Genomic DNA, 288,358 nt, shown 5'->3' on the forward strand with positions numbered 1-288,358 from the left:
TTAACAAAGCTCGACTCAAGGCGTCACCGCTATGCATTTGGTGCAACGAAATCGAAACAATTGAACATTTCTTTTTATTCTGCCATCGTTATTCTTATCAGAGAAAAAGATTTTTAGTAGCTCCATTACAAAAGCTAGGATTACAAGTAAATCTACCAGTAATTTTATCACTTGGCGGAACTTCATTTGGTTACTGCCACAGGGATGTATGCTCCACTGTGTTTGATTACATCAATGCAACTAAAATATTACCGTGCTAGTGAACCCCAACCTTTTCAGATTTTTAGTTTATTATTCGTAGTTATGTCTATCAAAAACAAGAGATGGTTTGATCGCTTGCTCAGCAAATATTTCTGATTTTTTTGTAGTATTATTTTTGAACTACTTTTTCAGATTGGCTTCATTTTCATTTTAGTTTCATTTAAGTATCCTGCCGCCCGGTTCTTGGCCCATCCCCCTCTGTGGGTGAGCGCCATCCATAAGAGGTCATCATCATCATCATCAATGGTGATTCGGCAGTGACGGTAGAGCGCTGACATTTTTTTTTTTCAGTGTAAATAAACCCATCACATCCGTAACAGCTTTGGTGGAGCGGTGCTGGGTGACTTGCCGTCCTGGACCCCACAGCAGAAGTTCTTCGAAGAAGCAGACGCTTAGCTGGCCTACCCCCGCACAACATCAGCATGAACGACGACACAGCAATCCCATTGACGCACTACGCTGCTGCAACCACCAGTGCCACCGACACGGCACAAGGTGGCCGTCGACCTCGACAACCAGACTACTGGGCACCCGAGCCACGAATTTTCTCAGGTAAAACTGACAAAGACATGAACGCTTGGCTAAAACACTTCGACAGAGTGAGCCGCTACTACGAATGGGGCGCACCGGCGAAGCTAGTGAACGTAGTATTCTTCCTTGCCGGGACAGCCTTGCTTTGGTTCGAGAACCATGAACATCCTCCCCAGTTGGGATATATTTATTAAGGAACTGAAGGCCTGCTTTGGGCACACGAGTTCCATGAAAAAGAAAGCTGAGCAAACGCTGTCACGTAGGGCTCAGTTGCCCGGCGAGACGTGCACAACCTACATTGAAGAAGTATTGAAGCTTTGCGGGATTGTGAACGCAAATATGTCTGACAAAGACAAAGTTGGTCATTTGTTAAAAGGCATCGCCGAGGACGTGTACAATTTTTCGATAACAAAAGAAAACTTGAACACTCCTTCGATTTTCAGGCAGCAGTGTCGCGCATTCGAGGCGTTGAAGACCCGGAGAATTCTACCCAAGTTCGGGCGCTTAGACTATGTTCCCACTGTCGCAAATATGGACGTCGCCACCTGCGAAGACATTCCCTTCCTCGTACGTCGGGTAGTTCGAGAAGTGCTCGTACGACTTCAAGCAGGTGACGTTCACCACCAATGCTCGTTCGCCGCGTGGCCCGAACCACCTCCCTACTGGATTCGAGAGCGCCACGTCGAAAACCAACCACGCACAGAAACTGCAGATTTTACCCCGCGGCTTCCGTTTTCCCCGACGGGTCGTGGCCACCACCGGATGTCATCATCTCGACGTGCCGCTGCGGACCTCCGACCGTCGTCAACCAGGCCTCTACCAGAAGATTACTATGCGTCATCACAAAATGTTCCTGCGGAGCACGACCCGTCTCCGCGTACTTCTGCCACCTCTGCTCCTGCTAATGTAAGCCGACAAGTCCCCGTTTGCTACATGTGGTCTCCCAAGGCATATTTCGCGCTTCTGTCCCAGACGGCCGCCTGCACCGCCACGTTTTTCGACGTATCTGGCTCGTATGTAGGAAACTCCTGTGCCGCCACGTTTTTCGACGCACCCGCCTCGTATGCACGAAACCTGGACCTCTCAACCGGCCGACCACCGTCCCCGACAGCAATGGCCTAACGAATTTCGCAGCGAGTCTCCCGCCTCCGAGCGAAGCCTGACGCCGCCTCCGACACGGTCCCGCCGGTCGCCGTTTCCGCGTCGTCGGTCACCTTCGCCGCATCGGCTGGGAAACTAACTGGTGCGACCGATGGAGGTGCGGTCGCGGGACGGTCAGTTTCGCCAATTCCTCCTTTTGCTGTGATGTTGATGAACAAAGTGCCTTTTGCTGTGATGTTGATGAACAAAGTGCGTGTGTGTATAGACGGTGTAGATACTCTTGCTCTTGTAGACACTGGTGCTGCCTTCGTTTCAAACATCGTTTCTTGGGTCACAAATTTATGTTCACGTGGAATCGTAAAGAAACTTTTCGTGGAGTTGGAGCTGAAGCGTTATGCCCTGTTGGTATTTGTTCAGTTGTACTCACGATTGGTGGACAAAATTTCCGAGTTGAATTCACTGTACTGGCTCGCGCAACTCATGACGTCATTTTAGGGATAGACCTCCTTCATGAATGCGGCGCTACGCTTGACTGTGGAACTGGAGAGATTCTTCTACAAAGTACGTTGCCCGCTGCAATAGTTGACGATTTTCCGATTCTGCCCATCGATGCTCTTTTGTTGTCTGAAGATGTGACGATCCCTGGTCCGACAGCAGTGTTTGTACCCGTATGCTCTTCTCATGTACGCTCAGGACCCTGCACTGGACCTGTGGAGCCTGATCATGCAAACGCCATCAAGAAGAATGTGCTGGTCTCATGGTCTGTCCTTACAGCCATCGACAGACATGCTTGCTTGTGGGCGCTCAACGCAACCTCAGAGCCTGTTGTTCTACCAGCCGGATTCAAACTGGGAACTTTCGAAGAGCAGGCCACAATTGACGTCAGAATGGTCTCAGAGTCTCCAGCCATCAGTCAGACTGCGCCCAACTACTCAGCCGAGATTAAACGTGTGATCAATAAGTCGTTGCCTTCTTCCGAGCAGAGGGTCCTTGAGCAGGTACTTACACGCTACGCGGGAGTCTTTGATTTCGCTCAAAACAAGCGTTGTTCCATGTTGCCCGAATCCCGTATGCACCACCGCATCAACACGGGAGATGCTACACCGATACGCCAGAAACCCTATCGCGTATCCCCGTCAGAGAGGCAAGTGATCGCCGATCAGGTCAACAACATGATGCAGAAAGGCGTTATTCAAGAGTCAAGCAGTCCCTGGGCAGCTCCTGTTATATTGGTAAAAAATAAAGACAACTCTTGGTGATTTTGTGTAGACTACCGCCCTCTCAACGCTGTCACAAAGAAAGACGTGTATCCGCTACCACGCATCGACGATGCTGCTGATTGTCTGCACTCGGCCGCATACTTTTCGTCCGTCGACCTAAAGTCTGGATACTGGCAAATACCAATGCATCCGTCTGACAAAGAGAAGACTGCTTTTGTCACGCCTGATGGGTTATTTGAATTCAACGTTACGCCGTTCGGCTTATGCAATGCCCCAGCCACCTTCGAGCGATTCATGGACTCCATCCATCGCGGCCTCAAATGGGAGATATGTATGTGTTATCTCGATGATGTAATTATTTTTAGCGGGCAGTGTTGTCCGCGGAATCCGCCGGTTGACCGCTGTTTTCAGTGGTATCTGAAAGCCGCGCTCTCCTCCAAGTGTCCTTCCTTTGGCGCCCCGTGCTACGAGGTTCATCATCAATAGCCGCTCGACTTTTACGCGTCTGTACACTGATTGAACTATTTGTAACACGAATCTTAAACGAAACGAATAAGCAACGTTTGCAGTTGCTTTTTGTTTTGTCCTGTCTTTTTCAGGTATGATTCGTGTTGCGCGCTCACATACCCGACCATGGAGAAGCAAAAAAAAAAAAAAGAGTTTGCTTATATGGGTTTATTATACAGCTGTTCCGGGTAGGCGAATGCTTAGGAACTGCGAGCGTGTTTTGCGCAGCACTTCCCATGTTTCTCCGATTCATTGCTTTTGCTTTCAGCGATTTAACATTCAATTGGTAGCCTTCGGCCGTGTAACTTAAATGCATGCTCCTAGGCATGTGTTGCTGTACTGGTGCCTGAAATCAACGGCTGTTCTTCGTAATCTGTGCATTGTACATTGTGCTCGCTACCCAACGTATGTTTGCTGGCCAGCCACGCATTCCGGCACTAGAAACTGGCCAGTGCCGCAGGACTTGTCGACAGCCTGCCAGCTTGAGCGCTGTGCAGCGCAGTAGGGGACGTGGGGACGCGAGTTTGAACACCAATGTGCTTGAATTGGCCATTCAATAAATACAGATACTGACGCATGAAGTTCACTGCCTATTTCTATTTTATTTTCAATCTGCACTCACCAATCGTATGAACGCAGTGAAAGAAGACGGCGCCCTCGCTATAGGTGGAGCAAATATGGAGTAGATCCATCTTCAAATCTGTGAGCATTTCTTGTGGCGTGCTTTGCAGGTATGGTTTCAAAGACAAAAGAAATACCCCGCTAGCGTCCATCGCCTTGTGAGCCGCAATGACGTTGCGCACTGTGTTCAGTTCGTCGTCGACAGTTTCCAATTCTCTTTTTCGCTGCTGCTTTGACCTTTGTTGTGGCGTCGATGAAACTTCCTCACTTTCTCTTGGGCAGCTGGCACCCTGTAATGGATTGGAAAGTGGTGTGTTGGAAGGCGGTGGATTGCCGGGAGGCGGATGGTGGGGTGGCGGATTAGGTGGTGTTGTAACCCGTTCTGGTACGCTAGGTTCTTGGAATATAATTTCAAACGGATTTCTTGTGGCGGGGCAGTTATCAACATCTGAACTATTCCGGAAAGCTTGCGATGGGAGGTTGAGTGGCTCCACAGGCAAGGATGTTGGAACCGCTGTTTCCTCGCTGGCATCCATGTTACTGATGCTCCTGAAAGCAATGTATAATTCAGTAAATAAATGACTATACATTACAAAGACGACAGCAAGCATACGAGTACTATGTTACATTGGCTATTTAAAACTCGTGCTTAATATTGCCACCTGATATTTACGATTACGTCACGTACCGCCTAGGTTCCAATACGTCTCTGAGGAAAGTCATCTGTTCAGTGTGCGGCCAATATGCCGTCTTCGATGGAGCTGCAGCACCGCTCTTTTTGATTTTTTTTCTCTTCTTTTTTTTCCTGAATGTGTCCTTGAGGTTCTTCCAACGTGCTTGAAGTTCGTCTGCTGTCACTGAATAAAAAAAATTTCACATTAGAGCAAATCTTTTAGAATAATATATGCCTGCCACATCTATTTTGAAACTATAAGTTAAAAAAAATAAGTCTTTACATGAACAACGTGTACGAAAAGAAAATGTTCACGAACGGTAGAGAAATAATCCCATGTGACACGTGACGCATCTCGTTCCTAAATTTTATAAAAGCAAATGGGAACGTGTGTGAGCATTCAAAATGATGAATTGATGGACTTTAGTGCCACCCCATAGCTCCATGCTTGGTTCTTCAGTTATGCACACACGCACACATGGTCGTATACACGCAAAAAAGACATTGTTTACTTACCAGATTCATCGACTTCTTTAAGAATCTCGGCAACTTTTTCCCAGAGGATCATCTTCTTCTGCTTATTCCGGAAATGTTTACTCTTTACGTCCCAAAGAATAGGTCGTTTAGCAACTTCAGCAATCAACAACTCATTGAAAGTAGCGCGAGACATTTGTGGGCTGGGGAGAGGACGGATGTCGTCTGCTACTCAGTCGGAGCGAGTTGTTCTGTGGAACCAGTTCCTCGCAGCGCGCGCGTCAACTTCTCGACTCCACCCCCGTCATCACGTGTCAAACGACGTCACTGGTCGATCTGCCGCTTGTGCCGCTAGCGAATTTTTCCAACTCGGGCGAATTTCACAAGGGCGTCTAGTCACCGCGGTGCCTTGCGCGGCAGCTGTCGCTCCGCTCTTGGACCAAAATCGCTCGCATGTGAAACAGGCTTTAGGCTGCTGACCCGCAGGTCGCGCGATCGAATCACGCCTGTGGCGGCTGCATTTTTGATAGAGTCGAAAATGCCGTAGGCCCATGTGTTCAGATTTGGGTGCATGTTAAAGAACCCCAGGTTGTCATAATTTCTGGAGTCCTCCACTACGCAATCTCTCATAATCATGTGGTGGTGTTGAAACGTTAAACACCTCATATTAATCAATTGCCTTGCGCAAAGCATGCTTGGCAGTCTGCGAAAATTCTAGATTATTTTAGAATCTTCTGATAAGCTTGAGACACCTATAATATGGATGATGTTCGATGCCATGGGTGTATATGGCGACGTACCTTCGCGCAAACCATGCATATTGCCACGTTCCATTTCCCAAGTTTTTGTTATCGTCCCAAACACCACACGATTCTCAGCGCAAACCGCGCCTGCAGTTTTCGAGAAGGTCCCTGACTGCAGTAGATCATTTCGATAAGATCACGCCCACTGTGCGAACGGTACAGATTGTTCTGGAACCTACGCCACCGCCATCGATAACGCTAGAACATTCGACGGCAAGGGTATAAATGCCGACGCGCTTCGCCGCTTGTCAGTTGTTGATCGAAGGCCGACGCTCCGTTCGCCGCTATCAGTCCGAGACTGCTATCTGTGCGAGACTGCTGCTGTAATTGGACTTTCCGTTTACCGGGCACAGGTTCGCCCAAATAAACAGTTAAATCCCAACAAGAAGTCTCCTGTCTTCGGCCACGTCACGGCCCCGTGACAATATTACCGTCAACCAATTTTCTGATCACCGCTATCTGCGTAAGGCGTGAATTTCTAGCACTTTGTACTTTTCTAGGCACATGTTCACGAAATAAAAAGTGCCGTCTTGGGCAACCCAAGTACCATATTCTTTGCCGCCGCAACCACGTTGCAATAAGGTAAGTAAGATGAGAACGGTGAAATGATTGATACAAAACAGTGAGATGGGGCGTAAGTGCACGGCCAAGTTTTATTTAAGATGTGTATACCACAAGCTATCTTCTTGTATATAACCAATATAATGTGGATTTGTTAAATTACTGTGAAATTGAATGTCAAGAAAGAAAGAACGCGAACTCAGAAAGAGACAGTGGAGACGAAATGTGATAGGCATCGACGTAAAGTTTGATCGGTCATTCCACGCCAAACGTCCAAGGTGTTTTGGCGGCTACCTCAGGTGTATTCAAAAAAATGTCGGGATGATTTACTTCATTGAAAGCAGTCTATTGCGAAAATATTTTGCAGAGAAAAATATTTTTGGTCACCTATATGTGACCAAAATACCGGCTATAGTCTGGGCCCTATATCGAGCCCTAAGATAAAAGCACATTTACTGAGCGAGTCCATGTAGGCTCCATTTATTTTACCGACCCATGGTTCCGAATATTTAAAACCTCCTACTATGGCGTCCCTTGTTGTCGTATTGACGCACCGGTTTGTAAAGCCGAAAACTTTATTTTTCAAATGATAAAACTGTTCATATCTCTCCCTCCCCGGAACTCATTCTAGGTCCTTTGATAAACACCAGTCATATATATTAATAAAATACTTGGATATCAACTATTCATAACTCTAATTTAAGGATGTGAAATGAAATGACCGTCACTAAAGGACCGATCAGGTAAAATATTAACATTAAAAAGCATAGTAAACGTGACTAAACAGCTAATTCTACGCTAAAACAATGTAACCTGAAATAATGATGTCCCCACATATCTAAAAACCCATGCAAGGTCTATTGCATACCTGGAAGGTGCAGTTATTCAAGCGCTTTTTGCAGTGAAATTCGGCCATGGAGTCAATCCCGTTCATGGTGGTGATATATTTAAATTTGACGTTTGAATATATAACGAAGCATTAGGAAATTCTTTCCGTGAAACGCCTATTTTTCGGCGATGTAATTGAAGATTATGTGCATTGTGCTGGCACGAAGTTTAATGTAGGAGATGTGTTTGTAGAGTACACCGTTCGCTGACTGTGGTGAAATAGAAACAGCACTTTATGTTAATTCATCACGTGATCTGCTCCCAAAGAACAGAATACATAACGAAGTGCGTTACTAACGAATGGAGGAATTAAGTATTTCTCGGTCTTTTAATGTTGTTTCTGTAATCCAATCTACAAACATACGTATTAAACGAGCATGACGGTACGAAGGGATGGAATTGGGTTCTGCAGCTTGTTGTGACACATGTGCCACTCCAGGTCACCTTTATTACGTGACATCGGAATCTACACTGAGCTTGATCTATGCTTATGTACCTAATCAATGGAGATTGAGTGCTAAGCTCCAGATTCATTATTAATGTGGTTTCAAAGACGAGAAAGCAGCACGATTCGTGAGCAATCGAGCACCCGTTCTCTCTCTCTATTGCATTGAACTGCTTGTGCCCTCAGATGCCACTTCGGTTTTTTCTTGAATAAATGTGGCAATTGGGAAAGTTGTGAGCGCTAAACAAGACGTTAAGAAGAACGATAGAGACAGGATGGGTGCTTGTGAACGTCGTGAGGAAGCATTAGTTTGCGCTCAAAATTTCCCGATAGCAATGCGCCATCTGGCTGGATTTCAAGTTTTGTTAAAATGTACGATGACACAGACCATGGGCTTTTGTCATGTCATTTGCTACCAATTAAACAGCGGCTGCGTAATTCAGGGTACCATGAAAATTCTCGCGGCCATATTTCAAGAAGGAAGGAGGCAGAAACGCACCGTTCGTGCCGTACGTTATCCTTCATCACTCGCGGAAATAAATTTATTCAAGCTGAAACATGGTCGAATAATTCTTTTACCTCTCGGCAATCAGAGAGGCTTTTAATTCTCGGGTCTCTTTATAAGATATTCCTGCCATCTTTTTTTAACAGGCCTGCACTTCTGTTGTACCGACACAACATAGCAACACCCGTGTTTTTTGGAAGATTTTTTTTTCATTCCCATTTAAACACTTTTCCATTCATAGTCATCTTTGAAGCGTGTAAGAACTTCCTGTCATTCGTCACCTGTCGTTGCGTTCGTCCAGTACACACTGCAAAAGGCTTGATGGCAAAGTCGTTTTCCATGTTCAAGTTCCTCGTACCCTTCTTTTCGCACTCTTTGTGCACTTCAAGGAATGCAGAAAGACTACAAAACAACGCAACGAGCTCTACACCGTGCCGTCGGGACTGGTATACATGGCGCAAACATGTTGCGAGTGGTCTCGCAGTGTTCTGCCATTGCACTCCATTCGCTGTTCCCAGAGCTCAAGTTGGGTCGACACGCGGCGTCATTCCGGCGCCATTGGTGTCGTGTTTCCGTGTCTTTTCTTATACACAGTGTTCTGCGAATAAATGCCTCTGTTTAGCCGCTGGTGCCAAGGTCACAGATTACGTTTTTTCTTCTTTCCTTCCGCAACTGTGGTGACAATTGGTGGTTAGATTATCGGTTATTTCTTTATTTATTTTAGTTTTCTTGTTTAGCTAGTTTTCTGTATTCTTGCCCAAGAAAGGTGATTCAGAACATGTTTTTTCTCGTGGGGATGACCATATGTGCCTATGTGGTTGCAGCTCCACATTTCAAAGTCGTACGACTCGCACTGCCCTGCCGACGGCCCCTATTTTCTTTCTGCTCTAGCAGCCATGGCCGTCACGTTCTTCCAAACATTCTCCTCCTACCTACTTCTAAACTCTTTTCTCCACTCCCCCCCCCCCTCTCTCTTCAAGCGACTGAGCCGTGGTCTCGCAAGGAAAGATAGTGTCTTTTTTTCCTTTTCTTCAACCACAGATTCATCCATTCAGGGGAAGCTTGCATGCAGTAACTGGTTTGGAAGGCAGGTAAGGTTCGCGGAAACTCACCTCACCCTGAGCTACCGAGCACAAAAGAAAGCTACACAGCAAGATGGAAAGAGAAGATATTTTGCCTATTGAAGTATTGCGAAAGCCACTGGGGCAGCCCTTTCCTTTACCACCATCCCCACTTCTATTCGTACATTGAAGTAATGAGAAAAGTCCAACCAAAACATATTAAAAAAAACGACGTTTTGAAGCCACTCTCTCACCCCTGAGGAAGTAGCCGGACCAGCTCTGAAACATCTGGTTTTTTTTTCCTTAAATATATTTTGGTTGGAGTTCTCATTCCTTCAGTTTCCATCCAAAACAGACAGGCTTATGTCGAATGTTCACCTTTGATTCCTGTCGTACATTATATCCTCGCTGCTCCGACAACTTCCCTCACACCGAAACATTTAGAGAAGCAATGACAGGTGCGCAACCGTAAACAGCCCCTCTTGTTTCTTGGACGCTTATAGCTCTGGTGTGCGTGTGTGTGCGGGGGGTGGGGGGCAGAAAGAGAAGTACTAAAAGAAAAAAATGTTGCATCTTGTTGTTTTTTTAATTTGTTGCAGCAGGTAGCTAACGACCTAGTTATTATTTTTCTTTTGAGGAAGCAGCATACTATACAACACAATCATGCCCACCTAAAAAGACGCAAACACAGGCGCTGTATTGCAACGGATGAGTTATTGTCGAAAGACTCAGCTTATGTAGGATAACACGTACATGTGCACTAACCACAGATCCTTCCAATAAAGACAAGTTTTTTTGCAGTGTTTAGCAGGAAGACTTGATGAAAAATAAACCATATATATATATATATATATATATATATATATATATATATATATATATATATATATATATATATATATATATATATATATATATATATATATATATATATATATATATATATATATATATATATATATATATATATATATATATATATATATATATATATATATATATATATATATATATACTTCTAAATTCATAGATAAACCCAAAAAAGTGGATGGAGGGAGGGCCGCTGTGATAGCTCAGTGGTTAGAGCATCGAACGCGTAATTCGAAGGTCGTAGGTTCGATTCCTGCTCACAGTTGGTAATTTTTTCATCCACTTTTCTTTCTTGTTATTTACATTGCATTGGTTTTAATAACTTCCCCTGTACATTCTTTGGCATTACTGTCTGTTATATCTCATATATATATATATATATATATATATATACATATATATATATATATATATATATATATATATATATATATATATATATATATATATATATTATGTGTGTTGCTTGGCAATTGCAATTCTTTCACATGTGTTTTTCAATGGTGCTCCTTCGACGTTTATTGTATGAGCCGGACCAAGTCGAATCTCGCTCATTTTCAGTCCAAGTGCGTCTGTTTTAGAAACATTTGGTGAGTCTATTAGTCCGAGTGAGTCCGCTGGAGGAACGTTTTGATCAGTCTGAGTATGAGTGGGTATATTTGAGGAAAGTATTAGTGGATCCGGCTGACAAAAACATCGGTGAGTCTGAGTCTGAGTGAGTTTAAATAGAGAGAAATTTCGTTAGTCTCAGTCCGAGTGAGTCCAAAGCAAAATATTTTCATATATGGTTTCGTTACACCGACCGTACAGACAACAGCATAGAGGCTTTCACTTGCCGTCTTCGCGCTCGCGATGATCAAGAGTTGCAATTTGGAACATCTGTGCACCGGGCCCCAGTGCATAAACCGGATTTTCTGCAGAGCACCAAAGTCTAGATGGTGATGGTCTACAAGTCCTTCAATTAGCAGAAGTGGTCTCTTACAATGTGCTTTACTTTTCCAAGTGTGTCAGGCGTATAGTCTTCTATGCAGCCCCCTAGCATAGGTTTAATTGAAGGACTCATTGAAGAAGCGATCCAAACTAGTTTTCTTTTTGTACCAGCACCAAATAGCACATCGGCACTACTGCCGCGTGCTCCACATAGCAACACTCAGTTAATATACAAATGCCATGATGAAAAATAGCAATGGGCAAAGTGCATGGTTTAACCCAACACCCTCAAGACTGGAGGGTTCCGTCACACCAGCCGTACAGACAACAGCATAGTGGCTTTCACTTGCTGTCTTCGCGTTCGCGATGATCAAGAGCTGCAATTTGGAACATCTGTGCACCGAGCCACAGTGCATAAACCGGGTTTTCTGCAAAAATATGTCGCTTCTTTCAATCAAAATATGCCGGAGGGAAAATTCCTGGTGATCGAATGCTTGGTAGTCCGTAGGAAATCCTGTCACTGCGTTGATATGGCTTATCGTACACCATTCTATAGAAGCAGCAGCGGGGCTTAACACTCATGAACCACGGAAAAGCGCAGACAGAGAAAAAGTACTCCCACGGGCGAACTTAGTTTAAAAAATATTGGAGCAATTTCCTTTTTTTTTGGAGTATAATTTCCAGAAGTCATCCGCGGCGAATAAATATTTGTAGTAGTTTAACCCAAATAAATGCGAGTAACAACCGCCTCATACCTCGGCTATATAATGAAAATATACTAGAATTACAAGATTTTCAAAAAAAAAAAAAAAAAGCTATCGCATCCACTGCACGCATTTTTATAGAAGATGCACGTTACGCACGTCATTGCGACCGATTCCCTCTCGGAGTGAAACTGTGCGTGCTTATTTGTGCATCTGTAGAAGATGTTAAGATCGGCCTCCCTGGCTGGGCGCCGCTTGGACGCGGGGGACGATTGCAGCTAAGCCTACCCCGATTTGTTCCGGATCAACGCTCTCGAGGTGCGCCAAAAGCAGCGACAACACGAAAGTCATACTTCGAATTCTTTAGGGCTGTTGGCTCCCCTCGTCAAAAACTCTTTGGACACGTCTGAACTGACTGATGGCCAAGGAAGAGCTGTTTGAAGTCGAGGCTGCTTGTTTTGTTCGACGTGCCAAGAGACGCGCTGAACAATTAGCCGAGAGCTTGGGATTCCTCGTCAGGCATGTTTCCCACACTCTGTGGTGCTTGCAAGTCTTCCATTCTCATAAGCCCTAGCCTGCCTAGCGCTGCAGACCCTATTCTGCACGAGCGATGCAATGTCATTGCGCTGTGCTGTGTTGTGCATATTATTGCACTCTGACCTACGTTGTGTTTCTCTCTCGCCGTGTGACGAACTGAACGTGCATCCTCTCTCTTTCCTGGGTTGAAAAGAAGGTAGTGTTTGACTTTCTCTCTCTTTCTCCCTCTCTCTCGTCTTTTTTATTCTTATTCGCTGCACCCTGCGCTCTCTGCTGGGCTTCAGAAATTAGGCGCCTTCTTCTACCCCCCCCCCCCCCTATTTGGTGGACGGAGATGAAGACGACAATTTCTTTGGACTGCCCTGAACTGAACGGGCATGCAGTCTGTCGGTTTACAGGGATCTGCAAGGCGGCTTTTCTGTAAGGTTTGTTTTCCAACCAAAACTCTCGTTCTAAGACTGCTTTTCTTTCTCATTTTGAGCATGCGAGTACAACGAAATGTCTCCTCTACGAATTCCAGCTAAGGTACGCGAGCACAACAAGATCTCAAAAAGGGGAATGGCAAAAACAAAATGAGCGACAAAAGCAGTCTGTGAACGAGAGTTCTTGTTTGAAAGACTAACCTTACAGAAAAGCTCCCTTGCAGATTACTGCAAACTGTTCAATGTTTTTTCCTGCAGAGAATTTTAGGAAGACCAAGGCTGAGCTCCGAGGCGCTCTGAACCAGCTCTCAGAAGCTCCCATCAAGCTTCCATGATGCTACCATCAACATATAGTATTACGCTACCTTTAGTGTGTAAATAATGTATATAAACGTTCCTGTTATCAGCCCCGGCTACTCTGCTCGAATTCTGTCCGAGAGTTGGCTAGCTGCTTCGAATACATCATGAGCAAGCAAAAGGGCACGGAGCTGTACAGGCGAAAATGTGCGACATCACATCGCTTTTATTACGTGACATATTCGTTCTCCGCTGCATTCGCCCGCTCAAGTCCGCAGATAACGTTCCAGTTTTTATAGCGACGACACACCGTTGATTGCGATCACGTCATCAAATATCAATTAAACAGCAGTTTCATTATTTATTTGCAAATTACTTCACCATAATGTATGGCGAAGTAACTTATTACTTGGCAACCTGAGGAGCTTTCTAACTTGACTAACTTTTTTATGAAGACCTGAATATAAAGTTAAGATTTATTTGGTTAATTCTGAGCATTACCTTCGCAACAGAAGTACATTACCACTGTCCACAACAATTATTATTCATCTTTCACAGTGCCAGTAGGTCCGTTCAAGTTACGTGATGAAAACATGTTTGCTGGACTCCGTCATATATGACATGTCGCTCAAGTGTCTGTCTCCGAATTATTGACGAATCCAGCCGTCTTTTGTAAACTTTTTGCTGGCAAGTTTTTTTAAATTTTATTTTGTTTCTGTTTAAAACTGGTTGCCTCAGACAAGCTTATTACGCCTTTGCTCACCATCTATATAGCGTTGTTACACGCGGCGCCTGGGCCGACGGGTGAGAGCGGCGTTCTTTTTTCGTCAAACAAGTCACCGAAGGGTTGCCAGCCTGCGGTCCACCGTGTTTTGTCCATCTTAGCCGGGAAGTGAGGTGGCATTCCGACACCATAAGACGTTCGACGTGACAACCACAGAGGTTTCTTGGTGTCACAGGTGCAGTGTGGTGGCCACGCCCCAATCAAAGATCTTGACTTGAGCGAGTGTGAGCGGCACCGTCAGAAATGGTGTGTGTCTCGTGATTCAACAGCGCATTCTGGACCCATTCCCTGATTAAGTCAAAACGCACACTTTATAGTGAGCCACCGAGCTCATTCGCAAGAGATCTCTCGCCCTGTCTGTACAGAATGTAATAAATCCTGTGTTAAGTTTGCCATCCTACTCCTGAGTGCACATGCGTTTTCTTTTCTGTCTCTCTACACCCCCTTTCTTGCCCCTATTTCTCCATCCCAATGCTGGGCAGCAAACCGGATGCCAAGATCTGGTTAGTCCCTCAGCCTTCCTTTCTCTCTCTTGCCATCTTACTGCCTTGGCATCTTCATCCCAGATGTCTGACGCCTGAGTTAAAAGGCATCAGATATTTTCTGCAGCATGTTGAGACGCTGCATATGAGTGGTCATCCTCGAAAATTATCAACTTTAACACCACGGACAGGTGATGATATACCCTGAGTAGGTTCGAGCATGTATTATGCCTCGACGCTTCTAATGTTCATTAAACTTCCCCCTTTCGATTTCATCCTTCGGGGCTTTGTGTAGTTCTTCACCTAACGCGCTGCATTCGTACTGCACTGCTACCATTTCATTTCTTCTGTGTATACGCCCTGTTTCGGGCACGATGATAGGCTGCCATCTTGGACTGATTATGATGCCGTTTTGCATCCATATGAATATTCGAATAGTGCTACGGTGAACTCGCACGCATCAACACGCTGGGCCAGTACATTCAACGTTGTATGACCAAAACCATTGCTAATTACGACATAGAAAACCAGAAAAAATTGGTTGTAAGCCTAAGATGGCAGCGTCTATGCATTACTGTAACTGTTACACTTATTTTTTGTCAATTTGTCCAATATGTCATTTCATGCAGCGGCCGCCGAACTTGTGCCGCTGTTCATAGCGGTACTCTCCACGGAGGAAGTACTCTCGGTCTCTAAAGCTTGATGAAGATAACTAAGAAGCCTGTTTTTTTACTGGCTACGAAGCTATAAATCAAGATGAAAAAGAAGAAGACAAATATGTGAAAATTCAGTACTGGTGCATAAATGGCGCGCCAATTGCGCCGATGAAAAACGTCGGCGGCGGCAGCGCGCCGATCAGTTCGCGTCGGCGACGCGCCGACCAGTCGGCGCACACCTTTAGGCGTTGGCTAGGGTTATCGGGTCACTCGTCTTGATTGATATGTGGGGTTTAACGTCCCAAAACCACTATATAATTATGAGAGATGCCGTAGTGGAGGGCTCCGAAAACTTAGACCACCTTGAGTTCTTTAACGTGCACCCAAATCTGAGCACACGGGCCTACAACATTTCCGCCTCCATCGGAAATGCAGGGTCACTTGTCTTGTCTTGTCGGCTAGGATATCTTGGCTTATACCCACATGGGAGATTGGCCACACTGTACCTCATAATAGATAATTGTTTACAACGCTTGCTAAAAAAAAGAGTAATTAGAGAGGAACAATAAAAATGTTCCCTTAAAAGAAAACGTGCAAAAGAATGCGATAAACCAGAATATTGAAACAAATTAACAAGAATGAGGAAGTGGGACAAAGAATTGGATATATCTGGCAGTACCACTAGTAGCGTATCCTTACGGTTGCCTGAATGAATTTATGTAGCGCTGGCAGAATAGCACTGCGGCCCACACCCAACTGACTGCTCCAAACGATAATAGGGTGGATGTATTGACTGGCAATCCGGGCATACCAATCGGTCTTTCAAGAATTATTCGTCGCATTGAGGCGAAGCGGCGGCATGTGAGAAGAAAGTGATCTATTGTTTCCGGTTCATTGCAAACTGCACAAAGGGTAGGTAATGAAAATCTTGATTTGTTGAGATAAAAATTTAACCGAGGAACTCTACAGCGAAAGCTTGTGAGGGTCACCTCGCATTGACGGGAAAGGTATATTGCGGTGTTCCATGTAAATTGCAAGTACCGAAATTCTTCAGATAGTAGGAGAGACGTTTCGTTGATTTTTAAGATTAACAGGCGTTTGAATCATTCGGCAGTAATAAAATGAAACTCTGGGGCTACTAGCACCACCGGGAAATTTAAAGATGCCGAAGCGAGCGAATCAGCAATTTCATTTAGCGTGCCCGGGGACCTTCTTTGCTGGTACGTAGTTCGATGAAGCAGCATTTCGTCTTTTTCGTTCTTTAGGCAAATTTTTCGATTATATTTGGGCAGGCTTGGGAATAAGGTGGGACAGCATCATCTGTTAAACTAGTCTTTTCACACTGCATTCTTCCTGTCTTTCCACAATATGCACGAATTCTCGCGTGTTGAATCTAAAAACAAAGTGAGAAGACATAATTTTCAGGTAAATAAATCTATTTATTGGAAAGCAATGGCCGAGGTGTTAAGAGCGCCACAAAGTGTTCAATATCTTCACTTGCCGATGCCTTCCACACATGCACACAAGTCTTTTCTGCCCCAAATAAATTCAAAACATTTACCATGCGTCGAAATGTTTTTTTTTTTTTTTTGCTGATGGCGGTATTTTCCTAGAGCACTGTGTGCGCCCTTGCGATGGTCCGCTCCCTTTTTGCTAACCTGTCTTTTCATGCCAGAGCACACAAAACAGGGAAAAATTTCCAGCGCACGATCTGTCCGCGTTGCACGTAGGCAAAAAAAAAAAAAAAAGATTCCGCAGCGTTTTTTTTTTCTTCTTTGTAGAAGCCCTTTAGTATTTTAAGTATTTTAGTATTTTAAGGGCGTTTGTGTTCCACGTGGAGCGACAACAAAGTCGTCGCTCCACGTGGAACACAAACGATGCTGAGAAGCACTTGCCGTGAGTAACCAGCAGCCTTCCCCGGCATACAATGCACCTGCCGCCGTCTCCACCGCACTAGTAGCCACGCTAGCAGCAGCGCCTCCGATCGCCACGCTAATAAATCACGTCCTAGCAGAGATCTCGCGCACCACAGCGCCGCTCGGCAAGGGAAACACGTTTCGCTTTTCACACCTTTACCAGTGGCCACCCTACCGGGGCGCTGATGTGCGTTTCCTCGTGTGCCTTCCATCTGCCGCGCCTCCACAGTTCCGTATAGATGTTTTGGTTTTCCGCTAGCCAGAAAGAAGAAGAAGCGGAATCGCCCCTCTGGTGGACCAGCAGCCTGTTGACGGGCCCGTTGGTCGAAGCCTACGAGCAGCTTGATACGTGGTGCCTCGGCTGCGACCACTTCGAGAGGAGCGTCGCCCAGGCGCTGCTCGTCGTGTTCGCTATCAACGTCGTGCTCATCCTGTGTGTGTGGCGCCGGTGCGGCGACCAGATCGCCGACCAGTTTCTGAACCTCGGTGAGTTAACCGATTGCGGTGACAGCAGCCATGGGTCGAAGGCATCCCTCCTCAATGGAATTCGTGAGCGCAGTGCGGCTTGTCGGTGGGCGGGGTCTGTACGCAGCGCTTCGCAAGTCAAGTGTCAAGTATTTTCTTTGTGAATCAGAGCTGCTTCTTCTCCCCTTCTTATGGCTCTTACCTAATGCAAAGAAATACGAAAAGATTTCTCACTCGGGAATTAGCCGAGTGTTAGGTTAATTTTTTTTTGTGTGTTTCTTCGCATTACTTCACGTATCTTAGAAGTGTGGCAGTTTGGGCTAGTTGGTATGACATGATGATAGTTATAGCGCGACAACAGAACGACGACAAAGGGACAAGGAGACGAGCGCTCGTCTCCTTATTTAAATGTTTAAAACAATGAAGAGTATAGCTCAATATTCTTTTAGTCTGACTGATAAAGTCCTCTATGGCGTAGTAAACATCCCACTGACTGTAGCCCAGAGTCTATCCAATGAAAAGAAACGTCTCTAAAAATCAGCGAAACGTTGTCCTCGTGCTAAACATTGGAACACGCATAAACTAGTTTCAGATGAATATATTGCTGTACTTCGCAGCGCAAAAGAAAACTTTTTAAAAAACAGCCTCCCTTCCTATGCCTCTAACGGACACAAAAAAATTCTGGCGCGTCATAAATCCAAGAGACGATAACACTATAAGCCTAATTGATTAGGCAGGAAAGGTTATAGCTCCTGAAAAGTGTGCATCTGTACTTAACGATGTTTTTGCTTCCAATTTTTCATCATTGACCATTGATTTTACCATTGATCACGCAGTGTCGTAATACGTTCCCAATGCATCTGATAATTGGTCCGCATGGCAGGGAATGCCTCATCCATAAATTAAAACGTTCTTCTCCCCCTCGTTGTAACATAATTAGCCCAAAGTTTCTGAAGAGCATGAGTGTTTACAGTTCCATCATACTAACCAAAATCTTTCAAGAATCACTTGACACGGGTTCCATCCCTGCTGAATGGAAGGTGGGGAAGGTGATTCCACTTCATAAATAGGGTAACAAGCATTCTCCATTTAATTACTGACCCATTTCACTCACCAGCATTCCATGTAAACTTCTCGAGCATGTATTGTTTTCTAATCTTGCAAACTATCTCGAGTTGAACTTCTTTTTAACGCACTCTCAGCACGGATTTCTCAAATCGTATCCATGCGAAACGCAATTAACATCATTTACACACCAACTGCATGCCATTCTTGATTGCTCATCTTTTGCAGACTGCATATTTTTAGATTTTTCAAAAGCATTTGATAAAGTCCCTCATAATCTACTCATGCACGAACTACGCCATCTTAACTTAGATCCCCAACTTCTCATTTGGCTTGAATCCTTCCTGTCCTGTCGTTCTCAGTACGTTTCAGCTATCAACTCTGATTTACCCTCAAGACCCATTTACTCGGGCGTTCTACAAGGCTCTGTTCTAGGGCCTCTGTTATTCCTAATTCATAATAATGACTTACCTTCCTGTGTTTCATCTAATATTCATCTTTTCGTTGACGACTGCATAATGTTTGGAGAAATAACTTCTAACAATGATGCAACCATTCTTCAATCTGACTTTAACGCTATCAGTGCATGGTGTAACACTTGGCAGATGGAACTAAACATAACCAAATGAAAGGCAATGCGTGTTACCAGGCGTACTAACTCTTCACCTGCCTATCACATCGCTAACACCCCTCTAGGTTGTGTTTCATTCTACAAATATCTTGGGTGTCCACATTTCATCTGACCTTACCTGAAACACGCACATTGCATACCTAACAAGCAAAGCTAACAAATCACTCTGCTATCTTTGACGAAATTTTTCACGTGCACCACAATCCCTCAAAGTAACTCTTATCCGGCCTAAACTAGAATATGCAGCCTCTGTATGGGACCCCGGTCAGCATAAATAATTTCACTTAGTAGAAAAAGTTCAGAACGATTCCACACGATTCATTCCATCTAACTATAACAGGACGGCTAGCATCAGTCTAATGAAAAATAATCTAGAAGTACCGCCCCTAGCTTTACGACGTAAAATCGCGCGCCTCTCTCTCTTTCATAGGATATATCACCACCCTTTTTTACGACGCCAACTCCTTTCAGCACCGCATTACATATAAACTCGCATTGATCACCAACACAAAGTAGGCATTCCATCTTGTAGGTCTTCCTCTTTCCTTCACTCATTTGTGCCACACACAAGTGATGAGTGGAATCACCTTCCTCTAGATGTTGTCACCATCAAGGATACTAACCAATTTAAAGTAGCTGTACGTGATATATTTATCCTAGTTTTCTTTTGGACTAGGCACCGCCCTTTATAGTTATATCATGCATCTATCTTCATTGATACACCAAGCTTTGACTCTCGTTTATACTTACCATATTCTTGTATATTGATTTTTTTTTTTGTGCCGCTATAATTTGTGTAACTATAGGCTTGTAATCTTTTAAAAATGTACTTGGGAATTGTTGAGTTTTCTGCATTTTTTTTCTTTTGTCTTGTGACTTTTTTTTTTTTTGAGCTTTACCTCCGATTTTCTGTATTTTCGCCCCACCCCCTCTGTAATGCCATTGGCCCTGAGGGTATTCTAAATAAATAAATGAATGATAGAACAACTGATTCGGATATTTCCAGACCCAAGTTTCAAAAATGTGGTGCTATCAATTTTCTTCTCAATTACGTGTACCGGCGACAGGATAAAAAGTAATGACTGATTGTCTCCTCCACCTTACAGAAGAGAGACGTAGGAGACGGCGCTTGACTTGCTCTATGCAAGTAAAAGTTGAGGGAGGTAACCCAGCAGCGAGATAGTTATAGCGCGAGAATAGAACGATGACAAAGAGACAAGAAGGACATGAGCGGGTCCTTCTTGTCTCATTGTCGTCGTTCTGTTCTCGCGCTATAACTATCGTCATGTCATACCAACTAGCCCAAGCTGCCACACCGGCATTGAAGTTTGGTTATGGCCACTTCCATTATTCTCGACCATGATAACTCACTGTTCCAGGGAAAGAGGAGGTGCTTATATTCTAGACACGCTGTCAAGACAGGGTCTGATAAACATGTTTTGAATGTTAGGGTGCGGAATCGTGCAATTGTAATTGGCCTGTTGATGTACTACTAGGAACCCTTTTCTCATCCCTTTCCCACTCTCGTGAAAATACAGCTAATGCGCCATTTGATCCATTCTTGTCTATTGTGGTGCATAAGCCACTTCTTTGTTGAAATTTTTCTGTCATTCTTGCTCTTATATATTCAATAGCATCGTCCCCTTCTTGCCTAACATCTTGAGGTGTAGTTTTAAGCCTCTGCTCTAGGCTTGTCTCATTTCTTAGGGAGTTTAGATGGTTCCGAAATTTGGCAGCTGCCTTTCTATCCTTTTTATGTACTTCTGCCAGCCATTGAGCTCCCTTTCTTCTAATCTTTTGATTGATCAGAAGGGATGCTTCTCTTCTACAACTTAGAAAGATATCCCATTTTCTTTCAACATCATCTGTCGGTTCACCCTGCTGCTTAGCATGTCTGTGTTCCCTAGAGGCTTCCTGGTGTTTGCTATGGCTCTGTTAACTTCCTCATCCCACCAGCTTTAGGGTTTGTGTCTTTTTGAATGATTGGCACTTACAGTGCCGCATTTTGTTTAAAAACAAACCTTGTGTCCTGGTACCCAAATTAAGTGCGGACATTGTAGGTGCTTGGGAACTAGTATTCTGAAAATATTTGGAAGCGGGGTGTCACCAGATGCAGAGAGAGAACACACAGAAAATGAGTCGGTGATAATTGCTACTACTTTATTTAAACGGGGTAACATTTGGAGAGCTAATATTATGGCCATTTATTCAGCTATAAAAGCTGGGATGAAAACCGGCAGTCGTAAAGGAAAAGACCAGTCAAGTTAATGGCAGAGTATTCCAATGCCAGCTTTTTCCCCAGTTTGCTATGCATGTGTTGCAATAACCACATTCGTTGGCACACTATTTAGATGCTCTTGGAACAGTTCATTTAAAATTCCGTGAGGTAATAATTTCGTGTGGTTCTGAAAAACATTGTGGTAGACAATGTCTGGGAATTTAGGTTGCATAGTCAAAGGTCGCACATCACTAATTTGTACATTTAGGAAATCGAGTAATGTTGGTACAAATATGATTTGTGGGGAATCTAGGCCAGTGCTCGGAGAAAAATAAATCTGAATTAAAGATGAAAATTGTATAACTATGATTAGACATTGTTTCGTAGAACCGTAAGAAAGTCTGCACCGTAAGTAGGTTGAATCAGCTTAACAGGGGTGGGGTTCTCGCTTACAGGTATAATACTGCATTTGCCATATATTTTGGAAAGCCTAGGCACAGCCGTAAAGCCTCTTGCTCTAATTGGACTAGTGGCCAAAGATAGTATGCTGGCGCACCCGAGCAGAAAGAACATAGCCAAATTCTGCAAACCAGTCGTATGTACATTTTGTAGACGATCGAAAGTGCTTTTCTTCCCATACCCGATCTGCGGCTGCTCAGCCTGCACAATACACCCGTTGCCCATGCTCCTTTTGTTGGGAATATGAGGTTGCCAGTTTAGTTGTTCATTATATATGACTCTTAGGTATATTAATGAATCAACTTGTGGAGATATCCTGCAGCTTGTAAATTGGAGAGATTTTCACCGGATCATTACCGGGAAAAACCAGCGTAGCACACTTATTGGTGTTAAGACTTAACTGCAGTCCATCCAGCCACTTCTCCATTTCACTCAAGTACGGCTGTAAAGTTTCGTAAAGGCGATGTATGTCAGCAGCCATAGCAAAAAATGCAATGTCGTCCACAAAACACAAGTCCGAACCTCTGATTGAATAGGAATAGTACACATCACGATCTTAAATAATGCTGGTGAAAGTACTGATCCCTGGGGCACGTCTCGTGTCTGCTTGTGTTTGCAGGAAGAAAATCTATCTTTAACCAAGTAAAGCTCCCTTTCTTTTAAAAATTCTGTCATCCATGCTACGATGTAAGAAGGGAGTCCAATGCACCGTAAACGACTTATCAACACAGAATATTTGACGCCTTTGTATGCTTTACAGATCTGTAAGGTAACTAAAGCAGCATACTGTTTTTTATGCCAGGCAATGTGAACCCAACTTTGGAGGTCTACTTTGTGGGGTCTCAAATTGGGGAGCGAGCACCACCCCACGCTCTTGGAGTGAACGGACACAGTATACACGATCTGTGCAAAGAAAACAACAACATACAGTTATTTAACTACTTTTGAGCTACGATATCGTCTGCCGAATCGATACATAAATCGCGATCAACCCACTAAGACATCCTTACACACAATTTCTATACACTCCAAAACATGAAAACACAATAACATACCCAAGGCAGCGTCGCCAACGCTTGGCTTACCATGAGGGCCCCCGGCGCGCAGGCCCGCGGTGCCATGCGCCGAGGACCCATGCGAGAGACAACAGTTCGTGGCAGCCGCCACGCGCAGAAGAAACTCGCTCAACTCTCACCCGCCACCAAGGCTTGCTTCCGCCAGGGATCACCGTCGCTATACTATGATGATGATGACGATAGTGGTGGCCAACTCTTGCGAACACAACGCCACCTACCGCCCGGTGGTTTTAACTCGAAATGTAGCATTTGGGCGAGACGCACACCACGCAGCACAAATAACTTTACAGGGATGTCAGCAACCACACAATTCGCACATTCCAGACTGATTGTCCAGATCTAAAGACAATTTGGTTGGGGCTCAGTAGCTGTTGTTCATTAACAAATGTTATTATAAGACTATGAAGGACCCTTTCAACAAGTTTCACTACATTTGATATTAATGCTATTCGTCCTATACTGCCGATATTATATCCAGCCCCCTGTTTTTCAAGAAGTCGTATCATTTTAGCTATCCTCCACTCATAAGCTATCTGTGCCTTCTTAAGAGAGTATCTTGTTAGACTTTACACATGCTTGAGCAATTCCTGATATATTAGTTTTAGCATTGGAGGAGGGGGGGGGGGGGGGGAGTTTGTAATTTCATAAGGCCCTGTTGCTGAGTTGGGCAACTTTAAAATACCTTGGTCTGATTCTGATACTGCTGTGTACTAAAAAATGGCTGGTGTATAGATGGGAGCATGCCTAACTCGCACAAAGGCGCCTTCGGCGGTATACCCTCGCTCCCAGCTACGCCATAATTTGTTTTTAACTGCCAAGGTGCACTTCGGTAGCATGGCATGCAGTGGCCCTGGTAGTTTAAAATGCGAAAAAGCACCTGTCACACTTTGCCCACTTATAAAACGTCATCTGGTTACCACTGCGCTATCATCTGATATACAACAACCAGTGCAGGAGGAAGAGATTGCTGAGCACTGCCTGAGAAGTTCACAGCACATCACGGGAACCGTGCCGGTGCGGTGTTTTGCGATTGCACAAATTTCCATCCACAGCGAAAAACGCAGAGCTCTGCCACCTTAGCATATAATCACAATCAGCAGGAAAAACTACGAGCCCAGTGAAGTGTACAAGTAGGTATACTTATTGCATTTATTCAAGCACGACTCCAGCAGAATTAGTGTACAGTATGCCTGTAGTATGAGGCACAAAACTATTGCCATTCTGTTTCGCAGGCCGCATGTCAATCATAGGATAAACGTATTGCGACTCGCGCGTGGATGCACGCACCGCGCATGTTTAGTACAACTGCAACGACCTACTATCGCGATGCATGAACGGCGCGGAAAGCATGACTTTCGACTCGGTCGAACTGCGACATGCCTTGACTGTCACTAGGAGAATCTACACGTGCTTTCGGCCGGCGTCATCGTAACATTTTAAAATCTTGTTCTGGCTGGCACTTTTGCAGCGCGTGTGTGTTCCGAGTGCCCGGCAGGAGTGGTAATTGATACACATGCGGTGCGTGAGCGTAAGTTGAAACCAGATTTTAGCGCTACGTTGACACCGGCTTACAGCCCAAATTCTGCCTTGTCACAGCCAAGGCGCGCCGCGGTTCGACTGAGTTGAAAGCAACACTTTCCACTGTTAGCATTTCTTTCCATTGGCAATGGTATGCTCCTGATGAAGCTGCTTCTCTAGTCTACAATGCACGTGCTGCAGACATTCCGGATCGTCGAGGAAAGTCTCCTCGACGTTTCACATGAAATCAGCATAAAATTTCAGCACAGGAACTGCGGGAAACATGCTTACAGCCGGACTCGAGTTGTGAAGTTTCGTGTTCGATTTGCAGAGCGTCTGCTCGCCTGGAAGTTGAGAGTGTTGCTTCGCCACGCTTGCAACAGGCAGCGCCACGCGCTTTTCAATATGGCAGCAAGCACTGAGCTCGCTGTGTTCTGGTGCATAAACCGATGTTGGTAGGCGCGTTGTGAATCTATTTTTAAACCCTTGAGCTAATTGGTTTAGTGTTTCCTGTAATTCTTGCGAGGTGTAAACCACAGAGTTCACATTTCCTGGCATTGGAATTTTCTTTGTACAACGTAGGAAGTTGAATAATGCTCAAATATTTTTTTATTTAGATAGATAGTCAAAGTGATTCTTATCATATTCCTCTTTCGGGTGTTTAAATGTTTAATGTTGCCGCAATACTATATATACTATATACGTTTAATACTATATTATAATACTATATAATAATTCATACTCTATACGTTCAATACTATATACGTCAATACTATATATTTTAAATGTTGCCGCAATTAATTGATAATCCTTCCAATTTTGTGCGCTCTGATTTCCTGTAAGACTTTTCTACGTAGCTTTTCTCCTTCTGTAGTCCCGCGTACACTCAGTGTTCCACCATCAACTGGGTAGAGCACTCTTGGTTGACGCCAACATAATCACAAATTCTAAAGTGTTTTTTGATTATTCTAAAATAGCAAAAAAAATTCTTACCGAGATAGTTCTTACCAAAACAGAAAGGACATTCTTCATTTCTATCACCGGATGCTATGTTAATGTTAGAGTGTAAGCAGTCTTTGAACTTTTTATATTTAACCAGTGTTTTAGCTTTTTTTTTTGAATTATTTAATAGAACACCCTATTTCATAGTATTGACGCAAGGCAAACGCAGTATTCAAACTACGCGCGCTAGTTCGTACGCCCCCCAAGAGATCAGCGGCTTGATGATGGAACAAGAAAAGGCCTTGACGGCGCGCGCTTCCTCAGCACGGGATTTTGATGAAAAAGAAGTGGTCCACCGCTCGAGGGTTTTTCTCGGAGATTGACCCCCTTTTTTGCTGATCCCCTGTTAGAGACGCCGCTACATTTTTATTTACTTTTCGGGCACAAGTTCGCCCCAATAAACAGTTATTCGTACACCATTTGGATTGTACGTAACAATTCTGGTGGAGGAGCTGGGTAATGATCTCAAACCCAGTTGGACTTCGAGGAAGCAGCCCGGAACCACGAGCAGTCGAACCAACTGAGCTCACGCCAGTTCATCAGCGCTCCAGCCGTCGTCTACGTGGTGAGCCGCCGGAATTTCCCCTGCCACCAGAGTCCAGAGTGTCTCCAGCTGTCTCCGGTGAGAGTACCGAAATGTCGTCTCCAACCGCTGCCGCACACGCCGTTTCGTCCCCAGTCGCTGCCACGCACGTCGTTGATGAGCCACGGACGCCGGACCCTTTTCATGGCGATCCTCATGAAGACGCCGAGGATTGGCTGGAGGGTTTTGAGCGCGTCGCCAACTGCAATGGATGGACCGAAGAACGGAAGCTCCGCCGAGTTTATTTCGCATTGCAGGACAGCGCAGAAACGTGGTTTGAAAATCATGAAGGTATCATTCGATTGTGGGATGATTTCCGACGGGAGCTACTGGCCACATACCCGAGTACAGACCGCAAGGAAAGAGCTGAAGCTGCCTTGCAAGCAAGAAACCAGTGCAACAATGAAAGCGTCGCAATGTATGTGGAAGACATGTGCCGGTTATTCCGCCGGTCTGATCAAAATATGAGCGAGGACAAGAAACTTCGGCACCTGATGCGTGGGGTGAAGCAGGAGATTTTTGCTGGTTTGCTCCGATGTCCCCCGCGGAACGTCACTGAATTTCGCACCGAGGCAACAGCGGCTGAAAAGACTCCGCAACAGCGAGCGAGGCACTATAATAGGGATGTTAACGTCACATCCGTAGACGCGGTGTCAGCAGTCTTCGGGAATGGCATCGACGTATTACGAGAGCTCATTCGATCAATGGTTCGGGAAGAGCTCCAGAAGCTAAACGGCAACCCCTCAACGGTCTCGTCATTAGCGGAAGTTGTTCGGGAGGAGGTGAGACAGGCAGTCCGTGAGCAGCAGCCACAAGCCCAGCCTGTTCAAGCGTCGGTTCCGATGCAGCCCGCAGTCTCGTATGCCAAGGTACTGAGAAACACCCCTGTACCTCATTTCTTCACCCCTGGACCTTCTTTCGCCGCCCCTGGACCTTATTTCGCCGCAGCAAGCACGCATCTGCCGAAACCTCGATTTACGCCGTCCCCAGCCGAGACTAGGATCCGAAAAGCTGATAAATGGCGCACTCCTGATCGAATTCCGCTTTGTTATCACTGCGGCGAAGCTGGCCATCTTTACCGGACGTGTGCATATCGCCGAGCTGGACTTCGGGGTTTTCCCGTAAACGCTGCCTGTCCACGGAATGGGGAGCGACCTTATGAAATCGAAGAGTACTTGTCAACGCGTCAAGGTGCTCACTCCTCGCAGCAGCATCAGTCTCGGTCGACAGCGCCACTGAGGTATCAGTCACCAAGTCCGCACTTGTCTTCAAACTCTCTGAGGCGACTTCCCCAAAGCCCGCTTCGGGAAAACTAGAATCGGTGACCTGGGGAGGTAAGGCCGCCGCCGACGCAAGAAAACAACCTACAGTGCCGATTTCAAAAATGTGATGATGGACACGAGACTACGTGCGGAAATGGTAACGCCGCTTCTGATTTGTCGGTAATTATAGACGGCTACGAAACGAATGCTTTAGTAGAGACGGGCGCAGACTATTCCGTCATGAGCAGGGGACTTGCAAGAACGCTGAAAAAAGTGCTGACCCCTTGGATAGGACCACAAGTGCGAACCGCCGGGGCACACCTTATCGATCCGGCAGGCATGTGTACCTCTAGAGTCGGGATACGCGGCTTCACCTACGTCGCCAGCTTCATTGTCCTGTCGGAGTGTTCAAGAGATGTAATTATCGGAATGGACTTTTTGCAGGCCAATGATGCAGTGATAAACTTGCAGGAAACGTGCGTCTCGTTCTCGACGAAACACGCCATCGCGACATTCGAGAGTGAAAAACGATTCGATGCGCTCCAGATTGCAGGTGATGATGTAACAGTACCTGCAAGATCCGTCATCGTTGTCACCGTAAAAAGCAATGTGTACAACGACTATGAAGGAATGGCAGAAAGTAATACTTGGCTATTACTCGAGAAAGGGATCTGTGCAGCAAGAGGTATTGTACGACTGCGTGATGGGTGTACGAGCGTCTTCCTGACAAATTTCCGAAATGAGGTGCAGCACCTTGCGATGGGAACTGTTGTTGGTCACTTGCACAATTACTTTGCTATTTTGGATTTGAATTCTTCCGAGACTGCACCACTACACCTTGACAGTATAGATTCCACACTCGCATCTATCCACATCGAAGCAGCCCTATCACCGAACCAGAAACAAAAAATCGAGAGCCTTATACGGGAGTACGCCTCGTGTTTTTCCACGTCATCGAAAGTGCAAAGAACATCTATCATCAAACGCCGCATCATAATCGATCAATCTGTTAGACCTATTTGCCAGCACCCGTACCGAGTGTCACCAAAAGAGAGAGAAGTCATCAGAGGCCAAGTTGAAAAAATGCTCAGAGACGATGTAATTCAACCGTCGGCCAGCCCATTGGCCTCACATGTAGTACTGGTAAAGAAAAAGGACCAGACCTTGCGTTTCTGTGTTGACTACCGAAAATTGAACGTCGTCGCAAAGCGGGATGTCTATCCCCTTCCAAGGATCGATGACACTCTTGACAGACTACGAGACGCGAAATTCTTCACCTCTCTAGACCTCAAGAGCGGATACTGGCAGATAGAGGTGGACGAACGAAATCGCGAGAAAACTGCTTTCGTGACCCCAGATGGGTTATACGAGTTCAAGGTACTCCCATTTGGCCTGTGTTCCGCACCCGCCACATTTCAGCGGATGATGGATACTGTGCTGTCCGGGTTAAAATGGCAGTCCCGCCTTGTTTATCTCGATGACGTCGTGATCTTTTCGGCCACCTTCCCTTCGATCAGCATGTGGAACGACTACGGACTGTGCTCGAAGCGATTAGTTCCGCAGGGCTGACGATAAAACCCCAAAAGTGCCATTTTGGTTTTCATGAACTGCTTTTCCTCGGTCATGTGGTTAGCTCTGAAGGCATTCGACGTGACCCCGAAAAGACAGCAGCTGTAGAAAAGTTTCCTAGACCGACAGATAAAAGGGCTGTAAGACGATTCTTAGGACTTTGTGCTTATTACAGAAGATTCGTTAAAGATTTTTCGAAGATTGCGGAGCCACTAACCCGACTGACGAAAGAAGACATGCCTTTCACCTGGACAAGCGAGCAAGAAGAGGCGTTCAATGAGCTACGACAGCGACTCCTACACCACCCCGTCCTGGCACATTTCCACGAAGAAGCCGAAATAGAGATTCACATGGACGCAAGCAATTTGGGACTAGGCGCCGTCCTTGTGCAGCTGCAAAACGGAGAGGAAAGAGTGGTCGCATATGCTAGTCGCACTCTTTCGAGAGATGAAATAAATTATTCGGCGACGGAAAAAGAATGTCTGGCGGTAATATGGGCCATACAGAAATTCCGACCGTACTTATATGGTAGACCATTTCGAGCAGTGAGCGACCATCACTCGTTGTGCTGGCTCGCAGGCCTAAAGGACCCTTCTGGGCGACTTGCTAGATGGAGCCTCAGGTTGCAAGAATACGACATAACAGTCGTATACAAGTCGGGTCGCAAGCACAGCGATGCTGATTGCCTGTTACGCGCACCAATGTAATCTGCACCTGGGGAAGATGGAGACGACTTTCCGTTTCTTGGGGCCGTCAGCATCGCAGACATGACTGAATATCAGCGATCTGACGCGGAGTTGCTTAAACTGATCAAGCATCTGGAAGGACAACCCGTGCGTGTTCCTCGAGTTTTCGTCCGGGGATTGTCCTCATACCTCATGAGAAACAACGTTTTATACAAGAGAAACTTCGAGCACAGCAAGGAGAAATTCCTACTCGTCGTTTTTTCGGCCTTGCGACCCGAAATCCTGGAAGCCTGCCACGATGACCCAGCAGCAGGACACCTCGGAGTGAGTAGAACATTGGCTCGCATCCGCACAAAATACTACTGGCCAAAGTTACTGGATGCTGTACAGCATTATGTAAGGACATGTAGAGATTGCCAGAGACGCAAAACGCCTCCATTGAAACCTGCAGGATTTCTCCAACCAATCGAACCACCTGAGTCTCCGTTCGAACAAGTAGGAATGGATCTACTTGGTCCATTTCCTACGTCATCAATGGGCAACCGATGGATAGTAGTGGCGACAGACTACTTAACCCGGTATGCCGAGACAGCCTCTCTCACCAGAGGCACGGCTATAGAAGTAGCTTAATTCTTCGTCACTAACATTGTACTACGGCATGGTGCCCCAAAGGTGGTTATCACGGATCGAGGAACTGCATTCACAGCCAATCTGACGCAGTCCATTATGAAACTTACCCACACAAATCATAGGAAAACAACGGCTTACCACCCCCAAACGAATGGGCTAACCGAGCGACTCAACAGAACTCTAACCGATATGTTGTCCATTTACGTTGACTTGGAGCACCGTGCGTGGGACAAGATACTGCCGTACGCCACTTTCGCTTACAATACTGCTGTGCAGGAGACTACTAAAGTGACGCCATTCCAGCTAGTCTATGGTCGAGTAGTTACCACACCATTAGATGCAATGCTGCCTGTAGGCGACAATACAGAGCACAAGCCTGACATCAGCGAATTCATTCAGCGAGCTGAAGAAGCACGGCAGTTGGCGCGACATCACATAAAACAATGACAACGCGTGGATGCAAACCGTTACAACCTTCGTCGGAGAGGAGTCGACTACGCACCAGGCGACCTAGTTTGGATTTGGACTCCTGTGCGGACACCTGGCCTTTCCGAAAAGCTCATGCGCCGCTATTTCGGCCCTTACCGAGTCCTTCGTCCCGTCAGCTCCTTGAACTACGAGGTGTCACCGGAAGGACAAGTGAGCTCATCAAGATGCCGAAGGAGCACGGAAGTCGTGCATGTAGTCAGAATGAAGCCATACTATGACAGGCAATGAACATCGAACTATACACACCCGATTATGAGGAATACCTATTTCTCCAATGAAATCACGCATTCAGACCATCTCAGCAACACTGCTTTTACGCATCGGGACGATGCGTTTTCGGAGGAGGGATAATGACGCAAGGCAAACGCAGTATTCAAACTACGCGCCCTAGTTCGTACGCCCCCCAAGAGATCAGCGGCTTGATGATGGAACAAGAAAAGGCCATGACGGCGCGCGCTTCCTCAACACGGGATTTTGATGAAAAAGAAGTGGTCCACCGCTCGAGGGTTTTTCTCGGAGATTGACTCCTTTTTTTGCTGATCGCCTGTTAGAGACGCCGCTACATTTTTCTTGACTTTTCGGGCACAAGTTTGCCCCAATAAACAGTTATTCGTACACCATTTGGATTGTACGTAACAGTATACTGGAAAGTGACCACTGTGTGAAGCGAAATCAACTACTTCAGCAGTACACTTGCGCTACAGAACGTCAGATCTAGCACTGATTGTGTTTGACCGGGAACAAACGTAGGCTGCTTCATATTTAGGCAAGTAAAATTTATATGCGTAATGTAGTCCCACAGAAGAATACCAGCACAGTCTGTTCTAAAACCCCATGATACGTAATGACAATTGAAATCGTCAGTGAGAATTATTTCATTCTTGCAGCTACTTAGGACACTGTCCAACTGTTGTGTATTTTGTACTACTGAGGGAAAATATGCATTTATAATATAGAAAGGGCGGCATCCTGGCATGTTGATGTCAATTACCAGAATTTCGCAGTCCGAGGACATAAACTGAAAAGCCAAATGCGCCGTGTGGCAAAATTTGTTTGATATTAATATCATTACACCGCCCCTTAGTGGGCACTAACCGAAATATGCGAAAATTTTTAAATGGTAATCTTTATTAGATGTAAGCCAGGTTTCTTGCAATGTTATTATGTTGGGATTTAACTGATTAATTAAGCAAAATAAATCTGTTGAAATGGAAAACAAAGAATGACCATTCCACTGCAGAACTTTCAAAGTATCTATGGTGATGCGCGAAAGACTTCGGAAACGACTGTTTCCCAAATACTTTCTTTAAGAATTCAAGCGGGATTAGAATCTCCTTTTTTGGTTTTAGAACTGGGGCACGTAGATTTTACTGGGGACCCAGTTCGCTTCGGGCGCCTTCTATCACGACTAATTTTCATCTGATCCGGAAATTCTACTTGATTCGAGATGGAAGGTTCTGATACAGTAGGTGTTGAATTTGCCTGATGTTCCTGCTGAGAGACCCACTCAGTTACAGTAGCTATTATCTGATCGACAACACCTTCGACATTGCTTTTTCAACTGCTGACTCAACAAGTTGCAAAAGTTTGACCTCATTTAATGACTCTTGCCTCGCAGCAGTACCAGCATATCCGAAGGTTCGATCTTTGACAACAGCAATAGCTTCTCGTCGTGAACATTTTTGCCTATCCATTATATCTAGCAGCTAGGTTTCATTTGACCTTGCCTGACAATTTATGTAATCAGCCATATGGTCTCCTCCACATAAACAGCACTTTTCTATCTCAGCACTGCATTTATTAGAGGGACGGCCAGCACCACAGGCTCGGAGTCAGGAACTTGATTTGCAACTCCCTAAGTTGGGGCCAAAACGCCAGCAGTTACGGCACTGAAGAAGACGAGAATCGAGGCGTTCTACTCGAAAAATGAGTGGCCATATTTTCAATTCAGATGGGCAAGAAGTGTCGGCAAAGGTGGCAATAACCGATTCTGTGGGAACTTTCTCACCATTCACTACGCGGTTACACTGGTATACGGCCATGATGCCAGCATCCGACAGCTTCTCCGGAGTGTCGGTTGGTGACAATCAAAAGTCAACTCCTTGAACGATTCCCTTTCTACATGCCAAATGAGACAGAATGAACGCACTCACCGGAACTGATGCAGATGCCTTGCACTTTAGGAGGTCCACAACAGATGAGGGATTTGACGATCTACATATCACACCACCTCTTCCAAACTTCTGAACTTCGCTTATCAATTGAAAGTGCGATGTCATTGCCTTGAGCTCTGCTTGGACAGCTTTTGGGTTGCTCAGCATGATAAATCCTCCACTCGAAGAAGGCACCAGTGCAACAGGAATGCTGTTAAGACTGCTGTGATAAAAAGCTTCGAATGGCAGTTCATTATTAGGCAAAGAGGCAGACCAAGGGCTGTGCTCTTGGCCAGGAATTAGTCATTGACACGGTTTTTTTTTTACTTCATAAGTCTGCCCCTAGGCATAATAATTTTTTAAAAATACACATACAGGTTGAAATCGCTTAAACGATAGTAATAAATATTGCTCAGAAAGCCAGGAATTAGTCATTGGCACGGTTTTTTTTTTTACTTCATAAGTCTGCCCCTAGGCATAATAATTTTTTAAAAATACACATACAGGTTGCAATCGCTTAAACGATAGTAATAAATATTGCTCAGAAATTAACTCTAGTCAAATTCACCCAAGGCTCGGACAAACAACCGGTCAAAGTCCCAGCTCAGCAGTCGCCTGCATATTGTGATAGCCTCCTCATTTTTGTCTTCTCCAAAATTACCTAGGGGAATGTATAAGTAGACGACGAGCACGATTAACAGGTCAAGACAATTGGTCACGTACTACGTCTCGAAACCCCCTCCCTCAGTCATACCTGCGTACCACGGAATGTTCATATGCGCCACTTGGATTCACCGTCAACCCATGTAAGTACGGTGTTGCAGAAAGTCTGGCGGAGTATTTGGTGAGCGAAAATTCCTGCTGGATGCTAAAAGGAAATATCGCGGTTCAAGCTGGAATCAAGACCAGGCATTCTGCGTGTTACCCATACCATCGAGCTACGCCAGTGAATGTAACTAATGCGTAAACATGTTGGGGTTACAGTGCTGGCTATCCTTATCGATAAGAATGTATTTCGAGGTGGCATTTCGCCGGGGGAACACTACCAACTTGAATTGGGAAACAGTTTGGTGAAAAAAAAATTTTTGTTAGGAAATGCACAGCATGTGATAATTACAATAAAAGGGGCATGAAATACAAGAAAGTACACGACACAAGAGCCGTCTAACTGAAAGTTTAATGGAAAAAGTGTGGCACATATTAACAAAAAAGGCACTAATAAAGCAGCCTCTAATCACGTATGCCTTAGATATAAAACCCCAGCTTGAGGGAGAGCAATTAAAGGCTGGCTCACGCAGCTGTCTTGCGCTTGGGTTATTTCGAACAATTTCACGCATGCGCTCTTTTTGTGTCCTTCTTACAGTGACCATCATGAGTATGTTCTGACTTGCCCAATCTGCTACATCCCTAAAAGGGAACATGCATGTGCTTTGTGTTTCATAATGCGTCACCAATAAGCCCAAGTTGCACTCTGCTTTGTGCTAATTTTTTTTCTCACACTGTTTCCAGTTCAAGATGTTCCACCAATTATCCAACAAGTTCATCTTATCGTGCTACCGTACTAACTAGCCCAAATTGCCACCCTCATCATCTTATTAAAATACACCGACGACTGCTACTTCTGATAGGCTTCATGATCAGACTGCAGTGGGTTTCGATAAAATAGATCTTTTTGCCCCACAATAAGTGCGGAGTGACCCTTGACACATCAGTGTAGTCAAAGTGCCTATGATATGCACGTGGCTGCGGAATTTACTCTTGATGTATCGTCGGCTACAACACCAAGAGCAGCCAGCTAAGCAAGCATGACACCTGCAGTCGAACAAAGGCCCCTTCATCGCAAAAATATATACACAACTAGGGGCCACTTGTGGTGCCCTCCAGGACAGGTAGCATAGATAGAACATCTTCCCTGTAGAAAAAAAAAAAAGAAAATCACAGCTTTACCGCAAAGGCAAAGCAATGGACATAACAACAAATTGGAATGTAAGTCGCAGAATGGCCAGCAGATTGAAAGGTGCCCCGCGTTTTTCATGCACAAATAACACACGAAACGTACTCTCAGGTACAGATAAATGCGAATAAGCGTCTCTGTTGTTACTTTGCTGTGTCTGAAAAGTGCGCTCTTTTCGCAAACGTAGACTGTGCAACGATTGCTGTTACCTTTGTGCGCCCAGTAACTAAAACAGAATCATTCCGGTAAAAGCCGAACGTCAGCCAAGATGTACAATCCTCTCTACCGCGAGATAACGTTGCGCGGAGAACGTCGATTCCCTGCTCTTTGCAGGGCAAAGTGCCGTAAGAGATAAGAGCGCAGCCGCCACGTTGTGACGATGTTGCTACACACTCTCATTGTGTCATCTTGCTTGTAATGCTCAAAAACACCTCGCACTTACGATTCAGAGGACCCAAGTTTGATTCCACGCACTGGAGTCTTTTTCTGGATGTTTTTCTTTCTCTCATTTTCATATATATATATATATATATATATATATATATAAATACGTATACATATGCGGTGAGTGACAGCGATGCCGTACATCTGTGGCAAAGTCCAGCTGAGGGTGTCCATATAATTGCTCTCGCAATAAAATAAGTCGGAGTAAGGGCTCAATTAACAAACTTGACAAAAAAAAACATTTTATAGTCTGCATCATGTTGATCGTTTCTGCATTGCTGGTGGTGATGCTTGGCGTGCACTGCCTTGTGTTGGAATTGTCTGAATGACTCATGATGTGGTTCTATGCATCACTGAATTTGAAACCTTGCGATGGCAGCGGCCCTGAACATTCTCAGTGCCATGTGCAGCCATCTTCCTGCTAACTGTCAAGGATTGTGAACACCTAACAACAGGTTTGGTAAAGCGCCGTGGCTTGGATCAAGTGCTGTGTGCTTGGCTATTTGTTGCCTATTTATGTACTGCAGATATTTGGCCACTGTTTGGCACAATGCTTGCAATTCTGTGTCTGGTGTGTGGAAGAACTGAGCACCTGGAGCTCTGGCTCAATCCAGCTTATTCCCACGGTGGCGATCATGCAGAAGCAGGTTTCTCGTCTAATGTTGCATGCAGAATGCACCGGTACACTCAAAGAAACTCGGTGATGGTATCTTTTTAGTGCCATCTTTCGTGCAAACACACATCGACGTAATCCTTAAGCACACTGTTGAAGTGTTTGGTCTCTCCATTCGCTTGGGGATGGTAGACAGTGGAAGAAGGATGCTTTATACCACCATCTTGCAAGAATTGTTTGAACTCTTTTGATCTGAGCTCACAAGTTCTTCAGAGTAGCCTTTGCTGCCACATTTTCAAACATCGATCCATGTTCGAATACGTGATGTTAGCAGTGAAAAAAACTTCTGGCTACGGAAAGTGCAGCTAACCCACTTACAGAGACATCGAGCAACCCTGTGCGCATGTCTATAAACAAAGTGTTTTGTGTTACTGGGCACAACTGTGGGTCCAGTCTCGACATGCTGTCAGAAGTGCCCGAATAGATTCCTTTGCTTCTCACCACCCAAGAAGTTGAAAAAATCATGGTCAGTGAACAGCGAGTTTCGAACTACAAGTGGCTTGGTATTTCTTCTCAGTAACCCAATGCCTTTGACTTCCCCAGTGCTGCATCATGGCCAACACAGAAAGCTTGTTACAAGGACTACGCAGTCGTCTCTGGAGCCTTTGCCAAATTCCAAGCACGCTCATTGTCATACTGTATGGACCCCAGAAGTTGTCCTCTGCTCGACACTTTGTTGATTTCTGTGGATGATCAGCTCTGCTAGAAGACTTTCGTCAAGCATTTCACTTAACGTTCACTCGGCTAACAAGCTCTACGATTACCGCTTACGCAAGCAGACTCTGAAATCGTGCAAAAGTGTCAATGCTTTCAATACAGGAATTATAAACTTGTGAAGTGCTTGAACTACACATCTGTCTCGTATGGGACAGGTTCGGTGTTGGATTCAGGGACTATCACCTTTCAGACCAATTGTGCCATAACTCCAAGTTGTCAATAAAGGAGGCTTGGGCTCAGGTGATTGATGGAAAGGATGCCTAGAAAGGAAAACGGGAGAAAAGACTGCTGAAGGATATCATCATCAGCCCACCGCAGGACAAAGGCCTCTCCCATGTTCCGCCAGGCAACTCAGTCCTGTGCTTGCCGCTGCCACTTTATACCCGCAAACTTCCCAATCTCCTCTGCTTGCCTAACTTTGTCTTTTCTGACCCTCTTGCCCTCTATGCGAATCCAGTCTGTGATCCTTAACGGCCAGCGGTTATCTTGCCTACTTGCTACATCCCCGGCCCATGTGAATTTCTCTCTTCTTCTTGGTTTCTAATATGATATCCTTAAAGAGGGTTTGTTCCCTGACCCACTCTGCTTTCTTCTTGTCTCCTAATGTTACACCTATCATTTTTCTTTCAATCGCTCACTGCATTGTCCTCAGCTTTTTTTGTCAGCTTGCTCTTCATCGTATACAAGCTATTTACAAAAGTAATTACTAACAGAATAAACACAGTATTCGAATTAATCAATCAACGGAACAAGCAGGATTTTGGACAGGCTGCTCAACAATTGACCACATTCATACTATCAATCATGTGATAAGAAATGCTCAGAATACACCCAACCACTATATATAGCCTTCATTGATTAAGATAAGGCAGTTGATTCACGATCAGGAGTCATGCAGACACTGTGGAATCAGGGTGTCGACGAAACATAAACATCCTGGAAGAAATATACAGAGGATCAAGTGCCACCGTAGTTCTCCATAAAGAAAGCGGCATAATATTCAGAAAGGTGTAAGACAAGGAAATACAATCTCCCCAATGCTATTTACTGCGTGCTTAGAGGGGGTTTTCAGAGGCCTAGAATGGGAAGAGTTAGGGATACGATTCAAAGGAGAGTATCTTAGTAAAGTGCACTTCACCGATGACATTGCATTGCTGATTAACTTGGGGGACAAACTGCAATTTATCATTACTGAATTGGACCAGGAGAGCAGAAAGTTAGGTCTTAAAATTAATCTGCAGAAGCCGCAAGTAATGTACAACCGCCTCGAAGGGGAACAGCACTGTGAGATTGGTAGCACTGCTTTTGAAGTTGTCAAAGAGTACGCTTACTTAGGGCAGGTAATAACCACGGAGCTGAACCACGAGATTGAAGTAACTAGAAAAATAAAAATGGGGTGAAGCACATTCGGCAATCATTCTGAAATCGTGTGTCGTAGATTGCCACTATCCCTCAAGAGGAAGGTATAAAACAGTAGTATCTTGCTGGTACTTACCTATGGAGCAGAAAGCTAGAGACTTACAAAAAGGGTTTAGCTTAAACTGAAGGATATGTGACGCTTCAATCAGAGGCAGCAAGATCACGCAGTGCATTGTGACGTATGGGTGTGTCACTAAAAAAAGAACACTCCAGCAATGCTGCTTGTTCTTTCTGCATATGTTTGCTGCATCCACACTCGGAGAGCCCAGTGTAGAAGTCTAAGTGCAATGACTGCAAGAAGGGCCATTTCATGGTTGTTTGTCAAGCTCTGAAAGCCAGACAGGCCAAGGTCTCTGCAATTCGGCTGGATACAGTTCACCACTCAAACAATGCTACGTATGTGGAAGTAACTGTTGAAAAATTACACACATGTTTTGAGAGTCATCTTTAGTGCAGAGGCTTCTGCCACACTTTCCCGCACCTTTTTTATACAGAGTTGACATTATCTTTTCTGGGGAACAGCGGCTCAACATTCTGGTATCCTCTATGACCACATTGCTGTAAAAAGGCAACCCCAGCACCCAAGGACTTTTTCGTCAAGGCGCTATCTATGCCATTATTGGGTTTACCCACACTGGAACCTGTAGGAGTTGTCAAGTTTATAGGCCTGGTCTCTGTCAAGCCTTCAAGCACTCTATTAGCAGGACATTGCACTCTTCTTCAGGAGTACAAAAAAAAAGTTTTCAAGCAGGTGTATTTCCGTATTCTCTTAGTGTGCAATGAGGCATACCTGTTTCCCTTTGAGAAATGGTGAAGGTAGAGCTACAGAAGCTGGAATGCGAGGGAGTAATAAGCAATGGTGGTCAGGCTCTGTGGTCGTCCCAACTGCTTTTAGGTGTCCACCTAACAAAGCTGAACCAAGTCACCTTACATGAGTGTTATGATCTGCCAACCAAGTCCTCGGCTTTTGGAAGATGCGTAGATTTTTACCAAACTGAATACAATATCTGGATTTTCTCAAGTCAAGCTTAGGGAAGAATTGTGCAAGAGCTCACAACATTTGACTTTGTTTAGGTGCTACTGATTTTGTCGGACACTCTTCAGCCTCACTCTTTCAGAAGCAAATGTCAAGAATTTGTGGCGACGCGAAGCGGTGCTTCTGTGTGCGGTGCAGAGAGCGCATGCGCACGCACGAGAAAGTTATCTTCGAGAGGAAGGGTGATAATAAAAGTCTGTTGTTGTTTGGGACGCGAAGTGTTACTTGCGCAGCTCTGCCAAGCGACGCGTCTCAACATTGGTGACCCGGACTCTGAATACAGACACAGCGACCGGAGTGTCGAACCAGCCGCAATATGGATTCAACGTCCACGACCGACGCCCCTCCGACAGTCTCCTCAGTCGACGTTAAGCTGCCCCCTTTTTGGACTGCGGACCCCGCACTTTGGTTCATACAAGTGGAATCTCAGTTCGCAGCCAGACGAATCGTCGCAGACCTTACGAAATACCACTACGTAGTCAGCAGTCTGCCACCCGCCATAGCCAGTGAAATCAGGGATCTGTTGCTCGCACCACCTGTCGAAAACGCATATGCAACGCTAAAAGAAACCCTTATTCGCCGAGTTATGCCCTCCGAACCACAACGACTGCAGCAATTGCTTCGCGGCACGGAACTCGGCAACCGTACTCCTAGTCAGCTTTTGCGGCACATGCAATGCTTGGCGGAACATCAAACACGATAGATGGGGTATTGCTCCGAGAACATTTTTGCAAAAGTTGCCTTCAGGTGTCCGCATGGTCATCGCGGCCTCAGAGCACAAGGATTTAACCGCAGCCGCCGAACTTGCTGACAAACTGGTAGCAATGACAGCGCCCACACCCATGGCTGCCGTGCAAGCGCAACAGCCTCTAAACGAACTTCAAGAGATGTGTGAGGAGATTGCTCGACTTGCCGAAGCCTTCAGGTGTCCGCATGGTCATCGCGGCCTCAGAGCACAAGGATTTAACCGCAGCCGCCGAACTTGCTGACAAACTGGTAGCAATGACACCGCCCACACCCATGGCTGCCGTGCAAGCGCAACAGCCTCTAAACGAACTTCAAGAGATGTGTGAGGAGATTGCTCGACTTGCCGAAACAGTATCAGCTTTGCACGCTAGCAGGAGGGCGCGACCGATAACCGAGCCTAACACGCCGCTATCAAAAGAGCAGCACGAGCATATCTGGTGGTATCATCGGAGGTTCGGAAGTAGTGCGCGTAAATGTGTCCCACCGTGCGCGCACTCGGAAACAGCCGCGGCAGGCACTGAGGGCGACCAGTGCTACTACGTTGCCTCCAAGTCGTCCCTCAGTATTTTTTATTACCGACCGCAACAACGGAGTATGTTTCTTAGTGGACACAGGCGCCGAGGTGAGCGTTATACCGGCGTCACAAGCTGAAAGAAAGAAACCTAGTACATCGCCCTTGCAAGCTGTCAACAACACGGTGATAACAACATATGGCCATCGTTCACTGTCGCTGAACTTCAGTTTCGGCAGAACATTTAGCTGGGTGTTCATAGCTGCTGATGTCAAATTCGCCATACTAGGTGCAGACTTTCTCCAGTTCTTCGGCCTGTTGGTCGATGTCCGCAACAAACGGCTTCAAGATCCCGTTTCTCGGGGAGCGGTACAAGGCACGCCGTGTTGGCACCCCCCTATCAGCCCGGCCTTGCTTAGTACGGCTGGAGAAGCGTACTTCACCGCAATACTACAAGAGTTCCCAGAGCTGACACGACAGCCACAGGCATTTCCAGAAGTAAAGCACGGCGTCCTGCATCACATCGAAACCACAGGCCCACCGGTCTATGCGCGACCACGGCGCCTGTCACCCGAGAAGCTGCGGTTGGCTCGACAGGCGTTTGCCCACATGATGGAACTCAGGATAGTACGTCCTTCATCCAGCCCATATGCGTCACCTCTTCACATGATCCCGAAATCAACAGACGGTGATTGGCGCTCTTGCGGGGACTATCGAGCGCTGAACCGGGTAACCGTGCCAGACCGTTACCTAGTCCCGCACATTCATGACATGACCTCCTTCCTGCATGGTGCTACCATTTTCTCTAAAATAGATCTAGTGCGAGCATATCATCAGATACCCGTAGCGCCGGAGGATATCCCCAAGACCGCAATAAAAACGTCATTCGGAATGTTCGAGTTCCTACGCATGCCTTTCGGCTTACGCAATGCCGGCCAAACTTTTCAACGGTATATGGATGGCGTTGTCCGTGGCCTCGACTTTTGCAAGGTATACCTCGGTGATCTTCTGATTGCTAGCAGCACGCCTGAAGAGCACGAGTGGCATCTGCGCTACGTACTTCAGCGACTGACAGAGAACGGCATCGTTATCAATACGGCAAAGTGCGTGTTTGGGGTACCGACACTATCATTTTTGGGCCACAGCATTTCAAGTGCCGGAGTACAGCCCCAGAAGGACAAGGTGGAAGCAGTACGGCAGTTTCCACAGCCGAAAAACCTCCGCCAGGTTCGAGAGTTCCTGGGACTCATGAATTTCTACCGTAGGTTTATCCCGAAATGCGCCAACATCCTTCACCCTCTCCACAGCCTACTTGCGGCATCTGGATCTAAGGCAACTGCCATTCAGTGGAACGACCAATCCACACAAGCATTCCGGATGATAAAGGAAGCTCTCGCAAATGCTACCATGCTCACGTACCCACAGCTGGGTGTTCCTCAGTGCGTCATGGTGGACGCCTCCGATGCAGCGATTGGAGCCGTGTTGCAGCACAGGGTGAGCGGAGTGTGGCGACCAATTTCGTTTTTCTCCAGAAAACTGAGCCCGTCCAAATGAAGGTACAGCACCTTCGGTAGGGAACTCCTGGCCATATACGCGGCTATCCGGCATTTCCGACATTATGTGGAAGGACAAGAATTTTTTGTGCTCACGGATCACAAGCCACTCACCTACGCATTGCGCGCGAACTCCGATTCTGGTGCGCACGTGGCACGGGAGCTCCGCCAAATGCTGTACATCGCAGAATTCACGACAGATATACGCCATGTTAGTGGCACGGATAATGCTGCTGCCGACGCTCTTTCGCGCAGTCCAGTGAATGCCATCAGCCTGCCGAGCGGCGTGGACTTCACCACACTTACGACGGCTCAACGCAGTGATGGAGAATTGAAGCGTCTACTGACGTCTTCAATCAGCGCCTTGAAGCTGCAATGGTTGGAAGAACCCACAGGATCCGTATGCTGCGACATGTCTACAGGCAAGGCCCGACCGTTCGTCCCCTCGAACCTCCATCGCAGCATTTTTGACTTGCTGCACAGCCTGGCGCATCCCGGGATTCGAACCACGCAACGGCTATGCACAGCGAGGTTCGTGTGGCCAGGAATAAACCGGGATGTCCGATACTGGACACGAGAGTGCATCGCATGCCAGCGCTCCAAAGTTCAGCGACATACTGTGACCCCCTTGGGATCCTTCCCTCTGCCGGACTGTCGATTTGCCCATGTGCACGTTGACATTGTGGGACCACTGCCGTTGTGCCAGGGGCAAAGCTACTTGCTAACCTGCATTGATCGCTTCACGCGATGGCCGGAGGCCGTGCCCATTCCAGACATGACTGCTGATACCGTGGCCCGCGCATTTATCTTCCACTGGGTGGCCCGCTTCGGAGTGCCGGCAACCGTGACTACGGATCGCGGAACACAGTTTTAGTCCGCCCTGTTCGCAAGCGTCACCCGGCTCTTGGGTACTCACCGCATCAGAACAACTGCCTACCATCCGATAAGCAACGGTATAGTGGAAAGGTTCCATCGCCAGCTAAAGACAAGCCTGACGGCTACTGCGAGTCACAGTTGGGTAGAGGCACTGCCGTTTGTTCTGTTGGGTGTTAGGACGGCTCTGAAAGCAGATATTGGATGCTGCTCCGCTGAACTGGTGTACGGAACAACGCTTCGCCTCCCAGGGGAGTTTTTTACTACCAGTAAGGACCAAAACGTGTACGCGAATGCGGACTACGTCGTGCGACTGCGAGACATCATGAGCAAGCTACGCGCTGTTCCTCCGCGTCCGCCCGCAGCCCGGCCAGTCTACGTGGACCGGGAACTCTCCTCCTGCTCTCACGTGTTTGTGAGGCACGACGCCGTACAGCCTCCACTCCGGCCCCCGTACGACGGGCCTTTCAAGGTGCTGCGACGGGCAGACAAGCACATTACAATCGACAGAGGTGGTCGTCACGACGTGGTTTCTCTAGACCGCGTAAAATCAGCACACGTGGACTCCGACAGCGAGGCACCTGCACCACCTCGAGCTCCATCTTCGCAGTCACCCCCGGCAGACCACATAGCGCAGCCCCAACAAGTCCTCAAACGGTTTACGCGGAGTGGACGGTGTACGAGACCCCCGGTGCGCATTAACCTATGAACCGCTGTGGGTCGTCCGAATGCGGCCGTTGTGCGCGCACTCACTAGGGGGGGAGTACTGTGGCGACGCAAAGCGGTGCTTCTGTGTGCGGTGCAGAGAGCGCATGCGCCCGCGCGAAAAAGTTATCTTCGAGAGGAGGGTGATAATAAAAGTCAGTTGTTGTTTGGGACGCGAAGTGTTCACTTGCGCAGCTCTGCCGAGCGACGCGTCTCAACAAATTCGGTGCAGTCTGTGTGATTGATGATGTCCTGGCTTGCGGCCGCTCCCTTGAAGGGCATGACGTGTGTCTTCATGAAGTCATCACAAGACTCCCTCAAGCTGAAATTATTTTGAATAAGAACAAATGCAGCTTTCACCAGGCCTAAGTTTTTTTTTCTCGGAGTTAATAGAATCGTGAAGCACCCCACTGGCTTCTTGAAAAGAAAAACGCGTCCTATTTAAAGGAGACATGGCTGTGAACTGCACGGTAAATTATTTCAGCCATGCATGCCGTGTAAAAGCTACAAGTGGATCGCAAAGTTGTTGTCTTCTGAGGTGCCCTCTTTTCAAACGGAGGTCGGTTCTCATTTTCATTGGTGTGAGAGCGTCTGTAATCGGATGTCACGTTTCTGTCATCCGACGTTGCAAAAAGTGATTGGCCAATAGGTGACCTAAATCAAGGATCAGGTGCACTTGTTCCCGTTGACACTGTGCATAATGTTGTGATTAAAAAATAAACTGAAATATGAAAAAGCTTCGTTGCTAGTTTCCGAAAAGATCATCCACTTTTGGCCAACTGTCATCTGCTGAACTCAACACACTAGCATACGTTCGAGTATGCACATGTAAAGGTTTGCTTGGAATTCGAATGCAGCTCACGCCTATGGTTACGCCAAGATATTTTTCAACATAATGTGCCTGATGGACGTTCTGATCCTGGGCAACTCATAACAAATGAATTAACGAGCTTCTGTTAGAATGTTGCAAGCACTGAGACGGAGATCTGCATTTCTAAACAAGGTGATGAAAAGACAGGCCACTGGAATCAGGTTTAAAGTAAAAACACCATGCTCTGTCTTTGAATGTGTGATGTACTGTTAGCATGTCAGCTTCACATTGCAATCTGCATTGGCAGGGTGGATACGAGCCTGTGTTTTAGTCAGAATTACAATTTGACACTTACCGGCATTTTAAAAGCAAGTTAAAACCCTGGCTTTAGGTTAAAATGGGTGTGCCATGCGACAGTCTCGAGCGTACAGTGTGCAGAGTGCCAGCCACACTTGTCCAATAATTATGTATGGCGGTGCAACCGTGACTCTGGGTTTTTCAATACGGAAGCCCAAAAAGAGCACATGCATCATGGCACCTGTGCTTGTACCGACATATGGACGTATGAGCAGATTTATGTGACGCCAATGCTATTGATGCTACACCAGTGGCACCTAGAAAGGTGGATCCACCGCTGCAGAATCAGACACAGAAAGTTTGCAATGTAGCCACCCATACTGCCAACGTATGGCGACAGTGGAGGATTATGCTTAGGGTGCCCTTAGAGTTCAGTTTGTAGGTAAGCTAACAAAAATGCAGGCGATTCAGAATCATATCTCACGGCTTATGAACTAACAAATAATAATGTCAGGGAAAGTATAGGGGATGCTATTAGAAGTAATGTAAGCGTGAGGAAAGAAAAGTTATAATTTGCCACCAGCAGGATACGAATCGGCAACCTTCAAATAACGCATCCGATGCTCTACTACTGAGCTACGATGATGGACATCCCCATGTCTGGTCCCATTCGAACCTGGAGACACAATGTCATCAAGAACTCGTTCAAAGGGGAGGCGAGAAGACGACACCCGGCAGTGGCTAACCCCAGAAAATCCTCAAAAAGAAGTGGGACTACAACCAGAACACCACGCAGGCCCAGTATATACGACCTGGCATTGGCGTCGAGTTGCACCTCTTTGCAGACAAGAGAGAGAGAGAAAAGGCAGGAAAGTTAACTGAGCTTGGCTTGGTTGGCTACATCTTTCGTAAATGCCATTCCCAACCTCATGTGACCCAGCAAAGTTTCAGCGCGTCGTGAGAGCCTGAATGGCAAACGAAGTTGCAAGTTTGGGTCGATCGAATACAAGTGCGCGTTCAAGAAACCCTGCGTATTCTACTGTAGGAGAGTTATGCGGTGAACACAGGAGATGTAGGGAGCGCTGCCTCTCTACCTATAGGGACATTGAGCAACCCTGTGCATGTGTGAGACATTTGTGCTTGTTTGATTGGCTCCAGCACTATCGGTTGGATAGCATACAATGCTAAAGCAGAAAGTGTTGAATCAAAGTTGCCCTCGCCTCTATATAGTGATATGAATGGACAGGATGGCGAAAACAGAGAGTTAATTTGTGGGAATAGCAATAATAAAGCCGGAGAAAGTGACATAGAGAATAACGGATTGCAAATGCACAACTATCTAACTGGTTTGGACACGGATCCATTTGCGGTGATGTCTCGAGTTGCAGCGCACGCTTCCTCAAAGGTCATTAGTTTCTTAGATTTTATGCCAAAGGAAAGTGTGTGGGTGCAGGTCAGGGTCGTTTCGACACTCCCATCTGCTTGTGACCGGAGGGGTATGCTTCACTTTGGATCGCCTGGTTTCTGCCTCATGGATACAGCTTTCGTGAAGCTTCCCGGAGTTTTTTTTGCAGATTCCCAGACACGAGTCTAAAATAACGCGCTTAAAAGGGGCATTTTGTATTGGTTGTGTTTAGTACATGGAGAGATTCTGTCACATGGTTTGGGACGCGATCACCCGAGCCTCAAGTTAATTAATTGGTCACCACCACAGTGTAGGCTTCCATTGTGCAAAATGTTAAGAAGCCCTGAAGAATGTTGATACCTGGTGGATCTCAAGAAAGCTGAGTGTTATCAGTGTTGGTATTGGGTAGAGCGCGTCCCTTTCCACCAGGCAGAAGAGAAATCCAGCAATGCCTGCCGGTTTAACAGCATGGCAAGGTGGAACTAGCCTCTGTGAACTGCTGACTTTTCAGCGATGCGTTCGACCTATGACCAGAGCAACAAGGCAGTGGTGACCAGGCCACGGCAGCTGTGGAGCTGCATGTTGGAACCCAGCAGCCTTTGGTGTGCTGTGGATTCTGGCAACGCCAAAATGCCCTTGTTGTGTGACCTGCTTTGTGCTGTGTGTGTGTGTGTTGTGGTCGACAACCGGTGCGACGGGTACGGACAATCGCTACAGACCGCGTACAAGGGTCACTTCAGGGAGCAGCGGTACTGCAGCCCTTACGTGACCTCTTCGGGCGGCGGCGAACTGTTATGACTGGCAGAGCAAGGACATAGCCCTGCAAAAGACAGTCATTAGTGAGCCCTGCTAACGTGGTCTACGTTCTGCAGCACCACGAGAGTCGTTCTTGTGCACCACATCTAATGCGTATAGGCGTCGAATGAGAAGCGCGTGCACTGACGAGGGTATAAAAAGCACGTCACATGTTCGCTCAGTGCTCTCTCTCTGGCCTTCGCTTGTGCCTGTTGTGTCTCGTGTAAAGGCACATCTCGATGCCTAGTCTATTGAACTGTTGCAAATATGTAAATAAACCCTGTGCTTTGTCATCAAGAAGCCTCGCAAGGGTTCTCCTTCCCCAGCGCCTGGGTGACTGCCTGTAGCCCTCAGTCACATCCTCCTCAGTCACATCAATAGATTGGATCACTTCAGGTATGACATTGTGGCCCTAAAGAGTCGGCGCTGTTGTCTAAAACCATAGTTTGCTGTGTTAATATTCAATCCATATTCCCGTAGCCCCGAGAAAAGTAATATCAAGTGATTGGAAGGCTGTTCAGGAGAAGAACTGGCCACAGTTGTGTAATCAGGCAAGCGGAGACAAAGCGTACGGCATGGGTGACCTCACTGATGAATCTTTGGAAGGTTTGGGTGACATTCCTTGACCAAAAAAAATCCCACAGACATGCTCCTAAAGCCAACGAGCTGGCGGTTTTAAGCGTGACCGATGGCTCATCAGGAATGTATGTGTAGGCTTTGACCAAATCATTTTTTGGTGAAGGCAGGTTTCTAACAAATAAAGTGGTGAAATCATGAATATAAAGAAGTGTACAGTTAGTGATTGGGGTCGATGCACCCATACAATTCGCGATAATTATTACAAGGGCACCAATAGCCTCTGTCACACTTGGTAATATGTGGGAGCTGGCACAACTATCTGCTTGAGAGTGAATGAATAATTCTTGGTTGTAGCATATGATTAAACTCTCTGCACGTCATGGCAAGATAGTCATCAGCAGGATGTCATGGCTTACTGAACACTGGAGGTTCTGTTGGGACCTTGTGGCCCACTGGTGCTCTCAAATTGTTGGGCTCGTCAGTTCCAAGTAATCGGATAAAAATTTAGACAAGTGAGCATGCTTCTGAGCCGTTCAAATTGGGGCCAACACAGGTAAGAGGATGCCTCGCACAGACAAGCTGATAGGGCACAAGCAACACGAGCAGGTGACCTTGTTCAGGCCAAGGTTCCTAAGAACGGCTGCTTCAAGTATGCCAAAGCACTCATCAGCAAAGATCGATATCTATCGAAATGTGAGGTGTAGTCTGAATTTGATGGTGGGGGAGCGTTGTCCATATGTGGCAATTGCAGACCTGTTCACTAGTTGTAATGATGCAGTTGTCTCAGCATGTTGCCAATCTAGACATGAGCCGCGAACAACACTCGCCTCAGCACCACTGTCAAAGATGAAACCACAACCTCTGATTGTCTGATATGTAGGAAAGATGGCAGTATGTTGCTGTGACATCACGTAAAGCACTCACTATTATTAGTGACTCGTGTTTGTGTTTTCTTGACATTAACCGAGTTCACCGAATTTCTTGGAAATGGCGCTAAAACAGGCGTGGTACACACAGTAGCCGTCACAGCTGTTGCATGAACAATAGTGGGAGCACGAACTTGTGCTCCCAAGGGGAATAACAAGCTGCTGAAGTCCGCATCACAACGATGGAGGCAGTTCATTTTCTCTGCTGCCCTTTGTAGTCTAGGGGGTTGTCGTTTGTGTTCCGTCCGTCATGTGCTTTTGCACTGTAGTGTGCCCAAGTAATGTACAAAAACAAAACAAAAGAAGGCTGATTCCCCTGTCATAGGAATCAGTAAAACACAAAAGTGACACATGTCATCACAGAAGAGCTTGATTGCTTATAGTGCATTGATATATGAGAGCGTGTAGAATCTCTATTGTTTCACAGATATAGTGACACTTGATGTGGACGCACCCACATTGCTACCTATTGGCTCATCTCCACACCGGCAACTAATGCCTACAATCATTATTTTACCCTTGCGGCAGTTGAATTATCGTACATCTGGACAATGTATATAGTGAAGCCGGTGCAGAAATGGTATCAACAAGCACATGATGAACACTGATACTCTCTATGCACTCTTCTTAGCATCCGGGGAAAAAAAGAAGAGAAACACCACGAGGGTCTTCTCTTCCCTCTAGCAGCACGTCCTTTCTCCTGGCCGTTTCTCATGGGGCGAGAGGCGGGGGACGTGGTGCGGGAGCCAGGCTAACGTCTAACATCTATTTTTAATATGGATAGATGCTATGAGGGAGGTCTGAGTGAAACCCTTCACCTCGTGGTGTCTTAAAGCGTTGAAGAACTTGCACTCTTAGAGGAGATGCACCAAAGGTCATGGAAATTACAAAAGTGCTGTGCCCTGAGCTCATTGAGAGGACTTCACTTCACTTTATTTTTCTTAAAGACCTTGCAGGGAGGTATTACATAAGGAATTGGGTTAACATAATAGTGGCTACATACAAAACAGTGGTTACATACATTTACAAGATAGTGACTACAATGCACGTACTGTATAGTGGCTACAATACACTTATTGAGACATAACAAGTTTTATTTTTTCGGAAAATGAGGATAAGCAGATAGTTTCGACGATATCGCGGGGCAGGCCGTTCCAGTCAGCTGATGATCGATAAAAGAAAGATTCAGAAAAAGTCGTAGTGTGCTGTGGGGACGAGTAACTTGTAAATGGTGCCCTGTGCGCAGAGATGTGCGCGGTGGCGGGGCCAGAATATATGGGGCATGATGAAGTGAGCTGTAAAAGAACTTGTGAAAAAGGATTATTGAAACGATGCGGCGCCGGGACGATAGCGTGTTCAAGCCAGACTGAATTTTTTGTTGTGATACGCTGGTATAATAAGAATAAGATGATTGAAAGAACCTTACTGCGCGGTTCTGAATGGTTTCTAGGACATTGATAAGGTATGTTTGATGAGGTGGCCAAATGGGGGAAGCGTATTCTAGCTTCAGGAGTACGAGTGACTTATATGCTAGAAGTTTTACATGACGTGGTGCATGGCGGAGATGGCGTTTTAGGAATCCAAGGGTTTGGTTGGCCGAGGCCGTAACGCTTGCTATATGAGTTGACCAATTTAAGTTATGTGAAAGGGTGATACGAAGGTACTTAAATGTACCTACTCTTTCTAATGAAGTGTTAGCAATAGTGTAGGGTGTGCGTAATGGCTGTAGGCGGCGAGTAAAACTTGTTACCCTGCATTTGTTGGGGTTCAGGGTCATCAACCATTCGTTGCACCAATCTTTAACATTGTTAAGATCGTCTTGTAAAAGAGAGTGATCGGCATTGTTAGTGATTGGACGGTAGATTACACAATCGTCAGCGAACATTCGGATTTGAGAGGCAACATGCAGAAAGAGGTCATTAATATAAATAAGAAATAGCAGTGGACCTAAGACGCTACCTTGCAGGACGCCAGATGTTACAGGGAGGGGGCCGGAAATGGAATTATTGACATGTACTGACTGCGATCGGCTAGTAAGGAATTCATTAATCCAATGAAAAATGTTGGGATGCAAGCTCAACTGTGAGAGTTCAAGTAATAGCCGTTGGTGGGGTAACTTATCAAATGCTTTTGCATAATCAAGAAAAATGGCATCGACCTGTTTGTTAGTATCGAGGTTGGTATGTAAGTCATGGATGAACATGGCAAGTTGTGTTTCACATGAGAGGCCCTTGCGGAGTCCATGTTGAGTTGTGTGAAAAAAGTTGTTGGTGTCAAGAAACTGCATGATATGTGTGTAGATGACGTGCTCCATTATTTTGCAGGGTACACTGGTCAGGGAAATCGGTCGGTAGTTAAGAGGAGATGTTTTGATGCCCGATTTATAAATTGGAACGATCTGCGCTTCTTTACAGGCGAGAGGGATGCTACCGGAAGAAAGAGACTGCGTGAAGATTAATCTGAGATAGGCTGTGCAGATGTTCTTGGTGTTTTTTAACACTTTCGAATTGATATCATCTGCCCCAGATGCCGATGAAAGTATAAGCTTTTCAATTATGGCTATTATTCCTTCCTCGCTGAAATCGATGGCTGACATAACATCCTGGACGGGGGGGGGGGGGGGGGGGGGGAGTACAGGTAGAGGAGCATCAGGTTCAGTGGTGAATACAGATGAAAAAGCAAGATTAAATACCTCAGCATGTTTTTGTTCAGGAATCGTAATGTCATTATGGTCGGTAATGATAACAGCAGAAGGTGGCTTGGGATTCAGAATTTGCCATTTGCCAGAATTTTTTAGGATTGCTTTCCAGTACACAAGGTAAGGTATCATAAAAGAAGGAGTGCTTGTCACGACGCATAGCCGATAATTAAACTTTCTCAGCTACGTAATATTTTTCCCAGGCCACAGCACAATTTTTTTCCTTGCCAAGCGGAAAAGGCGTTTTTTCTTATTTTCTAGAGATTTCAATTTCCTGGTAAACTAACGCTTGTTGTGGTTGGCTTGTACCGATATAACTGGGATATGGTTTTTACTGAGTTCAGTAAACTTTTGTTGGAAGATCAACCAGTTTTCTTGTACTGTGTGGCAATGAAAATCGGTGCAAAAAGTCGGGTAATAAGCGATAAGCTCGTTGTTTATGGCATCGCAGTTACCTTTACTATATAAGCGTATTGTTTTATTCCACAATTCTTGTCTTGGCAAGGTAAAGCTGAAGACTACGTGGATTATTTTATGGTCACTAATTTCACGGAAATAAGACATCGAAGAGAGGCTATTTGGGCTATTGGTTAGTATCATATCTAAAACGCTGGCCGAATCCTGCGTGACGCATGTTGGTTGCAACACAACCTGACTTAAATTGAAGTTAAAGCAAAGATCGAGGAACTCGTTTTCATTTTTGCTCGGTGACGAAGGCGGATTTCCAGCCCAGTTTATGAGAGGGAAGTTAAAATCCCCGAATGACAATACCTGAGCGTTAGTATATTTTGTCGTGAGTCTGTCCAGGACGCAGCTAAGCTTCTCAATAAAGCCTTTATCTGTTCGCGGTGGGCTGTAGCATACACCAAGTAAAATGGTATGAGGAGGGGAGCGAAAGAGTAGCCATAATATTTCAAGGTCACTGGGCGTATGAACAATGGTGCAAGGCAAGGTAATACTGACGGCATTGAGCACACCACCACCTCTAGAGTTTTGGCGATCTTTGCAAAAAATCTGAAAACCAGGTAGGTCATCCATGACCTCAGTGTCAGATACATCAGCAGTAAGCCATGTTTCAGTAAGTATTAACAAATTACATCCAGATGAGAGAACAATATTAGATACGATGTCGCGCTTAGGAAGAAAACTCCGTATATTAGTAAAAATTGCTGAAATAGTAGTGCTTGAGCGCATTGCTTTCGGGCGCTGAGTTGGCTGGCGGTGATGTAGCAATGGCTATCTAATTTCTTTAACACGTTTCTCAGCGTCGTCGTACACGTACTTCGTGGATCTTATAAACAAGGTTTTATAACGTAGAGAAAAGGCGACAGCTTTTTTCTTTGCAAATGCAAGAAGGTGTTTCCTGGCATTTTGTACGGCGCGGGAGTAGTCCTGACCAATTCTGTAGTTACTGCCTTTTAGCTTGCGTCTATTAGACAGGATTTTTTCTTTGGTTTTGTAGCGAGCAAAATTCGCAATTATGGGGCGGTTATGGTTAGTAGAGTGGCGGCCAAGTCGATGCGCACGCTCAATATCTTCGGGAACTACGGGTAAACCGAGGTGATCTGAGCAAAAGCGAATAAGCTTTTCTTCTATCTGTGGGGCAGATTCTGAGGCACCTGGGTCGGGAATACCGAAGAAGATTAGGTTGTTGTGGCGGGCTCGATTTTCTGCGTCATCGATCCGCGATTCTATGTCTGAGATTACACGGGTTGTCTCGGTGGCAGCAGATGTGATGGTTGCGACCTGTTGTTGCAGTGGTTCAATGTGTTGACAGTGGCTCTCAATGGTATTCATTCTTCTGCTAAGTTCTGCTATAGTACTGTTAGTTTCGGCAAGTTTCCTTTTTAGACCCTTCAGTTCGGCTATTAGCTGCGATTGCCCTGCTGAGAGTTTTTTCAATTCAGCTAATATAGAGTTGGATTCCGGGCCGGGGTTAGTTTCAATGTCGCCCGACAGTAAGAGAACGGTACGCGAGACATCGATACACTGCTCAATAATCGATAATAGACACTGGGGGCTCGGCAGCAGCACCAAAAACAAGTTGCTCGATTTCTTGGAGTAAAGACTCAAAGGCTGACTAACCTGCATGTTGAAAAGTAGCAGTTTAGGCGACTGTCTCGTGGCACAGCCGCCGAGCCCACAGGTGGGCGCGCCAGGGTGTTGTTCTTTTATAGTCGATGTGGCCATTGATGTTGCCGACGTAGGCTTCTCCCAGGTGGCAACGGTTGCAAAATTCGTGTCAGTTGGCGTTGGCAGAAGTGCAGGGGTAATTAGCTTATCAGCTGGAAGAGTGCTCGAGATGCGGCCAAAGAATGGTTGCGCACAAGCAGGAGGTGGGTGCGAGATGGCTGTGGTAGCGGGCAGAGCTGCGCAGATCACTGCGACGGCAAAGACCTGCATGTTGAAAAGTAGCAGTTTAGGCGACTGTCTCGTGGCACAGCCGCCGAGCCCACCGGCGGCTGTGCCATGGACACACATTGCTTCACTCTTCTGCATCCAGAAGGTGATGCTACCCCACGAAAATAGAGCACAGTGAAAGTGTGATATAAAAGGTGTGTTCGTGTAGCCTCCTTCAAATGTTTGGCACTGGCACTGTGGATTAAATACCCGCCAGCCATCGTCACGGACCAAGTGGTCATGGGTTCGACTTGTGTTAGCACACCCCTTTCTTCCTGCTTTTAATTTCTTTGCAATATGATGGTTTTCATTTTTCAGACGTATTTTTGTGAGAGAAATATACCATGATAGTATTTTTGGACCCCCGGCATAAAATACTTCAGTGTTAAAAGCCCGAGTCACCACTGTGATCATGGTGGTCACTGGTGGAATAGTGGGGCCGGTGCTAGAGTAATCGCCAATATGATCAGTGAGCTTCGCTATCTTCTCTGATGGCATCTCACCTGTAGCAGCCAACAAAGACAGGAACAAGGTTCTCGAGCAGTTCTTGCAAAACAAGTGAAAGCAGCGTATGGCATGCTGAGTATGGCACGCTGTCCTCGAGTGGCTGGCACATGAGGTGCAGCATTTGCAACGGTTGTCTGTCCCCGAGCCCTTTTAGTACTGAAGATTTTCTTCTGGTGCTTTATAACTGTGTTTTGCATTGGCATAATCGCTTTATTCGTATGCATGTGGAACACTCAAAGCGTCGTCAATATAGTCCACAACTTTTTGGGCAGCATATTTTGTCCATAATAATTTGCCAAAATGGTGGCAGCTATATGTTGGAAACCGTTTCCATGATTATAAAAAGGGCTTGATTCTTGTTTCCGGCTATTGAATCCAGTACTGTCCTTTATTTGCGCACAGCAGTTTACCTTGAAATGTGAACTCACCCAGCTGCATGTTTTACTGAATTCAATTGCTGTGGTTGCTGTCATGCTCATGTTAGCAGCCATCACATCCGGGTCACCAAGCTGTAGGCATGCAAGATACGTCATTTTTTTTAATGCGTCAATTTTTTGGGCTTGTTATATCTATTTTTTGACAGTGTCCATCATAGCTGACTTGCTCGCCTATGCGTGTTAACACATATCGCATCTCTACAGCACATAACTGTTGCTTCTACAAATTGGTTAGCATTTTTTGATTACCGCGCATGGTGTGACTTATGCCAATACATGTTTGTCTTAACCACAATCTCAACTTGGCATAAAGGCCACTGTGGTCTAGTGGTTATGGTGCACAAGTTGTGGCATTGAGTTTCGGCTGTGGAGAATACTTGACACCCTTTGGTTTAGCTGCATCTTAAAAAACGCCAGGACTCTCCATTGCTGCATCTCGCATAATCATATCCTGGGGATATTCAACTCCATCAGTTATTGTTATTATTTTTGGCACAACAGCGTCATTATTGGCTTGACGTGCTGGGGCAAGCTCATGCAATGCGACTGCATGGGTAGCGCAGCACCTAAATGTATGTAATTTATGTTTTTAGGTATTGCAGTGTCATATTTGTCGGAACTTTTGTGCGTCATTCCATAGGAGAGAATTAAAACAGTGTAAACATGCAAGCCTTCATGATTCCTGGAAGAAATCTCGGGGGTTGCTGACAAAGCTACGTGGTGTGCTGCACATGGTCTTCACTCTTAGTGTGGGTTTCCAAGCAGAGAAGACATACACACCCCAATATAACGAAATATAGGTTATGACCAAGTAAATGAAAAATACTATTGGAATAGATTTATTGTACGATTATATTAAATTTTTGGATATAATCAACTTATTTTTCTCTAAGATGCAACTTTGTTATAATGAGGTTTGAGTGTGTTGTTCTTATGTGCAAGTATGCTTGAGCAACACCAGACACTTGCGATTCTCAAACTTCGATTACTCAGTGTATTGCAGTGAAACTGTGGGTTGAGCTCTATGCAAAAAGTCATACACAACGACTGCTATTTCTTAGAATTGTACTTTGTCTTTCACGTGTTGTAAGTTTATCTCTGAAGCAGGGAGATTTCGTGAACTAGGAATGTGAGGTGTGTCAGTGTGTTTGAGTGGTTGGTGCATGCCAGAAGAACAGTGCTGAGTTTATGATGAAAGTGTCATTAACAGCTGCTCGTGGTGGGTAAGTTGATCTTGTAAACTTGTATGGTTTAATGTGCTACTTAGAATCGGAGGAAGGAGCAGAAATATTGGAACTTGTTGGACGCTGAGAAGAGAGCTACTGATCTTGTAAAAAGCTTGAATCAAAGAGGCAAGAGCACTTGAAAGATCGATAAGACTCTCTGTACTGTGGCGAGGAATGGAGTCTCTGAAAGAGCAGAATGGCAAGTGAAATGGCTGTTCTTTTTGTGGATGAACGGGAGTTACTGTTTTTTCCAACAGTATTTTACATTATAAGAATCCTGACGTAGTATGCCAGTATGGCTTTCAGTTTATGTAGGTGCACTGCTTTTTTACCACTCAAGGGCTCACTTAGAGTTTTCTTGGCAGGCTTGCTGTTCAGTGAATAAGGTTAGAATTATAGGAAAAACGTGTAATTTACAAAAATTAAATTGGTAGACATACTGCTTGTAGAGAAAAGAAGCAAAAGTATGAAAACTTGAAATGCAGCACTGGAAATAAAAATCCCTATTATAAACAGTACCGAGCTGCTGCAGCTGTCTGCTAATAACTGTGCTTTTTTTTTTTTTGTCGATACCACACTGCATAACATTAGCAGTGAGGCTGTTTGGGCTAGTTAGTTTTATGCGTCAAGACAAGTGCTTGTCCTGTTGTCTCTTAGCGCTGTGCCACAGATTGAAACATGCATGATGCAGTCGTCACAGCTCCTCAGTGTGTCTTATGTGTGCAGCCACCTCAAGCAGCCAGCTTGAGGAGTTCCAGAAGGAGGCTAGCTCGCTGGAGCTGCCGGAAGAGCACTCTCCTCGCATCTGAGTGCCTCCACATGGCAGCTATTCGGGACTTCTTCAAGAAGCGAAAGGCCGAAATCAAGTTCAAGCAGGCTGGCCCCGGCAGGCGACTGAATGCTGACGATACACCGCGAATGCATGGCCCCGCACCAGGACAGAGCCAGCCACGAAGACCTCCGTCAGAAGGCGCACAGCGAGCGGCCGCAGCCGCCCTCGCACGCCTGGAGCAGAAACAGGTCAAGACTCATCCTAACTGGTCAGTACCTTCTCATAGAGTCTACGAGGATGACAATGCAGCTAATTACAAAAACAAAGTGTGTGCCTGCCAGTCAAAGGTCACTCACAAATAAAGTTCAAGGACTCGAAGTAGAGGTTGAATAATTTATAACTGCTTAGAAAGTGAAAGGTGTTTCAAAAAGCATATTTTTTTTTTAAGCGTCACTGTGATAGTGGCGTTTGCAGAGCAGTCAATGTCATCCTCATCTGCGTCTGCTGCTTCTCCCCAGCTCTGTCCAGATAGATGCTTCCCCTACAAGGTTTGTCTCGTTTCCGAAGAACCATAACAGAATGGAACGAATTGCTGCTACTAACACGAGAAAGCACCACTGCAGATGAATTTCAGAATAACCTTGCATGAAATTAAGGAAATGTACGCATGTTTTCATGCTTTATTTGTGGATGTCTGAAATTATTTTTAAGCATTCTGTCTTTACTTTTGTATTGTTTCGTTCATGTATGTACCGAGTATTCTCCTTATGTCTGGCTGTGTATCCTTGTACGTAGTGCTCAGTAATGGTTTGCACTACTGCTTGCGGACATCGCATATATGGTGTAGTTAAATTTTATCAACCTACAAACAGACTATTTCTTTGTGTACGCCTACATTTGTTTTTTCTTTATTGTTATAAGTGCCTTTTGTTATTTATTATGTAATGTATGTTTTGTAAATAGCTACTTTTGAACCACCCTGTAACGGCCGACAGGCCAACAGTATGGGTAAATAAATAAAAAAGTAATACATTCCCAGCTTGGAAACCTATGGCTTGGGAACCAGCTGACTCTAGTGATCCTTCATGTGTAAGTGCTCTGTGGCACACCTTGTGAACTTGGTGGGAATCATTGCAGAAAACCTGCAGGAGAAGCAGAAAATCAGAATGTGAAACAGCGAGTGTTTTTTGCTGCAGTGCACAGAGATTTGCATTTTCAAACCAAATTTGGCTTAATACAGCTGTGAAAATGATGTCACTGAAAATAGTGATATGTAGTAATTTGTTTTTCAGTAGGCATAATATGGAGCTCACTACAGGTTCAAGGGCCAAAGGCAACAGCCTGACAAAAGCCCCCATTCGTCAGCAGTTCCTGACAGCACAGAAACTTCAACATGAGCACGCTGCAAAAAATGGCAATGTATTGCTTTCTGAGTAATGGGCAACAAGCAACTTTAGTGGTGGAAGTACTGTTCCAATTGCTCCCAACTGCTCTTAAAGAGAAACGCTGCTCCATGCTGGTTCAAAGTGCACTATTTGCTAGTAAGTGCTCCAAACCTGCTCCAAAATGGTGTTGGCAAACTAAAAAGAATGAAGTTGAACCATGGGACCATTCAGCGAGTCTAAATAAAAATAAAACAAGCTGTATACTGTCATATCTAGTATACAGCTCGTATAGTAGCTGTATACTAGAATATTCAGAATGCTACATGTACTAGCATTTTCTATATATACCTGTATAATATCTGTATACTAGAATATTCATAATGCTACATGTACTAGCATTTTGTATATATATCTGATATACAGTTGAACCCCACTACAATGAACACCGCTTCAAGGAAATTTCCGCTACAACGAAAAATTCAGTTTCTCATCAGCAGACCATGAGAGTCAATAGATAAATATTGTTGCCACAATGAACACTTTTTCTTCTGCCGTCCCGCTTCAACGAAATTTCACGATGCGATTGCAGGCTCAGATATTTATTGCTTTACAGTAAACACAACCTTTAACATTTTGATGCATTTTCAGAATCTGAAAATAGTTGACGAAGTTTAAAACACAAAGTCTAAACATGCACCCCCAGAAACCGCCGCTATTCAGCAAGCATGGGCACCGCCATTGCTCGATTGCGGTGGCAAGGAGACTGTCTTGCTTTTGCCTGTGGATTGCTTAAGATCCGCAGGTGATCCGAAGCTGAAGCTCAGGCGCTCAGTTTATGGTTTCCTTCACGCAGCTGGTTGGTGCAAGCGCAGAACGATGCCTTTTCTGACGCCAGTGCTTATCATTTTGTTCGCGCCTGGCCACTGGGGTAACTAATCAGAGCGGCTGTTCCTTTGTATTATCACTAAAATCGGGTATCCACAAGTGCCCCGTCGCAGTGGTCTAGCTGCTAAGGTCGCGGGTTTCTATCCCACAACCCGCAGGTCGCGGGATCAAATCCTGGCTGCGGCTGCTACATTTTCGATGGAGGCGAAATTTTCGGAGCCCTCCACTACGACATCTCTCATAATCATATGGTGGTTTCGGGACATTAAACGCCATATATCAATCAATCAATCAAAGCTATCCGCAAGTGGTGTATAATAAGAATGGCATAGAATAAGGCAAAAGTCACAGCTCACGATAGATACCCTGCCTCCGTCTCGGCGTTGTCGGATACACTTTGACGCCGGACATCTGCTGGTGGTAAATGTGTTAACGCAACTGTTTGGTTCATTAACTAAAAGCGTTTGTAGGGGTTGTTTCAGCATGCTTTTCACCAATCCCACGAGGCTGCCCCCAGACCTCTGGGACTGTGCATATGGTCACATGCACACTCCCAGAGGCTTCTCGGAGCTTACGCATCCCATCCTCTAACTTTCTCTGAAGGTTCTGATCCTTGCCCTTCAACACATCCTTGAGCCCAGCATGAATAATGACGAGATTATCGCCCTCCATGCTGTTTTTTACAACATCCTGAGCTTTGGTCAGTGCATCCACCATGCTCTTCCCTGACTGTGCCTCCACCCTGACTCTCCCATCTTCCTTCACTGTCTTGAAGACGCCATCCCTAACCCTGGCCACGTTAGAGTCCCCCACCACTAGGACCCTTCTACGCTCCAATTGCTGGCTTCCTGTTTGTGATGGCGCCCTGTTTGCTTCACCTGTTTCTATCTCTGCCGTCTGTCCTATGTTTCTGCCCTGCTTGAAGACTGCTGTGCCACCGAGCTGTATGTTCTCGGAGCCTCCGTGCTGTGGCCAGACACTGCGGCCCTCTGACCTCCCTTCTCGCCTGTTCCTTCCCGCCTTTCGTCTCACACCGCTCGGGGCCGGAGCAAAGCGCCATTAGTTCCTTTACCGGCTGCTCTAGCTCGGTCCGCCCTTCCCGTTCTTTTCGAAGGTCGCCCTTCATTTGCTCTAATAGGCTGGTGGTAGCCTCCTCCCGCTCACGCGACGCTCCTAGCTGTTTTTGGAGTTCTATCCTCTGCTCCCGTTCTGCCCTAAGCTCCCCCTGAAGCGCCTTGATGCTAGCCTCCATGTGCTGCACGGCCGCCTTCAGCGCCTCGCACAGCCTGCACATGAAGCTCGCCTTCTGTGCGTTGGCTTAACTGGTGAATGCTGTTTCATCTAAGTAGCACCAGCGCTTGCATTCTTCGCACTGCACCAGCTCACTCTTGCTCGTGGTTTTCCTAGCCTCCTTAGCCATCGCCCGCCCGCCGTTTGTGCAAAGCGCTATCGCGTGGACAACACCAGAAGCCTAACCGGCCGAGTGCTTCTTATTGCAGAAAAATCCAAGAGATGGCGCTCACCAACGCAGCCGCAAACTTAGCAGGATGAGCATGATCTATAAAGGAAAGGGGGACAAAGATGACATAAACAACTATCGTCCTATAACAGTGACATCAGTATTCTACAGGCTGGCGATGCAGAATATAAACGAAAGCCTTCAGGCATGGATAGAGGATGAGGGAGTGCTGGGGGAACTGCAGAATGGGTTTCAGAAACAATCTGTTCTCACTGACGCAGTGCATCGAAATAGCAGAAAAGGAACTCGGGCCTCTGTGGCTAGCATTTTTGGATATCAAGGGAGCGTACGATAAGGTGGTTCAAGGGGACTTGTGGGGAATACTAGACACACTGGGTGTGGAAGATGGAGTCACTAATCTTTTAAAGGAAATCTATAAAAGTAACAAGGTAGTTATAAAGTGGGAAAAACAGGTAACCAAGACCACAGAGGTGAAACGGGGACTTTGGCAGGGGTGTCCTCTGTCACCCTTGTTATTCACGATGTAACTACAAGGATTAGAGGCCAAATTAGAGGGATGTGGACTTGGCTTCAACCTCTCTTTAGTCAAACAAGAAAAACTCATTGATCAGGCACTACCAGCATTAATGTACGCAGATGATATAGTGCTAATGGCCGACAACAAAGAAGATTTGCAGAGATTGATGGACATTTGCGGTAATGAGGGAGATAGGTTAGGTTTTAGATTCAGTAAGGAAAAATCAGCAGTCATGATTTTTAATGATAACGAAGGTAGTGAGCTTAGAATACAGGAAGTCATGCTAGAGATAACAGATAAATACAAATATCTGGGCGTATGGATAAGCAATGGGACCGAGTACCTAAGGGAACACGAAATATACATGACGACTGAAGGTAACAGGAATGCAGTAGTGATGAAAAATAGGGCACTGTGGAATTACAATAGGTATGATGTTGTGAGAGGAATATGGAAAGGGGCCATGGTTCCTGAACTGACGTTCGGCAATGCGGTCTAGTGCATTAGATCAGAAGTTCAAGCAAGATTAGAAATTAAGCAGCATGGAATAGGTAGGCTTGCTTTTAGGAGCTCACGGGAATACACCAAATCGGGGAGTACAAGGTGATATGGGATGGACATCATTTGAGGGCAGGGAAGCTAGTAGCAAGATAAAATTTGAGAAGCGATTGAGAGAAATGGGGGAGGAGCGTTGGGCTAGGAAGGTTTTCAGCTACTTGTACATGAAGAATGTCGATACAAAATGGAGGAAGCGAACCAGAAAATTGACTGGTAAATACTTAGAAAACAGCCAGTGGCCAAACCAAAAAGAACTATCGGTTAAGAAGAAAGTGAAGGAAACGGAGACATGTGGAGAATTGACATGATTAAGAAGTCCGCACTAGAGATCTATCGAGTTTTTAAGCAGGAAATTGCCAAGGAAAGGATCTATGATAGTACTCGGGGTAGTTCTTTACTGTTTGAGTCCAGCACGGGGGTATTGCGAACCAAGACATATCGGGCTAAATACACAGTATGCAGTGCGTGTGGAGAGGAAGAAGAAACTGCCAAACACTTGATAATGTTCTGTAAAGGGCTTCACCCTATAGTTCAGGCTGATGGCACAGAGTTTTTCAAAGCAATGGGGTTTAGGGACAGGGAGAGCAAAATAGACTTTAAGCGGGTAGACTTAACTAGAAGGAAGTTATCTGATTGATGGCTAAAGTCAAGGCACGAGTGAAAATTAAACCCTTCACTGCAAAGTGTGAATCCTCAACCTCTCTATTTAAAGGAAAAAAAAAAGATAAATCTAATGGTTAGTTCACTAAGCATTACAGCTAGGTGGCGTTAGCCGCCGCCCAATCTAAAGGGTACAGCCACATCCATCCACCCATCCATCCAGCCATCATCATCAACACAAACAAGCGAGGCGTGTTTCGATCTCTGGGGCTTGCTGTTCTGTCGGGACGCCCAGTGGGGGATGACATGCCGCGGCGAGTGCGCAACGAAAATTGGAAAAACTACTTATTAACCGATACATACGCGATGAGCTGGTACGGCTTATGCAGTTACAAAATGCATTATGTTCATGGGCCGCCGAGTCGGGGATTTGACTTCACTACTTTTAAAAGGAAATTACTGTTTACACGGGTACGGTTTAACGAGGTTTCACTATACATGTGCAACTCTCGCAAAAAAAACTGTCTTCCACTTTCAATATTTTATTGGCAACCACATTCTAATGAACGTCAAAGAGCTTAAATATCTTGGTTCAACAAGTACACACGACCCCCGCTGTGATACCCACATCGACAATGTATCTTTTAAAGCCAATAAGGCTCTCTGCACGCTTAGGCTTAACCTAAGATATGCCTCTACAGATATTAAAAGCCTAGCATACAAAATGTTGATGTGCCCTATTCATGAGTATGCTAAAACTGTATGGGATCCTTATATACAATCAAACAAAATTAAGCTGGACAGAGTACAAAGGCGTGCTTCGAGGTTTATTTTTAACAAGTAGATGCGATGCCATTCACCTTCTGAGTTGTGCAAATGGGCTGACCTTTCCCCGCTCGAGGTCCGAAGCTCTTTCGGGCGACTGAAGTATCCCTATGAAATTATACACCACAAGATAAAAATAAATCAGCATGAATACTTTGAAATTAAACACAATGAAACTTCTAGATATCTTCATAGCATGTACATTCCCCCGCCGTTTGCCCGAAATAATTGCTTTAAATTTAACTTTTTCCCTGAAATCATTGCTCAATGGAACTTGTTACCAGATGACATTGCAACCTCGTCTACCTTAGTCATTTTATTGAATAGAAAATAATGACTGCCTGAAAGCATGACCCCATTTATCGAACCCGATTTCTTTTGTGTGTGCTTTTTGCATCTATAAGATTTTTTTTTACTGAACAACTGTTTCCATCTTTTTGTAACTATAACTGTTTCCAAGTGTCTCATATATTTGTTGTATAGTACTGCTAGTGCTGTGATGTTATAAAGGTATGTTTTATATTGTCAAAAGTGTGATATACCCGATTATACCATATTTTTTTTTCTGTATGTATATAGCCAGTATGTTTATGTTGTATCCTCCACTCAAGTAATAGCCCTAAACATAGCTGACAGTATAAATAAATGAAGTGAATGAAAAAGAAATGGGTGTGACACTTCTTGGTCATACTGGTTGCTGCTGTGATGACCTTGATATGTGACTGATTACATTTACCACGTTCATCAGCTTTGACCTCGTTATGTTAAAAGAAAAAGCATTTTAAATAGGCTTGTGCAAATAGTAAATTTTAGGTTCGAAGCGAATAGAGATTTTGGTTTATCGAATCGAATACGAATAGTATATATGGCATATAAAGAAAAATGAAAAATTGGCATATTTATCATGACCTAACTAACCTGCACAATATTTTTCGAAAATATAAATAGGGCCTCTATGCGAGTGACATCTTTTTTTTTTTCTTTTAAAGAAAGTAAAAAACCTTGAGTAGTAGCTGGATTTGACTTTTGATAGAATGCAAGTCACAACTTTTAATATACATAACTTTTCAAAATTGATTATATTTAGAGCATATGAGCCGTCCTAGCAAGCTTTTAAGCCTAATAATATGATGAATTGATTTGAGCGTAATATGTTAATTTAAAAAGGCCCTGCAACACTTCTTCAAGCAGCTATAGAATGGATTCACTAAAGAAGCTTATTGCCTCATGAATCAACCACTGCAATAATTTTTAGAATCTATCCAATGTGGGCGGAGTTGCAAAGATTTGTTGAATGCTGCGAGTGCATTCTCTCTTCTTGTCCCGATGAAAGCGCTGGAAGCTAAGGAGGAGGGATGGGGGGGGGGGGAAGTCTCGTGACCTTGAGCACTTTTTCTTTCTTTAATTTTTTTTCTAATACGCGGAATGTCAGTGCGATCATGCGCGTATGCATAGACAAGTCGCGACCTCCCGTGACAGCGCTAGTAACGACCGAGCGCGCCATGCTTAAATCAGCCAATGGCTGATTCAATAGCTGTGACGAGTGATTTTTGAGCTTGTGGCATCGTTTGCCAAGAGAAGAGAGCAAATTTTAGCTGACATTGAGAATTTTTCGTGAATAGGAGGCCGTGCGCTGCACTATAATATTCAGCTCGTGTGTTCTTGGTAACCTCGACTGCCAATCAGCAGGGTTTTCTGACCATGCTCAAAAAGTGTTGCAAGGTCCCTTCAAATTTCAAAGGGGGAGGGGGGGATAGATTTTTCTAGAATAGATGCTTTCACGGCTTAGCCCTCCTAAAGTGGTTGCTTGGGCGTTTTGGTATGGCATAGCGAAAAAGAAACTGCGTGGAAAACGAGAGACCAGACAAATAAGTACACATACAAAGTTCTGGCTTACAACAAAAACTTTATTCTTTGTTGCCCTCTGAGAAAAATGAAGTTCTTTTTATCTGGTTGGTTGCACGAGCTATAAGAATGATTTTATGGTCTTTTTTTTTTCTTCGACCAGCACTTTTGTCTTTTCTTTTTTCGTCCCACTGCATAGGTATATATGCGTGGTTTGGAGAATAAAGTTTTTGTTGTAAGTTAGCGCTCTGAATGTTTACTTTGTCTGGTCTCTCGTCTTTTGTGCTGTTTCTTTTTCATTAGCACTCCTACACTGCAGTAAAACCACTTTTACAGGCAGTTACATGCAGACTAATGTACATCTATTCGTTCATTCTGAATGCTTCGAAATTTAGATAACTTAAGTTCAAATCGAAGTAAATTCGAATAATCTACTTTTCGTTCGAATACTTGAACCATTCGAATATTCCCACAAGCATAATTCTAATTGTTAATTCATTTAGCTTATTTAATTTTCGAAAATTTCGGTGCTGGCTACTTTTAAAATATGAAAATGGCACTCACTTGGTGTTCAATGACTATTCATCTGCCTAATTATGTTTCTTGTAATTCTCAGTGATTATTGTATGTGTAGTAAGTTTAATATTATTAATGTTTATAAGAGGCTTCTAGCCACTAAAAAGGAATTTCAGCCACTAAAGCCATTTCCTTTGTACAGGAGGGCTTCTACCCTCTAGTTGTAACACATGAGTTGTTGGTTGATGGCAGTATTCGCTTTATAGACGTCACGCATTTATTCCATGACGAAGGCATCCATTGGAAGTACGACCCTTGTGCCAACAAGCCACTGCTTTTTTTATATCAGTCGGCACCATAGGTGTATCAGCGAGGAGGGGGGGGGGGGAAGCAAAAGAGCGCAAGCCCCCCCCCCCACCCACTGTGAAACGTTAGGGGGGCTAAGCCCCCTCAATTTCGACAGTTCTCATTGGCGGCTGCACTCTGTGAAAAACAACTAAGGCAAAATTTTCCTTCACCACTGTAATCACTCAATTATAATGTTACGAGGAAATGAAAGTATTACGAGAGAATGTTAAGTTATAGTGATAATTAGAGGCCGTATTTTTAGGCACTAAAAAGTGTGTTTTAGGCACCAAAGACAGGCAGGTTAAACATAATTTTAGGCACTAAAAATCATAGTTATAGGCGCAATAAATTGCAACAATAATTGAAATATCCCAAAAGAACGTCGTCGGGGAATTGTATCTATGGCAAGAAGCAAAAAAAAAATCAAGTGTAATATAGCAAAAAGGTACCAACGATTGAACATAGGCATGCATTTTCCGCACGATTCGCAGTATGTAGTCTTTCCTTTGATTGTCTAGCATTGTGCGTCAACTGTCCACCATTCAATTAACAATATCCTCAGTCTCTTTCGTTTCGTTATGGCTGGGAAGGGCAGTACAGGAGCAAATAACCAGCCCTCTGATACCCCAGTAGAGAGGCATGCTAGGTCTAATCATGTAGGACCAATTTCTCCCCTATCGGTGAACACCTTAAAGAGCCCCTCATCAGGTTTGAGCATTTCGAGCTGACAAGTGCACTCATTCCTATCAAGATTTGCAAAATTACATGTACTGGAAAAATGCTCAATTTCTAATGAATACCACTTGCCCTTCTCACGGGCGTACGCCACAAGATCCAGGGAGTGAAGTACAGCAAGGAAAGGTCCTGTTTTTACGTCGCTCCTTTACGTTGACATTGGTGGGCTGACTTTACATAATGTACGGTCTTCATCAGAACTTCGTTAAATGCTAGCTATATTTAGAAAAACAAATGAAAAATGTCTAGTCTCCTGATTTATATCCTGCATTTTAACGGTACCTCATTAAGGACATTGCACTCGACATTACTCTACTTGGCATGTGCAACTTATGTGTTCTGTTGTGTAGCATCAATGAGGAGTACTTTGGTTTGGGCTTGCTGCTTCATATCATTTTGAAAGGGAAGAGAAAGACAGTGCTCTGTGTCTTTCTTTTCCCAGTGTCCTTGCGATGCCCTTTCAAAATCAGTATAATCAATGAAAGCTGAGAAAAATAATAAAAACATGAAAACAGAATCATTTCATTTATTTATACTGTTAGCCCAGAAGTGGGCCGTTACAGGGTGGAAGTACAAACAATTATTTGCAAAAAAGAAGTACCGTACAGGTCTCGAGATAATTTCTCGGTATTATTGTGACCAGCAACTCGAAGTTATACATAACATACATAAATGGAACACACATGCGATGCAATACATACGCGCAGAACAGCACATGACGCATTTGAGGCGGCACTTTTGCACCGCGCTGAAGATTTGAAAGACAACTACTGCAGAATCATGCAACCAACAAAAAGTACACACACACGCCAAAAAAAAAAAACATATGTCACTGTTATTCGGAAAATAAACGTTTTAGATTCTGTTCAAATGATGTAAGCGAGGAACAACCAATTATAGACTCTGGCAGCATATTCCAATCTTCAATAGCACGTGGAAAGTAACTGAACTTAAAGCAATCGTTACGTGGGACTAGGGGTGGTATATACATATTATGGCGATGTCTGGAGTGTTCTTGTGTGTTAACCTGGAAGTAATCTGAATAGTTTAGTTTAAAATGATTATGAATTAACTGGAAGAGGAATTTCAGACGCTCAATCCTCGTCCTAAGTTCAGGACTATCCAGTCCAGCTTTTTTACAGAGTTCAGTAGGAGAATGATGTCGGCGATATTTATTAAAAATAAATCTCGCACCAAGTCGCTGTATTTTTGTTATTTTATTGCAGTTTGTCTTTGTGTAAGGGTCCCAGACAATTTTAGAATATTCGATAATAGGTCTGACAAGAGTTTTGTAAGCAAGACACTTTATATCAGATGGGGCGGTATAAAGGTTACGTCTAAGGCTATACAATGCCTTGGTAGCCCTGGAGCATACATTATCAATATGAGTGTTCCACCGGAGGTCGGGCGTGAACCATAACCCAAGATATTTATAGTTTTGTACACGCTTGAGGAAAGCATTGCCAATCTGGTAGTTGTAATCTTAGCCTGTTATAATTTTTTTGTTTTAAATAGCCTTGAGATGATATTCACTAATCAACCCTCGTTTAGCATCCGCCTAGGTGGACCAGTCGCTATAGGGTGCTCCGCTGCTGACCAGAATACCACGGGTTTGATTGTAGCCGAGGCGGTGACATCTAGATGGAAGCGAAAAAGTAGATGCCCATGCACTGTGCAACGTCAGTGCACGTTAAAGAACACCAGTTGGTTCAATTTTGCAGAGACCTCCACTGCGGCGTCCTTCATATTCATATCGTGTTCTTTTTTTACGTAAAACCACACATACTACTACTACTACTACTACTACTACTACTACTACTACTACTACTACTACTACTACTACCACCACCACTACCACCGCCGCCGCCAGCAGCAGCAGCAGCGCAGTGACATGGTGTATCATGTTTCAGTGCAGTGACATGGTGTATCACGGTCACAATACACGATCCTTGCCAGCCTCTCCTAAAGTACATGCGCTGACGGATCCATCCCACAGAAACTGGTGATACAAAACAGAGAGCGTCGAATCGACACAACACCAATGGCATACGCTGAGTAGACGGGGGCATGTCATGTGCGCGGGACCTTGCTTACGCATGTTGTTTTTGGTGCGTATGCGTCATGTGATTCTCCAGCCTCGATACCGAAGAAAACAGGGAAGGAATAAGGCTCACGATGGCCTAAAAGTAAAAGACGCTTAAAAAGTATATTACAAATAAAACGAAAGCCGCGTGCACACCACATTTTTTACCTGAAGGCACTGCAGCAGATGGGTTACAATGTCAAAGAAAACACACCTTCATTGACACAACACACTTTGTTCTCTTTATAAGCCATTTCATTCTGTCATGAAACTAACAAAAACAAGTAATTAGAAAAATTATATCTGACGACATTCTAAAATCTTAATTACAATTGGGTGAATAGGACTGTTTAGGTATATTCATTTTCTAATGTGAGTTTAGCGTGAAACGCTTGACACAGGAGCTTTAACCGCAGTTTCATTCGACGCGATGATAGCAATTCTCATCCTAGTTAGTTTTTAATATTGTTACACTGTAATTTTTTAGCAATGGCTTAGGACAAACCTTGAAGTGCTGTTGTGTATTTTTTAATGTTTGTCACTTAAAGACATATGACAAGGGATCTCATACCGAACAAGCATATTCAAGCCTACGGTGAATGTATGCTAAGTACACCGTTGATTGTAAACATGCCAGTGCCTGTCTCAGGCTTTGCTGTATTACAATAACTATTTGGCGACCTTCGTCACCACTGAATCAACAAGAGCATTCCATGAGTGGTCCTCCGTGGTTTTTCATTCGTTCTCCAGCTACCGGCGGCTGCCCGGAAAAACCTGCTCTTCCTCCCCCCCCCCCTTTCAACACCCAGATTCTCAGGGGGGTTCTTCAGTTCCCTCAAAGCACTCGACAGCTATTTGTAGAAGGTGGTTGCCACGTCCTTGGCCAGAGACGTCACTTTTATTTTCTTACCCCATCTTTATTTCTCTCTCCTCCTTCCCCTGCAGACACTGAGACATGCTTCCACTGAGGGGTGCAGAAATAGCGTCTTTTGCACTTCTCATGCTCGTCCTCCAATTGCTCGCAGCATGTCAGCTTTGTTTTCGTTGAACCTTATAGTGTTTGGAAATATCAATGCCGTCTTTTTTACATGAATAATGGTTTCAAACCACGCTTTAAAACAAAATTTGGGCTTGAATAACGCTCTATATGCGCTCATTTGAGAAATAAGCATTTATAGGCACCTATAGTCATTTAGGCACGAACACCCAAAATAGGCATTTATAGGCACTATAAAAACACCATAAAAGCCCTTCTTAACCTCCAATTCATGCTCATACATCAAAATGACCCAATAGGAACGCAAGGAACAAAATATACATTTGCCTGTAATTTGTCTTTAGGGATAATTGTCCAACATTTCAGCAGTGACGATTTTTCTTGAAGGCTCTTTGTGACGCTTCCCGCCCTTTTCTGTAGCACTGCAGAGCAAGCTAGCACTGAAGAGGGGCCTATAATATTACATCACTGGTTCATGTTCTTGTTCTGCTGTGACTGGCGGATGCAGTTACGGATCAGAACAAACGTTTTGTGGACCGGTTAAAGCATTTGCTGTTTCAGGAAATTCAGCTCGCCACTGCTCTGTCGAAGCTCCTGTGAGCAGGGGGTTGCGACGAATCTTTGTCTGTATCGGTAGATGATGACCACGGAAGCATATTCAAAGAAAGAGGCGTATATCGCAAGATGAGTCTCATGTAGTGGTTATTGCGCTCAACTGTCAACTCGAAGGTCGCGTGTTTGAATCTAGGCTGCGGTGACTGCATTTTCGATGGAGGCAAAAATGCTGTAGGCCGCTGTGCTCAGATTTTGGTGCACGCTAAAGAACCCCAGGTAGTCAAAATTTCCGGAGCCCTCCACTACGGCGTCTTTCATAATCATATGGTAGTTTTCGGACGTTAAACCCGACATATTATTAGTATTACTTTATTGCACACAAAAATTGGGTTAATGGAATGGCGCCATCTTTCGACCTGTTAAAGTGGGATTGAACTTTGTGGTATCTAAGGAAATGATAAGCACGTCGTTGCGCCTCTGTATCCCAGTTGCGATGTTTCTCGGGGCACTCACAAGTGAGGAACGCGTTATTACATTCACGTGGGGTGGTCGCGTGTCGCAGGGCTATTTTTGGTTTCGATAAACGCTATGAGCGAGACAGATGCTTGGGCTAAGGCCGCCACCTCACAATATGTTAAGGCAGTGACAAAATCGCACTTGTATTGAAAATGTGCCGACGGGGGCAGACGCTCAGCAGTATAGGCGTTGCAGGTGCTAATTGCGGAGGCCATGTATGATGAATTACTTTACTGCTTCAAGAGTGCAACAATACCCCGCTGACTAAGAGCACTCTTATTAAAGAAAAATGTGACATACATAAGGCGTGTTTGTACAGCAGTTAGAATTTGGGGCCGTTTCGCAGTGGATAGCGTGCTTGGCACTTGTGGCAGCAAATTTCGAGGTCATTGTTTGGATGCCCCTTGTCGGAATTTTTTTGTTTAGCATGTGATTGCGTACATTTTTTTAACGTCATTTCCATGACGACGTCGCTAAAGTCTCAGTGGACCCCGGCATAAAACAGTTTCGCGTTAAAATTTGGCAGATATCTCGCCAACTGTGGGAATTGCTTCCATGCGAAGCTTCCATTGTGGGAATTGCTTCCATGCCTTATTTTCTTTCGGACATGCTTTACAGGGTACATCGAGATGTTTTTTTAAATAGTGTAGTAGTGGTCGGCTACACTAGTGTTTAAAAGAAAATGTATGACCTGATGATGCGTCAGCACTCACGTTAGGGCTTGGATGTAAATTTTATTGAAACGAAGTGCGCGCTATGTTGCGGTCATGTGAATATCATTCGTTAGCGCATTCCTTCGATGCCAAGCAATGCTTGATTGAAGCTTGCCGAGTCATCTGAGTACGTATATAGTATTCACGAGACTTATTAAAGTGGAGCTGACACAGAAGCCAAATTATCACAGAATGTCGCAGTACCAACTGGCCCTTCAACACACATCTGCCACAACTGATTTTAACCGGACATGACGTGCCTCTGTATAGTAGGAGTACATATGCAATGCTTATCTCCTTGTTATAACTTTGGATAGCTATTATTATAATCATAATCACTTTGCACCGACTTAAGGTCTGCACAGTACCTTTTCCAAAGCAAATTCAAGACCTTGACTGATTCTGTGGTAGAATACATTACTGTCACACGGTTTCTTGGTTTCTTGGGCTTGGTTTCTGCTGCGATACGGATGTTTATTTTTTGCAGTCGTCTGATCAACACTACCGATCGGATCAACGCATTTAAAAAATGCATCCTTTGTGAGCTGTCTTTAGTCATTAGAAAGTTTCATTGAATGATATAAATAGGTACTGTTGAGAAGGCCACCATCAGCATAATTGTATTCATGCAGAAAGTTATGAGGTGATGCATAAAAAGTATCGCATGTGCTATTATTACATGCATGCCAAAGATATGTGTGTTGTTCCAGTGCATGCTGCTTAAAACTGACTGTCCTTTTTTTACGCTATTGAACAAGTGTTTTGTGTATGAAAAAAAAGTGCGAGCATGTCAAAGAAGTTGTCTCTCTTGTAATGTATATATATATATATATATATATATATATATATATGAGGGTAAGAAGTGTATACTTATGGGCTCGTTTTTCTGTGTTTTGACACAATATTAATGAGATATAACAGACAATACTGCCAAGGAAAGTATAGGGGAAGTTATTAGACCGAATTGTAATGTAAATGTGAAGAAAGAAAAGCGGGTGAAAAGATAACTTGTGGGCAAGAACTGAGCCTGCGACCTTTGAATAACACGTTCTATGCTCTATCACTGAGCTACTACCGCGGCTATCCTGCCAGCCACTTTATTGGGCATATGTGTGAATTTAAACGTAGGAGTGTCAGTCAGTGCCACCAGTAGCCATGGCGGCGAGTGTGGCACACTCTTTATGAGCCTGTTTGGCGTCACGCAGCACATGAACTTATTACAAGCTGGCAGCTGACCAATAGTCTCTCGTATACCACTTATATGCATTAAGTCCGCCAGTACAAGACCCTCATTAATAAATAGGGGAAAGAAGTGTATACTTAAGGTCTCGTTTTTCCATGTTTTGACACAATATTAATGATATCTAACAGACAATACTGTCAAGGAAAGTATAGGGGAAGTTATTAGACCAAATTGCTCTGTAAATGTGAAGAAAGAAAAGTGGGTGAAAAGATAACTTGCCATGGGCAGGAACCGAACCTGTGACCTTCTGGCTCACGAGTGCAATAGGTATGCCCCTCCCCCCCCCCCCCCCCCCACTTGCAAAAGGGTTATTGGTACGCCCCTGGTCGGCACTAAGTTGGTGAAGATGGGAGTAGCGATGACTTGCTTGCTCAGTGCCCTTTGCAAGTCATGTCCTGAACGCGTGAGCGAAAGTTTCAACGAACGAATTTGCCGTCTTTGGTCGGCAAATTACCATATGCATGTGCTTGCCAATGTAGAGAAGGGTCTTCTCAAGTTCAACTTGTCAAAAAAGACTCCCGGAAGCAAGCGTCCTGCAGATATGAAAAAAGTTGCAGTCATACCGTATATCCATGGGTTATCACTCCAACTAAAATGGATAGGACAGTGTGCAAATGTAAAAGTAGTGTTTACTGCTCCCACAAAATTGCAGTCTGTGTAGACTAACTATACCAGCTTCATCAAACAAGCAGGAATACAAAACGAAGCATAACAATAGGTTTATAGTGTGCAATAACGCAGTTGTGTATAAGCTTCCATTAACATGGTGGTAAGAATTCTGTGGGTCAAAGTGGGGGGCTCATAAATTATTGTTTAAAAGAACACTGCTACAACGTAAAAAAAAAAAAAAGGCGCATTTCTCTATACTCACAGCAGGTATTACAGTAATTCAAGTAACAGTGCAAGTGACAATGTCTGTATCATGTGCATGCCATTTTTTATGACTGTTCAGTTGTCAGTACCAGCAGAGGTCAGCTGACTCGTGAAATAATCGAGGCTGAAATGATTGATGCTGACTCGTGAAATAATCGAGGCTGAAATGATTGATAGACTGGGAGATAATGGTAGTTCTAAACCGTTGGTTACCCTTTCATGTAAAAAGTTAGCCTATCTACGTGAAGACATGGGAATTCGCAAAGTGCGTGCGATCATGTTGATTGAAAAGTGATGTTGTCCATATATATGATTACCTTTGTCTGGAATTAACATTATTGCAAGATAGCACCTGTCCTGTTTTTATCTGTCCATGTTTTTTTTTGTGCTTTAATAAACTACAGTATGACGTACCAACACGCCCAGAACGCTACATTACTAATCCTAACAAGATCCTCAAAATAGTTATTCATGTCCTTGAATGTCTATGCAACTATGTCATCCATGATGGGAAGTTAACTGCCTTAGAGTTCTCCCAGATTCAAAATTACGTGCTACAAAGTGCTCCGAGATGCAAACTTTGTTTCTCCAAAAATTTCTCCAAATCAGAAGACCTTGGTAGCATCACTGTAAATAATATAGTTATCAGCAAAAAGATTTATTGAAGAAGAAATGTCAGTCTGTAAGTCACATAACAATATAGATGAGCGACAGAAGGTGCCGAAGAATGTGAGTCAATGTTATTGGCTTTTACAAATTCAGAACGGTTTGAAAGATAGCAGATCAACAATACAAGCACATTAGGGTCAATGTTAAGATTATATAATTTAAGAAATAGCTGTGCATGCGAGACTTTGTCGATGCACTTGAAAAACCTAAATATATGTAGTCAGCCTGAAGTCTGTGATTGAGAAAACATAAAAGTTAAGTTTTGTATGAAAATGACTTGCGAAATCATTCTACGCTGGGCTGTTCTGAAAAAGCAATAGAATTCTAAAAAGGGATGAGATTATAGCATATGGTATGCTCGGTTATTTTACATGGTACCGCTGTTGAGGTTAATGGGACAAAAGTTATCAGGGCAATGTTTATTTCCAGACCCGTTCACAGGAATCACCCCACTTTCCAATCACTGGCAATACACTGGGAATAATCCCTTTTTCAAGGGATTATTCGAATAATTATGGAACAGTATGGCTTGGTATTAATCAACAACTTAGAGTCAAGTTTTTTTTTAGAATGCTCTGTATACCTGGTGCATCAAAAACAACTGAGTCCTTGATAGAAGTATCAAAAACAGGGTAGTTGCAGTGGAAACAAGAAACATCGTTAGAGAAAGCCACGGTAAAGACATTGTTTAGAACAGAAGCACATTCGTTCAATGAGAATAAAACCCTGTCAGGTAATACAAGTAGCAATGTGGTGGTGTCCTTCTTATTTATTACGCTCAAAAATTGTTTAGGATTAGCATAGCAGGCAAAGTGTGGTTGAAGAATGTACCGTATTTTCTCGCATATAACCCACACCCCTAACTGTTTTGGGAAGTCGCAACGGCACAACATATCATAATTTCGTTTATGAAAGAACTTCATTTTGAATCGATCGCCGCAATCTTGACGGCGCCGATTCCTGTTCCTTCAATCATCGCCCGACTCACCGCTGTCGCTGTTGCCATCCGAGGCCTCATCGCCGCTCTCGAAGACACAATTGTCTTCGGTGCCATCCAAGAAAATTGCTGGTGGCGCACTTTTTGAAGCTCTTGCGCACCATGTCGGCCAGAATCAACCTCCACGCATCTACAATCCACTGGCACAGCAGCGTAATCTCTGGCCTCCACACGCGCCCAGTCGGTGTAAGGGCGTAACGGCTGTCGGCCATCCGCTCAGCATACAGCCGCTTCACGTGCGCCTTGAACGGCTTATTGAGGCACACATCCAGTGGTTGTAGCATGGAAGTCGTGCCACCAGGTATGATCACGAGGTCGGTGCGGTGGTCAGCGAGGCACGCTTTCACTGCATTAGTGAAGTGGCCTTGAAACGAGTCCAATGCCAGCATTGATTGCCGTGCCAACATGGCACCCGACCTCTTCTCCTAGATTGTGCGAAGCCAGTCACAGACGAGGTCACCATTTATCCACGCATTATCTTCGGTTCGCACAACGAATCCTAGTGGCAGTGGAGTGGTGGGTAGCACTTTGCGCTTGAAGATTATGTACGGGCGCAGTTTGGTGCCGTCTGGCAAAGCGCACATTACTGCGCAGCGTATTTTGGTGTTTCCGCCCATCAGTACGCTTACAGATTCAGAGTTGTTTTTCTGCAGAGTAGTGTCCGTGGGCATCTTGAAGTACACGATCGTTTGATCAAGATTTCCCAACTGGGAAAGCAAGTAGTTGTGCTCCTTCCGCAGCTGATGTAATAGCTCAACAGCTTATCCTAGTAGGTGTTGGGAAGCCGCTGGCACATAGTCGTTCGCTGCTGCATCGAAAATCCGTGCCTCGCCATGAATTGCTGGAGCCGTCCATGGCTCGCACGAAACTCGCGTGAGATGTTCATTTCGCGGGCCAATCTCAGCGCTTCCATTTGTGCCATCTTTGTTGACACAGCGTGGCCGCGACTCCTCCACTCCTCAATAAATTTGACAAGCTGCATCTCAAGAAGGTGGTACGCACCAGTCTTCGGGCCGCGAAATGCTTGCTTTTCTTTGCTTGCAGTTTCCAGAGAGGCCTTTTTTTTCCCTGCCAGTCGCAAATGCAGGACTCGTCGACGTCGTGCTTCCTTGCAGCAGCTCCTATTTCTTTTGCAGCTGCTATAATCTTGAGTTTTTCTTTCGTGGTGAAAATTGCCGCCAAGACCCACTCATGGTGCCTTACCAGACAAGGCTGAACAACTGTGCAAACTGGCCACACCTGACCCGGAGAAAGACGCTGTCAAATTGTTGTTGTGACGCTGTTGACCAAATCCAACAAAGCACGCAAAAAGTGAATAAACGCGCAACACAGGGGATCTGTGTATTGCCTGTGTTGGCTTTTATTGCCTTTGCACCAGTCGGTGCCGATAAGGATGCGGACTGCACGGGAGGCCACGCATTGCCGTGAAGCCGACCTCTGCTTCCGGATTATTCGCACATAGCCTGCACCCCCACTTTTCAGGCAATTTTTTTTTTTCATTTTTGGTGCGGGTTATATGTGAGGAAATACGGTATACCTGGCATTTCTTAGTGTAGCTTTTTACTCAGCAGTTGCGAGAAAGTAGGATATTCAGTGCAGCTTAGAATTGAAAACCTTTGTCAAGTGAAATGTAGATATCTTCTTATTTGACAGTTTTTTCTAAATTTATTAAACCAAGGTGATTTCTTTTTGCAGTTCATTAACTTGACTTTTTCGTTGCCACGCTTATTCAAATCGATCACCGTTGATTGATGCTTTTGATGATTTGATGATCGATGCGTTGATCGACGATTTTGGCATGTGGAATTCATTTCTCATGCACCCAGCACTTTCTAGTAGTCATTCAAGCCTGATTCAAGGTTGACCTTCAGAATCAATTTGAATTTGCCTGTTTTGGCAACATAGTTATTTTTGACCAACATTTGCACGAGCCAATGTGCGCGTGTTGTTGGGGAAATGCACTAGGCTGGCAAACTTGAGAGAAGTGCATGCCTCTTGTGGTACCATCAAAATTCTGTAATCAAAAATGCTTTGCAAATCAAATGTCAAATTAAGATGTAAACTTCTCAATCTGACAGTGTTTGGCAATAATAATTGCCAGGAACTTATGCCAGTCATTCAATAGGAAGCTGTTGCTGGGAGTCCGGGAACATTTTTTCTACAAAGGTATACTTCTGAATGTCCGCCACATGCATAAAGTGTGGAGGTGGCCTTCTCAGCCAAGTCCCAACAGCTTTAGTTTCACTTGTATCGTTATATCAAACACAGAGCCACACCTAGTGTTGCTAGCCGCTCTTACGACGGTGAAGTCACGCACGCATGGGTGCACACCTGTGCTGCAAAAACACGAGCCACTTGAAACTGTCTTGCGACCGCACCTGAATTGAGTGAGAACGAACTTAAAGTCCGAGGATGACGGGGCCTCAGCTTCAAGTTTTATGGCAACAATGTTTTGTGTCAGCGCGAGCCATATAAAGCCGTTAATTTGTTTGTTTTCTTTATGGCCTCAAGTTGTCTCCTCCTCTACAAGTGCATAGTTGCGGACCTTTGTGCAAAATCTTGGAGCTACTCTGGTTACATGCAAGGTCCGCACATCTCTGAGGCCTGGTGTGCTGGTGCCAGCTGTAGAGCTTTTCCTGACGACAAGAAGGCCACTGGAGCACGTCTTAGCCCTGGCTATCAGCGTGAAATGTTTTAGAACTGCGAGTGATATTGCTCTTCCTTTTGTATGATGCAAAAAATTGCAAAGAAATATGTTTTGATGCATATATTGAAACTCCAATCTATGCAGAGTGAGGAGGCTCATGGAAAGAAATTATGCTAGATGAAATAGCGAAACTCATTGAACATCTGATTTATGAAGGGATTATTCAAATCAGGAGCATTCATCTATATTAGAACAGCTGCAGGCTCTTATTCCACAAAAAACAAAATTTTACTGAGAAAAGTGTACAAATGCACTAGTATTTCACGAAAAACCAAGCTATGCTTCACCGCATAGCATGCGCAATGAAGCTGCACCTCAGTTCTGATTTTCTTTGTCTGTGTGAAGAGTGAGATTTTCTACTATATTTCACACTTTTCCTGGGTCATTTATCTTCAAAATGTGTTTTCAGAGTTTTTTCTTTTAAATATTTTTGCATATACAGTGTTTTTTACTGTACTGTTTACCAGCTGGCAACTAAAAATTACTTTTCACATCTTTATCCATTTCCATATATACCACAGAGGAGTGGCTACTTAGGCTGGTTGGTATTGCATTTTAAAATAAACACACTTTCTTAGTGTGCCGGAACGTTTCAGAAAGAAGTCAGATACGACAGAGCGCTCTCATATAACCACATCATGGCACAGATGGCAGGAATATATATACAGTCAAGAGGGCAAGAAGATGACGCACAGAAAAATAAAAGCATGATTGTGCATGGGCCAGGACATTATTTAATTTGTTATTTATTTTATTTACGAATACTGCAATCCCTACTAGGGATTTTTGCAGATCTTATTTAAATTTCGTAAAAAACGTTTTAACTGAAAAGGTACTTATACTCATCGTGCAATAGGTTAACAAATGGGACACTTCGTCATGTCTTGCAAATCAAAAACGCTTCATATATTTCACATGCCCTCTTGTCCCTATATCTTGGCATTCATCAAACATTGGGGTGTACGCACATTTGGCACTGTGACTTGCCAGGTGGGTGCCCACTGATCCGGTATGAGATTTGCGCGGATCAGTGGGCACTGGATGCATTACTCCTGAGTACTGCGTCCACCCGAGGCTTGACATGACTGAATTGGTCAGTCTCATTAGGCAAACTTCCAGAAGAACTAAAGCTGATGATGTTGAGGGCTGCGTCCAACATTGTCTGGCCAAGGAACCCACGAAAGAAGGAACTCTTAAGAAAGCAGACATCAAGTTGCTCCAGTCTGTCGAGCAAGGAGGATTTGTCATGGTTCCCAAACCACTGTATGGTTGTCTCAGTCTTGTCCAGGAACTTCAGAAAACTGCAGAAAGTACCTCCGACAAAATTAAAGTGAGAAGCCGAGAGGCTGTGCGAAAAAGCAGGACTCACTAGGTCGGTGACAATGCGCAAAGGTACCAGCCTCTCTGTCTTCTGCACCGCCACGACCCACAGGGAATTGCGTTCTTTTCTGCTCATCGTATCGAAGCATGACTTCTGGCAGTAACTTCTTGGAAGGTATCTGTTAATGCATGTTGAAGATCTGTTCATCGTAACAAAACCCCAGGGTACTTAGGGCTTTCTAGATGATGGGTGTCCCCAAAGTGCTTGTGCATTTTCCATGAAGGCTAAATACTTATTTTATTCCTTATCATAGGACATTTTGTGCGAGGAGAAAGACTGCATTCAGCAGTCTATGGTGAGAATGATTTTTGTAAACTATGTGGAACTGACGCAAATAGCTTTCTTTAGTTTCTGAACTTTTATTTGCTGTTCACATTTATCATGAGAAACGACAAATGGTACATTCAAAGAGCGTGTGCATTGGGTCATGTTTAGCTCCGGTTCTCAGTGATATTTTATTAGCTCGTTATTACAAACCATTGAGACTCGTATCATTATGTTATTCTGCTATGCTGATGATTAGCTACCATAAAATTTCAAACAACCCCCCGCTCCTCACAACGAAGTCAAAGTTGCCAGCAAAGTGGGAGAAGAGGCACGCTATTTCGGAATGGCACCGAAATTCAAGATGGCTGCAAAATTTTCATATCAGAATATAATCCGCTTGCTGATGGCCCGTCTTGCACTACTTTCGCGCCGAAGGTGCTCGAAGAGCGCGTTGTCCACGCGTTCGCTGAACACTGGTGCGCCGTTACTGAGCTTTGGTCGAAGTTTTGCCTTCCCGTAGTTTAGCTGCAGCAGATTATCGAAATTCTTCTCGCATTCCTGTATTCGCTTCCGGTCGAGCTTGAAATGTTGAGACGTATGGTGCACATTCTTTCCTGTTTTCTCGATGCCATCGAATAAGCTTGATTTTCTTTGCCACTGTGCAGGACTGCATACGCATAGCTGACCTCTCACCACAAACACCCAGCAACAAATGGCATGGAGCATGCACGGAGTAATCTGGCTGCAGTACAAAGCAAGATTGGATTTGATTGAATTGTCGCAGAGTGATGGAAAGGGGGGGGGGGGGGGGGCACTTTTTCTGAACAGTGAAAGCGTGCCTCAATGTTTTCCTGAACAGCACTTTTATTTCGTTAGTAATATACTTCTTGAAGGGTGATTCACTAGGTGATATGAGAAATCTTAGACACTGAAAGTTTTTGTGTGCACAGTGGAGAAGCTTTGTATCAGAAGAATTTTTAATTGGCCCCGCAGGGGCACCTGCGCAAGTAGGCGTTTGGTGTGTAGCGACACCACGGACCCGAGCTAACGGGGGAGTTTTGACTCCCTCCCACGCCTAGCCGTGTGTGGCCTTGCCGTGTCCGGGGAAAAGGGGATCCTGGGGGTTGAGCCGACGCTGGGTGATTGGACCTTTAAGGCCCCCCGGCAGAGGCAACACACCCCTTTGGCCCCGGCTTCACGTAGACGGCACCCCTGGGCTGACCCACCCAGGGGAAATCGGCAGTCGCCTTTTCCTATCTCTCTCTCCCTACATCTTCGTCTTTCTTACTTTTTTAGCTTTCCTGTCTACTTCTCTCTTCTGCTTACTTCCAATTTTCTCGGCGGCAAGGGTTAACCTTGTGCAAATAGCCTACCTTGGCCTAGGCGCATTGGGTTTTAGCAGGGTTGTACGGCTGACGTCTGCAAGCTTTCAGCATCCGCAAACTTGCAGCGTCCCCTCGTTGGGCTCCGTGGTGGGTGGCCACCAACGCTGCTGAACAACATACAATTAGCATGCAGAAAGCATTCCCTTTACTCAGTGATCGTGCCTCCTCAAAGCGGGTATGCACCGAAGATATCAATTTTTTCATCCGGCCAAGACAAATGTTTCCTCATTCCACGTTATACACTGCGAAAAAACTAACAAGCAAACCAGAACTGTATCCCCCTTCGTAGTGGCTAGATGCTTAACCGAAACTCTCTGTGCCGGGTACAAGGCTACCAAAATGGCCTGCGGAGATCTACTCCTTGAGATACGTGACAAAGACCAATTCGATAAACTGAACACCCTCACAACGTTTGGAGACACACCCATCAGTATTACGCCACACAGGTCCATGAACTCATCTCGAGGGGTCGTATCGGACGCAGATTTGCTTGACCTGACCGAAGCTGAACTTCTGGAAGGATGGAAGAGCCAGAACGTCACAAACGTACAGCGTATTAAGATAAGAAGAGATCAAAAAGAAATACCAACCAAACACTTAGTACTGACCTTTGCTTCGAGCGATTTGCCGGAAACCATTCAGACTGGGTATAAAAAGACATCCGTAAGGCCATATATTCCCAACCTCCGCCGTTGCTTCCAATGTCAGAGATATGGCCACGGCTCGCAAAGCTGTCATGGCCAGAAAACTTGTGCTCTGTGTGGAGTCGTGGGCCATGCGTCCGACAACTGCGAAGCACCTGCACACTGTGTGAACTGTGGCGGTAATCATGCCGCGTACTCACGTTCCTGTTCTTTCTGGAAAAAAGAAAAAGAGATCATCCCTTTAAAGATAAAAGAAAACATTACATTTAAAGAAGCAAGAAAAAGAGTCTCGCCATTTTATGGCCCCACATATGCTGATGCGGCGCGCCAGGGGGCAGTGTCGCACCAGCCCTCGCCGCTCCTTCGGCCTGCGCAGAGCGAGCCATTGGCTTTGGCGCCTGCCCCCAAGGCGGCAGTAGTTGAGTCTACTCCGCCTACTACTGAACAGAGACCAGAGACTCCAGGGTCCTCGGGTCTCAAGGCCTCACCTCACCAGGCGGGGCCCAAGCTTCGAAAAACCAGCTCGCATGAGCGGGCATCCAGTGCCTCCGAGGAGGCAATGGATACAGCGGCACCCCTGGTGCCAAAAGAACGGCGCGGCTCTCTGGAGCGCGCCAAGAGAACTAAAAAGCTCATAACAGGGCCTGATAATGGCCCTGTTACGTGAGCTCGACCTTTCAGCTTAAACAAGTCACTCCCTTAAGGTACACACAGCACTACTTTACTTCCAATATGGAAACACAAATTATACATTTGAACGTCAGAGGACTGCTTAAGAACTTCGACGACGTACAAGAGCTTTTATACAAACACTCACCTCAAGTGCTGTGTGTACAGGAAACACACCTAAAATCCTCCAATACAAATTTTTTACGTGCTTACGTCATACACCGAAAGGACCGAGATGATGCTGTGGCGTCATCCGGTGGCGCAGCCATTATTATTAACCAAGGAGTAGCGTGTACACATTTACCACTCCAGACATCTCTTGAGGCGGTGGCTGTTCGAGCGGTACTTTTAAACAAACTCGTCACCATCTTCTCTTTGTATGTACCTCCCCATCACCGTCTTGAAAGACGTGAATTTCAGTCTTTAATAGACGAACTGCCTGAACCTTATTTGCTTCTTGGGGACCTAAATGCACATAGTGGACTGTGGGGCGATTCTCGATGTGATGCACGAGGTCGTCTCATTGAACAATTTCTCTTCTCTTCCGGTGCCTGTTTGTTGAATAGGAAAGAGCCAACATACTATAACGTTGCCAACAAAACTTACTCGTCTATCGACCTCAGCATCGTATCACCTTCACTCCTAGCCCTACTCAAATGGAAAATCATAAATAATCCATATCGGAGTGACCATTTTCCTGTAGTGTTGAGTTCACAAACAACATATGAATGTTCTCTGCACGTTTCCAAATGGCTGATAAACAAAGCAGACTGGGAACAGTTCCATAACACTACATGTTTGCGTTGGACAGACATATGTAGGTTAAACATAGATGAAGCTGTGCAGTACTTCACAGCTTTTCTAACTGACGCAGCAGCCAAGTGCATACCGCAAACATCTGGAATGCCCGGCAAACGACATGTCCCATGGTGGAACACAGTGTCGTAATGCGCGAAAGGAACAGAACAGGGCATGGAGGTTGCTTCGGAACTCACCAACAGCCGAAAATTTTGATACCTTCAAGAAAATAAAGTCTCGAGGCAGGAGAACCCGTCGGCAGGCCAGAAGAGAAAGCTGGCAGAAGTTTTTGTCAGGGATCAATTCATAGGCTAAAGTCTGGAACATGGTCGGTTGGATAGCAGGAAAACAAGTACACACACTTCCACTCGTAAACACTCAGGGTGATACCTTGGAAGACAAGGCAAACTTCCTCGGTGCACACTTTGAACGGGTATCCAGCTCGTCCCACTATACTGACACTTTCCAAAAATACAGAAGAAGAATAGAAAAGCAGAAACTAGAACACAAATCCACTAGATACGAGGCATATAACCAAGCTTTTAGTCTAGCTGAGCTCCGAACATCTCTAAACTCCTGCAGTACTTCTGTCCCAGGTTCTGACCGTGTGGTGTATGAAATGTTAAAAAACCTACAAGCCGAAACACGAAAAACCTTACTTTGTAAAATGCTATCTGGTTTTCTGGCACTATCCCTACCTCCTGGAAAGAGGCTATTATTATTCCCATTTTGAAAGAGGGCAAGGACCCTTCTTTAGCTTCAAGTTATAGGCCTATTGCACTTACAAGCTGCTTGTGCAAAGTCTTCGAAAAAATGATAAACTGCCGACTTGTACATATCCTTGAAACAAACAATTTGCTCGACCCGTTTCAGTGCGGGTTTTGAGAAAGTAGATCCACCACAGACCACCTTGTTCGTATCGAGGCACAGATCAGAGACTCCTTCGTCCGTAAACAATATTTTCTCTCTGTGTTCCTCGATATCGAAAAGGCTTATGATACAACATGGCGTTTTGGAATTCTAAGAGACCTGTCCCACCTTGGTGTGCGCGAAAGAATGTTTGATATAATCGAAAGTTACCTGTCAAACCCGACATTCCGTGTCCGTGTGGGCAGTGTTCTCTCCCAAACATTTGTCCAGGAAACAGGCGTGCCACAAGGTGGTGTGCTTAGTTGCACACTTTTTATTATCAAAATGAATTCTTTGTACTTGTCCATCCCCCACAATATGTTCTAATGTACATATGTTGACGACGTTCAGCTTGGCTTCAAGTCATGCAACTTGGCAATGTGTGAGCGGCAGGTTCAGCTGGGTTTAAACAAGGTCTCCAAATGGGCAGATGAAAACGGATTTCGACTTAACCCACAAAAAAGCACGTGTGTCTTGTTCTCTCGAAAGAGAGGCATGCACTCGAAACCTGACATTCGACTGAACGGGCAACGTCTGTCCGTCAAAGCAGAGCATAAATTCTTAGGCTTAATCTTGGACAACAAGTTGACCTTCGTACCACACATCAAGTATTTAAAAACAAAATGTTTAAAAGCCATGAATGTTATAAAAGTGTTGTCACGTACTACTTGGGGTAGTGACAGGTAATGCCTCATGAATCTGTATCGAAGCCTCATTCGCACCCGCTTAGATTATGGGGCCGTTGTTTATCAGTCTGCAACTCAAAGTGCTTTGAAGATGCTGGACCCCGTGCACCATTTGGGCATCCGCCTTTCTACGGGTGCTTTTCACACCAGCCCCATAGAAAGCCTTTATGTTGAGTCAAATGAGTGGTCGCTTCATCTGTAGAGAACTTACATGTCCTTTGTTTATTTCCTTAAGGTGAAAGTGGATAAGAAGCACCCCTCATACTCTACTCTTAATGATTTGTCGAGCTCAAGTCTGTTCCAAAACAGGCCTTCGATGAGGCAGCCCTTCTCAGTTCGCCTGAAAAGTCTAGCTGAGGAAACTGGAGTCTCACTTGAACACAGTTTAATGGCTCCTGTAGCATATCCGCCACCGTGGCAATGGCAGACTATAGACTGCGATGTGTCCTTTCTAGAAGTTACAAAACATGCGCCTATTGCCCATATCCGAACATACTTCCTGGAACTTCAACACAAATACACACGTCCTGAGTTCTTTACAGATGGCCTCCAAGTCCAACTCCTCTGTGTCCTACGCTGCTGTCGGCCCATCCTTTTCGGATGCTGGCCCTCTACATCCCGGCACAAGTATCTTCACAGCAGAAGCTTACGCGATACTTGTGGCAGCTAAACACATCAAACAATTACAAATACAAAAAGCAGTACCTAATTTATACAGACTCTCTCAGTGTGGTAACGGCTCTGCACAGTCTTAAAAAACAAAAAACCCGGTCCTTGTCTCACTTTACTCCATTTTGTGCACACTCTACACACTCAAAAAGCATGTTGTAGTGTGCTGGGTGCCAGGGCACCGTGAGATCGAAGGCAACGTGAGGGCGGATCAGCTCGCTGCATTCGTCCACAAAAGCACTGCCCCTACACCCATATTAATCCCGGCCCTTGATCTTAAGCCGTCTCTCAAACGAAACCTCAGGGACTACTGGCAGAGCAAGTGGGATACACACACACAAAACAAACTACACATTATTAAGCCACACCTTGGTCATTGGCTGCCAGTATCAAAATCACGTCATACAGAGGTAATACTAACGAGACTCGGGATAGGACACACATACACGACACACTCATATCTTTTGTCCGGTGGCGACCCACCATTGTGTGACAGATGTGGTGAAGCACTAACAGTTCTTCACATTTTAATTCAGTGCAAACAATTGGACACTATAAGAGAGAGAGAGAGAGATTGACTTTATTTAAACATATCCTGAGGAGGCTGAGAAAGGGCCATTTTGACCCTTAATTCAGCCTTGGAGGCTCCGCCCAGGATGGCGCTGGCAGCCGAAGGCTTGTAGTGATGTCCCGGGCCCTCTGGACCGCCTGTAGTTGCAGCTTGTATTGATTGCTCTTGAGAGCTTCCTGCCAAGCCTCTTGGGTATTCAGTTGTGCTGCGCTATGGGTAGGGCACAGCCAGAGCATGTGTTCAAAATTGCAATAGGGATGGTTGCAAAGGGAGCATGTGGGCGGTGTGTCGGGGTCGACTCTGTGTAAGGTGGATGGTGTTATGTACGTACGTGTTTGCAATCTTCTGAGAGTTAGAGCTTGTGCTTTGTTAAGTTTTGGGTGCGGTGCTGGGAAGGCACGTCTTTGTCCCCGGTAATGTGAAGTGATCTCGTGGTATATGACTGCTTTGTCCTGGCTGCAGAAATTCTCGTACCGCTCACTCATCGAGGGGTCGTTGTCTGCGGCGCGGCGTGTGAGCTCACGCGCCAGGCGGTTGACCTCTTCGTTGGGATTGCAGTGGTCGAGTCCCGTTAACTGTCCCATGTGGGCTGGGAACCAGGATACGTAGATTTGAGCTTTCTCTTCCTTAACAAGGGTTTCTTTGCTCTCGTACTCTCTTATTGCGTTGACGGTGAGTTTTCCTGTGCTTCTAGCTACTAGGCCAGCCGCGAACGTTCGTGCCGTCGTCTTAGAGTCTGTGTATATTGTGGAGTAGGCTTGGCAGCTTTGCAAGGCTAGCGCGATTGCCATTTCCTCTGCTTCGTGGACATGGCTTGTTTGGACGGTGCCGCGTTTATGAGGTTTCCGTCTATGTCAACGACCGCTATGGCAAACGCCTCCCTGCCATAGTAGCGGGCGGCAGCTACGAATAGCGCGTGCGTGTTGTGTTTTTTTGCCTTGTTTATGAGCGCCCTCGCTCTGTCCTTTCTTCGCCCTTTGTTGAACGTAGGGTGAACGTTGCGGGGGATTGGCTCAACCCTAATGTGTTTCCTCACGTCATTACCAAGTTGTGTTCTTTTCTCTGGTTGAAAAATTGGGCAAATGCCTGCGTCTCGTAGGATGAGATGGCCTGCCTGCGTCAACGACAGGCGTGTGATCTGTGCCACCCTCTGAGCCTCGAAAATTTCTTCGGCTATGTTGTGCAGACCAAGTTGCTCGAGTTTCTCGTGGCTCATGCTATTGGGCAAGCCGAGTGCCGTTTTCAGTCCCTTGCGGAGCATGGACTCGACCTTTTTGATTTCAGCCTTCGTAAGTTTCAGAAACGGGAACGCGTATGCTACGTGACTTACAAGAAAGGCGTGATACGCCTTCATGATGTTGTCTTCTAGGAGGCCTGCTCTCTTGTTGGCGATTCTAGCAATGCCTCTTGAAAAATTGTTGGTGTTTTTTCAAGGCGCTTGAGTGCTTCTTTGTTGTGGCCCTCCTTGGCGCTTAACGTTAGCCCTAGTACTTTGACCGTATATACTTGCGGTATCGTTTGGTTATTCTCAGCTTTGAGCACTACTTGCGGCTCCTCTTCGCCCGAATTCCATCGAGGGTGAAAGAGCGTTATAGTAGATTTAGTGGGGGACAGTGCGAGTCCAGTTGGCTTAAGAAATTCTTCAGTTGTAGTCAGTGCTTGTTGAAGGATTCCTTCCAAGGCACAATATGAGTGGGCACATGGGACCCAAATGGTAATATCATCCGCGTATATGGCATGGTGCACGGATGGGATTTGAGCGAGCTTCTCCGACAACTTGTGCATCGCCACATTAAAGATCAATGGCGAGAGCACTGACCCTTGTGGGGTGCCGATATTTCCGAGTCGTTCGGGTTCGCCGCATTGCTCTCCTATGCGTATGGTGGCGGTTCGGTTCGCCAGAAAGCCTTTAATGTAGTTGTAGAATTTCTCGCCTAGGTTCATGTGTGATATTTCACCCAGTATGTGTTCATGTTTCACGGTGTCAAAAGCCTTGGCGAGGTCCAGGGCTAATATAGCTTTGGGCGTGTGGAGGAGGCCGTAACATATGTGTTCTCTTAACATCAACATGGCGTCCTGTGTGGACAGTGCCCTGCGGAAGCCAATAATGTTGTGTCGAAAGAGCCCATTGCTCTCAATGTGGTCTGTGATACGGTTGAGTATTGCATGCTCAGCTACTTTTCCAACGCAAGATGTGAGTGATATGGGCCTTAAGTTATCGATGCTTAGTGGTTTTCCAGGTTTTGGGATGAGCGAAACCTTGGCACTACGCCATTCTTTAGGCACGGTATCCGTTTCCCATGCCTCATTTATCTTCTTGGTAATGATTACGATTGCTTTATTATCTAGATTCCGTAGCAGTTTATTGTCGATTCCATCTGGCCCTGGCGCCGATCTGCCATTGAGTTGTTGTAGAGCATACCGTATTTCAGCTTCGCTGAATGGTTCGTCTAGCTTTTCTTGCGGTCGACCTCCATATGAGGGATTTTTGTTTTCCCAGGCTACTGATTTTCTTTCCAGTGGGAGATATTTTTGGCCTAGCGTTTTGAGGAGAGCTTGGGATCCACCACTATCCTGGGCGTGCTTGTGCACCAATCGTTCAATTTGCAGTTGGGTGCCACCTCTGGTGGGTTTGTCGCTGTCCGCCATAAGGTGTTTGAGCAGCCCCCATTTGCTTCCCTTCCTCATTTTGCCATCTGCTTCGTCACATGTGTTGTTCCACTGCTGGGCGCAGATTGTCTTGGCGTGAGATTCGATTTTGCGGCCAAGGTCCGCGATTTTTGTGCGTAAGTGTCTGTTGAGCTTGTTTTTACGCCACGCTTCTTTTAGGTCATGCCTTTTCTGCAGCAAACTGGCCAGGTGACAGTCCATTGCCTGGATGGATTCATCAGTCTCGACTTCTTTGGTGGCCTCATTCGCTGCCATTTTTAATTCATTTAAGAGAGCTTCATATGATGGTTCTGTATATCCCTTCTGCTCCCGTATTTTACGGAACTGGTCCCAGCCTGTGATTTTGAATTTTCTTGGCGCTTTCGCCTCGTTCTCAACGGTAATTTCTAGGATGCAGTGGTCGCTACCTAGGTCTTCGGTGAGGTTATCCCAGGTAGCTCTGACGTTCTTGGAGAAGGTCAAGTCTGGCATTGTGTCCCGCTGTACCGTATTACCCCTTCTTGAAGGGAGGGCAAGGTTGTTTATCAGCTGCAGGTCCAGCGCATTCGCACTTTCTGCTAGCTTGGTGCCTTTGCCTTCGCTTTTTAAGTATCCCCATTCGGTACTCCTGGCGTTAAAATCGCCCGCTACTATGAGCGGATTGTCACCCGCCATTTTTACTGCCGAGGTAAGCAGTCTGTTGAAATATCTTTTCTTACCTGATGGAGAACTGTAAACATTGAGCACGAAGATGCTTCTTTTAACAGCCCTGTGTGGTAAGATTTCCACCAGGACCGTTTCCAGGCCTTTTTTGTATATGGGGGCGTCCCTTTCGGCGAACATTATGTCCTTCCGGATGAAGGTAGCCACTCCTCGCGTCTCGTTCTGCTTGGGGTGCAGGGTCGGCCTGGCTACCCTGTACCCCTGTATGCCAATGCTTTTAGCAGTTTTGCTTTCTCCACATTCCTGTAGCAATATTATATGCGGCTTTTTTTTACAGGCTAACAATAGTTGTGTTAGTGCTGCTTTGCGTTTCTGAAGTGAGTTACAGTTCCACTGCCAGATCTTAATCTCGTTACGGTCAGCAGCCATTTTGGCTTGGTAGCTTGTGTGCGTCGCGGCTCGTTATTTCCGCAAGATTGCGTGCATTGACTGGTCGGACTTTAGCTCTAGAAGGTATGCTCGGCACGCTTGCCGTAACCGCTGGTTTGTCCGCGCTTAGGCTCTGAGGAGCACCTGCCCCAGCTGGGTTGGCTGCGATCTTCTCCAGGCTCACGAGCCTCTGGTCAGCTTTGTCAGTGTAAGTCTTAAAGGTTTCCATAAACTTGGCAAGCGTGTTCGCCAACGTATCAATTTTGTCGTTGAGCTTAGTTGTCACGGACTCGACATTTTTCAGTAGGGCTTCTTTTTCTATTGAGACCATCTCGATCTCCTCCGTCGTGTCGCTGTCGCTGTCTACGGCTTTGCGTTTGTGTGTGTTGTGGATCGTTTGTTGTGAGTGTGTTGTCGGTGGTGCCGGTGAGCTCGACAGATTAATTCTGTGGCAGCTCTCTATTCTAGCTATTGAGGCCCGGAGCTGTTCAAGCTCCTTCAAGCGCTACAATACGAGAATCGGGAGCATGCTCTGGCTGTGCCTTACCTTTGGGCTGGCTACTTGTGCTTCGTGCTTCACCTGCAACCCTGCTGGCCCAGGAGCCATTGTTCGGCTGCTGCTGCTGCTGCGTGGCTGTTGGCCTCGTTCTCGATCGGGATCTGGAGCACTTCCGAGATGACAGGCGGTTGTCGGATCCCGACAGGGTCGAGGGGCGCTCTCCGGAACGAGAACGGCCTCTGGATCGAAAACCCCTTTTGGATCGGGAACGCCCTCTGGATCGGGATCTCCCCCTGGATCGAGAACGGTCATGGACGCTCGAGGCGTTCTCCCGTCCCGGCACCTGGTTGTGGCAGGGTTCCTTAAACGTGACAGATGTTGGTGCGTCTTGACGTTGTTGTGCTTGCCACTCTTGCTTTCTGCGTCTTCTTCTCCTTCTCACTATGTATGGAATGTGGAAGCGTCTTTTGCATTCGCGATCTCCGGTGGGGTGATTGGCATCGCAAAGCTTGCATTTTGGCTCGCAGTGATGCACGCCGTCTTCTTGTAGAGTTTCACCGCAGTTGTGACATTTCTTGCTCGTTGTGTTTGTGTGCTGGCAAACATCGGCGCGATGGCCGACTCCTCCGCACGTTCTGCAAACATCGACTTGTCGCTTGTAGAGCGAGCAGGGAACCATGGCGGTTCCGCATATTGGTCTTTTTAATGCGTCTTGCCTCGATGGCAGTGGGATTTCGGTCGTGCACAATCAGCCGTTTAAGCGTTGCGTCGTCAAGGGAGAGGTCAACGTTCTTGATGACGCCCTTGCATGTATTATCGGGTGCGGCCACGTATGCGGCAACTTCGAACGAGCCTTGGTTTGTGTGCAGTTTCTGCACGTTCACGTATGATGTGGCATTATTTTGGTACGGCGTAGAAATAACAATGATGTTTTGCATATTGTTGGGGCAGATCGTGTCCTCCCGTGCTTGTTCGTCGGTGATTTGGGCGGCCATGATGACGGCTCTCGCCAGCAGAACGAGGTCGACTCGGGCTACGTCCAATCCACCTCTGGGTCTCATAATTACCTTGATCTGGTCTTTGGGTAGGCGGGGTAGCCTGGAAGCGGATACCACACGGTGTAGTGCTGATTGACTTTTTTTAAAGCCCCTGGGGTGCTTCGGCTGGTTGCTGTGCTCGACCGTCCCAGCGGCCAGCTCCTCGTTCGGCGTAGTCGTCTGTCTTCGGCGTCCCATGGCGGTGGCCCATCCTGGTCCGTCGAAGATCTCCGCGCTTACTTCCATTCCCTCCACGGTTACGGTGGAAGGCATTTTCAGTGCCTGGTTGTCGGCTGCGACGTACGGAGGTTGATCCAGTAGCTGCCGCGTCTGGCCGAGCCCTTGGCTACGTGTAACGGCCGTACTCCTCGCTAACCCTAGGTGTGGTTAGGCTTAGCGGGGACGCTCGCCGCGTCGCAACTTTAAAGTCCAAAAATATGTCTAAGAGTTCACTCACCGCCAAAAATGGCGTCTCCACTGAAACCGCAGAGCTTGCTTGTTCGAATAAGCACAAAGCCAAGTGATCTTGAAGCATAGAAACGACCGAAAACATTTAGAAAAGCGGGAGCCGACGTTTTCAAGTCCGCACTCCTCGACGCCACTTAGCGATCCCGGACACTATAAGAAAACGACACTTTCCATTACCCTACCGACAACATATACCTTTACACCCTGCAATGTTCGTCGGTAGGGAACCGCTTTTTAGTTATAAATCATTGTTAGCGTTTTTAAAAGAAATTCATAGTTTTCATATCATATACCCGGGCATTCCGTAGCACGACCTCTCCTGAGAGGTTTCGCTGCGGTGGCTACACAAGAAAGCACTTGCCTCACGGCCCTTGGACGCAAGGGTATGAACGAGTGAGGCACTTGTGCTAATGCCATACATATCCACCATCGTCTTTTATTATCACCAACTTTTGTCATCTATTCGCACCACACACAATTTTCACGGCATGTTCATGATTTTATTACTTGTATGTTTTTACCCGCCTTACCGCGAGGAATATTATGGCCCTTATACAGCCGTTAATCACAATCATCGTCCACATTCCTTGTCCCATGAACTGGCGCTCTTTGGCCATCAAATGGCTCTTGCGCCAAAAAACACCATATATCACCATCAATTTTTAATTGGTTCATTACGAGCCCCAAAATTTTTGCCACTCGTCCCATGGAGACATCGCTAGAGAAATTCCTTCCCTACCCTCTTTAGTATCGAGCAACTGTGAGCCAGAAGATTGCACGATGCAGACGCATCAACACGTCACGCACACGCAAGGTTGCATTGGCTTGACTTGCTCAAGCTAGGTTGTAGTGTTGTGTCATTTTGGTGTTTTCTACCGTGTATACTGCCTGTTTCTGTCGAATGCATTCCTCTATGCGCGCCCGTTTGGAGAGGCTGGCATGGATCCTTACCGGGATACACAGCATTGCACTGCTAAAACTGCCCTAGGGGACGATGCACCGAAAACAGTCCAAGCATTGTTAGGGCTGGCGTCGGCATGATGCGATAACAGCCAAAGCACGAAGCTTACTCTCGCTTGATTGGAAGTTAAAAAAAATGTGCACAGGTTTCGTTGTTACCTTTCTATCAACTTTTAGTGGTCTGGTTCCTGTGCTCTCTTCCCAGCCATGCTCAAAAGAAAGAGGCCTGGGCAAAACATGTGAAGCTCACTCGGACTCACAAAAATTTTCTTCAGCCAGACTCACTCGGCCTCAACTCACCAAAACGCGGATTCACTCAGGCTCGCATTCATGGTTCGATCAGAGTCAACTCATGAGTTCCACTGCCTAGAATCAACTTTTTTACCAATATCTCACCTAATCGGTGAAATCTAACACAGTATATTTGAAAATTAGTTTTGAGTGCTTTCGAACCAGTAAGGTCATTTCTCTTGTAAGAGATGGCAGCATAAAATATAATCATCAAGAAATTCCCGAGAAGAGTTAGTGGGGAAGGTCAAGCCACCCTAATTGGGCTATAAAACGGTGTATGAAAGACACTGCTTTGGAATACCTCTGACTAGGCGCGAGTATAAACGTGAATTCAGGTAAGGCTGATATGTAATAATGCTCAAGATTACTAGATAGGGCCTCAGGTCAACAAAAAAAAGTGGAACTCACCGAAACTCACTCAAGAAATATACTTTGAGCTTCGGACTCACTCGGACTTATACTGACAGAAATTTTCTTCAACCAGACTCGCTCAAATTCAAACTCGCGAAAATATTACTCGCCCGGACTTGCTCAGATTCACAGCTCGATCTTAGTCCGAGTGAGTTGACCCATGCCTAGGAGTGTGTTCATTCGATGGTAGACAGTTAGCTCACTACACTGGACAATAAAAGGAGAGACTGTATCCTGCAAGCTGAGCGGGGGAAAAGGACAATTGCGTGGCATTGGCACCTTTTGTGCAATCATAAACCATAACCTTTTTTTTTTTTTTTTGCTGAACATGGTATTTGTGTCGCAATGCTTGGAACATGATGGGAAAGGAAGAAAGACAGATGAGCGCCACTTACTACCAGCTGTTTATTGACAGCAAAGACTACAAGCCAAGCATACTTCTGAGCATCCGCAGATGCATGAAAAAGTGACAACATATATGCTGTCCAGAAAGCTGTCTATTGGAAAAGGAAACTCGAATACATATAGCACAATTAATGTGTCACTGACCCGTCCTCGTAATGTTAAACGCCTATAATCATTTGATCCCTTTTCTTGCCTATTATCTTAGCTTGCACGAAACGTGGCACACATGAACACGACATAAAGTGCGCAGTTTGTTTTTGTTGTGCTCGCTCAGGCGGTTATTAATACACTGTCCAGTGTGTCCAATATAGAATTCGCCACAGCTCACGGGAATCTCGTAGATTATGTATGCATATCCCTTTAATAAGTATTTACAAGAGTGCTAGTTTGTACATTTTTGTTTACGTTACTTGTACTTGTTATAACAGTTATTACTTTGGGACTCCCTGTATCATACACATTTTTTTTTATTGTATTACTGAATATATTGAATATTGAAACCTACAGCACAACACCAGTTGCTTCTTTGGGCATCCTTGTGGCTTAGCCCGAGAGATTCATTGGCACAGCTGCACCAATTTAATTGGAGTGGAAAACACAACAGGAATATGTGAGGCGTAAACCTGCAAAGTATCATGGGAGGTGTTGTCTGCACCGGCTTCCGGTTTAAAATATCCATGGCGCTCTGTTTCGCTGGCTGCACTTTTAGATCTGTAGACACGTCTCTTCTTTCTATTGTGTTGCAATCTATAAACTTGTGCAATCATGGTTGGTTGTGCAACAGTCGGTTGCTCGAGTTCCAGCTCCAAAAGGAAAAAGACGTTCAGATTTTCTTGGAAGGAAGGCAGAAATTTGAAGTGGGTTTTGTGGCAGTAAAGAAAGCCACAGTGCGGCGCAGCTTTTAGATGCCTAGTGTCAGATGGGTGATATTTGTCCCAAATCCTGCATAAATGGTTTCGTTTGTATGACACACTAGGTATTTACGTTCAGGCACTCCCAGCAAATATTCACGGCAGCTTAACTACGTACTGTCGACATTTTGGCACGACAAAAAATGAAGTGTAGCGTCAAGAGGGAAACACGAAAGGCATTTGGATGTGTAGTTATTTCATCAGTGTGCAATCACAATCGCCATCTACGCAGCTATGACAACCATACGGCATTTACGCTGAAACCCACGGCCACCGTGCAACGTGCAGCCAGCTCTGACCCTGATGCCGAGAATAGCATGACACAGCAGCCAACAGCCGCACCACATCAGGCCAGGGGTGACACCACGAAATCCATGGACATAGCACTTCTCAGTGGCATCAACTGCAGTGATGTCTACACAATCAGCCTGTGGTTCTGAAGGCGACGACCTTGCGCCAGTTGGTGAAAATGATGCGTCAGTAATGCTATGTAGACAAGAAAAAACGCCCCACTATTCTACTTATAGAACAGGTATACAATGTGTTGCTGATAATTTCAAGTATTGCTCAAAGCATTTCTTTCGTAGTAGCCAATTTATTCATACTTGATCTGGTGCACATGAGAGTGGAACTACGCATAACAAACACAGTGCCTGTGTCAGCCAAAATCAGTGTTGTCTCAGCCAGACTGTTCACCAACGCGATGTAATATGTAAACACCAAATGAGCTTGACTTCACTAAAGAAAAAGTTACCGCCGACATATTTCACTTTCAAAGATTTGTCAGTGCTGCATTCTAGTTGAAGTCATTCGAAAATGAATGACAACATTTTGCCAGACTGTCGCAGCTGAGATATAGTAACACATATAAGATACCCCTTGCACACGGTGAACATTGATACGAGCTGTAGTGCAAACAAATGCAAAAGCAGCTGAGCACCCGCACAAAAGAAAACATGTAAAAATAAGAATGTTAGCGGACAACCTTCAATAATATCAAAAGATTAATATGAATATAAATGGAAAAATAAAATATGCAAGTGCAATATTAGTGGTAAGACGTGACAACCAAGGCCACACCACCTATTCAGAAGAAACTCAGAATCGTGAAGGCATGTACAGTCGGTTGTTTGCCACTTGACATGAAAATATTATTTCGAAATGACAGCACATGCTTCCTTTTCGAAGTCAATCATAGGTGCGGCCATGCTTATGTGTGTTAGAAATTCGCAGCATATGTGCTGGGTGCATCTCATGAGCGTGCATTTTATGAGCATTTGCGAGTTTACGCCTCACCTATTTCATATCTTGCTGCCACCTTTTTCAGTGCACCTCTTTTTGTGCACATATGGCATCACCTATGGTTTCACACGCTCCCGTTTTCTCAAGTGCTCTTCCCGAGAACTGATTTTCGTAGCAAGGATTTGCTTACGGAACACCGGAACACCGTAGAGGCTACCCTGCATCATGTACTCACACAACTTGCTCAGAGCAAAGTAATTCAAAGCGATTCCACGCTTAACAGTTCTGTAATGCACAGAATTGTATGACCCCTATGAGGCTGATGAAAACAGTCTATTGTGCTCAGTTTTACTCGAAATTGTGCTACAGAAATTCAGTACGGGGGATGACAACACAATGCAACTATAAAACATTATTAGCAGGACTAAAACGTTTACTATGCTGCTTTGAGCAATACAGGGGCAACCCAGAGGATTTAAGAAAACAACCATTACTTATAAAGCATGATATGTTAAGGGCTGATGAAATATTCTATTTCAAGTTGCTTCAACTAGTACATCATGAAAAATCATATATCACTAACAACGAAAATGAATCAACGTGCTGCTTTAGAGTAAAAAATCACACATGCCAATAACACAAACACGTTATTGTAAGTAAACTATGAAATATCAAACCATGTCTCTTTTTGATCGATTGGAAGGAGATTTGGACTTCAATGTTAGTCCGAACCTTTTTTAAAAAAAACTAAAAAGGGTAATGAATAACATGCTCACTTACAGGTTGTGAAATTAAAATACATGCTACTTACTATATTGTGTATAAATATGTATTTTTTGTTTATGTGTAATGACATGTCATACGATGTTTAGATGAACTTGTCTCAAACGTTTTAGTTCATTATTTTTATTTGGATACAAATATTGTACTTAATGAAAATACTAGCAGGTATGCTATCGTTATATCTTTATATTTTTTTGTTTGGGCATTATGTGCCGTGAACTGTTTTTTTGTTTGTCTGTTTAAACCTGCACTCAAAGAAAAAGAAAATGTTTGCTATGAACAATTTCCCGTGTATTTGCTTCAGCTGTTTTTTTAATAATGGTAAAGAGGCCTTTCGTCAGGTATTGCTATACTTTTAGCTTCTGTACCTTTCTTGTAATTCAAGAAAAATAAAGAATGTGAATAAGAGTGACTTCTTACTGAGAGGGAAGTAACAGCTACAAACATGATCATTTTTCACAGTCACATTAATATTATAATAAGAAATGTCATTGGGAAGCTCATGGGTGAAAGTTAGTCCTTTTGCATTTGTCGTGAAGTCATCTAAAATAGAGTCTACCAGGTCATGGTAATGCACAGGGCACATCTTTTCTAAAACAATAAAGCTTACCTAAAAATGTTCTATGAATGAAATCACGCAATGTGTAGTCAGTGCCTTTCTTTTGCCGATAAATTTCATCTTCGTAAGAAATGAAGGTGCTGTTTAGATAAGCTTGGATAAAATCAGAGACTGGCAATGTTCTGCTGGCTACAAAATTGGCCTCGTCGCTTTCATCATTGCATCTTTTTATAGTGGACATGAGCCCCTGATGTGGTACAGAATAAAAAAGATCATTTACATCCATAGCAAAGGGATACCCCGTGTTGCCTTCACAGCGGGAAAGTTTGACAACTTCATCTGAATTTCTTATTAGGTAAGAGTCATTTACAACAAGGCATTCGAGGGATTTCTGTAGAAAACCGCTGACATGTTGTTGCCACGTGAGAACTTAGTGACCCAATTTGAATTGGTGAGGCGTAACTGCTAAATTTTCGCTGAACTTCGTCTTGTGGCAAAGTGAATTCAGGTCACCCGGAGCCAAGCGGAGCCGAAAAATTAGAAAAGTCTGGGCGCTACCTATCATTCCCATGCTGGAATAAATGCCATCTGTTGCAGCTTCCAAAGTGCCAGAGTTACACTGAAGTGTTTTTATTGGAGACCCTATGTTCCTGGGGTTTGGCAGCATGCATGGATAGAGAGCTCTCAGTGGGGTACTCGGGTACAATTCAGCGAGTTGGGCCCATAGACCCTCATGGTGAGTCAGACGTCGCTGACTCTGCATGTGCACATTGTATGCGTTATGTTTTCGGTGTATTGTATTGGCATTATGTAAGGGTGTCACTATAGTCGCGTATTGGCTGGCGAGCTCGCCGAGATGTAAAAGCAGATGTATAAATGTACACGCGTTGGCTGCACAACCTCATGACTGTCTTTGTGTGTTCCGCGAGTTTTTTCAGACCCTATAACCATAACTGGTCTTCTTTGAAAGGTGCTGTAAAAGGCAACACCAGGTGCATTGTTGCAGGTGGTGCCACCTTCTCAGCCGCACCTCAACATAAGTGAGCATATTTTCAGTCGTCTTGGTAACAAAGTCATCATGATGACTCACATTAAGCACACGTAGCATTTGTGAGCAGACAAGTAAGAACACCACACACATGACTCCGACTTCTGTTGTGTCGGGCAACCCCTGGTGTCACGTATACACATCAGTGTGGTAAAGTTCTTGTACATATTACTAGATAAAGCTAGGCCTCCACCATGCCTGTTTTCTGCTGCCTGTGGCTCGTGTCTCGCTGGCCAGTCAACCTTTTCCTCCTCCCTAAAACCTCCCACAACAAGCACAGGAAGTTGGTCTCTCATCAGTCTCGTTGACGTTCGTCTGCATGTTGCTCTCTGCATGCCTCCCATGCAGAGAGGCCTGGTTACGCTCCTGCCCTACACTGCCACAAAGGCTTGCTGCCTGCACTGCTGCTGCAGCATTTCACAGCGCACGTTTTCATTGTGTGTTAACGTGGGTGTCTGTCGAGTGAGCTAATCGTGGTACACTGTCCTGTGACGGCAGAGAAAATAGTTGTGCGTGGCTCACTAGCCGTTGTTGTCTTGCTCTAGGTCTGTAGCTGCCATAAAATCACAGGCCAAGAAGGAGCTCGAACAGCAGCTGGCTTCGGAAGAGGTGGCAAGCATGCAAAAGCACACTCCGGTAAGTATTCTTTCGTTTGAGTGTGTCCAACACAAACAGTTCAGTAGATAGAGGTATGGTTTGGACATGCCTTATTTTCCTCACAGATGTACATGTTATATGGTTGACTAGAGTTCCAAATCAGTGGCCGTAAAATGGAAGAAATGTTATTATACATGACACTGAAGCATTGGCAGCATCTAACCGAAATTAAGGGGTGGTTTATGATGACAATCATAATAGAATGCTTCAACTAAAAGCAGTTTCTGTGAATCAGTTCATAATATTTTTGAGGAGAGATGCTACTCCAAAAACGGAAAGTTTTTTTCAAAATGTGTGCAGATATTTCTCGACTCACAGAGACGTTATCAGATTTGTGTACAAGCAGGACAGCTCAAAAAACAAGCGAGCCAAACACGTCGCTATCACAACCACAGCGGCAAAATATATGCTGGTATTATCGGTAGTTCAGAAACGCTGCACGTAATGGTGTTCCTCTCTGTGCACACTTGAGAAGCGATGTGGCAAGCACGGAGGGTGACCAGTGCTTCTACATTGCCTTTAAGTCGTCTCTCGTTATGTTTTGTTGCCGACCACAACAACAGGGCTCGTTTTTTAGTTGAAGCAGGTGCTGAGGTGAGTGTGATACCGCGTCTTAAACTGAAAGGAAGAACCCTACTACATCACCACCCCAAGCCGTCAATATACATGATGATACGAACATACAGACACCGTTCATTCACACTGAACTTCAGTTTCAACAGATCGTTCAAATGGGTTTTCGTAGCCGCTGATGTTAAGTTCACCATATTCGGTGCTGACTTTCTGCAATGCTTCGGTCAGATGGTTGATATTCAAAACAAACGGCTTCAGGATCCTGTATGTTGTGTGGCAATTCAAGGCAAATCGTGATTGCATCCTCCACTCAGCCCGAATCACTCCATTCATTAGGAGAATTACGCTTCATCGCCTTAGTACAAGAGTTCCCAGAGCTTACGCAACGGCAACAGGCATTCACCGAAGTAAAACAGAGTATAGGGTGCCTCGATGTGCGCTGCCCCGCGAGCGGAAGAGCGGGCATCGAGGCACTCTAGTGCGCGTGTGTAGCCAGCGCCTCGTCTGGACGATCCTCCTCGTCACATTATGAGCTGTCAGCCTGGACATTGCAGTCTGCTTCCACGCAGTCATCCGCAGACACTTCGCGTGGAACTGCTGCCGGAAAGCGGGATGACAACTCGCGAAACGTGTCGTCTGTGTACTCGTTGTCGTTGTCTTCACCGGTTTCTGCAAGTTCCGCCGTCGCAAAGCCTGCCTTGCGGAAGCAGTTGACCGCCGTGTCCCTACTCACGTCTCGCCATGCACTGAAGATCTATACGGGAGAAAACTTAGTGAAGATTTCTGGCCACTCCTTCGTCATCCACCGCTGGAAGTCCTGGCTGCTGACAGCTTCGCTTTTACCAGAATTGGTTTGGCCAACGATGTTGTCATCATCATCATCATCAGCCTGACTACGTCCACTGCAGGACAAAGGCCTCTCCCATGTTCCGCCAGTTAACCCGGTCCTGTGCTTGCTGCTGCCAATTTATACCCTTATTGACCAGCGGTTATCCTGTCTACGCGCTACATGTACAGTAATGTACACCAACCTCGGAAAAGAGCAGCGTTTCGAAATAGGTAATAGTGCACTTCAAGTTGTAAAAGACTACAACGATGTTGTAGCGCTGCTTAAATCGGTGAAGCCATCTGCTGTTGTCGGCGACGTTGTTTCACAGAGTGCAGTGGCAAATCATTTGGCCTCGGCGAGCATCATCGGGTCATTCACTGGAATGTTCTTCAGGTGCACTTCTAAAAATCAGGCATAGATGCCTTTTCAACATTCCAGTGGGCAGAAGTGTGCACATGACAGGCTCCCGACGTTTGCTGCTTCGCCGCCTTTGCATTTATATTTGCCTTGTTTTTCAACAAAGTACTCGCAGTGCTCCTTGGTATCCCGAAGTCGTCCGCCTTAAACTTCGTCGCAATGTCAAGAGTCTTGCGCTTCTTGACGCTGGCCGTAGCTACACAAGAAGTTGGCAATTCAAGGAGTCTGCAGCGGCTTTGCACACTACGCATACGAAAGAAGAATTCTGCACTTGCGGTGAACCGGTAGTACATAGGCAACGCGATAGGTGGTGGTGGTTGCGATTTGAAGAAGGAAAAGACGCCTAATTTCTGCAGCCTGTTCGGGAGCACGGCGCAGCGTCTAACGCGATAGCAGAAGCAACAAAGCGCTCGCGAGGCGATGGCCACCTGTGAGAGAAACAGCAAAAAGTGTGAGCTATGGTTGGCTGATGAAAACTCACAAAACAACAACAAAAAATAAAAATAAAGGCGAAAGAAGGAGGACGTCATCTCCTTCGTTCCTGCTCGCCGGGTACACGGAGAAAGCACGCGAAAGAGAAAAAGAAAGAAAAAAAAACCTTTTCCGCAAGCGCAAGTTAGAGATTGTACAGTCTGAGCCCTCTCGCCATTATCTTTTTTCGAGCGTTTTGGTGGAGGCGTGGTGCTGCGCGGAAATCGCTGGGCGCTGCGAGTGCCGAAGCGCGCCTTCCAACTTGCGCTCGAAAGTCAGGGAGGGGGGGGGGAAGGGAAGGAGTGCTGAAGCGCACTTTGGCGTTCGATATATTTGAAGGCGGGTAAAAATACCGTTCGATATAAACCTGCGAATTTCTATACTTTTACGAAGGAATTTCAAGGGGATAACTTGTGAGTTCGATATACCCGAAAATTCTATAGATGTGGGTTCAATATAACCATGTTCGACAGTATTTCATAAGTATGTCTACAGTAACAAAACATCATCATTACAACTTGGAACACCACGCAGTTTACCGAACACCACGCAGTTTACATAATCATGTCAGGTTTACCCGCATCTTTGGTAACACACATTTAACTCGACAGCACTACCGTAAGCCATCTGCATGCAAAACGATCTTCTCGACGATATGCCTTCTGATGGTAACCCGAACACGTTTCAACACAAACTTGAGATGCATTTTTTCGATATAGCATTGTGAGTCTTTTCTTTCTCCTTTATTTAAGCTTTTTTATTGTAAAGTGTCTCATTTCTTTTGATTAGTGTGGTGTAGTCAGCTCTTTGTCAACTGTTGCATTACGATGTCTGAATATCTTGTTAATTTTTTTACAGAGTATTTCTATTAATAATAACATGCACTATAGCATTGTTCTTAGGTAATAAGTTTACTTCCGGTTTTCACTGTAGCTTCTCTTACTCAATGCCTTTGGGCCTGTAAAGTATTTTTTAATAAATAAACAAACAGCTAGAAGACGGAGGGAAAAAAAAGGCAGTGCATAACTGTTGCTTAGTGTAAACACAAAAGTGTACACTTACCAAAACAACACCAAATTTACTGACGTCTTGGCACACAGTATGGGAGTCTTGTTCACAAATAAAGTCACAAGAAAGCCACAGCGTAAAGTGTTTTTTTTTTTTTCAAAATCACTTATTGTTAGTTTTTATTTACTTCCACAAGTTCAGTTTCCCTCCTTTCATGACACAAAGACTGAAGGTTGTAATGAAACTCGAAGTAGTAGGTTAAAATTGTTGTTAAGGAGCACAAGGAGACTACTGAAAAACTAAAAAGTGCTTATTGTCTAGAGTCCCCTGGAAATTGTCAGCTGGCTGTTTACGATTGCAGTTCACATAAGAGGCTTGTGAAAATGACATGCTCAAAATAACCATAATTGCCAAGCTCTCATGATGGATGAAGTCATCTTAAAAAACACATCTTTTCCATATAGATGAGCTTTCACTTACACCTTTAAAATGTGTTTTTCTCAAGATCCATTTCTGGGCAACTTCTCGAGTTTGGACATCATGTTTTTAGTGCTTATGATAGCCCAATGGGCATGAAATTTTGCACAGATATTTTTAACCTGCGAAGGGTGCAGGTATCTCCGTTAAAACTTGGTATCACCTGTATCATTATTACGAACCTAAAGTGAGCAAATAGTATGGGTTGAGGATTCTGAGAATTTTCACATTGCAATTTTCTTGACCACCAAAATGTTTTATATGCACTTTCTTGATAATTATTTGCATTCTACAGATGATGTGGAACAATATGAGCTATTAATGGCTCAGAGATATGAAGATTTAGGGGCATGAAAAGTTAGTCTGAAACGAACATCACTTTACACATTATCATGGCATAAAACGATAACTGTTCAACTTATTATAAAACTAATTGTTTGAAGTCGGCATAAAAGCCTATGTATACAGCAAGGCAACTCCCCTATTTTCTCAGTGCCTGGGCAAGCGCTCTCCTCGGGCTGTCGAGCGCATGCTACGCCTCCACTCGCTGCTTACGTGTGGCAGTGCTGCGCGAGTACATTACAAGAAGCTGGCGCTAAACAGCACCGCGTATTAGAAAGCTTGAAAATTTGTGTTTTGGTGCAAGTTTAATTGCATTCCTGCTTATTGTAGTTTTTTATGATTAGACAGGGGATGAAGGGTAATGCGAACATAGCAGCGCGCTGTTTTCACCGGGCTCTGACCGTGATGGCAAAAAAAGCATGCCTTTGATTGTATCATGCATGACTATGTTTCTTTATCAATCATCCAGGTTACATTCATTTCAAAATAAATCCAAAACAGCAAGAAAGATTTTGGCGAAGCACGCATGGTGATGCTTCCTACGGCAGCGGGGCCAGGCTAGCTGCAAAGTCACATCGGTCCCTCTTAGATAGAGAGACAATCAAGCCTCTTTCGGAGGGCTGTTCACCCCACGGCTAGCACACACTATCTTCGCTTCCCGTCTCGGGGAACAGGTCACTGTTTGTCGGCGAGGGAAACAACCTTTCTTGGGGAGAGGAAAACTAGGAGGTTAAACTATATAAGTGAGTGTGTGACCACAAGTTGGTCTCTCTTGCACCAGCCACCGGACTGGGACGACTGACCTCCAGAAATTCTGCGAGCTAAGGCTATCAATGACCAGTAGTGTAAGCCTACCCTTTGTTATCTCTATGAAGCGTACAGTCCCTCTACAATACTTTTGCGCGTTCTTGCTAACGTAGCAATAAAGTTTGTTTTGTTGACCTAGCCTATTGCCTTACTCACCCTAACCTATCGTGGCTACAATGACTCGAGCTATGGGATGTTAATCGTGCACGGTACGACTGTGTGCAGCTCGAACATTAGCAACGCTTCTGCACCAGCCACACATAGGGGAGACACCCTATGTCCGCGTTTCTTGCCATGCCTACTATACGTACTCTGCAGGCAGTCTGTCAGGCCATGCTGCTGGTTCATTACTTCTATTCGATTTTTATTCATTCATTTCATTTTCATTTTTATTTCCTTAAGGACCCCGCTGAGGGGTATTACATAAGGGGTGGATACACAGGAAAAGAGAACATTTGAATACGTTAATTTTCGCAGCACAGGTGATTTGTAACATTTGTCGCGAAGGATGATGGGCAGGTGGTTGAAGCAATGGAGCAGGGAAGGTCGTTCCAATCCTTGACGGCGCGGGGAGAAAAAGAAGCGGAAAAAGTGGCAGTTCTGTTGCGATAACGGGACACTTGAAGTGGATGGCTTGTGCAGTGTGAAATGTATGTTAGGGGGAGGATCTAAGAAGCTGCATTGAGAAAAGAATGAAAAAAATTTATGAAAGAGAGAAAGGGTGGCGATACGGCGGCGAACAGAGAGGGTTGATAAACCGGATTGTGCTTTCAAGGATGAAATGCTGATGTCCTATGAGTACTGGGAGTGAATTATTCGAACGGCGCAATTTTGGACAGATTCGAGGTCGTTAATGAGGTATGTTTGGGGCGGGTTCCATATGTGGGAGGCACATTCAAGTTTCGATCTGATGAGGGACTGATATGCCAGCAACTTCACATGTTTTTGTGCATGACGTAATGATTGATTTGTGGAGTTTAACGTCGCAAAATGGTGCATGACGTAGGTGACGCTTCAAGAAGCCCAGAGTTTTATTTGCCGATGAACTGACGTTAGTAATATGCGCATTCCAAGTGAGATCGTGATACAATGTGACACCTAGATACTTGTAGGATGGTTGTAATTGTGCAGGGACATTGGCGATATAATATGAAAAAATTAAAGGATTCTTACGGCGGGTAAAACTTATATGTGTCTGTCCTAGCATAGATAGGTGTTAATGCTAGGGATTCTTTTTATGCGTTATGCGAAGAGAGACTGTTTTGTCGGTATTTGCAGCCATGCCCCATTTTTCGCACCACAAGGATATGTTATTCAAGCTGAAATCTAGTTTTTTCTGATGGGACGCTTGTTAAAGAAATGGGGCGGTAGTTCAATGGACAGTTCTTATCACCTGATTTGTAGATGGGAACGACCTTGCCCATGTTCCAGTCATCTGGAAGAATGCCTGTGGAGAGCGACTGCGCATACATCAAGCACAGAAATGGGGCGATGGTGTCATAAATATTTTTTAATACTTTTGAGTTGATATCGTCGACGCCACCCGATGAGGACAGTTTCATGTTTTGAATAATACTTGAAATACCACCTGCGCAAAAAACAGAGTACATATAGGATGTCAACAGCACTGGGGCGGAAGAGGAAGGTACGCTGGATTCGTTAGTAAATACAGATGAAAATGCGCCGTTAAAAGCATCAGCACACTGATCATCTGAGAGAATGTGACCAGAATCATTAGTAAGGTGGATGGTGCTGGTAGTCCGAGGGTTCGCGATCTGCCAGAATTTACGTGTGTTATCGGTTAGCATGCCTGGTAAATCCTGGTTCAAAAACGTGTATTTTGCGTTACTAATAGTGGCAGTATATTCTTTTTCAGCTGCGTTGTATTTTGCCCAAGCTTCAGGCGTCTCTTTTGCTTTTGCTGCGCGAAAAAGGCGCTTTTTTTTATTCGCTAGTCTTTTTAGTTTGTTTGTAAACCAGGGTTTCTGCGGCGTGCTACGGAATGATGTTGTGGGGATAAATTTGCTAATTAATTCATTCATCTTATTTTTAAAAATCTCCCAATTATCGCTCACAGATCGGGAGTGAAAGCTATGTTCGAAGTCTGGAAAGAAGTTTTCGAGTTCTTTGTTAATGGCCTCATAATTACCTTTATCGTATAAGGTGATTGTTTTCTTGAGTTTGTCGCGCCCCTCAAGAGGGAAGGAAAAATCTGCATGTATTACTTTGTAGTCACTAATTTCGGGTAGGTATGAAATGGACGATAAAGAATCTCGCCGGTCGGATAGTATTAAATCTAGGATGTTAGCACAGCCGCCTGATATACGCGTGGGCTCTGACACAATTTGAGATAAGTTAAAAGTCAAACAAACGTCTATAAAATCTTTCGTTTCGGCATCGTATGCCGATGAGGGTGCAGGGTTATGCCAATCAATTTTCGGGAAATTAATGTCCCCAAAAAGTGAAATGTGAGCGTTAGGGTAGGTGGTCGTGAGTGTGCTCATTATATTGTTTAAATCACGTGAAAAACCTGTATTGGTGCTCGGTGGCCTGTAGCACACCCCAAGTAGGAATGTTTGAGGGGAAGCGTGGCAAACTAGCCACAGAATTTCAAAGGCAGATTTTATGTTGGCAGCAGAACAGGGTATTTCTGGGCCAACAGCGATTAGCAACCCCCCCGCCCCGGCCGCGTTTGCGGTCGGTGCGGAATAACTGATAATCGGGTAAGTCCGAGAGCACTTCGGCGTCTGTAACTTCATCGGTTAGCCAAGTTTCTGGTAGTACAAAAATATTACTGTTGGAAGACGCCCCAACGTTCGACACGAGTTGGCACTTCAGCATGAGACTACGAACATTAGTAAAGATAACAGAAAAAAAACTAAAGTTCATTACATGTTTGGATTTGACGGTGGTGCGGTTTAGTCTGCAGGTGTGGTGATCGCTATGCGACCTCTATAACCGATTGTAAATCGTGGTCAAATGTACCGTTCGGAACGCATATACAAAGTTTTGAAACAGATCTGAAATTTACTTCATTTATGCTTAGCGAACGCAACGAGATCACAGTGGGAAGTACGAACTCAGAGGGAATAATCTTCGCCAATGCTGAAATTTGTTTCTTTCAACTTTTTAACATTTGAGAGGGTGTTTTCTTTGGTTTTGTAGAATGTGAACCTGACAATTATCGGGCGGCGACGATCATTGGTGTGGCGGCCGAGGCGATGCACTCGGTCAATTTTTATTTTCAAGTGTTCAAGACAGTGGTTAATGAGAAGTTCTTCTGTTTCAATATTTGTTTCTTTGGCGTTAGTATCTGGAAGGTTATAGAAGATTAAGTTGTTGCGGCGTGATCAGTTTTCTGCGTCATCTAGCTGTTTTTCAAAATCGAAACTAAGTGCGTGGTTGCGGTAGTGTCGGCTTGAATTGCGGCAGTGTCAGCTCGTATGGGCAAAATATTGTCACGGGGTCGTGACGTGGCCGAAGACAGGAGACTTCGTGTTAGGATTTAACTGTTTATTTGGGCGAACCTGTGCCGGTAAACTGAAAGTCCAATTACAGCAGCAGTCTCGCACAGATAGCAGTCTCGGACTGATAGCGGCGAACGGAGCGTCGGCCTTCGATCAACAACTGACAAGCGGCGAAGCGCGTCGGCATTTATACTCTTGCCGTCGAATGTTCTAGCGTTATCGCTGGCGGTGGCGTAGCTTCCAGAACAATCTGTACCGTTCGCACAGTGGGCGTGATCTTATCGAAATGATCTACTACAGTCCGGAACCTTCTAGAAAACTGCAGGCGCGGTTTGCGCTGAGAATCGTGCGGTGTTTTCGGACGATAACAAAAACTTGGGAAATGGAACGTGGCATTGCCCCCCCTCTGAAAAAAGGCATCGTCCCGATGCTTTAACTAAAGATGAAAGTACAATAATAATGCAAGAAAGTACAATGAATAAATACGATACAACAATAATACAAAAAAAAACACTTGTTCAGTTTGTTAGCGCGCATGAAACGGCTTGAGGCGCGCGACATGGACGACTTCAGGTCGCGATCGGCGTCGTTGAGAGTTCGTGATGCCGTCGGGGACAACCTCGTAATCAAGTGGGCCGAGCCGTCGAACCACCCTGTACGGTCCGAAGTACCGTCGCAGAAGCTTTTCACTTAGTCCACGTCGGCGTATCGGCGTCCACACCCAAACACGTTCACCGGGCTGGTATTCCACGAAGCGTCGTCGTAGGTTGTAACGGTGGCTGTCGGTCGTCTGTTGATTCTTGATACGGAGACGCGCAAGTTGTCGGGCTTCTTCGGCGCGTTGAAGGTACTCGCTCACATCGAGGTTTTCTTCGTCGGTGACGTTGGGTAACATGGCATCGAGCGTCGTTGCCGGGCTCCTTCCGTAGACCAATTTGTATGGGGATATCTGCGTCGTCTCCTGCACCGCCGTGTTGTATGCGAAGGTCACATACGGAAGAATGGCGTCCCACGTCTTGTGTTCGACATCGACGTACATTGACAGCATGTCGGCGATCGTCTTGTTAAGCCGCTCGGTGAGGCCGTTGGTCTGTGGGTGGTACGCTGTCGTCCGGCGGTGGTTTGTTTGGCTGTATGCCAAGATTGCTTGAGTTAAGTCGGCAGTGAATGCCGTTCCTCTGTCGGTGATAAGGACCTCTGGGGCGCCATGACGTAGGACGATATTTTCGACGAAGAATTTAGCTACTTCGGATGCACTGCCTTTTGGCAGGGCTTTTGTCTCGGCGTAGCGGGTGAGGTAGTCGGTAGCTACCACGATCCACTTGTTTCCGAAAGCCGACGTCGGGAACGGCCCCAGTAGGTCCATACCAATCTGCTGGAAAGGTCGGCAAGGTGGATTAATTGGCTGCAGAAGTCCCGCTGGCCTTGTCGGCGGTGTCTTGCGTCGCTGACAGTCCCGGCATGTTCTCACATAACGAGTGACGTCGGTGGTAAGACGTGGCCAGTAGTACCTTTCTTGTATCCTCGCGAGCGTGCGAGAAACACCGAGGTGCCCTGCCGTCGGATCGTCGTGAAGGGCCTGCAGGAGTTCTGGTCGCAGAGCTGAAGGCACCACAAGAAGGTACTTAGCTCGAAGCGGTGAAAAGTTTTTCTTTTGTAGAAGACCGTTTCGTAGAAAGAACGACGCAAGTGCGCGCTTGAATATCTTCGGGACTTCGGCGGTCCTGCCTTCGAGGTATTCTATTAGGGCCTTAAGTTCCGGGTCGGCCCTCTGTCGTTCAGCGAAGTCGTCGGTAGTTATCGTTCCTAAGAAGTAGTCGTCATCCGGGTCGTCGGGTAGCGGTTGGTCGACAGGCGCACGAGAGAGACAGTCGGCGTCGGAGTGTTTTTTGCCGGACTTGTAAATGACAGTAATGTCATATTCTTGAAGTCTCAGGCTCCATCGTGCGAGGCGACCTGAGGGGTCCTTCAAGGTGGCTAGCCAACACAATGCATGGTGGTCGCTCACAACTTTGAAGGGCCTGCCGTAGATGTAGGGGCGAAATTTCGACGTAGCCCAGATGATGGTGAGGCACTCCTTTTCTGTTGTGGAATAATTTGCTTCTGCTTTGGATAGCGATCGGCTGGCGTAACTAATAACCCTTTCAAGTCCGTCAGCCCTCTGCACAAGAACGGCGCCAAGACCTACGCTGCTTGCGTCAGTATGTATTTCTGTCTCGGCGAATTCGTCGAAATGGGCAAGTAACGGAGGCGTCTGGAGGCGATGTTTAAGCTCCTGGAAAGCGTGTTCCTGCGGCGTTTCCCACTTAAACTCCACGTCGGCCTTGGTAAGGTTAGTGAGAGGATCGGCGATGCGGGCGAAGTTTCTCACGAACCGCCTATAATAGGCACACAGGCCCAGAAATCGGCGCACGGCTTTCTTGTCAGTGGGGGGCGGGAAGTCGGCGATGGCGGCTGTTTTCCGTGGATCGGGACGAACTCCAGACTTGCTGATAACGTGCCCCAGAAACAAGAGCTCCTCATACGCAAATCTGCACTTTTCTGGCTTCAGTGTGAGTCCGGAAGTCTTGATGGCTTGAAGTACAGCTTCAAGGCGCCGAAGATGCTCGTCGAAACTCGAGGAAAACACGACGACGTCGTCCAAGTACACAAGGCAAGTCTGCCATTTCAATCCTGCCAGTACTGTATCCATAACGCGTTGAAACGTTGCAGGCGCTGAGCAAAGGCCGAAGGGCATCACCTTAAACTCGAAGAGGCCGTCCGGTGTTATGAACGCCGTCTTCTCTCGGTCTCTTTCGTCGACTTCGATTTGCCAATAGCCAGTCTTAAGGTCCATTGACGAAAAGTACTTGGCGTTATGGAGCCGATCAAGTGCGTCGTCTATTCGTGGGAGGGGATACACGTCCTTTCTTGTGATTTTGTTCAGGCGGCGATAATCGACGCAGAAACGTAGGGTCCCATCCTTTTTCTTCACTAACACCACGGGGGATGCCCATGGACTCTTGGACGGCTTCGTTCATGTACCGGACGCCCCCGTCAAGCCGTGTACCCAGCACCTCCACCAGATGTCACGGGGTCGTGACGTGGCCGAAGACAGGAGACTTCGTGTTAGGATTTAACTGTTTATTTGGGCGAACCTGTGCCAGTAAACTGAAAGTCCAATTACAGCAGCAGTCTCGCACAGATAGCAGTCTCGGACTGATAGCGGCGAACGGAGCGTCGGCCTTCGATCAACAACTGACAAGCGGCGAAGCGCGTCGGCATTTATACTCTTGCCGTCGAATGTTCTAGCGTTATCGCTGGCGGTGGCGTAGCTTCCAGAACAATCTGTACCGTTCGCACAGTGGGCGTGATCTTATCGAAATGATCTACTACAGTCCGCAACCTTCTAGAAAACTGCAGGCGCGGTTTGCGCTGAGAATCGTGCGGTGTTTTCGGACGATAACAAAAACTTGGGAAATGGAACGTGGTAATATTTTGGCAATCGCGTTCTAGTTCGGTCATACGCTTTCCTAGATCCGACAGTGTTTTGTCGGTTTTGAGGAGTTGCTGCTTTACTTCTTCGAAATCGGATATTAGTTTGATTTGTCCAGCGCTAATCTTTCCGAGTTCTGCAAGAATTTCGTTCATTTCCGGACCAGGGTTAGTTTCAACGTCACCAGATAACAACAAGAGTACGTAGTAAATGCATATAAACGCTCGGCAATGATAGTGACAAGATACTGTGGGCCCGGCAGCTGTACTAGAAAGTATTCACTTTATTTTTTTGCATAAAGACTGCTGTCAGGCCCGTAACTACGGGGGGGGGGGGGGGGGGTTGAGGGGGTTTTGACCTCCTTCGAAATTTTTTTGATGCTTTAACTTTTCGGGTGATACTAAAATATTTACACGCCTCCACAGCGACCACCAGCTGCCAAAGTTACACTGCAACTTTCCTGGCATTGCTTCCCTCTTCTTCCTTTCTTCAAACCTACCCTTTTACCAGAACACCTCAGCGCTCCCTCCCCCGCACGCGCACCTGCCCTATTTGTACATCTTTGCTCTCCGCCCTCGCGTTCCTTCGAGTCTTTTTTTTTTTTGTCTTTCACACCGTAGCAGCTCCTTTATTGATTCCAGATGCTTTCCTTGTGCATTGCCACTGGAGAAGTTATCCGTCTGTGCGGACCGCACGTGTCGGCTTTGGGTTCTTACGAAAAGCACAACTACTTCCGTGAAGGTAAACAGTTCGACAGCAACAGCAACACCAACACGACGTGCACAAATTTGTCAGGGAGCGGAACCCCTAAGCGGAAAAACTCAGCGGCCCATTCCGAGGACGCAGGCTGCAGGGCAAACTTTTCTCAAACTGTAGTTCTCGCCACCGAAACGAATCATCGAAGATGACATCTACTGAAAGACTGGCATATCCAAGCAACTTCGAACAACCTTAACCACACGCAAGGAAATCTAACTCTTCTGTACACAGAAGGTGTATGCGCCTCCCTACAAAGCGCACAAAGCGAGGATAAAGCAAACACACAATGCGGCACCAGCGGTCAACTTTCACAGGAGGAAAAAAACGCCGCCAAGCTGGGCTGCGCGCGGGAGTACAGAGGCTGATGTCACAGCCTACAAAGTGCATTTTTGGGGGGCCACGGCTATTTAATTAGCGCAGCCCAGAAAGAATTATGCAGGTGCCCAGGGAGCCGTCTGTGAAAAGGTGACTTTTTCACAGGAACGGAGCAACACCTCCTTTCTGGACGGTACCACGGGAGTGCAAATGTCTGGGCAGTGCATTCTTGGTGTTCACGTATATTAAGGGGAGTATGCAGTGCCCATGGAGTCTTCTATGAAAAGGTCTTTAAGTAGCGTTTATCCAGTTTGCTGCAGCTGGAGTACAATAATGGGCCTGCATGCACACCAGCTGTAGCGGCGTTCAGAAAACACATGCGCCACGCGGGAGCCAGCGCGTTCATGACACTTCTACATTCTAGCCACTGTAAAGTGGATAAGAGAGGAAGAAAACATTGCCCGCCATTCACGCCAGGCAGTCGAAGCAGTCGCAAACGTCTTTTGGAGCCACTGGCCACTTCTGTGTGCGTGCACAGGATTGCGGCAGCAAAATGAAAAGACACTCTGCAACAACGAAGCAAAGGAGTCTTGCGTCTTACTTCAAGAAAGTTTGAACCGATTAAGCGGACGGAGAAGAACCGCCTCCTTCGAAGGATAAAACTTCGCCCTCCTCAGCACTGGTTGAAAACAAAGCGCGTCCGAACTTCTGAAGCGACTCAGGAGAATGCACCGCTTTATATGAATCACCTGAAAACGAACACAAGCAGGACACCCATACGCCGCCAGGAAATGATGGTGGCCGCAGTGCAACTCCAAGTGATCTTTGTTCTACAGTCAACGCTGGGCAAAGTGATACCTTTACCACTGGGAAATGCCCAAGGAAGGTGAGTGGCATGGCACCTACACATTCTGGTTTGCCTCCCCTCTGTGTGACGAGTGCGAATATTTTCGACTTGGGACTGTTTGTCTCGAAAAGCAATAATGTAAATGATCCAGAGACGATGCAGAAGCTGCTGCTCAATCCGTGGACCCCTCCGGCTAACTATGATTATCCAGCCACAGGGAAAAGGAATCTGAAGTTCTAACCCCACTGGGTAGATCGTTACCCATGGCTTGTTTATTCAGAGAAGTTTCAAGGAGCATTATGCAAATATTGCGTAGTCTTTGCAAGCGAGTGTGCAGGAAAAGGGCAGCACCAGCGCTTGGGCTGTTTTGTAACTACGGAGTTCACCAATTACAAGAAAGCCATGGACACCTTTAAGAGCCACGCATCCAGCAGTTATCACGCCATGTCAACAACGCTATCGGAGAACTTTTTAGCAGTGCGGTCCCGCTCACAGCATGACATCTTAACACAACTTGACCACGGCCTTAAAAAGCAAGCGGAAGAAAACCGCAAGAACTTGCTGCCAATAATAGAAACAATCCTTTTCTGTGGCAGGCAAGAAGTACCACTTCGCGGCACAGACGACTCTGGTCCGATAAATATGTCTGAAGTGAGTGCTGCCATTCAAAAATGATGGAAATTTCTGCGCACTGCTTAGGATGAGAGCAAAATGTGGAGATGCCGCCTTGAGAGCTAAATGGAAACATCTCCGGCGAATGCGCTGTACACGAGCCCAAAAATTCAAAATGAGTTGATCACCCCCTGTGGTAAAATCATACAAAGAAAGATAGTGGAAAACGTCAACTCAGGTTCGTGTTTTTCAGTTCTAGCTGACGAGGCCACTGATATATCTCGCACCGCCCACATTTCCCAATGTGTAAGGTACGTTGGACACGACACGTCGGGAGTGCCCATTCTTAAAGAAGATTTTGTAGATTTCGTTCCCGTGTACGATCTCACTGGCAAGGCGCTGGCGAGCACAATCCTGAAAAGCCTTAGAGCTCATGGCTTTGACCTGAACCTTCTTTGCGGGCAAGGATACGACGGCGCGACATCAATGAGCGGCTATCTTAACGGTGTTCAAGCCTTCATTCGTCAAACAGCGCCCAAAGCGTTGTACGTGCATTGTAGCGCCCACTCGTTGAACCTTGCTCTGCTTCACGCATGCAAACTCCCCAGCATCCGCAACTGTTTGGGAACTGTATCCTCAACCTGTACGTTTGTGAGAGCTTCGCCACAGAGGACGAACCAACTGCGAGACTAAGTAGAAGATTTAACACAAGAAAAAAGAAAATCAGTTCTCTCCTTTTGCCAAACAAGGTGGGTAGAGAGTCACGATGCACTTCAGCGTTTCCTTGAACTGTACGTGCCTATTGTACACTTCCTCGAATATTTGGAAGAAGAGGCCGCGTCATCTAATACTTCATTAAAAGCTTCTCAACTGCTCAATGCCATTACGAAGCCCGAGTTTGTCGTTTCGCTTCAGATCTGTAGCGACCTCTTCTCTTTGACACTGCCACTTTGCAAGTTTCTTCAAAAAATTGACTGTGACTTGGCTTAAGCGTGCGATCACGTAAAGAATGTTATAGACGTTCTTTCCACAAAAAGGGCTAGTGCGGAAACGGAATTTAATAAGATTTTTCTGAAGTCGCTCTCTTTGCTGAAGATCACAAATGTTGAGATGGCCCTACCACGCATCACTGGAAGGCAGATGCAAAAAAGCAACGTACCTTCTGCTACTCCCGAAGAGTACTACCGGAGGAATGTGTACTTGCCTTTGCTGGCTGACTTCGAAAATCAATTAAAAGACCGGTTCGATGCCCATAAGAAGGTCGTGGTTGGCCTGAACATGCTGCTGCCGAAATTCTGCGCATCGGCTAGCCTTTCTGATATTGATGATGCAGTGCAGTTTTACCTTGGCGACATTCCTTCGGCTAATGTCATCGAAGCAGAGTTCACACTGTGGGTGAACAAATGCTGCCAGATCGAAGAAAAGAATCACCCAGCTTGTGCTTTACAGGCCTTAGGGATGTGCAACCGCGACTTTTTTCTGAACATCCACAGCCTACTTTCTATCCTGGCGACTTGACCCGTGTCGACGTCGACCCCGGAACGGACTTTTTCCACACTGAGAAGGCTGAAGAGCTACCTTCGAAATCATATGAACGACAGAGTGACCGGACTAGCACTGCTCAGCATCCATCGAGAACTTCAAGTGACCCCAGAACAAGTCCTCACAGAATTTCGCAAGTTGTCGAGAAGGAAAAACTTTCTTGTTTAAACTTCCCTCTATGTTTCAAGAGTCGTTTAAAAGCTAAACCCAGCTAGCCCAAGCTTCAACCCTTCTATCCTTTCGCAATTACGAGGAAACTATCCAGCAAGCAGAATGTGCGAACGGTAACAAGAAGATCGGAATGTCGGGCGACTTGTTTGTTTGCTTGCATACATGCTGTCAAGGACTGCCATTTTTGCGACCCGGCGTAACGGCAAATTAACGGGCGCCGCACTCCCCCGCTGACCGGTGGAACCGTTCGCTCATGAAAAGACTGGCCTTTAGTGCAGGGAAGTACTGAATGGGGTGTTCTTCTTCAAATGTTAGTCGCCGATGTTTGATCCTTTGTACCTACGGCGGCGCGAGCAGGGTCGTCAAAGGCCGCGATGCACCCCAAACTAGCTGTAGACTGCAAGACGCACGGGCTGAAACCAAGGAAACTGACCATTCCCACGGGCAAAACTGCTTGTGGACAAGCCGTATGAGAGAACCCCAACAGGTTGTCACTCTCGCTCAGTTGAGGACCCTCTCCTAATTAAAAAGGGACGTGGTCAATATATTTTTAGGGTGGAGTTCCTGACAATGAAACGTGCATGATTGGACCCATGTAGAGGTCTCTTTTCCCCCAGGACGAGAATCAGGGGACACGGAGGTTGATTTAAGAGCAGGATTTCTCCTTGCTAAGCAGTCTAGTTGCTGACCAACATGGTGTAGAAGGAGATCAAGAAGTATCCCTTAAGTGGTTGTGGCTCCATGTCGGCTGGCCACCTTAACTTAGCCATTCGTCTAGTTGTGACGCGAAATTAACGTCTGTAACGTAGGCATCGGTACTTGAATCTCGAGTAAGCTCAACCTGCCCGAGATCGGCTTCAAGCATTAGCCTCCCGGAAACACCAGCGCTGCAACACCGCCGACATCGCAGTTGTGCCAGAACTCTCTCTGACTTCTCGCATCCGATCGTCGTGGACTCAACGCTGCCGGTCATCACAGGTATCCCTTCACCTGTTTATACCTTCGGACTTTCTCATCTGTAGTTTTATTGTTGGTTAGTTTTGTGTAGTTTGTAATACTTCTCTCTTGTAAGCTGATTTGATTTTATGTGTATTTTGTTAGTTGTTATTGAGTGTTGTACTATATTCCTCTGCAATATTCCTAGATTCCTCTGCAGTGCTGCAATATCACTAGAGTTTTGTTTTTCCCCACATACGTCTCTGATCTCTTCACTGTCTCTGCTTACGTACGAAACGACCTAACCTGCTGCCATTCCCGTCGCCGACTTCGCGCTGGCGACGCTAGAGTGGCAGCTTGTAACACATACATACCGTTTTTGTATCGCAGTTACATTGTGTTACTTCATCAGGAGCCGTTGGTCGCGGTGTCCCCGTCTTTGGTGGCGCTATTGTGCAAACTTATTTCTTGCTTTAACCCTTTTAGACGCTATCTATGGAGAACTGTTTGTAGATGTGTCAAATCGCTTCTACGTTAATTCAAAACATTCAGTATTCTATTGTAAGAAAAATAATAGGATAATTCTTGAATTTATGAGTTTTATAGCAACTCACCGCAATTAAATTGAAATTAAGTACCCCTTTACCCTGAAGTCATAGATGCCCACTTTTTGCATCGATAGAATAGTATCTCAGGCTAGGAATACAGCGCAAACTCATTTTCGGTGATGTTCATGTTGAGAAAAGAAAAATTCTTCTTTTCACATTGCTCGTAGGAAGCGGCACGTCACACCACTCATCGAACGGGGTAGTGTCTTCAGAAAAGTGACCATATGTACCAGTAAACTGCAAAATGAGATTGAATTAAAACAAATTTATTATGAATTCAATTTTTCCGTAGTAGGATATACTTTGCTCTTTCATTGCCTATACTTGATGAAAATTGCAAAAACGAGTGTTGTACACAATTGTGCACTTTACGTCTCAAAGGGTTAACCAGAATTTGAGGTTGACATACCAATTTCTTTATTTGGGTACAAATAATTGAAAAGTACCATTGAATTATTACAAGTAAGCGATGTACTTGTTTTATTCACGAAAATAAGCCAGTATAAATATTAAAAAATGACAGCCGTTCTACACGCAACCCCCCCCCCCCCCCGAAAAAAATTCCTGGGTACGGCCCTGACTGCTGTGCTTACTAACCTGCATTGTTGGGAGGAACGGGTAAGCGAACTGCATTGTGTCACAGCTGCCAAGCCCACAAGCTGACGCCGGTGACCGTTCGCGATATATAGGTGCTCGGAGTGGTGATGGTGACTTCGATAGGGCTGTCCAAGGTGAAGTGGGGGAGGAGTAGTCTAGCCACGGCCCTGGCAACAGCGTCGGAGTGGTAGTGGAGGGGGGCGGGACAGTGCCTGCTTCGCCATTGCCAGGCAGGAAGGTGCAGTTTATGATGGATCCAACGAAGTGATTGCCAGGCCGGGCATCAGCAGGCGAGCGACAGTTACAAGGAACACCTGCATTCTTGGGAGGAATGGGTAAGCGAACTGCATTGTGTCACAGCTGCCAAGCCCACAAGCTGACGCCGGTAACCGTTCGCAATATATAGGTGCTCGGAGTGGTGATGTTGACTTTGATGGGGCTGTCCAAGGTGAAGTGGGGGAGGAGTAGTCTAGCCACAACGCTGGCAACAGCGTCAGAGCGGTAGCGTAGGGGGGCGGGACAGTGCCTGCTTCGCCATTGCCAGGCAGGAAGGTGCAGTTTGATGATAGGTCCAACGAAGTGATTGCCAGGCCGGGCATCAGCAGGCGAGCGACAGTTACAAGGAACACCTGCATTGTTGGGAGGAACGGGTAAGCGAACTGCATTGTGTCACAGCTGTCAAGCCCACCAAAATTTTCTGTTTCAGGCAATTGCAACCTTCTAATTTCATACTAATTACATAAACTTTTCAGCCAAGTTATAGCCCAAAGATAAAACTTAAAAACTGTAAATTGACCAGACATTTCTGGATTGATTCCGTCCATTCTTCAGGATTAACTCCTCAGCCGGCTCCAAAGCTAGAGATTTTTCTTGACATTGTCACCCTCTCCATTGTCCTTCTTTCCACCGTTGTCGTTGCTCCGATGTTTTTTCAACTGGTTCTGTAGACCATGCACGTATACACTGGGTAAGGTTCCAGTTGAGCAGTTAATATTTCCAGGCCTTGTTTGGATGTGTCAGGACCCTAAGAACTCTTTTTGTGTGGTTACCTTCGATGTCATCCGGGCGTCGTCGAAATTGATGCGGAGGTCTATTTTTTCGCTGTGTTTAACGAGATTGTTTCCTGCAGCGTTGTAGCGAAGCACATCGTTTCGATATTGTCGTATCTTTTCGGAAAAGCTTTTTGTCTCAGCGATGTAGGTGGCGGGCAGCCACCCAAAAGACGGACTGCCGAAAGAAAGGTTCTCCGGGCTGGTCTACAAAACTTTATGTAGAGACTGTCCCAGTGTGTGCACGGCAGTAAAAACACTATCCTTACACTGCTGCACATGCTACAACCATTTTGGTTCTTGTGTGAAACATCGTGCAGATACAGTATGACTGCCGCTCTTGCACTGTCATCCGCAGCACGGGGCTTTTTCGTCTTGTGGTGCTCATTCAAAAAGACTTCGGCCAACTCGTGCAGGAACTGATCAGAAACGCCTTTCTTCGAGAGTGGTGGTCATACCCTATCTGCACAGTGTTCCTTAACTTTCAATGCAGGAATCTGAGGAACTTCATCGCGCTTCAAGTGTCAGAGGTCAGAGAAATAAAACACCAACATGCATGTTCTCGTGGTGAAAGGGCAAAGAAATAAAAAAAATTGCAGTATGGCTCTGTCCTGGTGACATTGTTGTTAGTTGTAGTCGAGGCAAGGTGGACAGAATATGCGAGTAGTAGTTTATTTTGGATAGTAACCATGGCAATTCAGATCAAATCAGATCCAATCCACATCTCAACACTTTCGTGACCGCGCCTATCGCCACTGATAGTATGTTTTTGATGTTTACAATTTCAATATTTGCCCTGTTTCAAACGCTTTTGGACCCCTTGCGCTATCTAAAGTGCAAAAAAGAAGTATTTTATCAGTTTCGCTTTTGTGTTTCTCTTTTTTCACCGTGTGGTGATTTTAAAGAGCCTTTCTGTGCGTGGGAGTCAGCATGCATAGTTTCAATCATGGCATCGATGTCGCGTAGGACCGTTTCACGAAAATGGCGAATTTCAGGGAATTCTTGTGCATTTGGGCTGAAATATTCAAATGATAACAGCACAGACTCCGAACACGACATAGACACTTTCGATTTCAGGGGACGACGAGAGTTTGTCAAACCGCCCCGGAATATCAGCGGTCATCCATCAGTGAATTTAGCTTTATGCTCGGGCCCCGTTATTGCCGGCGTGCATCGGTGTAAGTTCATCTGATGTTTTCTGAAGGTTATAGAGCTCTTTTCGCATCGTATCCACGTCCTTCGGATGGGACTGCTTGCCGGTGGCAGCGCAGAGAGTGCAGTTACGTGTGTGGAGGCAGCCGGTAGTGAACCTTGGAACCGCGTTACGTAGTGCCGCGCGGCGCTTCATGAGCCCTGTCGACTTTTTGTTTTTTACTGTTCAAGTTACTGGAGAGCTATGCAAAAGCTCAAATAAGTATGCTTTGATGCATATTTTTCAGAAGCCGACGTACAGTGGGAGAGACGGTTCTCGCAGATTTATCTATTTATTTTTCGCTTGTTTGCATTCTCTTCTCTTATTTCACCAGAATGCTGGAAATGCATCAAACTACACAGAAATACACAGGGCAGGTTGTCTTTCTGTTAATCTTTGTGCTCATTCACTAGTATTGTCGGAGAAGTCAAACAGTGCAAACTGAGCCTGGTAAATGCATCAGCAAGTTATCTGTAAATGACTCATCATGACACAAGGTAAGCATGCAAGCACCATCAGAAGAGAAAACGCATTTGTGTCGTCTTTCTTTCATCGTGACTAGATAGTCTTAAAGGGGCCCTGCAGCACTTTTTGAGCATGGTCAGAAAATGCTGCCGATCGGTAGTAGAGGCTCCCGACAATACGCGAGCCAAATATTATAGCGCAGCATGCAGCCTGGAATTCACAATAAAGTATCAAAGTCAGCGAAAAATTTATTTCTCTTCTCTCAACAAATGACAGAATACGCAAAAAAATCACTCGCAAAAAGCCCATCTATCTGCCATTGGCTGATTTGAACATGGCGCGCTCGTTTGTTACAGAAATCGCCGCGGGAGGCCGCCACTTGTCCACATATGTGCGCGCAATCAATCTGAAAAGGCCGCGCATTCGAAGAAAAAAAAACGTGCTCAAGGTCACAAGACGCGCATTACGTTTTTTGTATGTCCCTCCCATCTCTCCCTGCTTAGCCTCCAGTGCTTTTGTCGGGACGAAAACGAAAAAAAGAATGCGATTGCAGCGTGTGAAAAATCTTTGTAACTCCACTCGCACTGGACGGATTCTTAAAATTTTTGTGGTGTTGAATTCGTGAGGCAATAAGCTCTTCCAGTGAATTCATTCCATGCTTACTTGAAGAAGTGTTTCAGGGTTGCTTTATGTTACAACTGCTTCAGACATCGCACTGACAAAACGTGCTTGGTGCCTTTACTGAAAGCAAAGAGAGAGTCCAGATAGCATGCATATTGTGATCTGGTGAGGTGTGGATGGTGGGAGGGCCTGTGTGGGTCATCTTGTTGGCCTGTGTGTCTAGTGGCTAAGGTACTCGGCTGCTGACCCGCAGGTCGCGGGATCGAATCCCAGCTGTGGCGACTGCATTTTCGATGGAGGCGAAAATGCTGAGGCCCGTGTGCTCATATTTGGGAGCACGTTAAAGAACCCCAGGTGGTCGAAATTTCTGGAGCCCTCCACTACGGCGTCTCTCATAATGAAATGGTGGTTTTGGGACGTTAAACCCCACAGATAAATTAATTAATCATTGTTGGCCTGTGAAAAAACAAGGCAAGGTTTTCTGTATGTTGGAGCTTGTTTAGCCATTTACTTGAATTCAGAAGTATGACGACCCATGTTTAAGTATTGACCGGGGTTTCGAACTATGCTCTAAGTGGCTCGGCTCTTGAAATCCTGTTGATAAAACCTTCAGGACGTGTGCTTTTCTTTCCGGAGGAAAATGGGTGTTTTTTGTAACTTGGCACTAGGTGTTTTGTACGTGTATGTGCAAGCAACTACTGCATCTAACATTTTATGTAGGGCACATGATAAAAGCAGAATCATTGGACTTCTTGTGCATGCAAGTTTAATTTACGAATTGCATGTTATGGGAGCATTTTAAATGTATTATTCCAAGATTGCAGGAGGAAACTGAGCACAGTTTGTAGAGACATGTTTTGATCTACTAGAAAAAAATTATGTAACAAAAATTATGGGTATACACAAAATGTGCAGCCATCTAATAGGCACCATCACTGAAAAATTGAGTTTTTATTGAGCATGACTTCACCGACAAAAGATTTACTGTAAGCATTAGATGTTTGTGGCAGAGCAGTTTCTAAATGTAAAGCATAGCATAAAGTATCATGTCTCATTGTAAGCGCTTGGTTTTTTAGTTGCACTTGCATTTCTCCAAGTTTTCTTCCTGGCCAGCTAGTGCTAAAACACAAACTGAGACTGCCTGTGGCAGAAAGCAAAGCTCACCCAAGCAGGCCTTTGTCTTCGTTGCTCTTGGAATCAAAGTCCCACCAAGAAGCAGCATCCTCCAATTCACTACAGATAGTTGAATTTGTAAAATCGGTTACAAACAACCCGTAATGTTGGTATCTACGATCTTTTGAAGTATGTGCAACTGTGCCACATCGGGTGGTGGTCAGGTTCCCCTTATGCCCTTGTCACACGAGCACACTAACTAAAGTTATGACAAACCTCAATTAGCATTTATATTTTTAATTGCAAGACAGAGTGTCACGTAACTTACTTGGTGCGATAAGTTATCCTTAGTTTGTGTCGTGAGGCAAGTCACGTGACTCTCAGTTTCACGATCGAAAATATCAACGCTAACTGAGGTTAGCGTACCCGTGTGACAACGGTATAAGGAGAACATGCAACTTCATAGCACGCTAAAAAATTACGACCATGTTGAAAAAACTAGCTACTGAACAGTAAAACTATAGCAGTTCTTTTGTGTGACAGATGTATGGCACAATATGTGTGTGGACGGCACAGAATGTCTTGAAAGCAACAGTTCAAACCATCAATAGCTGGCTAATAGTGCCCTATGGGTGCGGTACAGAAAGAGTTAACAAAGGACTGCCTTTTGCTCACAGGCTGAGCTCGAGCATGGACCGCAGGCCGGCAAAAATGCCGTGGTGTTCGGCCATCCGTTGCTGGGACCGGAACTGAGGCTGCCATACGAGGAGCTACAATCACGCATCCGCCAGTTCCTCTACGAGCAGATGGCCGAAGAGCCAGGCCTCACCTCCTGTCTCCTCATCCACACCTGCAACTCGCCACAGGCAAAGGTGGGCGCTTCCTTCGCGACTGATGGAGCCCTAGTGCAGTGCAATGCTTCTGACTAGATTTTTCTTGTATGCATTGTTTACAAGCTTGTGCACAGTCATTAAAACACTTGGCACGTAAAATAATTATCCGCACCGCTGCTGGTTATTTTATCACTGACTGTGAATCCACTGTCATTCACTCCCAAAACAAACATTGTTGCTTGGCTACTGTGGGCTAAGCTACTGAGGTGTCGGGTCACTGCCCGAGAAGATTCAGCCTTACTGCAATTTGTTTTTTAATGCATAAAGCCAATAAATATCCATTCAGAGAGTACCATGTTTACTCTATTGTAGCACGAGGGGCACCAGCTTATAGAGAAAAAGAAAAAGTGCTAATGCAATGTGAGACCAATGAAGGCCCGAAAAAGATGTAATGAAAACCCAGTGCAAAAACAGCAGAAAAGAAAGGAGGAGACAGGACAGCGCTCTGTCCTGTTTCCTCCTCTCTTTTTTGCTGTTTTTGCGCTGGGTTTTTATTATGCATGTGAACCAACTTGCCCAAGCTTTTACCTTAGCTCGAAAAAGCACATTTATTTTCCAAACACAGTGCCAGGTATTTAGCACCAACCTACATGATGATGTGACGCGTGGAGCTTAGTTCATGAGATGTCCATCTGCCGAGCGACCGAGCTCTTTCTCTCGTTCCACTGTATCGGCCCAACACTGACCGCCACAAGGCAACTGCATTATTCTGTGGTGATATAAGCAACACACTGCCCCTATTCAAAGTGCTGGCTGTCACGAGGCATACGTCAGGCTGTGCTGACGCCTGGAAAGGAGCCCCTGCTAAAGCCGCCACTCGCAGATAGTTGCCCCACTCACGTCGAGGCCTTGGGCATCAACCAACTTCAGTCAAAGTGGCACACCTCTCGAAATGGCCACTGTACTGAACACGACAAGTTGCAAGAAGGGGAGCCAAAGGAGAGCTTAAACACCCCAGGGCAACCACGGCCACGCAAGGCGATGCAAGAAAACAAACGCAATGGGTCTCAGAAAGGAAACAAAGAGTGAATCAGGATGGCACCAACAGGAATCGCGAAATGGCTGAAACGCTAGTTGGCCGCAATTGAGTGTATCGGTGCACTTGAGGCCACTTGAATTTTAGTATTTGATGTTAACACGAGGGTCGATTTCAACGTAGCAAGAAAACAAAAAGGAAACAAAGTCAAGTTACATACAAATAAATTTGATGATTAGCAAAAGCATTTCTTGATTTGGATGTTTTTGGATGTGGGTGGAAGCTGAAGTAAGGAGCGGTTGTTCAGTGGGAAGTGGCTACTACTGTACAATATATGCCCATTGTTGAGACAGTGTGGTAAAGAATCTATTAATTTATTAAACAGCATGATTGAAGAATGTGTAGATTCCTCTTTGATTGGATGTCTTAAAACTAGTTTGAATATAACAGTGCACAACGAAACGAGCCAACTAATGAAAGAAGCGACGTTACTTTCAGTCTGCTCGTTTTTTGTTATGCGCTGTTACACTGAAATATAAACAAATATTAATTCACCCAATATGCCATCTCATACCAGTGTCACTGGGTGCGAAACAAGTCTTTTACTTAACGGTCTTTGACGAAGTTGAAAGACTTTTAACGAAGAGGCATTGTGGCGCAGACACACGGCACCAAGTATCTCATTTTAGTGTTTTCTTGCAAAGACTCTACCAAAAGCACGACGCTAGTAGTTAAAAGAGAAGCAATGAAAATAAAACTATGTATCTAAATGTACAAAATTAAAAAAACTTTTCGCATTGCTCATTTCTTCAAATACATTTAAGAATAAAGAAACCCCAGTGTGAAGGTTTGTTGCATTAGTTAAGGAAGCATTTACATAACTAAAGACTTGTACAAGTCTGTCTCGTACCACCGGGCTTTTATTTACCATATTTGTTTTTTGGTGCTCTTGGACACGTTATGGGCGACCATACCGAAGAAAAGGCAAGAATAGCAAGTCTGCATTCTCGCCGTGGAAATCAAGGCAGATGCTGCTGGTGTCCACTTGGTCATCGTGCTTCTGCACACGCAACGAGTGCAGGTTATCTTCCTACAGCCTGATTAAACACCTGGTGTCTGCCTCCGGCCATTGCAGACAATGCTTTTTGCGTGCACTGCCGGCTGCATGGTCGCAGGGATTGGTCATAGACGCCCAAACTACTGGAATGCCGAGCACGTTTTCCTGCTAGTGCACAATGGCACTGTGAGTCCGAGCGTCACCACGTGATACGGTATAACCTCGTTACAGTGGATCCACTTTCAACAGAGCATCGGTTACTACATACTAATTTGCGGCGTTATGCCGACTTCCCTATTTGTTCCATTCATTGAGCTTCATTTACTACGGATTCTGGTACAACAGACATTCGAATATAATTGACTAAAATGTAAGCCCAGCAAGATGATCAGGACTTTATAGCGGACTTTTTTTACTGCGGACTTCCCAAATTTCATAACTTGGGACTTCAAACATCGCTTCGCATACTTTCGAGATGGGGAGAGAGCTGCGGATATCGACGTACCGATTTAAGAACGAAGGCCGCATATCTTCAGTCTGCTAATGATAAGTTACGCCTAGCTATGGTGATGAAAAATCGGCATGCAGCATGCTTAATTTCGCGTGTTGGGGCACTGACACGAGAAATTGCTGGCCGCTGCCACCGCTGTTACGAGCGGTCGGTGCAGGGCGAGCGTGGCTGTGGTTCTCTACTGATGTGCAACATTCAGGGTTCTAAATAGCCCCAGCGGTTGATGTGATTTGTTGATTGCAATGAAACACATTACGGCTTCTTCGCTTTTGCATATTCATTAGCGCAAAGGTCTTGCTCGCCAAGTTCGGGGCTGAGTTAGGCATAGCCACGACTTTGAGCAGAAAGCGTGGCTGCAATGTGCATGGCCAAATGTTTCAAAGTACGAGTCGACACTATGACAATTGGTTTGGCACGTGATAGTAATCTGAAGACTGAACTTCACGGGTCGTTAAGTAGCTGGAATCAGAAGTTCAGTCTTCAGACCACTTCTGAAAAGGAGTTCGCTCTCTGCCATGTGTCTGCTCTAGGATGTTCTTTTCGAAAGAAGTCTGTGTGCTTAAAAGGCTTTTAAAGGCTCACTTACCACCGCGTGTTTAAAGATGAGAGGGTGATTTTCTTCTCCTTCATACACACAATGCATCCTCCTCGCCCCTTATTTTTTGAATGCACATGAACAACATCAGCACCAATTGCTAAAGCCTATCAAGGTTTTGCGCTTCCCGGCTGCGCGCTGTTATCATCATTTGCGCAGTTGTGAACACAAAAAAATTAAGTTTTATCGGTTGATTGTGCACGATGTACAAGACAAAGAAGAACGAATGGGTGGCTGCATGGCAAAGCAGTGGAGGAGACAAAGCACATGTGATATTTCGCATATATCAACGAATCGAGAGCATGTACGCAGTAGCTGTCACAGGAACTACTGTCTACGTCACAATACAATGCAGAGAAGGACGAGAAATATGAGAAGAGAATATTGCGCTCTTTTTTTGTATTTTGGGAGCCTGGTGAGTGGCCCTTTATATGCGCGTGACAGGAGTATAATTGTCTTGAAACTAGCATTGTTGTACTACTGCCGAGCAAACATTTTTTTTAAACACACTAAAATTTGGGCGAGTTTGTACTTGAACATAGTAGTATTTAGAGCGCGTAAACAGACAAGAAACGGAAGACAGAGGAATACAGACGAGCGCTCACTTCAAACATAAGTTTATCCACAGAAAAGGCCAGGTTTTATCCTACACCGGAGACGGAAGTGCATGTGTGAAACTACAATATAAAAAAAAAACGCCGAGGACAGCTATCACCTCGAAGTTCAAGAAACGCAAAAAAAAGAAAACGAAAACAAAAAAACCATGTGTCTACTACGAATGAAAACATCGTGCAGAAAATCAAACAACTAAGGTGAAAGACCACACATGTCAGCCAGCCATCTATTGACCTACTAACCTGTGAAGTGGCTTACCTAGATAAGTGTTACACTCACTTGATTGGCTGTAATGACACAGGTCCCAATCGTGGTCACTGTCGGTTGCCAGAAACGCTCGAACATATATTTTGCGACTTTCCAGCATATGCAAGCGAACGTCAGCAACTGATATCTTCGATTGGCCGATATATTAGTCGACCATTAACTGATGAGGTTGTGTTAGGTCCTTGGCCCGACGCCAGCTGCACACATGTGTTTATACGAGTTGTTATCACTTTCTTAGAAGCCACTGTACTGGATGCACGTCTGTGGAGTTACCCAGCCTAATAAGAACGTATCATCTCTCTACCTTATTATCGTCATTCATCACTCTTTCACTTCCCAGTCACCCTTCTCCAGTGTAGAGTAGCAGGCCAGAGCAAACTATAGCTCAGGCCGACCTCTCAACCTTTCTTTAAATAAATTCTCTCTCTCTCTACCTAGATAAGTTTTCGACGCCGAGAGCAGGCCAGCAATAGCCGATAGCTTGCCATGACGTGTGGTCTTTCACCTCACTTGTTTGATTTTTTTTGCATAATGCCTTCATGTATAGGAGACACATCATTTTTTTCTTTCTTGTTTTTCTTTGTTTTTTTTTTTTGCATTTCTTGAACTCTGAGGTGATAGCTGTCCTCCGGGTTTTTTAGATTGTAGTTGCTCGCATGCGTTTCCGGGTTTGGTGTAGGATAAAACCTGGCCTTTTTTTTTTCTGAGTAAACTTTAGTTTGAAGTGAGCGCTCGTCTTTATTCCTCTGTCTTCCGTTTCTTGTCTGTTTACACGCTCTAAATACCCCTATGTTCAGGGGTATTTACCCGCCTGTTTGCTGATGACTGCGTTTTATATGACACTGTTACTGACACTTCAAAACAGTCATCCTTACAAGCCAACCTAAACTGCCTCCAGGAATGGTATGAGCGCTGGCTCATGGAACTTAACCCGAGTAAATGTAAAGTCGTTTCATTCCATCGCCGCCACATGCCGCTTGTGTATCCGTACACAGTTAATGCCATCCCACTAGAAAATGTTCCGTCATTCAAGTATTTGGGCATCACTGTTATTAGCGATCTTTCATGGAACATACACATCACTAATATCATTTCATCTGCAAATAAAACACTGGGTTTCCTTAAACGCCATTTACGCCTAGCTCCACAACATGTAAAATTACAAGCATACAAATCCATCGTTTGACCTAAACTAGAATACGCATCGCCAATTTGGGACCCTCGACAATCTTATCTTACACATGCCATCGAATCGCTTCAAAACCGGGCCGCTTGATTTATTCACTGTTCATACTCTTCAACTGTCAGCGTATCTGGATTGAAAGCAGAATCTGGTTTACCAGATCTAGAACTTCGCCGTCGTATAGCCAGCCTGTCATTGTTCCACAAACTTTTTCATAGTCCCTTGCATGCTCCACCTTATATCGTTCCTGCAACACGCATATCTTACCGCACGAGCCATTTGCTTCAAGTTGCTCGGCCACGCTCCCGGACTTCTACTTTTTCCGCCTCGTTTTTCCCACGTACCGCACCAGACTGGAACGGCCTTCCCAGTGAAATTGCAACCATTCTCTGCCCATCATCGTTCATAGAAAATATCAATAATCACCTTTTATGTTAAATCTTTGGCTTCTATGTTTTGTGTTTATAATTACCTACCCCTTATGTAATGTCCCCTCGTGGGTCTTTAAGGAAATAAAATGAAATGAAATGAAATGTACTCCAACAATACAGCTGCCATATTGTGTTAGGATCAATGGTGATTATAGCAGCCTAATAAACATAGGATTTTGGAGCCCTGCCGTGGTGGTCTAGTGGCTAAGGTACTCGGCTGCTGACCCGCAGGTGGCGGGATTGAATCCCGGCTGCGGCGGCTGCATTTTTGATGAAGGCAAAAATGCTACGGCGTCTCTCATAATCATATGGTGGTTTTGTGACATTATACCCCACATATCAATAAATCAATAGCATTCTGGAGGAATATGCTAAAAAAGTTATGCATGATACCGTATATACTCGTGTAAGGGCCGCCCTCGTGTAAGGGCCGCACCCCAACTTTGAAAGCGGATATTTCGAAAAAAAAAAAACAAAAGTTCAAAATGTCCCGCCAGAAAAGTGTAGTTAGTTCATTTACAGCCAGATGGCGCTGCACGCTTTTCCGCTTTTATTCTACTTCCGCCGACGCGCCGACCACGCTGTTGACAGCGCGCCGCCATATTTGCCTTGTGCGGCCTCTTTGTTGGCATCGTTCCTAGCATCGTGTCGATACGTTGGCAGCGCGACTTCAGATCGGTGTCGTCGGTGTCACTTTGTTGGTTGTAGTGAACCCTGCAGAAGCCAGCGCACGTGACGGACGATGGGCCGGCATCTGAGATCATTCACTGCAGCATTTAAGCTGCAAGTGATTGACTATGCCGAGGAGCACGGGAAGCGGGAAGCTGGACGAAAGTACGACGTCGATGAGAAGCGCGTGCGTTACTGGATGAATCAGAAAGATGCCCTCGCCGCTACTAACAGGAGCCGAAAGGCGTTTCGCGGGAAAAAGTGCAAGTACCCGCAACTCGAAAGCGAGCTCGTCAACTACGTCGTCGACACACGAAGGGACGGCTACGCCGTATCGACTGACATGATACGCGTCAAAGCCCTCAGCATCGCTCGCCACATGGAAATACCCCCGGCACAATTCAAGGCAAGTCGGGGCTGGGCTACGCGGTTTATGAACCGTAACCAGCTTTCTATTCGGCGCCGAACGACGATTTGCCAAAAACTGCCGCGCGAGTACGAAGACCACGTCATTAAGTTTCATCGCTTCGTGAATGCTCTCAGGAGGGAGCATGAATACGACCTGTCCCAAATTGGGAATGCGGACCAGACACCTGTGTGGTTCGATGCACCGGAAAGCACCACAGTGGATTTAAAAGGTGCGAAAAGTGTGTCTGTGCGCACGACTGGTGCAGAACGCCAAAGGTGCACTGTGATGTTGTGCATCACGGCAGACGGCAGGAGGCTTCCGCCGTACGTCGTATTTAAAAGGAAGACTCTCCCAAAAGAGAAGTTCCCTCAGGGAATCGTCGTACGTGCGCAAGAGAAGGGCTGGATGTCCGAGGAACTGGTCGTTGACTGGATTAAGACCGTCTGGGCAAACAGACCTGGAGGGCTGTTACAACGGAAAGCCCTCCTTGTTTTGGACAGCTTTAGGGGCCACTTGACCGACCGCGTCAAGAACCGAGTTGCCGCAACTCGTACGGACTTGGCCGTCATTCCCGGTGGCCTGACGAGTGTGCTGCAGCCGCTCGACGTATGCGTCAACAGACCATTCAAAGTGGAATTTCGCCGATGTTACTCTGAATGGATGGCTGGAGGCGTCCACGAGAAGACCCCTACAGGACGGCTGAAGCGGGCGTCGCTCCAACAGGTGTGTGAATGGATTTTGAATGCGTGGCGTGCCATGTCAGTAGAAGTAGTTGCTAAAAGCTTCAAGGTAACGGGAATTTCGAACTCCATGAACGGCACCGAAGATGACCGTCTCTGGGAAGACGCGGACGCCGAGGCGAGCTCCTCCGAGAACGAGGACAGCGAAATGGAATCCGAATAAAAACATTTCTGGCATGTCATTTGTGACTCTTGCACTCTGCTACTGTTGCATAAACAGTACAGACCTTTGGCCTGTACTGCCTGTACTAAATCGGCCTGATTCGTGTAAGGGCCGCACCTAGCAAAATTTTCGAAAAAAAAGTGCGGCCCTTACACGAGTATATACGGTACTCACATAATCGCACTGTCAAGTGCAGATGTTGCAGCAGACCACATGTAAGACATAATGAGGATCCACGTCGTAATGCTTGGCTCAAAGCAAAGAATAGACAATCACTTGCTCACTGCTTCACATGAAAATGATTCCAGGTTATTATGGTATGCTGACTCGCTTTATAACAGTTTAAAAATAAATAGTGCTGAAAGCCTACTAGAAAAATAATTGCATAGATATTTAAAGTTAGGAAACACATATTCATAAGCTGCAAAAGCTTCATAAAAACTTGCTCAGAAATAAAAAATATGTTTCTAAAGCAGGGGCTCCTCTTAAGAATAAGCATGGTTTAAAGAAAAATTATTAGTAATTTGATACAGGTTGTAACTCTTGCAGCACAGTAGTGCTTGCATGCAGTGTGGTTGTTAATTCCAATCAGGTTGATGCGGGTGTGGAGACTCTGTGCAAGTATCTCAACAACATAGCCAATCATCCGTTGGAGGAGAAGTATCGTCGCCTCCGCCTCAACAATCGGATCTTCCAGGAGCGGGTACTGCCTCTTGAGGGGGCTCTGGAGTTCCTTCAGGTGGGTGGTGCTCTCTTTGTGTGCTTACCAATGGAATAAATCACCACACCATTCATTATGATGTACACAGGGGTGTGACAGCTGTCACAATTTTGTACTTTTGCATCAAAACTAAGAAATTTGTTGAAATTTTGCCACGCTGTGCTAAAACTGCTGAGCAATCTCAAAATTTTTTTAATACTGCTAATTTTAGCAAGAAAAGAAGTAAGATATCTCATGATAGTTGATTAATCATACTGAGTAATTAAGTGCTATATGCAGTACAATTATGGCCACTGAATAAAAAACAAGGTGCGGCCTGTTGCGTGCTGCTGAAGCGACGGGACAGGCCTAATTTACCTCGCACCCACTCTGGCACCACCACTCCTTCCAGGAGAAATGCTTTCACACGGATTTCTACACGGCACAGTAGCTCGTAAATAACGTGTTTCGTAGCTGCACATCACAGGTCCGATTCTGATTCCTTATTAGGAGTACCTATTACATAGTATAGGCCTCAATACTCTCCATGAGTGCTGCCCGTTTGACTCACCTGAAACGAAAAGGGTCACTGACTCTGTTCATGGGGAGGCACTCGCCGAGCAGATTCCAAGGGCTGACGTATAAGCCCACCGAAACGCACCGCAAAAGCACGTGCAATTTAAATGTTGGTTCTTTTATCAACAACGCTGATTGTGGTTAAAAGACCGAGATAAAAATCAAGAGTTTACGACACAAACAAAATATGTATTCGCAGTAAAGGCATCACACAAACTTGCACACTCGGCAGGTACCAATTACACCTCACAAAATCACTTAGAAGGTATTTAAAACAACGGGAACAAACTTACTGCACTATAAATGCAATCTCACACATTTTAAACTGCGCAAGAACACTTCGCAGCCCCAAATATTTAGCATGCATGTATACTCCACAACTCTTCAAATGTGTCTCGAATACTTTTCAAAGAAACACTGAAACGAACTCCAGCACTGGTCGTCCTTCCAGCGACACTCTTAAACTGAGTACTCCAGAGGCATTATAACTCGATTCTTGAACATCTGCTGACTGCACTACACGACTCTCTCACACCGCTCAAACATCATAACTTCTTGGCCGATGTTCACCACTCGTTCTACCCTCCGACACATCTAGTTTGGATCCTTTCCAGTTTCACGAAAATTCCAACTAATTCTACTGCGTGTAGCAGATACTGCGACGGCAGCCAGGGAAAGGGTTTTGTCTTGCCGGTTTGTCTGCGAAAATGGTCGCCCCCAAAAAAGGCTCTGCATTAGTGTCTCAATTTCTTCTCGCGTGTTCTGGTTGGCTGTCGCGTGTGTAGAGGGTAAGGGGCATGCCCTGGGTGCTTTTTGATGCTTGTTTTCTTGTATCGTTGCACGTGCCCATGAAGGAAATGTTTGGCAGGGAGATGTGATGCTGCCATTTGGAGGCGACGGTGTGTGTCTGCTTCGGCACTCGTTTGTGCCAAAATAAGTGATCTGTTACGAATAATATGCATCCCAATGTGCTTCTTGAAACTGTAGATCCCAGAGGTATACGTTGTGCTTCAATGTAGTGTCTTTTTTCATGTTGGAGCTGCTCAGCGGCTCACAGCAGCTTCGTGGCGTCACACCACCTAAAAAACCATCTGCCACACACGCGTGCACCAAGGAATCCTACTCAATTACAGGAAACGTGCGGCAAACTGCCCCCCGTACACGATCGCGCACAAAAAAAAGACGAGAAAACACATGAAAAAGCACACGAACATGCACAAATCCTCACGCAACCAAATTGGAACACGAAGTGCCATCAGCTTTGATAGGTGGAGCGTCAGTGCCCTCCCCAAAAAAGTGACCGAAACTGTCAACTCTGCCAACGCGATGCAATCGTCAACGCGTCGTAACAACCGTCATGCTGACAGTTGACGTTCAACGCAACGTAGCAGGCCACACATTGTTTTTTCTCCAGCGGCCGTGGCACTGTTCTTGCCTTGGTAAGATAAGGAACATGCACTAATAACCTGCAGTTTACACATTAGCATTTAATCTGTAACACGATTATTTCGAGGAGTGCTTGTTAAGGATTGCATTGAGAGAGACAAGAGACTATGGTGGCAAGACAAACACACTTTATACACTAGATGGACAGAGGAAAAAAATACACGAAATTCGCGTTAAATCAGCATGCACACCAAGCTTGGCTATACAACAAAACCAGAACTAACAATAAGCCAGTCAATAGCCACTACAACTTTTATGCAATTCCTCAGGGACATAGGGTTTCCTAAAATTAACTAGAAGAGACTGTGCTATTGGTTCAGCGACCATGGGAATTATGGGTAGTACACAGATTGGTATAGTCTTTGTACTTGCGGGCCTTCAATGCACTTGCGCCTTTGTTTCTTGCTGTGTTATGGTTTTACTTGGAATGCAAGAATGGAAGGTTGTGAACTTCATGAGCAGATTTGAAATCGCCAGCCTAAAGTGTAAAAGTAGTGCAGTGTAACCGCTGAACATTTGCTGAATTTGGTTTCGGGACAAAGTAGCTCCAAGCCACACGAAGCCAAACGGAGCCGAAGATACAAAGATTAGATGCAATCCACGTACCACCCACCATTCATTCGCATGCTCGCTGAAGCACCATGCGTTGCCACTCCTATAGACACTAGTACCAGAGTTCTCTCTAGTGGATATATGGGAAACTCTATGCCCAAAGACACTCACTTTCATACGAAGCGTTCTTACTGTTCATGGTGGGGGTTCGCAACTACGATGAAGACATCTCGCAATTGTCGCTGTCAGCCTGCGTCTGCTTGATTATCAACTTGTCTTCACTTGTGACCCAGTCGTCGTGAGTCTCGCCAGGTTAGGCCTACCCGTCAACATGACTCCGGAAACCGTCAAGTGAACCACTGTCATCCTATGAAGAAGGCAAACAGCGGCAGCTGTTCTGGGAACTGCTGTTGTAGGTTGCTTCAGGTCTGGAGAGCGTCTCTACCTTTCTACCTTGATTGACGGCTGCTTTCTGGCACCCTCGCGCCGCCACCTTCATATCCAGGTTAGACAAGCCTTCACCGTGAGAGCAACACTGTTTTCTTCCACCTTCCTCATTTGGCGCTCCACAGGACAATAATGCCACTTTATCCTCTAGAGATTTTCCACCACACCTCAGATTGGGTACCACAGGCTTTCCTCCAGCCAATCCCGTGCGTGAATGTTGCGCATATGTGCACTGTCGGTTGGGGGCCTCACGCACAATTGCCGCATTCCATCATTTGGTACGCGCCTCGCGCTGTTTTACCCATGACATTGGCCCCCTTTTTAAAAGCTTTTTCTCAAAAATCTGCTCTTTTCTTCAGGGATGCAGCCTTTTGTTCTTTTGCTGGTGAGATCACTTGCCATCACTCTTGCATAAGCTGGTGTATCACCTTCCATTGCCGCACACACACCACACTATCACACCATTCACTGCACCAACATTTCAAGGACACACTCTCACATTTCACATATTTCATTGTCCAGCATGTATTAGTCCATTATCTTTACACTGTTTTGCAATATTATAACTGCATGTGCGCGCATGTAACTCAAGGACCAAATGATGCCGAACAGTAGTCGCCCCGTGGCAATTTTATTATGCTTTCTCACGTGACATCCAAGTAGTGCGGTGAAAGCGACTTGAACACATTGCGATACATGTATTGTAGTACGAAAATGTTAAAACCAGTGTTCTTTGTCAGAAAGGACAAAGAGGTAAACAACAACTAGTAACAGAAGAGTCTTTTGCTTTTTTTGCCTGTGTTTTTTTTTTCACTGTAAATTGTTAAATTTGATGTACAGGGCCAAATTGCCCCAATTTTGACCTTTGTTATTATCTTCTTCTTGCGGTGGTGTTTTAGTGGCATTTTTGCAGATTTCTGGCTCTGCCTGCACAAATGGACTGTTTGTTCAAAATGTGGGAGTTTCTTGTGCCATTGGGACAGGCACATTCCCAACAGTCAGGCATGCTGACATTGCAGGATAAAGAGGAAGCCCATCCGCTTCCTCTTTGGGTTTTCTCCAGCTTCCAGAAGATGTGTGATTGCAAGGATGTGGCTTGCATCAGTGACTCTTCCTTGAGCACAGCAGAATGTGTGAAAATGCTGGGAAAAGGAAAAGGAAGTCAAATGCCATCTGTAATCTACACACCAAGGTTCATTAGGGCTTCCGAGGTTCGCGTGCACTATCTCTAGAAGTACAGTCGAACTACGCTACTACGAAATTTGTGCTATAATGAAAAATTTACAATTCCTCGCCAGCAGTCTATAGGAGTCAATGCATAAATATTGTCACCACAACGAACACTTTTTCTTCTCGCTCGATCGTCTCGCTTAAACGAAATTTTACGATACAATTCCAGGCTCAGATACTAATTGCCATGCAGTAAACCCAATCTTTAACATTTCGATGCATTTTCAGAGCCTGAAAATGTGTCAACGAAGTTTCAAAAACGTGCTGGCACTACCAGAAACCGCCGCTGTTCAGCAAGCATCCGCGCATTTCTCGATAGCGATGGCAATGAGACTGCCCTGGCTCTGCTTTTGCCACTGGCTTGCTTTTGAGCCGCAGACGATCCGAAGCTAAAGCTCAGTCGCTCAGTTAATGGCATGGAGGAAGGAAAGAGCTCGCCTTCCTTTGTAGTTAATGGTTTTCATTCACGAATCACGCAGCTGCTGGGTGCAACTGCAGAACGATGCCTTTTCCGATTCCGGTGCTTATCATTATGTCCGCACTTGGCCAGTGTAGGAAATAATCAGAGCGGCTGTTCGTCCGCGTTATTAACAAAATCAGCTTGCCGCGAGTGACGGATGATAAAAATAGCACAAAATAATGCTTAAGTCACCGCTCTACGATACCCTGCCTTCATCTTGGCGTTGTCGGATACTTTTGACGGCGGACAGCTGCTGCTCTTAATGTGTTATTGCAACTGTTTGGTTCGTTCACGAAGGCGGTTTTAGGCATTGTTTCAGCGTGCTTTCCACCATGGCCTCGCTATGCATGGGTGAGAATGACGTCGTGACGCTGCTGGGAAAGAATAGGAAGCAGTGGAGATTTTTTGAATTTTGAGGATGAACACTCTTGTGTTTTTCTAGGTCAGATCAGCTATATTTTTTCGATTTTACTACAACAAAATTTTTGCTTCAATGAAGTTTTTTCCGCGCCCCATCAGTTTCGTTGTAGCGGGGTTCGATTGTACTCTTTACTGAGTAAGTTTTTGTTTCTGTAGAAGCCACAAATATGTGGCTGCTTTGCTCGACGAAATAACGAGGGAAGGGGAGCGCAAACTTTGTACTGTTTATTCACCATATCCTGCATCAAAATTTATGCGCACAGACATGCAGAGCAAGACACATTGATTGCAAACCACCCTAACATCACGCGATCTTGGCCATGCAAGGTAATTTGGGTCACATGAAGTAATGCCTGCAAGAAGCAGCCACTGTAGTCTATTTATTTATTTATTTATTTATTTATTTTAATACCCTCAGGGCCCGAGGGCATTACAGAGGGGAGTGGATTACACAACATAATGAAAAAGCGGAAAGTTGGGGGTTACATGGATCAGTGAAGGAAACCAACAAGAAATAATGCACATTATAAGAACAAAAACAGGTATTAAAGAACTACAAAGCTTAACAGGTCTACTGAAAAATGGAAATACTATATTCCTAAAAATTATGGCGACAGGTTAGTTATAGCAGCCTTAAACATAGAGGTATTAGACATCTCGACTACAGATCGGGGAAGGTGATTCCAACTTGGTGACGTACGGGGGATGAATGAATTGTAAAAATGGTTGGTGTGGCATGTGGGAATGCCAAACTTATGACGATGGTCGATGCGAGCGGATACGTAAGAAGAAGGGATTATCAATTTATTCTTAAGGACTGAATTGTGGTAATATATATTTTGAAACAGGCAGAGGCGAGACATTTCGCTACGTCGTGAGAACAGAGGTAATGATAAAGTTATTTTCATGGAAGTGACGCTGGAGGTGCGATGATAGTTGGAAAGAATGAAACGAACAGCCCAATTCTGGATGGATTCAAGCTGGTGAATGAGTGTTTCTTGGCTGGGCTCCCACACAGATGCAGCATATTCCATTTTGGAACATACTAATGATTTATACAGAAGTATTTTTACTGGAAAGGAAGAAGGATGAAAATTAAGGCGTATAAACGCCAGCGTGCAGTTAGCATTATTGGTTACATGTGTTACATGCATCTTTCAGAAAAGATCAGAAGTGATGAGTACGCCTAGATATTTGTAACATGACACAGGTTCTAGGTTAGTATTATTAAGATTATAAGAGGGCAATGTTGTATCACGACATGAAATGCGCATGTGCTTGCATTTGTTAGTGTTTAACTCCATGTTCCACGTGTTAGTCCAGTCACGAACACGGTTTATATCTGATTGAAGAAGATAGACGTCAGAGTCGCAGTTAATAACACGGCATATAACACAGTCCTTTATGTAGATGAGGAAAAGCAAAGGTCCCAGCACAGAGCCTTGAGGCACGCCCGATTCAACTGCAGAAGTGATGGATGAGGTGTTATTCACAGTGACAAATTGAGAACGATCAGTGAGAAAAGAGTGAAGCCATTGAAGAACGTTCGGATCAATGTTAAGTTTGCTGAGTTTTAAAAGAAGCAGTTGATGAGAAACCTTGTTGAACGCTTTGGGAAGTCTAGGAATATGCAGTCGACAATGGAACCCCTGTCAAGAATGGAATTTAGGCCATGTGTGAATGTCAAAAGTTGTGTCTCACATGAAAATGACTTGCGAAATCCATGCTGGTGATCTGTAAAAAAGGAGTTTGACTGTAGGAAAGATGCGAGATGAGAGCAAATAACATGTTCCGTAACATTACATGAAATATATGTGAGTGAGATTGGTCGATAGTTACATAGAGAATGCTTATCCCCATACTTGTGCAAAGGAATCATCTTCCCCACCTTCCAGTCTTCCGGAATGCAACTGGTATGAAGCGATTGCTGAAATATATTAGTGAGAATGATGCCACTGTACACTTTAGTACTAATTAAAAACTTTGAATTGATGCCATCAACACCACATGATGATGACATTTTTCGATTTTTATGATTTTTTCTATACCGGCAGCATCGAAGACAATGGGGTCTATTGTTAAGAAATTCGAACTAGCATATGTGGGAGTTACGGAACACACATTTTGTAAAAAAGCAGAAACAAATACAGAGTTTAGAACATTTGCGGATTCATGAAGTTTGATTATGCTATTGTTTGTATCTTTAAGGGTGATTGAGGAATTGTCTCTTTTGTTCACTACATTCCAAAATTGCTTAGGGTTGGTAATTAAAAGAGATGGTAATGTAATATCGAAAAATGAATCCTTAGCATCTTTTAGGGCTTGTTTGTATTCTGTAGCTACGGCCTGATAATCACTCCAACGTTCATGAGTGCCAGTTACCTTTGCAGAGCTGAAAATGCGTTTTTTGTTATTGCATAGTCGTTTAAGCGATTGACTGAACCATGGTGATTGCAGGTTAGATGTGATGACTATGCGTGGCACATATTTTTCTATGAGTCATAGAACCTTTTCTTTGAATAAAGTCCAGTTAGTATTAACGGAGCGATCATAAAAGTTGTGCATGTAATCACTTAAAAAAGCTGAGAGATCATGATTAATAGCATCAAAATCTGCACGCTTATAGTCCCGGATATATTTTTTGTGGTTCCTACTGTGAGGTACTGTGCAGGTGAAAGAAAAATGAAGCAGCAAGTGGTTGCTTAGCCCCTGCAAGTAGGATATGGAATGGAAAAGATCAGGCGCAGTGGTGAGCACTAAATCTAAGATGTTAGATGTCGTAGACGTAATTCTTGTTGCCTGTGTTATTAGCTAGGACAAGTTAAAATCATTGCACAAATTCAAAAATGCGTCTCCCGCTCCGGAGAAAGGATGACAAGTGGAATGCTTGTTTGACCAAACTATATTCGGGAAATTGACGTCGCCTAGTAAAATGAGCGGACTATTCGGATACCGTACTGTTAGCGTGGAAATGACATCATGAAGCTCATCAACAAAAGTGGATCAACAGGATGATGGCCGATAACAAGCGCCCAATATCAACTTCTTGGAACACGTTTGTATTTCAACCAAAACAAGTTCCAAAGCACTACTAAAATGAATTGGAAAAGACGAAATCGTATCTGAAACCGCGATAAGCACACCGCCTCCACACTGAACACCTCTGTCACAACGGTAAATGTTGTAGTTTTTTTTGCAATCAAATAATTCACTGTTATCAACCTGCGCAGACAACCAGGTTTCAGTAAGGCAGATTATGTCGGCGTTAGAAGCATCGATAGCAGAGCAGAGATCATCACGTTTTGGAATTAGGCTTCGAATACTTGTGAAAAGAAACGAAAGTTGATTTGCGACTGGTAGCTTTGATTCACTTCCCCTCGCGTAGCGCTATTCGGTGTTGTGCACAGATGCATGCGGCGACTCATGCGAGAGATGTGAAGTTTTGACTGATGACTTAAAGGATTCGGAGATTTCACGCATGCAATCATCAGAGGGGTTGTACATGTAGCACTTTCTATTTACGTACAGTTTGTTAAAGCGAAACTTAAATCTTGAGGATTGAGTTTTGCCAAATTCAGCCAGTTTCTTGCTGGCAAGGCGAGTAGCTGGCGAATAGTCTTCACTGACGGCAACATTTACTTCCTTCAGCTTCTATTCTACTCAGAAGTATTTGCTGCTTGAGCTTGAAGGAAGAAAATTTGGCAATGATTGGCCGGCACTTATTGGGATGATAACCGCCAAGTCTGTGTGCTCGTTCGATTAGTATTTCAGAGGGTGCTATTTCTAATCTGGATGAAAACACATTCATCAGCTTTTCTGCTGTCTGGGCCCAAGACTCTGACTGGGCATCAGGCAGCCCATAGAATAAGAGGTTGTCTCGCCGCTGCATATCCTCGAGCTCACCTTGCCGAGCACGGAGTTGATCGTTTTCGCTGCTAATATGGCTAAACGATCGGCGAAAACGCTGTATCTTTTCCTGGACTTCCTCAATCGCGACCGTTTTGCGCTCTACTTCAGTTAATCGTTTGTCTAAAACAGTAAGGTTTTCTTAAAAACTCGCCTGTGTTTTTTTAAGCTCATCAACAGATTTGATTAGATCTGTCTGGTCCCTCTCCATTTTTTGGTACGCATGTTTACAGCTTGTAACATCTTGAACATATCATTAAACTTCTTAGTCTGTGAATCAGTAAGAAGACTTTGCACTTGGGCTCTAGTGTTAGGTCCGGGATTGAGCTCGACATCACCGGAAAACATAAGCAATTGAGTTACATCATCAAAGCACTCATGAAAAACAGAAAACAAAACTCCCGGGCGTGGGAACAGCAACAAACAAACGTTATTCGACTTTTTAGCATACAGAGATGTAACCGAACTAACCTGGACGACAAAGCATAATGTATTAGTGAACTGCATCGTAGTGCTGTTCACACGCCCACTAAAGGCGCTGGTATTCCACCAGCTCTTCATATAGGCAGCTGTCAATGATGTTGTCGTCGATCCGATTCCTTCGTTTGGTAGAGGGATGACCGTAGACATGTCGCTGTCGCACGGGCAGGCTGATAATTTCATATCGTTGAGATGGCAAGACAGCCTGCTGGTGTCGCTTATCGCTGGAGATATCGGTATGGCGGTGAAATGAATTCATGCCGTAACCTGGACGACAAAGCAGAATGGATTAGTGAACTGCATCGTAGTGTTGTTCACACGCCCACTAAAGACGCCGGGATTCCGCCAGCTCTTCATATAAGCAGCTGTCGATGATGTTTTCGTTAACCCGATTCCTTCGTTTGGTAGAGGGATGACCGTAGACACGTCGCTGTCGCACGGGCAGGCTGATACTTTCATATCGTTGAGATGGCAGGACAGCCTGCTGGTGTCGCTTATTGCTGGAGATATCGGTACGGCGGTGAAATGAATCCATGCCGTAACCTGGACGACAAAGCAGAATGGATTAGTGAACTGCATCGTAGTGCTGTTCACACGCCCACTCAGAGTCGACGATTATGCAACCTGCCGCGGACTCCAGGGAGCGCTGGCTTCATCAGAATTTGTGCACATACATCCCTCCCTTCAGAACCAATCTGTAAGGCTAAGGAGATCCGCGTCCTTGGCCTCTTCATGCACCACCAACACAGGGCAGACATCCCAATAGCGAAACTTTGTACAGTCGGAGACCAGGTGGTATGGTCCGCCAGATCTCCAACAAGCGAGGCAGATTGTGAAGCAGGCATGCAATGCGCCTTGCCCATACTTTCGTAGTTAGTAGGATAGTCTATTCGACCTTCTACTTGCACTTATGCAAACACGATGATCCACCAAAAAGTCAAGTGGGTTCTCGACCTCCCTATCATCACATCCAATCAGTGACTTCTAGTCCTAGGAGTGGTGAATACCTATTGACAAGCCAACCTTGTCAACCAATACACACCTTGCATAGATTCATTCTGGTCGCCTCCTCTTGGACCGGCCACACATCACACCAGATTGAGGAAAGGGTGCCAGAGCCTTGACGATGCGCCCTCCGGATTCAACCCAGAACATATTCAGAGAAGATCACAGCAGTCACCGCCAGGCATGCCCAGAGGCGTTGCAGTGACACTTTGGTCAACAGCAACAGGAGGGGGTGCTATACGGCTGCAGTTGTACACTACACCTTAAACGGGCTCACTTTAAAAGCCTACATTGCAACATACGTGGAGGAGATCGCCATCGCTCTCACCTATCCCTCTTCGAAACTATCTTCACCGACTCGTGAGCGGCCTGTCAGAACTATGAGATAGGGTAGACTCACCTGCTTGCTCAGCACTTACTGGAACCTAGCTGCTGATACGTTGATCCTACTCTCTCACGTACTCTCTTCCCGATCTCACCCACGTACTCTCTTCCCGATCTCCCTGTGTTTGGAAGCCTACCCCCAATCAGACAGTTCAGCCCTTTCATTCAAAGACATTAAGAGCTATCCGATTCTAGGGCTATCCGGACCCTTGTAAAGGACTGAATTGCGCTGACGAGCGCCTCTTTTTAGAACTGTTTACCAACTCTGTACTGTGCCCAGCGGTAATAAACGTTTCAATTCATTCTTTGGTGGCACATGCCATTTCTGTGGAAAGGTGTCTGACACCTCCCTATCCCTCCCAAACCCCATGCCCGTGAAAGAGGACTCTGATGTTAATTGTTATTTCACTTTAGTGTCCCTTTAAAGGTGGTGCTTTTTGAAAAGTCTTAAGTAGACACATTACACAGAAATGTTGATCTGAAGTAATAATATATATATAGATATATATATTATAAAGGAGATTTATTGAGCAGAAAGGTTGATGCTTGGAAGGCTTGGAAGGCGATGCACCAGCCGCAGTTTCCGAGCTCGAGCCGCTGCTGCACTCTCGATGCTGCTGCCTCTGCGCCAGAGTACTTCCCCTTCTTTACAATGGCCCCACGAAGAAAAAAAGGAGCCATCCTGGCGACTTAGTCTTGTGCAGGCAGCGTTGAACCATGGTACTGCTTGAGCCTCTGGACGTGTACAACCTCGTGGTTGCAACGTCGCAAGTCTGATGGCGGCGTAAGAGGCTCACTGAGGTAGTTTACTGGCGAAGTTTTTTCGAGATTACGATATGGCCCATCGTACTTTGGCAGAAGTTTGGAAGAGAGCCCAGGTGTGCGATGCGGCACTGACAGCCACACAAGAGCACCCGGAAGAAAAACGGGAGTTGAGGTCTGGGCATGATTAATTGCTGTTTGCCTGTTTTGGTCATCGCAGGTAAAGCGACGAGCTAACTGGCGACATTCTTCTGCGTGTCTAGTGACGTCCAAGATCGGTAGGCTAGGCATTCGGACGCATCCGGTCGATAAGGCAGAATGGTGTCAATGGTGTGGGAGGGGTGACGGCCGTAGAGGAGGTAAAAAGGGGAGGAGCCTGTTGTCGCTTGCGTTGCCGTATTATAGGCGTATGTAATGAATGGGCGGACTAAGTCCCAGTTAGAGTGATCAGGCATTACATACATAGATAGCATGTCACCGAGAGTATGTCACCAATGGGGCTCAATAGCCTCATTGGTTTGAGGGTGGCAAGCGGTACATGTGCGATGTACAATAGCTCACTCAGCGAGCGATTTTTCAATGACGTTGGACAAGAAGGTGCGGCTGCGGTCACTGAGGAGTTCTTGAGGGCCTCGATGACGCAACACAAAATGACGCGGTAGGAAAGTGGCAACCTCCTGTGCTGTAGTCGTTTGAAGAGCAGAGGTCTCAGCATAGTGCGTTAGGTGGTCGATAGCAACTATTATCCACCTGTTGCCAGTCGGAGTAAATGGAAGTGGCCCATAAATATCTATTCCAACCCGTTCGAAGGGTCGGAAAGGGCACGGTAAAGGCTGCAGCTCACCGGTGGAGGTGTGTGGTGGAGATTTTCGGCGCTGACATTCGGCACAAGAGCGGACGAAGTTGCAAACGAACGTATACGTACCACGCCAGTAGTAGTGATGTCGAAGCCTTTCGTAGGTCTTGAAGACTCCTGCGTGGCCAAATTGTGGGTCAGCGTGGAAAGAGGAACAAATCTGCGACCTCAGGGTTCGTGGAACGACGAGCAGCCACTTACGTCCCTCTGGTGCGTAGTTGCGTCGATAGAGAAGCGCGTCACGGATCGAGAAGTGTAGAACTTGGCGCTCGAGCGTTCGCGTCTTTGGGAGTTCAGAAGTGTCGGAAAGATGATTGAGAAGAGACGCAGTCCACGGGTCATTGCATTGTTCCATAGCAATGGTGTCGAAGTCAAGCGATGACAATGTGGAATCACAAGCGGAGTCGGCTGTGGCATTCTGGGACAGGGAGGAAGGGGAAAGGGCATCGGCGTCAGCAGCTTCCGCCCTGACCGATAAACCACACGTATGTCATAATCTTGGATTTTCAACGCCCAGCGAGCGAGGGGGCCAGATGGGTCTTTTAACGTCGAAAGCCAGCACCGCGCGTGGTGGTCGGTCACGACGTCAAAAGAACGACCATATAGATATGGGCAAAACTTTCCAAGGGCCCACACAATGGCCAAGCACTCCTTTTCTGTGACGCTGTAGTTGCTCTCAGCCTTGGTAAGTGTGCGACTGGCGTATGCCATCGTGTATTCCTGATGCTCCGGTTTACGCTGTGCGAGAACAGCACCCAGGCCTACACCACTGGTGCGGTGTAGATTTCAGTTGGAGCTTCCGGATCGAAATGGCGTAGAATGGGTGGCGTCATGAGAAGCCGTCGCAAGGTGGTGAAAGCCTCGTCGCAGGCAGGGGACCATGATAAGAGGTCGTTACAGTTGCTGAGAAGTTGCGTGAGAGGTGATATAATAGACGCGAAGTTTCGGACGAATTGCCGGAAATACGAACCCAAGCCGATGAAACTTCGAAGTTCTTTGATGGTGGCAGGTTTAGGAAACACCGTAACAGCTCGCAATTTCTCGGGATCCGGAAGGATGCCTTCCTTGGAAACAACGTGGCCTAAAATTAAAATGTTCAGTTGACGCATGGCAAATTGACATTTTTTGAGGTTTAATTGCAAACCGGCGTTAGTCAAGCAAGTAAGGACGTGCTGAAGGCGGTGTGTCTGTCAAAGTTAGGGGCAAAGACCACGATATCATCGAGGTAACACAAGCATATCTTCCATTTTAGTCTGTGCAGGATGTTGTCCAGCATTCGTTCGAACGTTGCAAGTGCATTGCAAAGTCCGAAGGGGATGACGGTGAATTCATATAAGCCGTCTGGCGTGACAAAAGCGGTTTTGGGGTGATCGGCCTCCGCCATAGGCACCTGCCAGTAGCCTGACCGCAAGTCTAACGAGGAAAAGAACTCGGCACCCTGTAAACTGTCAAAAGCATTGTCAATGCGCGGTAGTGGATAGACATCCTTCAGCGTGATCGTGTTCAATCGCCGGGAATCGACACAGAAACGAATAGAACCGTCTTTCTTTTTGACGAGGACTACCGGAGATGCCCATGGGCTCTGTGAAGGTCGAATGACGCCTCTGCGAAGCATGTCGTCTACTTGGTCAGCAATGACACGGTGTTCAGCGGACATGCGATATGGTCGTCGCAACGGTGAGTGGGACCCAGTGTCGATGTGGTGTTCTACTGCTAAGGTACGGCCAAGATGTGGTGTTCTACTGCTAAGACACGGCCAAGAGATGTTTGTTCAACGTCGAAAGAATGGCGGTAGCACTCAAGAATGGTGAGGAGTTGTGAACGCTGTGAAGATGTCAAATCTGCAGCGATGAATGGTTGAAATATGTTCACCGACGTTGAGTCAGCCGCTGAGACGACAGCCAGTTCACAGACGCAGGTAGAAGGCACCTCATCGGGGACGGATATAATTCTGGAAGAACTGATTGTCTCGACGTGGCCAAGGCACTCGTGACAAAGTAGGGATAAAGACGACGACTCATGATTATAAATTCGCATTGGGGTTGAGCCTTCTACAAGGTCGAGAGCAGCAAAAGGCAGGGGGAGGGCTCTTCGGGCGACGAATATTGGAGATGGTGTGAAGAAGACCGTGCCGTCGGATATGGCGCTGCATGAAACTGGCACGAACGCAAAAGAGCATGGCGGGATGTAGGTGTCATCGCTAACGACAAGTTTAGTGGCAGACTGGGTGTCGATGGACGCTTTGTCATCCAGTGAGCAAAATTCAACCTCAGCCCTAGCACAGTCGATTACGGCGTTATGAGGCGACAAAAAGTCCAATCCCAAGGTAATAGTATGAGAGCACGATGAAAGAACCATGAACTCTATCGTATACAGAACGTCCTGAATTATCACGCGGGCTGTACATACTGCGGTCGGTTGAACAGGTTGAGCACTGGCTGTGCGAAGCGATAATCCGGAGAAAGGCGTCGTAACCTTACGAATTGAGCGGCAAAATCCAGCATCTATAACAGAAACGGCTGCACCGGTATCTACAAGAGCGACAGTAGGGATATTTTAGACGAACACATCAATAACATTGGTAGGTGACAAATGAGGACTTGGGCAAACCGAAACTTGCGCTGTTCTTGCCTCAGGAACTGCGTCGTCTAGTTTTCCTCCTTGTTAGGCGCGGGCCGTGGACGCATAGGAGAAGGCGAGCGGCGGCGTGGAGAGGGCGAGCGAAGACGTCCCGATTGAGGGCGGTGGTCGTCCTGGTAACGGGCTGGCATTGGAGTGGAGGAACCGTATTGCGCGTTGGAGTTAAGCGGGAAGAAAGGCTCACGGCGGTTTTCATTGGTAATATGCGTCCGGCGGCGGCAATACCTTGCGACGTGTCCGGGGTATCGACAAGCGTAACATATCGGGCGATTGTCGAGGGTGCGCCACGGGTTGGCAGTGTTAGTGCTGGTCCAGCGAACTGGAGCTGGGGGATAGCTCACGCGAGGCTGGAAAAGAGGTGCAGGCGCCTTGCGAGTTGGCATGGCTGCAGCCGCGGCGTAGGTGAGAGGAGCAGCCACAAGATTACGCTCGCGAGCAGCTGGTAAGGCCTCGGCGACCTCTCCTTGAATGACGCCACGTAGAGATGATGGTAAAGTTGTGCTAAGTTCTGGTGTGAAAGGCACCAAGGAAAGCTGTTATGCGACTTCTTCGCGGACAAATGCTTTTATTTCGGCTATTGGTGACGCTTGGTCATGACCACTGATCACACTAGACAGGGATGCCAAATCGTGCGCTGGAGGAGGTCTTGTCAGAGCTCACTGCTTCCGAAATTCATCGTAGCTTTGGCAGAGGCTAGTTACGTCGTTAACAGTGGTCGGGCTTTTCGCCAAGAGCATTTGAAAAGCATAGTCGTCAATCCCTTTGAGGATGTGCTTACATTTTTCAGCTTCCGTCATTGCGGCGTTCACGCGTCTGCACAAATCGATGACGTCTTCTATGTAACTAGTGAAGGTTTCACCCGTTTCTTGTGTCCGTGTGCGTAAATGTTGCTCGGCACAAAGTTTTCGGATGGCAGGTCAATCGAAGACTGCTACAATCGACGTTTTAAATTGCGGCCACGTTCGGACGTCTGCCTCGTGGTTTCTAAGCCAAAGGCTGGCTACACCAGCGAGGTAGAACGACACGCGTGTCAAGTTGTCCGCGTCCGTCCATCTGTTTAAAGCGCTCACCCGTACAAAAGTCGAGAGCCAATCTTCAACGTCGTTGTCATCTGTTACACTGAAGATTGGAGGCTCCCGCTGAGGAACACTGCCTGGACAGGTGGCCCGAAGAGATAAAAGCGCCTGCTGATCGGTGTCCGGCATAGCAGAAGGTAGCCGTCTAGAACAGAGTTCCAGGATGGTAGCGGAAAGGTGTAAGGGACGGTACCCGGCACGGCTCCACCAATTATGAAGGAGATTTATTGAGCAGAAAGGCTGATGCTTGGAAGGCTTGGAAGGTGATGCACCAGCCGCAATTTCCGAGCTCGAGCCGCTGCTGCATGCTCGATGCTGCTGTCTCTGTGCCAGAGTACTTCCCCTTCTTTACAATATATATATATATATATATATATATCGTTTAAATTTGTTGAACACTTGAAATAGGTAATCTGCTAGTCTCCCGTGTGCTCACATTTGGGTGCACGTTTAAGAACCCCAGGCGGTCTAAATTTCAGGAGCCCTTCACTACGGCGTCTCTCATAATCATATGGTGGTTTTGGGATGTTAAACCTCACATATCGATCGTTCTGCGAGTCTCACCTTGCCCTAGACGTATTGAATCATTCCGGATGGAAATCCACAGTGAACCTTGTTTTACACCGCAGGTTTTTGTGATGCAAGCAATCTATAAAAAAAATGATTTGGTTGCCCATACTGATCGCGACTGCAGATACGAATCTAAAAAAAAGCACTACTTTACGCTCATTCGCAGAAAGCAGTGTACGAAAGGACATACTACATATCAAGTGAATGAACTTGTGCATCTCTGCAGTGCCATTAGTTCACTGAGCAAACTAGAATTAAGCACTGTTATTATACTTCATTACACTGAAGCTAAGGAGCATGGCTTATACCGATGTACAACAACAGTGTGCTTAATAAAGCATAGTTCACTTATATTTTAAATAAATAATGTAACGTATCTGCAAATGGAAGATTGAGGGCTGAGAAAAGCGGCATGCCTCGATCTGCACTCACGAAATTAGGACATCACGTAATACAGCACCAAAACAGCTCAAATAGGCTGATATTCACTTGCTACGCTTTCCATAGATAAAACTGGCCAAAAATAAACCATGCATGTTACGCAGATCCTAGAGGAAACTTGCTACTAACACTCCAAACACATAGATGCAAAGAACGACAAGTGCTGACAAGGGCCGCAACATGTGTGGTAATAAACTACTACGGCATTAGGATGTCAGCATAATTTATATATTATTTTATACCACTATTTCTTATGCTGTTACCTGTATATATACAATACAACTTTTTTTATCTTGCAGTATTTGCATCTACGTAGCATTAGTTTTAATGGCGGCAAATTCAGTGCTTGGCAATGCTGGGCGCCTTACGAGAAGTAGCAGTGCGGTGTTTTTTATGGTAGCGTTAGCCTCTCTAGCAGCGTCATAGCAGACGAGTGCAAGGTATTTTAAAAGGACTTGTTTTTGGGCTAGTTGGTGCATATTTGGTGCAGAAGACTGAGGCACAAAAAACATATCATGAAGCAGGAAGAGCAGAAGAGAAGAAAGAACAGCGCCATTCTTTCTTCTCTTCTGCTCTTCCTGCTTCACGATATGTTTTTGCGCCTCAGTCTTCTGCACCAAGACGACAGCAAGGTGACAAAGTTCACAACAATGCAATCGTGGCAGTGAACGGTGAATGTTCAAAACAAATGTTTCCTGCAACGAGTCACCCGCAATAACGTTGAGCTACTTGTTTGCTCAGTATGATGAAACCTAACTTGGACATTCACATTAGCGAAATTTGTGTGCCAACGGTGTACTGGATCCAGTACCCCGCTTATTCGAGCTTTTGAAAGCTAGAATAAAGGTGTCTTTTTTTACAGCGGTGTATATATTTTGGAACTTAGCCATACAGAGCCCTTGAGATCACAATAAAATGTGCATCATGGACGTGTGGCAACTATTCTAATCGTTCATAAAGACTGGCTTTAATTTATATAACGCAAAAAAATTTGAAAAACAGGGATACATGATCGAGAGAGACAGGGCTGTCCTGCTTGCATTTTTCGTTCTACAGAAATGAATCACAGCCAACTTGCACGCTCTATCACCCTGATGGATTTAATTACGAATGCAGTCGATACAGTATTGTCACTGGTGGATTAAATGCTGGAACTCTGTCAGTCAGTTTGCATTTAGAGTAAAAAGTAGAAGGGTATGCCAGCTGTCTTTAATGCATGCCAAAATAGTGAGCGCGCCAACGATCACACCCTAAAGTCAAAGTTCATATAGCAATACCCTCTCCCACCCCTTTCTTGCAGTGCTAGTTTTTTTCTGCTTCTTTAAAACGGACGGCGCATTCCTCTCTGCTTGCATAAGAGTCGATGGCAGGCCTGACATGTGGGATACGTGATGTTATCACATCTGTCCTTTGTGCAAAAGAGATAGGTAGGCTCTTTTTATCTCTGCTTTAGCCACATTCGTCGCCTCCGTTCGAGCGCGTTTACCCCCGTCTAAAACACGATGCACGATGCGCGGGAGGAAATTATCAGTGGGGACAGCACACAAAATGTGATAGTGAGGGCCAGTGGCGCAGCCAGGGGGGCAGGGGGCACATCGGGAATGTCCTCCCCCCCCCCCCCACTCCGCAAAACTTTTTTCGCTATGGCATATATAGCACAAAATGACCCTCCCCTGCTCCGTGCAAATCAAGGTGGCCCCCTCCAAGAAAAAAAAGTAAAATATTTTGCCTACACTCGTGGTGACGGCAAAAACTAGTGGAGGACGCACATATAGTTGCTATCGCAATAAAAACAATGTCTCTTGCCATCGAGTTATCTTAGGCAAATGCATATGGTACCCCTTGAGGTTTTTGTTTTGTTTTTTTACACTGCTTTCAAGTGGACATATACAGGGTTTTTGGTGTATAGACAGAACGCTCTAACCACATATAAAACACCGCTGCAAAAGGAAAACAAAGTTTGTTAAATCGTGCAGTTTCAGCACAGAGAGATAAGTGTTGGAGAAGGTTGGCTTTATGAGACTAGCTAAATGTCATCCTGTTACACCTAGCAAGACCATATTTTCTCGCATATTGTCACAAAGACACAGGTACGCAGGTACAAAACAGGGTGTTTACTTTCATAACCCAAGGGCCAGAAACGCGAACAGCAGAGCGCGCGCACAGAACTACTTCGTTGTCCTCCTCAGAGGCTGGCTACTATAGTTGCCAGTCTACCTTGCGTCGATTCCCCCTTTTCTAGAGCGACCGTCTCGGTCGATAGTCATGACTCATATGCTAGAGGTGGTCATGAAAAAAAAAATTATCACGTCAACGAAAAAAAAAAAAAAATAAGCGCACGCTGTTGTGGAAAAAGGAAAAAGTTCGAAGTGTTCATAACTCGCGGACGTGGTATGGTTTCATCCGTACTACATGGACTACTTCTGGACGTGGATGTCTTTGGTTTAAACTGGTGTCGGAGCTTTGGGGAACTACCTCGTAATTCACGCCAGTGAGGCAGCGCACAACTTCGTAAGGGCCAAAGTAGCATCTCAATAGCTTCTCCAAAAGCCCACGATGTCGAACTGGTGTACACATCCATACATAGTCACCTGGTTGATAGTGGACGTTTTTTTCGGCCTTGGTTGTAACAACGAGCGTCGATATCTTGCTGCGCCCGAATGCGGTTTCGTGCAAGCTGGCGGGCTCCCTCGGCTTTCTCGACGAAGTTGTCAACGCTGTCATTTCCGCTGGTGTCCTGGTCTACGGGGAGCATGGCGTCTAACGGTGTTGTGACGCGACGGCCATAAACAAGCTCAAATGGTGTTAGGTCTGTGGTCTCTTGCACAGCGGTGTTATAAGCAAGCATGACGTACGGCAAAATTTCATCCCACGTTTTGTGCTCTACATCAACATACATAGATAGCATGTCGGCCAGTGTTTTGCTTAAGCTCTCCGTCAAGCCGTTCGTTTGGGGATGATAAGCTGTTGTTTTCCGGTGGTTGGTGTGCGTTAGCTTGGTGACTTGTTGCAGCAACTCTGCCGTAAATGCTGCTCCGCGATCGGTTATGAGAACAGCAGGTGCACCATGGCGCAAAACAATGTCGTGGACACAGAATCTGGCGACTTCAACTGCAGTTCCCTTAGGCATAGCTTTGGTTTCTGCATAGCGAGTCAGATAGTCGGTTGGACGATTTTCCACTTATTTTCTGAGGATGAAGTAGGGAAAGGACTTGCTGAAATGGTGCTTGAGGTGGATCTAAAGGTTGGAGGAAACCGGCGGGCTTTATGGGTGGAACTTTATGCCCCTGCAGTCACGGCAGGTGCGGACATAGCGCTGAACGAACGAATACAGCTGTGGCCAGTAGTACTTCTGTCGGATGCGCGCTAATGTCCTAGCAAAGCCCAAGTGACCGGCCGAAGGATCGTAGTGGCATGCCTGCAAAACTTCCTCACGTAGTGCCATTGGAACGGCGAGGAGGAAAGTTTTCTTGCTGCTCTCAAGATTTCTTTTGCAGAGAACATTGTTCTGCAGGCAATACATTGTTAAACCACGCGAGAGCCGGCGTGGGACGATAACGTCTTCTTGAAGATTGTGGATGACAGGAAGTAGCTCAGTGTCCTCACGTTGAAGCTCAACCATCCGCACCACATCGGCGATGCCAAGAAACAGTAAGTCTTGTTCAGTCAGATGACGTCGGGGAAATAGGCGCATGAGACAGGCAGTCAGCATCTGTATGCTTATGTCCTGATCGGTAGACCACCGTTGTGTCGTACTCTTGAAGGCAGAGGCTCCAGCGGGTGAGGCGGCCTGATGGATCACGTAGAATGGCAAGCCAACAGTGTGAATGGTGGTCACTGACCGCTCGAAATGGCCGGCTGTATAGGTAGGGTCGAAACTTGCCAATGGCCCAAACGACTTCTAGGCACTCTTTTTCGGTGGTAGAGTAATTAGCCTCTGCTTTTGTGAGACTGCGGCTCGTGTAAGCGATCACACGCTCTGCGCCGTTCTGCCATTGAACTAGAATGGCTCCGATTCTTGCGTTGCTGGCGTCTGTGTGGATCTCGGTGTCGGCAGTGTCGTCGAAATGTGCCAGCACTGGAGCTGTCTGTAGTCGATTGCGTAGCTCTATGAAGGCTTGTTGTTCTTCCATCCATACGAAAGGCACATCTGGCTGTGTCAGTCTTGTAAGAGGTTCCGTAATTTTCGAAAATCCTTCGACAAAACGGTGATAGTACACACAGAGTTCGAGGAATCGCGTAACAGTCTTCTTGTCTCCAGGACGAGGAAAATCGGCAACGGCAGCCAACTTCTCCGAATCTGGTAGAATACCCCCCGGGCTCAGCACGTGGCCGAGAAACTTGAGTTCCTGATAGGTGAAGTAGCACTTTTTGTGCTTGATAGTAAGGTTCGCTCTCCTTATTGCAGTGAGGACACTTTTTAGCCTTGAAAGGTGCTCGTCAAACGTGCTTGAAAACACATCATCCAAGTATACAAGACACGTCTGCCACTTTAGTCCAGCTAGTACAGTGTCCATCATGCGTTGAAATGTGGCGGGAGTGGAACAGAGACCGAAAGGCAGCACTTTAAATTTTTAGAGCCCGTCAGGAGTCTCGAAAGCGGTTTTCTCATGGTCGCCCTCGTCAACTTCAATTTGCCAGTACTCTGACTTAAGATCTAATGATGTAAAGAACTGGGCGTGGCGTAGACGGTCTAAGGCGTCATTAATCTGTGGCAGGGGGTAAACGTCGCGTTTTGTGGCTTTGTTAAGCCGTCGATAGTCGGCGCAGAAGCCTAGTGTGTTGTCTTTTTTCTTTACTAAGACAACAGGTGACACCCACGGACTTGTCGAGAGTTGAATGACGTCATCATTCAGCATTTCTTGAGCTTGACGCTTAATCATCTCTCTTTTTTTTGAGGAGCCACGGTATGGATGTTGGCGAAGAGGCCGCGCCGACTCCTCAGTAACAATGCGGTGTTTTGCAACGGTGGTATGCTGAACTTTCGATGCTGTGGAGAAGCAGTCCGAGAATTACCTCACAAGGTTTAGCAGCCGCTCTTTTCGTGAATCTGGCAAGTCTGGATTAACGTGAATGCGGCTTCCCAGGTGAGCACAAGCTTTTCCAAGCAGTGAAGTCGTATCCAATGTGCTGATATCGGAAAAGTCGGCGATTTCACTGAGGAAAGCGACAGTAGTGCCACTAGAGACGTGTTGGAACTCATTGCAAAGTTGGTCAGCAGAACTCGAGAGCATTTATTCTCTAACCGAGCAAGGCATCGGGCTATGCAGATGTTTCGTTTGAGCAGCAGCGGGGTATTTGCCTCTGCAATAGTTTCATAGTCGTTGAATTCATCAAAAACGTCGCAGGTTACCAAGGTCAACACGCTACTCTTCGGCGGTAACGTGACGTCATCGTCAACAATTCTCAAAGCATTGACGTAACTGCTTTGAGGGTTGCACGCTAAAGCGTGTGCCGTAGAAAACGTCACCTGCGATTCTTGCAAAAAAATTACGGCTCTATTATCACGCAGAAAGTCCAGTCCGAGAATTAGGTCCCTCGAGCAACTCGGCAGTATTACAAAATCTCCGAGATACGTAAATCCGTGAATACTGACTCGCGCTGTGCACCGACCCCCAGGAGTGACAAGATGGCCTCCTGCCGTACGTATTTGCGACCCAGCCCACTGGTTAGAAACCTTCTTCAGCCTGCAGGCAAGACCCATGCTCATAACGGAAGATTCTGCTCCAGTGTCAATTAGCGCCATTACTTCTTCGTCGTCCACAGTTACCGCAATGTTTGATGTCACCACTCTTTGTACCACGTTTGACTGCGTCTGTACATCTTTTTGCTGTCATCGCGTTTGTCGTAGTGGAGGATCTTCCGTAGAGTCAACGTCAGCGACCTCACCTCCGGAGGTCGCTGAACTCAGTTTTTCCGACTTGCAGGACTGGGTGAACGGCGCCACGGAGCGCCGCGTGAATAGGCTGGGCTCGGTGACCTGTAGCGAGCAGGCGACGACGAGCGAGGCTCTTGCGACCAATGTTCGATACTGCGACGATTCGAGATGAAACTCTCTATTTCCAGTGGTCGCTCGCCAGGTCGTGGACGAGGGGCATTAGGCGAAAATTCACGGAGACCCACATGATGGTATAGAATGTTTGGTAGACGTCTCCGGCTTCTCCGCAGTGGAAACAAAGGGGCCTGTGGTCGGGTGTACGCCAGATGTCACTTTTTCTCGGTCTTGCTTCGGCGATCAACGGCGAGCTGCGAGGACGAAAGCCTACCTCCATTTGCTGAGCGTGTCGCTCATTGGGGTAAAATACGCTGGTTGAACTGCACGATGGAGGACGTCGCACTGCTTCCACGTAGCTCATCTCGATGCAGTGCCTCTGTTGTGGTGCCTCGGACGGTTGGGGAGCATGAACGGCTTGCCGTAGCTTGGCGCGTACTATCTCTGCAATGGAGAGCTGCTCTACAGGTGAAGCTGTCACCTGCATATTTTGTAGCTCCTCCTTAATAAGAGCTCTGATAAGCTCTCGCAACGCGCTGATGTCATTGCCGAGAGTGGCAGAAGTGACCTCACTTGGATGTACACCACGGTTATACTGCCTGGCACGCTGTTGAAGGGCCCTCTCCATGGCAGTGGCTTCCTCGTAGAACTCCGCAAGTGTCGCAGGCCGGTTTCGAATCAGGCCGGCAAAAATCTCTTCTTTAACGCCACGCATTAGGTGGCGAACTTTCTTGGATTCGGACATAAAGGGCTCCGCACGCCTGAAAAGCCGATCCATGTCCTCTATGTAAGCCGTCACCCTTTCGTTAGGACCTTGAACCCTTGCCTCTATAGCACGCTCCGCTGTCTCTTTCCTGTCCTCTCGGGCAAAGGCCTTGAGGAACTGCCGGTGAAACTCATCCCATGACGTAAGTGCTGCTTCATGGTTCTCAAACCACGTTTTCGCGGAGTCCTCCAGGAAGCAGTACACATAGCGTAGCTTACGCTCTGGGGTCCAATCGTTGATAACGGTGACCCGGTCGAAATGCTCGAGCCAGTCGTCGGCATCTTCAAAAGCAGCTCCGTGAAATGTCTTCGGCGTCTTGGGCTGGTTGATGACCAGGTGCGCTGGTGCTGGTGTGTGACGCTAGGCGGTGTTTGATTCATGGTCCTCTGACGTTCAGGCAGCAAACCGTTCTGGGGCTCGAGTCCCTGGAGACGACGGCTGGAACGTACGTGCACAGGGGTAAGCTCGGCTGAGCTACTTGATGGACATGCGTCAGCAATGCTCTCAGGGGACCGTATCATCTACCATACCACCACCTCCACCAGAAAATGTCACAAAGATACAGGTACGCAGGTACAAAACAGGGCGTTTACTTTCGTAACCCAAGGGCCAAAAACGCGAACACCAGAGCGCGCGCACACAGAACTACTTCGTTGTCCTCCTCAGAGGCTGGCTACTGTAGTTGCCAGCCTACCTTGCGTCAATATAACCCACACCAAAACTTGAAAAAAATCGCCTGAAAAGTGGGGGTGCGGCTTATCTGCAGATGATGCGGAAGCAGAGGTTGGCTTCATGGCAATGCATGGCCTCCCATGCAGTCCGCATCTCTATCGGCATTGTCTGGTGCAATGCCAATAAAAGCCAACACAGGCCATAAACAGATCCCCTTCGTAGCATGTAATAAGGAATGAGAGAAGAGGGCATGCCCAGCCAACGTGCTGCGTGAAGAGTGTGGTGTAAATGGTGTTTATTCACTTTTTGCGTGCTTTGTTTGATTTGGTCAACAACGTCACAACAGCCATTTGGCAGCGTCTTTCTCCAAGTCAGGTGTGGCCAGTTTGCAGCGTTGGTCAGTCTTGTGTGGTGAGGCACCATGAGTGGGTCTCGGCGGCAATCTTTTACCGCGAAAGGAAAACTCAAGATTATAGCTGCTGCGGAAGAAATCAACAGAGCTGCTGCGAGGAGGCCCAAGATTATAGCTGCTGCAGAAGAAATCAGCAACAGAGCTGCTGCGAGGAGGCACGACGTCGATGAGTCCTGCATTCACGACTGGGGAAAAAAAAAAGGCCTCTCTCGAAACTGCATGCAAAGAGAAGTGAGCATTTCGCAGCCCCAAGACTGGTGCGTACCCCCTCCTTGAGACGCAGCCTGTCAAATTTATTGAGGAGCAGAGGAGTCGCGGCCACGTTGTGTGAATGAAGATGGTGCAAATAGAAGGGCTGAGGTTGGCCCACAAGAGAGAGAGAAAAAAGCAAACTTCATTCTATTTATATACAGGAAGTATGTAGGAGGTGGCCCGGTGCGAGCCATCCCTTACAAACACTAGGTGGGCTCCTCATTGCAGAAGCCCATTGGCGTCTAATGCGACTCGGGCTCAGTTGACCAGGGCCTTCTGGCTCGCCAGGTCGAAGCAGCTGAGCAGGGCCACCTCCCAGTTCTCCCGGGTGGGGTTCGGTTTTGGGGTGAGGCGAGGGGTTGACTGGCATGCCCACACCATGTGAAAGACTCACAGGATCGAGATAATGAAAAACTGCTAGACACAGCAGCGTTTTGTTGTAAAGACGGAGGAGTAAATGTTCCTCCGTCTTTGTAACGTCCTTACAGGCTTCAGGATAAATTGAATGGCCGAATTGGTTGAATTCAATAATTACTCGAAAAGTTGAGGCCGGATTTGGTTCGAGATACATTTTGGAAGTGTTTGAAGGCATTACCCTGAGAGTGAGCGCGCAGGCGTCAGCCGTTTAATTGCATTCGAAGCCCAGATGACGCTACGGGACGCGGGGTCCCCGACGTAATTGCTGTTTTGTAAAATGTGGTACGTCACGTGTGGAACATACCTGTTTTGAATATTTCTGCAGGCCCCTCTCGAGTCTGTAATAATGACAGGCGAGTCCTGGCCTGCAGCAGCTAACGCGATGGTGGCTTCCTCCGCATATGTTATGCCCTGTGCACTAAATATGAGGCAATTCACCGCGACATTTTGGTGGACGACTGCAGCCTTGGGTCATTCTCTATGGTGAGGGCCGGAGGCGTCCACGTAAAAGACGCTGTGCTTGTTCTCATAGTGGCGGGCCAGTGCCTCTGCCCACACAAGGCACCTTCCACCGTGGTCGTCACGTGTCATGTTGGCAAGAAGACAGCGCAAGTGCAGGGCGTATCGCGAGACTTCTGAAATGCGTACGCACTCTTCCGTCTCTATTGCATGGTAGATGTGTAGTCGGGCTAATAGGTGGCGACCCGACAAAGTGTTTGAAAGTTTCCTGTATTGATTGCTTAAGTGTGTCTCCCGGTGCTCTGCAAAAATGTTTACCATCCTCAGGCCCATGAGGCACTGGTTCGACGTGGTTATTGGGAGATCGAGGGCACGCTTGTACATCTTGCTGAAAATCACCTCAAGGGCGTTGTCGAACTTACGCAGGTGGAGATAACTAGCCGAGTAGAGGACTCGACTGGTTATGAATGCATGCACCAGCCGCAAAGCGTCTCTGCAACGTAATCCCCCGTGGTTGTTGGAAGCCTGGCAGACCATACGGCTCACTTGGTCCCCCACCTTACACAGTTTTGTCAATCTTGTATTGACTTGGCGATATTTGTGAATAAACAGACCCAGTGCTATGATCTCATCCTGTTTTGGGATGGGTCCAATTTGCAAGGACAGTTCAATTTGGGTAGTGCACTTTTGCGAGAAGTGAATGTGCACAAATTCGGATTCAGTTGCGGAGCATTAAAGGCCGCAGAGACTGGCGTAGGCGTCCATGATCTCCGCCACTTGCTGCAGGTTGGCTTCTATGTCTCCTACCGATCCGTGTTTAGCCCATATGGTAATGTTGTGAGCATAAAGTGCGTTTTGTATGCTTTCAACCTTCTCCAGCTGAGCCGGTGGGTTCATCATAGCCAGATTAAACAGTAGGGGTGAGAGGACCGCGCCCTGTGGGGTACCTCTCGTTCCTGTGGGGTGGCTCTCGTTCGCGAAAGAGACGCCAAGTGTTCCGGCTGCACATTTGTCTATCAGCCGTGTAGCATGATCCACCCAATTCGAGTTGGAGAGCTGGGCCGTGTACTCAGCCGCTCGTTGGATGAGCTCGGAAATGCGAATTTTGAGCTTCCCATTGTGTTTTTGGTGGTGCCTTCTGCGAACGAGGCTATGCCGTGCCTCCCAAATGTGAAGGAGGTGGTTGTCCACTCCTGGCGTAGCTTCTGAGAGTTGAACTTGAGTTTTCATCGAACGAAGGTGGGTAGCCAGTTCTTGTGACATGTGGTAACCTGTTCCGTGAGTAGGGTTCAGATTGGTGTAGTTCTTCCGGAACTTTGTCCAGTTGGGTAGGCGAACTTGGGTGTGGGATCTTTCCAATGATGTGGTTGTGACGGTTGTGTTGAGTATGTAGTGGTCGCTGCTGAGGGTTTCCTCGGCGTTAGTCCAGTCTGCTTGTCTAATGTTTTTGGTGAAGGTAAGGTCCGGACACGTGTCCCAAGTCACGGAGTTACCCAATCGCGTTGGATGTGCAGGGTCAGTGTGAAAAGTGAGTCCCAGCGTGGACGCAAGGTCCGCTAGCTTGTGCCCACGCTTCTCATCACGCGCGTGCCCCTAGAGTGAGCTGTGAGCGTTGAAATTGACCATGATTACAAGGGGGATCCCTGCCCACAATCTTCAGGGCATCACTGAAGACTGCTGCTAAAGAAACATTTTCAAGTTTTGGAGAACAGTATATGTTGAGTATGTGTAATGGGTGCGTCACGTTTCTTAAGAAGAAGGAGGGTGACCATCACATAGGAATATTCACATCACATCACATAGGAATCATCACATAGGAATATTAAGTTCCAAATCCACTTGGTTGGCTGTATGATTTTTTTGCACGAATATACAAGAAGAGGGGTCCTGCTGGAACGTGGAATAATTTGAAAGGCTAGTGCCGCTCCCTGGCTCCTGGAGGGCAACCACTGCGGGATGTAAAGCGAGATTTCATAGGAAAAGCCGGAGCTGAGCTCGCTTGGCGGGGGAACAGAATGCCCGGCAGTTCCATTGAGTAATTTGAAGAGGGGTGGGCAAATAGTAACATGTAAAGCGTCTAATTTGAGGGTTGTCCGCCATGATTGTTGAAGTTAAAAAGTGGTCGTAGGGACGCAGCTGCGAAACCAGCACTCTCGATGAGGGTGGCATCCTCAATGCCTGTAAGTGTGCAGCTGTTATCGTCATCTACATCATTATCTATGGTGCAACGTGAAGTTTTGGGATAGCGGCCAGACACGTCTTTAATCAGACCGCCGGATCGTCAGACGCTACACGACGACTGTGCAAAGTGCTGGGCGATGATTGTAGGGATAGTTTCGCAATAGGAGAGATCATTGCCAGGGAAATTTGATTTTCTAAGGCGTTAAGGCGGGCATCTATTTGGGCCTCTAAACGAGCCTCAAGTGCAGCTTCCTGCTCGGTGCTGCCTATAAGCCAGCGGCTTCCCAATGCTTATGAGGATAAGCTGTGGAGCTATCAACGTACGTCATCGGGCTGCGGAATGAGCACAACTACTTGCTCTCCCAGGCGGGAAACGCTGATCATATGCTTGTGTGCTTAGAGAAGCCCATGGACATCACTCTGCAGAAAAAGGTCTCGAAATCTGTAAGCCTATTGACGGGCACAAAAACGCCATACTATGCTGCACAGCAGTGTTGTGTGCTCTGGTGGATGGTACGAAACTGCGCCCATACGTAATCTCCAAGCGTAAACTGCTACCCACCACTCCACTGCATCCAGGGATTTTTGTGCGAACCGACGATAATGCGTGGATGAATGGTAACCTCGTCTGTGACTGGCTTCATACGATCTGGGATAAGAGACCGGGCGCCATGTTAGCATGGCGATCGATGCTGGTGTTGGACTCGTTTCGAGGCCACTGCACTAACGCAGTGAAAGCGCGCCTTGCTGACCACCGCACCGACCTCGTGATCATACCCGGTGGTGTGATTTCTAGGCTACAGCCACTGGACGTGTGCCTCAATAAGCCATTCAAGGCACACATGAAGTGGCTGTATGCCGAGTATATGGCCGACGGCCGTTACGCCCTGAGAGCCAAGCCCCATAATCGCGAAAATGCTCGCGACAATGACAAGCGACGCGACGTAGATTTCCTTCGCACTAACAGTCGCTTGCGCAGGCAAACCTCACTCACCCGACGGATTCGGCAAGCGAGCTTCACTGTTGCTGGCATGAGGCTGTCTACTTGTACAAAAAAATTTCATGTAGTAGACAATACGCAATGTAAAAATATAATGTGGTGTATAATGAAACGGAAGGGGTTTATTATTGCCTTGCAGCACTTCTTTTATATTGTTACGAGTGACTGTGTTTATTTACAGATGAGGTGAAATGGCGTTGTGAAATAGCAGCGTACTTCTGAGACAGGCCTAGAACGCTTCCACCTAACCACACAGTCCAGGTGCCGCTCCACTACTCTTCTTCTTCTTCCGCGCCCCGTAGGCTTGCGCATCTTCGTTTCATTTCCCCCGGCGGCAGACGAAGCTCGCCGAGCGAGTTAAACAGGTCTATGATGGTACTGCTTGAGGCGGGCTACGTGAACAATTTGCGTAGTGCGCGAACGCCGGTTATTGGCTGTGACTCGGCGACAACGTAATTCACGTCACTGAGACGAGGGACTATCACGAATGGGCCGGAATAGCTTGCTAGAAACTTCCGGTACAATCCTTTTTTACGGACAGGAGTCCACAGCCACACGTAGTCACCAGGAGAAAACTCTACGGGGATATGCTTGGCATCGTAGCGACTCTTGCTGTGTTCTTGCGAAGACAATGTTCGAAGGCGCGCTAGTTGACGTGCTTCTTCAGCGCGACACAACGTCTGAGCGATGGACAGATCTTCCTGATGCGAGAAAAGTAATAGAGTGTCCAGAAAACTCTGTGGATTTCGTGCGTAAAGCAGAAAGAAGGGTGAATGTCCAGTAACTTCATGCTTGGCGGTGTTATACGCGTAAGTAACAAACGGTAAGACAGCGTCCCAGTTCCTGTGGTCAGCATCAACGTATATCAATAGCATATTTGTGAGAGTTCGATTTGTTCTCTCAGTGAGACCGTTGGTTTGCGGATGGTAAGGGGTGGAGTGGCGATAAGAGGAGCCACAGAGGCGCAAAATTTCTTCAACCACATTGGCCATAAATTGTCGTCCACGGTCACTGATGACAACCCGTGGAGCACCGTGACGCAGTATGACCCGTTGTAACAGAAAAGAAGAAACAGCGGCTGCTGTGGCCGATGTCAGTGCGTCCTTTTCCGTATAACGCGTTATATAATCCACGCACACTATAACATATCGGTGGCCCGATGGGGTCTTAGGAAGGGGTCCGAGCAAATCGATGCCGACTTTTTCAAAAGGGGATCTCGGTGAAGGGATGGGCTGCAAATAACCTGCCAGGGCAGTGGTGGATCGCTTGTAGCGCTGACATATAGCACAGCTGGTGACGTACTGTTTTGTGGTCTTCCACATTTTCGGCCAGTAGAACCTCTCACGTAGTCGATGTAGCGTACGTGTGAAGCCGAGATGACCGGATGTTATGTCATCGTGCGCAGAACGAAGGACGACCTGGCGCAGGCTTTCTGGGACCACCAGAAGCAAGGGGAGGCCATCGGCTGAATAGTTTCTTTTATACAGCGAGCCATTTGAAATTTTAAAGTGCTTGACGACGGAGTTATGTGCAGCTTCAAGCAATGGTTTCAGGGTAGGGTCGCGCTGCTGCTCACGTTTGAAGCTGCTGGTATCTGGGAAGTCGGACGAGACAGAAACTAAATAGTCATCAATGTCATTGTCGTCAGCATTGGTGTGTACTGAAGGAAGGCGGGATAAGCAGTCGGCATCTGTGTGACATCGTCCGCTCTTATAGGTAACAGAAAAGCTGTACTCTTGGAGGCGCAACGCCCAACGAGCCAGCCGGCCAGACGGGTCACGAAGTCCCACAAGCCAGCATAGTGAGTGGTGATCGGTTACTATTGTGAACTCGCGGCCATGTAGATACGGTCGGAACTTCTGAATGGCGAAGACGACTGCTAAGCACTCGAGCTCGGTGACGGTGTAGTTCGTCTCTGCTCGGGTCAGTGTCCGACTGGCATATGCTACGACGTGCTGGCGGCTGTTGCATTGGACCAGCACAGCACCCAGCACCTCCACCAAAGTGTTACGAGTGACTGTGTTTATTTACAGATGAAGTGAAATGGCGTTGTGAAATAGCAGCGTACTTCTGAGACAGGCCTAGAACGCTTCCACCTAACCACACAGTCCAGGTGCCGCTCCACTACTCTTCTTTTTCTTCCGCGCCCCGTAGGCTTGCGCATCTTCGTTTCAATATGAACACGCATAAACATTTCGTTATTTCTTCGTTGTGCATATGTGACTTCGGTTGAAAGGAGCATGAGAGGAGGTAATGGTAGAGTAACCTAGAATATGGGCTGTGTCCAGAGCACCGGCTCCCACACGGACCTTTTGCGGTGAACTTCCACGCCACGCTGCTGCTTCGCCGAACCCAAGTGCTTTCCGTGCTCAGAACTGCGCGCAAAGCGAGAGGCGTCTGCTACGCACGGTAGCTTTTGTGGTGTATTTGCACACAGGGAACTTGAAGTATGCTCTACTTTAATTATGAAGTGTGTAATGGAACTTGCCCATCGTTAAGAAGCGCCTGGGGCAGCAAGGGAACGCAAAAACTGATCTTTGAAACGGCATCAGCACGGTCATGTTCTGGTGCTATAGCTCGAGTACCCTAATTTGGTAGCTTTGCATGTGCGAAAATGCATAGCATGAAAGAAAAAAAACTAAAACAACCTGAATTGCGCGATCAAGCGAGTAATAACACCATGTGTGCAACTCACACTCACTTGGCAGCTGGGGCAGCGTACCGAGCGTATCCGTAACGCTTCCACTTGTTTCTTCAGGGCCTTCCGGAGCAAGCGCGACAGTCTGCCTGAAAGTTCGTGGCCAAGCTACGTAACCGCTGCATCTTTCCTGCGTTGCTGCACCGCTCTGGAAAAAGGCCAGCCTGTACAGTACCACGTGGCGTTTACGTCACACCCTGGTATCGGATAAAAGGACGCCGGGCCACTGCGACGGACACTTGGCAGCTGGGGCAGCGTACCGAGCGTATCCGTAACGCTTCCACTTGTTTCTTCAGGGCCTTCCGGAGCAAGCGCGACAGTCTGCCTGAAAGTTCGTGGCCAAGCTACGTAACCGCTGCATCTTTCCTGCGTTGCTGCACCGCTCTGGAAAAAGGCCAGCCTGTACAGTACCACGTGGCGTTTACGTCACACCCTGGTATCGGATAAAAGGACGCCGGGCCACTGCGACGGACACTTGGCAGCTGGGGCAGCGTACCGAGCGTATCCGTAACGCTTCCACTTGTTTCTTCAGGTTGGAACTTTCTCGATTTTTAGTGCACTCCTTCAATTTGTATTTTGCTGTCCCTTGCTGCCACTACAACTGTTGTTGCGTGTTATTTACCAACATTGACGATGTCAGGAGAACTTGATGCCCTGAAGCGTGATTTTCGTAAAGAAATGAGGGAGATGAAAACTAGTATGGATTTCATCAACAAAGAGTTTGAGTCTCTGAAAAATGAATGCACTGAACTAAGAAAGGAAAATGCCACTCTCAGAGCAACGCAGGAAGCGCTCCTGCAAGAAGTTGAAGCATTGAAGAAGAAAGCCCATGAAAATGCATTGAGTATTACAGCGCAGGAACAATACTCTAGAAATAAGAATATCGAAGTCAAAGGGGTTCCGCAGGTAGCAAACGAGAGCCTTGAAGGCATACTCAGCAAAGTGGGCGATCTGATAGGTGAACCAATAAGGAAGGATGACATTGAAGTTTGCCACCGGTTGCCTACGCGGAGTGCCGATTCTGACCCTAACATTTTAGTCGTTTTCAACAACCGTGCTAAGCGAGATGCTATCGTCGAAAGGGCCAGAAAAAGTAGGTTCACTGCAGCAGACATCGGCTACACGAAAAAGCAGCCGGTCTATATTAATGAGCACCTCTGCCCGCGGCTGAAGAAGCTGCTTGGGATGACCATAGCAAAAAAACGGGAACTGAACTGGCGCTTTGCGTGGGCCAAAGGTGGCAAAGTTTTCGCGCGGCAAACGGAAACATCACGCATTGTGCGGATTGCATGTGAAATTGACCTAGAAAAAATGGTCGACCAAACGCCTACTAGCTAATTGCACACTTGTGAGTGCCACTTTCTGCATTTTACTTCGTTGTTGTGATAAATTATGCTTTATAAACTGGATATTTCGAACCATGGCGACTATCTGAAATTTTTACACTTAAATGCGCAGTCCGCGAGGAATAAATACGACGAGTTGACTTTGTTTTTTGATGCATTTTCTTTTAACTTCGATGTAATAATGTTATCAGAAACTTGGTACAAATATGCTGACGACGTACTTAGCGTTCCCGGATATCAAACTTTCTTCTTAAACAGACCTACACGTCGTGGTGGAGGCGTGCTGCAGCTGGTATCGAATGAGCTGTCATGCACGATGCTACCAGAATTCTGCCTTATAGCGCCAGACTATGAAGTTTTAAGCGTGCAATGTAAAAAATATGTTTTCGTTGTTTTATACCGCCCGCCAAACGGAAATATCGACGCATGCCTTCTTTTTCTCGAAAGGCTGCTAAGTTTCATCTGCCTAAACGACCTGTACCTCGCGATAGGTGGTGACTTCAACGTTAACCTTTTGCAAAATACCAAATGCGCGCGTGATCTACAACTTATTTTTCAGTCATTTCATTGTAGAAATGTGATAACAACACCTACGCGCCTTAGCAGCACTTCCGATAGCCTCCTTGACCTTTTTATAACAAACTGCACTATCGAAGACACGAAAGCAGGTACTATCGTAGCTGACATGGGTGATCATTTGCCAATCTATATGTTCTGTCCATTCAGTGCATCTTCTGGGGGTGCTCGTCACTCCAAGACTTTTCTTGTCCAGGAAATAAACTATAAAACGCTAAGCATGTTCCGTAACGAAATTGGAAACGTAGATTGGACAACCGTGTTTCACTGTAATGACCCTGATAGAGCATATAGCACGTTCCTACACATTTTGAAAGGTATCTATGAGAAGTGTTTTAAGTTTAGAACCGTACAAAAATGTGCGAAAGGTCGCAAACCTTGGCTTAATAACGAGTGCGCAGTCATGATACGCAAAAAGAACTTACTATATAATAATTTTGTCAAAACAAGGGACCCATGTGAGTTTGCGGCATTCAAGAAATATCGCAACCAGGTAACAAAGTTCTTGAGACATACTAAAAAAGTTTATTTTGAAAACCTTTTCAGTCAAATAAGTAGTCGGAGCGACTTGCTTTGGCGCGAAATTAACCAGTTGTTAAACCGCAACAACCGCCAGATTGCTGAGCTTGAGCTAATACATAATCACAGGGTCATAAAAGGCGTAGAACTTGCAGATCAGTTTAACGATTATTTTACTAGTCTGGAAAAAAGCGATTTTAATATTGCCGCGACTGAATTTTTAGGTCCGCGCAATGCATACACAGCTTTTTTTGCGCCCACAACTTCCGATGAAGTCTTCCAAACTTTTATGTCCTTAAAAAATAGCAAAGCACGTGACATAAACGGGTTACAGATAAGACCGATAAAGTTTGTGGCTGACATCTTATCACCTGCACTTACTCACATTTTTAATCTTTCAATATGTGCCGGAATCTTTCCTCAGGAAATGCAATGCGCGAAAGTTAGCGTCATTTTCAAATCTGGTGACAGAAATGTATTCTCGAATTATCGGCCAGTGTCTGTTCTCCCTGTTATATCAAAAGGATTGGAAAAAATTATTTGCAAAAGAATAACGGCTTTCTGCGATAAACACTCGATCATAACAGCGCAACAGTACGGTTTCCGTGAAGGAATGTCAACAGAACTTGCCCTACTAACACAAAAAGAGTTAATCTTGAACAGTTTTGAAAATAAACAATTTATGTTGGGTATCTTTGTTGACTATTCTAAGGCGTTTGACCGCCTGAATCACCGCACTTTATTTACAAAACTAGAACATTACGGATTTCGTGGCACTCCTCTTGAGTTAATAATTTCGTATCTAAAGCACAGAAGGCAATGCGTTGCCATCATGTCAGAACAATCTACACTACAAAAAATAACTCAAGGAGTACCGCAAGGTAGCATACTGGGGCCCATACTATTCAACATTTATATCAATGATATAACAAATATTTCTAATGACGCTGACTTCATAGTTTATGCAGATGACACCAGCATTTTCTTGAGATCAAGTGACATAAGTACTCTCTCGGTCATCTCTAACAGTGCACTGAAATGCTTAGCCGAATGGAGCTTCGTTAATTCATTAAAACTGAATACAGCAAAAACTAAGGCGGTCCTTTTCACCCCGCCGCAACGACATGATCTTAAAGATTTCAGATTGGAGCTTGGATCTGCTCGCATAGAACTTGCATCAAACGTCAAAACCTTGGGAGTTGTTTTTAACAATCATCTCATTTGGAATGATCATGTTGATCACATTGCCACCCGTTTAGCGAAAGCCTGTGGGGTGCTCTGTAGACTGCGCTATACTTTACCGAGGAGCGTTAAACGCATGATTTATAACGCCCTATTTTCCCCTCACTTAACGTATTGTCAGTTAGTATGGGGTGACACTACAAAAGTCAATTTACATAGGTTGAGTGTGCTTCAGAAAAGAGCAGTTCGTCACATAGCAAATGTTCAGTATGATGCCAATACTGGAGAACTATTTTCCACCCTTAAGATCTGCCCCCTCGAAAATTTCTATAACGTTAACCTCGCTTTAAAATGCCAAAAATACTTCCGATGCAACAACCATAGTTTTTTGTTATTATGCAAGCTGACTATACCTAAAGCTATCTCATATAACATAAGGGAGAGAGACAGATGGCTCATACCTTTTTCGCGAACGAAATATGGGATGAGCAGTCTGTCATACCTTGTGCCACGCTTGCTCAACGAATTTGAAAGAAATGGCATTTGCATACAAAGATCTTCAAGAAGTGCAATAAAACGGTATGTGGGTGAGCACTTATCTTCAAAGTAGTAGTGCGCGTTACGTTAAGTTATTTTTTATCAAAAAATTTGCCTGTTATACAAGCTTCTCAGTTTGTTAAGATGTTTACATACATGATGCATAATGGTCTTTATTGCGCATACAAATTTTGTACATCTCATTTGTGCGAAATAACCTGTGCATTCCATTATTCTACATTATTTCCGCTTGCGTTATGCACTGTTTCATGATTTTTCTGCTAGATGTGATAACCGAAAATGTTTAATAGAAATGTGAAATTAGAGATGTTTAAATGCATGGTAGGTTGTTTTTGGCTGTCGAGAATTGGGGCAAGGACCTTTGTCAAGCTGCTGTATAGCAGCTTTTTGTTCTTGTCCTCGTGTTCATTATCTTGCTGTAATGAATGCCAAATAAATTGATTGATTGATTGATTGATTGAAATACGAGTAATGAATGATGTAAATTACTTTTTCAGTCAGCTGAAATACTTGTGTGCAGTGACCGCTGTTAAGGGTAAGGAAGGTCTCGATGATGGCATGGTAGCTACATCGTACTTATTGAACTCCTCCTCGGAAAGGTACCTTATCCTACCCATGAAGCCGCATGAAAGAACACTCAATAAGGCGAAAGACCAATAGTCTTTGTCGAGCCCTAGTTCTGTGCAAACTTTCTCGTAAGAGGTTAGATAATGCTCTCTATTTTCGCCCTTTTCGAATGCATGAATCCTCGAACTTACATGAGACCATCTAAGGCATTGTATTGCTCTTCTAGTCTCTTCTTGTTCTTTTCCCTTCTTCTCGTTTCTTCTCTTTCCTTCTCATCTCTTTCTTTTTTTTTTTCGTTTCTCCAACCTTTTTGAAGCTTTTAACGCATATCCTATCTTCTCACTGGAAATTTGCAAAATTAGCTGTAAAATTTGTGACCTGCCCATTCTTTCATCAACCTTAATACCTAGGTCTTCACAAATATACAAAAGACCATCCTTTAGCAGTGTCTTCACCTCCATGATTGCCGTTGTACTTTGGTCCTGCATCTCACAAATGTAGGGGATTCCTCTGATTCACTCAGTACACAAAAATAGGTGATCTCCTGATCTTCCTATCTCACACACAATCCAGCTTCTAATCAACTCACACTCACAAAATGAAGCCCGGAAAGTCAAAGCAAAGACCAAGCACTCGTCACAGCACAGCACCATGTGGTGAAGTATATTCCAACACTGCCAACCAGTTGTTAAGTATCGGGGTTGATGATGGCATCCCACCGTAGCCACCAGTTGTTAAGGGTAGGAGGTTAATAGCAGGAACGGCGAGTTCTCTTTGAGGTAGCTGGTTCCCGCCGTCGTCCGCATAGCCGATCTTCCACAGTGAGGAAACCTGTTAAGGAGAGGTAGAACGAAAGATTTATTTACATTATTGCAGAAAGGTAGGAACTGTACAGGGATGGAGAAGATCCCGCATTATGTACAACAGAGGTTTAGCTCATGCTTCCGTACAAGATTCAGCTCACATGATTCATCTCTATTTACAAAAATGCTTCGCCTTTTATAGTTCGCCGTCACTGCCGTCAGAAGGAGGCGGGGAGCAGTCTTGCCACAAAGCAGGGGACGAAGTCTTTGTGGTTCACCCACCAGAAAGGGTGCAGAGATTGCACCACTCGGCTGGGCGAAATGGTCCAATGGTAACAGGAACGCACCACACAAACACGCACCTGGCCCACGCCTTGAAGGCACTGCAGGGCGAGGAGGTAGAGCCCGGAGAAGGAAAGTAGAGCTCCTTCGGGGAGATGGCTGCTAACCCAACCGTCAGCAGCGGTCTACGCTGCTTTCAGCTCGAGGCAGTCCAAACGCTCGATTTCGGTGAACGGCTTTTTCGACGCGTTCCCACGCTTCCGGGCTGTCGGTGCGCTGAGATGGCCTCGTGTAGATGACAAAAGCCGAGTCTTAAGGAGGCCCGCCACAGTGGCGCCGTTCCCTCGCTGTACGAGCCTGTTCAACAAAAGGCCTGTTTCGCGAAGCTTTCATTGAGACCTGACTGCTTCCCGGAACCTCTACTGGACAGGTTCTTGCAGACTGGGCGCCGATGGGATTGAAAGCCTCCCCAGTAGACCAGCTTACACATAATGGCGTCTGCCCAGACGAATTGCCGGGCCAAACGTAACACCGCTTGGCTCACCGTTGTGGGCTTTGTAGTCACGGTCGCCGGTGGTTCGCAGCCACACACACTTGTTCTATTAGATAACTGACCAACCTTGACTACTACTTTTAAGAACAGAAAACAACTAGAAGAGAACACGGCCGTACCACCGCAATAACTTATTTCGTTTTAGACCTAGCATACAGCAACAAAGTTCGCCATGCCTCAAGCTTGTTTTCAATTCGGATATTCGAGAGAAGACCAGTGCCGGAATAACGCATTTTATTCCATGTTTATACAATAAATATGTAATATAGCAAAGTGCCTTAAATATATCCACACAACAGTAAACTAGAGATACAAACAGCAGCGCTCTCGCTGTGCAAATTAACTTTCTCTAACAAAATACGTCTAGCAACTGCAGATGTAAAGATCTTCCGTCACGTTAGAAAATTGTTGAAATACGTATTTTCCACATGCCCTAGCCTCACAAAATGTTCCATGCAATAACATATATTTTAAACAGGTATAGCAACTGTGTCTCAAAGCGACCTGTGGTCACTTATGCAGCGGGATTGTCCTTCTCTAGAGGAATTGCATCAGCATAAAATTTTTGAATGAGGTAAAGCATAAAAAGAGTATTGCCTTGTTATTAGTAATACATTTTCATAACTCCAACTACTTAATTATTGATAGCAAAAATATTCCAACAATCCATTGACGAGTCCATCCTGCCACCCGTTTAGAAAATGGGAAGGGTAGTTCCGGTGCACAAATCTGGAAGTAAAACTTCTTCCTTCAACTACCGGCCAATTTCACTAACTAGTATCTCATGTAAAATTCTTGAACATACCATGTTCACTAACACTTTAAAGTTCTTAGATGTGAACTCATTCTTTTCAAATGCTCAACATGGCTTCCGCAAATCTTTGTCCTGAGAAACACAGCTAGCTTTATTTACCCATAAAATACACACCATCCTTGATCATCATTTTACTGCTGATGGTATCTTTCTCGATTTTGCAAAGGCCTTTGAAAAGGTTTGCCATAATTTACTTCTCATGAAATTAAGCAGGTTAAACATTGATCAGCGTCAAAAGTTGGGCTAGTTAAATATGCACGGTATAACTTTCAGTTCAAGCGCACGAATAAACAGGAAGGAAGAGAGGTCCTCTCTTCCTTCCTCGGTACCCTCCTTCTTCGGTATTCGGTCATCTCCTTTTTCTCATTTATATTAATGACTTACCTGAATGTATTACATCTAACATTCATTTATTTGATAATGATTGTGTAATATATAGTGAAATCTCTGACCTAAACAACTTAACGATTCTTCAGAATGACCTTAACTCTGTATCTAACTGGTGTAAAACATGGCTAATGGAACTAAACACTACTAAGTGTAAGGTATTATGCGTTTCCCGCATATCTTCTTTCTCTCCTACTTATCTGGTTGATAACTCCGCTCTTGGACCTGTAACATCCTGTTGCTACCTAGGTGTTCACATAACTAACACTCTCACCTGGTCTCTTCACATTTACAAAATAATTAGTAATGCTAACCATTCGTTAGGTTATCTTTGACGCAACTTTTCTTCTGCCCCTGTCCCTTTAAAACTCCTCCTTTACGAAACCTTAATATGAAGTAAACTAGAGTATGCCACATCCATTTGGGACCTGTCCACTAGTGTACCAACCTCTGCTCTTGAGCTAGTCCAAAATAATTTTGTCCGCTTTACCCTTGGCAACTACAGTCGCACCCCAAGTATCACTTCAATGAAAGACTCTTCAGAGCTTCTGTCACTCGCCTGATGCCGTAAATTCTCCTGCATATGTCTTTTTCATAAAATATACTACAGTCACACCCTGCATGATAACCTCATTCTCCTTCCATCATACATCTCCTCTCTTTCTGACTATCCCCAAAAGGTGGGAATCTTGTGATGTTCAACTCGCCCATATTATGATTCATTCACTGAGCCTCACAAGACTGGAGCAATCTTCCGGGATCAATCACGTCAATTGTCCATCATTCTCATTTTCATGACATTTTAAACTCAAGTGTACTGCTATACAACTAACCAATTATTTATTTATTTATTTCAACATACTGCAGCCCCACAGGGTTATCGCAGGAGTGGGAAAATACATACATACATAGAAGAGCATAACAAGTGCGCTCTACAATAATGGTTAGTAATATACAATAAAAATTTATCCAGCGATAAAGATCGAACGTAACTAGGCAAAGAATTCCACAATTCAATAGAATGAACAAAAAAAAACTATATTTAAACGCCACCTAAAAATGAATGAAAGTAGACATGTTGAACTCATGGTAATTTCAGGTGGTCGTTGGTCTAGCGTGTGCTATAATTTGCTTAGTAGAGAGAACCGTGGGGAATTAATTAAGGTATAAAGAAACTTCAAACATTCAACGTGTCGGCGTTTTACTGGTAAGCTGTAAAATAGGAAGATGGGATCTTGGTGAAACATACCTGTCAAAGCGACGATAAATGAAGCGTACAGCTTTCTTCTGAACAGATTCTATTTTGTTGATGTCCGAAATCTGGTGTGGGTTTCACACAACAGATGCATATTCCAATATTGGACGAACCAGTGTTTTATAAGTGAGGAGTCGTATGCTGAGAGGTGCTGAACGTAAAGTGCGTTGTAGGTAGCCTAATTTTCTAAACGCACGGTTGCACATGATGATGTGTTGAGACCAAGATAAATCTTGAGTGAAAAGGAGACCTAGATATTTGTATTGTGAAACAATTCTGAGAGGGCAACCATTAAGCGAATAAGTAAATGAAGAGGGGGAAGAATGCTTGGAAAATGACATGGATACCGTTTTTTGGAAGTTTATTTGCATTTGCCAAGTGTCACACCATGATTGAAATAAAGCAAATGAATCGTTAAGGATGATGTGATCATGAGCAGTTTTAATCATATGATACAAAACACAATCATCAGCATACATGCAGATTTTAACAGGAACATTGCTTTGCAGATCATTAATGAAAATTGGAAATAAAATAAAATATTGAACCTTGAGGGATGCCAGACGTTACAGTGAAAGTGGAAGAATGAGAAGACTTGAATAGTACGTACTGAGACCTATTGGATAGGAAAGAAGAAATCCAGTTTAGTAATTCTTCGTTTTTAAGAATAATAGTGAGCTTTTTTAGCAGTTTGTAATGTCAAACAGTGTCGAAAGCTTTGGAAAAGTCTATAAATATTGCATCAATTTGGTCACCAGCATCAAGGACCTGGAGGATGTAATGACCGAATTCACCGAGCTGGGTTATGGTACTAAACCCGCATCGAAAACCATGCTGGGCATCAGATGAAACATTATTGCAATCTGAAAATTCTATGATTTGCTTGAAAATTATGTGTTCGAGCATTTTACATGAATGGGATGTGATGGAGATGGGTCAATGACTGCTTTTTTTCCGGATTTGTATAACGGAAGAATAGTTGATTTACATGTTAGATGGACAACAGACGTCGAGAGAGATTTCTGAAAGATAATGGTTAAATACCGACTAGTCCATAAGGAGTACCTAATGAGCAATTTGTTGTCTATATTATCAGGACTACCTTTCTTCAAAAAAAAGATCGAGTTTTAAAATGAGATTCAGGACACCCTGGTTTGAAACAACAATATCGTCAATAGAACTGCGAGTATGCCCTATAAAAGGAGGAACAACAAAGTTATCAAGTGTAAAAACAGATTGAAAGTAATCATTTAATGCATCTGCAATAAGTGCTGTATCGCCTCTAACTGTGTCATTTATTTCAAATGTGTCAGTGGTAGAGTCCATCGGTAGGACAGACTTCCCAAATTTACTTGGATTATTTCTAAGCAAACTGGGGAGTGTAACTCAATAGTAAAAATCACGAGCAGCATTTGTTTTGCTTCAAAGTTCCTCCTTCAGAGCAATGAATTATGCGGCAAGAACAGCATCATCAGTGCATTTAGCACGCCGCAAACGCCCAAGTCGTCGCGACAGGTGCAAAATTTCCCGTGTGATCCAAGGCAACTCTGAATTTGTCTTTTTCGTTTTCAATGGTACAAAATTCACAATGCACTTTGAAACAAGATCACTGAAGAATTTTGTTAAAGTATCAACATCTTCGGAAATACTAATCGCTTCAAACTGGGCGAAAGAAGTGCTAAGTGTATCAATAATACCAATATCGTCAGCATGGCTCATATTGCGGAAAGTGGAATAGATGTATCGGGCTTTCGCTACAGGACATGAAATAGATGCAAAAACAGCTCTATGATCCGATATGCCATCCGCAACAGTGCGCACATAACCATAATCGCAGACTCTAGGGCTGAAGAAGACAAGATCTAAAATCGCCGTGCCTCTTGTGGCGTCACTGACTATTTGCTTTAGGCCGGAAGTTAGTGAAAAGTTCAATGTTTCTCTGTGAGGTTGGGAAGCTTGACCTAGCAGAGATAATGACGTCCAGTTTATATTGGGGACATTAAAATCACCCATACATATTAGATTTGGCGAATGAGGAGCTATTTCTTGGGCGAATGCACTCAGGGAAACCAAAGAATCCGCGATCAGGTTAGGTGGATGGTAAAAGACACCAATAACAAAAGTGAATGTTTCAAAGTAAACTTTACACCAAACCGATTCAGTTTGAGAAGGAGCATCAAGAACAGAAAACTTTATCGGAATGTAAATATAAAGCAACGCCACCGCCTCTACCATTCATTCGATCACTTCTTACGACATTGAAGCTCGGCAGCGAAATCTCGGCATCACAAATTTTGTTATGAAACCAAGTTTCCGTGACACCGATGACATGAAGGGAGTAGGACGAAGTTAGTGACAAGAAATCAGGAAACTTGTTGACTAAACTTCTTGCATTATTATTTAAAATACGAAGATTATCAGGGAAATCATGGGAACGTCAACAAGAAGTAGGAGCAGTGGCCAAATGAGATGCCATCACAGTATCGCGATTACGAGACTGAAAAATTGTGTTGGACTGCGCGTCCCAGTTGTAGCATATGTTATCAATGAACACGTGGTTGTAAACAATGCGCACGGAAGAGCCGCTGTTGCGATGGGTTCTGGTTGCCTCCCATAGCTTTCTTCTGACGAAACAAACGTACATTATCAGAATAGTCTTCGGATATGCGTTGATCGGAGCCTTTCAGCTTTGATGTGTTTTTAAGAATATGAATTTTCTCACGAAAATCCAGCAGCCTGAAAATGATAGGGCGGGTGCGGCCTGTGTGACGTCCATCTAACCTATGACACCTTTCGATTTGTGGGCAATCCATGCTCAGCGTTTCCGTGAAAAATTTTGAAACAACGTTGATGCCTTATTGTCATCATCTGGAGATTCAGGAATACCGTGAAGAGTCAAGTTATTACGGTGCAGTCTATTTTCTAGGTCAGCGTTCTGAGCCGTGAACGTGATCACCTTCTTATTAAGAGCATTAGACATGGTACTGGATGACTCTAGAGCGTTAAGTCGCGACTCAACAGCCTCAAAGCGCGAATTGACTGAGGAACGAAGCTCGGCAATATTCTGGGCTATTTTTTTTTGCCCAGCTAGCAGGCTGGAAAACATGGCAGAAACAGAAGGTTCACCATCTATGGATACCACGTGGTTATTGGCTCCGCGCACATCCCCACTCGGTAACAGAGTAGATACTCCAGAGTCAGTGCTGGAATTACTAGTAGAGGTACCTTTTATACCCCTTGGCCCAGGGTTTAGCTCAACATCTCCACTCAAGCACAGAGAACTCAAACAGTACACAAGCTGAGCATAAATGGAAACATATAGAGATACAACGGTCTGTGGGCAACAGAGCAGCAGCAAGAAACGATCATTTGAACGGATAGAGTGTGCGTTGTCTAAGTAACATACATGCACAATAAAGAAGCACCACGTGAGCACTGTGTTGTCGCTGCTGCCGCCTTGCCCACTGAAGCTGCGGTGTGGCTGGGGGGAGCCTTTTATATCCGATGCTGGTGACATGATGAAGTTGGGCTTGATCAAGGTTTCTTGACTCAGTTGATAATCAGCGTAGACACTTGGGGACAGCGCAGGTACAATAGTTGAACTAAGTCGATCTTTCGGCTGCAAGACAGGAAGGGCATACTGCATACATCTGCGGTGATCATCGTGTTGGTTTGCGCAAGTTGACGCATTCCGAACCGCCGCGCCTTCCAGGCAGAGTGCCAGGGAATCCACAAGGCTGGCCAGAAAATGCACAATAAAGAAGCACCGCGTGAGCATTGCATTGTCGCTGCTGCCGCCTTGCCCACTGTGATTGATATGTGATTCTACTCTTGGCAAACTGTCTGATTCTTGTTTGATGAGCTGAAACTGCTACTGTAACTTGTTTGTACTATGTGATTATGCTTTCTCACCAACAGTCCAATTCTCGCCTGTATAGTTACAACTAGTGCTGTTATTCTTTAGCTAACATTGTATTTACAGAAGAAAACTTGCATTGCCTTTCTTTTAGATGTACCACTCCCCTCTATAATGCCTCTGGCCCTGAGGGTAATTCCAAATAAATAAATAAATAAATAAATGCATATTTACGAAGCCTGAAACATCGGGTATACAAAATAAATTCTTAAAGTTACTTACACCTAAAAATTCGCCGAGTGCGTCGCTTTTCTAACACACCGCGAAAGCCACGTCAGTAATTAACGCCCCACATACGCTTGTTTTTTGACATTCGCTCGTAACATGAAGTTCATTTATTTTATTTGTCTTGTTTCTCTAATATTTTTTTGTTTGAATTTTACGAATGCGCTTAGTTTTTCAAAACTAGGGTAAGTTGTAAACGAGATAGGTGATGATCATGTTTCCATCATCCGGGAAAGACAAATCAGACCACATGTCATATTTCAAGACGAAAGCCTTAGATTCTTAATGAAACATGCAAATAGATCGTCGGCGTCGGTGTTCCGCTTTGGCGGCGATAGCACGTACGATCATAGGTGTGCACACACAGTTACGCGGTACCCGTCAGTGGGGAAGGGGGGAAGATTCATTGCAGGGTGCCCCCATCCCTATTATGTCAGTTTGAGGCTGACTTTGAGGCAGCCCCCACGTGTCGCAGCACCCCCTCTATGTATTATCAATATATGCAGGTGATCACTTTTTGCCCCCCCCTCTCTGTGAGCACCCTTGTGTGCACGAGTGATGAAAAAAAAAATCACGTGATGACGTCACCATGATAGAAACGATGCCAAAGTTTGTGACATTGTCATGTCACCCCAATATGGCATCATTGCTTTACACTGTTTCCGTGATCAGCCAATCAATAAGGGATGCAGTGCGAAACAAAGTGAGGTGCAGAAGCTTGAATTAAATTACTTAAGGCCCTATAGGTAGTGCACAACCACTTGCAGAAAACTCTCGAAGGATGGGTGGGTAGGGGGGTGTAAATTAAATTTATCAACTGAAGAAAACCGTGTATTTCCCATCGAGCTGGCTAAGGCGATAGCACAAATAATGACCTTGCAATTTATTATTGTTAATGGCAGCATTAAAAGTAAATATGTCCAGTTATTGATCTTGTCACTGATTAATCATGTTAGTCATATAATGGTGCCAATCATAAACATATTGAACGACACGCTAGACTTATGCCAATTACCTAGGTCTTTTTTATTACTAGTACTGTGCCCACACTGACAGGCACATACCGCTTCGTATGAGCTATTTATGGCTTTCAACTATCCAAGAAAACAGGATAGGGCAGGAGGAAGACTTAGGAAAGAAATTTAACACACAAAATAAAAGAGGTCTCCAGTGCATTCGCATGAGCTAGCCACTTACTGCGCACACACCTGCTACATTTTTGTGGTTATTTATACAATTTCTAGCTTATGGTCTTCTGTAGCACATCCACATTCATCATTCCACACGTGACTAAACTAAGCCCCCTTCGCTCATGATAAAAGTGCGTCCAGAAAGCATTCCTCAGATGGCCGAGTATGTGTGCGCCATTTGATGATATACCAGCTAGCCGTAAACAAACCAGATCTCCCTTTCAGACCACACAAACATGTTCTAAGCGTGGTGAGTGAATACAGTACTATGTTGCGGGGAGATAGTATTCAATATCGCCAAAATTATCGCAATGTTGGCTAACAGCCGCAAAAATATTAGGCGCATAGCAGACGCTCGCCGCTTTGCCGTGGCTTTCCTTGTGGGAAAAGCCTATGATGGATGGATTGATATGGCTGTACCCTTTAGAAATGTGGGTCTCTCTTCAGATACCCACGTATCTGATGCTTTCTATGTGTGTGTTCTTTTTCCTATGCTTCCCTGTGTATATTGTTATTTTTGTATATCTTTTGCAATAGCGATGAGAAATCGCAACTAATATCTAATTGGTATGTAAAACATTACGATTGTTATGTGTATATTTGTTTACTAAAAATAACACTTTATTACTGTTGTGTGCGTTACAGTATTTGCACAGGTACCTTTTGTATTTTTGTATATTTTTGTATTTTTTCTGTATCCTGCAAAGTTTTTATGACAGCCTGTCTGCCTCACTGCATTTGGAGCAAAGGACACTAGTCAGGTTTTTAGCCTTTTGCCTTCGCTCCATTTTCTGTACTGGTACAGAAAGAAAGAAAGAAAGAAAAAAAGAAAGAAAGAAAGAAAGAAAAGAAAGAAAGATCGGGTGGCAGCTAATGGCATCTAGCCGGAATGCTGACAGAACAAAAAATAGATTTATTATTATTTTTTAATAGTGAAGTCAAGGACCGGTACTTTGCAGTGAAGGATTTAATTTTCACTCGTGCCTTGATTTTTGTCACTAATCACATAACCCCCGTCTAGTTATTTCTACCCGCTTATAGTCTCTTTTGCCCCTGTACTTAAACCCCAGTGCTTTGAAAAACTCTGCACCATCCTCCTTAACTATAGGGTGAAGCCCTTTACAGAACGTTATCAAGTGTTCGGCAGTTTCCTCCTCCTCTTCACGCGCACTTCATACCATGTCCGCCACTTCTTATTTGGCCCGATAAGTCTTGGTGTGCAATACTCCCATTTTGGCCTCAAACAGCAAAAAGGTACTCCGAGAATTATCATAGATTCTTTCCTTGGCAATTTTCTGCTTGAATGTTTGATACATCTCTAGCGTGGATTTCTTAATCATGCCGATTCTCCACATATCGGTCCTTGTTTCCTTCACCTTCTTCTTAACTGATAGTTCTTTTTGGTTTGGCTCCCTGCTCTTTTATAAGTACTTACCCATCAAATTTATGGTTCGCTTTCTCCATTTTGTATCGACATTCCTCTTGTACAAGTAACTGAAAACCTTCCTAGCCCAACGCTCCTCCCCCATTTCTCTGAATCGCTTCTCAAATTTTATCTTGCTGCTAGCTTTGCTGTCCTTCAATGATGTCAATCCCATATCACCTTGTACTCCCTGATTTGGTGAATTCCTGTGAGCTCTTAAAGCAAGCCTACCTATTCCACGTTGCTTAATTTCTAATCTTGCTTGAACCTCTGATCCAATGCACGAAACTGCATTGTCGAATTTCAGACCAGGAACCATGACCCCTTTCCAAATTCCTCTCACAACATTATACCTATTGTAATTCCACAGTGCCCTATTTTTCATCACCTCTGCATTCCTTTTACCCTTACTTGTCCCATATATTTCTTGTTCCCTTGGGTACTCAGGCCCATTGCTTATCCATACACCCAGATATTTGTATTTATCTGTTATCTCTAGCGGGACGTCCTGTATTCTAAGCTTACTACCTTCATTATCATTAAAAATCATGACTGCTGATTTTTTCTTACTGAATCTGAAATCTCTCTATCTCCCTCATTACCACAGATGTCAATCAATCTCTGCAAATCTTCCTTGTTGTCGGCCATTAGCACTATATCATCTGCTTACATCAATGCTGGTAGTGCTTGTTCAATAAGTTTTCCTTGTTTGACGAAAGAGAGGCTGAAACCGAGTCTACTCTCCTCTCATTTGGCTTCGCAATTCTTGTAGGTACAGCATAAATAACGAGGGTGACAGAAGACATCTCTATCTAAGCTCCCGTTTTATTTCTGTAATCTCAGATGTTCATTTTTCTTTTCAGTTTTATAACTTGTTACCTTTATACATATTGTTACCTTTATACATATACTTAAAAGATTAGTGACTTTATTTTCCACACCTAGTGTGTCCAGTATTCCCCACAATTTCTCTTGAACCACGCTATCATACGCTTTCTCGATATCCAAAAATACTAGCCACAGGGGCCTCTGTTTCTTTTCTGCTATTTCGATGCACTGCGTCAGTGAGAACAGATTGTCTGCCAACCTCCTGAGTTTCAGAAACCCACTCTGCAGTTCCCCAAGCACTCCCTCATCCTCTATCCATGCCTGCAGTCTTTTCTTTATAATCTGCATCGCCAGCCTGTAGACCACTGATGTCACTGTTATAGGACGGTAGTTGTTTGTCAGCTTTTTCCCCCTTTTCTTTATAGATCATGCTCATTCTGCAAGTTTCCATCCATTGGGGACTTACCATCGATTATCATGTTGCTCGCTGCCTCCCTCATAATCTGTATAGACTTCCTACCTAATTTCTTTAGCAGCAAAATTAGGGTGCCGTCTGGGCCTGTTGATCTACTACTTGGAACCCTCTTCTCAGCCCTTTCCCATTCTCGTTGTGAAAATGGAGCCATTGCGCCACTTGATCTATCCTTCTCTATTGTGGTGCTTAAGGCACTATCTTGTTGAAATTTTTTTGTCATCCTTGTTCTTATATATTCAATAGCTTCGTCCCCTTCTAGCCTAACACCTTGAGCTGTAGTTATAAACCTCTGCTCTAGGCTTGTCTCATTTCTTATAGAGTATAGATAGTTCCAAAATTTTGTAGCTGCTTTTTATCCCTTTTATGTACTGTGCCAGCCAATGAGTCCCCTTTTTTATAATCTTTTCATTGATCAGAAGGGACGCTTCCCTTCTACAACTTAGAAAGATATCCCATTTTCTTTCGACATCTGTCGGTTCACGACGCTGCTTAGAATGTCTGTGTTCCCTAGAGGCTTCCTGACGTTTTGCTATGGTTCTCTTAACTTCCTCATCCCACCAACTGTTGGGTTTGTGTCTTTTTTTTCGGGGTGACTTGTAACGTGCCTTAGCAAGCTCTAGCTCAAACAGTCTAATTAGATTCATGTATATCCACACTGTTTTATTATGCTCAGTGAATACTTACTCAATTTGTTTACTAACTATTTCTATTTGCCTTTCTAAATAAAAATTTTCCTGTAATTGCTCATCTTGTGTCCTTCCAACTTTCATGGCTCTTCCAAAACTTACCTTGATACGTTTGTGATCACTACCCAGGCTTCTGGAGCCACATTCATCTATGTGCATAACCCTGGGCATATCATACATCCTATGTGACATCAGTGCATAATCTATTGTTGACTGCAGCCTTCCTACCTCCCATTTTATTTGCCCTTTCACACTTCTCAGTACTGTTGAAAATGATCAAATCATGCCTTTCACATATATCCATGATCATTTTACCTGTTGGGTCGGTATACATATCTATATCTTCTATGTGCGCATTCATATCTCCTAGTATAATTATCTCGCACTCTCTTCCTAATTCCTCAATGTCATTTGTTATACACTCCACCATTGCCTGGTTTTTTTCTCTGACCTTTGCTCCTGTCCACAAGTGAACCAAACCAAGGAGTGTCATCTGCCCAGCTACTTTCCCTTTTAACCATAAATGTTCCAGGCATCCCTCCTTGACTTTTTGCCAACCCATACTTTTAGGTGTAAATGCTCAAATTCCACCCCCTTTTTGCTGCCTTCTGTTTTTCTGCAATAGTCCCATATGTAGTCTGGAGTGCAAGGTGGTTGCTCCATGTCCTGAAGATGTGTCTCCACAACCCCATATACCACCTGCTTTAACTACCTTAAACATCTCACGGGTCAGGCACGACAGTGCTGCGTCGCGGAAGTTCACTGCAAAATTTCCTCGCTCCTCCCATGTATTGGCGCGGTGCTTTGAACACTCCCCCTTATTCTGGGTCACACTCTAGTGGTGGTTTCGTGGCAACTGGAGAGAACCGGCAGTACGTCAGTTATGTTCTGGCGCTTTTATTACAGCACTTCCGGTGGATGGGCGCTGGTTTCAAAATCTAGAGAACTTAGTGATCGCGTGAAAACTACCACGCGACACGTCGCGCGAAGGCCCTGTTTTGTTGCTCATAGCATCTCTCGTCGCTGTTGCGTGCATTTTCACGTTTATGGGGTTTGGCCTTGACACCGACTGGGGGCGTGCGAAGGCCAGACATTGCGCTGCTGTGCCAGTGCATCGTGGATGTGTGGGGGGCGATTCCGGCCGACATGGTGCGCAAGAGCTTCAAAAAGTGTGCCACTAGCAATTGCTTAGATGGCACCGAAGACAATTGCGTCTTCAGGAGCGGCGACGAAGTCTCAGCTGGCAGCAGCCTCAGCGGCGATTCGGGTGATGTGAAAGAACGGAATTCGGCGCCATCAACGTTGCGGTGAACGCTTTGAAATAAAGTGCTTTTGTAAACAAGATTGTGATGGGCTGTGCAGTTGTGACTTCCCAAAACTGTTTTTTTTAAAGCTAAGCATGTGGGTTACACGCGAGGATTTTTTTTTTTCTGGGAGCACGCAGTTAGGAGTACGGGTTACATGCGAGGGCTTGTTATGTGATAAAATATGGTATAATTTGTTGTGAAGCAAAAGAATATTTTTTATTCTTGAATTCATCTTCCAGAAATGCAGTTTGTATGAGTCTTAAGCGGTGTACGTGACAGCGCTTGTCTATCAAATCTGCTGATAACCACAAGCGTGTATTTAGAATGTTATTTCATATACTATTTTATTCAACCAGTATTCTGCTTATTTGCTGTGAAAATAGCCAGTTAACAAGTTTTTCTAGAATGCTCAAGAACATGACATTGTTTTTGCATCGTCAACTGAAATAGAGAGTGCTCCTAAGATGTTTGGATCCATGAGGTTTGCAATCAAATTAAATATTTCTAGCACTTCACAAGAGCCCCAAAATAATTATTCATCTTCTTGAATGTAAATGCAACTTGCTTCTTTTTCAGGATGTGAAGTTACATGCTCTGGATTCCTCCAATATAGAAAATTTTGAAGCTCCAAAGTGCTCCAAAACGAAAAATATTGCTGCTCCAAAGTGCTCCAAAATGTAAATTTTACTGCTCCAAAAATTGCTTCAATTTAGCATAACTCGGTGGCATCAGTTTGAAGATTTCACCTGGGTCTGCCTGAAAGAGAGACAACGATGTGTCAGGAGGAATCTTAAGCTTTTATGTAGGATTCCTCCAGTGATTCTTGAGCCGTGGTGTCCCTGCTTCTGCCGATAACCTGAATCTTATTCAGGCACGTTCACACTTGGTAAAATTGTAGTGCATCACCAAATGTGCCCCATCTCTACCTTCTTACGAAAACTCGTGTTCTTGCGCATGCTCATTTACACACCTTCCCATCTGGTTGACTTACATCTTGCCGCAGCATAGCAGAAATTCATAAATGACACCAGCAGACATTTCGGTCACATTTTGACCCGGGGCATTGCAGTCTTCATTCTCCATTTGTGTCAACCACCGTTCTTGTTTTATTTTCTCCAACTGGTGTACTTATGCACCTTAGAAGTACTTTTTGCTGGGCTAGTCGCTACATCGTAATGAGGGAGAATTCTAGACTCCTGAAACAGCTCTTTGTTCTTCTAGTGGTGCTTTAGGTGTTTAGACATCTAAAATTTTTTCACAGTACTTATGTATATCAGACATGTCGGTAGGAGAATAAACATTTCTTGTTGAATATCGGTGCTGTGTGTATGTGTGTGTCTGTACGGGTTTAGTAGCACGATTGAATAAACTTATTATGAGCGAGACGCGACTGGTGTGGTCCTCGCAGGCAGCTGGGTTTGAACGGCGACACGAGGCGGAGCCGTCCTTCGAGGAATGGCTCGAGTTTCCTGTGGACAGAGACCTCGAGCAGCTGCGCCTCTTGGCTGACGCTCTGTGCTGTGCGAAGCCCGTGCGGCCTGTCCTGGATCGTTCGCTGCGTGTGCTGCTTCCCCATGAAGCGGCTCAGCAGTTGGTGCTCCCTGACTCCTTCTTCAATCTCAGCCCCGACGAGCTGCTGCGTGAACAGGAGGCCCGGTGGGTGTCACGCTTGATGAGGCTACGTGAATAATAAGTTCAAGTAACAACTTAAGCTTGCATACTGTGTTACCCGTCTTCTGCTAGTTGTAGTTGTGGTCCCACCGGCTTTTGCTATTTCTTCCTCTGCTGAGTGTGCACAGCAGCTGTGATCAGCAGAATAAAGAGGAACTGTAAATTCAGTGCTTTCCGTTTTGTCCTCTGTCATCTTCAATTTTGTTGAGAAGTTAAAAAATCTAAAGTGTTGGAAAAATAAACATGCTCTGCTATGACTGCGTCCCACAATGGCGGTTTTTCGATTTGCATTTGCTAACACTCGTACACACAACCATAAAAAACCAGAACATAAATTGACTCTTGACTTGATGGGGCTAAAAACAAAAAAAAAAGAAAGGAAAGAAAAAGTGCATGCAATTGCCAATGTGTTAAAATGCTTTTAAAGGGCCTTCACCAGGCTCCATAACAAGTTTTAGTTAGACCATGGCAGTTGTGTGTCCGATTAAGAGCATTATGCCGCAAAATTTTCGCTGCATTACAAGCTGAGAAAAATGGTATTTTGAAGTGGCGCGAAACCATGATGCAAGGAAGTGATCTTGAAACTCTTGCCGCTCGCCCCGCGTAGCCTTGAACAAGCAAGTCTAACCCCCGAGCATGCGTGACGTGAAGAAGCAAGTGACGTGAACAAGCAAGTCTAACCCCCGAGCATGCAAGCGGCGTTGTTTTGTAGGCCAGTGTTATTTTTGTAGTCTACTGTCTGTTTCTGCAGGATGAATGCCTCAGTGCACACTTGCTTGGAAATCATGGCTTAGACCCAGTAGAATATGTCAGCATATTAAGTGCTCCAACAGGCAGGACAAATATTTTCGCTTCCAAAGCTGGTATCTGCTCGATGCGCTAACCACGGGGACCAAAGCGCATGCGAAACACAGGCACATTAGCCCCGCATCTCATTGCCATTCGCGAGGAAAAAAAATGAAAAAGACACACGCATTCCCTTTGTGTGTCTCATTATTTATCTCAAGTTTTATTTATCCAGGGTTTGTGCAGATCCATGAATTTCTTTAAAAAACCCTTCAATTTGAGAAGTTAATTTCAAATGCCTTGAAAGTGCTGGAATGTTCTCAAATTCTTGAATTTTGTTTTTTTATAAACGTTGTTGCACATTTCGCAGCGCATTATTTGTGATGCTATAAATGTAGCAGGTGGCATATTATTACGGGGTCGTGACGTGGACGAATGGAGCACACTGATAGTCGAACAATAAACTGTTTATTTGGGCGAACCTGGGTCCAGTAAATGGAAAGCCAGATTACAGTAGCAGTCTTGCACTGATAGAGGCGAACGGAGCATTGGCCATCAATCAAGTGACAATCGGTGAAGGGTGTCAGCATTTATACCCTTGCCACCAAATATTTCAGCGTTATCGCTAGCGGCGACATGGTTTCCGAGATAATCCTTGACATTCCGGAAGTGAGCGTAATCTTAACAAAACGATCTATTAAAGCCTCAAAGCTTCTCGAACATCATAGGCGCAGTTCGCGCTGAACGTAGTGTAACGGGGGGGGACAACAAAACTCGAGGAAAGTAACGTAGCATTGCCCCCCTCTGAAAAAGGCATCGCCCCGATGCTTTAATGAAAAACAAAGGTACAATAAATAAAGACAATAAACAATAAGTACAGCAACAACAACAAAATGCAGTTCTCAGGTTTGCGCATGAAATAGTTTGAGGCGCACAATATGAACGACTTCAGGTCGAGCACGGCGCCGTTGAGAGTTTGTTATGCCATTGGGAACAACCTCGTAGTCGAGCGGGCCGAGACGACTAACTACTTTATACGGTCCAAAGTACCGTCGCAGATATTTTTCACTGAGCCCACGTCAGCATATCGGCATCCACACGCAAGCACGATCTGCGAGCTGGTACTCAACGAAGCTTTATCGAAAATTGTAACGGCAGCTGTCGGTCGCCTGCTGATTATTGATGCGCAGGCAGGCGAGTTGACGACCTTCTTCCGTGCGATAAAGGTAAGTGGTGATGTCAAGATTCTCTTCGTAAGTGACGTTTGGAAGCATAGCGTCAGCGTTGTTGCCGGGCTCCTTCCATAGACCAACTTGTACGGCGTCATCTGCGTCATTCCTTGGACGGCCGTATCGTACGCGAACGTCATGTACGGAAGGATTTCATCTCACGTCTTGTGCTCGACGTTGACGTACATAGCCAGCATATCAGCAATGGCCTTATTAAGACGTTCGGTGAGGCCATTGGTTTGTGATTGGTAGGTGGTGGTGCGGCGGTGACGTGTCTGGCTGTACGTCAGGATCGCCTGAGTTAGGTCCGCCGTAAATACTGTACCTCTATCAGTATGGAGGACCTGTGGAGCTCCGTGACGGAGAACAGTGTTCTCGACGAAGAACCTTGCTACCTCAGAGGCACTGCCTTTGGGGAGGCCCTTTGTTTCGGTATAGTGTGTGAGGTAGTAGCTACGATGATCCATTTGTTTTCGGAATTCAACGTCAGGAACGGCCCCAGTAAGTCTATGTCGATTTGCTGAAATGGCCGGCGAGGTGGCTCGATGGGCTGGAGAAGTCTGGCTGGCCTAGTTGGCGGTGTCTTTCGTCATTGCCAGTCGCGGCAGGTCCTGACGTAGCAGGTGCTGTCGGCTGTTAGTCGTGGTCAGTAGTACTTTTCTTGTATTCTTGCAAGCGTACGAAAAACACCGAGGTGTCCAGCGGTCAGGTCGTCGCGTAGTGCCTCGAGTACTTCTGGTCTCACTGCTGATGGAACCATAAGAAGGTGGTCGGCTCAAAGGGGCGAGAAGTTTTTTAAGAGAACTCCGTTTCACAAGAACAACGACTCCAGTCCTCTCTTAAAAACATTTGGAACAGTCGTGCTATTACCCTCAAGGTATTCCAGAAGGTTTCTGAGGTCCAGGTCAGCTCGCTGGTGTGAAAAATGGGACATGAAAATCAATTTTGATAAAACTGTTTGCATGACAATTTCAAATAAAAAATCCCCCCTTAACTATAAATACACAATAAACAATAGAGAAATTAAGAGTTCTAATGAGTTTAAATACTTAGGTGTTACTATATCCAGCAGTTTAAAGTGGGACAATCATATTGACAACATTACAGGACTGGTGAAGCGAAAGCTGGGTTTTCTGAGAAGGAAACTCCGTAATGCAGCGCCCTCTGTTAAATTGTTGGCGTATAAGACTATTGTTAGACCAACGCTGGAGTACGCAGCTATGATCTGGGATCCGCATACTAAAACTGAAATGAACAAACTTGAACGAGTACAAAGATTGGCCGCGAGGTTTATTTATTCAAATAACATGAGAACACAGTCTGTATCACTTTTGCTTGCTAGGGCTGACCTTCAATCGTTAGCTACACGTAGAAAAATAGCTCGCTTAAAATTTATTTATGACCTGTATCATAAGAACTACAAGCTGGATCCCAGTGTATACCTGCGCCCCCCAGGATGAGTGTCGGCTCGTATCAATCACTCATTTTCTGTCCAAGCTTATGTACCGCGGGTGGATGTATTTAAGTTTTCGTTTCTGGTGCGATCTATTGTTGACTGGAATGCGCTTCCTCCCGAGGTACTTACAGGATGTAGATCCTCACAGGATTTTCAACAACGGCTGGACTTGTTTTTTGCCTAACATTGTTTGTGTATTGTTCACCTGTTCACCTCCCACCCCTGCTACAGCCCGCAAGGGCTAGCAGTATTGTAAATAAATAAATAAATCGTTCCCCGTCCCCACGCCACTACGCCTCACTGCACCGCGGGCAGTACATTGGCTCTGTTCGCGGCTGATCACCGAGCCTTTCCTCGGAAAACTAAGGGCAGCAACTGACGGAGGTGCGGTTGCTGTACGACGAACTACCGAAGCTCCTCCGCCACCGCTGACACGAAATCGAAAGCTCCCGCCGCAAGACAAAAAGGTCTTGACGTCGAACCTTCGTAGCCTACAGAAGATGTCACGAAGCAACGTGGAAGCAGCGGAGCAAAAACCGTGACCCGACGCCACGACCTAACCGCAACGCACAACGACGAACCAGCGACCTCAACGTAATATTCGACGGCCACCTCGTCGCTGCTCTCGTCAATACTTGAGCCGACTATTCCGTCGTCAGTGGGTCTATCGAGACAAAGTTGAAAAAAGTGAGGACTGCATGGCAAGGCCCCGAAATCTAGACTGCTGGAGGTCACTTATTAACACCGACTGAAGTGTGCACAGCAAAAATCCCCATAAATAACCAGACTTACCCTGTGAGCTTTGTAATCTAACAAAATTGCTCCAGGGATGTGATACTTAGAATGAACTTTCTAGGTCAACACGGCGCTATCATCGACCTGAGGTCTGAGTCAGTCACACTAACCTGAGAAAATACGCTGCCGACCCCTACAACACCAAGCAACTACGCATTGCATGTGCTAGAAGAGCAGGTCACGGTGCCGCCTTTCTTAAGAGCCGTCGTTTCCATTGGCACCGAAAAAGCCAAAAACTTTGAAGGTATGGTCGAGGGCGATCAGCACATTCTCCTGAACCGTAAGATTTGCGTCGCAAGAGGCATAGCTAAGCTGCGTGACGGCAAAAGAAAGGTGGTACAGACAAACTTCACTCCCGAATATAGGCACCTCAACCGTACTACAGCGGTCGCCCATATAGACAAATTCCTGGAGGCCAGCAATTCATTCGCCCTCTTTGATGCTGGCGATGCTGCTTTGACGAATCGAGGGGCCAAACCAGATTTCAATGTCAACCCGAGCCTTTCGAAGGGCAAGCAAGACCAGCTCAAGTCTCTGCTCTTGCAATTCAAGGACTGCTTCTCGTCATCATCGCGAATTTGACAAACCCCATTTGCAAAACATCGCATCGCAACAGAAGAAAGTGCCCGATCAGTTTGACAAAGCCCGTACCGAGTTTTAATGCGTGAATGCGACGTCGTGAAGAAGCAAGTCACTTTTCACATGACAAAACAAGAGACAATCATCTGCATATAACCTTACATCAACAAAAGGAGGCACAACCGTTGCAATATAATTCACATAAATTAAAAAGAGTAGAGGTCCCAACACGGAGCCTTGTGGCACACCAGAGGATACGCGTAAAAGAGAAGAACGTGCGCCACTTATTTCAACAAACTGCAACCTATTGCGCAAGTACGCCTCAACCCATCTTACAATTGCGGGATCAATACCAAGTATTAACATTTTTTGAATAAGTTTCTGGTGACATACTCTATCAAAGGCCTTAGAGAAATCAATTGCTATGACATCGACTTGTTCTTTTGAGTTTATCGCTGTAGCGAAAGCATGAACAGATTCAAAAAGCTGAGTGACGGTTGAAAGGCCTTTTCTAAAACCGTGTTGCTTATTATAAAACAGATTATTGTTTTCTATATATTGAAATATATATTTTGAAATTATATGTTCTATTACTTTGCACGCCGTGCATGTGGTAGAAATTGGACGGTAATTACAAACCTTAAGGCGGTCACCAGCTTTGAAAATGGGCGCAACTCTTGCTAATAACCAATCAATCGGAACAGCGGCAGTACACAAAGATAAATTAAAAATTTTAACTAAGAAACTAGAAACCCAATCAGAGTAGCGCCTCATAAATTCGTTGGGAATCATATCCGGACCAGGTGATGGAATCATATCCGCTCCCGTGAGGTAGTCGGCGATGTCATGCGGTCGTTCACCCGTTGTGGGCATGACGCATTGATGTCGAAGCCCTGTAGATCCATCTGTCGGTACTGGCAAGAGCGGTATGTGTGTCTGGCCTCGCCGCAGTGGTAGCAGAGTAGGTGGTTGTTAGGGGCCCACCAAACGTCGGTTTTCCTCAGCGTGTTTTGCTGGCCCGCTGGCGAAGGATACAACGCCGGCGGTGGTGGTGGTGGCAGTGGCGTCTAGCAACGGAAGTGCGACGGGCCGGCGTTTTGGCATGGCCGTAGAGGAGGAGGCGTGACGGCGGGCTGCAGCAGCATAGTTCATGGCTTGTGACTCAGGCCGCTGGTTTGGGTGTCCGAAAAAATTGCTGGACTTCCTGGCATACAATGTCAGCGATCGGGTCAATGGGATGCTGTGAGGCCAGCAACAATTCACGCAGCTGTTCCCGTACGATCGCTCGTATCGTTTCTCGAAGGTCGTCAGAGCTGAGAGCACGAAGAACTGGATCGTCTTCCATCGTTTGCTTATTGTAATGGTGCATTCACATTTCCAGCGTCTTCTAGATTCATCTTGCTTCCAACAGGAACTCCTGGACAGTCTGCTAGGGGTTTCGGATAAGTCCAGCGAAGAGTCCTTGCTTGACCTCTCGCATGAGAAAACAAAACTTTTTTTCTTTTCGAGCATGTTGGAGTCAGAGAGGTAGAAAAGTCGCGTCATTTCTTTCACGAAGATTGTTACATTTTCGTTCGGGAGCTGCACCCTCGTTTCTAGCAGCGCCGTGGAAGAGATCCGATGTTTGAAGGGCAGACTCCCGATTCTTCAACCAGGTCCTAGCCGCGTCGACCAAATGAAAGTAGACGTGGCGCAGCTTGTCTTCTATGTCCCAATGGTTCAGGGCGGCCACCCGGTCATAGGTCTCCAGCCAGGTCTCCAGATCTTCAAACAATGACCCACGGAAAATCAGTGGTTTCCTTGGCTGCTGCATCATGATCGCGGGCTGTGGCGCAGCAGTTGTCATCATTGCCGCGGTTCATGTCATGGTCTTGATCGTCCGAGTCTTTTTCGGTAAAAGCCCGTACTCCGGTGCCAGGCATTGTTGACTGCGGCTAACTCGCTGCTCGTTGCTGGCGTCGGTGTCTTTTTCGCGGCGTGGGCTGGGTTCACGACTTGACGGGGGCGTCCGGTAGATGGAAGAAACAGCACCTCCACCAGATGTCACGGGGTCGTGACGTGGACGAATGGAGCACACTGCGAGTCAAATAATAAACTGTTTATTTAATAAACTGCCCAGTAAATATAATAAACTGCCCAGTAAATGGAAAGTCAGATTACAGTAGCAGTCTTGCACTGATAGCGGCGAACAAAACGTCGGCCGTTAATCAACTGATAAGCGGCGAAGCGTGTCGGCTTTTATACCCTTGCCATCGAATATTCTAGCATTATCACTAGCAGCGCTGTTGGTTCCTGAATAATCTGTGACATTCCCTAAGTGGGCGTAATATTAACAAGACGATCTATTAAAGCCTCGAAGCTTCTCAAATAGCGTAAGTGCGGTTTGCGCTGAACATAGTGTAACGGGCTGATAACAAAACTTGAGGAAAAGAACGTGGCAATATGTAATATGCCCATCACTAAAAAAATTCAGAACATCAGTAGCTTCTGTACAGAATTGTGCATTTGTACAAATTCAAAAAATTCAGGAGCAGGAGGATGAGAAAGAGAAAAATAAATATTGCATTCAGGAGGAGGTAGAAGGAGGTATAAATGTTTACAAAAATGGAAAGAAAACTAGAAGTTGCTTTTAAGGGAATTAACAACTACAGCAGACCCATATGCAGAAAAGGCGGAGACAAGTTGGTGTGCATCATCAAGTCAAACAACCTCGTCATAAGTAAGAGGGCACAAGGCACGTGCCAGGCCCTGAAATGCGACGTTCATGCGTGGGACTCCCAATAGTGCCCTGAAGCACCACGTTGACATACGAGATTGGTCGGAGAAAAGCTTGTGACACGTGTCCCAAGCTGTAATGAGAAATCTCGAAGGATGAGCTGTCACTGTGCGTTGGGGCTTCGAACTGCGAAGGTCAAGAAGGTCAGCATCGCTACTGTGACGGAAGCAGTAGACAAGCCCAGCGAAGAGGCTTGGGAAGTCACCGCCGATTTCTGGAGACTCCAGTGAGGCTGCTTGGACTTGCCGCAAACTTTCACCGCAGTATCCGGTGGGCCTACAGCCCCTTCGCTTCGATCCAAAACGCGTGCAGCCTGCACCACAGTCAAGACACCGTTGACAAGTTAGGCAGAGCCTAACTAAGCAAGAGAAGACGACGAAGACCGTAACCAACCGGCAATGAGGTCGAGTGGCTTGTTTGGCCAAAGAAAATGACGACTTTAGGAACTTGGGGAGGACGTCGACAACACCGTTGGCACGACAAGGGCACCGAGTCGACATGGCGAGGCGACAAACTAATAACGTTGCATTGTTGAGATGCCACATTGTACTATCGGCTAGGTCTAGAAATGGATTTAGACAGGGGTAAGTTCATTTTTGATTTAAATATGTACAAGCTGTTTTAGAGTAGTTTTCTGTACTTGCAAGCGTTTTTTTTTTTTTGATTTTTCTTACTTTTTTTCCATTTTTGTGTGTGATAAAGAGTGTTTGCTTTGCCATGCCGTCTCCTGTCTCTCTCAATCCAACCCTTCGCAAGCGCACCTGAGATAAATCGTGACAAACCTTAAAAAGACTGCCAAGACTGCCAGGGCTAGGCTGCAGGAGATAGTGGATATGATATGAAAATTTTAAAAAAAGCAACAAGGTGTTACGTGATAACTGTTCCTTACTTTTTCCTATCCGAATAAAAGTTTGAAACTTGTGTCATACTGCAAGTGGTTATCTATGCAAGTTTAAGAAACTATGATTGAAAGTTGTTTGGAAAGTACTAATTGCCATTGGAGCCATATTTTTGACATCTGCTCCAGTGGTGGTATCTTTTTTCAAATAATTCTAGTTATTTTAGGCATTTATCCTCCCCTGAACACATGTTAATTGGGTTTCAAACGGACAATGTTTTTCTTGAAAATTCGCACACATAGCCTTGAAAGACCTTGAGAACCCTTGAATTTTTGTTATGCAAAAGAGCACGAACTCTGTCATCTATTCAAGCAACCAATTACACAAGCTACACATGTTGTGTGAAATAATTTTTGCCGTGTCACGTGTTACTGCTGGCCATGTCAGAGTACACTTGTCTGCGTAGAGGATCAACGTCGCAGTACTGCCATCTACGTAGTGCAGTTTCGACGCCTACATCATGTCCTCACCCTTTGGGCACGCACCCACGATAGGAAGGGCAAGCAATGTTCATCTTGTAATTTCACCCATTTCTGCGGTGCATAGCATTACAAATTTTGGCAGACATGATCATGAATGCCCAGTGTATACATTGCACTCAAAATTTTCAAACCTGGTGAGGGGCTCTTTAAACAGCAGCATTTTGTTTATATGCCAAGATCAAGGCCCTATTGAAGTTTCCAAGCTTCTACAGCTTCTTCCTCTATTTTCTTGTGACCACGTTCTAGTGCACACTGCATGGAGATTGTTCGACCTTCCCGGCCCTTTTAGATTATACTCGCAAGCTCAAGTGTGCCTAGTAAAAAGTGAAGTTTATTTTGAAACCAATGCAACCTAAAGCAATAAGCCTGGGATCTTCAATAGCATCTGTCTAAATGCTGGTGCACCTCAGCACTGATCAGGTCATTTGACGACCGTCTGTGCTGGCATCGTTGCACTTCGAGTGTTATTCTAGGTACAGTTCCCGAGCGAAAATCCAGCCAATTGTTGTTTAATGCAAGCAGTCTGTCTGCTTAGCATCCCAATGCCCCCTCATCTGCCTCTTGTCTTTTATGGTGCCTTGGTTGGCTTCCACAGTGTCTGCATTGCTGGAGCATCACGGTGCTGGACACAGGACCTGAATATGTTTTGTGCCCTGCACTGGCATAGCAAGACTGTTAGTGGCCATGACATAGTGCACAGTGTCTGATGGTAGTGGAATGGGAAAATGCACTCACTCTCCACTGTCCTGTCTTGAGCGCATTGCATTGCTTCTCATTGAGTTAACCATCCCAATCAATTGGCAATTACAGACGTCGTGAAGTGGAAGTGCAGATGACGCTGCGGACCAAGGCCATGCGTGAGCGTGACGAGAGGCGAGAGCACTTGATGTACCGCTACACGCTTATTCGAATCCGGCTGCCTTCAGATCTTTTGTTACAGGTGAGTGTCGGTTGTGGACAGGGTATTTTGCATCATCCTGAATTTGTATAATCAAAAATAGGCAGTTTCTTTTGGTTAAACTTTTGTAGAAAGTAGCTGGAATCAGTAGAAAATACTTTAATTATGCTCTGTCTTAAATGCATAAAACTGGAGTGATTTCTTTACCAGCTCTTACAGATGCACAACCAGTGATCTTACTCCTGCACCAACTACGCCGAAATGCACCAATTAAGATTTACTGCGTCATCCTGATAATATCGACAGAAAGTACGCCAAAGTCAGATTTGGAAGCGTCGATCCCAGGCAAAAGCCACGCTGGCACGTCAAAACATGTGCACGTTGTCCTTGAGACTATCATAGTCACAATCACGAACCTAAATTTATTCCACTGAATAAACAGCATTTTACGATGCTATTTGGTGCCAATGCAACTTCTGTTGTGCAAGTCTGCTTAATACCGAAACACCCTCTCCACAATAGCTTATAACGTCTGGTACAATCGGCAGCATGAAACTATGGCGGTGATTCATCAGCAGACGTCGTCTATTTCAGGAATGCTGCTGATAGCTCGTTTGAATAGTTGTGGGTCATGTAATTGAAGCAATTTTCGCTAATAATTGCACATGTGCCGCCAGAATATCAGTCTCGTCTACTCCTGGAGATCGCGATTCAATTTTTCGTGCTTCACATCCACAGAACAACTGAATGGTGGAAAGGAGTTGACACTCTTCGTCAAGTTTGCTTAATGTACAAATCTATATCCAGAAAAGTTTTATTTTCGCAATTTGTAATAGCTGTGCAATTGCTGTGTGGCAAATAATCGCATTTTTAATAGCATTTTTAATCGAATTTTTAATTGCATTCGTAATTGCTGTGTGGTAAATTCCTCTAAAAAAACATACCTTTCGAGGTTGTGAGTGCTAGGGTTCGAGTTCAAATTTTTCACGCCCTCTCTTTAAAAAATGTCATCTTATTAATAAAAGAATGCATCCTGACCGGAGCAGCCGCAATTCAGCTTTAATGCGCGGAGCTTTCCGTAGTAGACCCATCGCTGATAGGCCTGGTGTGGGAAGGCCCACTGTGAAACAGCTACGCCGTGTTGCACGTTCACCTCTTTGCTCTCAAGGGTCAATAGCTGATGGTTAAAAAATAAACACCATGGTATCGTATTGCTTGCTTCACACTGCTTTGCTCGTTTGTTTTTGGGGGTGCTGCATGCATGACTCGAAGAGCGCAGTCGCTGGCATTCGCAATTTCTGGGCATCATGAGATTGCTCGTAAACATTCTGTGCTATTCTGTTTCGCGTTTAGGTAACTGACAAGACGAAAACCGCATTGGCATCTGGATTACCCATAGTCTCTTTAAGCAGGTCCTATTGAGTTACACGATATTGGGTCCAAAAGACGCAATTTGACATCATCTGCAAGGGACACTAGTGGTTGGGTTGCCATTTCGAAGGTCCACGCACTCGTCACATGTGCTAAAGACTTCCTGCATGTGCTGTATGTGCTGTGTTCGATACCCATACGGTAACGTGGATGTCTAGAGATCTCCGGAACACCTCTTGCATGTCCATGCATGCCCATGCACGTACAGCACGAACGATGCGTACGAATAGACCTCCGATTAACGCGACGATGGTGCGGCATCCTTGTGATCATGGCTCCGTGCATACTCCTATATGGCCACTACAGGAAGTGAAACACTTTTCGAACAGTCTGTTTGCGTTGAGAGTACAACACGTAAAAGTGTTGTATGAACCATCTGTAATGCTCGTGGAAATGGCGCGCATGCCAGCGATCACACCATTAAAGTCAAAGTTTGCAGTTACTTTTCCAAAAAATTAATTATCTTTGCATTGCGTGAATTAGAGAGCTCTACTGATTATTGACTGCATAAGATTTGCAATGAATTGAACCATTTCTAGCTCTTCACAAGAGCCCCCAAAAAATAATGTTTTTGAAAATAAATGCCACTTGCTTCTCCAGTGTACTCTGGGATGTGAAGTTAGATGCTCCGGAGTGTTCCCAGATTTAAAATTACCTTCTCCAAAGTGCTCCAAAAGGCAAAATTCTGCTGCTCCAAAGTGCTCTAAGATGAAAGTTTTGCTGCTCCAAAGTGCCCCAAAATGAAAATTTTTCTGCTCCTAAAATTGCTCCGAATCAGAAGACCTTGATAGCATCACTGCATTTGTTATTCAACTTAACTGCATAGCTCTCCTAAAGTAATGAGGTACATGCACACTGGCGGGAAGGATGTCGGCGCCTCCGCTCGGCAGCCAGGGGCACGCTGCCGACATTTGCGGTGCTGCAAGAAAAGTGAGACAAAAATGGACATGTTGAGGTGCGCGTGCCCACCTGCTAGCTGCCAGCTCGCAGCTTGTCTTCTTCGCATCAGACGGAGAAAGAAAATGGCATGGGTGAGGAGGCGACGCCGATGTGAGAAGGAAGGAAGGAAAAGCAGGCGCTCATTGGTGGTTTGCTTGCGCTGGAGCTGGCAGCAGCGAGCAATTCGGTCAGCGGCAGAAGTTTTAGGCACTCAGCGGGAGAGAGAGAGAAAAGCAGCGTCTCACGAGCAGTGAGCGGCGCGCGGCAGAGCGTCACGCCGCCATTGTGTTCGTACCCTTATGCAGCAATTTGTGAGAAAAAGGGCACCGCGAGTGCTGGGTGGAACACGCAGAAAGCGACAGCGCTGGAAAGAATGCCCTTACGGCGGCACGGCATCTCGAACTGGAAGTCGATGCAGACGGGCGCCGTAGCCTATAAGCCTTCGCGTGAGCTAGGATTTTGCCATCCATATCCAATTCAGCCTCCCCTTATTGGCTGGAGCTGGAGAAGAGCGCGTCTAATGTTTCCGATCTTTCTTCCGCAACGTCGTTTTGATGCCACGCAGGTTTTACAACTCGCGATACAAATGAGAAGATAAAATGCGTTCCGCCCAAAAAAATGCTGCCCCAGTAATTTCGCTTTTGGATGCACATCTGTGAGGCTGTGCATGAACTGTAATCATGTTAGCTCTTGAATTAAGTTAAACGCGGCTGCTCGCCTGACGCCCCTGAATTGTCTGTACGCATTCTTTGCATCGCTCTTTAAATGTCTCGACACGTTTACAGTAATGAGAAACCTGCGTCAATTGTGGAAACCTGCGCCAACCAGAAATTACTGCGGCATACTGCTCTAGAACAGTCTTCTTTTGTCTAATTTTCGCCATTGCTGTTCCACAAGGTAGTTTTAGAACCAAAAATTATGTTGACAGCACATATTGTGAGCCGATATTACGTGATGGTCGCCATCTTGTACACTTGCGCTGTCGCATTTGCATACAGTTGCGCTGCTGCAACACTACAGAATTAGCTGATCAATTATTTTGACTTCAGCAGCATTGCAGTGAAGTCAAAACCATTGGCAAAGAACGAAGGCAACGTGGTCAGAGCGCCGGTTGGCAGAGCAGACAACGCTTTCGGCCGCTTTGAACGCGCACCCCGACACCTTGAGTAGTTTTTCAGATTCAAGGTGCTGCTGTTGTAAAGAAACGACTACGTCTGAGCGCTCTGGCTTTCATGCCCTCAAACTAGACTGTGTTGTTTGTTGCAAATAACTGTAATCATCATTAAATATGCTGAAGAAGAAGGAAAGCGGCTTACACACTTGCTAGGTTCTTGGATGTGATAATATGTACGCAAAAGTCACCAGACGTTTGCTCATTGCTCGATGCTACTTCAGGATTTTGATTTTTGTGATACTGTTACTGAGTTTGGCCTTTGTTAACATGTTTGTGCCCTCACTCACCATGATTACAGGGCTGGAATTTTACACCTGAAGCATACTTCGTGAATTTATTAAGGGGGGACATGCCTATCAAAACGAACTTTCTTGTTTCTGGTTGGATGTTGATGAAAATTGGCATAGACGTAAAAATGGCCTCAGAGTGCTTCCATAAAAGTTTCGAGGTGATAACACAAGAAGTTAATAAGATACGAATTATTTCTTCATTGAACCTCGTGGAGGGGCTGGTAGATTTATCAAATGATAAAGATAGTTGGTAATTACTGAATGCACAGTCAGATGTATGCTGAAAAGGGCTGCATTTTCAAAATACGGTAATTTTCTAGCAACACTAAATTTTGCAGTTCACATTTTCTTCAAGGGCACTGCAATGAGCACACTTACACTACAAACAAGAAACCCTACGAAAAATTCTTGAGGGAGTAAAATGAAAAAATAACATTGCAGCCCCGTGAAGCACAGTTCAAGGAGCGTTGCAAAACAAACGGAATCAATATATGTGCAGTGGTTGCCGAGATATCTGCTCCACGAGCTGAGCATAATGCCAAAAAAACAGTATTGTGAAAACTGCGTTTGAAGTTTTGCTTTCTCTTCACGTCTCTAAAAAACCTAAAAATTGTGATATTAGGTTTGTCTTGTGATATTTGACTTCTCGGGCATCTGGCCTTTACCCAAGTGCCTTTGTTGCCTATATTTTTTTTCATAATCTTTTTTTTTCTACAAAGAACAAGTGTGGATTTCAAACCAAGTTTTCTGTATGAAGGAGTGGTGTGATAGTAGGCATTACGGAATAGGTTGTAATTGAATAAGGCAGATACTGAAATAGTTGGACATTTCTTTGTATTCAAGCTGTCATTAGTTTATTTAGGTACTTCTTCATTACAAACAAGAGAGAGGTTTATTGCATAAGACAAGAGGCTCCCACCATGACAGCCTATGCCTTCTTTCCAAATGACTAACAGTTATGGGCAGAAAGCTGGGGGCACAGAAATTTGTTAGCACTTTATTTAATGACGTAAGTCAGGCATATAAAGACTCAAGCCCTGCTTCATACATGCTCTTTTGCCACTCTAGCCGTGAAACGCATCATCATACGGCCGTTCGCGGGAACGCTAATCTATGAGGCTTTCATTGTCAAAGAACATTCAGAGATGCTCGCGGCGATACCAAGCAAGGCTCCAAGCACGTCTAAATTGTATCACAAAAGCTTAATGACAGCCCACCATATGACCGCGAAATGTGCGGCTGCATGTACAGCGCAGCCGGCATGTGATGCACTTGTCAGCGGCGTTCGGTGACTATGTGCGAAAGGTGTACCTATGATGACAAAAAAAACTGGCGCGCACTGGGCTTTTTATCGTATTTCTTTAATGTCGACACACGAAACTGCTAGCCGCTTTTCCTAGCAATCCTTGCTAGTGGACGTGGACGGGGGGTGTTGATGAGCTTGACAGTGGGGTCTGCTGCCGATGTGTAAAGTGCCCGTTAGTGGTTCCTAGGAGCTAGCAAATGATGTGCTTTGCTGCTTACAAAGAAGCACGTCGCCATGAGTGCGCTAGCGCGTCGTTCTTGCCCGCAAAGTTCGTCTCGCCATCAGCGGAGTTTGACCTAACGACAACTTCGATGACGCACTGCGCCCGTTGACTGCGCACCTGCTCGTATAATCTGATCGAGCATCTGCTTACAGCTCCTAAGTAAGGCGTAATTATATAATGTGATTTCCGAGGCATGAACACGCCACGAATTAGCGATTTTTGACAGCCATGCCCTGAGGACGCACAAGCCCACGTCGATCTCCCAGAGCGAGCATCGGGCCAATGGCGTGGCGAGCGGGGGCAACATGGCAGCCATGGCCAATCAGGGGCCTCGAAACGACCTTCAAGCATTTGCTTTTTGTGTGCTTGTTTTTAAAGGAAGGAGCCAGCTGAGGTGGGAAATTTAAACATCGAGAAACGCTCTTTACGATGAGCCCAAGACGGCTCCCAGCCGCGCCCTCACAAAGCTATGATGTTTTGAAAATCGATGTTATCTCGCCATTTCCAGAAAAACTTCTGCTAGCTAGGAGGGTGAAACGAATTTTTCGAAGCACTTCTGCACAGTTTTCAGTGTAGATATTTTGGAATCTTCTGGAAAAATGTCCCAGATACTGAAAACTTGATTTTAAAAAATCAATTTTTTGTCATTTCTTACGATACTAAAGTCCCCCTCCCCCCTTAAGGCGAGAGCCTTAGATACCTCCTTAAAAACTCCATCCATCTGACACAATTCAATCCCAAAGGCCATCTTATTTTTCCTCTCAGTCGAAGTAGAGATCCTACCCCGCCGCCAGTCCACGAGTGTCCATGAGCAGGTCTCCCCGAGCGGTTGGCGGATCACGTGGAATCACGTGACGTTTTAATGATGTCACAGTTTTTGGCGATGTCTGACTTCATATATGTTGTCGTCATCATGTGACAACTTTTCCGACCACTTGACGCCACCAACGTGGAACGTTAATGGTGCATTCAGACGACAGACCAAATCCGGATGTGGCGGAAAGTACGGCGCGTCACGTGACCTCACATCAGCGATTCCCCTCGTCCACGACTCGTCCTCATAGCTCGCGGACGGATGAACCCAACCTGTTTCTCACATCGAGATTCTGGCGGGAGAAAGCCGATACTTCAGCGAATCAGCTCGGGGTTTCTGGCAATCAGTACACTTTTCGTCTGCTCGCGGCATAACCTCCATGGCTCGCGGACAGCTGCACGACTGGTCGGCATCATCTGCGCTTGAGCATGGTTTACTTAGTTTCCGGGGGCTTTGTTCTCAGGTGATTCAATATGCAGAAATTACTGTTAGTGGTTCGGGAAATGTCACCGCCATCGTTTGACACGCGAGATTCTTAGCCGTCATGGTGGTGAAATCTTTTAACTTCTGCAACCGCAACGTGCCGCATCTAAAAAAGGATGGGAGACGCGTTCAGAAGCTCTACACGTGGGGAACAATGTAGTTGAAAGAACATTCTGCCAGCAACTCCTCTTTCTTCTGAAAAAATAACACTCCTCGTTCATTTGCCACAACGCGACAGACATCGCAGTCAAGCGTCGCTTCTTGCGGGCATCCATACTGAATACTCTCAAACCGGTCGGCTTTCAGCGGGCGCAGGTGAGCGCTGAACCTGCTGTCGAGGGTAATCCGGCTGTTTTCTCCTAGGACACCGTCCGTCGTGTGGATGCGCCTGCAGGTGGATCATCCGTGGATTAGCCGTCCACGTGCACGACAAATCCATATTCGGTCCGTCGTCTGAATGCACCATAAGGGTCGTTTCACGTTTCATGAGGCATCTAAGGCTTTCACCTAAAAATGAAGATTTACTGTTGTTGACGGAGGCGTCAACATTTGTGGTCTAAAAGACATAGCGTAATGACATTATCATGACATCACCAGAATGTGTGAGGTCATGATGGCGGTCGTCATCGTCACTTTGCACTGCCTCAGTGATTGGCCCATGGAGCTCAAACAAGGATGCCTCTGCTCATAGAATCAGTTCAAAGCCACATTAGGTGCCGAAAACTGTTGCAGGGCTAATAAGCTCTACGAAAAGAAGGAGACTGCCCTGGCTTTGAAGTCGTCTTGGGTGTGAACGCATGAGGAATCTATACTTTCTTAATTGCACACATCTTGTGTAGTGTTTCATTTCATTTCATTTCATTTATTTACTCTCAAGGCCGAAGCATTACAGAGAGGAGCGGGTATACATCGTACAGAAAATCAGGAAATACAGCAAATCAAAATTATATGCGCACAATGGCGGTCTGAAAACCATAAAAGAAAAGAAAGACTGCATGATGTGAAGAAGAGGCAGGGTGGTTGTAACAACAATGTTCAACATGGTTGCGTCTTTGAATGACACGCACACACAAAAAACTAAAAAGAGAAAACACAGTGTGACTTAAGTGGCGAATTTACGCGAAATGGTTAGAGAAGGCGTTTTTAAACAAAGTGAGGTCAGTGATAGCAGCGATAGAGGCGGGAAGGTGGTTCCACTCATTTGCAGTTTTCGGGATGAATGATTCAAAATATAAATTCGTGCGGGCGCTAGGAACGCCCACTTTAAACTGATGATCGTTGCGTGAGGAAACGTACGATGGGGGCTGGAAAAGAGTGTTGCTAAAAGACTGAATACAATGAACGATCTTATGAAACAGGCAAAGGCGAGATATTTTACGCCGCAGTGAGAGAGTGGGTAAGTGAAGACTGGCTTTCATCGAGGTAACACTGGACGTGCGATGGTAGTTTGACATGACAAAACGTGCCGAGCGATTTTGAACCGCCTCGATGCTGTCAGCGAGGTAATTGGTATGTGGATCCCAGACTGATGACGCGTACTCGAGTTTGGGTCGGACTAATGTTTGATAAAGCAGAAGTTTAAGGTTAGTCGGAGCCAAAGAAAAGTTTCTGCGCAGATAACCTAACGTGCGATTCGCATTGTTTGTAATATAATCGACATGCGTGTTCCAAGAGAGATTGTTAGAGATATATACTCCTAGGTACTTGTAGGACGAAACCAGATCGAGATTGCTGTGGTTAAGTGTGTAGTCGCACGGTACATTATGAGAAATACAACGGGAAATTCGCATAGCCTTGCATTTAGTAATGTTTAGCTTCATTAACCATGCGTCGCACCATGATGAAATGTGATCCAGGTCTGCTTGAAGGGCAAGATTATCTGCGTTGGTCCGGATTTCACGGTAAATTACACAGTCATCGGCAAATAGTTTGATGGATGATGAAATGTCTTTAGGTAAGTCGTTGATGTAGATAAGAAATAGTAGGGGACCAAGAACTGAACCTTGCGGAACGCCGGACGTTACAGGGCTAGTCGGGGAACAATGGTCGTTAGCAGTTACAAACTGGGTGCGGTTATATAAGAAACATTCAATCCACTTTAAGACGTTAGCATCAATATTTAGCGCGTTTAGTTTCAGAAGAAGTAACTTGTGGCAGACGGTATCAAAGGCTTTTGAAAAATCTATGAAGACACAATCAACAGTAGATGAACGATCAGCAGCAGAGAATAAATCGTTAGTGAAGGCCAGAAGCTGTGTCTCACATGAATAATATTTCCTAAACCCGTGTTGGTGAATGCTAAAGAAGGCATTACTTTCAAGATGACTCACGACGTGGGTGTAAATTACATGTTCGAGAAGTTTGCATGGTACACTGGTTAGAGAAATGGGGCGATAGTTCCCGGGACTATGAGCGTTTCCTGATTTAAACAAGGGAGCCACCTTCCCCACCTTCCAGTCCTCTGGGAGAACACCTTCTTCTAATGACTGATCAAAAAGTCTCGACAGAATAATTGAGGAATGAACGTCAGTGTTTTTCAAAAATTTAGAAGAAATGCCATCGACGCCTGGTGACGACGAAATTTTTAAATTTTGGATCAACTTGCGTATGCCGGCCCGGTCAACGTGTACAGAATTCATCACAATGAAATCGCGAGCTTGAACACCTGGAAGGACGGCAGGAGTAGTGTTCGTAAAGAATGAAGAAAATGCATGGTTAAGGGTGATACAAACGTTCTCACTGGAAATTACTTCGTCCGTGTCAGTGGTAAGTTCAATCTGTTTCCTATCGCCCCCATTAACGACCTGCCAAAATTTGTGGGGATTGTTTTGCAGAATTAACGGTAGCGTTTGCTGAAGAAAGGACTCTTTTGCCGCGGATAAAGCACGCCCGTATTCATCGGCTACCTTTTTGTAAACCTCCCATCTTTCAGATAAATTAGAACGCTTGGCTTGGCGGTAAACGCGCTTCTTTTTATTGGACAGGCGTTTCAATGTTGGCGTTTATTTTGTTGTTTACTGCAGAGTTACCATCAATGGAATCTGCTTGGTATTCACCATAAACCTTGAAGCTTCACTTTTGGCTTCGCGCATCTTATTTTTTGTTTTTGTTTTTTCCCTCTGTCAAGGCAAAGAGTGCTAGTTGTAGTTTTATGATTATCGATACAAAAGTGACACTCGCCAACAGTTCTTTTCACATTTCCAACTGATGTAAGCCTTGCTGCAGCCTTCCATACCTTTCCCAGACTAAATGAGGCTTCCATCATTGCTTTTAATGTCATTTTCACCATTAAAAGCCTTGCACAGCATCACTTATCAACGTTTTATGGCATATACATATTGTGTCCAGATACTGAGGGCTTATTGGCACCATAAGAATGTTCATGCTGCGGAAGTTTCTCTTCTGAATATTGAGGTGACGATTCCTTCAGATGTTTTGTCCGTGCCCCTTTTGGAAAAGGTGACAGGAATGGCTGTATGTTTTCGGCAGCTTGGAGATGCATCTTCACACAAACTAGAAGTTGCTAAATTAGCATAACTATAAACTGTAATAAAACAAGAGATCACAGGAGCTCAAACAGCAAAATAGAATAGTGTTGTGTAAATGATGCACACTAACACTCATTCTGTTATATATTTCTTTGCAATATTAACTAGTCACCACCTTTTGTGCAGTACCTGCCACAATGGTCTAGTGGCTAAGGTACTCGGCTGCTGACCCGGAGGTCGCGGGATTGAATCCAGGCTGTGGCCTCTGCATTTTCGATGGAGGCAAAAATGCTGTAGGCTCGTGTGCTCAGATTTGGGTGCACGTTAAAAAAACCCAGGGGCTCAAAATTTCCGAAGCCCTCCACTACGGCATCTCTCATAATTATATGGTGGTTTTGGGACATTAAACTCCACATATGAATCATATCAATCTTTTGTGCAGTCGAGTCCCAAATTCTTGAGTTAACTTCCAACTTACAGTCGTCAAAACAGGAACTACATAGAGACAGCATGTTTTATGCTGTTTGAAAACAAATACTGCATGCAAAGTGAAATGTGCAGAGTATTTTCGCATTATTTAGTCCCACGCTGCATCGTATTTATGCATTATCTGCACCTGACAGCACTCGCTTGATGTCCCCTCTATGGACATGCTGGTAGCTGCTTTTACTACTCTCATCGCCCCAAATGCGAAGTTTTGAAACAGGCAATAAGTAATCAAATGTATAAAGTATAGTGGGGCTCGAACGCATTTACGGTGGTCGGATTTAGACATTATCATGCGCGAAGTGACACTGTCTTGCACTGAGTATCGCGCGAAAGCATATGACGAGTGATAGTACCCAACTAATAGTGAAGCTGTGCGCTCATGCTGACAAACAAGCGAGGGAAGCTTCTAGAAAAAATTTGATCAACAGAGCGCAGGGGACTCCTAAAAGTAATGTTTCTAATTCAATGGACTTTTTTCAAGTATGTCAACATTTTCTCGGGTGATTAATATTGCCACTTGGCCGCTAGGTACCGTGAGCACAAGCCATAGCTGCCTTCTAGAATGGAAGACGATTTTCTGGGGCAGCGCGCGCTCTGGCTAATTGTTGTTCATTATTGAAGCAGCTATCTTGCCAGTTCTTAGTTCGTTTCACTGTTAGCTCAGTTCTTCCAAGTTGAAGACTTTTTGTAGCACAGGACAACTGGTGGAGCTGCTGGGTAACCTCCAGTCGATGTTCCAAACGCCTCCAGGTAGCCCTGTGCCTGCAGTGACAACATCTGCTCGCCGCTCAAGCCGAAGACTCCGAGGACTACTTCCTGAGCGTGGACCTCTTTCCGAGATGACGTCTGTCACATCCCCGAACGCACCGAAAGGCGCTGCAGCCACACTTCATACGCTGTGGAAGCCAAGTGTGCCGAAGGTGTTTCATGGACGATGTTGAAGACTGGCTGGCTCAGTTTGAACAAGTCTCCGATTACAATGATTGGACCGACTTCAACAAGCTGAGGAACGTGTATTTCAGCTTGGAGGACGGCGCTCGTACTTGGTACAAAAACTGTTTGCCTTTTTCCTCCTTGAGCGTTTTTCGTCGATACTTGCTGGCAAGTTGGGCCAATCCCGATCGCCGTGAATGAGCCGAGCGAGCCGCTCAGTCGTGCCTCCAAATTCCGAATGAAAGTGTCATGATGTACGTCTAAGACATGATAAGCCTCTTTCGTCGAGCCGACCCTGACATGGCGGAGGAAAAGAAGGTCTGTCATTTAATGCGAGGAGTGAAAGAGCAGCTTTTCGCTGGCCTCGTTTGCTGTCCCCCAAGAACGTGGCGAAATTTTTGACCGAAGCCACAATCATGAAACAAGTGCTGCAACAGCGCTCTACTGTGCACAACTGGCAAGTGAGTGTCGCTTCGTCAGTAGGTCAGATCGGAGGTGCAGGAAGCAGCATCAACATTGAGTCTCTCTGGGACCTCATTCGATCGGTGGTGCGCGACGAACTACCAAAGATCCAGTGCCAGTCCCAACCTACTGCAGGGTCGATTTGCAGCCTCGTCAGAAACGAAGTACGACAGGCTCTCCAAGTGCCGTCTTCCAGTCATGTCCGGCCTGTCTCGACAGAGCCACATCGTGCATCATTTCATTTCATTTCATTTCATTTATTTTCTCTCAATGCACAAGGCGTTACAGAGAGGAGTGGTGAAAAAAAAAAAAAAACAAACTGTACAAACAAATGGAGCGTGTTTAAAAAGGGTATGCGTTTATGGTATTCTTGAAGTTGGTCGGGTCAGTGATGGATGCGATGGAAGCGGGAAGGTGATTCCAGTCCGTGCTTGTTTTGGGCACGAATGAATTAAAATGGAGAAGCATCATACGCAGAAGCTGTCAGTCGATATATACCTGCTTCCCCGCCCTTCATCGATTCTATGCCTCAGGATACACTTCCTTCGCTGCAGCCGATTCAGCACTTGGAAAATCCACAGCTGCTTACCAGAAAATCTGACGTATGGCGCACACCGGACAGACGACCACTGTGTCGCCACTGTGGTGAAGCTGGAAATGTGTACCGGGAATGTCCCTATCGTCGCCTCGGACTACAGGGTTTTGCCGTCGACTCGCCACGGCCAAGATTAGGCGAAAGACCAAAAGCTATTGAAGATTACCTCTCACAACAGCACATGCCACTGCGGCGGCAGTCGCGGTCCCCATCCTCAAGGCGATCTCCTCCAAATTTTTGGAGCCTCCCAGGGGCGGCAGCGACCTTCGGCGAACTAACGACAGCGACCTTCGGGAGCGAGGCCGTTGACACTCGACGCAAGCAAGGCCTCCCACCGACGCAAGCACAGACCTGGAGCGATCTCCCGATGGCAGCAACGAAAGCCAGAAGCAGATTTTATTTGTTTATACATGTTGTAGTCGACGGTCACCACGACGTTAGTGCATTATTAGACACAGGTGCGGACTATTCGATCATGAGCGGGAAACTAGCAGCACACATAAGGAAGGTTGTTATGCCTTGGTACGAAGCACAAATTCGTACTGCCGGCGGGCACGTAGACACCCAATTCGGTATGTGCACTATCAGAGTGAGCATTCGAGGAGAAACGTTTCTCACCAGCTGCCTCGTACTTCGTGACTGTTCCTGAGACCTAATCCTGAGAGTCGACTTTTTGCGGGAGCACGGCGCTATTATCGATCTTTGAGAGCGTACCGTGACGTTTTTGACAGCTGGATCCTCCGACAAATCTGACGACATCCGTGACAGTACGTTTCGCATTTCCGCCGACGGCATTGGGTTGCCTCCGCGTTCAAGCATCCTAGTTGATGTGGTGTCCGACAAGTTAAGGGATGGTGAGGTTGTCGCCGAAGGCAACTTGGCGCTTTTGTTCGCGCTAGGTGTCTGCGCTGCACGCAGCCCCGCTACGCTTTATGAGGGACAGTCTGCCTTACTTGTGACTAATATCAGTAATGAGTACCGGCACCTGTTTCGTAACACCGCCATTGCTTTCGCCTACCCTATCACAGGCATTTCTGTATGCTTCGCACGTACATCAGCCGACGACAAGCTTCGACCTACACCAAGCGACGTGACTTCACTACTTGCAAAAGTTGATGTCAACTCGACCCTCTCGGAACAACAATAGACCGAGCTACATGAACTGCTATATCAATTTAAAGAGTGCTTCTCGTCCACCTCGAAGGTTCATCAGATACCGATCACCAAACACCAAATAATTACGTATACCGATGCCTCGCACATAAAACAACACCCTTACCGCGTTTTGGCAAAGGAACGTGACGTGATAAATGCTCAACTCAAAGAGATGTTGCAAGATGACGTTATACAACTTTCAAAGAGTGCCTGGTCATCTCCGGTCGTGCTGGTGAAGAAAAAAAGATGGATCACTGCGCTTCTGCGTAGACTACAAGAAACCTAACAGCGTGCCTAAAAAAGACGTCTATTCGCTGCCCCACATCGACAATTTCCTGGACAGACTGCGGCGGGCCAAGTATTTTTCATCGATGGACTTGAAAAGTTGCTACTGGCAGATCGAAGTTGATGCAGGTAATCGTGAAAAAACCGCCTTCGTTACACCGGATGGCCTATATGAATTCAAAGTGCTTCCCCTCGGCCTCTGTTCTGCTCCTGCAACATTTCAGAGAATGATGAACTGTGTCCTTACCAGTCTAGAGTGGCACATGTTCCTAGTTCATCTGGATGATGTCATGTTTTCTGCGACATTTGAGGAGCACTTGAAGCATCTGCAGATTGTGCTGGAGCCGCTCTGCTCTGCTAACCTGACACTGAAGCCAGAAAAATGATACTTCGGTTACAAGGAACTCAAGTTTCTAGGCTATGTTGTCCGTGCGGATGGTATTCGACCAGACCCTGACAAAAGTACCGCCGGGGCCTCGTTTCCTGTTCCACAAGATAAGAATGCAGTACGTCGCTTTCTAGGGCTCTGCACATACTATCGCCGCTTTATAGCCATTTTCTTTAGGATTGCTGAACCGCTCACTCGGCTCACTTGTGAAGATGTTCCATTCGTCTGGGAGGAAGAAGAGGACGCAAGTTTCTCTAAACTACGGGAGCGTTTGCAGACACCACCAGTCCTCGCTCACTTTGACCAAGACGCTGATACTCCACTACGCTGAGGTCAGCTACTCCACTACAGAGAAAGAGTGCCTCGCTGTTGTATGGGCCATGATGAAATCTAGGCCTTATCTTTACAGATGCCATTAAAGGTAGTGACCGACCATCATTCGTTGTGCTGTTTAACCAACCTACGCGACTCGTGTGGGCGACTGGCACAATGGAGTCTTCGTCTGCGGAAATACGATTTCACGATCGCCTGCAAATCGGGTCGCAAGCACGAAGATGCTTATTCATTATCTCGTGCACCCATCGAAGTTTGTGGCCATGACACCGAAGATGACGGTGGTTTCTTTGGGACCCTCACTACAACGGATCTGATTACACGACAGCGCGCGTACGACGAAATTTGCACAGTTATCGAAAACCTTGAAGGGCGCAACTCTTCCATCCATATTTCGATGTATTTCTCAAAGTCTGTCGTTGTTCTGTCTGCGAGATGGGGTCCTGTATAAGAAAAACTCCAACGGCAATGAGTGAACCTATCTTCTACTTGTGCCAACTGACATGCGTGACGACATTCTTCTCGCCTGCCACGATGAGCCCACATCTGGTCACTTAGGCTCCTCTTGAACTTTCGCTCTAGTTCGACTAGCGTACTACTGGCCCAAGTTTTTCGCATCGGTTAAGCGATACTTGAAAAGCTGCCAAGAATGTCAACGCTGCAAATCCCCGTCACCGAAGCCCACGGGGCTTCTTCAACCAATAGAACCACCTAGAGCGCCATTCGATCAAATAGGAATGGATTTACTGCGGCCCTTTCCGCTATCATCTGCCGGTAACAAGTGGATTGTAGTAGCCACCGACTATTTGACGAAGTACTCTGAAACAAAGGCACTATAACGCGCTACAGCTTCCGACGTCGCCCAGTTCTTTATGGACCAGATCGTTCTTCAACATGGCACCCCGTCGTGCGTAATCACAGACAGAGGAACAGCATTCACGGCCCAGCTCTTTCATGACGTATTTAAGCTCAGCTACACGAGCCATCACAAGACCACAGCATATAATCTGCAAAGCAACGGCTTGACAGAGCGACTCAACAAGACCATCGTTGACATGTTATCCATGTACGTAGATGTGCAGCATAAGACCTGGGACCAGGTGCTACTGTACGTCACATTCGCATGAAAGTGGGTGCAGGTTAGTGGGTACAATAGCCTATTTGCTAAAAAGACAAGTAACTACTACTTGGTGCAGCTGCCGAGCCCACAGTGCCTTTGTGAAATCATCCTTGAGTGCGCCCATACCACCTCCTCTCTACTGTTATTATTGTCCGGTGATGTCGAGACTAATCCTGGCCCAGAAATGCAAAAAATCCTCACCGAACTACAAAAAATTTCCGCTGGGCAAGCTACACTTCTCACTGAGGTACAAGAACTTAAAAACCAGCCATCGACAACCAACCAAATCATAACTGACCTAAGTAAACACATGACTGAAGTAGAAAACCACTACCAGAACCTGTCGCCTCTACATGCAGATCTTGAAGTGATCCGTACAGACGCAACTGAAACGAACCGTCTGGTCTCCAAACTGGAGGCTAAATTAGACGACGCAGAAAACCGCTCACCGCGTAATAACTTAATATTCTACAACCTTCCCGATCCTAACCCAGCCGAAACAAATGCAGAAGCAGAAGGGCTTATTATCAGACACTGCCGTGAACACCTCCAAGTAGTCATCGACCCAAAAGAAATAGATCGCGCACATCGCCTCGGACGCCATGCCACTAATCGCAACCGCCCTTTGATAGCAAGGTTCACCTTCCATAAAACCAAAGAGGCCGTACTTACAAAAGCACCCATGCTGAGAGAAACCGACTTCAGCATCGGCGAAGACTTCTCCCAGTCTGTCCGAACCGCTCGCCGACACTTAGTTAATTTCGCGAAAGCAAAATCAGCAAAGTTTCAGATACGTTATAAAACCCTTCATATGGGCTTAAAACGTTACATTTTCGACAATGCTTCACAAACTGTAAAAGAAATCGCATAGCAAATCCCTCGTACGAAGAAAGTAACGAACCGCCCCCGAAATATAGCACAAAACAATCTTTCCTTATCTGTAATCTTTACTAACATACGCAGCTTTCTACCGAAACAAGAAAAAGTATCTAGCCTTGTGACGTCATCCAATGCCAATCTTGTTGTATTAACAGAAACGTGGCTTGCCGATGACGTGACGGACACTGAAGTTCTTGCAGATCTTCCTAACTTTCACTTATACCGAAAAGATCGCGAATGCACTCGCGGAGGAGGCGTACTGATCGCCGTCGGCCCGGAATTATCATGTTCCGTAATCAACATAGCATCTGACATAGAAATCTTATGGCTACATTGCCGGGCTTCACCCCACACAATACTGCTTGGTGTCTGCTACAGACCACCGAATGCAAATCCAGACTTCGTAAACAAATTTAACGATATATTAAATGCGCTCACCAAAGCCCACCCGAATGCTCATATTTTGCTGTTTGGTGACTTTAACCTTCCTAATATTAACTGGCAAACCGGAACAACCGCACAAAGAAACCAGAAAGACTCGAGAGAATTTTTAGATGCTTGTTTCAACTTTAACTTATCACAACTTGTTTCGAGCCAACACTTGTTGCCGCCAATTCCGCAAACATCCTTGATCTCATTCTAACCACCCATCCTTCAAGTTTATCGTCGATTACCTATCTCGATGAAATTAGCGACCATAAAGTTATCCATGCAGATTTCGCATTTTCCCCAGAGCGCCGTGAAATGCTAAACAAAACAATATGTTTATATGATAAAGGTCACTATCAAGAAATTAACAACGAACTCAGTAGCTTCTTCCCAGATTTTGAAGCCAACTTCCGTAGCCGATCCGTCAATGAAAATTGGATAGTTCTTAAACAAAAACTTATTGAACTAAAAAATAAATTTATTCCGAAGACCACATTTCGTGCCACACAGTAAAAGCCCTGGTATACTAAAACAATAAACCGACTTAGCAACAAGAAAAAATGCCTTTTCCGCCAGGCAAAATCTAAAGGAACGCCATGCGCATGGAATAAATACTACTCCGCCGAAAATGACTATCTTACAGCAATTCGCAACGCCAAGCACGCATTTTTTAACACGAACCTACCTAACATGCTAAGTGACAACGTAAAAAAATTTTGGCAGACCGTCAATCCAAAACCATCTCGCACTATCTCCCTTACTAACGAATCCGGTGAAGTGACCACAAATGCCGAGTGTGCTCATATTTTTAACATTGCATTCTCGTCGGTGTTCACCAGAGCACCTAGTATGCTTTCCGTTCCCACAACCACCCTGATAGATTTCAGCATGCCTGCGCTAGCATTTTCCGCAGACGGCATTTCTTCCCTAATAAAAAACATTAAACTTTCCTCGTCATGTGGCATTGACGAAATTAATTCTCAACTGTTAAAGAACATTACCGATACAATTGTACCATACTTGCACCTCATATTCTCACAGTCACTCAGCACCGGCGACCTTCCGAATGACTGGAAAATTGGTAAGGTCGTTCCAGTCTACAAAGCAGGCGACAGCAACTCCCCATTCAATTATCGTCCGATTTCATTAACAAGCACCCCATGCAAAATCATGGAACATGTCATATATTCTCATGTTATCAACTTCCTCGATTCCAATAGTTTCTTTCACACCTGTCAGCATGGCTTGCGCAAGGGACTTTCCTGTGAAACACAATTAGCACTCTTTCTTCACGACATACATACAAATCTTGACACCAACTTTCAGACTGACGCCATTTTCCTTGACTACGCAAAAGCATTTGATACAGTTCCACACAACAAACTAATACAGAAGTTATCCGGGCTAAATCTTGACCCTAACGTGTTAAGATGGATTAAATCTTTTTTAGCTAACCGTTCTCAATTCGTGCACGTAAATAATGAATCCTCTGAACCTCTCGAAGTAATGTCAGGAGTACCGCAAGGGTGCGTCCTTGGCCCCTTGCTATTTCTAATCTACAGTAATGACCTACCACTAACTGTGTCTTGCAAAATCCGCATGTTCGCCGACGATTGCGTGATCTACCATACAATAACTAATGTTTCCGATCAACTAACCCTACAACACGATCTGAACAACATTCAAGAATGGTGTGACAATTCGCTTCTCAAACTTAATCCCAACAAGTGTAAGGTTATCTCATTCACTCGGCGCAAAAATCCTTTCCTATTCCCATACCAAATCACTAACGCCCCTCTAGAAATAGTACAGTGTTTCAAATATCTAGGTGTCACACTGACCGCCGATCTAACTTGGAATGCGCATGTCACAAACATTATCTCATCTGCAAACAAAATATTGGGATTCGTGAAACGTCATCTGCGTTGCGCACCTCAACACGTAAAACTTCTCGCATACACATCCCTCATCAGGCCAAAACTGGAATACGCCTCTGCTATATGGAATCCACCTCAAATTTACCTAATCAATGACCTTGAATCAATTCAAAATCGCTCAGTCCGCTTCATACATTCGTCATATTCTTATGACATCATTGTTTCATCCTTAAAAGCCCAATCTGGATTGCAGCCACTTGCCCTTCGACGCTGCATAGCCACTCTTTCCCTGTTTCATAAGCTGTTTCATTCGCCCCTCAACCATCCTTCATACGTCATCCCTCCGACGTACATTTCGCACCGCACCAGCCACCCCCTCCAAGTCTCCCGTTAGCGCACTAGGACTGCTACCTTCTCCGCATCCTTCTTTCCGCGTGCTGTGAAGGACTGGAACGACCTCCCAAACCACGTCATCACAATCACCTGCCCATCAACTTTCGCTAAAAATGTAACAACTCATCTCTGTCAGTGAAACTTCATGGCAATGTATATACCCACACCTATGTAGCAATATTTTATACTTTGAATGTAGCAAAAGTTTTATATCCTGTATACCAACCCCTTATGTGGCAAATGTTTGTTATATCCTGTACATCCACCCCTTATGTAATACCCCCCTGTGGGGTCTTTAAGGAAATAAAATATGATGATGATGATACAATACTGCCGTTCAGGAAACTACGCGATTCACATCTTTCCGTCTTGTCTATGGACGAGAGGTCAACACCATGCTGGATGCGTTGCTTCCACACGATTGCAACGCTTTGATCACTCCTGACGCTGTGCAGCTTACCCAGTATGCCGAAGAAGCACGCCAGTTAGCACGCCTACACATTACGCATCAGCAGAGTACAGACGCATGCCACTACAACGCTCACCATCGACAAGTTTAATACTATCCAGGCGATCAAGTTTGGGTGTGGACTCCAGTCCGACGCCAGGGATTGTCAGAAAACTGCTCACTCGCTACTTCGGACCATACAAAGTGTTGCGATGCGTGAGCGATGTGAACTACGAGGTAGTCCCTGACAGCGCCTTTTCGCCACGGCGGCGAAGGTACTCCTCGGAGATAGTGCACGTAGTATGACTAAAGCCATACTTCACATGGTAGTGCGACTGCGCATAAACCTTATCGCTGTTGTTTTTTTGTATGTGAGTATTTTCTGTTGGTTCGCCTCGACTTTGCCGTTGTACTTTCCGAGCATCAGAGTGATGCCCTTTTTTTTTTCAGAGGGGGAATAATGCCACTTGACCGCTAGGTATCGCAAGCCATGGCTGCCCGCTATAATGGAAGGTGATGTTTTGGGGAAGCGCGCGCTCTGGCTAGTTGTTGTTGACTATTGAAGCAGCCATCTTGCCAGTTTTCGGTTCGTCTCCCCGCCGGCTCAGTTGTTCCGAGTTGAAGACCTTCTGTAGCACGTGACAATGTCAAGGATGCTTACTGTTTGCTGGCTTTATGTCGCTCTAGCTGTGCCTTGTCTGTGAGTGCTGATTGAAGCAGAGTTGGTTATCACGCGTGACATTTCCGCAACGACACCCGCGCGTTGTTGAAAACGAGGTGAGCAAACGCTTCCGCGAGCAGACGACACTCCCCCGTCGCTGCGGCTTCCCATAATGCTTTATAGCCGCCGCAGGTGGCTACAAATACACCAAATACACCGCAGGTGGCGCGTGCCAATACACCTTTTTCAGGCACACTAGCGTCGTGAACGGGCGCTTAAGTGCTTATGAGAAAAGTTGGTGCTCTGCAGCAGGGGCCACGACGAGCGAGTGGGTTTCATGCTTCAGCTTTCCATTTGCACCATTCAAGTGCTTCTAAGATCAAGTGAACTTGGCAAGTTGCGGTATATTACAGCGTAATTCACTCACAAACTGCAGTGTTTTGGTGCAATGGTCTGTCTACAATTTGCACTTGTCCCCCTGTTCAACCAGCTGAGCGGCTCAGAAGCATCAGTTAATTATTATTCTCTAGCATCAGTCTGCCTTCAGCATAAATAAAACGCAGTAGAACTTGGTTGCTTAAAAGATGCAAGCACTGTTCATTAATTCACGGGTGCATTCGGAATCAGTATCCTTTGACGCTGTTTATGAGTAAATTGTTGAGTTCTGGTATATTTAAAGAGCTCTGTAGAAATAAGCGCAATTTCATAAAATAAAAGACATTGACAAGACAACTGCACGCCGCTCGCAGCGTATGCATCTACCAACTTTCTTTGGCCCTGTAACTGCAGGATGTAGTAAAGCTTTCAGGGCAAAAAGAAAGAAATGGGACCAGAAAAGAAATATGCACATTGGAAACGCTTACTGACAACTGATAAGTTATTGCATGGTTTAACAAACATATTATATAAGAAAATGGGGGTGCATCGCCCATGTTACAAAGAGGTACAAAAAGGCTAACAACTGAGGCACATGTGTACCGTTCTATAATAAAGTTAAGTTTCTTGTGTAGTAGTGATAGCAAAGGTTAATTGACTTGAACAAGGTGTGGTGTTCCTTTATGATATGTCTCTGAGATTTCTCGCATGGTCTGGTTAGGGTGACCGTGCAAGATTATTTATTTATTCATTTGTAAAACCTTTAGGGTACATTTGTACATGATAGAGGGGAGGGGCAGAAATACAGATGAACAACAAAATAACTACAGGATTATGTAAACACATTTAACATGAAGATAAATATAATGATGAAGTTTTGCATGCAAGGAGTACACTTTATTAAAAAACAATTGAAGTAGAACCACAAAGAATACATTAAACAGTCAATAACACTTACACGATTAGTACAGTTCACGATTCTGTGTTTATTAGTGCATTCTCAAATCGAGTGGAGTCAGTGATGCTTACTAATGATGCAGGTAGGTTATTCCAATCTATTGACGTCTTAGGGAGGAATGATTGTGAACATGCTAAGGTTTTGTGACGAGGTGTGCTGACCTTGTACACGTGATCATGGCGAGCAGAATGGTACGATGCCGGGTGAATCCAAAGTGAGCGAAGAAAAGGATGATTGTGAACATGCTAAGGTTTTGTGACGAGGTGCGCTGACCTTGTACACGTGATCATGGCGAGCAGAATGGTACGATGCTGGGTGAATCCAAAGTGAGCGAAGGAAAGGATTGTGGTGATAGATTTTATGAAATAATGAGAGTCGCGAGTTCTTTCTGCGAATAGAGAGTAATGGAATATGGAGTGTACTCTTTATTAATGAAACACTAACAGAGCGATGATAATTACTTAGCATGAAACGAACAGTACGATTTTGTACCGATTCTATTTCGTTAATTAATGTGACTTGATGTGGATACCAGATTAATGAGGCGTATTCCAGTTTGGGGCGGACGTAGCTTATATATAGCAGTCGTTTTAATTGTACAGGTACAAACGAAAAGTTTCTTTTCAAATATCCTAATGAGCGATTAGCTTTTGATGTTATGTATTGTATGTGGTGCTTCCAAGAGAGGTCGTTGGTAATATGAATGCCAAGATAACGGTAAGTGCTAACAGATTGAAGGGGGCAGTTATTTAGTGCATAGGCCGGGCAGATCGTGTTAGAACGAGAAATGGGCAACGATTTACATTTGTTAATGTTGATTCCATGCACCATGTGAGGCACCACTTATATATGTTATTCAAGTCGGATTGAAGGGTTGCTACATCAGAGGCATCTGTAATCTTACGATATACAACACAGTCATCCGCGAATAAACAAATTTTCGAGGAAATGTTGTCGAGTATATCATTAATGTATAATTAAAATAGAAGAGGACCAAGGACGGACCGTTTAGGAACACCTGATGCGACAGGAGCCGAATCAGACGTGAAGTTATTCGCAACTACAAATTGGGTACGGGAAGAAAGAAAACTTTCTATCCATCCAAGTACTCCCGGGTCAATGTTTAGTGAGCGTAGTTTGTGTAGAAGCAATACATGTTTAACCCTGTCAAATGCTTTTGAGAAGCCCAAAAAGATACAGTCTGTAAAAAAGCCGTTATCAAGATACACATGCAGGTCATTAGTAAAAGTTACCAGTTGAGTCTCACAGGAAAGAAGTTTGCAAAAGCCGTGTTGACACCTAGAGAAAAAGTCGTTTTCTTCCAGAAACATAACGAGGTTAGAGAATATTATGTGGTCCATTATTTTGCATGGTATCGAAGTTAACGATATGGGCCTGTAATTAGATGGGTCATGAGTATCACCAGATTTTGGAATCGGAATGATTTTCACTGTTTTCCCGTCGGAAGGTAAAGATGAAGACGAGTACGATTGTGAAAAAATGCTCTCTAAGATAATTGAGGAGTATTCTCTGGTATTTTTCATAAATTTTGCCGTGATTTCATCGATTCCACATGAAGATGTAAGCTTGGGGCTGTCTATTATTTTTGCTATGCCTGTGGAGTGAAAAATTATCGGATCCATGGGTAAAAAGTTGCAGCGAGGTAGCCATGGTAGTCGTACATCATGTCTTGCAGGTGAGAAAGCCTTTACAAACGCATTGTTTAGAATAGTAGCACAGTGGTCCTGGGGTATGGGATCGTGGCAGACCCAAATTCGGCAGACCCCAATCACGAAACATCGCATCATAACCGAAGAAAATGCCAGACCACTCCGTCAGAGTCCGTACAGGGTTTCGACGCGAGAACCTGAGGCCATAAAGAGACAAATTTATGAAATGCTGCGGGATGACATCATCCAGCCGTCCAAGAGTCCATGGGCGTCCCCCGTGGTGTTAGTGAAGAAAAAGGATGGGACCCTACGTTTCTGCGTCGATTATCGCCGCCTGAACAAAATCACAAGAAAGGACGTGTATCCTCTCCCACGAATAGACGACGCACTTGATTGGCTCCATAACACCAACTATTTTTCGTCAATGAACCTCAAGACTGGCTATTGGCAAATAAAAGTCGACGAAAGAGACCGAGAGAAGACGGCGTTTATAACACCGGACGGCCTTCGGCCTTTGCTCAGCGCCTGCAACTTTTCAACGCGTTATGGATACTGGTAGGATTGAAGTGGCATACTTGGTTTGTGTACTTGGACGATGTCGTCTTGTTTTCCTCGAGTTTCGACGAGCATCTTCGGCGCCTTGAAGCTGTACTTCAAGCCATCAAGACGTCCGTACTCACACTGAAGGCAGAAAAGTGCATATATGGGCACGAGGAGCTCTTGTTCTTAGGGCACGTGATTAGCAAGTCTGGAGTTCGTCCTGATCCACAGAAAACAGCCGCCGTCGCCGTCTTCCCACCGCCCACTGACAAGAAGGCGGTGCGCCCATTTCTGGGCCTGTGCGCCTATTAAAGGCGGTTCGTGAAAAACTTCGCCCGCATCACCGATCCACTCACTAACCTTACCAAGGCCGATATAGAGTTCAAGTGGGAAACGCCACAGGAACACGCTTTCCAAGAGCTTTAACATCGCCTCCAGACGCCTCCGTTACTTGCCCATTTCAACGAATTCGCTGAGACAGAAATACACACTAACGCAAGCAGCGTAGGTCTCGGCGCCATTCTTGTGCAGAGGGCTCACGGATTTGAAAGGGTTATTAGTCGCCAGCTGATCGCTATCCAAAGCAGAAGCCAATTATTCCACAACAGAAAAGGAGTGCCTCGTCATCATCTGGGCTACGTCGAATTTTCACACCTATCTCTACGGCAGGCCCTTCAAAGTTGTGAGCGATCACCTCGCCTTCTGTTGGCTTGCTACCTTGAAGGACCCTTCAGGTCGCCTCGCACGATGGAGCCTGAGACTTCAAGAATATGACACTACCGGCGTTTACAAGTCCGGCAACACTCCGACGCCGACTGTCTCTCTCGTGCGGCTGTCGACCAACCACCGCCTGGCGACCCGGATGACGACTACTTCTTGGGAACGATAACTGCCGACGACTTCGCTGAACGACAGCGGGCCAACCCTGAACTTAAGGCCCTAATAGAATACCTCGAAGGCAGGACCACTGAAGTCCTGAAGGTATTGAAGCGCACACTGGCATCGTTCTTCCTGCAAAACGGACTTCTCTAAAACAAAAACTTTTCACCGCTTCGAGTTAAGTACCTCCTTGTGGTGCCTTCAGCTTTGCGACCAGAACTCCTGCAGGCCCTGCATGATGATCCGCCGGCAGGGCACCTCGGTGTTTTCCGCACGCTCGCGAGGATACAAGAAAAGTACTACTGGCCACGTCTTACCACCGACGTCACTCGTTATGTGAGGACATGCCGGGACTGTCAGAGACGCAAGACACCACCGACAAGGCCTGTGGGACTTCTGCAGTCAATTGAGCCACCTCGCCGACCATTCCAGCAGATTGGTATGGACCTACTGGGACCGCTCCCGACTTTGGATTTCGGAAACAAGTGAATCGTGGTAGCTACCGACTACCTCAACCACTACGCCTAGACAAAAGCCCTGCCCAAAGGCAGTGCATCCGAGGTAGCTAAGTTCTTCGTCGAAAATATTGTCCTACGTCACGGCGCCCCTGAGGTCCTCATCACCGACAGATGAACGGCATTTACTGCTGACCTAAGTCAAGCAATCTTGGCATACAGCCAGACTAACCATCGCCGGACAATAGCGTACCACCCACAGATAACGGCCTCACCGAGCGGCTAAACAAGACAATCGCCGACATGCTGGCAATGTACGTCAATGTCGAACACAAGACGTGGGACGTCATTCTTCCGTACGTGACCTTCGCATACAACACGGCGGTGCAGGAGACGACGCAGATATCTCCATACAATGTGGTCTACGGAAGGAGCCCGGCAACGACGCTCGATGCCATGTTACCAAGCGTCACCGACGAAGAAAACCTCGATGTGAGTGAGTACCTGAGCACCGAAGAAGCCCGACAACTCGCTCGTTTCCGTATCAAGAATCAAGAGACTGACAGCCGTCGTTACCATCATCAACGGCGGCTTGTTGAATACCAGCCCGGTGAACGTATTTGGGTGTGGATGCCAATACGCCGACGTGAACTGAGTGAAAAGCTTCTGCGACGGTACTTCGGACCATACAGGATTGTTCGACGTCTCGGCCCACTTGATTACGAGGTTGACCCCGACGGCATCACGAACTCTCAACGACGCCAATCGTGACCTGAAGTCATCCGCGTCATCTGTTTCATGCGCGTTAAAAACTGAAACAGGGTTTTTGTATTATTCCTGTATCGTAATTTATTCGTTGTAGTTTCTTGCATAGTTGTTGTACCTTCATCTTTAGTTAAAGGATTGGGACGATGCCTTTTTCAGAGGGCGGCAATGCCACGTTTCATTCCTCAAGCTTTGTTATCGCCTCAATACACTACACAATGCTCAGTGCAAACCGTGCCTGCAGTTTTCGAGAAGCTTCGGGACTGTAGTAGATCATTTCGATAAGATCACGCCCACTCCGCGAACTGTACAGATTATTCTAGAACACTCGTCACCGCCAGTGATAACACTAGAATAATCGATGGCAAGAGTATAAGTGCCGATGCACTTCGCCGCTTGTCAGTAGTTGATCGACGGCCGACGCTCCGCTCACCGCTATCTGTGCAAGACTGCTACTGTAATCGGACTTTCCGTTTACCGGGCACAGTTTTGCCCAAATAAACAGTTAAATCCCAACATAAAGTCTCCTGTCTTCGGCCGCGTCACGACCCCGTGACAATACTCACATACACATGAACAAATAAAGAACTAAACCCTTTCCAAATGTTGGTGTAATAGTTTATTAGACTGTGGATCAGGGAGCTGAGATGAGCAATTGATAAAGGTGTAAATATAGCGTATGAATGACTGTAGGGTCCAAATGATTACTTGTTCTAAAAGATCGGTGTTAGAAAGACGTGAAAAGGGTAGGCTGTCCCAATCTGTTATGGTGCGTGGAAAGGAGGAATATTTGCAAAGATTAGTTCTTGTACAATAAGGTGTTAAATAGTCAGCGTGACGATGCCGGGTTCCACGAGCTGTAAGTGGTTCTAAATAATGACTTGGGTTTATAGCTAAAAGGTTATTTTTGAGCGAAAATATAAATTGAAGTCTCTGGATTTTTCTACGCAACTGAAGTGGTTGAATGCTATGCTGTGTCATGGGACTAGAGGGTGAATCACTATTACGATATTTCGAAAAGATGAATCTCACAGCTTTACGCTGAATCATTTCGAGAGTATCAATGTTAGTTTTGGTGTATGGATCCCAGACAACGCAGGCATATTCGAGTTTAGGTCGAATTAGTGAAGTATACGCGGTTAACCTAGTACTAGCAGGTGTATGTTTTAGCTTATGTCTGAGGAAGCAAAGTTTCTTAAACGAAGAGTTGCATATGTTAGGCATGTGAGTATTCCAGCTGAGGGTATAGGTTGTTGTGATTTTCAGGTACTTATGCTCACTGACTTCTGTTAGCAGTTCAGAACCTAGTTTGTAGACGAACGGCAGTTTCTTAAATTTCTTGTTGGTTATTGACATATAGACTGTTTTATTGGCATTTAATTTCATACTGTTTCTGTTTTTTGCTATTACTACTCTGTTTTATGAATATCCAGAATTTCAGAGTCGCCAGCTTGGCTGAACCACATCTAAATTTGCAGAGTCTGTGTAAGGATTTGAGAAGTGTGGCAAATACTAGTGTGGACTTCATCATTGTTGATTACACAATGAAGTGGTTCAAAATACTACTTTTATTGTAATAGCTGTGCTCATGTTCACTCTGCACAAGTTGAGTGATGTTGAAAAGTATGTACATAACTTTTGTTTCTCTAAATGTACCGTATTTTCCAGTTTATAAGTCGCACCCTTGTATAAGTCGCACTCCCCTCAAAATAGCAGTTTTTCTGAAAAAAAAAAAACGTATATAAGTCGCACTGGTGCATAAGTCGCACCGGTGTAGAAGACGCACTTGCTCATCCGACCACCGACATTTAAGCATCTCGTCGTGACAATGCATTGCAAAAATGCACGCTTGCGACGGCCAACGCTTTTGCACGTTTCTAGCTATCAGCAGTCACGCGTGCGAGCGCTTTTAAACACACATAAAAACAATACTTTCAGAAGTACCTTTATTATTCCGATAGCTTGGTGACGTTTATTCAAAGCCATAGAAGTCGTCTTCCTCTGAGTCGCTCATGAACAATGCAGCTACTTCTGGTTGCAGTACTGCTGGCACATCACTGTCGTCCTCCGACTCGCTCGAATCGGACTCTTCAACGTCGCCATCGGCCGCGCAGGGGATCAAACCGGCCTTGCGAAAGCCCACCACAATGGTCTTCGCAAAAATTGACTCCCAAGCGTCACTCACCCATTTCGCCACTTTGCCAAACTCTGCGCGTCTCATGCACCCTGTTTTTGTGAAGCTGTGTTCTCCCTCCGACATCCACATTTCCCACGAACGTCGCAGAACTGCCTTAAAGCTGCGGTTGACAGAAATGTCAAGCGGCTGAAGCATCTTCGTCATGCCGCCGGGAATAATCACTGGCATACAGTTCTTTGAACTGATCTTTTTCTTGACAATATCGGTGATATGTGCCCGCATACTGTCCAGTGATATGGCCCGCATTCCTGGCTTCACGTGGAAGAATCATCATTCCCTCGTCCATCCAACCTTTTGTGTTCACCTGAATCACCACTGTAGGAGGGAAATTATCCTTCGGCAAGGTTTTCCGCTTAAATATTAGCATGGGAGGCAGCTTTGTGCCGTCCGCGCAGCAGGCGAGCACAACGGTGAAGTGGGACTTCTCGTGGCCTGTTGTCCTCACCGTGACAGTTTTCTGGCCTTTTTCGGCGATGCTTCTCCCAAGCGGGATGTCGAATGTCAGCGGCACTTCATCCATGTTAACGATGTGGCTCGCGCTGACACTCTTCTTCGCAACTTCCTCCCTCACGAATGAGCTGAAGTTGTCCAGTTGCGCCTGAAAGTCGTCGGGCAGCTTCTGGCACACTGTCGTCCGGGCTCTCATAACCAGCTGATTCCGTCGCATAAAGCGGAAACACCACGACGGACCACCATTGAATCCCGTAACATTGCTCCCCGCTGCCAGAGCCTTCGCCTTCAGGCGCAGCTGCACTGTTGACAGCCCTCTACCTTCGGCTCGTTGTTGCAGTACCCATGTGCGCAGGCTACGCTCGAGGTCCGGCCAGCGCGCCTTCTTGCCGCGGTTGGCCTTCTTTGTCGACTTCATCGTTCGGAGGACGCTGTGGGCCTTGTGCCAGTCACGGATTATTTTTTCACTGACGTCGAATTGCCTCCCTGCTTCTCTGTTCCCGTGGTTTTTGGCAAATTCAACAGCGCGCAGCTTGAACTTGAGGTCATAGCTTCGCCGACATTGCTTTCCAAGTGGCGCCATGGTTCGCGAGGTTCTTCGGCGCTACCGGCTCTATGCTACGACGCACAACACAACACACGAGACGCGCGCAGCAACAGAGACACAGCGAGTGCAATGAAGACGTTATGGTGGACGGAAGGGGTGGTAAAGGAAGTGGCTCTGAAATCCAAACTTGCTTTCCGTAATTGATAATTCAAAAAATACCTCCACATTTTCACCGTTCTGATTATTTTTTTGTGCAAAACTACATAGCTGCGTTATCTTTAGGGTGTTAACGTACCGTTTATCTGACTTTCTTTTTAAATGTGGTTTCTGTGCATCGCAGAAAGCGGTGAAGCGCCGTAGACGCCATTTTGATGCCCGCTTGACGTAAACAGCGCCACCCAAGCCATGGCATCCAACTCGATTTTGAATGTATACAAGTCGCATCCTTGTATAAGACGCACCCACGAAAAATTTTAAAAAAACGCGACTTATACACCGAAAAATACGGTAAGCCTTTTTAATAATGCACGAAATTTTGTCTTGTGATAGAGAGAGAGAAAACATTTATTGAAAGAAGCTTGTGAGTGAAGGTGGGAAAGTCCCTTATTCCAGGAACCCTCTGGCTTGGACAGCCCGCCGAGCTCGAGCGACGAGTTGACGCTGCTCGACCAGGTCCGGCTGGGAGATCGCAGCCTCCCACGCTTCACTGAGGAGGTCTTGGTCCGCGTCTGGTGCTGCTGCTCGTAGTCTTAGGACGCTTACTTTGCACTGCAGTAGGAGGTGCGCCAGGGTGTCTGCCACATTGCAGTGAGGGCAGATGTAGCTGTGCAACGTTGGCCTCATATGGTGCAATAGTACGCCGTGTGTGAACGTGTTGCTTTGAAGACGCCTATAGTCAGTCCCTTCGTCTCTTGTGAGTTTTGGATGTGGCGGGGGGTATAACCTGCGTTCGAGCCGATAATGTTACAGTAATGCATGGTACGTTAGTGGTATGGCTTCTCTTGTCTCTGATTCTGTTGTTGAGTGGGAGGTGCCTCAAATCTTGTATGGGAATGCCCGGTTGACGCATTCGCGGGCTGCGGTGTGTGCCGCTTCATTTCCCTCGAGACCTTCATGACCCGGAATCCACACGATGCATGTGTACGGAGGAGGATTGTCCATGCGCTTTAGTAGCCTAATCGCCACCGTGGAGACCCTGCCTTTCAGGTAGTTCCGTGCCGCTGTTTGTGAGTCGGTAAAGACCACGATGGGATTCTCACTCGTCTGGGTGGCGAGTGCTATAGCAGCCTCTTCAGCTGTTTCCGCACGTTTGGCGAGGATAGTCGCCGATGCCAGTACCGCGCCCTTGTAATCTGCGACGGTAATCGCGAAGGCATTACGTCTCGGATATTTGGCTGCGTCCACGTATCGCGCCTGCAGGTCATTGCCATGTTTTTTCCGGATCATGTTAACCCTGGCGAGGCGTCTTTCTCGGTGATGTTGAGGATGCATGTTCCGAGGGATCTGCTGAATTTCAAGGCTTTCTCGCAGCTGTGACGGTATTTTGCCTTTGCGTTCTTCGTTGGGTTCTAGAGTGGTCTGGTATCCTGTGCGTCGAAGCACGGCTTGCCCTGTGAGTGACAGCTTGAGTCTCTCGACCTGGTTGATGAGGTGTGATTCGGTGAGTTCTTCCCACGTATTATGCACTCCCATGCGAAGCAATCGGTCAGTGGAGGCGGCTGGCGGCAGTCCTAGGGCAAGTTTTGTAGCCTTTCGTATCAGCAGATTAAGTTTTTGTTTCTCCGCTGTCTTTAGGTTGAGGTAGGGAGTTCCGTACGTTATGCGGCTGTAAAGGAGAGCTTGTACCATTTTTTGGGTGTCGTGCTCTTTGAAGCCACTGCGGCGATTAGCCACCCTTCGGTTTAGGTGGGTGAGCTGTGTCACAGTGTTCTGTAGCCGGGATAGGGCAGCAGAGCCAGACCCATCTTTATGTATGTGTAGTCCAAGGACTTGAAGCGTGTCAACTTGTGGTATTTGGACTCCCTGTAGAAAGACTTGTGGGTCAGGAGTGTCGTAGCTTGGTGGTCTACCCCGGGTGCGTGCCGCAGGTACTAACAGTTCCGACTTTTCCGGAGCACATTGGAGGCCGCAGGTCTTGAGATATCTTTCAGTGATGTTAATCGCCTCTTGAAGTCGGTCCTCCTGTTCACCCGTGATTGAACCTCTTGTCCACATAGTGATATCATCGGCGTATAACGCGTGATGTATCCCAGGGACAGCGTCCAAGAGACGAGGGAGCTTAAGGAGGGCCAAGTTGAAAAGCACTGGTGATATCACTGAGCCCTGTGGCGTGCCTTTGTTAGGGAGTTGAAAAAGCTCGCTCCTGATATTGGCAATCCCTACAGTGGCAGTGCAGTTGGTCAGGAAAGCCAGCATATAGGCGTATGTCTTGGCACCGCAGCCGACATCTTCCAGGCTACGCAGAATGGCTTCGTGGCTCACATTGTCAAATGCGCCCTTTACGTCCAAAGCTAGAACAGATTACTTACTGTGCTTGCTCAAGCGGAGAAGAATATCTTCCTTTATCTGCAAGAGGACGTCTTGTGTGCTGAGCATTTGGCGAAAGCCGAACATGGTGTTCGGATAGTGACCATTGTCTTCGAGATGTGTGGTGAGCCGCTCGTTTACCATGTTCTCAAAGAGTTTCCCAGCGCAAGATGTAAGGGAAAGGGGACGAAGATTCGCAATCGAGATTGGCTTGTTTGGCTTGGGTACCATGGTCACCTCTGAGTGCTTCCAGGCTTGCGGTAGCTCGCCCTTCCTCCAGCAGTCGTTATAGTGCCGAAGGAGTGCCGTCAACGCCCGGGGCGGTAGCTGTCGTAGGTGCTTATTGGTCACTCCGTCTTTTTCCGGGCTTGTGTGGCGCGTAAGCTTAGCAAGGGCCGCGTGTAGCTCTGCCAGCATGAAAGGCTGGTCTAGTGCTTCGTTCGGTGCTCCTCGGTACTCCCTGGGCATCGAATTGTTGATGGAGATAGCTTGCTGGTTAACCGAGCCACAAAGTTTTGCTTGAAGTTCTTGGAGTAACTGGTGCTCTGTGCCCTCATAGTAGTGTATGAGCCGCTTAATTGTATTTCTTTGGTTAGTTTTGGTGTGGGTGTCGTCAATCAGGGCTCGAAGAATGCGCCAAGTCTTCTTTGTGCTCAATGTTCCTTGAAGTTTGTCGCAGAAGGACCGCCAGTTCTGGCTCACAAGGTTTTCGGCGTACTCCTGTGCCTGTCTAGTGAGTACGGCGATGCGGCGCTTCAGCTTGCGGTTGAGCTTTTGCCGTTGCCATCGTTTAATAAGCGATCTTCGAGCTTCCCATAGGTGAAGTAGATGATTATCGACTGCCGGATTGTCCTCGTTCAAGTGTATCGTTTTGGTATGTCCGTCAGCAACACTTACAATACTGTTTAACCAGGCTTCAATGTCTTCGATAGTCGAATCATCATCAAGCTCATTCCTGTAGGCGGTCCAGTCCGTGAGCCGAGCTTTTCCTGTCTTGAGCGAGCGGTGAGCCTGTTCGACCTCTATTTGAATTATGTGATGGTCACTCCCTAGAGTGTCTGGTAGCCTTGTCCATGTTGCGTTGTGCACGTCTCTAGTGAACGTGAGATCAGGATTAGTATCCCTCGAGACGCTGTTGCCAACTCGGGTTGGATGGAGCAAGTCATTCCACAGCCCCCTTCTTGGTGGTGCTGTGATAGCCCCAGGCCGCGTGTGGAGCATTGAAGTCCCCAACCATGACGAGTCGGTTGCCGTTAACCATTTGACGGAGCTCGTGGACGAAGTGGTCGTATTGGTGTAACTGCTCCCGCGGAGGACTGTAAATGTTGGCCAGGTATAAGCTTTGTTGAGTCTTCCGAGTGGGGATTATCTCCACGATGGTGTGTTCGATGCCAATGTCTTCAATTTCATGAGCCTGTGCGGTTAGAGTCTTCTTGACTAGAATTGCGGTGCGGGGTGTGCATGTGAGAGTGCTGTAGCCAGGGAGCTTGATTTTTTTCTGTGTGGGTTTCTTGCAACACGATCATATCTGGATTATTTGTTTTAACATATTCTTGCAAGGTTGCAGAACGAGGTCTGTAGGATCTGCAATTCCAGTGCCAAATTCGAAGAGTGGGGAGTGGCTCAGACTGTCTATGTGTGGGAGCTGCCATTCTGGCAGTTGATTCCCGCCTGGTGCCGGTCGTTTGGTGCTGTAGATCGAATTTCCGCTGCAGTTTCATCCCCTAAAGTTTTTCGCTCTTTCCGCTTGGTCCCTGATTGCTCTACCAGCTACTCATGGGTAACGAAATTTTTGTATGCATATGTTATGAAGTTATGCTGTTGTGCCATGAAGCCATCAAGCTTGGCGTCGAGCGTGCTTACAGTACGGGTCAGTGGGTCTACCTTTTCCATAATTTTAGTAACCACTTTCTCTATGGTTGTGTCTATGGATGTGAGGAGTTTCGCAGTGAGGGCTTTCTCGAAAGCTTCAAGGCGTCGTTCGACGAGGTCGAGCATCTTCGCTTCATGTGCTTGCAGCCTTTCTTCTACCCGCTTCATTATTCTGGCTTCCGTCTGTTTTAGTATGCTGTCAAGTTCTAGTGTGCTACACTCGGCTGGTGGGCGTTGTTGTATCCTCCGTTGTAGATCTTGGACTTTATTTTCTAGAGCCCGGATGGTCGCTGTCTGAGCAGGCGAGATGGTCGAGGCACTTGTAGTATTTAGAGAAGTGGGCCCGTCACTCCCGGTTACCGCGGCGGCGTAACTGATTCCCCTAACGGAGCGAGACCGTGATGGCGTGCGGGATCCAGAGCGACCTTTTTTCTTAGAGCGACCTTTTTCTTTTTCTTAGAATTTGACTTCGGTCAAATTTCGGGGGAAAAGAGGGGGCCCGTTAAATTTCTGGTGTGATAACTGACCCGGGTAAATCATTGGTGCAAGCACTCCAGTGATTCTCATGAGCGCGGGCGTTATCGAGCTGGTGGCCTCTTACTTGATAAGGAGGGGGGTTGCTGCGGAGTTTCTTCTTGCATTCCCTTCCAGCAGTCTCATGGTCTTCTCCGCAGATCTTGCACATCAATTGGCAGTCATGTGGTTCTGTGTCCTTGTCGTGGCCGCATTTGTAGCAGAAGTTCGCTTTCGGCTGAGGGCAGATGTCTTGTCGGTGACCTAGGGCGCCACAGGTTCGGCAATATTGGATGGACTTCCGGTATGGCTTGCATCGGTAGTCTCCACTGAGGTACGTCACGTAAAAAGGAACAGGCTGCCCGTCGAAAGGGATAACTGCAGCTGTGGAAGATCCCAGCATGCGCGCGCCGAGGACGTGGTATCTTGGGTCTACGCGAAGTCCTGCAACAATCTCTGTGGGGCTTGTTCCTGGTTCGAGGCCGTAGATCACTCCGCGGCACACATCATCGGGGTGTCGAATGTGCGGATTCACTTGATATATTACTCCACCGAGCTGTATAGCATTTATACTTTGCAGTTTGGAAGCTCGTTCAGTGCTTGCTGTGCTTGCGATGATCACATTCTCTACTTTTTGCACCTGCACTCGCACATGGTCATAGAAGTCCTGCTGGGCCAAGCCACTGGATCTTCCGATGGCATGTGTAACCTCGATGAGTGTTCGTTTTGAAAGATCTAGTCCTGGTTGCGGGCGGAATACAATTTTGAAGTCATCAGTAGGGAATGGCCGCATCCTAGTGCTGCGTTGACGTTGCCGTTGAGATTCGGCGTCTGGCTTCACAGGTTGCGTAGCTCGTTCTTCGGCTGACTTTTCTTCTTTGGCTGACCTGCCTTTACGGCCATCTTGAAGCCACTCAATGTGGGTTTTGCCTGTCGTTTTGCCACTATTTTCATCAAACGTCCATTGTGATGCCGTTCTTGAGTTACCCTCCGTGTTGTCCACTTGCATCGTACTCGGGTTTTCTTGACGTGGGTTAGACGTCTGCGTTTACATGAGAGCTCTTTACCTCAGACGCTGCGTCTCTGTGTTGCGCGAGCAGCGTGCTCGTGCACCTACGAGATGCTGGCGTCCAGCTCGTTTCGCAGACCCGTCGCCACAGCGGCATTCGCGTGCAGCGCGTCCTCTGAATCCCTTGGCGCGTCCCAGCGATCAGGCACAATATGTTTAGAGTTCAATATCTAGTAAAAAAGTACACTCACTGCGATGAGTCTGGTGTCAAACGATGCCTTGCAACGTGAGGAATCCCAGGTCACTAAACGCGAGCAGTGTCCAGGCAAGGTTGCACAGAAAATAGCAAAAAGAGCAGGAGCCCATGTGAGGTGCGACTACACACCTCAGCCCCCTGGCGGCCTTCGTTGTGATAAAAAAAAGTTTTTTTTTTTTGCCATAACCTAGCTGGTCCAAACTTGAATTTTAGTGCTCTATAAGTAACACTTTTCGGCTCCAAAGATCGCTCCACATTCTATATCGGATAGCCTACCCTGCAAGAATGTCCGGGTTGTGCAAGTCCTATGCTACAGTTGGTGTCTCAGGGGTTGTGATTCATAAAAAGTCGGTGCTGGCACTTAAAAGTAGCATTCTCTGACATACTTGGATGCTTTTAAAATAGACGGTCCGCTTTATCGTATGCTGCGTCATGGGCTAAATGGAGTGCAATAGCTTACGGGCAGGGGCCAGGAATTCGTGAATCAGCCTGCACGGCAGATGCAGTTTTTCAAAACTAATGCTATATATAAATATATATAAATAGTGAACAGTTGGCTTATATTCAGAGAGAAGTGAAAAAAAAAATAAACAGTGTAGAGCCCACTAAATTTATTTCCATATTTATTTCAAATACCCTCAGGGTACATACGTACATTGAAGAGGGGAGGAGCAAAAGTTAGTACACAATAACTACATGATTATAGGTACGAAATATAGGTAGAAAATATGACGGTGGCACTTAGCAAATGTAAGTCGCAAAACAAAGGCAAAAGTAAGCGTAATTGTTATTGCAGCAATCAAAATACTTAATTGTCCCGGGAGTGTTAGAGTAAGAGCTTGTTGAATATACATACACTCAATAAACTCCCAATAGATAAAAACATAACGTAAGGAATTGTAAAAACCTGATAATTGTAAAACGACATAATATGCGTAAGTAACAGTTTTAAAACGAAATTTCGAGAAGCATAGAAAAGAAGATGTATAACAATCAAAGGTGTAAAACAAATTTTGATGTTAATTTGCGATGAAACTCAGAAGAGCGATTGTGAAGTTATTCATCTTAGTTATGCTTGTGAGTGTTGCAGGTAGGTTGTTTCACTCTCTTGTTGTTTTGGGGAAAACTGAATATGAAAAGCCAACTGTGTGGAGTGTTTACTTTTTGACTCTTGTTACAAATTAACAAGAGAAAGGTGTGAAGTGAACTATAGATGAACTATGAGCTTACTAACTATAGTAACTGCAGAGTCACTACACGGATGCGCCATTTAACGAAACATCGCTGGCGGTGGTTGAATTTTGTTGCCTAGGCTTCTGTGGCTTTTCTGCTAACAACTGATATGCATTATGCATGTAAAATGGTTTTTGAGTACTTTCTTTTTATTCTAGAAATGCATGAAGCCTAGGTCGATAGTGCGAAACTCGGAACTGATGTTGGCAGCACTTCATGAATAGAGTGTATTATGTGGGTGGTTGCAGGGGACATTTTCTGTGCACGAGCCGCTTGCTGCTGTGCGAGAGTTCCTGCTAGACAACGTGGAAAAAACAAAGAGTGAGTGTACACTCGTGTCGCCGTCCGGCCACACCTTGGACGACCCAAAGGCCACCCTACTCGAGCTGAAGCTTGTGCCAGCCGTGGTGTTGACAGCATCGTGGGGCCAGGCCAAACCACCCGATCTCCTGCCAGACTTGAAGGCATTGGTGCAGCCACTGTAGCCGTCCTGACAAGCGAAAATTGTATTGCTATGTTGTATTATAAGGATAACAAAATTCTGCACTTTAGAAAATCTTGTTTCATTGTGTCTTCCCTTTTTTCTTTCTGGCACGAAGTAGCTTTTTCCACACCAAATGGCTTTTCGCAGTCATGATCGAGAGCAGCATTTGTCTGTGCGGTTATGTTTTGTTCAAAAACAAAATTAGCTCGAGAGGGGCCTATATGAAACAGAGGCACATCAGGCATGGAAAGCAGCACGACTGTCGCAACGCTGTGACTCGACCTGAACGTGGATTGTCTAAGATTGTTAGTGTCTGAGCAATGCCCAAGGCCGACAGGGAGTGACCAACGTCGCCGTTCAGGAAACTCCATAAAGCGCCAGAACTGAAGCCAGAAATAGCCATGCATTCAATAATATCGCCCAGCTTGTAGCCATATACTAGAACCAGAGCCGTGTTAGGAGCAGAGTTTTTATTATTGATGTATAAAGAAAACCATGTTCAATATGTAAATTTCAAGTTCAAAAGTAGCAAGAAAATGGCCTTGCACCAATCGTGAATATTCGTTGCGAAATGTGTCTAAAAGCAGCCAATTTGGCACAAAGTAGCCACGAACGGCAACCCTGCAAGTGATTTTTGCACGCTGCCTGAAATTTCCACATGGAAAACCTGTGGCAGGCCTCTGTGCCCCATTGACAGGGGACACGGTTGTGGATTAAGGTTCACACTGAGTGGATGCCGGACATGAACTGATTACAACTGGCAAGCATTCAAGGAAAGTTACCAGTATCAAGACAGTTCCAGGTGTTAATTGATAATTATATTTAATATCCAGTCAACAGATATGCAACGGGGTTCAGGTTAATCGAATGATTATTCCGGAGTGTCATTGTACAGTTTATAATGGGAATAGGCAAAGAACCCTGCCCCGCCGCGGTGGTCTAGTGGCTAAGGCACTCGGCTGCTGACCCGCAGGTCGCGGGTTCGAATCCCGGCTGCGGCGGCTGCATTTTCGATGGAGGCGGAAATGTTGTAGGCCCGTGTGCTCAGATTTGGGTGCACGTTAAAGAACCCCAGGTGGTCTAAATTTCCGGAGCCCTCCACTACGGCGTCTCTCATAATCATACAGTGGTTTTGGGACGTTAAACCCCACATATCAATCAATCAATCAGTTAGGCAAAGAACCCTGTAAAGAAAATATGGTTCTAATGGGAATTCAACCAGTCGATTCCGATTGACCTTAACTGATATGTGAAATGTTTTCAATTGTGCACCACAGAAATGAGTAAAACTGTGAAGCAAAAAAAAAAGAGCGTTTAAAAACATGTTAGCTAATTGCACCATTACTCCTGAAATAAGACACCTTTGCACTTCATATGGTTCACAAGATATGTTGTTTATTTCATTTGTTCATATTACAGTCAGCCACAAAAATCATTCAATTGTTCTTGAAATCTGAAGAAACTGACTAGGCTGAAATGGCTGGCATGTTGAGCTAAGTTATATTTAGAAAAGTGAAGATCACATACAAGGATTTCATATTTGTCCATGGGTAGTCTTCAATAATGCTAGTTTATGCATGCAATCTAACACGTTTTCTTTTTTTAAATTTTTATTTGTATGCAGTAAGACTAAGAGGTAAGACCACGGTAGTATCAGTTTGGGAGATTGGCATGACCAATCAACCGAATTGGTGAAATCATTTGTTTAAGTTGATTACACTTATTAATGCGATTGAGAAGTCCAGTTCCAACTGTACGCTTTTTCCAATGGGTGAACTGTGTTCACCTTCGTGCCTAATTGGTGAAGCCAACTGGAAATTGTTTGTGTTACCAATAGACCATATTCAAGCAATCACAGAACCCTCTGCGGGCAGCTGTTGGTGCATTCAATTCATCCAGCACTTACTGAACTGGTTCATGATGGGGCCATCTGAGTGCCATTACAGCTCAAAGGAATCTTTGTTCCCGAGTGAGTCCTTCTTTATTGGTTTTAGACTGTGAGAGGATAAACTGTACGTCTTGATAGTGTATGATGTTATATGATGTTGATAGTGTATGATGGGGGGGGGGGGCAAGAGGGACGCATTGTCGTTTCCCCCGCCCGCGCGCACACACACACACACACACGCGTGCACGCACACACACACACACACACACACAAAGAAAAGAAGTGTATACTTTCTGGGGTCACGAAATGGGGCGAGCACCATGCCCACCCTCTTGAAGTGAACGGACGTAGTGGACATGGTCGGAACAACAAACGACATACACATTTATTTAACTACTTTTTGAACGACGATATCATTTGCCGAATTATTATAACATCAATTGTGATCAACATGCTAGGACATCCTTACACAATATTAAACAACACGACAAACAAAGCGGTGTCGCTAACGCCCGACTCTCCACGTGGGCCTACAGCAGACGGCCCGCGGTGCCGTCCCCGGCAGACCCACCCCTGCGTTCGCGCCACCACACCACGCTAAACGCCACCAGCCCGAAAGCGACTCGCTCAACTCTCACCCCCCGCCATGGAAAAAGGAAGAATATAGGAGAGGCCATGACGTCATATTCGTGAAGCCGCCGCATGGATGGATGGATTGGATAGATTGATATGGCTGTACCCTTTAGATCGGGCGGCAGCTAACGCCACCAAGCCGTAATACTTAGTGAACCAAAACCTAGATTCATCTTTTTTTTTTTCTTTTTTCAGATGACAGCCAATAAGCATCGCTTCATTGTGTACGGTGTTCCTGAATCAGAACACTGTAATGACGTAATGCTGAGCAAATGCAAGCTGTGGAACGAGAAGCTCAGGAAGTTCTGCGACGAACTGGGCCATCAGCTGGTGTTTGTAAGCACCACACGAGCGCCGACAGATGGGGTGCACAGCTTGCTCTACAAGGTCGGCGCGGCTGAGGAACTGGGCACACGTCTTGGACACAGGCTTTGTGTTTTTTCAGGACTACAGCCGGTTGGACCTACAATACGACGGACTGAATAAGCGGTTACTCGCACCCCCTGGCACCGTTTATGACAGCCCTCGGACAGGCGATGCTACGGATGGCAGAGGAACAGGACGACGGACACGAACAAGCACTTACTTGTACCCCCGAGCACCGCTTATGACAGCCCTCGGACAGGCGATGTTACAGATGGCAGAGAAACAGGACCAGGTAAAGCGCAGAAAGCCCCCTCATTCCTCCAGTCAAAAGTAAAACATGTACACCGTCGTCGCCACCATTTCATTTATTTATTCATACTGCAATCCCTATTACAGAGATTTTAGCAGGGTGGTTACAGATATAATTTTCACAATGTTGGCACTCAAGAATGCATAAACCAAACAAACAAACAAAAAATAGAACAGCATGATGTGAACAATCAGGTCAAATTTGCTGCAAACAACTTCAAGGACGGCTCCATCACTTGGTTATTAGTTAGTCCATTCCACTGAGTTACTGTACGAGGAAAAAGGAATATTTGAAGCAGTTATTTCAGGACCGGAAAGGGGTTATTGTAAGTTAATGCCTCTGGCGGGTGGCGTACCCAGAAGAAAAGGAAATGATATTGGAAACATCACGCTTATAATACCCTTTAATTATTTGGTAAAGAAATTGTAGTCGTATTAAACGATTTCTTTCGGTAACTGAAGGCTCATTGGCACGATGTAGGAGTTCAGTTATAGAGGTGCGTCCAAACCTATTAAAGATAAAGCGGACTGCCTTCTTCTGCACGTTTTCCAATTTAGTTATGTTAGCTTTAGTGAAGGGGTCCCAAACAATCACTCCATATTCTAACACTGGTCGTATGATAGTCCTGTACGCTAGAGTACGCACCGTGGAATTAGAATGTTTTAGAGCTCTTCGAAGGAAGAATAGTTTTCGGTTAGCGTTTGTAATTACGGAGTCAATATGTTTAGTCCAGCTAAGGTCATTGGTAATCCAAATGCCAAGATACTTAATGTTGGTTACCTCAGAAAGGGTGAAACTTGCGGTGGAATAATTAAATAGTAAGGGTTTTTTTTTGTGAGTTATTCACATAAATACTGTTTTATCGAAGTTAATTGACATCTGCCATAAATCACACCACTTCACAATGTTATAAAAGGCACTATTCAGAATGATTTGATCGGTTACATTGGATATTTCAGAATATATGACACAGTCATCTGCATACAACTTGATTTTTACAGGAACTTCATTCACAATATCATTGATAAAAATTAAAAACAAAAGGGGTCCAAGAACCGTACCCTGTGGAACGCCAGAGTCAACGGTTGCCTCTTCTGAACAGAATTCGTTAAAGACAACAATTTGTTTACGGTTTATAAGGTAGTCTGCTATCCATTTTATTAGGTGCGTATTTTTAAGTGTTTTCTCTAATTTAAAAAGTAATTTCTTGTGTGAGACTTTGTCAAACGCTTTTGAAAAGTCCATAAAAATGGCGTCAGTTTGTGTCCCATTGTTAATTGAAGTTGCGAAATCGTGAATTGTCTCGACAAGTTGCGTACAGGTTGAATTCTGTACAGGCCTTTTCTGAATCCGTGCTGGTGTGTTGTTAAGATATTATGCTTACTAAGAAACTCAGAGATATGCGTATGTATTATGTGTTCTATAAGCTTAGAGGTAGTTGACGTTAATGAAATAGGACGATAATTTGAGATAAGTTGCTTTTTACCCGACTTATAAAGAGGCTTGACTCTGGCGGCCCTCCAATCATCTGGTACTCGAACTTCGTGTAGCGATTTTGAAAATAAAACATACAGATATTTGGCGATCCACTCTGCATAACGCTTTATAAATGCGTTTGGAATGCTATCCGGTCCGGGTGTCTTTTTAACATTGAGTTTAAGTAGCATATTTAGAATGCCGTGCTCACTGATAACAACGTCAGGTATAGGTGGATAATCTGCATCGAATGAGGGAAGAACATTATTGTCAATGGTGAAAACCGATTTGAATTGTTGATTAAAGGCATTCGAAATAACCTTGCTATCATGCACATCAACTCCATCAACTACAAAAACATTACTTTTAGTAGATGTAGGCTTAATGCTCCGCCAAAATCTCTCCGGACACGTTTTAATGAAGTTTGGTAATGATTCACCATAATACAGCTGTTTGTCAATATGGATCTGGTGTTTTAGTTTAGTTGCAATTTCTGAAATCTCTTCGTTTATACCAGCGATATTCCCAAGACTACGATGCTTTTTTAATCGTTTTAGCTTCCTTTTGAAATGCAACGTGTCCCGAGAAATCCAGGGGTTCCTTTCTTTCTTCTTTTTAACAACACATGGAACGAAGCGATCAATACATTCATTCACCAAATCTTTAAATGAGTCCCAGTGGCCTTGCACATCAGCAGTACTGTTTAAAAACAAGTCGAAGTTGAGGGAGAGGAGATCTATAATTGATGTATCGTCAGCTCGCAAAAAATTTCGAAAACATGACGTTTTTTGTTTCCGTGCCATAAAGCCATTTGCCAGGGTCAATAGTACAGCGCTGGGGTCAGAAATACCAGGAACCATTTCACAGGTGGCCGAAGACTTAATACATCCACTAACAAAAAAGAGATCTAAAAAGAGACCACCATGGCCTTTGTGTAAGGGAAACCAACAAGGGTCTTCTTAATGTACATGGTGCAAGAAAACCGAGCAAGTGGAAAGAGCTATATGCGATGCTAGAGAGTGAAAGAGTGGAACTTTATCCGCTAACAGAAACTCACTTTCGTGGGCTGGAGGAACCCCCTGGACATCTGAACTGGGAATGGTCAGGCTCCAACCGCGAAGGGAATACACGCAAAGGCAAGGGAATAGGTATCCTGTGGCGGTTCGAAGCGATGTGGGAAAGATTGACCTGCCCATGCACTGAACACATGTGGCTCCGTGGTAGCATCCTAGGGATTTCGGTGATAGTAGGTGTGGTCTACCTCGCAGTGAGCAACGGCCAACATCATAGAAATGCTCGAATTATGAAATGTGTGTCAATGGATGTACAACAATAAGCAGCTGACAGAGAAGTTTTACTCATGGGTGACTTCAATGGCCACCTGCAGGCACTGGAGGTGTTTCAGGACTTTAATGGAGACCTGGTTGACCTGACAGCACGCGAACTAAACTTGAAAATAGCCAATCTTCGCTGTGACTGTGAAACTGAATTCACATGGTGAGCTAGGAACAGCCATTCATGCATCGACTATGTAGTTATGTCACCAAAGCTGTCCCGCCACGCTACAATAATCACTACAGACGAGGATGGCAAGTTCAGTGTCAGAAGTGATCATAACCGAATCAAATTAACCTTCTCGACTTCCTCCTGGCGCCAAAAACGGACAGACTGTCGTGAGTCGGCCGCACGCTACCTACCGGAAGAGACTTATGAAGACATTGCCCATGAGTTTGAAGGCAGGCTCATGAATCTGGAGTCACCTTCCTGTGACCAATATGTAAGATAATGGAAGCACATGAAGTATTGTCGCAGTACAACGCGAACAAAGCACAAGTATGCCTTGAGGCAGCGAAAGCAGCGTGTTTCCAACAGCTAAGCTGCAAGATTGTCTTCTTTGTTGTTGAGTCAAGCCAGAGGCCCACTACATGGTGTCTGCTAAATCCCCACATCATCGTTGTCGTTCACACGCAGTCTCGGGTCATTTGCCTCCCTCTCAAAGAGCATCGACCCGATGCGAAGTCAATAATGCAGTTTTTTTTTTAAAGAAAAGTCTCACGCAATCACTCGCTGACGTAAGGCTTCATGCGCACTACGTGAACGAGTTCAGGATGGGGCTGGCGACGATTGGTACCACACGAACTGTCGGGAACAACTTCGTAAGTAACCTCACTCAGTTGTCGCAGTACTCAGTAAGGCCCAAAGTATCTTCTTAAAAGCTTTTCGGAAAGTCCTCGTTTCCGTACGGGTGTCCAAACCCATACTTTGTCGCCAGTTTGATAGACGACTGTTCTGCGGTGAGCATTGTAGCGGCCTGCATCGTACTCTTGTTGCTGTCGGATCCGTAAACGTGCAAGTTGCCTAGCTTCTTCCGCGCGTTCCGTAAACGTGTTGGCGTATGGGTCGATGTCGTCACCTTCGTGCGGTAGCATCGCATCTAACATAGTTCGCACTTCTCGTCCATGAACGAGGCTGAACGGGGTCAGGCGCGTCGTTTCTTGCTTTGCCGTATTGTACGCAAACGTTATGTATGGCAAGATTTCATCCCAATTTTTGTGTTCAACGTCTACGTACATCGAAAGCATGTCTTCAATGGTTTTGTTTAGACGCTCTGTCAGCCCATTTGTTTGTGTGTGGTAGGCGGTGGTCTTACGATGCGCTGTTCCACTCAGCACGAGGACGTGATCCAAAAGAGCTGCCATAAATGCGGCTCCTCTGTCTGTGATCACGACGGTTGGTGCACCATGCCTCAGTACAATGTTCTCGATGAAAAATCTTGCCAGCTCTGCTGCTGTACCTCTCTGGATAGCCTTTCTCTCAGCATAACGGGTCAGATAATCCGTCGCGACGATAACCCAGCGGTTCCCTGCAGTAGAAGTAGGCAGTGGGCCCAAAATGTCCATGCCGATCTGGTAGAATGGAGCTGTTGGGACCTGTATGGGTTGCAGGAGGCCAGCTGGTTTAGTCTGTGGTGACTTGCGTCGCTGGCAGTCGAGACAGGTACGAACGTGGTGCTTCACGGCTGTGGTTAGTCTCGGCCAGTAATACTTTTGCTGTATTCTGGCCAACGTTCTCGTGTAACCCAAATGGCCAGAGCTCACCTCGTTGTGGTATGCTTTGAGTACTTCGGTACGAAGGGTTGCTGGGATGACGAGCAGATAGGCGGATCCCGTCGGCAAAAAGTTTCTTTTGTAGAGTACTCGGTCCCGTAAACAAAATGATGACAACACTCTTGCGAAAACTCTTGGCGCCTTCTGAGATCTGCCATCCAAGTAGTTAATTAGGCCAAGCAACTCAGCGTCGTCACGTTGTTGCTGCGCAATGGCAGTCGTGTCGAGGACACCGAGAAATGCCATTTCCTCCTCTTCAGGTAGGGTTGCCGACTCAATGGGTGAACGGGACAGACAGTCGGCGTCCATATGTCGCTTGCCTGACTTGTGTACGACTACAATATTGAATTCTTGCAGCCTGAGACTCCAACGCGCTAATCGCCCGGTAGGGTCTTTTAGATTTGTTAACCAGCACAATGTGTGGTGGTTGCTAATTACTTTGAAGGGGCGGCCATATAAATACGGGCAAAATTTTAAAACCGCCCATACCATGGCGAGACATTCCTTCTCAGTTGTAGAGTAATTAGCCTCGGCACGTGTTCTGCTTGCGTAAGCGATTACCTTTTCTGTGCCCTCTTGCTGCTGCACAAGCACAGCTCCCAGACCAACATTGCTCGCGTCTGTGTGAAGCATCGTCGGGGCTTCTTCATCGAAGTGGGCAAGCACTGGGGGCGTTTGAAGACGTTGACGCAGGTCATTAAAGGCCTCCTGTTCTTCGTTCCACTCAAAGGCAACGTCGTCTCTTGTCAGACGAGTTAGTGGCGACGCGATGCGGGCAAAGTCTGCGATAAATCGGCGATAATAGGCACAAAGGCCCAGGAAGCGTCTAACAGCCTTCTTATTGGAGGGTACTGGGAACCGTGCGACAGCGGCAATTTTTCCGGGATCAGGTCGGATGCCTGCGTTACTGATGACGTGACCGAGAAACTGAAGTTCGTGGAAACAGAAATGACACTTTTCCGGTTTCAATGTTAGGCACGCAGACCGTATGGCACGTAAAACAACTTCCAGCCTTTGGAGATGCTCGTCAAAAGTCGTTGAAAATACTACAACGTCGTCCAGATAGACTAGGCACGTCTTCCACTTCAATCCCGAAAGTACCGTGTCCATAAGCCTTTGAAATGTCGCGGGCGCGGAGCACAAACCGAAAGGCAAGACTTTAAATTCGTATAAACCATCTGGCGTCACAAAAGCGGTTTTCTCTCGGTCTCTTGGGTCTACCTCAATCTGCCAGTATCCACACCTCAAGTCCATGGAAGAAAAGTAGCGAGCGTGCCGAAGTCTGTCAAGGGAGTCATCAATACGTGGGAGCGGGTACACATCTTTTTTGGTCACCCGATTCAGCTTCCTGTAGTCCACGCAAAAACGCAGCGTGCCATCCTTTTTCTTTACTAGCACTACAGGCGATGCCCAGGGGCTCTGTGACGGTTGAATTACATCATCTTCAAGCATTTTCGCGACTTGTTGTTGTATGGCTTCGCGTTCCTTTAAAGCTACACGATAAGGGTTCTGGTGAATAGGTCTCGCCGTGTCCTCGGTGATTATTCGATGCTTTGTCAAAGGTGTTCGACCAACTCGTGAGGTCGATGAAAAGCAGTCGTGGAATTCGGCTAGTAGCTGAAGAAGTCTCTGTCGGTCATCCTCTGACAGAGTGGGACTAACATCGAGAACGGGTTCTGGTTCTTGATTAGGCACTTCGTCTAATACCGATAAACATAAACTGCCTCGCATGTCTACGATATTGTCGTAAGAAGCGATAGCTGTGCCCTTCGGAAGGTGCCGGCGCTCAGTACTGAAGTTGGTCAAAAGTAAATTCGTGCGCCCACCAGTGAGACGGACGATACTTCGTGCGACCGAAATGCCATGGCTAAATAGCAGCGAGCCAATTTGGTCGGCAATGCCTTCGCCATCAAACGCTTCGTGCCCTTCCACCGAAACAAGAGTGCATGACCGTGGCGGGACGACCACATCATCATCAATTATTCGTAAAGTGTTACGTATTGCGTCTGAACAGTCAACCAAACCAGGGATGTTGCGGAACGTAATTGAACGGTCCGGGATGTTGATGACGGCACCATATTCTCTTAAGAAGTCCATCCCTATGATCAGGTCCTTGCAACATGAGGTGAGGATGACAAACGTCGCCACGAAAGAAGAGCCGCCGATGCCGAGTCTCGCTGTACACCTTCCGACAGGCATCAACAGCTGGCCGCCTGCTGTCCTCAGGTGAGGTCCCGTCCACGTAGTTTTCACTTTCTTTAGGCGCACGGCAAGGTTTTCACTTATGATAGAAAAGTCGGCACCGGTGTCAACTAAGGCTGTTACTTGCTGTCCGTCTACAAAAACGGTAAGATCTGTGGTCACAGTTTCGTCGACATTACAACTAGTCGGCTTTACGGCGTCCTGTGGTAAGAGTAACGGGGGCCTTTTTTCGTCGCCTTGGCGGCCTGCAACCTCACCCCCGGAGGTCGCCGCCTTCAGTTTCCCCGGCGTGGACTTGGTGACCTCCTTCCGCTGGCGTCGGCTGTAGATCGGTGGCGCGATGAAGGCGAATATGCCGGAGACGGAGAACGTGGTCAACGTCCCAAACCTGGCTGGTAATTAGGCTCACTGTCGTCATTGTTGGCACGGCGGTTGTCAAAATGGAACCGAGACAAGGAAGGTCGTTGAGAATCAGCGTCCCGGCGTGGTGGGTAGTCGTCGTTGGGGCGTCGATCGTCAGACCGTTGCTGAAGAGGTCGAAACGTGTCGACACGGTGCCAGCAATGACGAGAAATGTGGCCGACACCTCCGCAGGTAAAACAAAGTGGACGTCTATCCACGGTGCGCCAGACGTCTGTTTTACGAAGCTGTGGACGCCGCAACGGCTCATAATGTTGTAAATGCCGTGTCTCGTTGATAGACGGCTCTTCGTACGGCAGCATTTTGTACGGTGGCACGACGGAAGGGCGCCGCGGTGTCTGTTCTTGCGGTGGCGACCAAGGAACGGCTGTCGATGGCTGGCGGTACGATGGCGGAACGGGCGGCGGGCGGCGAAGCGCGGCTGCGTAGCTCATGGACCGCTGATCGTGAGTTGGATCAGCTGCCGAAAACGCTTGGCGTATTTCTTCGCGGACGACTTCAGCGACAGACGCCGTGGGTGGTTCCGTGACCAGAGTCCGCAGCTTCAGCAGCTCTTCGCGAACAATCTCTCGTATTAAATCGCGTAACGAGCTGTGATTATCAGATGTCGTAGCGGCGAGTTGAATGTGGGTGCTGCTGGACAAGCGATCGTATTGTCGGCATCGTAGGTGAAGCGCCCGCTCGATAGCCGTAGCTTGTTTGATGAAGTGTCATGGTGCTTGGCGGGTTCCGCAAAAGTCCGGCGAACAATTGGTCTTTAACGCCACGCATGAGGTAGCGTAACTTTTTGTCGTCGGTCATGTGCGGGTCAGCTTTACGGAAGAGACGGGCCATGTCCTCAGCGAACATTGAGACCGTTTCATTGGGTTTCTGAACCCGTAGCTCGAGCATATGTTGCGCACGTTCGCGCCGGTCAATATCGGCAAATGGGTCAATCATCCCTCTTTTAAAGTCACTCCATGTTGACAAACTGCCTTCTCTGTTCTCGTACCAAGTACGAGCACTGTCGTCGAGATAGAAATAGGCGCGGGAAAGCCTTTGTTCAAAAGACCACTGGTTGGTGTTGGCAACACGTTCATAGTGATCAAGCCAGTCTTCGACGTCTTCATGTGCTCCACCACCAAAGCGATCAGGCGCCAGCGGTGAAAAAAAGGTTACCTGAGATGGGGTTGGTGGACTGCTGTCTCGTAGTAATGTAACTGTTGTGGACTGGCGGTTGCCATCGGTAGATGTGAGCGCTGCCTTGTAGAGTGTTCCTGCGAGGGGGTTAACTCTGGAGGGAGGCTTCGCAAGCGACGACTGAAGCGATGCACGGGAGTGTCAAGTGCTTCTGGACTGGATGAACGGCTCCCCGTGGGAGTGTGGAGCATCAGGTGGTGTCGCGGGCCAGCACCTCCACCAGTGTCGCAGTACAACGCGAACAAAGCACAAGTACGCCTTGAGGCAGCGAAAGCAGCGTGTTTCCAACAGCTAAGCCGCAAGATTGTCTTCTTTGTTGTTGAGTCAAGCCAGAGGCCCACTACATGGTGTCTGCTAAATCCCCACATCATCGTTGTCGTTCACACGCAGTCTCGGGTCATTATGCATTAACTCCGGTGGAGGGGTGCGTCGGAAGCCATGGTGGTACAAGGAGTTTAAAGTGGCGCTAAGTGCTCGACGGGAGGCGAATCGCCTACACAGAAAAGCGGTAAGGATACTCCCTCCACGCAAATGTGCAGAGTTATGGCAGAGGTACCTGGAGTGCAAAAGAGCTATGCAAGCTATAGTACAACACAAGATTGCCGAGCACAATGGCAAGCAGCTGAAAGCCTTAACTGAAGACAGGCGAAACAGTTCCCGGTAGTTTTGGACATATGTGTCATCGCTTGACAGGAGAATAGCCATGCCGCGGATTTGAAACGAGGAGACGGGTTTGGCCGTCTGTGATCTTTCAGAACATACGAACAGATGCATCACCTGTACCAGTCCGCGCAGTCAGCATGTGTGTGTGCAGAGGAGAATGAAGCAGAAATCTACTGCCCCGAAGATGAGATCATGAAATGGCAAGTGACACGAAGAGCGGTGGACAGGGCAATCGCACGCATCTATGCACACACGGCGAAAGGACTCGGTGACATACCCGCCGGTGTTGTAAAACACCTGGGGGATGCTGCCTGAGATCACCTTAGCAACATCTTCTCTGGCATCGTGGCAGGTGACACAGTCCCTACAGCCTGGCGATTAGGAAGGGTGTGCCTGGTGAGAAAGAAAGGTAGAGACGCTGGGTTTCTACGAGACTGCAAGCCTTTGACTGTAACAAGCATCCTATACCGTGTCTTTGCACAGATATTGAAGGCCTGGTTGAGTGGGGGGGCAGAGAACAACGGGCTCACAGACTTGCAGAACGGGTTTCGAGCTGACCTACGTCTGAAAGAGAACCTCTTCGTGCTGATACAAACCATAGCAATGGCTCGCAAGGAGTCCAGAAACCTGTATAGTTGCTTTCGTGACGTTGCTAAGGCATATGACAGTGTCCCGCATGAATCCCTATTCCAGCGGATGGCGGAATGTCAGAGGTGTGGGTCGGCCTAATACGTCGGTTGTACAAAGATAATTCAGTAATAGCGTGCTTTGACGGAGCCCAGTCCGGACCAGTAATGATAACACGGGGACTTAACTAGAGCTGCCCCCTCTCACCCCTGCTATACATGATTTATGTTTCTGGACTGGAACATATGCTCCTAGCATCCGGTATCAGTTTCTCATTCACCTACCCGTACGATGGAATGCCCGTGACTTGGAAGCTGCTGGGTTTAGTCTATGCTGACAACCTGGTCCTGCTAGCCGAAAGCCCAACGGACCTGCAACAACTGGTAACCCTCACTGCGATGCATCTGTACCACCTGTACCTGGCCTTCAATGCAAAGACGTCTGCTGCATAACAGTTGTCAGGCTCCCACCCTAATGCCGACATAAACCTGCCAGGAGGGGATCAGATACAGTGGGCCACTGAATATCGGTACCTCGGGGTGGTATTGAGCACCTGCGTTGACTTGTTGGGAGCACATGAAATAAATCTGCGCAAGGCTTCGCAGAGAGCAGCAAATGCGCTGCGCCGAAAAAGCCTATGGGGATGCAACCGTTTCCTCCTTATCCGAGACTTGTGGAAGGGTGTTCATTTCCTAGGCCTCACATTTGCCAATGCCATACTGTGCCTCACTGTCACAACGAGGAAATGGCTGGAGCGTGACCAACGGGAGGTGGGCCGTATGGCCCTTGGATGCCACAGGCGTGTCGCCATAGAGGCCATTCAGGGTGACCTGGGATGGTCCTCATTTCATGTGCAGGAGGCGAGAAGTAGGACTACTTGCGAAAAACGCCTGCAACTCATGGACGACGAACGGTGGCCCACGCAACTGTTCAGATATGCGAATCTAACCGGCATACAAACACAGTGGTGCAGGCGCCTGGGCAGCCTAAAAAGAAAGTTTGGCTTCTCTGCAAAACTTGTGATTGAGGACAAGATATACAAGTGGGCCTATGCAGTGAAGACGCAGGTGTGGGAGGAAGAGACAGAGCAGTGGCGGCGTGCCATAGAGGATAAATCCACACTGCTCACATACTGCACTCACAAGGCCGACATTGGCATCGGGCCCCTTTATGATAACAGCGGTGGCAGCGCACTCCTTTTTGAGGCACGTGCAAGAGCGCTGCGTACGTTGGCATACCGTCGCAGGTTCGACACATCTGCGGACGTGGCCCTGTCCATATGGCGAATATGCAGCACTGAAGAGGAGACCGCAGAACACATCGTCTTCCGCTGCGCTGACTTGTGCCCGGGTCACCCAGACGGCACCACCTTCCCGCTGGCACTGGGATTCCGAGGTGATTGATTGATGATTGATGTGTGGGGTTTAACATCCCAAAACCACCATATGATTATGAGAGACGCCGTAGTGGAGGGCTCCGGAAATTTCGACCACCTGGGGTTCTTTAACGTGCACCCAAATCTGAGCACACGGGCCTACAACATTTCTGCCTCCATCGCAAATGCAGCCGCCGCAGCCGGGATTCCAGCCCGCGACCTGCGGGTCAGCAGCTGAGCACCTTAGCCACTAGACCACCACGGCGGGGCAGGGATTCCGAGGGGATACGGAGAAGAGCACAGCGGTGGCCAGAGCGGTCCACGTCACAAAACAGAGATTGGGGCAGTCGTGGCGCAGAACGCGCAGACGTGCCGATGCGCAGACAATGTATCCGGTCTGCAAGGAGACACTGGCTGGCTGTTGCAAACGTGATAACTCGTTTTGTGTTGGTGTATGTGTGCGTGACACATTTTGTTTTTCTCTGTCTGTCGCTATTTTCTCTACGTCACCCTTCTTTTCTTTTTTCCTCTTTTTTTTGGTTAAGGCAGTTGAGAGCTGCCTACCCATTACAAAGGGCAGGACCACAATCCATCATCAACATCATTGTCGGCTTGGTTTCAACCTCTCTTTCGTCAAACAAAGAAAACTCATTGAACAGGCACTACCAGCACTGATGTACGCTGATGATATAGTGCTAAAATGGCCAACAACAAGAAAAATTTGCAAAGATTCATGGACATCTGCGGTAATGAGGGGGATAAGTTAGATTTAAGATTCAGTAAGGAAAAATCAGCAGTCATGATTTTTAATGATAATGAAGCTAGTGAGCTTCGGATACAGGAGGTCACGTTAGAGATAACAGATAAATATAAATATCAGGGCATATCAATAAGCAATGGGACCGAGTACCTAAGGAAACACGAAAAATACGTAACGACTAAAGGTACAAGAAATGCAGCGGGGATGAAAAATAGGGCACTGTGGAATTACAATAGGTATGATGTTGCGAGAGGAATGTTGAAAGGGGTCATGGTTCCGGATTTGACGTTCGGCAATGCAGTCTTGTGCATGAGGTTAGAAGTTGGAGCAAGATTAGAAATTAGGCAACGTGAAGTAGGTAGGCTTGCTTTAGAAGCTCACGGGAATACACCAAATCAGGGAGTACAAGGTGATATGGGATGAACATCATTTGAGGGCAGGGAAGCTAGCAGCAAGATAAAACTTGAGAAGCGATTGATAGAAATTGAGAGGAGCGTTGGGCTAGAAAAGTTGTCAGCTACTTGTACATGAAGAATGTTGATACCAAATGGAGGAAGCGAACCAGAAAATTGACGGGTAAATATTTAGAAAACAACAGGGGGCCAAACCAAAAGAACAATCGGTTAAAAAGAAGGTGAACGAAACAGAGACTGACATGTGGAGAATTGGCATGATTAAGAAGTCCGCACTAGAGATCTATCGAACCTTCAAGCAGGAAATTGCCAAGGAAAGGATATATGATAATACTCGGGGTAGTTCTCTAGTATTTGAGGCCTAGACAGGAGTATTGCGAACCAAGACATATCGGGCCAAATACGAATAGGTAGACACGCTATGCAGTGCATGTGGAGAGTAGGAGGAAACTGCCGAACACTTGATAATGTTCTGTAAAGGGCTTCACCTTATACTTCAGGATGATGGCGCAGAGTTTTTCAAAGCACTGAGGTTTACGGAGAAGAAGGGCAAAATGGACTTTAAGCGGGTATAATTAACTAGAAGGAGGTTATTCTATTGGTGGCTAAAGTCAAGGCAGGAGGGAAAATAAACCATTCACTGTAAAGTACCAGTCCTATACTTCACTATTTAAACAAAAAAATTGGCCCGGTATCTGCATGTAATCTGCAAATGTCGTCGAAAGACGATAGTCTTGCGTGTGGAAAGAGGGAACAAGACATTTATTTGATGTTCTGCGCAAGAAAATCGGTGAATGGTATTCTGAAGGCACTGCGTTAGAGTGCCTAGAGCGTGCAGCGGAGGCGAACGAGCGCATCAAGTCACGTCACACTTGAGACATAAGCGCCATCTAGCCGTTCTTTTTAGAAAACAAAGAGCGTGGCTTTGAGACGGGTGTGCGCGCCCATCTCAGAAGTGTTAAGGTGTAGAACGCAAGGTGACGGGTAGGTGCCACCACCGTCTCGTTTTAACAAAGCGTTGGAAACACTCGTCTTTCCGTGCAAGCAATGCATCGTCAGTGCACTGTGACAAGCGCTACGGTCCTTAAAATTACTTATGTATGCCTTTTCTAGTAAACGGCTCACATACAGAATATATACGTGTTGTTATGGTGCCAGAAACATGCGCAATAATGGCTTTTTATTTGACAATTGCACAAGCGAGAACGCTCAATCTTGAGCAACATAGGTGGGCACTGTGGATGGTATCGGCCGTTTCAAGTACTTGATGATGCCGTTAAGAGGGGACAAACAGACAAACGTACAGACAAACCAAAATTTTTGCGTCGAAGGTCCCCAAGGAAGACTATATATCGTCTTTAAAAACGATAAATCTAGATGTTGGTTCATTGAGTAATACGGCTAGGTGGCGTTAGCCGCCACCCGATAATGGTTGCGTTAGCGCCACCCGTTAGCCGCCACCTGATTCAGCGCCGCCGTGCAGGTCGTGCAAGGTCGAGTAGGTCGGTGGGTGCAGAAGCAACGCGCAACGAGAGATAAGTTTTCTTTTATTTCTTTGCGTTTGTGAACACTATTATTATTTTTCTCTCCTAATCAATAACTTGCGTTGCGAGTACTGGAGATGTGGGACACGGGCAACGTTACAATGACGTTGACCACGTGGACGGGGTAGGCGGCTGTTTTGAAGAAGTTCAGGGCGCCCGGTTAGTTGTTAAACAGCTAGAGCCGAACACGAAGGGAACCTTGTCAGAGTCTACTAGCAAAATTAAACACGTGTGTGTGCGGTGTAGGCGGCAGCGTCTAACAGTTGTTGAGGTAGGAGAGTTAGCGGAGGCGGCCGAATAGCGGAATTAGAGTTGAGCTTAGGGCTGCCAGGCGCTTGGTCTGATGGTCGGGCGGGCGATTGCTAAGGAGGCTACAAAAACCACGGGCGAGAGGGAGCTGGTGCAGTGCGAAGAATGCAAGCGCTGGTGCTACTTGGACGAGACTGAATTCTCGAGTTCGGCCGACGCGCCGAAGGCGAGCTCCGTGTGCAGGCTGTGCGAGGCACTGAAGGCGGCCGTACAGCGCATGGAGGCTAGCATCGAGGGGCTTCAGGGGGAGTTTGGGATGGAATGGGAGCAGCGGATAGAACTCCAAAAACAGATCGGAGCGTCGCGTGAGTGGAAGGAGGCTACCACCAGCCTATTGTAGCAAATGAAGGGCGACCTTCGAAAAGAACATGAAGGGCGGACTGAGTTCGAGCACCGGGTAAATGAGCTAATGGCGCTTTTCCCCGGCACCGAGAGGTGTGATACGGAAGGCGCGGGTAGCGCAGAAGGCGACAGGCGGGAAGGAACAGGCGAGAAGGGAGGTCAGGCGGCCACAGTGTTTGGCCACAGCATGGGGGCTCCGAGAACATACAGTTCGGTGGCGTGGCAGTCTTCGAGCAGGGCAGAAACACAAGGCAGACGGCAAAGAGAAATAGGTGAAGCAAACAGGGGCGCCATCACAAACAGGAGGCCAGCGATTGGAGCGTACAAGAGTCCTAGTGGTGGGGGACTCTAACCTAGCCAGGGTTAGGGATGGCGTCTTCACGACAGTGAAGGAAAGATGGGGAGAGTGAGGGTGGAGGCCCAGTCAGGGAAGAGCATGGTAGATGCACTGGCCAAAGCTCAGGAGGTTCTAGAGGACAGCATGGAGGGCGAAAATATCGTCATTATTCATGCTGGGCTGAATGATGTGTTGAATGGCAAGGATCAAAACCTTCAGAGACAGTTAGAGGAAGGGATGCGCATGCTCCGAGAAGCCTCTGGGAGTGTGCATGTGACCATATGCACAGTCCCAAAGGTCTGGGGGCAGTCTCGTGAGATTGAAAGGAGGGTAGTGGAGGCCAACTGTGTGATCAAGGATATGAGTCGGCAACTCGGATGCAGCGTAATGGAAGTGAACCAAGACGTGTACGAGCCCAGTGCTCACCCCTTTGCACAGGGTGGCATTCACTACAGTGGTGCGGCGACGGGCAAGAGGGTCAATAATAGAATTGGTCGTCAAGCCACAGCTTCTTTAGGTGACCCAGAGCCCCCGAGGCGAACAGTGCAGTCAAAGACGGTTCTAAAAGGGCACAAATATTCAAGCCACACGGAGTCCGTGGGAGAAGAAATTGACGTTAGCACAAGGACCGAGCTAAGTCAGACGTAAGCTATATTAACATGCAGGGTGGCAGGAACAGGTTAAAGTGGGAAGAGATAGAAGAGCAGTTGAGGCAGGAGGAGCTGATGGTATATGGGGTTGTGGAGACACATCTTCGGGACATGGAGCAACCACCTTTCAATCCGGACTACTCATTTGAATATTGCGATAGAACAGAAGGCAGCAAAAAGGGGGATGGAATTGGTGCATTCATACAAAAAAGTATGGGTTGGGAAAGAGTCAAGCAGGGAAAACCTTTATGGTTAAGAGGAAAAGTAGCTGGGCAGATGACACTCCTTCGTTTGGTGTACTTGTGGACGGGATTAAAGACCATAGAAGAAAACCAAGCAATGGTGGAGTGTATATCAAAGGACAATGAGGAATTAGGAAAAGAGTGCGAGATAATTATACTAGGAGATATGAATGCGCACATAGAAGATATAGATGGGTATACTGACCCAACAGGCAAATTGATCATGGCTATGTGTGAAAGGCATGATTTGATCATTGGCAACAGTACGGAGAAGAGTGAAGGGCAAATAACATGAGAGGAATGAAGGCTGCAGTCAACGATAGATCATGCACTGATGTCACATAGGATGTAGCCCCGCCGCGGTGGTCTAGTGGCTAAGGTACTCGGCTGCTGATACGCAGGGCGCGGGTTCGAATCCCGGCTGCGGCGGCTGCATTTCCGATGGAGGCGGAAATGTTGTAGGCCCGTGGGCTCAGACTTGGGTGCACGTTAAAGAACCCCAGGTGGTGTAAATTTCCGGAGCCCTCCACTACGGCGTCTTTCATAATCATATATTGGTTTTGGGACGTTAAACCCCACATGTGAATCAATGTCACATAGGATGTATGATAGGCTCAGGGGAATGCACATAGATGAATGTGGCTCCAGAAGTCTGGGTAGTGATCGCAAACGTATCAAGCTAAGTTTTAGAAGATCAGTGAAAGTGGGAAGGAGACGAGATGAGCAAATACAGGAAAAATTTTATTCAGAAAAGCAAATAGAAATAGCTACTAAACAAATTGAGAAAGTAATCACTCAGTGTAATAAAACAAAGTGGACATACACAAATCTGCTTCGACCGTTTGAGCTAGAGCTTGCTAAGGCACGTGACAAGTCACCCCGAAAAGAAGACGCAAACACAAGAGTTGGTAGGGTGAGGAAGTTAAGAGAGCCATAGCAAAATGTCAGGAAGCCTCTAGGGAGCACAGACATGCTAAGCAGCGGGGTAAACCGACAGATGATGTTAAAAGAAAATGGGACATCTTCATAAGCTGTAGAAGGGAAGCATCCCTCCTGATGAATGAAAAGATTAGAAAAAAGGGTGCTCAGTGGCTGGCAGAAGTACACAAAAAATTCCGCCATATCCACGAAGTGAATGATGATGAGTGGGCGAAGCTCCGGAGGTAAACTTGGTAAACCATGAATCCTCTGTACATTTTGCCCACTCGATTTTATTACATCGCTCCCCCTAGCGTACGTCGCCGCACTAAATCGAACGATTGCCTTCAACCAATGACACGCGCCATATGTGACATCATTCCTATTTTATAAGATCTCGCGTCTTTCATCAACTACAAGTACCGCTTTCTAGTTTATAACATCTTGCATCTTTTCATCATCAGCTACAAGTACCACCATCTAGTAAACACTACAAGAACTAAACGAGAGGTGGCTACATACAGGAGGCGGTACCGCCATCTAGTGAACACTGCAAGAACTAAACTAGAGGTGGCTACATACAGGGGACGGTACCGCCATCTAGTGAACACCGCAAGAACTAAACTAGAGGTGGCTACATACAGGCTACAGGGGACGCACAGCCCACGCCCTAAGGAGCTTCGCCCCTAAAAGGAGAGAAAGGCAGCTGCGGAATTTTTGAACCATCTCAACTCCCTAAGAAATGAGACAAGCCTAGAACAGAGGTTTATAACTACAGCTCAAAGTGCTAGGCTAGCAGGGGGCGAAGCTATTGAATATATAAAATCAAGGGTGACAGAAAGATTTCATCAAAGACTTGCCTTATGCACCACAATAGACAACGACGGATGAAATGGCGCAATGGCTCCATTTTCACAAAGAGAGTGGGAAAGGGCTGAGAAGAGGGTTGCTTGTGGTACATCAATAGGCCCAGATGGCATTCCAGTTATGCTGATAAAGACATTGGGTCCGAAGTCTAAACAGACTTTGAGAGAGGCAGTGAGCAAAAGAATAATCGATGGTGAAGTCCCCAATTGATGGAAACTTAGCAGGTTGAACATGATCTTCACTTCACTTCACTTTATTACTTTAAAGACCCCGGTGAGGGGGTATTACATAAGGGGTGGGTTAACAAATGGAGGTTACAGAGAGTGGTCTTCTGACAAACAATATGTATTTATGTTTTGCACAAACGTTGATGAACACGTGATTGCTGCAATGTCACGGGGAAGGCCATTCCAGTCCACTGCTGTGCGAAGAAAAAATGAGGCAGCAAAAGTAGTAGTGTGAGCGCGTGCGCTGCGATTGAATAAGGATGGGTTGTGTGGTGAGATATGCGCATTGGTGGGATGATGTAAGGTGCTTGATTGAGGGAACTGTGAAAAAACTTGTGAATCAAACAGAGGCTGGCGATGCGGCGAGGCACAAAAAGATTAGCAACATCAATGTCACGTTTTAGGGATGATATGCCTATGTCGTATGAATATGAAGAGTGAATGAACCTAGTGGCACGATTTTGTACAGATTCTATTTCGTTTATTAGGTATATCTGGTGCGGGCTCCAGATGGGCGCTGCATATTCTAGTTTTGGGTCTGATGAGCGATTTGAGAGCCAGAAGTTTTATGTCTAGTGGTGCGTGACGCAAATGACGCTTTAGGAAACCGAGGGATCTGTTCGCGGATGATATGATGTTGTTGATGTGCGTGTTCCAGGAAAGGTCAGATGTTAAGGTGACGCTAGGTATTTATATGACTGAATGTTGTGTTTTGGGTTTTCAGTTTTGGTTTCGGATTGACATGTGAGGATGCCAGGGGGCGCCGCTCTGGCATCATTCGTCATATCGTGTTATTTGCGGACAGTCGAGATGATATACAGCAGCTGGCGAATATATGCGGTAGGGAAGGTGAAGCTCTTGGACTAGGATTCAGTGTAACGAAGTGTGGATTGATGGTATTCAATGATCCCTGTGATCAGACGGTGTCCATACAAGGCCAAGAAATACCGAGGGTAAGTGAATACAAGTACCTTGGAGTATGGGTAAATGAGAGTGATAGATACATGGAGGTACAGGAAAAAGCCTCGGCAGCAAAAGGAAAGAGGAATGCGGCAATAATGAAGCACAGAGCGTTGTGGGGATAGAATAGGTATGAGGTGCTTCGAGGTCTGTGGAAGGGTGTAATGGTTCCAGGCTTACTTTTGGGAACTCAGTGGTGTGCATGAGGGCAGAGGTGCAATCGGGAATGGATGTAAATCAAAGGACTGTGGGACGCCTCGCGTTGGGTGCTCACGGGAAGACGACAAACGAGGCTGTAAAGGGCGATATGGGGTGGGCAGGTTTTGAGGCGAGGGAAGCGCAGAGCAAAATAAGGTTCGAAGAAAGGCTAAGAAATATGAAGGAGAGTAGATGGGCAGAGAAGGTGTTCCGTTATTTGTATAGGAAGAGCGTGGACACACAGTGGAGAAAAAGAACTAGAAGACTCACTAGTAAATATACGGCTGGTATTGTAAGCCATATGTCAACAAAGAGCGTTAAGGGAAAAGTCAGGGAGGCGGAGAGGATTTACTGGATGGCAGCTATGGAGAAAAAAACCGGCTTTGAGTAACTATCGAAAGGGCAAAAATGAAATAAGGAGGGAGGCATTTTACGATAATTCAAGGGGAAGCGCTTTACTGTTTGAAGCGAGATCGGGTTGCCTTAGAACGCGTAGTTATAAAGCAAGATTCAGTAAAGAAGAAGAACAATGCACATGCTGCGGGAAAGATAAGGAAACGGCGGAGCATGTTCTGATTGGATGTGGAGATATCCACCCAGGTGTACGTTTGGGCACGAGCCTACAGGAAGCCTTGGGTTTTAGGGACAACAATGGAAAGCTGAACACACCCGCGATTGAAATAAGTAAGAGACGGTTAGAGTATTGGTGGCAGAAAATTAGAGAGAAAGGACAAAAATAAATATTGGAAAAATAAAATATGGACAGTGTGCCGTAAATGGCAGAGAACTTAAGCTGAAAATTTACCTTTTTTCCATTAAGATAGAATTCATCGAAGTAGAGGCATTAGGCCAACATAAAAAAAGAAAAAAGGTTTTTTTTTTTTGTCGAGCCTGGTGGCATACTTGTCACCACCCCGTTATAAAGGGGACGCTCATAGCATCCATCCATCCATCCAGAAAGTGAAGGAAACGGAGACTGACATGTGGAGAATGGGCATGATTAAGAAGTACGCACTAGAGATCTATCGAACTTTTAAGCAGGAAATTGCCAAGGAAAGGATCTATGATAATACTCGGGGTAGTTCTCTACTGTTTGAGGCCAGGACGGGAGTACTGCGAACCAAGACATATCGGGCCAAATACGAAGGGGTAGACACAGTATGCAGTGCATGTGGAGAGGAAGAAGAAACTGTCGAACACTTGATAATGTTCTGTAAAGGGCTTCACCCTATAGTTCAGGATGATGGCGCAGAGTTTTTCAAAGCACTGGGGTTTAGGGACCGGGAGGGCAAAATAAACTTTAAGCGGGTAGACTTAACCAGAAGGAGGTTATCTGATTGGTGGCTAAAGTCAAGACACGAGTGAAAATTAAACTCTTCACTGCAAAGTACGAATCCTCAAACTCACTTTTTAAGGAAAATAAATAAATATAGTTTTTGGTTCATTAGGTGTTACGGCTTGGTGGCGCTAGCCACCGCCCGATCTAAAGGGTACAGCCATATCCATCCATCCATCCATCCATCCATCCATCCATCCATCCATCCATCCATCCATCCATCCATCCATCCATCCATCCATCCATCCATCCATCCATCCATCCATCCATCCATCCATCCATCCATCCATCCATCCATCCATCCATCCATCCATCCATCCATCCATCCATCCATCCATCCATCCATCCATCCATCCATCCATCCATCCATCCATCCATCCATCCATCCATCCATCCATCCATCCATCCATCCATCCATCCATCCATCCATCCATCCATCCATCCATCCATCCATCCATCCATCCATCCATCCATCCATCCATCCATCCATCCATCCATCCATCCATCCATCCATCCATCCATCCATCCATCCATCCATCCATCCATCCATCCATCCATCCATCCATCCATCCATCCATCCATCCATCCATCCATCCATCCATCCATCCATCCATCCATCCATCCATCCATCCATCCATCCATCCATCCATCCATCCATCCATCCATCCATCCATCCATCCATCCATCCATCCATCCATCCATCCATCCATCCATCCATCCATCCATCCATCCATCCATCCATCCATCCATCCATCCATCCATCCATCCATCCATCCATCCATCCATCCATCCATCCATCCATCCATCCATCCATCCATCCATCCATCCATCCATCCATCCATCCATCCATCCATCCATCCATCCATCCATCCATCCATCCATCCATCCATCCATCCATCCATCCATCCATCCATCCATCCATCCATCCATCCATCCATCCAAGGCGACTGTAAAATAAAGGCAGTGTGTGTTGGGTAACCGCAGAGTGCGGTTGTTGTGCTTTCTTTCGGCGCTGCGCGCCAACCTGCGTGTTCGGGCTGGTCGGGTCCCCGCCGGCCGCGTACGTCTCCGTCGGCCGTCTTTTTCTTCTTCTTCTGCTTCGTCGGGACCAGCCAGCCTCAACACAGCAATGGCGACGAGTACTTGTAAGAACCCATTTCGTTCTCCGTGTTCGTGCTAACCCTAGACGCTCTTTGTTCCCAGCAAGGTGGCTACTGCGTGCTGCGTCGCTTCATTTCTTCATTCAGCTACGCCGCCTCTGCCTTCGTCTTCAAACAGCGTACTGGCGTCATTTTCTTCTCATCTGCACCTCTCCATTCTTCTTGCTTGAAATGGCGTCTCCTATTCCACCTCCCTATTTCTTCATTCGCCCGGAGACCCGCCACTTCCGTGGGCGGACTGGAAATTGGTGTTTCAGGCTACGCAGACGCGGTCGGGGAGGACGCCAGCAAGCCGAGCGTCGCAGGGCCCTGCATGCTGCTCAACGCGTTGGGCCCTGCCGGGTTAAAGCTCTTCTATACTTTGGAAGCCACCAACGCGTCGCCGACGCCAGCGTCGGGCGATGCCTTCAAGAATGCTGTTGCTCTTTTCGATGAGCATTTTAAAGATGTTTCGTGCGATTATCTCGCACGCGTGAAATTCCAAGAAAGGCGACAATTGCCTGGTGAGCCAGTCGCCGAGTTCAATACTTCTCTTCGAACGCTCGCCGCGTCGTCCGGATTCGGCGCGCTCGAGGACGATATGATCCGCCATCAGCTTTTCACCGGGGTAACCTCGCAAAACGTCCGCTGCCTCATGCTTCAAAAGGGCTCCTCGATTTCATTATCCGAAGCCCTCTCGATTGCGCGAGAGGACGAGCTTATTCGCTTCCAATTGGAGCAATTCGCTGCGCAGTCAGTGCAGCAACTTTCTGCTGCCGGGGGCCAAGGCGGCGGCTCTTCGTTTCACGGGACGCGTCAACAAGGCGGCCCTTCATCTTCGTCTCGGCGCGGCGGCCAACATGTCGGCACCTCTGCGTCACGGGGGCGAGGAAGCCGACAATATGGCGACCCCATTCCGCCAAATTCTGGTTTTCAGGAACAGCACCGAGCTCCTAATTCGCGTTCGCAAATTTCTTCTCCAAGCGCAACCGCGCATTGCTTTCGTTGTGGATCGGCTCGGCATTTAGCCAATTTTGCGCAGTGTCCCGCGAGAAACCGCACTTGTCTTGCGTGCGGAAAAATCGGACATTTTCAGTCCGTATGCAATTCCCGTCCAGCAAATCTTCCGGAATCAGTTTCTTCGGCCGCTCCTTCGAGCACTGCACAAACCAATACGGTCACTGTTTTAAATGTGGATGGCCTCCACTCTACGTCCGTGCCCAGCATCGTAGTTTCAGTGGGCCATGTGCCCTTGTCATTTCTCGTGGACACTGGTGCCTCAGTCTCTTTAATCAGTGCCGCTGACTTTCATAGTCATTTTTCCAACATTCGGCTTTTGCCTTCACACGTCGTTCTACAAACATATTCCAAGGAAACGATTGATAATTTAGGTCAATTTACAGCTCAGGTCTCCTATTGCAGTCGCACTGCTTCCATTACTTTTTATGTAACAGCCAATGACAGCTCACTTTTGGGACGTGATGCCATCAGGGCTTTGTCCATCAACATCGTCGGTGCGTCTATGACGTGTGCTCAAGTCGACGTCCAAGATGATCTTCCGGCCAACGCGCCTTCTGAATTCCACACCTGTTCACCCGTGAACTGGTTTGTGTGCGTGGTTTTGTGCATAAAGTGATGCGTCGACCGTGTGCCCTGTGCGTGCCAAGCTGCGCCGCATTCCTCTTCTTCTCCGTGAGCAAGTCTCTGCGGAACTGTCTCGCCTTCAAGCCAGCGGAATCATCGAGCCTGTCTCTGCTTCCGACTTGGTTTCTCCACTGGTCGTCGTCAAGAAAAAAGATGGATCCCTTCGACTATGCGTCGACTTACGAGAACCGAACAAGGCGATCGTCATAGACGGGTTTCCACTTCCTCACATTGAAGAACTGCTTCATCAGCTCTCCGGAGCGGTATGTTTCTCCAAGCTGGACCTCGCGTCCGCTTATCACCAAGTTGAACTTTCTGAGTGCAGTAGAGACTTGACCACATTTGTATCGCACTAAGGCTTGTTTCGGTTTCGCCGCGTGTGTTTCGGGCTTGCATCTGCCCCTGCAGTGTTTCAGAAAATGATGTCAATTATTCTTAAGGGTTGTAATGGCGCCCTTTGTTACTTGGATGACATTTTGGTGTGGGGACGTACTCGCGAAGAGCACGATGCTAACTTGCATACTGTTCTCAACCGCATCAGTGAATGTGGTATGAAACTTAATAACAAGTCCATTTTTTCTGTGAATGAGTTACAATTTTTAGGACATAATGTCAGTTCCCGCGGCTTGACACCTGTTGAATCTAAAGTTCAGGCCATTGTCAATGTCCCACGGCCTACTGATGTTAAAACCTTGCAATCTTTTTAGGTCTTGTTGGTTATTATGCTAAGTTTGTTTCTCACTATGCTGATGTTGTTGAACCACTGCGTACTCTACTTCGACAAGCACAGCCTTTTAACTGGTCAGCTGAAGCTGAGCAGAGCTTCATTCGAGTAAAGTCAATACTGGCCTCAAAGCCAGCCGTTAGTATTTTCAATGAGAAGCTTCCCATCGTCATCACGGCGGATGCGTTCAATGTTGGACTGGGAGCAGTGTTTCAACAACTCAGAGATGATCAGCTAATCACTATTGCTTTTGCATCTCGTACATTTACCCCTGCTGAACGCATTTATTCAGTAGGAGAGCGTGAAGCTCTCGCTTGTCTTTTTGCCTGTGAGAAATGGCATGTTTACGTGTGGGGCCGGCACTTCACATTACGTACAGATCACCAAGCACTAGTTGCTCTTCTTTCTGCAGGATCCGAAGGCCGCCGCCCATTCGCATTTCCCGTTGGTGTGCCAAACTCATGTATTATAATTTCAGTGTTGAATATTGTAAGGGTTCTAATAACGTGGTTGCTGATGCACTGTCGCGCCTTCCTCTTCAGATACCGGTTACTGAATAGCGGGATGAGGAAGTTTCATTAGTTACTTCCTGCATTACTAAAGCTGAGCTTCAGGCAGCTGCAGCTACAGATTCCACTTTGTCTCAAGTTCTCAAATATTTATGTGAAGGATGGCCTTCCAAATGGGCTCTTGCTTCTGAATTCTTGTCTTACTTCGCAGTCCGACAGGAACTGTCTTGTGTTGAGGACTTGCTTTTCCGCGATGAACGCGTGATTCCCCTGCTTCTTTCCGTAACAAGCTAATACAGCTTGCCCATGAGGCCCATCCTGGCATTGTCCGCACCAAACAGAATCTCAGAGACAGGTACTGGTGGCCAGCCTTAGATAAGCAGGTCGAGCATGCAGTTTACAACTGCCATATATGTCAGGCAGCTGACAAGTCTGCCAAACCTGCATTTTCTCCGTTGCAGCAGTCCAGTGGCCTGATCGGCCTTGGCAGAAACTCGGCATGGACATCATCGGTCCTTTGCATAATGTTCCGCAAAATGCCCGGTTCATTGTTTCTCTCATCGACTACCATTCCAAATGGCCAGAAATTTGTTTCACACATACGGTTACTTCTGAGGTCATCATTGAATTTCTGGCTTCAATCTTCAGCCGGGAAGGGTTTCCTGATGCCATAGTTACGGACAATGGTCAACAGTTTCAGTCCCAACATTTCGAGGCTTTTCTTTCACAACGAGGAATTCAGCACTTTTCTATCCCCAATCAAATGGCCAAATCGAGCGCTTTAATCGCGTTCTGAAGGAACATATCCAGATCGCCCAATTAGAGCACCGTCCCCTCAAGCAAGTCTTGACTGAATGTTTAGGTTCGTACAGGTTCACACCACAAGGCGCCACTGGAGTGTCTCCTGCTCAACTTCTCCACGGTAGGCAACCGCGAGTTGCTCTCGACATAGTCTCTTTGCCTCGTAACATAGCAGTGTCTTCTCCTGATCAAATTCGTACCAGGGTTTTTTCTCGTCAACAAGCAATGAAAAAGTATGTCGACACCCGTCGAGGTGCAAAGCAGTCCAAAGTTCGCACTGGCGATCTAGTCAAGGTTCGTGTGCCAGGCAAGCGCCCCAAGTATTGGGGTCCTTACAAAGTCTTGGGCCAGGTTAGCCCACTTCTTTTCGTTTAAGTGATGGTAAAATCTGGAATGCTTTGCGCCTTGTTATTTTTCATACGGATTCGCCTTCAACTCCTAAAAGTCTTCCTCATCACGTTCCGTCTGCGCCTTTCAACTATCGATCAGATTATTACATGTGGCCTCCATGTACAGGCATTTCTTCTTCAAGGGGGGAGGAGTTACCAGTCAATGTCGCTGGTTCAAGTACACCAAGTCATACGGCTCTCTTCGAACCTTCAAATACGGCTGATACCGTTGAACCGGACTCCGGTCCGCAAAATTCTTCCGAAGCTCATGCTGCGAGCTCTGATGAGACCGCAAATTTTAACTCTCATTCAGAGCCTTCACAATCTTTCACTGCTCTTGATGTGTCACATCAGAGCAGAAGTGACCAAGGTGCAGAGACACCAGATTCTACACCCAAAAGGGCCCGCCCTAAGCGGAAGCGGCAGAAGCCGCGTCGGTTCGAAGACTACGTGACGTAGAACTACAAATCTATATTGTACTGAGTTGTATACAATTTTTTAGTGCATTTTCAGGACTTCCAATGTACATATTTTTCAGTGCATTTTCAGGACTTGTAGTGTGTGAGTTCGGTGTGCCGTGTTCTGAATTTTCGTATGTTCTAATGTACATAACCTGTAAAATATGTTGGTGTCGAGCATGTATAAATATAAACAGTGTATAGGTGTGTTTTTTTTTGAGGAGGGGATGATTATTGTGTTTTGGGTTTTCAGTTTCGGTTTTGGATTGACATGTGAGGATGCCAGGGGGCGCCGCTCTGGCATCATTCCAAGGCGACTGTCAAATAAAGGCAGTGTGTGTTGGGTAACTGTAGAGTGCGGTTGTTGTGCTTTCTTTCGGCGCTGCACGCCAACCTGCGTGTTCGGGCTGGTCGGGTCCCCGCCGGCCGCGTATGTCTCCGTCGGCCGTCTTCTTCTGCTTCGTCGAGACCAGCCAGCCCCAACACAGCACTGAACTTGTTCGATAGCGGAATCAGAGATTGGGTATGAGAATGATAAAGGATTACGCTGGCGTTGAATGAGACGAGTTTGCATTTAGTGGGGTTAATATTCATTAAATAAAGATCACACCCACCGTTGCACGACATCAAGATTTTGTTGGAGTGTAGTTTGATCAGAAATGTTAGTAACTGTGCGATAGATGACACAGTCGTCGGCAAATAAACGTATATGAGAAGATACAGGAACAGGAAGATCATTAATATATATTAGGAACAAGAGGGGTGCGAGTACAGATCCTTGGGGGACGCCGGATGTTACTGGGAGGGAGCTGGAACGGGTATTTTTAATGGAGACGAACTGAGAGCCGTTAGTAAGAAATTGTGTGATCCATGCAAGAATGTTGGGGTGCAGGTTCAGCTGGGAAAGTTTTAATAGTAGGCGTTTGTCCGGTACCTTATCAAAGGCTTCTGCGAAGTCAAGAAAGATTCCATCGGTCTGAAAGTGACGGTCGAGAGAAGAGTGTATATCATGAATAAATATAGCAATTATGGGGCCGCAAGCCAAACTATTTGCTAGCCCTAATTCTGGAGTGTGATTTCGCTGCGGAAAACGGGGACAATTTCAAAAGGATTGCGAGTTTTCCCATGGTACTGCTGCTAATGCAGCCGAAGTTTTATGCGTGGCTTCCCAGAGGAAGTGATCACTTGAGAGCCGAGCCAAACCGTCGCGGCAGTCTGCGGTCGTGAAAAACTCGCTGATGCGGGATCCGCAGATCGAGATTTTCGTGGGAAACAAGCCTGTTTCGCACGCGTTGACTCAGGTGCTAATGAAGTGTCCACTGAAATCGTGGATCAGGGTAGTGGCACAATAAGGCTAACAGACGCTTTTGGGCATGGTGTTACCGCACGCCTGCTGCATGTGCCTCTCAGTCTTCCAACCTCGTCAGGGAGCGCTGTTCAGCCGGTGAAATTGCGATGCGCCGTGACTGATCAGTTGAATACCAGTGTTTCCATCCTGCTTACTCCGCAGACTACAAACTTCTTCGTCGTCCACTGGCAAGAGCCAATGAATGATCTACAGGGGGGTAATGAGAGGGAGATCAGCTGTGTAAGAGGGGATGTTAGACCACAGCAGTATTCATTAATGAGGGAGCCAAAGCGTTTGTCTCGAGGTTTTAGCCCTAGCGCTAACACCGTGCAGTGTGCAGTAGAGAGACTGGACGGCCGAGCAAGGGAGCCGCAAACGACAGAGGCCTTCGCGTTGGATTCTGATTTGGCGGCAACCAACCCCAGCGAAGCTTTTTGTTTGGCTACGAACGCATCGGAAACGACAATTACAGGTGGCCTCTCCCAAACGATAGGTGAATGCGCATGATCAGTCGCGATCTTCAGTGAGAGGCTCAACCAGTCAAAACAGCAGGCGTCCACAGTTGAACGAGAGGCGAATGGGAAACAAAAATGGTTAGTAATTAGGGCGCTTTGACCGAGGCTGGTGATGCTCTTTCGTGTCTCGGATGATCATTGAAATAAGTAATTGTGACTGTTTAGGGGCAATACGATGTTTTGTCTATTTCATATGGTTGAGTTTTTGTTGTTTTATTTATGATATGTAGCCACTAAAGTAGTTCCTGTGAATAGAATTACTGTACAGTAGTTTGCGTCGCACGTTTAGGTGTTATGCGTGATGTTAGTGGGTCGAACACACTAATAGTTCCGGTGTGATGTGAAAATGTTTTGTTTGTTGTTCCAGACATTTTTTTTGTTGTGTTGTTGTTGTAGAGATGCGAGCTTGCATCTAAGTGGTAGGACTGCTTTTAGGCGCAGTTTTTGTGTTCTGTAGGAATAATTTTGTAGATAATATAGGGTAGCGTTTGGGAAGTAAGTTCATTATCAATTTTTTGTCTTGGTGCGATTCATTCAGACAGAGGTATACCTATAGCGCTGGGTCCGTCGCTCTCTTTGAGTGTGTTATGCGGGGCCTGGAGGGCGCATGGAATGGTTCTGCCGTTTTGGGACAATGACCGTGTGGTGTTCTGTATTTAAAAGACAATATGCCGCCAGACTATCCACGCTGCGTGTGCCCTGTGCCAAGCTAATGCGAACTGACTGGTGCTGTGGACTTCATTCAGTGTTGTGCATTACGAAAGTGTTTTCTTTCAGAGGAACATTTAAGAGCATTATGTATATGTGATGCTCTGTCTATTTCGCAGAAGGACGCGAAAGTTCTCCTGTTGAGATGGAAGTGATAATCGGTTCACGCATGTGCGTGCACCGAGAGTAAGTTTATTTTGAGCGTTTTTTTTGTTTGTTTTTGCATCGCGTTACTAGAAATTGAGTATCCAGTAACACTCCTCGAGGGGGGAGGAGTTAGTATGAGGCACCAATTACGAGCATGTTGGGTGTAGCGCAATCAATGCGGCTGATGTAGAGCGCGTAGCCAGTTCCCGACCCGTCAACTAGCGAAGCCAATCAGTTCCGCGAAGGCGAACGCGGAAGACCCCGTTCATGGGAAAGAAAGGAGCCTTCTTTGTTCGCACAGTTCACAAGCGGAGCCGTCAGGGTAATCGCCGTTCGGGACTAGAAGGAGAAGGCTTACTCGGAAAAGCGTCTAGCAAGAGGCAGGTCAGGCACCACCGTCTGATTTTAAGCCATTGTTGGCATGCACGCGTGTCATTGAGGATGACGCGGAGACGCGACCACTTGGCTGACTGAGACATAGTGGCGGCAGGGAAACGACCATAATCTACCCCGCGATGGAGGCGGAAATGTTGTAGGCCTGTGTGCTCAGATTTAGGTGCACGTTAAAGAATCCCAGGTGGTCGAAATTTCTGGAGCCCTCCACTACGGCGTCTCTTATAATCATATAGTGGTTTTGGGACGTTAAACCCCACATATCATTCACAATCTCCCCCGCTGTTGTTAGGATGTCGGGGCACCTCGCTGTCGCATGCACACCTGGTAAGCGCACGGAGCCCAATGGTGTACCCACTGCTCTTAAGGAAGCTTCTACGAAGCAACAATCAATAGGAAGATTTAGTGCTGGGTACGCATTTTCTTGGGGCGTTGCGGGCTTGGGAGCGCGCGGCGTTGCGTGCCCAACCCATACCCAACCGGAATGCCTTTTAGTTGGCGCCACGGTGGCACGCACGCAAACAAAAGCCGCACGAAGTTCACACGTGCTCGCAGAGCCATAGCGTCTTGTCACGTATTATTTAAGTATTTTATTATTTAAAATGTTAAAATTAACATACATAGTGATCAGGACACTTTTTTATTGTGTACAGTAATCTGGTATACGCAAAAAAAGTGAAAAATACAAGGTTACTGTAATGACATTGTCGACATCTTGTGACACTTCGTGCAACCGCAGTCATGAACACGTTAGCTTACGCGTAAAATTTTTGAGGTGCAAATGAATAAAAAGTTACTCATTTGTAAAATTGTCGCTGCGCAGTTTTTGCACCAGATGTACAATGCACAATGTTTCTGCAATAACAAAGTTGTGGTTGACTGTTTCACTATTGCCGCGCTAGATGGCGCCACCTATTCAACTGGTCGGCGGCTGGCATATGTCATTCAGTTTCTATGTTCCAGGCCATTCTAGCTTTGGAAATCTGTCTGAAACCATGTAATCGCTATAAGTGCTCGCACTTTGGCTTATTCTAACTCGACGGCTAGAGTATTCGCAGTGCGGAAACCATGAGTTCTTGCGAAGGTGGACCGCGCGGATGCATGGCCCCATCGCCCCAGTGATCTTGCGACGCATCTGTTTGGGGTTTCGCGCATGCGCAATACCGCCGCCCCAACGTCCTGCGTGCGCAAGCCGCTTGGGTACCCAGCACTAAAACTCCCTATTAGGGAGTTTTAGTGCTGGGTACGCATTCTCTTGGGGCGTTGCGGGCTTGGGAGCGCGCGGCGTTGCGTGCATAACCCATACCCAACCGGAATGCCTTTTAGTTGGCACCACGGTGGCAAGCACGCAAACGCAAGCCGCACGAAGGTCACACGCGCTTGCAACGCCATAGCGTCTTAACGCGTAAGAATTATTTAGGTATTTTATGATTTAAATTGTTAAATTAAACATACATAGTTATCAGGACACTTTTTATTGTGTACAGTATTCTGGTATACGCAAAAAAGTGAAAAATACAAGGTTACTGTAACGACAGTGTCGACATCTTGTGACACTTCGTGCGACCAAAGTCATGAACACGTTAGCTTACGCGTAATGTTTCTGAGGTGAAAATGAATAAAAAGGTTACTCATTTGTAATATTGTCGCTGCGCAGTTTTTTGCACCACATGTACAATGCAAAATGTTTCTGCAATAACAAACAAAAGTGTGGTTGACGGGTCTCAGACAGCGAGCCGAATCGTCAACGGGTACCGGAGGTACTTTCGTTTAACAAGCGCCTTGACGAACTTGAAGATCGTTCTCGCCGAGAAAACTTGATTTTTTATGGAATAGAAGATTGCGATTTGGAAACGTGGGCGCAATCAGAAGAAAAAATTTGCCAAATCCTCAATGAAACACTGAAGCTAAACTTGGGAAGTAGCGACGACCGCATATCCCGCGCTCAGGCTAGGCAGATTCGTAGTTGGCAAATCTCGACCAGTGATCGTAAAATTTGCTTCTTTTAAGTTCCGAGAAAGCATACTGCAGTCTAGAAGTAGTTTTCGCGAGTTTCATGTGTCAATCAGCGAGGATTTCTGCCGCGCAACAAGAAGCGTGCGCAAGAAGCTTTTTGAATTCGGCAGGGCGAGTGGCGAGAAGTATACCGTCAAGTACAATAAGCTTTACATCAACAAAAAGTGCTTTGTGTACTCTCCGGTGACCGACAGCGTTTGTGAGCCGCATACAAATGCGCAGAACTCATCAGAAGCTTCGTCCTCCGCTACGCATGCCGACGAAGATACGCTCTTATCCTAACAAAGTTCACCCCTCGGCTACTTATCGTAACTACTCAGTTTTATATTCTAACGTACGAAGTGTTCTTAACAAACGGGATGCATTATCTTCAATTTTTGATGACTGCGCCGCCGATGTTGTAGTGTTAACGGAAACCTGGCTTACCCCTAACATTGCAAGTGTAGAGCTGTTCGATTGTGAAAATAATTATACCATTTACAGATGTGATAGAGAAGAATCGCCAGGAGGTGGTGTACTTATAGCCGTAGCTGATTATATAGTTTCTAGCCATATAGTAATAGCATCACCTTTAGAATTTGTCTGTGTTTCCCTCCATGTCAACTATCAAAATGTCATATTTTGTGGCTGTTACCGCCCTCCGAGTGCGACGCCAGTGTTTTGCGAGCAACTGCATGATGCTTTGAATGATATTGTCAAAAGGCACCCGCATACACCTGTTTTTATTACAGGCGATTTTAACTACCCGAAAATAAACTGGTCACTTCCTTCCTGTTCATTAAGCTCACTTTCAGCCGACAGTTTACATTTCGTGGAACTGTGCGAAGACTTCAACCTTACCCAACTCGTAACGCAACCAACAAGAATGGGCCCCACTTCATCAAATGTTCTTGATCTGATTCTCACCACTGTACCTCACCTTGTCCATTCTATTTCATATATCCCAGGCATAAGTGACCATTGTTTCGTGCACTTCAATCTAACAGGTTCTTTAAGGCGTCGGTCAAACAATTGGAAAACAATAAGAGACTACTCACGCGGCGATTATGACTCAATAAACAGTGAACTCGAATCGAATTTTGAGAGCTTTGCTAATGGCTTCTTTGATCGCAGCGTTCAACAAAACTGGAACTTGTTCAAAATGAAAGTTGAATCTTTAATCACGCGATACATTCCCACATACGTTATCAAGGGTCGCCAACGCCCCCCTTGGTTCTCAACTGACTTAAAAAAATTGCGGAATAAAAAGAAACGGTTGTTCCGTCAGGCAAAGCAGACTAATTCGTTAGCCCGTTGGCACGTGTACAAATCTGTCCTTTCCGAATACAGAGCAGCTATCAAGGAAGCCAAGCGCGTTTTTCTTAATAATACCCTTCCCTCTATTCTTGTAACCAACCCTTCTAAGTTTTGGAAAACTGTTAAACCTAGGGAAAAGAAAAACATTTCGCTTACGAACTCAGACGGGCAGCCAGTTCGCTGTGAAGAGTGTTGCATTGCATTAAATGATTTTTTTTGTTACTTCTTTTTCAAGTTGTTCTGCTTCTGCGTTGCCGCAAATGCCTAGTCGTGATTTTTTACTCATGTATCCTGTTACCGTTGATGCCGTTGGAGTGCAAAATTTAATTCACAAGCTTAAGTTATCCTCTTCTTGTGGCGTAGATGAAATCAACTCGAAGTTTCTAAAAAACACTGCATTGTATTCATCAATTTACTTGTCCTTAATCTTTTCGCAATCTATTCAGACCTCCACTTTGCCGCTTGACTGGAAAGTGGGGAAGGTGGTCCCTCTGCACAAATCTGGTAACACACAGTCTCCTCTCAATTACAGACCAATTTCCCTAACCAGTGTTCCTTGTAAAATGTTAGAACATATAATTTACTCCAACCTTGTCTCATTCCTAGAATCAAATTCTTTTTTTACTCCCTACCAGCACGGATTCCGAAAAAGTTACTCATGTGAAACCCAACTTCTTTATTTTACTAATGACATAGCATCGGCTTTAGATCGCGGCTCACTTGTGCATTGCATTTTTCTTGACTTTCAAAAAGCTTTCGATACCAATTACTCCTCCTGAAAATTAGTGCCTTAAACATTGACCCGAACATTCTTAAATGGATTGAATGCTTTCTGACTAATCGCACTCAGTTTGTAACAACTAATGGCTATAACTCACCTCTTTCTAAAGTAACATCCGGCGTACCCCAAGGTTCCGTATTAGGCCCTTTACTTTTTCTTATATATATTAATGATCTCCCAGACAGTATTAACTCCGCTATAAGGTTATTTGCAGATGATTGTGTAATTTACCGCGAAATAAACAATGAATATGATAACCAATTTCTACAGTCAGACCTTGACACTGTCTCAACCTGGTGCAATAAATGGCTTATGACTCTCAACTCTAACAAATCTAAATGCATGTCAATAACCCGGCGATCTATTTCTCCCCCCTGTACCTACAGAATTAACGCCGTTCCCCTCCAGCATGTCTCTTCATATAAGTACCTCGGCGTTTACATTACCAACAATCTATCTTGGCACACGCATGTTACCTACATCTGTAATAACGCTAACCGAACGCTAGGATACTTACGCCGCAACTTTTCTCGCACTCCGCTGTCCCTCAAAATTCTATTATACCGATCCCTAATTCGCCCAAAGCTTGAGTACGCGTCCGCTATATGAGATCCCGTGCAGCAAAATTTAATTAACGCGTTAGAATCTGTTCAGAACCGCTCAGTTCGGTTCATTTGTTCTAATTATTCCCGTACTGCTAGCATATCAGAAATGAGATCTAACCTTGACCTACCCAATTTAACTGTCCGGAGGAAACTGGCGCGACTGCATTTTTTTCATAAGATATTTTTTCACAATCCATCAATGAAGCGAGACCTCATTTCACAACCGTCATACCAATCATCGCGCATTGATCATCAGCATAAGGTTGCCATTCAGTTTTGCCGCACCAAATTCTTTTCAGCAGCCTTCTTACCGAAAACAGCCGCCGATTGGAACCACCTTCCCTCTTCTGTTGTAACAATAACAGACCCTTTGTTATTCAAGACTGCAATTTCTCAGCAATGCTTGTAACTATACGCAGTTTCCATTATCTATCTTTGTCTTGTATGTGCTTGAATTCTTATACATTTTTAGTTGAGTTATGTTGCCTTCCCGATTTGCGCATCTGACACTTGTTTCTTTATTTTGTCTTTTTTTTTCTTGTCTGTTATAAATGTTGTACCCACCCCCTCTGTAATGCCCTACGGGCCCTGAGGGTATTCTAATAAATAAATAAATAGACTGTTTCACTATGGCCTCGCTAGATGGCGCCACCTATTCAGCTGGTCTGGAGCTGGCATATTTTTAGTTTCTATGTTCCAGACCATTCTAGCTTTGGAAATTTGGCTAAATCCATGTAATCGCTATAAGTGCTCGCACTTTGGCTTATTTTAACTCGACGGCTAGAGTATCCGCAGTGGGGATACCGTGAGTTCTTGCGAAGGTGGACCTTACAAGGCGGCCGATCCATGCTGTCCGAGATTTCGCGACTTTGTGCCATGCTAATTGTATAGTGCTATGCTATTTGTATAATGTATGTATGTATGTATGTATGTATGTATGTATGTATGTATGTATGTATGTATGTATGTATGTATGTATGTATGTATGTATGTATGTATGTATGTATGTATGTATGTATGTATGTATGTATGTATGTATGTATGTATGTATGTATGTATGTATGTATGTATGTATGTATGTATGTATGTATGTATGTATGTATAGTGCTATGCTATTTGTATAAAGCAACGCGATGACATATCGACATGCAGAATGGGCAGCTCCGTCTACGCCCGCACAGCCCATTGCCCCAACAAGTGTCTTGTCCTACACAGCCCCAAGAATGTCGCTCAGACAACTTTGAGTGCCTCCATGTCTGGCCTACAACCGTAACTTCGTGCAAATGCCTTGAACTAGTGTGCCTCGCAACTTTCATTTATGTTCTTTTTCCCTGCAGTCTTTGTTTTGTTTCCAAACAGAGGAAGATGTATCGCATTTTGGGAGCTGAGTGCTCCACGTGTGCCACGAAAGCGTATCGTATCTGTTTAACGCTTGACCCGAACAGCTTATTTGTTAATGGCTTAAAGACATGCCCCTTCTAAATCCTATATATGTACACGTATGCAATTAAGCTCGTTCTGTTTTCCACCAGTACCCAGCGCAGCATGTTTGGCTTCCTGAACAAGACGATACAGCATTCATCACGCACCCAGGCACAGCCCGCAGAGCAGCCAATCGAAGAGTAGTGGTACAGGCCATCTAAAGTGTCCTCACTCAAGTGCATTTTGTATGTACTTTTATGAGACAGCATCATCTATTATACTGTTTGGGAGATACTGCCTTTTTTCTTCTTTTTGTCTTCTGCCGGTTAAGCCTGACGCAGGACAAGGTTAGACCAAGAGGAGCTTCACCCCTAAAAAGACGTAGTATCAGGTAGTATGGGGTTGCATCGTCTGACGCAAAATGAAGAGCTGCTTGATAAATTACAGTAGACTCTTGTTATTTCAAACTCGAAGGAACCTCTGAGCTTTGTCTGAGCTTTGTTTGAAATATCAGAAAGTTTGAATTATCGGAGGTTCTGATATGGATGACTATGGGTGGGGCGGCGCCACACTTTGTGATTGGGCATTGATTTTATCGCATCTGGGAATTTTTTAAAGTGTTCTTGGGCCATAACTGGCCATAACTGCATGCTATGAATGGAGGGCAGAGGTGTGAAGTCCACAAGTTTATTGTTTATTTGCTGCTGATCGGACCTTTTGAACAAATCGTGAATTGCCAACTGCTTCATAGCTGTAGGTGACAGCAGCGATGGCGTAGTGGTTAGAGCATCCGCCTCGCATGCAAGAGGTCCGTGGTTCAAATCCCGGTGCCACGCAATTCCCAACCGGAGAAAAAAAAGTCCGCGTGGTGATGGAACTGCATTACGAGGCCTAGGGTGCGGCCTCACCGGTAACCACCGCCGGGAACGCACCCCCTCACCAGAGAAGGATTGGCCACCCTGGAGCAGTATCTGGGCACTACCTCCCACAAGCATACGTCAAATAGCTCACGGCCCTCAGTCCCCAGCAGCTGCGAAGCAACTGACCACGGCGGCGGTCAGATCTGCAACGCAGCAGAGGGTGCTAAGAATCTCTGGATCCGGACAGGCCGCCATTGGAACATGAACTTGGCAACGTTTAACGCTAGAACCTTATCTAGTGAGGGAAGTCTAGCTGTACTATTCGAAAAGCTAGAGGGTGTTAAATGGGATATAATAGGGCCCAGTGAGGTTAGGAGGACAGATGAGGCCTACACGGTGTTACAGAATGGGATCGTCCTTTGCTATCGGGGCTTGGCTGACAGAAGAGAACTGGGAGTGGGTTTCCTAATTCACAGAAACATAGCTGGCAACATAGAGGAATACTATAGCATTAATTAAAGGGTGGTAGTTATTGTAATTAAACTGAATAAGAGATCCAATATGAAGGTGGTACAGGCTTACGCGCCTACATCCAGCCATGATGACGCTTCAGTTGAAAGCTTCTATGAAGACGTGGAATCGGCAGTGAGTAAGGTAAAAACACAGTGTACAATACTGATGGGAGACTGCAATGCAAAGGTAGTGAAGAAGCAGGCTGGAGACCAGGCAGTAGGAGATTATGGCATCGGTACTAGAAACGCCAGAGGAGTGCTACTAGTAGAATTCGCAGAACGCGGTAATTTATGAATTTTGATTACCTTCTACCGAAAACGAGGAAACCGCAAGTGGACATGGAGGAGCCCTAATGGCGAAAATAAGAACGAAATAGACTTTATAATGAGTGCACACCCAGGCATCGTGCAGGATGTGGAAGTCGTTGGCAAGGTACGATGCAGTGACCATAGAATGGTACGGTCTCGAATTCGCCTAGACTTGAGAAAGGAACGACAGAAACTGATACACAATAAACCAATCAATGAGCTAGCACTGAGAGGGAAGTTACAGGAATTCAGAGTCTCGCTTCAGAACAGGTACTCGGCTCTTAGTGAGGAGACACCCCTTAGCATAGATACAATTAATGATAATCTCACGAGTATCATTACGGAGTGTGCAGTGGAAGTTGGAGGCAGGGTAGTTAGACAGGACACTGGCAAGCTTTCCCAGGAAACGAAGAATCTCATTAAGAAGCGTCAAATCCTGAAAGTCTCAAGTACAACAGACAAAATAGCGGAGCTTTCGAAGTTGATTAATAGGCATAAGGTATCCGACGTAAGAAGGTATACCATGGAGAGAATTGAACATGCTCTGAAAAACGGAGGAAGTGTCAAAGAAGTGAAGAGGAAACTTGGGATAGGCAAAAATCGGATGTATGCACTAAGGGACAAAGCAGGCAAAATAACTACCAATATGGATAGGATAGTTAAAATAGCGGAGGAGTTTTACAGAGATCTGTACAGTAGCCGGGACAACCACGACTTTAATACTATAAGAACTAGCAGTAACCCACATGACACCCCACCAGTAATGATAGAAGAAGTCAGAAAAGCTTTGGAGAGCATGCAAAGAGGCAAAGCTGCTGGTGAGGACCAGGTAACATCAGATCTACTGAAAGATGGAGGACAGATTGTGTTAGAAAAACTAGCCACCCTGTTTACGAGGTGTCTCCTGACGGGAAGAGTACCAGAGTCTTGGAAGAACGCTAACATCATCTTAATACATAAGAAAGGAGATGACAAGGACTTGAAGAAATACAGGCCGATTAGCTTGCTCTCTGTAGTATACAAGCTATTTACAAAGGTAATTGCTAACAGAATAAAGAAAACATTAGAATTCAATCAACCAAAGGAACAAGCAGGATTTCGAACAGGCCACACAACAATTGACCACATTCATACTATCAATCAGGTATTTGAGAAATGATCAGAATATAACCAACCACTATACATAGCCTTCATAGATTATGAGAAATCGTTTGATTCAGTAGAAATATCAGCCGTCATGCAGACACTGCGGAATCAGGGCGTCGATGAAGTATATATAAACATCCTGGAAGAAATCTATACAGGGGATCAACTGCTATTATAGTGGTTCATGAAGAAAGCAACAAAATACCAATCAAGAAGGGTGTAAGGCAGGGGGACACAATCTCCCCAATGCTATTTACCGCGTGCTTACAGGAGGTTTTCAGAAGCCTAGAATGAGAACAGTTAGGGATAAGAGTTAACGGAGAGTACCATAGTAACCTGCGCTTCGCCGATAACATTGCATTGCTGAGTAACTCAGGGGACAAATTGCAACTCATGATTACGGAGTTAGACAAGTAGAGCAGAAAGGTGGGTCTTAAAATGAATCTGCAGAAAATGACAGTAATGTACAACAACCTCGGAAAAGAGCAGCGCTTCGAGATAGGTAATAGTGCACTTCAAGTTGTAAAAGACTATGTCTACTTAGGGCAGGTAATAACCGCGGAGCCGAACCACGAGATTGAAGTAACCAGAAGAATAAGAATGGGGTGGAGCACATTTGGTGCGCAATCTCAAATTATGACAGGTAGATTGCCACTATCACTCAAGAGGAAGGTATATTATAGCTGTATCTTGCCGGTACTTTGCTACAGAGCAGAAACCTGGAGACTTACAAAGAGGGTTCAGCTTAAATTGAGGACGACGCAGCGAGCAATTTAAAGAAAAATGGTAGGTGTAACATTAAGAGACAAGAAGAGAGCAGAGTGGATTAGGGAACAAACAGGGGTTAAGGATATCATAGCTGAAATCAAGAAGAAGAAATGGACATGGTCCGGGCATGTAGCGCGTAGACAGGATAACCGCTGGTCGTGCAGGGTAACTAACTGAATTCCCAGAGAAGGCAAGCGGGTTAGGGGGAGCCAGAAGGTTAGGTGGGCAGATGAGATTAAGAAGTTTGCGGGTATAAATTGGCAGCAGCAATCACGGGACCGGGCTAACTTGCGGAACATGGGAGAGGCCTTTGTCCTGCAGTGGAAGTATTCAGGCTGATGATGATGATGATGATGATGATGATGATGATGATATGTATAGTGGCTAGCCACTATATTATTTGTGCTTAAAACTTAAAAGTCAAAGTGGTAGCTCAGGCCAGCCTCGGCTTTGCTCGATGTGAAGGTAACATGATGCGCCAGCATGTGCGCCGCGGCAGCTCATCTCCGCTAGGAGGCCAGTGGTGGTAGGGTTGTTTATGGCCACACAGACGCATCGCCCCATCGCCCGAGCGATCTTGCGACGCATCTGTTTGGGGCTTCGCGCATGCGCATACCGCCGCCCCAATGTCCTGCGTGCGTAAGCCACTTGGGTACCCAGCACAAAAACTTCCTAATGAGAGAACTGACGGGGCTCGAGCGTGAGAAGGGCTGCCGACGGAAGCCGGGCGACGGAGGCAGCACGGTCCGGCACGGAAGAGAGTGCCACACGCGCAGAACCTATCTCTTTGCGTGTTTTATTTGGTAACGTGGTTTTAACCAATGTAGTACCTGTTATGAAGGTGTTTTTGCGATTGGTTGTGATGATGCGAGTCTCAACATGTGATTGGTGTTTGTAAAGACTCTTTGTTCAACCGAGGGTTGAAAAGAGGATGTTTGAATTTAAAATAGAGCGGATGTTCGGGCTTGGACTCGGGAAGTAGCCTGAGGCTGCAATAAAGCGTCTTTTCACCGCACTACAGCTCTTCCTTCGTGCTGCCACCGTGCACTCGAGTCATCGAGGGGACCCATTCCGAACCTCAAACATCTTCCCTCCTTAGCTAGTGCTGAACCTAATCGAGGAAGAAGAAATTAACTGCGGTGTTAAAGGTATTGGCACAAATAGTGTCGCTTACGTCTTCATTTTTATCGTTTGTAAGCGTGATGTCTCGTGTTAGTTGCGGGTTTATGATTTCCCAGAATTTTCTAGGGTTAGATTTCAGAATTTTAGATAAATCATTGTGATAGAATGTCTGTTTCGCTTTTTTAATTTCACCATAATAAGCATCTTCCGCAGCATAGTACTTGCCCCATGCGCACGCATTACTATTAAATTTCGCAGCTTGGAAGAGGCGCTTTTTTCATTTTCAAGTGTTTTCAAACTTTTGGAAAACCATGGTTTATTTTTATTGGCAGTAAAGCTCACTGTGGGGATGAATTTATTAGTCAAATCAGTTATCTTGTCCTTAAGCATTACCCAGCTGTCATTGAGAGAACAAGAACCGAGATTGAGTTCGAAGTATGGTAGAAAATCTCGTAGTTCACGAATAATAATTCATAATTACCCTTATCACACAAGTGAATCGTTTTGCGGAAAATGGGGCGTATTTTTGGGGTGAAGTTAAATGTGGTATGAATGACTTTGTGATCGCTGATTTCACGTAAGTATGCAATAGATTTTAAGCTTTTAGGGCTATTTGTTAGTACCAGGTCTGAAATATTTGAGGATTCACTAGTGACGCGCGTTGGTTCGGTTACCTGTTGGATGAGGTTCAAGTTGAGGCAAACATCGACGAATTTCCTTGCTTCAGTATTTCCAGAAGTTGGTGAAACCTCATTGAGCCAATTATTAGAGGGAAAGTTAAAATCCCCATAAAGCAGAATACGTGCGTTAGGGTGTTTATTAGTTAGCTGGGATAAGATTTCGTTCAGTTTGCGGGGGAACTCTGGGTCAGTTCGAGGGGGCCTATAGCATAGGCCAAGTATTACTGCTTCGGGAGGGGCCCGAAAAATTACCCACAATGATTCTAGTTGTGAAGATGTGTGGATTAGAGAGAGCATGATAGTTCTTTTTTAGTGGCGATGAGTACGCCTCCGCCACGTGCATTTTTATGATCGTGACCAAAGACCTTAAAGTTTGGCAAATCGGCCAGTACCTCTGTATCTGAAATGTCGTCACTGAGCCATGTTTCTGTTAGTATCAGTACACTACTGCCAGATGATTGTACTAGATTAGACAGTGGCACGCGCTTGGGAAGAAGACTACGTATGTTAGTATAAAGTACCGAAAATGACAGGTTTGCTCTTGCGTTTGTACGGGGCTGATGGCGTGCTTGCTGACGGCGACATGATCCCTACGATACGGCTCTGACAATTCCTGCTGCATTGTCAAAGATATATCGCTGCGCTCCGATGTGCAGGGTTTTGAAGCGTAATGAAAATGGTGCGGACTTGCTTCTAGCAAAGGTTACAAGCTGTTTTCGTGCAGTTAGAACGTGACACGTGAAATGTTCGCCAATGCTGAAATTAGTGCCTTTTATTTTTGGGCCGCTCGAAAAGATAGATTTTTTTGTTTTGAAGGATGAAAGCTTAACAATAATGGGTCGTTTCCGGTTAGTGTTGTTACGCCCTAGACGATGTGCACGCTCTATATCTTTAGTCTCGACTGTAAGACCAAAGCTTTCGAGGCAGTAGTTAATGATTATTTGTTCCGATTGAGCGTATGTTTCATTCGGGTTGGTGTCGGCAAACCCGTAAAATATTATGTTGTTGCGTCGGGAACGGTTTTCGAGGTCGTCAAGGCGCTCTTCAATGTCACACATACGATCGGTTAGTTGACCGGTCTTAGAATTAAGGGCGTCGATTTCTGTTCGGAGAGCTAGAAGATTTTGGTAATGCGTTTCTAAGTCTGCAAGACGGGTGCTTAGATTAGTGATAGAGTTGTTTGTACTTGTTAGCTGGGTTTTGAGGCTCTGCATCTCGGTTATTAAAGTGGCCTGGCCGTCAAACAACTTTCTGAGTTCTTCGAGGACGATTTTGTCAGGACCGGGGTTTGTCTCTACATCCCGCGACAGCAGTAGCAAGGCGCGTATAACATCAATACATTCAGAAACAAGTAAAAGGCAGCACTGTGGGCTTGGCAGCTGCACCAAAAAGTAATCACTTGATTTTTTAGTAAGTGCTTGATACGAGTTACTAACCTGCAGGATCAGGATGAAGGGATTAGCTGTCTGAGAATTGGCACAGCCGCGAAGCCCACATTGCGCGGTGGACGGTGGTTGCTGCTTTATAGTCTGCGCACAAGATGTTGTCGATAGAGATAGGGCAGCTAGATTCCTTCCGATGATCCACAGCGGGATTGGGGGCACTGCTGAAGGTCCTGCAGCATGGGTGACAGGCAGGAGGAAAACGCAAGGTTCACTTCCGTTGCCAGCAGGCCCGAAGTCTCCCGAAGTGGCAGACGAGGCTGTAAGAAAGGCAGACACGAGCAGGTCGGTGATGATGCGGGCAAAAAAATGCATGATCAGGATGAACGGATTAGCGGTCGGTGAATTGGCAGAGCCTCGAAGCCCTGGAAAGGGGGACAAAGCTGACATAAAACAACTTCCGTCCTATAACAGTGACATCAGTGGTCTACAAGCTGGCGATGCAGATTATAAAGGAAAGACTGCAAGCATGGGTAGAGGATGAGGGGGTGCTGAGGAACTGCAGAATGGGTTTCGAAAACACAGGAGGATGGAGGACAATCTGTTCTAACTTACGCAGTGCATCGAAATAGCAGAAAAGGAACACAGGCCCCTGTATCTAGCATTTTTGGATATCAAGCGAGCGTACGATAACGTGGTTCAAAAGGACTTGTGAGGAATACAGGACACTCTAGGTGTGGAAGATGGAGTGGCTAATCTTTTAAAGTATATTGTTACGGGGAAGATTTATTCACCGAGAGCTGGTCGGTCTTGCTAACGGCTCAAAGAGCGCACAGTCATGCAGGCCAACGGGAGAAGCTCGAGAGTCGAACCCACTACAACTACGTTGTCGTCTTCTTCATTTGGGTGCCAATTTAGCTCTGTCGGGGCGACAGTTCCATACACGTATCATCACCCCTGCCCGTAAGGCACCGTCTCGGTGCCTGTTGAATGAGCGAGTCGGCGTTGTAGGGCTTGAGACGAGAAACGTGAACTACTTCCGTTCTGGGTGCAGCAGCTGATGAGTTTGTGGTAGCGGCAATCTCGTAGGTCACTGGTGTGACCTGACGAATGACTCGGTAAGGCCCAGCGTATCGCGATAGTAGTTTCTCGCAGAGGCCAACACGTCGAGATGGGAGCCACAAGAGAACAAGAGATCCCGCAGAAAAAGCGGCACCTCTATGTCGATGGTCATAAAGAGACTTCTGTGCTGTCTGCGACGACGATAACCGAGCACGCGCTACCGCGCGTGCTGTGAGGGCACGGGTGATCGCATCCTGAGCGTACGAAGTGGAGGATGGGCGGTCTGATAAAAGCAGTGTGTCGAAGGGCAGTAAGGGATGACGTCCGAAGAGTAGATAAAAAGGGGAGTAGCCCGCTGTTTCATGACGCGACGAGTTATAGGCGAAGGTTACGAACGGAAGAGCTATGTCCCAATCAGTGTGGTCGGTAGATACGTACATGGAAAGCATGTCCGTCAATGTGCGGTTTAGGCGCTCCGTAAGGCCGTTAGTTTGAGGGTGGTAAGATGTGGTGAAGTTGTGACGGGTAGCACAAGATCGGAGTAGATCATCAACCACACGAGATAGAAAGTAGCGACCACGGTCTGTGAGCAGGTGAGTCGGAGCGCCATGCTGGAGAACAATGTCGTACAGCAGGAAGTCGGCAACGTCGGTTGCGCAGCTGGTTGGTAGTGCTCGAGTGATTGCATACCGAGTGGCATAGTCTGTGGCCACTGCAATCCATTTATTTCCAGTTGTAGAAGTAGGAAAGGGACCTAGCAAGTCCAACCCCACTCGATAAAATGGCTCGGCTGGAACTTCAATAGGTTGAAGAAGACTGGCAGGGGCAGTCGTAGGCTTCTTTCGGCGCTGGCAGAGGTCGCAAGACGCGACGTAATGGCGAACAGAGCGGTACAGACCCTTCCAGAATACTCGTCGTCGAATGCGGTCGTAAGTTCTGGAGACTTCTAGATGTCCAGAAGTTGGAGCGTCGTGGAATTGTCACAGAACATCCTTTCGCAGGTGATGCGGTACGACGAGTAAATGTTCCGCGCCGTCAGGGTGTAAGTTGCGGTGGTACAAAACGTTGTCTTGAAGCAGGTATCTGCTAAGAGAAGGGTCAGCATAACGCGATTGAAGGCGGTCAATGATGGTTAGCAGCGATGGATCTAGGCGCTGTTCGTCAGCCACGTTCAAAAAGTCAGTGATGGCTAAACGCAGGCATCAGATTCCAAATCAGTGGAGCTAGGTGGATCAACGGGGTGCCGGGATAAGCAGTCAGCATCGCTGTGCAGCTTTCCAGATTTGTAAACAACCGAGAACGTGTACTCCTGTAATCGAAGTGCCCATCGGCCGAGTCTTCCTGTAGGGTCCTTAAGCGTCGACAGCCAGCAAAGCGCATGATGGTCCGTGATGACTGCGAACGGACGTCCGTATAAGTACGGACGAAATTTCGCAATAGCCCAAACGAGGGCTAAGCATTCCCGCTCAGTAGAACAAATAGAATAATTTTGTTCCGCTTGCGACAAAAGGCGGCTAGCGTAGGCTATCACACGGTTGGTGCCATTCTGTGTCTGAGCGAGTATAGCACCAATGCCATGGCCGCTTGCATCGGTGCGAAGCTCTGTTCGAGCCGTTGGATCAAAATAAGCCAACACAGGTGGTGATGTGAGGGCGGTAATTAGTGACGCGAAGGAATGTTCTTGGTCCCTTCCCAAAGAAAAGGCCACATTCTTTTTGGGAGATCCGTGAGGAGCCTAGCAATATCCGCGAAGTTGAAGACAAAGCGGCGGAAGTATGAGCAGAGCCCAGTAAAGCTGCGAACTTCTTGTGTGGAACGCGGAATCGAGAATTCTCGGACTGCACGAACTTTGTCAGGGTCGGGTTGAACACCAGTGGCGTCAACAAGGTGGCCGAGTAGTTTAATCTGCCGGCGTCTAAATGAGAATTTCGACGAATTCAGTTGGAGACCAGCGCAACGAAAAACGTCAAAAATTGCCGAGAGACGAGACAGGTGGCTTTCGAAGGAGGGCGAGAAAACTATTGCATCATCCAGAGGTGGCTTTCGAAGGCAGGTCGAGCATTTGAAACCGCGAAGAAGAGAGTCCATCATACGTTCAAAAGTAGCCGGGGCATTGCACAACCCAAAAGGCATGACCTTGAATTGGTAAAGGCCGTCGGGTGTGATGAATGCTGTCTTCTCGCGGTCGCGGTCGTCGACCGAAATTTGCCAGTATCCGGATTGAATGTCAAGGGTCGAGAAATAGTTGGCGCCGTGGAGGCAGTCGAGCGCATCATCGATTCGGGGTAAAGGATAAACGCCCTTCTTGGTGATCCGATTCAGGTGGCGATAGTCGACGCAAAAGTGCCAGGTGTTGTCCTTCTTTTTAACTAAGACCACAGGGGAGGCCGAAGGACTCGATGAAGGATCAATGACGTCTTTACTCAGCATTTTATCGACCTCCGTCTGTATAACGTGGCGCTCAGCATGTGACACGCAATAAGGGCGTTTGTGGAGTGGACTGGCGTCGCCGGTATCGATGCGGTGGGTTACGGCACTTGTGCGGCCCAGGGGACGGTCGTTGACGTCAAAGATATCCACGTAAGAAACCAGAACACCCCGGAGTGCCGCAACTTGGGAAGGTAAGAGGTCGCTGGATATCATTTTGTCGAGGAACGCCTTATTTTGCGACGTGATGACAGGTTTCGCCATGGTCTTAGTGTCAGGTGTAAAAGAACAAATCGAACATTCATCAAGGGTGGAAAGATCGGCTAAAGTGATGCCTTGGGGAAGAACTTGGGTCGACGTAGAGAAGTTCAGAACTGGAAGTAGCACCGTGTTGTTAGCAACAACCACTATATCTATAAAAGTAACAAGGTAGTTACAAAGTGGGAAAAACAGGTATCCAAGACCATAGAGGTAAAACGGGGGCTTATGCAGGGGTGTCCTCTGTCACCCTTGTAATTCGTGACATACCTACAAGGATTAGAGGCCAAATTAGAGGTAGGCGGACTGGGCTTCAACCTCTCTTTCGTCAAACAAGGAAAACTCATTGAACAGGCACTACCAGCATTGATGTACGCAGATGATATAGTGCTAATGGCCAACACCAAGGAAGATTTGCAGCGACTCATGAACATTTGCGGTAATGAGGGAGATAGGTTAGATTTGAAATTCAGTAAGGAAAAATCAGCAGTCATGATTTTTAATGATAATGAGCTTAGAATACAGGAGGTCAAGCTAGAGGTAACAGATAAATACAAATATATGGGCGTATGTATAAGCAATGGAACCGAGTACCTAAGGGAACACGACATATACGTAACGACTACAGGTAACAGGAGTGTAGCAGTGATGAAATGAGGGCTCTGTGGAAATACAATAGGTATGATGTTGTGAGAGGAATATGGAAAGGGGTCATGGTTTATGGTATGACGTGCGGTAATGCGGTCTTGTGCATAAGATCAGAAGTTCAAGAAAGATTAGAAATTAAGCAACGTGGAATAGGTTGGCTTGCTTTAGGAGCTCACGGGAATACACCAAATCAGGGAGTACAAGGTGATATGGAATGGACATCATTTGAGGGATGGAAAGCTCGAAGCAAGATAAAGTTCGAAAAGCAATTGAGAGGAGTGGGGGAGGAGCGTTGGGCTAGGAAGGTATTCAGCTACTTGTACATGAAGAATATCGATACGAAATGGAGGAAGCGAACCAGAAAATTGACGGGTAAATACTTGGAAAACCACAGGTGTACAAACCAAGAAGATCTATCGGTTAAGAAGAATGTGAAGAAAACGGAGACGGACATATGGAGAATTGGCATGATTAAGAAGTCCGCACTAGAGATCTATCGAACCTTCAAGCAGGAAATTGCCAAGGAAAGGATATATAATAATAATCGGGGTAGTTCTCTGCTGTTCGAGGTCCAGAAAGGAGTACTGCGAATGAAGACATATCGAGCCAAATGCGAAGGGGAAGACACGACATGCAGTGCATGTGGAGAGGAGGATAAAACTGCGGAACACTTCCTAATGTTATGTAAAGGGCTTCACCTTATAGTTCAGGATGATAGCGCAGAGTTTTTCAGAGAAGTGGTGGAGAAAACAGATTGAAGATGGAGCTCGGAGGTGAGGAAGAAGAAGTGGCCAGGGCGCGCTCTGTATATTTTTTTATTCTCGATCTGTCAACAATAAACCGAAGATGTATCGGTTCTTGGTCTCTCTGGTCCTTCTGAAACATAGTGCCGTGACCAGGATATCGGACGACAGACGCAAAGACTTCAACCCCATTCGCAACAACGGGCTGAAGAACCAAGCAGCTGCGTCTGGCTCAACGACGAACCGTCGAGGGAAGGACCACAACCGACGACTGTTGGCGACGCACAGGCACAGGCAAGAGCTCTTTCAACACGTTTTAAGCATGAATAAAGAAGTCCTATGGAAGAAGCGGAAGACGCTTCGAGCAAATGTGACAACGCTTACAAGCGAAATTGATAAAAAGATAAAAGAAGGCGCCGATCGAGCGCAACTTATGACGCTTCTAAACCAGATGAAGCGCGTGTCAGAGACGCTTAGACAAGTTAACGAACAGATTGAACCACTCATCGAAGAAGAAGACGTGGAGGCAGAATTTGAGAGTTTTGCAGTATGAGATGATGATCGTCGCCGCAATGACAAAAATAGATAGAGGAGCAATTACGCGAGTCAGAACAAACGACTCAACTGACTACGAGAATATTGACAGAACAGGCGAACTCAGTGCAAGGTACTAACCAAATCTCGGAGACGCAAGAGCTTGTAAGTTGCCACGTCTTAAGATGATCAAGTTTGATGGAAAAAAACAGCATGTCCAAAGTTTTGGCATCAGTTCAAGACATCGGTGCATAACAGAGTGAACATGCCGAAGAATCAAAAATTTAATTACCTTCTGGCGTCTCTGAGTGGTGAGGCTGTGTCCCTCATAGATGGCTTGCAGTTTTCTGATCGGAATTATGGGCATGCAGTCGCTCTTCTGAAAGAAACCTTCGGACGGCAATATCATTTAAGAGAGACCTACATAAAAGAGCTAGCAGACGTGAAAGCAGTGAATAGTCCTAAAGATGTAGATGGGTTGAAGAAACTATTCCAAAAGTTGCAAGTGAACACTCGAGATGCAGTCGTTGGGAGTGGAAATGGATAGTAATGCGACAATGATAGCTCCTGTTGTAAAATCTGCGCTACCGGTGGATATGACGATTGAGATCAAGATGAAGGAGATAGAGAAAGGTGACAACAGACCAGTAACTACGGAATCGGACTGAGCGTCAAGAGACAGCACGAGCAGTTTGAAAGAAATTGAGGAGTTTTTAAAGATATATCTACGCAACAGAGAAGAAACTCGAGAAGAAAAATACGGCGTGACCCAGTCACCGCACAGTATGAGGCGGACTAGAACATCTATGCTTCAAAGCACCTCGATTGAAAAATGCGTCTTCTGTGAGATGACTGGGCACTACATGGAAAATTGCAGAATAAGAATTACTACGCAACAGAAAAAAGAAGCCTTGCAACGGGAGCGAAGATGCTTCAGATGCACCAGACCTCACCAAACGGCGAAGATATGCCACACTAACGTACACTGCAAAACATGCAAGAGAAGGCACGCGACATCCATGTGTCGACTACGTACGCCTGCAGGAAAGTCAGCACAGCAGCAAAGCGGTGATTACGTTGAGAAAGTGCGTAAAAGCGTGCAACCTGACCAGTTAGACACCAGCAAGTCCTGCAACATGCACGCACAGCAGTCTGGTGAACACAAGTGCATACTACTGCGGACAGCCTTACCGTGGACGGAGGAAGAAGACAGCGGATGCTACGCACGGATTCTGCTGTTCACTGGGAGCCAGAGGACATTCATCCTCAAGAGACTGTCAAGAAAACTAGCGTGCAAGGTAAAAAGCTCCGAAAGGATTACCGTAGGATCATTTGGAGGAGAAGAGATGGAACTAGACATGAAAGTCGTCGAGGTCAGCATGAGGAAGGACCCCACATCGGAGCCAGTCAGGATTGAGGCACTGGAGATAGAAGTTTTATCCTGTGACGTGCTACCATCGCCACCAAAGAGCAAGATCGATGGCAATTCGTTTGGCTGAGGACAGTGAGAAGGACAAACAAAGAAAAACTATGGAAACTTCGATATTATTTGGAGCAGATTATTACTGGACCATAGTCACTGGTCGCATTCGCGAGATTCATCCAAAAGTAAAGCATTAGAAAGGACGTTGGGATCGACAGTCCAAGATCCTGTAGGACTTCATTATGTGCCAATGAAATCATCGATGGTTATGGTACTCAAGGTCAGTGCCAAGTCGGACACGACTGTGGACGAACTGCAGCAATTCTGGGACTTGAAAAGCATCAAGAAGAAACCACCAACAAAGATGAGTGATGAACATGTGCTAGAGTACGTCCGACAAACAATGGAGTTCAAGGCAGGAAAATACCAAGTGCGGCTACCATAGAAAAAAAAACGTAACATTGGGTGACAACAACACCATTGCAGAGAAGAGGCTTATCAAGATCAATAAAAAAATTATGCTAGGATAACGATGAGTTCCTAGCCTATGGCAAAGCTATCCGAGAGTACTTCGAGCAAGAAATAGCAGAAAACGCCGAAAAAGATGCTGGATCAGATATACAGAACAAATTTGTATACTACATGCCACATCAAGCGGTAATTAAGAAGGACCGAACAATGACAAAAATACGGATCGTCTTTGACGCATCGTCAAGCCGGAATCCAGGCGAATCTTTGAATGACAACTTGAAAAATGGGCCAAACCTAAACCCCTGCATCACAAGCTTGCTGATGAACTTTCGACATCATAAGATCGCTATGTCGGCCGACGTGGAAAAAAAATTTTTACAGATCAAGATACATGAAAATGACCGAGACGCACTGCGATTGATGTGGTGGGAAAGAATACCCAGCGAAAATATATATGCCAACCCCGAAGATTAAAACGTGGAGGATGACGAGGGTTACTTTCGGAACTACACCAAGTAGCTTCCTTCTAGCGGCCACAATTCATCGACATTTGAATAAATTCCAAGAGAAATATCCTGCAGTTGTGGCACAACACCGGAAAGGAATCTACGTCGATGACGTTTTACTAGGAGCCGGCGAACACTTGACATCGACAAAGATATACAAAGAAGCACAAGGCATTTTTCGTAATGCGGGAATGAATCCAAGAAAATGGACTTCAAATGACGCCTAACTAAGAAAGCTATTTGGTGAAGAGAGAGAGAGAGAGATGATCTGGATCGAGGGATAAGAAAACAGGGACAAATGAAGATTTTGGGACTGAAATGGAATTTCGTAGATGACGTGTTCAACTTTCCCGACACTACTTGGCGAAATGACAAGGATATGAGACTACTCTAAAAAAACAGGTTTTGTAAGCCACGGCAAAGCTGTATGGCCCTCTAGGTTTTTTGACGCCATTTTCAGTTAGACCAAAAGTATTGCTGCAAAAAATTGGATGGAGAAACTGAAGCGGGCCGACCAAGCCAGCATCGATCAGCTTGAAAGGACTGGTCGGAGGAGCTTCACCACTTGAATAACTTCACCGTTAACAGATGCTATGACAACAGGCAAGCTGAAGTGAAAGTATTGACTCTACAAGTGTTCTCAGATGCAAGTCCAATGGCGTATGGAGCAGCAGCATACATTGTATCAGAATACTCCGATGGAAGCAATGAAGCCAATTTAATTATTGCAAAAGAGTGAGTCGCTCCAATGAAAAAGATTACACTAGCAAGAATAGAGTTGTTGGTTGCCACAATATCAGTCAGATCGGCCAGTCATATAACTGAGAATTTAATCAGGAAACTAAGGAGTGTGGATTTCTGGACTGAATGTCAAATTGTATTAGGCTGGATAAAGCCAATCAAAACGAAATATCTGTTTGTTAGCAACCGCGCAGCAGAAATCGAGAGCAAGTCCAACGAGAGTCAATGAAGTTATGTTAAAAGTGATGAAAATCCTGCGGATTTGATTACAAAGGGGATGAAGATGAAACGTTTGCTGAACAGTGAATTATGGTGGAAAGGCCCCACGTAGATCAAGAATGAAAAACGAAGACCCGATTATGGCATCACGCAAGAATCGGACAGGGATGACAACAAAGACGAAGAAAAGACCATGGCAAGCTTAACTACCATACCTGTCCGTACCTTCTACGTCGACCCACGTGGAGGATCAGAATGAAATGGACGTATGCCAAGATTTCAGGCGTCAGAAGCGCACTGGATCTCCATTAAAATCTCCTTGCCCAAACACAAAACCCAAAAAGGGCAGCGAAAATGCCAGTGCACTTTTTAAGGAGAGTATTTTAGAAGCTGCCGTTGCTGAAGTATTTCACTCGTCAACATAGATACCTTGAAAGTACTACAGTGGAATTGTAGGTCTTTGATTTCTGCTTCTAGTGACTTACTTTGCTTAATTAATCCGTTATATCCGGATATAATCTTATTACAAGAAACTTGGCTTAACCCTGTTAAGAATTATCATTTAAACAATTTTAGAGCATTTCGGTTAGACCGTCCATCACTAGGAGGTGGTCTAATTATACTAGTCTCGAATAAATTTTGCCGCACAGCGAGCATAGCTTTTCAGCTTATGTCCACAGACTGTGAAATTTTGGCAATAGACCTCTGTCTGCCCGGGCACCACCCTTTTTCACTTATAAACGCATATTTTCCAACGGGTTTGCATAATACTCAACAATTAGATACTGCCTTAGCTAATTGCAAGAATGATTTCCTTCTGACTGGTGATTTCAACTCACATCATGTTTCATGGGGATTTCGAACAGACCATTCTGGTACTCTTCTGTGGGATTGGATGATTAATAAAAATCTTACCTGCCTAAATAATAGACAGCCTACATTTATTCGCGGACGGACACGATCGGTATTAGATCTTACGTTTTGCAGCCCAAGTGTTTCAATAAAGTCTTGGAAAACAATTGATTTCTCTTCAAACAGTGACCATCTTCCTGTATACTTTGAAATCTCATGTGCTGTGAAATCTATTGAAAGGACAGAGAAAACATTGATCAATTACAAAAAATTTAAAGACTGCTTGCGTTCCTACATTAGGGCAGTGTCCAATGGTCAAAATGAAGACCTCGGCAGAAATCTCTGTTCTGCTTTAAAAATCTCCAAGAACACTTCAGAATTTGTAATTGCTTCGTCGTCATTCAAAAGTGCCCAACCTAGTAGATGGTGGAATGATGAGTGCACACGAGATTATAGAAGAAGAAAAGCTGCATGGAAAAGACTTATATGTAATCAGAGTCCAAAAAATTGGAAGGATTATCAGTTCATTGCGGCAACATTTAAACGCACTGTATCGCGAGCGAAAGAGCAATATGACCAAGAACATTTCGAGTACCTGTCTAAATCAAATAACAAACGTGCTTTATTCAACTTCCTTCGTGGTAGGAAGAAGACCCCTATACCAGGAAACGTTGACTCAGTAGTTTACACCTCACAGGAACTACAGGAATCATTGAATCAGTTGGCTAAAGAATTAGAAAACAGGTTCTCAACGCATCATCCTAATTCGGCTTACACAACAACCATCTATGACTACACAGAAATATCGACTTCCGAATTAAATCAGGCTATGAAAAGATTGCCAAATGCAGCACCAGGCCCCGATGGAATAACAAATACAATGCTAAAATACTTCACAGGGAATATCCGAATGATCTGTTAGGTCTCGTCAATTATTCCCTTAGAAGAGCATGGATCCCTTCTGAATGGAAGATTGCGAAAATTATACCATTGCTTACGAAACAGCGGGCAGGCTATAATTTAGACAACATACGACCGATAGCCTTAACATCTAATGTAGTAAAACTTATTGAAAGGGTACTTCATGGTCGTATAATTAGGTTTATTAACGAGAAACAACTGTTGAGTTCTTCCCAAATTGGCTTTAGATCTGGATATTCCATATGGCATGCACATGTAGATCTGGAAAGTCGTATTCATATTGCCCGTCACAAAAAGCACTTTGCGGCTTTCGTAACGTTAGACATATGTAAAGCATATGATAGTGTAGAGTATTCTATTTTGACTAATCAGTTATGGAGTCATGGACTTCCACCTTATATAGTAGCATGGGTGATGGAATTTTCAAGTAGAAGAGAATTCTATTGTTATCAAGGCGGTTTCTCTTCCTGTAAGCACAAGCAAACCCGAGGTGTACCTCAGGGGTCAGTACTTTCCCCGGTTTTATTCAACATATTGCTTAGTACCATCCCCGTTCATCCAGAAGTGAAAACCTATGTTTATGCCGATGACATTGCTTTCTTTGCTATGGCACATGACTTCCACTGTCTCTACACTATCTTGCAAACATATCTTAATAAAATAGAACATTGGTTGGATGGATTGATGTTGAACCTGAATACCGGTAAATGTGCTATTCTCGTTTTTCCAATCAAAGATCCCGTGCACATATCTATTAGTTACAAGCTTCAAGATATCCCTTAAGTACAATCATTGAAATATCTTGGAGTTATGTATAATGAGCATCTAAATTGGCGCCCTCACATTGAATACATCGCGACAAAAGCAGTACGCGCGATGGGCGTATTGCGGAGGTTGAGCAATTGTAGATCAGGTATGAGAAGAAAGGCACTTTTGATTATATATAAAATGTATGTCCGACCTGTGTTGGAGTTTGGCTGCATTCTTTTTTCTGGTGCGCCAGCCTACAAACTTCGGCCGCTCGTTCTGTTGGAAAGAGAGGCTTTACGGCTCTGCTTAGGACTTCCAAAGTATACTGCAAATGCAGTGTTATACCTTGAAGCACGAATACCAACCTTATTATGTCGCTTTAACATTCTTACTGTGCAGACCTTTTTTACGACTATATGAAGCACCGTTTAACCCTGAACAAATTATTTTTATTTCCAATCCTGACCTATTCTTCTCCGTGCATTGGCCCAGATTTACCAAACCACAAATAGTATTTGTTCAATCGTTACTTGAGCCCCTAAATGTACACGTTCGTGATCTGATTCCTTTAACTGAGCAACAAAATTCTCCAGAAATTGTTTACCATGATATCTTCCCAACTCACGCAAAGCTATTACCTACAGCCATTTTAAATGGTTTATTGCAGGACCATTTAAGTACTCTGCCAACAAATGTCATTATAGCAACGGACGCATCTCAATCACATGAAAAATCAGGCGTTGGAATATATTGCCCCGTACTTGATTGGTCATTTTTACTTCGCTTACCGGACTTTCTTCCTGTCTTTCTGGCTGAATTCATGGCAATAATGTTAGCTTTGCGAAAGGTGAATATTTCCATTCCAGCTGTAGCAGTCATAACTGATTCATTATCAGTGTGCTCTTCTCTGTCCGCATCTGGTCACTCACTTATAGTGAAACTTTTTAAATCGTTGATCCCCTGTCATCTCCGAAGTATTCATTTAATCTGGACACCAGGGCACAAAGGTTTGTTGTTAAACGAAATAGCTGATTCTCTTGCAAAGGCATCCCTTTCGACACCAAGTATTCCTATTTCCCTCATACAGTATACATTACGGTGGCGCGATTTCGCACACTTAAAATCGGGCAAAATTTATCTGACCCTGCACTGACGGCTTCTCCAGAGTACAAACACTTGTTATTTCCCTGGCGCAGTGAACTGACTAAATCAAGGATGATGGAAGTTGTCATCACGAAACTTCGTTGCCGTGTTACCTTCCTCAATTTTTACTTGCATAGATCAGGCATATTGAATTCCCCTATGTGCATTTACTGTAATCAAGAGGAAACGATCAGTCATTTTTTATTACATTGTCGCCGTTTCGATTTATTCAGGCAAAGCATACTAGCACCACCTCTTCAAAGACTGGGC

At 45.8% G+C, this 288,358-nt stretch overlaps 1 protein-coding gene and 2 non-coding genes across 5 annotated transcripts; 2 read left to right on the plus strand and 1 right to left on the minus strand.

Moving 5' to 3' along the window:
* Nucleotides 1-4,202: 4,202 nt before the first annotated feature.
* On the minus strand, nt 4,203-5,787 carry LOC119173302 (uncharacterized). Its single transcript, XR_012895251.1, has 2 exons — nt 4,930-5,787; nt 4,203-4,790 (listed from the first exon to the last, which is right to left on the minus strand). It is a non-coding gene; the product is annotated as an uncharacterized LOC119173302 (transcript).
* Nucleotides 5,788-10,713: 4,926 nt separating this feature from the next.
* TRNAT-CGU (transfer RNA threonine (anticodon CGU)) lies at nt 10,714-10,786 on the plus strand. The gene has a single exon. It is a non-coding gene; the product is annotated as a tRNA-Thr (tRNA).
* Nucleotides 10,787-17,223: 6,437 nt separating this feature from the next.
* On the plus strand, nt 17,224-230,439 carry Gint3 (GDI interacting protein 3). Of its 3 annotated transcripts, none has more exons than XM_037424315.2 (8): nt 17,230-17,735; nt 56,495-56,808; nt 98,467-98,557; nt 121,949-122,143; nt 130,373-130,519; nt 182,881-183,128; nt 192,956-193,085; nt 230,132-230,439. In XM_037424315.2, exons 2-8 carry the CDS (start codon nt 56,588-56,590, stop codon nt 230,366-230,368), a joined length of 1,269 nt encoding a protein of 422 aa, XP_037280212.1. In that variant the 5' UTR covers nt 17,230-17,735; nt 56,495-56,587; the 3' UTR covers nt 230,369-230,439. The 3 variants fall into 3 exon arrangements, with proteins under 3 accessions (XP_037280213.1, XP_037280212.1, XP_075752628.1); XM_075896513.1 differs by lacking the exon at nt 17,230-17,735 and adding an exon at nt 97,844-97,913 and having other exon boundaries at nt 56,689-56,808; XM_037424316.2 differs by lacking the exon at nt 130,373-130,519 and having other exon boundaries at nt 17,224-17,735.
* The last annotated feature ends 57,919 nt before the right edge of the window (nt 230,440-288,358 follow it).

This window comes from Rhipicephalus microplus, chromosome 5 (assembly GCF_043290135.1).
Source record: "Rhipicephalus microplus isolate Deutch F79 chromosome 5, USDA_Rmic, whole genome shotgun sequence".
NCBI lineage: Eukaryota > Metazoa > Arthropoda > Arachnida > Ixodida > Ixodidae > Rhipicephalus > Rhipicephalus microplus.

What these genes read in the sequence shown, in the direction of transcription:
- Gint3 (XM_037424315.2), top strand. Translation starts at nt 56,588, where the DNA reads ATGGCAGCTATTCGGGACTTCTTCAAGAAGCGAAAGGCCGAAATCAAG. An exon ending in GCAACTCGCCACAGGCAAAG is followed by an intron (nt 122,144 to 130,372) that starts GTGGGCGCTTCC and finishes AATTCCAATCAG; the next exon opens with GTTGATGCGGGTGTGGAGAC. An exon ending in CTTCAGATCTTTTGTTACAG is followed by an intron (nt 193,086 to 230,131) that starts GTGAGTGTCGGT and finishes GGGTGGTTGCAG; the next exon opens with GGGACATTTTCTGTGCACGA.